We start from the raw sequence: 288358 nt of genomic DNA, 5'->3' as shown, positions 1-288358 counted from the left end.
CGCTGCTGCCCACCTCTCGTCCTCCCTTAGTCGCCTCTTACGACACCCACGGGTAAGGAAGGGGTGGCCTGTTCTATGACAGGACGATACGGCTAAAATATCTTTTCACAGATTATTATTTGCAGTTTCAATTGAATTAATTTAATATGATCGATACTTCAAAGTGTAGATTATATTACTCTTTGAGGCCTATATTGAGAACATATAACGTCTACCGACGATTGGGGTCACGTGGACGAAAAGTTCCCTATTCATACTTATTCTCTGAGGATGAGTAGTTCCGACGATGTCAACCCTTTGATAAATAAAACAAAAGATGCCAATCTTAACTATATGACTTGCCTTCCGGGTAAACAATATGCACGACTATTTATGGAAATACTCGGAAATTTACTGTATTATGTATCTTTACTAATATTATGCGAGTGTTTTTTTTTTATACTACTGAGGTGGCAAACAAGCATACGGTCCACCTGATGGTAAGCGGTTACCGTAGCCTATAAACGCCTGCAATATCAGTGTGTTTTTTTATGCAACTTAAAATGGAAAACAAGCTGAGTGTCCACCTGATGGAAAGTGATAACCGTCGCCTATAGACATGAGCAGTACCGTGGACATAACAGAGTATACCGTTTCGCCCATGGTACCTCCCATGCGTTGCCATTCCTGAGGACTCAGGTGTTATTCCTGTGTACCCTGTATATTCAGTGTTTTTTTTATCTCTTAGCGCTCAGTGGTATAAAAAAAATATCTTTAGTAAACATTATGTATGATCACGTCTTGAAAAGGTGACTGTAACATTATTTCCCTTCTGAGAAAACATCAAGCTGAGGCATCCTCAAGTGTGTGTTAATGGGAACAACGCCGGTCATAGTCTTTCTAGTGCTCTTATGTATGTACTCGTATACTTAGGTAAGGGGGTATTATTGCTATGAGCATGTTAGCCTAATAAAAGAAATGAGGGTAGATATGTTACAAGCGCGCCGAAAATGAATCCTACATATTGTACCTACGTATGAAATATAGCGTCTCTAACAATTGTTTACATTTACGCGCAAATAACAAAATACTATCTTATTTATTTTTACTGATCCACTACAGGGAGTCTTTGTACGAAAGTCGTCTGCTTGTGTACCTTTGTTCCATTCGTGTTTCTGCCATGAATCAGTTGTGTTAGCATGGTTGTGTTTCGATTTTAAAAGTGGGATATGACAGTAAAATTACAAGCTACAGAAGCATAATACCTTAGCCCGGGGAGAAAGGGATTGTTAGTAATGCGGACTGTTCCATTGTCAGCAATATACCCTGTCAAATTGACCTCCACGTGGTCCCCCCTGCAAAACCATCTTATAGAATTCCAGTTGTATTCATCACGATGTGTTAACAGACATGTCTTTTTATTTTCACCTTTCATATATTACTGGTGCTCTGTTAGCGTATACCGTTAGCGCAGGCGGGGTTATCATTCCATTATCATCTATAAAAAAACACCTTTGTGCTGCTGAAATAGCATGAAGTTTATCTGAGGCGATACAGTATACTTTGTTTTGTTCATGGCATTATTCGCGTCTATATGCGACGGTTGTCACTTTCCATCAAGTGGGTCGTCAGCTTGTTTACCATTCTAAGTTGCATAAAAAAAATACTGAGCTAGATAAATATATATTGTCAATTATACTGTCAACAGAATTACAGGTAAAAAATAATAAATATAAACAAACTATTCAAAGTTAAATTTCAATGGAGAACAACGTTGAGTATAATCACAAAGTGCCATAATACGAGTACAAAGCTTCGCTCACCATTTACTCCCGCGTCGTGCCGCTACTTTGTCCCATTATCTGGTCGGCTGTCCCACTATCTGCCGCCCCTGAATGCTATCTGACGCTGTGGAAATTAACACGTTTCGTCTCAACAAACAATTACGGGCACCATTGTGCCCCAACTCGGTGTAAATGTTTGTGAAATTTCACGGTAGCTTTTTTGACTGGTACGCCTTTAATTTTCGTTTGAATTATTTAATGGTACAGCAAGTCAACGTATGAGAATAACAATGTTTTGTTATTATGCCAATTGTATTATTGGCTTTAGGTTGTACGGTATTATCATAAGATTTAATTTCCCCGTTTACATTCTATTACACAAATTTTTACTTACATTGGAAATTTTGTAAAGACTTTTTTTACCAGAGGGAGACTTTGTACAAAAGTTGTTTGCTTGAGCACCTCTGTTCCATTCGTGTTTCAACCGTAAAGCAGTCGTGTGTGTATAGCTGTGTTTCGGTTTGAAGGGTGGGATATGACAGTAAATTTACAGGGTACAAAGGAATAATACCTGAGTTCTCAAGAATGGCAACGCATGGGGGGTATCATGGGTGAAACAGTATACTCTGTTATGTTTATGGTATTACTCATCTCTATAGGCGACGGTTACCACTTTTCATCAGGTGGGCCGACAGCTTGTTTGTTATTCTAAGTTGCATAAAAAAAGACGTTTCTCATTTATATTGTAACTAGTGACTCGTCCTGGCTTTGAACGGGTGCAATGCTGATACTAAATATACTACAGTGGTTTAAAAATAACCTTAAGACCAACTAAAGTATGAACGTGTTTATTTACGACATCACATTAGAAACCTCTAAAATTATCAGTGTTTCTCAACTATATTATGCATGTATTATACATATAAACCTTCCTCTTGAATCACTCTATCTATTAAAAAAGATCGCATCAAAATCTGTTGCGTACTTTTAAAGATGTATGATTACATACATAGTGTCAGATAGATGGGAAGAGACTTTGTTTTATACAATTGTATTGTATTGTAAAATCTTTATTGTACATAATTCAGATTGAACACTGATAAATGATTTAATATACAATGGCGGACTTATCCCATAAAGGGATCTCTTACAGTCAACCTCTGAGAAGCTGAAAGAAAACTTTAGAATGTATAAGGGTAATAACCATACAATTAAAGATAAACTAAATAATACCCAGTAAAAAAATTGAATATATAATACATTAAAAACAGCTCTATATACCTACATATGTAAATAATAAAAGTACATGAATAATAATAAAACATTAATACATAAATAAATAAAAACTTACACACATAAATACATATATATATACATACATACTATGTAGTGATATTCACCTTCTGATTATTTGTTTTTCTGTCATTGTGGAATGTATATTTTTATTATTATTATACCACATCAGTCGTTAATTCTCCACTGCTGATTATAGGCCTCTTCCTCCACGGGGAAAGTTGCCACACTTGGCAGACTGACGGATTGACAAGCTCAGTTAATTTTTTTCGCATCCTTATTTATATGTATTTCGCGGCTCACTTTTAGCCACAACAGAAAATCTGTGTTTTGCTCTTTTTAGGGCAAAGCAAAAAGCTGAGTTGTGGCCACTTTGTATTACTGTGGCACACGTATGAAGAAAATGAAATTGTTACTAATTTTATGCATTCTGATTTTGGTTTTTTTTTTTTTTATTTTTTGTATATGTATTTTTTTTTATTTTTTTTTCACATTGCATTTGTGTCTCTTGCTGTTTGTGTGCTGTAAGTGATGCAAATAAATTATTTATCTATCTATGTATAAGTATATATTATTTTCGCGAAGTTTTATCCACAGTAATGGTCATAATATCAGGCATAATAACAGTGGACAGTTAATGTCCACTGTTGGACGTAGGCTTTCCCACAAGGGGAGTTTTTACGGTAGTTGCTACGCTTGGCTTGGTTAGGCTTTTAGTGATGTTTTAAGAAGGACGTTGCTACCCATGCTTCCACCATAAGTTCCCTTAGTCACCTCTTACGACATCTACGAGAAAGTGAGAAGCGGCCCATTCTACGCCGGGACCGGACTGTTATTATAATAGTATAATTATAATGCTGCGGCTTATCAAAACCTATATCTAGAGCTCTATCTATAACTAGAAGCTCTGTATGGATGTAAGACGTGAACATTAACTCAGAAGAAAATGGATAAACTTAGAGCCTTTGAAATTTGATGCTGGAGAAGGATAGAGAAAATTAGCTGGGGGGATCGAATTAGCAATGAGGAGGGTCGAATTAGGGTTAAGGAGAAAAGACAAATTATTAGAACTATTGAGGACAGAAGGGGAAAAATGTTGGGACACTTGATACGACACGACGAACTTATGAACATACATATAGAAGGTAAGATAGAAGGAAGGAGGGGGAGAGGGAGACCGAGGCATAGTTACATCAGGAAGATTAAGGAAGGAGTTGGTGTCGTGTCGTATCAAGAGGTGAAGACACTCGCTGAAAATCGTAGTGAGTGGCAAGAGCTCCACCGACAAGAGCGCAGCTCTTAAATAGGATAAATAGAATTATAATGCTATTTACTACAATGACAATACACCAGCAAATAATTTTTAAATTTAAATTAATCGAAGTTTTTGTTGTGAAACCTCAAAAAGAAATTAAAATAAAAATCTAAAAGCATTCAAAAGTGGTAATATTAAATTTTATTTGTAATTAAAAAATTAGTAATGGAATTTAGTAATAAGTTTTTTTTATGCAACTTAGAATGACAAACAATCTGACGGCCCACCTGATGGAAAGTGGTAACCGTCGCCTATACACATGAACAGTACCGTGGACATAATAAAATATACTGTATCAGATTTCACGGTATCCTGGCTTACTGGCATGGTAAAAATATTTAAAAGAGTTGATGGCATAGAAAACAGTTTAGGGAAATGTAGCGTAGTTATATTTTCCTGTCATATAACAGGAAAATGTAACATTATAGTATAAAAACCTCTTCCTTTCATACAAACATGAAATACCTTTTTTATTACTATGTCAAAAAAAAAAATAAGTAGTTGTTTAATATTATTTCAAGAGAAAATTTTAAGAATTATTTATGTGAAGTGTATCTCGTGAAATATCATAAACCCTTGGGTCTTTTATTATTACCTGACAAGTTTATGTTGTGTCCCTTTTAAGGAAAAAGAGCCGCAATGGTAGAATTTTAGAATGTAATATTATATTTCATTTTCTTAATGAGACAGCCCTGATGTTAAGGCTCTTAATGTACAGTCAGCATTTTGAAAGCGTGAATATTTTTTTAAACGGTGAACTGTCACAATGGGTTTATTTTTTTTTTTCAATTTTCAAATAAGAATAGTGTAATTAATTAGTCATTATTAATTTTTTTTTACTACTTAAAAAAGTTGTTATATAAAAAAACAAGAGTCTAAAACTGTACAGTACCTTTCCAATAGCGATGTAACAGAAATGATTTTGAGTTGACGTTAGTTTTGTAAATAATTATTATATTTGTACTGAATTTACTGTAACAGCATACACCTCGACCTTTCCAATGCCTCTAGCTACTGTCACTGGCAGATTCAAAATGTGCGGACAGGCTAAATACGCTTTGAAAATGTTAGTCACGCTAACAAAGGGAATCGCTTCTAGGGCTGCTAGATACGATATTTTATTTTTTTGCAAAATATAAAATTGCTTTTTGTAAAATGAAACAATCTTCTTCTATTTTCAATGCTTTAAAGATTAATGAAAAAGGCTCTCAACTATTAACTATAATATAACGTGGGATGGATTGCTAGTAACAGAAATAGGCAGACTCATTGATAAGTATTCAGTTTTCGGTCTTTTCTTGGAAACCATCGTGATTAATTTGTTAGTGAAATAATCATAGTGAGCCAAGCGATCTTTTTTTGTTTATACAACTTAGAATGGCAAACAAGCTGACGGCCTACCTGATGGAAAGTAGTAACCGTCGCCTATAGACATGAGCAGTACCATGGACATAACAGAGTATACTGTTTCGCCCATGATACCCCCCATGCGTTGCTATTCCTGAGGACTCAGGTGTTATTCCTCTGTACCCAGTAAATTCACACCATATCCCACCCTTCAAACCGAAACACAGTCATGCTTTATTGTAAAACTGCTTCACGGTAGAAACACGAATGGGACAGAGGTAACCAAGCATTCGACTTTTGTACAGTCTCCCTCTGGTTACTGATCTGACCCGTCACCTCTCACTAGTTATACTTCACCTAGGTATATTAACATATATATAACAATATAGATAACCATGTGGTCCCGGCATAGAATAGGCCACCCCTTCCTTTCCCATGAGTGTCGTAAGAGGCGACTAAGGGAAGGCGAGGGATGGGCAGCAGCATCCCTCTTAAATATTTCCAAAGCCTAACTGCAGTTGCCAATTCGCCTGCCAAGCGTGGCAACTACTGGCAAAACCCACCAAGGGAGGTTTATGTTCAGCAGTGGATAGATGTTTTTTGATGTGTGAAAATGGTATGGTAACCCCGCCTGCGCTAACGGGATACGCTGGCGGAGCACCAGTGAAGGGTGATAGGTGAGAATGAAAACAGGCCAGTTAGTCCATCATGATGAATTCATCAGGAATTAACCATGATAATTTCCAGGGAGAACCGCGAGGAGGTCGACCTGGTTGGGTATATTGCTAGCAATGGGATTCTCAGTCTCCGTTACTAACAATCCCTTTCCCCCCAGCAGTGGACAGTTAAAGGCTGATACGGTGATAATGAAGGTATACCAAGAGCATAGGCGAATTTACCATATTATTTTCATATCCATAAACAAAAATCTCCACGATTTCTTCTTTTTCTCCGTATATTCCATTTCTCGAAGAGGCACATTATTACTCACAATTGAGAAAAAAATACCCAATCTGGCAAAGCTGATTGCTTTATCGGCCGCTATATAATATTTTGTTCTCTCCCCTTAAAAGCTTTAGATCGATCTATCAGTGCTATTACAGCCTATAACTTCAAAGCAACTGAAGATCGCCATTGAATATGTAGTGGCCCTTTCACGAGTATCAAAGGTCGGTTGGTCCGCCCTAGGCACGGGATTGATTGCCACTTTAAATTCCTTATTATTTGTAATTATTTTTCACAGTTATAACAGCTGTGATATTCACAGTTAGCGATTTTCAATCACGATCAAATAAAGCAGTGTGATTGTATATTGTTGCTATTAGCTGTTGAAAATTAAGTGCTAATTATTATTTTCTGATAGTATTTTTATTTTACAACACAGGGGGCAAACGAGCATGCATGATCACCCACGACACCAAAGGCATTGCAGGTGTGCTGCCGGCCTTTTAAAAAGGAATATGCTCTTTTCTTGAAGGTTTTGATGTCATATCGGTTTAAAAATATAGTTGCTGGAAGTTGATTCTAAAGAGCGGTTGTGCGTGGAAGAAAGTGCCTTGAATAACGCATGGTGGAGAATCGCTATTCATCCAGATGGTTGCGATAAAACTTTAGTTTATGGCGGATTATACGGTGGTGAGGTATCATTATTTTCTCTATACTGCTGACATAAATGCTCACCTGACTGAGATTTAAATTTGATGTAACACGATGAGATATAAGTGTAGCGATTAACTGTGATTTTTCACTAACTGCTATTTGCAGTGATCTATATCAAGAAAGGTAGCAAGGTGTGAATTAGCATTTCATATATAATTTCAGCGAATCAATCAATCGTTTATTTGCAAAATACAGTATTAGATAAAGTTTTTATAGCATTATACAGTACCTTTAGTGTATTCTACTTATATACAGGTGTGTTTTTACACAATGCAAATTGGTATGATAATGTTTCACAAGATGTTGCTTGTGAAATATTCCAAGCTATCCTAGGCCGCTCTACGGGCCGGCCCTTTTCGCGATTGGATGGTTTTTATTAACTCATTTCCTGACGGGAACGTTGCGGGACCCGCTTCCTGTAAATTCTTTTGGCGTTTTCTAAAGAGTTCGTAATATGTACTTTTTATGAAGAAAGTGATTCGATTTAAGCTGGCACCATGGCCCAGTGGCCTAACATACTATCCCGATTCATTCCCACACATACGCACGCACGCACACACACACACACACACACACACAGAGAGAGAGAGAGAGAGAGAGAGAGATAGAGAGAGACACAGTCTGTAGTTTGTAAATAATTTTATCTAATTTATAATTCTAATAAGTTCTAATGTAAAGTTTATTCTCGCAATTTATATCTCTCTATTGATGTCTGTGTATTGTAACACTAATTCGTTGCCTTGTATTTATGTAGTCCATGGAGATGGGGCACTGGTGACTTGTAACACGGTTCTTCAAAACCCACTACAGACACCAGTCTTTTAGAAAATTGGTCTTACATATTTAATTGTACTTCAAGTTGATACCTTGTATCACCTTATATTACCTATAAGTAAGTAGGTACTATTTTTATTTGTAGTATATGTATTTATGTAATATTTTATATAATATTTTATTTAACTATATATTTGTTTACGTATTCTAAATAATAATAGTTGTAATAATAATAGTAACGCGGACGAAGACGAGAGTAAAGGCTAGTGTAATAATATATTTAGTAGCCAATTCCGATTGCTCGGCGAGGTACCACTTTGTTTTCCTTATTTATTAACAACCGCCAGCAAGTTTGTCAGTCTGTTAATCTTTCATGCTGAAATTAGTGGGGCGGCCTTCGGGCACGGACATACCCCCCCCCCCCTCCAACCCTCCTCTTAATTTTAGATTGGATTAGTTCATTTTGAGCGTTGAACATTTTAAGCTCATGGCATTGTTTATTTCTTTTTAACTGTTGGGCACAGGATTTTTATAAGAGAAAGATATATGTAGCTTTTAGGATATGCTCTAGTTTTTCTTCTTTTGCTATATATGTTATTAGTATACTTGATAATTGGTACACCCTTATCATTGAGGGGTATAAAAAAATAGATGTTGGCCGATTCTCAGACCTACCCAATATGCACAGAAAATTTTATGGAAATCGGTAAAGCCGTTTCGGAGGAGTTTGGTAACAAACACCGTGACACGAGAATTTTATATATTAAATATATATATATATATATATATATATATATATATATGTATGTATTAATATTGTATCTTTCAAATATATATGTAATGATTTGTAATTTATGTAAATATTTCTTTTAATTTCTGTTTAGCACTATTTCTGCCCACCCACTACTTCCTACGCCACTGTGTTAGGTAGACTGGAAAAGATCACTATTAGAGATAAGTTCACCTTTGCTAACATTGTTATTAACTTATTGTTGTTACTGTATGTTTTAGTGCAATAAAGAATATATAAATATGGCATTTTTCAATTGGATTTAATAAAACATAATTAGTTATGTATGAACTTAAGTTTGTCTAATTCTCTTTGTTTGAAAATTGTCACAGTATTGTATACCACTCTACTTGTTAACATTGATGCTCCTTTCCACTTTGAATGTTGCTGGAAGAGAACTCTTTTAGAGTTAAGCTCGCCTTTGTACATTTACTTACCTTTGTCAAATTTTTATATGTTATCAGTATGTACAATAACATAAATTACTACATAGTATAAAACAAAGTCGCTGTCGCTGTCTGTCCGTCCATATATATGTTTAAATCTTTAAAACTTATTGTTATTATAACATGTGCTGGTCTTATTAGGACCCCTCATATTATTTTCCTCAAATATCTTCCATGTACAGACATCAGCTATTTACAATTTTATTATATTAGTTAGATAAAATTTACTTAGATTTTAAAATGAATTATGAAATTTCGTTGTGAATTTTTATAATTACATCTCTCAGCAGATTTTTCTTGGCTCCTTTGCTTTGGCGAAATGCTGTAATAATTTCGCAAAGTTCTGCCGTTGGCAGAGTGTTGACATCTAGTCCAATTATAGCATTAAATTGGTACATTTGGCAATGAGTTTGAAATAGAATGTAATAAAAATTTCAATGTATATTTTATGTTTAAGGTAAAACACCGCAGTGGAAGCGTTTTATAAGGGAATGATTCTCTGTCTGTCGAGGAGGACTAACCTGGCATCGGCTTCGTGAATTTTCTGCTGTAGGTGATCGGCAGTTCTTCCTCAACCCCTATATATACGCACACACAAATTTTTACAGGTTCTTCACGGCACATACAGTTTAAAACACACATCACATTTATTTTTACAGGAGCAAGCGTCCGCGCACGCGCCTCCATTCAGTCAGTACTTTTTTTTATTCGTTAAAGTAAGAAAAATAATAATGACGGACTCCAATATTGTAAACAATCTGTGTTTTATTATAAAGGGATAAGGCTTTATTTTGAACATTTTATTATTTTTAAAACTCATGTTCGTCTTATAACTATATCTATGTATGTGTACAATGGGAATTTAATGTGTAAATAACTAAGTCGAACAGTTAAGAAGAAAACGGCGAAAATGAAAGTTCTTCGCAGTCAAATACAATTACAGTGGATACAGCCTCTTATCTGCAACAACAACTCGCCAAGAAGCTCATTCTAGCTTGAGTATACGTTGGCAAAAATATATCGAATACCAGCTCTTATATACTACTTAACAATGTTTAAATCAATACCTAAATCAATAACACCTTTTTAGTGTAACCAATTTTATTATTTGCTAATATATCACTCACATTGCGTTAATGTATCACATTCGTCATGTGGTCCTAGCGTAGAAGGTGTGGCGCATTGTATGCCAGGACCACACGGCGAGTGGGTGTCGTAAGAGGCGATTATGGGAACATAATAGTCGAGAGATGAGCAGCGGCATACTTAAAACATTACCAAACCTAACTTCGGTTGCCAATCCGTCTGCCAAGCGTGGTAGCTACTGACAAAACCGCCCAATAGGGGGAAACCTATTTTCAGCAATGGACAGTTAATGGCTGATACGATGACCATGATATTTTTAATAAAATCAATGCTCAGTTGAGAATCTACCGACATCATAGGTACACTTGTAAAATGTTCATATCCAATTGGTTGAAAACACTCGACTATGATGCTACAGAGGCCTTACTTATTCCACAGATGTTAGAAAATAACTTAAAGACCTTAATTTTTATATGAATGCGTACAAACACAAAGACACACAGCGAGAGACACGCATGCACCTACACACACATACACACACACATTCATACACACACGCACACATATTCGCACACACACGCACACACAAACGCGCGCGCGCACGCACACGCACGCACACACACGCACGCACCCGTACACATACACAACTCCCAGATTAAATTATAATTAATTATCTCTTCTTATGAATTTGTTTATTACATTAAATTCACTTATTATATTACAAGTACGTAGTAAGTAACCCTGCGAAGTGAGGCCACGGTGAGCTGTAATACAGGTATTCTTATACCTATCTCAGGCACCAGTCTCTCACAATTATATTTATAATTTGATTACTTCAATATCAGCATGTCTCATTGTATTTTTAAATATTAATTTATTATTTAAGATTAATTCATTCAGATTAATTTACAATAAATACGTTTATTGTTTTATTTTACAGAATAGTTAGCAGAAAACAATATTCAAATCATTTGTACAGTATTTTTATCAAATCTCAATAAGAATAAGAATAATAATAATTTATTTGCTCGAAATGTGGTACAAAGGTCTTAAATGGTAACTGAGCTACGCATTTCGCCTTATCTTAAGGCATTAAAATTTTGTCTTAGCACATGTTAAGTAAAAATTTATCAATTACGTATGTCCAAATAATTATTCTAAATACATATTAATTGCTACATTGAATTAGTTAATTATGTCAACATTTAAAAATAGTCGATATTATAGTTATAAAGCATTAAAATTGTACAATATCAAATTAATGTTATAATATCACATTTGTTACTTAATTTATGATATTTCATGCAATTATAATTTCAGTTATCAACCTGGATAAATAATTTTTATTTAATAATTATAATAATTAATTTGTTGGAAACACTAAATTTAATATTATAATATGGCAACACTAAAATTGCCCTTGCCCTCTTCCGTTACAACAAGCGTCCAATGTACAAGTGAGTGTGTAAAAAGTATGATCAAAATAAATATATTGTAAAATTAAAAGTTGGTTTTGCAATATAGAAGTTTTTTTTATACCACTCAAACAAGCATACGGCCCACCTGATGGTAAGCGGTTACCGTAGCCTATGAACGCCTGCAGTATCAGAGGTATTACGCGCGCGTTGCCGACCCTGAAGAAACCTCTTTACCCCCCTTTTGAAGAACCCCATGCTGTAGTCTCAATTACAAATTCCAATACAATTTTAATTGAATATATAAATAAGGCCATATATTGACTTCGCCGAGTCAATGTATCTACTATTGTATACCAATGTTATCTACATCAAATTCCGACCGCTATTCAATCCATGCACGTTTCGTGACATTTATTTTACCTCTAAACGAATAATTTGACTTTTTTCCTTTTTTAGATTTTGCCTGAAGATGCCTCGTGAAACACGTATCGCAGAACGTGCGTGGATTGAATAGTGGTCGGAAATTGATGGCAAATGTGGAAGGTTGTGGAACTTCTGCTAATAATAGTAATAAATTTTCGAGTGTTACCAGTCTTCCAGAGGGAGACTTTGTATAAAAGTCGATTGCTTGGATACCTCTGTCCCATTCGTGTTTCAACCATGAAGCAGTTGTGTTTGCATGGCTGTGTTTCGGTTTGAATGGTGGGATATGGCGTGAATTTACTGGGTACGGAGGAATAACACCTGAGTCCTCAGGAATGGCAACGCATGGAGGGTATCATGGGCGAAACAGTATACTCTGTTATGTGCATGGTACTGCTCATGTCTGTAGGCGACGGTTACCACTTTCTATCAGGTGGGCCGTCAGCTTGTTCGCCATTCTAAGTTGTATAAAAAAAGAAGTGTTACCAGTCACACACATACTAATGGTAGCGGAATTAAACTAAGTAGTTTTAGTCAAATAACCAAAGCATTTTTTATTTATTTACTGCTTATACAGGCCAAAGCAGTAGCTTGTTTATTTTGTGACATAATATTTTTTTTTTATGCAACTTAGAATGGCAAACAAGTTGACGACTCACCTGATGGAAAGTGGTAACCGTCGCCTATAAACATGAGCAGTACCATGGACATAACAGAGTATACTTTTTCGCCCATTTTACCCCTCATGCGTTGCCATTCCTAAGGACTCAGGTGTTATTCCTCTGTACCCAGTAAATTCACGCCATATCCCACCCTTCAAACCGAAACACAGCCATGCAAACACAACTGCTTCACGGTTGAACCACGAATGGAACAGAGGTACCCAAGCAATCGACTTTTGTACAAAGTCTCCCTCTGGTATAAATTAATTAATAGCTCCTTTATCAGCATGAATTAGTGGTGAGGAGACCTCAGATACTATCCACAATCTATAGCAATGGGGTTCCCTATTGAAAGCTAATTGGTAAGCGCCAACCCTCCACTCCTAATTTAATATAATAAACTTCCAATTAAGTTATGTGCTTCTGGTACTAATTAAAAAATCGAGCCCACCATAAGAATAACGGTTTCCTCTAAGGATCCTCGGAACGGTGGCGTCCGTTTGCGTCGTTTCCTTTGATTTGGCGTGTCTTTGAAAGTCCTTTAGTAATTCATGGGGCGTCCGGATGCGTCGAAGATTTCGGACGTGAAACCCCGGATTCCTTTACTATTTTGTGTGATGAATAAATGAATATGTATTAGGGACTTTCTTGTTTATTTTACAGATTTATTTGCATGCCACGAATGTGTTTTCGGAACATGTTATTGCAGATAGATAGCGGAAATAAATCATTATTATCAAAAAAATAAAATATTGTAGTTGCCACGCTTGGCAGGCGAGTTGGTAACCGCAGTTTTTATTTAATGGGTGATAATGAAATGGTTACCTCGCCTGCGTTATCAGTATACACCGGCGGGGCACCAGTGAGAAGTGATAGGTGAGGATGAAGCAGGTCAGTTAGCCCATCGTGACGATTTCAACAAGAATTGTTCGCGATGGTTTCCAGGGGGAACCACGTGGAGGTCGACCTAATAGGGTATATTGCTAGCAATGGGGTGGTCAAACTCCATTGCTAACAATCCCTTTCCCCTCGGTAACCGCAGTTAGGCTTTGGTGTTATTTTAAAAGGGATGCTGTTGCCCATCCGTGGTCCTTTTAGTCCCCTTAGACAAGGAAGGAACTGTTAGCATGGGAAGAGGTCTATTCTATGCTGGGATCACATGGCAAAAACAGCTGTATGACATGTCCAGTTGTATTTACCTATTTATATATTTTATTAGGATTAAAATATTAAATTTACCAGAGGGAGACTTTGTACAAAAGTCGATTGCTTGGGTACCTCTGTGCCATTCGTGTTTCAACCGTGAAGCAGCTGTATTTGCATGGCTGTGTTTCGGTTTGAAGGGTGGGATATGGCGTGAATTTACTGGATACAGAGGAATAACACCTGAGTCCTCAGGACAATGCGGCAACGCATGGGGGTATCATGGGCGAAACAGTCTGTTATGTCCGTGGTACTGCTCATGTGTATAGGCGACGGTTACCACTTTCCATCAGGTGGACCGTCAGCTTGTTTGCCATTCTAAATTGTATAAAAAATAAAATACGTCCACAAATACAGCTGCTCGGTGGCCGAAATGTAGGTCGAGAGACTACTTTAAAATATCCCAGTGGTGTCGTATTAAAAGGGGACCAAATTGACTACTTACATTGAAATTGATACATACAAACATCGGCTTCAAGTATGCCTTAAATGTTTTTATAAGAAAAAAAAAATTAAATAAAAAAAAATTGAATTGGTTAATAGAAGATATTTTTCTTTGATGAACCCTGAAATAAATATCAGTGTTAAAGATGTATTTGAGACCGGTAGATACGGTTACGTAATACGGGCTTTATTTTTTTTTTATTTTTAAATAAGGGAGGTCGGTAAAGAAATTGTTAGCAATGTCGACTACCAGTCGTTTTGCTACCAATATACCCTGTCAGGCCAACCTCCACGTGGTTCCCCCAGGAAACCACCGTGTTGAATTCCATATGTAATCATTACGATAGGGCGAACTGACCTGTCTTTTCATTCTCACCTATCACCTATGTTGTTTTAAATATTTTGCTTTTTGTTTTTTTTTGTTGCTTTTTTATTTTCATTCTTTTGTCTCTTTTACTGTGTATTATGTGTATGTTTGTATTGTAATTTGTGTGCTGTAAGTAATGTAAATAAATTATCTATCTATCTATCTATCATCCCTCACTGGTGCTCCGTCAGTATGCACCGTTAGCACAAACGGATTTACCATTCCATTATCATCTATAAAAAAAAAATCTATACGTACTAAAGAAAGAAAAAAGCGCGCGAAAATAATTTACACTTATACATTCAAAATAAAAATTCGCGTTATAAAAATCCCACAGAAAGAATACACGACCCGTATTGTCTCTTACGAAGAAAAAAATACTAAAAAGATACAAGTTTAAGGCGTTGTTAAATTTTAAATTTCATTAAATCTCACCCAATAAACGCCATGCCAATGAAACCCATGCCACACTCTGCTACGACAACATAAACAACAAAATCCCTTGGGCCGATTAGTTTTGGCTCCGTATCGATGGCTAATTACTTCCAAATGACGGATTCCCGAACTATTTTGAAGTGGCTACGGCCCGTCAAACTTTACAATAAAACTGTGTACACGTGTCTCAACCCTAATACCGATAGTGTTGGCATATTAACAACTCTATTATAGATTGTACTGCTTGGATACATTGCGAGACTGTGGCGGATTCATGCGATCCACGGATAGGGTTGTCTATGTGTACAATTTTATTTTTTATTTTATTTTAATTTATTTTACAATACCTAAAAATATATATAAATAGTATACACAGCCATAACATAAATCAGTGCAGTTTCCACTATAAACTAATCAGGGAGGAAAGGGATTGTTAGTAATGGAGACTGAGAATCCCATTGCTAGCAATATACCCAACCAGATTGACCTCCTCGCGGTTCTCCCTGGAAACTATCATGGTTAATTCCTGATGAATTCATCATGATGAGCTAACTGGCCTGTTTTCATTCTCACCTATCACCCTTCACTGGTGCTCTGATTGTGCTGGTGGGTTGATTTATACAGTTACCATTTTTTTATACCATTGAGGTGGCAAACAAGCATACGGCCCACTTGATGGTAAGCGGTTACCTCTTTACCCCCCTTTTGAAGACCTCATGCTGTAGTCTCTTGGGAAAACCTCGGCAGGGAGCTCATTTCACAACCTGATTGTTCGTGGGAGAAAACATCTCTGAAACCGCGTTGTACGCGACAATTTAGGCTGTAGAGTATGAGGGTGAACTCCCTGTCGATGGCGAGTTGTACGATAGTAGAAAATGGCCGCAGGCATCATATTGAATAATCCCTCTGAGCACAATCCGCACATTGTATACGATGGACATAAAATATGGAAACGAATCGAGTTTGTTTCACTGTATTATCAGAAATATTTCTATGTATTGTAATTTTGCTAATAAAAAATCATGGCTTCAATAGATAAAACGTGGACGAGTTGTTTAGTGCTCGGTTAAAAGACGGTTAGGGTTGTGCTTTCAGTTAATACAATAATTAAGTTCTTTTTATTTCAATTTTGTATCTTTAGGCCAAGTTCAAATATTACGTAATTTAATTAGGGAGGGGGAGGGAGGGGGAGGGGGAGGATGCTTTGTAAAATGAACAACGTGTTATGTAAATTTTTTTGGAGTGAAACTCAAAAAAAGAAGAATCAATCTATATCTATTAGATACTGTTTATTTTTGATATTAATTAATTATTAATTCAATTTTTCTAAAATTTTATTCTAAATAGGAATAAATTTCTTTTATCAAAAAATATAAGTAATGATCTACAATTTGTAAACATAAATATTATAGTTGTGTAAAATCAAGCAAAGATTTAAGTAATTCATGTACTATCCAATTTGTATGTGATCCATTGTATTGTAAACACATGCGTTAACAAAGGTTTAAATTCAAATTAAATCGGTTGACAACCCTAGTGTACAATAATTTGCACACAAATAGAGCGATACGGGAGCGCGCCGTTAAGTTTTAATTATATCCACTGGGTTATTGTCTGCGCAATAATCGTTATACCATCCAGTGGCCTTTATCTGTTCAACTTTGCGCAGATGGCCATGTTCTAATGTTCTTGTTATTTTGTATGGCCCCTGTGAATGTATAGGTTAGGTCTACTCTGTTTATTGTAGGTCTATGTTCGTGTATATAGTGATATTTATTCGATCCGCTATGACTGTAATTGTGAAGTTTTAGACTCAAACATGAGTATAATTTTTGCCCTTTGCCCTCTTATAGTTGCCCTTTACTTGTAAAAACGTCAAATTCAGTCGATTACTTTATTAATATAACATAATTGTTAATATAACACATATGTATATGTATTATTGTATACAGATATGTATTTATTTTGTTTTTAATTGTATGAGTTACTTTGTATATATGTCAACATATTTATTATTTTTTTAATAGAAACATCTATAATGTTTCCTCCTATTATTGTACGCACACTGCCCTCTAGTAATTAATGCTCCTTTCCACTCAGGGTTTGCTGGAAGAGAACTCTTACAGAGTTATGCTCGCCTGTTGTACATCTTTATTTTATATATATTATATGTTGTAATTTTTTGTGTACAATCAAGAATAAATAAATAAATAAATAATTGTAAATAGACGATGTCTGTTCATAGAAAAATCATTATTCATTCATTCATTCATTCATTCATTCAATCATTCATTAATCAAAAATATTATCATCATGATTATAACAGACGTTAGGTGTCCATTGCTGGACATAAATCTCCTTATTACAGGGGACTTTAACAGTAGTTGCCACACTTAGCAAGCGGGTTGGCAACTGCAGTTAGCCTTTGGTGATTTTTTTTTATACAACTTAGAATGGCAAACAAGCTGACGGCCCACCTGATGGAAAGTGGTAACCGTCACCTATAGACATGAGCAGTAGCATGGACATAACAGAGTATACTGTTTCGCCATATATTCCTGAGGGTCTAATTTAAAAACTGCTATATGATTTATTATTTTATTATTATTTATTAATTTAACTCTTTATTGCACCATAAATAAAAATATACAATGACAAGTGAATAACTCAAGTGAAATACAGTAACATAAATACAGATTGAAATATACACATAAAGGTACAAAAGGCTGTCTTATCGCTAGGGCAATCTCTTACAGACAACCTTTGGTTAAAGGAGAACAGATAGAATAAGAAAAGATTTACTTATCCGTCCACAGTTGAACATAAGTTTAAAATGTTGTACAAAATTTGTAAGTTTGTAAAATAAACCTATGGCTCACTACACGTTTTGGGAGACTGTAAGTGTGGTGAGTAATTTAGAAATAAATAAATAAATAAGCCTCCCTCATAGACTAGACTACCATAAGGAACGGTCTTGAGCCACCTGCCTCTACTGACTCCCTGCAATGCATTTGAGGTTGTCACTCTATCTAATGGCAGAGGGGTCGTTACACTGCGTTTGCCCATACGTGGTCGCCACTAAAGAATATTTCTTTCGCCATTGGTTGTTGGTTTTTCGAGCTATGTGACCAGTCCATTGGCACTTGGCTTTGTTTATCCATCGGGCTATATCGTTGCTTTGGTTCTTTCGCGGATATCCTCGTTTCGGATTCTATCACGCAAGGAGACTCCGAGCACAGCCCTCTCCATAGCCCGAATTTTGCTTATAGAAGCTAATATAAAATACTAATGAATGAATGAATGAAGAAAGAAGGAAGAAGGGGAAGAGGGAGACCAAGTTACATCAGGCAGATCAAGGGAGGAGTTGGTGTCGTGTCGTATCAAGAGGTGAAGAGGCTCGCTGAAAATCGTAGTGAGTGGTAGTGGCAAGAGCTTCACCGGCAAGAGCGCAGCTCTTAAATAGGATAGATAGATAGATAGAATGAATTAATGAATATACTTGCATTATACAATATAGTGAATAAGTAAGAAAATGTAACGATACAGTTGTATAAGTAAAGCAAGACGGTTTATTTTATATAGATAATAATATCAAGAACAAAAATATCTCTTTGAAGGAACGCTCCAGTGTCTTATTATAAACTTTCAAAGCGATTCCTTGGTCCACGTACAAAGATGTATTTTAATAAACAGTAAGTATCGTCGAGTTTAAAGCTCCCCCACGCTGCTGAAGTCCTGGTACATGGCTGTAAGCTGCCTCATACATACGGATTACTCTGGCGCGTTAAGATAAGCCAATATGTGACATACATTGTAGTACGTGTATACTTTTTGTCTAAAATATATTACATTATCTTGAATAGTTAAGTTTTATTACTTACTGAGTACATGTATTTAGTAGTTGAGGTATGGATGGTAAGTTTTTTTTAAAAAGTAATTGAAAATTATTGAATTAATTATATAAATAACATTTTAATATATGATTTGTTTCAAATATATATATATATATATATATATATATATATATATATATATATATATATATATATATATATATATATATATGTACATGTATGTGTATATATGTAGGTCCGAGGAGCCAAAAATAAAATTCCTTCTTTATACAAGCGATTGAACCTTTATAAAATTGCAATAACCAAATCTTAGAAATAATTCGTAGGAGCACACACACACTCGTTCTTCATCTTTCTCTCCAACCGTTCCTCCCTTCACTCCACATCAGTCTCTTTCAATCCTCGTATTCCAATCTATGCATACAACATTCACTTTTAACATACGTTCCGTTTCATACCAATCCCACATATATTTAGATATATGTGTTTATTTATGTATCATACCCACTCTAACATCCTAATTGGTGGCGGTATGGTGGTCCGGGTCCACCATACCGCCACCAATCCTTCCGATGGTATGGTTAAATACAACGAAGGATGGCTCATCCGTCATACTCGTGAACGGGTGCTTCTAGTAGGGACTGGTCTGTTCAAGAATACTGTGATTGATTGTAGCGTTATAGCTTTTTTCTTTCTTTTAACAATACATAGTTTGTGATAGTCATTTTATTCAATCATTTCTTTTTTTGTTGTACATTTAACTCTCGTATGACAAAAAAAAGCAACAGCTGTATTTCTTGCCCGTTCTTCTCAGCTGAAATTGCTTTCTGAATGTTAATTATTAAGTTTTTTTTTTATTTAAAGCTATTTATTTATTTTTTATTTATTTATTTAGTATACAGAACTTTTTTCATTTTCAGAATGTCTTGAGAGGTGACTAGGGTAACATAAAATTATTGGTTATTTCATTAGAATTATTTTGTTTAATTACCGCTACAATTAGTATGTGTGTGACTGCCAACACTCGAAGATTAACCACCACTATTACTACCAGAAGTACCTTCCATATTAGCCATCAATCTCCGATTGCTATTTTATTATGGCTATTGTCCAATAGAAATTTTATTAAATATCGATTTAATTTTTAAACCAAAATAACTGGTTTTGTCAAAATAAAAGTCGATTTTTTTAAGATACAATTTTTAATTTAATTAATAATAATTTTTCAGTAAAATTGCATTTTTTTTTATTATCAATGATTGTTTGTTGTTTAGTTTTACAGTTAGAATTATCACAAAAAAAGGATGCAAATAAATTCTATTAGCTTTATGTTAAATATGGATCATAAAGTTATAAGATGATTAGAAATTAAATTTTGCCGCCCTGAATTTGGCCATCTGGACTGCATTTTGTATAAGGCCCATTAAATTCTATAGGTGGCAGGGCTGGCAATATGAAATAATAAGTGAGCTATGTAATAAAGAGATGGTACGTATAATATTTGATAATTTTATTTAATAAAAATAGTAGTTTTAATTAAAACTATACGAAGAATAAACATTCTCTCTATATTTCAAAAATAATTATCAAAATCGGATGGGAATGAGGGAAGAAAACGTAAATACAAATAAATACTAGAGAGATTAGTAATTCCTTATTATTAGTAAGTAATAAACTTTGTCAAGTCGACCTCCATGCGGTTCTCCTTTGAAACTATTGTTGTTAGTTTTTGGTAAAATGGTGAGGAGCAAATTAACTTCATAACTAGCTATTACATCCATTTTAATTCATTCAAATATGTCAAAATTGGCTTAAAATTGATGACAGGGATATTGCATACAATACAAAATACATACATTAGTTAAACGACTTCATTAGAATATTGGGTGGGGCAGGTTATCAATGCAAGTGTCACGACCGCTCATTTACTAACATAGGTTAAATAACTAACAAAATGGCCCGTATGTTGTCTGAATAAGTAAATATTATTGTTATTAGTAACAAAATCAGTTACATTGATATAAAAATTAACAACTCATTCAATTTTAATAAAATTTCTACGGAAGCAATCTGTGAGTATATTTCGTCATAGTCGTAGAATACTGACGGATCTATATATGTAATCTTTGTCAGATCCGTCAGTATTCTACGACTATGACGATTTATTTAGGTAAAAAGAAACCAAATCGATTTATAACTGATGGAGTTATGTAGTGACAACATACAAAAATACAACCAAATTGAAATCTTCCTTTTTGAAGTTGGTCGCAAAATATAGGCAAATTAAGATCTTTCTCATGAAATCTCCTAAAAATTACCCGTAGATCACATGCATTTTTTTTATGCTATTTTGAATTGCAAACAAGCTAACGACCCACCTGATGGAAAATGGCAACTGTTGCCTATAGCCTTAAACAATATCATGAACATAACATGTTATAATAACATAACATGTTATAATATTATAACATGTTATAACTCCATAACATGTTATAATAACATAACTTGTTATGTAATAATAATCCATTTCTATAATTTTATTTTAAAAGTCAATTATAATTAATTGTACATCCCTAATAATCGTGATCTACTTTAATATATATATACGGAAATGGATAAAATTAACAATGTTGTGTAATTCCAAGCGAGGTTATCGTAGTATCACCACGAACGGGGCCCATAAAGTGGACATCAAATATTTCCATGCTAAAATGCAGATGGTAATTTATAGTCTCGCTGCGGCCCACTAGTGTTGTCTCTGTATTAAAGGAGTAAAGAATTGCTTTTTAATCGATTGATTAATGGTCTTGAAACTTTGTACAGGTAGGATTATGGTCTGTAGAAAAAAAACGAAACAGAAATACAAGAAAATTAGGCAGCGTCTCTTTTTGAATATCTTTTAATAAATATAATATAATTGTACAATCTTATTAATATAATAAACGCGATAGTTTGTAACGATGGATGATGATTGGATATTTGTTACTCTTTCACACAAAAACTATTGAAAGGATTTGAATGAAATTTAGTACACGGATAGGTTATATACTAACTTACTACATAAAATACTTAATGTATTGATTCACGCGGGCGAAGTTGCAGGATATAACTAGTAACTTAATACTATGAGCGTTTAATGTTTTAATTAAAAATTCGATATTCGGCTAACTGGCCTGTTTTCATTCTCATCTATCACCTTTCACTGGCGTATCCCGTTAGCGCAGGCGGGGTAACCATACCATTTTCACCCATCAAAAAAAAACTGCAGTTGCTAACCTGCCTGCTAAGCGTGGCAACTACTGGTAAACTCCCTTTATCGGAAAGGCCTATCAGCAGTGGACGGGTGATATAATAATAAATGTGAAGTTAGGATATAATCTACCCATTTTTATAACACAGGAGGCAAACGAGCTTGTTGCTCACCTGATAATAAATGGGGGGAAAGTCGTTAGTAATGGGTGTTTAGTCCCCATTGCTATCAATATACCTTATCAGGTCGATCTCCACGCGGTTCCCCTTGGAAACCATCGTAACTAATTTATCGTTGAATTCGTCACGATGGACTAACTGACCTGCCTTTTCATCTTTACCTATCATCCCTCACTGGTGCCCCGCCAGTGTATACTGATAGCACAGGCGGGGTAACCATATCATTATTGATAGTAAGTAATCGCCACCACCCATGACCAGCCGAAACACTGAAGAAATTACACCTGCAATTTCTTCAGTGTTACAGCTTTTTAAGAGGAATATGCCAAATATCATTTCCATCCGTTCAGCCATTTAAACGTGACAGAGTAACAGACATATAAATATCTTTACAAACTTTAATATTTATAATATTATTAAAAATAGGATTATTTTCATTTTACGTATACATATTAATAACTAATTAAACACTAACAAACAAATACCAATATTTTGAAATAGTAATTTTAAGGATAAGTAAATAAAGGGATTTTTTATTTATTTTACTTTACATAAAATATGCAGCGTGAAAGTTTTAAAAGCTAACATTTTAATTTTGTTGTCAGCTCTTGTAACATGTTACTCGAATGACGTAATAAATCGAGCGACTCGATTAAACGCCGACAACTCCCCACACTATTACCATCGCTCAGAGATCATAAATTTGATCAATAAAATATTTTATTCGGAACAAAATTCCGCGGTGGACTTTATGTAAGTTCTTGTGATCGTTATTGGATATTTGGAATTACAGGGTACACAGGCATAACACTTTTGTACCATTCTATGACAGCTCCATTGCTGGCAATATGTCCTATTAGGTCGACCACTTCGATCGTTCGAGAATTGTTCACGACGGTTTCCAGAGGGAATCACGTGGAGGTCGACCTTATAGAGCATATTGCTAGCAATGGGGCTGTCAAACTCCATTGCTAACAATCCCTTTCCCTTCATTGATAAATATTAGAAATGTTAATTACACAGAAACTTTCTTCCTCTCGACCGTTTCAATAATAAACCATGATAAGCTGTAGGTACGTTTTAGGGGGAGTTCTAAACTTATTAAAAGTTGATGCAAGATTTAAAGAACGACCGCAACTAGCTGACAACGGCTGTTCTGAACTTCGAAAGCGTATTTTACACGTGAATTTTCTGACTTGAAGTCTATCTATAGAGACACGTATCTTTAGTGAGTGTGAATTATTTGGAATTTGCACTAAACGAAAGATTTTTATGTTGATTTCCGATTATTCCTTTTAGCAATACAAATGATAGTCGATTTATGTGTTATAAATTTTATTTATAATAACATATGGGAAGTAATGGGCATCATGTTTATGTTTATAATAATTTAAAAAACATAAATCGATGGATTTTATCCGCTCTTTCTGACAGTGCTACAAATTTGTTGTTTAAACCTTTTTCTGCTGTGAAATAGTAAATTAGTACTTCGTGACGTTTCTATAAAATTCGCTCTAAATAATATTATAAAAGGGTGTGTTTCACGAAAAAAAAAAACGATTTTAGTTGTGACAAAATAAGTTATTTTGATTTAAACACTGAACAAGTGGACCGATTTTGATAAAAAAATTATGGTAGCAGAGCAATAAGTATATTTTTTTAGATAAAACAATATTTTTTTCAAATCGGTTTACATCTGACTAAGTTAATGTTGTAACAAACATAAAAAATACACCACCTTCTTTTTGAATTGTAATGAAAATTTATACGAAATGAAAGAGTCTTTAATAATATCTACGTATATTTTCAAAATGAAAGAGCATTGAAATCGCATCATCGGCAAGGTAAGGTACGACGCGCAACGTATGTGGTTACCGCCTGCGTCGCTGAACGGTGCTACGGCGGGAACCATGGTAAATTCTAGGCACAGTTTAAAATCAGTACCGCTCCGATGTCTAGATATTCTTTTTGTGGGTGAAAATGGAATAATAACCCCGACTACTCTATCGGTATATACTGGCGGGGCACCAGTGAGCAATGATAGGCGAGAATAAAAGCAGGTCAGTTAGCCCATTGTGACGAATTCAACAAGACTTAATCACAATGGTTTCTAGAGAGAACCGCTTGGAGATTGACCTAATAGAGTAATATATACTAGCAATGGGGACATTACACCCCATTACTAACAATCCCTTTCCACCGATGTCTAGATGTTAGGTTCCTCTAGACGTAGATGATGGAAAGAATGATCACTCATTTTGATTTCGCCCATACAGGTCGGATATCTAAATTTATTTCTATCGGATTCTCCATTTCAATATTACATATTGAATAACAGATATTTAATATATCTGTTATTGGGCCAAAACATAGATATATAGTACATTACTGCAGCGGCCAGCAACTGAGGCAATGATGGACGAACGTGCAAATGTGGGCCGAGGCGTAACCGAGGCACACATACGTGAGTCCATCAATGCCTAGTTGTGGCCAAGGCTTGTCTCTCACTTTTCTCAAACAATGCGTAGAAATCAAAAACACAATTTTCCTTTTTAAGTAATAATAATTACGTCATTCCATTTTTAAATTACAGGACAAATATGAGTTTACATAGTAATTTATCTGTCCGCAAAACACGACAGATATGGATTTTCATACAACTTTTGCCCAGTACGGCAATTTTGATTTATCTCGAAGAAGATTATCAAAATAATGCTCACATTTCCAAGCATGTTTGAAAAAAAAATATAAATATTACTACACAATTCTCGCGCTTAATAAATATGTACATAAATATAAAATATATTTTCCTAGCAAACGTTTGAACGTCTTCGTTATCTGAAATAAGTTAAAATTAAATGCACTGTAAATTATTAATTTTTCATGTTAGATACAATCTGTAGAGACAACGGGCGTTCCGAACAAAAGCCGAGCTCTGTCAAAAGGCAACCTACAATCGGTTTGGAGGGACGATACCGTCGGGGGCACAATGAGGCGATATAATTTGTGATCTACCTACAACAATAATTGTATTTATTGAATTCACATCAAGTAACCGGCCTTCATTTCAATAACGTAAAGTATAGAAAGTCCTTGCCAATAGCTATCGTAAAAGGCAACTAAGGGAACTTAACGGTAACTAGGGATGGGCAGCAGTGCCTTTTTTAAAACCTCCCCAAAGGCCCGGCTGCGGTTACCGATCCGCTTGCCAGTCGTGGTCATTACTGACAAAACCTGCCTTATGCGGAAGACCAATGTCCAACAGTGGACAGTTTATTTATTTATTTATTTATAGGATCACCCATATAAGACACAGCTAAACACCTCAATACAATACACTGACAAATTAGATCTAACTGTACTTACGTTTATAGGCAACCACAGCATACCTTGTGTTTGATAAACATTAAAATAGAATTAAATTATTAAATGTCATTAAATGAATAAAGATATTAACAATATGAATAATAATATAATATAAATAATGGAAATTGTGATTAAATTATTTTAAATTATAAATAAATATAATGCAACGGCGAGGTACGTCAACATTTTAATTTAGACATGAACACAGAGTGACTATCGTTGTGAATATCAAATTCAGGCTTGGTTTTTACAATATCGTTATACAGACGCGTTATGCGGACGATAGGTTCTTTTTTTATACAACTTAGAATGGCAAACAAGCTGACGACTCACCTGATGGAAAGTGGTAACTATCGCCTATAGATATGAGCAGTACCATGGGCATAACAGAGTATATACTGTTTCGCCCATGATACCTACCCCCCATGCGTTGCCATTCCTGAGGACTCAGGTGTTATTCCTCTGTACCCTGTAAATTCACGCCATATTTCACCCTTCAAACCGAAACACAGCCATGCAAACACAACTGCTTCACGGTTGAAACACGAATGGGACAGAGGTATCTAAGCAAACGACTTTTGTACAAAGTTTCCCTCTGGTAATCTGCTATGCTGTTGAAAGTACGTAAATGATAGAGGCTATATTCAGCAGTGAACAAATGAACAAATGGCTGATACAAAGGGTTATTATGGTAAAGGGTTTTAATGTGTAATAATGGATTGGTAACCCCACCCGCGCTATCGGTATACACCAGCGGGGCACCAGTGAAGAATGATAGGTGAGGATGAAGCAGGTCAGTTAGCCCATCGTGATAAATTCACGAAATCTCGACGAAAGATTCGTCACGATGGGCTAACTGACCTGCTTCATACTCACCTATCATCCTTCACTGGTGCCCCGCCGGTGTATACCGATAGCGCGGGTGGGGTTACCATTCCATTATTACCCATTAAAAAAAAATACAAATTATTGTTTACGGATAAATGAAGAAAGAAAAAATAAAACTGTGTCATAATTATTACTTTTCTCTGTATTATTATGTAATTTATAAATATTTGCACACGCCTACATTGCTTAAGCCAATTTAACAGGTGCAAAAATTTGTACTACGAGGCCTTTGTTAATAATTTTAAGACTGTTTAATGCAAATAAACTCAATTCATTTCAACTTAATTAATAGGTAATCAAGTTTTATTAATATTGGCACAGAAACACAATCTTAATTAAATTAATAACAAATGAAATAGGGTAATTTATTTTTCACTTGTACTACTATGACACAGTAGCAGACGTGTCTCATGGTCGGGTCAATTATTAATTTGTTTATATTTTTATTATATACGAAATAATTGGAATTTTAATGTATTAACTACCGTTTTGACTTGCGTGTATGCTTGGTAAGCAATTTTTTTTATGGGTGAAAATGGCATGGTAACCCCGCCTGCGTTATCGGTATACACAGTGAGAGAGGTGATAGGTAAAGATGAAAAGGCAGGTCAGTTAGCCCATTGTGACGAATTCAATGATAAATTAGTCACGATGGTTTCTAGAGGGAACCGCACGGAGGTCGACCTGATAGGGTATATTAAATGTAAATTATGTACAATAAAGATTTTACGATACAATACAATATAATTTAGTAGTACAATTAGACAGTTGACGGGGTTAACTTAATCAACTCTAGTGCTTTGCTGAACACTATCAATCATTGAACTAATCACACTAAATCATTATGTGACGAGATACTATCATACTACTGATTGGTTGGTTACCATTACTACAATGTATCATAGTAAAACAATCATCAAATATATCTGTAGATACTATGAAAGGATAACATATTGCAATATATATATACAAAAATGTGTTTTCATTTGTGACAAAACCATTTTGATTTAAAAACAAAGCTACCAAAGCGATTGTGATAAAATTTCTATGAGTCCAACACTGTAAGTATATTGTAGGAAAACCCCTGGACGGGGAACTTACCAGTTTTTTTTTTGTTGGATGAAAATGGTACGGTAACCCTACCTACGCTAACGGGATACGCTGGCGGAGCACCAGTGAAGGGTGATCGATGAGAATGAAAACAGGCCAGTTAGCCCATCATGATGAATTCATCAGGATTAACCATGATAGTTTCCAGCGGAAACCGCGAGGAGGTCGACCTGGTTGGGTATATTGTTAGCAAAGGGATTTTAAGTCTCTATTACTAACAATCCCTTTCCCTCCGAACTCACCAGTTAGGAGTCTTCACAGGATTAACCTCAGCTGTTATAATATTTATTTATTTAAATTTCAATGCACAATTATATAATATAAGTAAGTGTACATATACATACATAAATACATACATATATATAATACAATATACAACCATAACTCTAATGTTAATAAATTAGAATAGCAGATAAATGGAAATAGGACAATACTTTCAAGTGAAGTAAAAAGTACAATTAAAAAACAAAAGAAAGGAACAGAGAAAAAAATACAGTTATGTAAAAACAAGAAAAAAAATATATCCTTTCAGATGAAAAAATAAATTTTCCAAATCGATTTACAACTAACGGAGTTGACAAACGTTAAAAAAAAACGTACAACCGAAAAGAGAACCTCTTTTTTGAAGTAGGCTGATGTGTAAGAAAAATTTATGTTATTTCCAGAGTTCGAAAAAATCCCATTTTTATAATAAATATCAAAAATCCGATTTTTTTTTACATATATCAGATATATGTATATACCGACTAAGAAAAAGAAGCGAATTTCATTCTGTAAGGGGATTACACGCTTAAAAATGTGAAAGGAATTTGTAAAATAAAATAAATATCAAATTATTATTACATTTATTATTTAAAAAAACTTTTAACAAGCAACAAAAGAATTACTTAGTGTTTATTTGAGAAATATTTTTTTAATATTTTCAATAAAAAAAAACAAGTACCTATTATTACAATAATATTATTATTTTTATGAGGTTGCCATTTTGGGAAATAATTTAAATTACTCTGAATTGTAGTTTTTCGCCACGTGTTGCCAGGGTAAACATTAATCTCCAATATTTCTCGTTCAGAACACAGGAATAAATCAATTGACATTTATCAAGATAAAAATCAATTTAATATATCGTGACAATATAACATGACATATCGTCACAGTCGTAGAATACTGACGGATCTTTATATGTAATCTTTGTCAGATCCGTCAGTATTCTACGACTGTGACGATATATCCGCTGATATATATCGACGAACCCTGATTATTTCCAATTAACTAAAACTTCATAAAATCTACTGTTCATTCCGAGTCGATCTGAGCGTACATTAACTCCACACCAAAAGAGTACAGTGGTATCATTACGCTCCTGTCCTTTCAAGTCCTGACAAAAGCGCCACAATGCTTCTAAACAAAATTAGTGTTGCCCATTTTAATGTCACTATATTTTCACTAACCCAGTGACCTGACTCGTTCACTTTTTAGTTTCACTCGTATCATCACACTAAAAGGAGTGTGAAGGTTTATATCTTTGTTAGTGTTGCCACACTGCCCGCTACGTTCTCGGACAAAGTGAGGCCTTGTATTGTTTAAAAAAAAAAACAAAATTAGGATTGATTATATTTATTTAAACTTTGATGCATAGTGAAATTCTATGTACATTTGGCGGACTTAACACCGGACGGTGTTCTCTACCAGTCGACCATTGGGCAAACCGAGAAATAAGTAGGCGGTGCATTATTAAATTGAGGAAATATAAAGTAATACTTAATATATTTTTATATTATAAACAATAATTGGATTTATCTGTCCTATTTAGGAGCTACGCTCTTGTCGGTGAAGCTTAATGTTGGGACACTTGATACGATACGACGAACTTATGAACATTATAATAAAAGGTAAGATAGAAGGAAGGAGGGGGAGAGGGAGACCGAGACATAGTTACATCAGGCAGATCAAGGAAGGAGTTGGTGTCGTGTCGTATCAAGAGGTGACTAGACAAAAATAAACATATACATAATATGTAAAATAAATAACTACATATAATACATACATACATATATATTACCATAATAAACAGTTATCTGTATTAGAAGAGTAATCAAACAGAATGACCCGCAAGGTTAATTTATGTTTTGTTTTGACATGAATATAGTATGGTTGAGGCTTAGTTGTAGTTAAAGTAGATTACCTTAAAATTAAAGAGTAGATTAAAATAGATACCTAATAACGAGTGCCATAAAATCACATAAATTTTCTAGCTATGATACAGTGCGTTCTGAGGAACCAGGTGACAAAGATCGTGGGATATAATCCAGAACACCTAGAACTAATTCAAAAAAATTCGAAAAGATAGATAACGAAAATAAATTAATGAAAGTCAGCTATGAAATTTATGATCTACTAAGCGATTAAGGGAGGGCGAAAGATGGCCAGTAGCGTTCTTCTTAAAACATCTCTAAAGCCACTACTAACAAAACCTCCGAAGGGGGATGTTTATGTTCAGCAGTGGACAGTTAAAGGCGGATATGATGATGATGAACTGTCATTTAAATTAGTTTCCAAAATAACAGTTAAGTCATTATGATTTAATTTCCTCAAGGTAGTTCGTCTTTATTGCTAGCAATACGCCCTATAAGGTTAACCTCCACGCGGTTACCCGCGGAAACTGCCTTGATTTCATCCCCATCGTCTCATTCTTCGCTGGAGATAGGTGCACCCTTCCATTAGTAGAGGGAAAAGGATTGTTAATAATGGGATTTAATAGTCTTATTGCTATCAATATACTCTATCAGTTCGACCTTCTCACGGTTTCTTTGAACTTAGAAATAATCGCGACTAATTCTTATAAAATTCGTCATGACGAGTCAATGGTGTTCCGCCAGCATATCGTCATAGTCGTAGAATACCGACGGAGCTTTATATGTAATCTTTGTCAGATCCGTCAGTATTCTACGACTATGACGATATACCTATCGATATCGTAAATGGGGTTATCGTTCCATTAAATAAAAAACATAGTACTATATACGATTTTGATTAGATACTAAATTATTATTGGACATTAAGATCGTCATATTCACTGTAAAATGTTGATATTTTAAAACATTTCTTTTCTGTTTTATTCCTAACTTTTGTGAATGTATTGTCGCCCTACTCGTGCCCTGTAAGCCGTTAACTGGAACTTAACCCGGGTCTGCGGTGCTTATGTGTACGAGCCCCAATTTAGCAGGACTTATCATGAAGCTGACCTGATTCTTGGAGATTTCAGGCCTTCTACTGCTTACTTAACTCAATTGGTCATTGGATTATTAATTTTATTAACTTTTATATAATAATAAATATTGCCTATGTATTTATATATAACGAAAAATAATGAAACTCGCTGTGTTTTATTTTTTATCTTTACTTTATTTGGCCTCCTAGCGATTGTTACACTAATAAGATTTAATATTAAAATTACCGTCTATTTATACTTAGTGTACAATCATTTTAAAGGAAACACAGCGTGCTAATTAACAAATAAACAATAATATGGTATAACAAACTCTTGAGGTATTTGACATAGGTATAGTTTTTTAGATTCAATAGATGATTGCTGTGTTATTGTCATTTCAGACAATTGTTTCGACTTCATTCGGAAGTCTTTTTCAGGGATGAGGGGGCTGGGGGGATGGCGCTTTGCGTTACAGTACGAAGCAAGATACTCGGATAAAATGAACATACATAAAAAAAATATATAACACTGAGAATCTACTTCTTATTGAAGTCGGTTGATAATTAATCGAGATAACATTCAAAATTCATATTTCCTGTTGTGGCTGAAATGGAAGCAAATATTGTGTACTGTAAACTTTGCGTTTAAAACCCACATCAAACGTAAATACTATACGCGGTGGTATTCAAAAAGGAGCTGACAGTTCTCCTACTTTGTGTCTTTGTTGTTTTGTATAAGCGACAGCCAGAAATTGTTGTGTAAGTACTATAGAATGAAATACTACAAACATGTCGTATAAACTCGAAGGTAAGAGAAGAATACATGCGCCACTTTAACTTAAATAAATTAAATATTGGGTTTATTCAATCTGTATTAGCTGAACCCAAATTAGAAATTTTTGAACAACACTGTAAGTTATTGATACTCCTTAATTCCGCCCTTTCCGGGTCTATAGAAAGTAGATGAAAATTTATTTGAGAAGTCTGTTCAGGGTACGGTAGGGCTGATATACCTGAAGAAGGTAAATGCCTTTAAAATTAAAAAAAAATGATTTCAACAATAATTGATTTAAACAAGATAATATAAAAAAAAACGATAATGAGGTTACCGTAGTTTTTTTTTTTAAAAGCTGAAATGAAATAGTGACTGTGACGCTATTGGTGTACAATGGCGGGGCACCAGTGAGGCATGACAGGCGAGGATAAAATAAAACAGTTGGCTCATCTTGATGAATTCGACAAGAATGGATGTCAAGAGGAACTGTGTGGAGATCAACCAGATAGGGCGTAGTGCTAATGGTGGGGCTATTCTAATAGAATTTATTCATCATAGATAGATAGAGAGATAGATACTCTTTATTGTTTCCTCTAAAAGATTACAATAGTAAACTTATTATAAATATAAATAATTAAAAGAAATAATCACAATGAGAAAACAATGGGCGACCTTATCGCCAAGAGCGATCTCTTCCAGGCAACCTTTGGATGGAGAGGAGTAATTATAAACAATTTGGTGGGAGGCACGATGAAAAATTCTGTTACTTCTAAATATATCATATATCTTTAACAGTACACTGCTGGACATAAGTCTCCCCCATGGGGGATTTGCCATGCTTGAGGATCCGCCTGGGATTAGCAATTGCAGTTAGTCTTAAAAGATGTTTTAAGAGGGACGATGCTGATCAACCCTCTTCCTCCCTTAGTCGCCTCTTACGACACCCACGGAAAGGAAGGGGTAGCCTATTCTATACTGGGGCCAATATAGTTCTATAAGTCGGGTAAATTATTAATTTGTTTACACTCTCATTAAGTTGTATAGAAACAAACTGTAACAAGCCAATACTGGCTAGAGTTGCATTGTTTTGTCTCCAAGTTCGACAAACACATTTCAGCTCTATTACACTAGTTCAATAACTATTGTATTGTGAACAAACTTACACACACTCAATTGTTTACCGGGAAGTGATTCAAATGTACATATATTACTCTTGTTAGATTTGATTTCAAATAATGTGACTTGTCTCTCTGTTATGCTCATGGTACTGTTCATGTCTATAGGTGACGGTTATTACTTACTATCAGGTGGGCAGTCAGTTTGTTTGCCATTCTAAGTTGCGTAAAAAATAACTTAGTAATAAAAGTTTGTAAACATATAATTCCTAATTAGGTAATAAATAAGTTTTTTGTTTATTTTTTCTTTTATTTTCAAATTTATACTGGTTTATGTTTATTTACAGTTACAACACTGTTATTTATATGCGCCAAATAATTTTATTTCTTTGTTTTTTTTAATACCATTAAGGTGGCAGACAAGCATACGTCCCACCTGATGGTAAGTGGTTACCGTAGCCTATGAACGCCTGCAATACCAGGGGTATTACAAGCGCGTTGCTGACTCTGAAGAAACCTCTTTTTCCCCTTTTAAAGAACCTTTTATCTATTTTCCTTTTATTTTTCTATTAGTATTCTTTATCTATATTTTTTGCATATTTATCTAAATCTGTTGTTATTTGTGTGCTAAAACCAATGCGAATTAATTATATTGCATTTCCATGAAGTTCTTGAAACCAAAGTATATCGCTATATATATACCCTTATATATATCTAATACTACGAGCAGAAATATATAGGCATGGACATAACAGAGTTTACTGTTTCATCCTAGAACCTCCCATGCATTGCCATTCCTGAGGACTCAGATGTTATTCCTCTATACTCAGTAAATTCACGCCATATCCCACCCTTCAAACCGAAACACAGCCATGCAAACACAACTGCTTCACGGTAGTTAAAAGTTTGTTACCAAAACTGAATAATTTTTATAAAATACAGCAAACCGCTTTAGAAAAACTAATGCTAAATCAGACGCTTGCAAGATTTAACTTAAATCAGCTAACAAACATTGCAAGTTAAATAAAAACTTGGACTAAAAGATTGGAATGCCATTTACAAAGTCTTCTACTGTTAGTGAGTACGAAGTTTTAGTTTAATCTGTACGTAACAGGGAAGGGAAGGGAAGGTGCACAAACAACAATTAGAGCTTTATTTCCCGATGTTTGCAGCAGCACGGTAACAAATTAAATCTTAACTGGTCTCGAATAAAAATTATATAAGTAAACTTGATTTTTATGCAATTAAAACTCGAGGCGAGACTACAGACGTTGTATAATAAACTGAGATTAAATATTACACTTTGAATATTTATATACACGAGGGAGACTTAGTACAAAAGTCGTTTGTTTGGATACCTCTGTCCCATTCGTGTTTCAACCGTGAAGCAGTTGTGTTTGCATGGCTGTGTTTCAGTTTGAAGGGTGGGATATGGCGTGAATTTACAGGGTACAGAGGAATAACACCTGAGTCCTCAGGAATGGCAACGCATGAGGTGTATCATGGGTGAAACAGTATACTCTGTTATGTCCATGGTACTGCTCATGTCTATAAGCGACGGTTACCACTTTCCATCAGGTGGGCCGTCAGCTTGTTTGCCATTCTATGTTGTATTAAAAAAATATACATAGGAATTCTTTAAGAAATATATAATAGGAATTCGTGGATAGGCTGGTAGGATATCAGTGAGGGATGACCCGTGAAGAGGAAATCAGATCAGTTGGGCTATCGTCACGTATTAAGAAATAAGGCACACGGTTTAAAAATCGCTTATTAGAGATAAGCTCGCCTTTGTACAATTTAAAATTAAATATGGGGGGAAAGGAATTATTAGTAATGGGGATTAGCCTATTTCTAGCAATATACCCTATCAGGTCGACCTCCTCACGGTTCCCACTGGAAACCATCTTGATTGATTCATTGGTGAATTTGTCACGATGGGCTAACTGACCTGCTTCGTCTTCACTTATCACCTTTCACTGGTGTCTTGCCAGTGTATACCGATAGCACAAGCGGTGTTATCATTCCATTATAATCCATTAAAAAAAAAGTTCTATGTGTACAATAAAGAATAAAAAAAGAAGGAAAAAAGGTTTCTAAGATATCAACATAACTTGATAGAGTAAGCATATTTTAGCAATAGGGCAGTTAGTATTAATTACTATTAATTTTCTTCTAACATAAAAAGTAGGTAATGAAATTTTAAAAGCATTTCGTTCTATTACATCTAGGCTAAAACCACATGACGGGCGGTATTCACAGCATGTGACGACATGTAGGTATTTGTCTACTGCCCCACTCCCCCCCTCCCACAGTCCTCTCCACTGTAACGTTCCCTGCGAGCACACGTCACGACGGAATTCAACAAATTGAATAAAATTTCTGCTTCAAATACTTCAGTGGGACGTATGCAGTTTAGAAACGGTTACAGTCCAGCTTTGTGTTCTTAAATATATCTATATTAATTCAACATTAGAATGGCAAATAAGCTGAGGGCCCACCTGATGGAAAGTGGTAACCGTCGCCAGTAGACATGAGCAATACCGTGGACATAATAGAAAGTATACTGTTTCGTCCATGATACCCCCCCCCCCCCCCCATGCATTGCCAGTCTTAAGGACTCAGGTACAGATAATCAATTTTTTTTTAATATGAATAACACACACACACACACACACACACACACACACACACACACACACACACACACACACACACCCGCACACACACACGCACACACACACGCACACACACGCACTCTCACACGCACGCACGAAGATTTTCTTCAAAAAGAAAATAGGTTTGGAATCACCAATATGCATTCGTGTGAATAATCTTTACATGTATATTACATACACATAAATAATAAAAACATCACACCAACTGGAAATCGTCAGATATCGACAATTACTAATTATTCTGACGTCTTTAACCTACCGTTATTATATTATTTGAATGAATATGAAGTACCTATTCAATTATACTTGAATACACTAAAGAAATTTTGTTACACAAGCCGAAAACATATCCACGGTTAGCATTTGAGCTACTTTTTAGCGTTCCATATATAAAAAGGAAAAACCGAAAAATCCTTATAGGATCATTTAGTTGTCTGTCTGTCTGTCCAATGATCCTCAAGAACGGGTAGAGATATTAAGTTGAATTTAATATGAAACACTCAAGTCTGTAAACCCTTGAGACTGTAAAAAGATTAAGCTTCTAAATTAACGCAATTAAAAGATATGTATGACCGTTTACAGTATATTTTTTGACATTTGCATATTGTATGGGACTCAAAATCTATGTAGTGCTTTTACTTGACTTAGAATCATGGATTTTAGGAAGGAGCAACGTCGTACAGAACAAGTGAAGGGGAAAACATCCGAAAACTATAAATCTGTTGCTAGATCATATAAACATTTTATTTACAAATTTATGTTTTTCTATTACAATTTGTACGGAACCCTCGGAACGTGTATCCGACTCACGCTTGGTTTTCTTATAATTTTATTTATTTACTAGCGGCCCGTCCCTGCGTCGCACGGGTGGGCATTTTTAACATTTCCCTTCACTTCTCTGCTCCTATTGATCGTAGCGTGATGAAAAGTACACTATAACCTGCCCAGGAGTATGAAGAATAATTGTACCAAGTTTCGTTACAATCCGTCGAGTAGTTTTTGTTTCAGTCAGACAAAAATTTTGCTGATTACATTTTTGGCATCAGTATCGATCACTAATCACCCCCCCTGATAGTTATTTTGGAAATATATTTCATGTACAGAATTGACCTCTCTACAGATTTATTATAAGTACATATAGATTATTATAATGCATATATGTACGTGTACATAATATACAGTTGTTACAATGTTCTTATGTAGAGTAAGTATATGAAACCCTGTTTGGGTGTAGCAAAATTATATTGATAGCTAGCTAATATATATGCATTGCATATGCATAATTTAGATGTCAGATTATATTTAATTATTTTACATATAATTGCTTCGTTTTTAAATAGATTTGTCATGCAAAAGATGCTTTTTTAATTATACAGGACTATCATACCTACTTGTACAACAATAGTCCATTACCTTAAGGTTGTCTTGAAAAGATTGCTCTCAGCAATAACACCGCCTTACTGTACTTATACAATTGTATCGTTGTGTTTGTAAATTGTCTTGCTTATTTCCTATATTGTATAATGCAAATAAAGTATACTCATTCATTCATTCATTCATTCATTCATTTATATTTTTATAAAACAAAATAAAACTATAAAAAAAAATGGCAACGCATGGGCGGTATCATCGGCGAAACAGTATACTCTGTTATGTCCATGGTATTGCTCATGTCTATAGGCGACGGTTATCACTTTTTATCCGGTGAGCCGTCAGCTTGTTTGCTATTCTAAGTCGTATAAAAAAAACATCCCTTTCTGGGATAAATCCGCCATTGTATATTAAAACATTTATCAGTGTTCAATGTGAATTATGTACAATAAAGATTTTATAATACAATAATCAACAATTCAAAATACCATAAAATAATTTGAAGTCAGTCTAGTTGGGGAAAAGGATTGTTAGTAATGGAGACTGAGAATCCTATTGCTAACATTATACCCAACCAGGTCGAACTCCTTGCGGTTTTCTCTGGAAACTATCATGGCTAATTCCCGATGAATTCATCATGATGGACTAACTGGCCTGTTTTCATTCTCATCTATCACCCTTCACTGGTGCTCCGCCAGCGTATACCGATAGTGCAGGCGGGGTTTTCATAACCATTTTCATTCATAAAAAAAGTCCGTCTAGTTATTAAGGTACATGATGTTTATGTCAATTTTATTAATTATTTGGAAGTTATGTGTGATATATTGGTGTAAAGGGGATTCAACTATAAAAAAGTTAATCCCGCGAATGTCAGACTATTTTTAGTATTTGTCAGACCCTAAACGACCCGTATGCAATTAACCCTTCTTTGCACAATGGTGGAAATTTCCATCATAACATTGAATGCCCAAAAATTATATAAAAGAACAAGTTCACTTTAAGTTGATCGTGTCTGGATACCTTTTTTTAATGTCCATTGTAGAAAAAAAAAATATAGCTGTCAAATTTATTTTTTTAATCATTTTTTTCCTTTAATTTTGAACGTGAATGATATTATATATACCTTGATTTATTTCACCAATAAAAAAAATCATGGAAAGTAGGGTTAAACATAGATACCGATTTGCTCAAACAATCGCTCCATGTCCCCAGCATTATGAAGGTTAAAGGTAGATTTTTGCGTGGGAAATAATTGGGAAACTTTGTGACAAGGGTTTGGTGTCAAATTAGCCGCGTAGAGGGCCGATTCAGTAAAATAGTTATTAAGGATCTTTTAAAACAAGTGAAAGTTGCTCAGTAAAGAAATTTACTTAAACGTGAAATAATTAAATTGGGTCCCAAAAAATAAATTGACTTCAATTGTATTAAAATCAGTTATTTTGGTTTAAAAACTAAACTATGATCGATGTATTTTTAGCTGACTTCAAAAAGAAGAGATGATTCTCAGTTCGGTTGTATTTTTTTTTTATGATTGTTATCTTATAACTTTGTCAGTTGTGAACCGATTTGGAAAATTTATTTTTTAACTAAAAATACATACATATAGGTCGGCCCTATAGAAATTTTATTAAAATCGTTTCAATAGTTTAGTTTTTAATATAAAATAACTGGTTTTGCTAGAATTGAAGTAGTTTTTTTGTTGAGCACAATCTTATAATAAGTATGACATATTTACACCAATTGTTTTGTATTTAGTATTTTTTAAATTTAATTATATATATATATATATATATATATATATATATATATATATATATATATGAATTAAAATAAATAATTTTAGTATATGAAAGGATATACATATATACTTATAGATTGGTGTTACAAAATTTTATCAATATCAGTTTAGCAGTTTAGTTTTTAAATCAAATAATTGGTTTTGCTACAACTGAATTTGATTTGTTTTTTGTGGAAAACAATTTGAATTTTATACAACTTAGAATGGCAAACAAGTTGACGGCCCACTTGACGGAAAGTGGTAACCGTCGCCTATAGACATGAGCAGTACCATGTACCAGAGTACGAGTATACTGTTTCGCTCATAATAGCCCCCATGCGTTGCTATTCCTGAGAACTCAGGTGTTATTCCTCTGTACCCAGTAAATTCACTGTCATATTTTTTTTTACTTTTGTATAAAGTCTCCCTCTGGTTATATACAATATTATATTTTACAAAACAATACTCGTAATAGATACTAAAGGACTTACAAAATATCAAATCTAAACACGAAAGGGAATATTACAATTGTTTGTGTATGTCCCATACTTGTATTTATACGACTCTACGTACAAAAGCTTTGTCATACTCGTGTTTTTATTTGCCAAACTGTCTGTTGAAAAGGATGTATTACAATTAGATGTGACAGAGGAGAGTCTTTTTAATAAAAATAAATTTTAACCACATCTGGCCGCCATATTCATTTTATTATGCCTGTATAGCCTGGCAGCTGTATTTCGCGGCTTTGCTGGCGTGAATAGAATAAAAGGTATCCTATGCTATGTAGCTAGAATATGGTGCATTTATTTTTAGTAACAGATCTTCCCAATAACTTTAAAAAGTAAGTGCAAACACAATTACTTCACGGTAGAAACACGAATGAGACTGAGGTGCCCAAGCAAACGACTTTTGTATAAAGTCTCCCTCTAGTACTTGTCGTAATTCTACTGTTGGGTTCAGAATGCAGTTGTCTGTTGAGAAAAAACCACAAAAAAAATAATCAATTACTCTTTTCAAAGCAATTTATAAAAAAATATATTTATTTAAATGCATATTGGGAGCATATTAGTATATTTTTACCACGTTTACTCAGTATTTTAATTTTATTTTAAATTTTCCCGCTTTGGCTGGCTGGTGTACTGTGCTTTGATCCCAGAAATATATAAAAAAAAAAATATCAAGATAAGAAAACTCTAAAGAGTACAATTCCAATACAAACGTATCGAATTCCAATACTGAGTTATTCGGAGGCTCGCGTGAAATCGCCGGAGCTGCCTTCCCAAATGGGATATTTCTCCGTTTGTTTGGTTACATTATTAAATTGCACGGAGGCCACTGGTTATTTTCGTATTTAGATTTGCGGCTGAATTTTGACATAATGAATGTTTACGTCAACACATCATCAGGTCAACTAATAACTGTAACGGATTTTTTTTATATATATTTTTTTTATACAACTTAGAATGGCAAACAAGTTGACGGCCCACCTGATGGAAAGTGGTAACCGTCGCCTATAGACATGAGGGTTTGTTGCAATCGCATTTATTTATTTAGTTGTGGCCAGTTTACCTGATCAATACATTAATGTACTTGCATGTTATAGTTTACGTTTGTATTTGTAAACTTCTGTTATGTGCGCCAAATAAATAAAATAAAATAAATAGACCAGAGGGAGACTTTGTACAAAAGTCGATTGCTTGGGTACCTCTGTTCCATTCGTGTTTCAACCGTGAAGCAGTTGTGTTTGCATGGCTGTGTTTCGGTTTGAAGGGTGGGATATGGCGTGAATTTACTGAGTACAAAGGAATAACACCTGAGTCCTCAGGAATGGCAACGCATGGGGGGTATCTTGGATGAAACAGTATACTCTGTTATGTCCATGGTACTGCTCATGTCTATAGGCGACGGTTACCACTTTCGATCAGGTGGGCCGTCAGCTTGTTTGCCATTCTAAGTTGTATAAAAAAATAAAAATATTTGGCGCACATAAAAGAAGTTATCTTACTTATCATAGGGACGGTGGAGTGTCTTCTTTCAACTAGGGTTCCTATCAACTCTCATTTCCGAGTTCACTCCTCTACACACATCCATCTTTTCTTCAGTCGTTCCTTTCCTTTACGTTCTCTTCTCTTCTATTTTATGGCTTTGATTCCCGCGCTTCCTATAATATTAATAAGGATTCATAAATTCTAACTGTACCTACCGTATTAAAGTTAACACTATCCAGTTTGTAATATCAGTAGGCACGAATAAAAAGGTAGGCGTGTTAAGTAATTCATAAGGCTTTAGTTGGAAGGAACGTAACCTTTGACCTCTGACGTTCTCATATTGAAGTGAGCTAACCGTGCATGGACGGGCACTCGGGTAATAAACACATATGTATGTAACTATATAAGGGATATTGAATTAAGCTACATTTTTATTATATACTAGCTGTTTCCCGCGACTTTGTCCGCGTTTCCGTCGTTTTTCGTAAAATAAGTAGCCTATGTCCTTTCTCACGGTTCAGTGGTTTTGATGTAACAGACACATTTCCCTTCACTGCTCTGCTCCTATTGATCGTAGCGTGATGAAAATTATACTATAATCTGCCTAGGAGTATGAAGAATAATTGTACCGAGTTTCGTTAAAAACATGGCGTTAAAATGTAACAAACAAGCTCACTTTTATATCCTCTTATCCTATTAATTTAATATATGAAAAATATATAACAATGGATAGATGGATCGATGTACATGTCAAAAAAAAAGGAGGAAACCTTGTATTTTCGTGTATGGCAACATTATTCCTTATTCCGGGTTTTGGCATCAAATTCTATTAGGAATAATACAATTCACATCTTTTTGTAATTTATTTTCAAACCAGTTGATAGATTGTACACGCAAAAAAAAAGGTACAAGGAGGGAGTAGCAAAAAATGCGAAAAGCGTTGCTACATACGAAAATGCAATTTTACTTTTTTTTTGTAACAGAATATTTGTTACTCTCTTCCCCTAGCCGGTACTGTTTACAATAGTATCAGCCTAGCCCACTGGGCCAAAATCTATTGACGGTACTGGAGTCTGCGTATAAATAGATTTTGGCCCAGTATTACATTCAGGTAAAGCACACTTAATCTTAAGTATATTTATTTGAAATTTATTCCGTTTCAATATGCAAAAAATAATTTGAAATTATTTTGTTCATACTCCTGCCAAAACAGCTTCAAGCTTATGTTGTGCTCTCTCGCTCTAACATACAAGTTATTACATTTTCTATCTCATACATTGACCAATGTATATATTTATTAATCGAAGGTTTCAATGAATACAACCTTGAACTGTATTATTAGATGTTTTTATTCAATTTATTTTTGCGCTTATATACACATGTTAGAAATTCTTAACATCGCGTTGGGGGGAAAGGGATTATTAGTAATGGGGTAAAATAACCCCATTACTAGCGATATACTCTATCAGGTCGACCTCCACGTGGTACCTCCTCGAAACCATCGTGTTTAATTCTAGTTGAATTCGTCAGGATTTGCTAACTGACCTGCTTCATCCTCACCTATCATCCTTCACTGGTGCCCCTCCGGTGTATACCGATAGCGCGGGTAGGGTTACAATTCCATTATCATTCATCAGAAAAATAAAGTACACGTATGCAAAAATAATAACACCATCTAGTGGTCAACCTGAGTAACTAAATTTATGTTGCTTCCACAGTTACGGAATTTTACTGAATACGGATTATACAATTATTTTTGAATCGATTACGAGTTACGACTACAAATATCTGGATATTTAAGACTCACAAAAGGATTTTATTAGCGTATTATGTAAATGCGTGAACGAATCAGACATATGTTCGACAAAGGGCGATCTCCCGAAATGGGTGGGTACATCCCTTATAAATATACATTCACATGGATGATATCGAACGTAATCTGTCGTAATTCGTGGAATTTAAAAGCCATTACCGATTTGCACTTGTAACTATGTACGTAATAAATCGTCTTTTTTAATTTACATTGGCTGATGCCCGCGACTTTGCCCGCGTGGTATTTGTTACACTCGTACCTTAGATTAACATTTTTTAATGGGTGATAATGGAATGGTAACCCCACCCACGCTGTCGGTGTACACCGGAGGGGCACCAGTGAAGGATGATAGGTGAGGATGAAGCAGGTCAGTTAGACAATCGTGACGAATTTTAGAAGAATTATTCACGATGGTTTCCAGGGGGAAACACGTGGAAGTCGACCTAATAGGGCATATTGCTAGCAATGGGGCTGTCAAACTCCATTGCTAACAATCCCTTTCCCCCGATTATAATTTTTAACCACATTATAGTGAATTATGTCTGTGAATACTGGACCAAAATTAACAAATGACGTGTCGTTCTCACTCTTTGCCTGAGGTCAAAATGACTTTACTTAAGTAGGTTGTGTACTAAGTTACTATAGTTTTTTTAACTATCCCACGAGAACTCTTTAATTTTCCGTAATTAGAAGTATGTCAAAAGTTGACCGAGGATGTAAGGTACTACCATGCAAAATTTCATTTAAATCGGTCCAACAGTTACGGAGATTATCCCGTGCAAACAGACAGAGAAACAAAAAAATTTTAAAAATCTGTATGTGTTCTATTTAACTTCTAACATCCCCCTGACTTGGTTTTAAGCATTTTTTTTTCTATATACAGACATTGGACCTCTACAGTTTTATTATGTGTATAGATTTTGCAAAAATGTAGGCGATTTACTGTTGGAAATGATGAACATTGCCCACATACGCGGTCAGGCTCGTTGCTTTCGTCACAGTCGCTCATGACTAAAAATCACGAATTGATTCCGAAACTAGTCGAGCTTTTTCGACTTCATTACACAGCATTAAATGTTAGAGGCATAGAATTGTACAGCAGTTGTGTTTGCATGGCTGTGCTTCGGTTTGAAGGGTGGGATATAGCAGTGAATTTACAGGGTACAGAGGAATAACACCTAAGTCCTCAGAAATGGCAACGCATTGGGGGTATCATGGGCGAAACAGTATACTCTGTTATGCCCATGGTACAGCTCATGTCTATAGGCGACGGTTACTACTTTCCATCAGGTGGGTCGTCAGCTTGTTTGCCATTCTAAGTTGTATAAAAAAAAGAACAATGAACTGCTTATTATTAAATAGTAAAAATTAAAACATTAAATGAAATAACAAGAAATGTCAACAGATTCTATTGTTAACAACCGTTTGTATAAGATTGAATACTAATTAGGAGTATTTAGCGAATAAAAATTGGAAACAAAGAACCTAAAGGGCCTATTAAAATTTGTTAGATGCTTGTGTACTACGGGCGCAAGAATGAATGGCCTGGGTGGAAGAGGCATTCATATAATCTACTTTTATTTGTGAACTAGCGACCCGTCCCGGCTTCGCACTGGTAGACATTTTTACAACATTTTAAAAAGTGGTCATTGTAACACAATGATAATAGTTGGACATATAGTATCGCAAAGTTGTTTATAGTTATTGATATTTTCTTCAATATTGTAGAACATACTTTTGTTCTATCACCAATAGTATCCGCAGCGCACGCGACCAAAGATATTTTATAGCATTTTTTTTACACCTCGAGTTACGTTACTAAAGTTTAGTAAGGATCCCTAATTTTTTTCTAGCAATAAATATAGCCTATGTTACTCAGGGTGAATGTAGCTTTCTAATGGTGAAAGAATTTTTGAAATCGGCAAAGTAGTTTTTGAGTTTATTCATAACAAACATACACACAAAAATACAAATTTTTCCTCTGTATAATATTAGTGTAGATGTAGATGTGGTAATGCCTTGGGTTGTCGCAAAGCGTAAAACGCGCTCGTATTGCCTCTGGTATTGTAGGCGTTCAAAATATTTCCATTTAAACAAAATCTTTTTACTAATTATTTTAAATTATAAATTAACTTTTCGCCCGCTACTATATATATATATATATATATATATATATATATATATATATATATATATATATAAATACTAAATCATTACTTGCCATTTCAGTGCTATAAAAAAAATATGATGCCCATTTAAACAAATAATCTTTACTGTTTATTCGAAATTAGCTTTTTGCCCGCTACTTCGTATGCTTTTTTAGATTTCAGAAGCAAGGATTTCGGAAGTAGGAAAATCAATTAAATATAACACTAGATGGCGTATCAAGATAAAACACAGATATACGAGATTTAGAATAAAACAACAGAAATACAACTGTGAAAACAGCATCTAAATTAATACGGTACTTTTTGTATGATGATTTAGCATTAATTTATTTATTTCCTCACAGGAAAATTAATGGAAAAATATCATTTATTTTAATTTTTATTTTAACATTAAATCTGGAATCAACAGCTTATATCTGGAATAATTAAAAATAATATATTTATACCATACATTAGCCAATTACAGATTCCCAATTTGTATACCAAATAAAATATTAATATGCTTATTTTTTGAGGGTAGGTTAAATTAAATAGAAAAAAACAATAAAAAAATAAAATCTGTGGAGATACTTCTTTGAATCTTCGCATCAATGGAATATTTACTGAACTATATACAATCCTTATTTCTTTCTTTCTTTCTTTCTACAGGATTTATTAATATTTACCAATATACTGTTGATACATGGGATGGAGAAAGATATAGTCTACATTTCATCCCGGTCAGTGAACATATCCCGGTTACGCGGACGAAGTTGCGTGTAAAAGATAATATTGCAACTCACGCGACACGCTAGGTGCACTCTCTTACCGTGACGCCTGTTGCTTGCAAATCTTTAATGATTCAGCATGTAAATTTATAATACAGGATGCGAGTCGTGCACCAACGTTGTTATTATTGTATTAGTTGTATCCTGCGACTTTGCTCGCGTGAGTCAGTGTATAAAATATTCAGTATGTTAAGTTAGAATATAAACTACGTGTGGTCCCGGCATAGAATAGACCGTCCCTACCTTTCACGTGGGTGTGGTAAGAGCCGACTAAGCGAGGGCGAGGGATGGGCAGCAGCGTTTGGTTTGAAACATCTCTAAAAACTAAATTGAAATTGAAATTGAAATTGAAATCATTTATTTGCTGGAATAAGGTACATTTTTAGGTGTTACGTAAACTGCGGTTGTTCTGGTCTAAACTGATTAAAACCCCTCAAAGGGGAGATTTACGTTCAGCAGTGGACAGCTAAAGGCTAATATGATACTTTACATGTACATATACTGATTTACGTGGGCGGAGCTGCGGATAACCACTAGTCTATAATATGATTAGGTGAATTTACTCGGTACAGAGGAATAACACCTGAGTCCTCAGGAATGGCAACGCATTGGAGGTATCTTGGACGAAACAGTATACTCTGTGTTATGTCTTTGGTACTGCTCATGTCTATAGGCGACGGTTACCACTTTCCATCAGGTGGGCCATCAGCTTGTTTGCCATTCTAAGTTGTATAAAAAAAATGATTAGGTTTTATGGGAGTGTCACTTCCACCTGGATATTTATTCTTACGGTTCGGAAAGTTACAATCGCCCCGACAATTTTATTAGTTCCTGAGGTAATTTCTTCGAAAAATGGTCCAAAGTTAAAATCGTCGAAGAGTTCATGCGGAGAAGAAAGTTCCTTAGATACATTTGTGGAGACATTTATTTTGCAGTCGGATTCTTTCTGATTTTTTTTACAACTTAGAATGGCAAACAAGCTGACGGCCCACCTGATGGAAAGTGGTAACCGTCGCCTATAGACATGAGCAGTAGCATGGACATAACAGAGTATACTGTTTCGCCCATGACACCCCATGCGTTGCCATTCCTGAGGACTCAGGTGTTATTCCTCTGTACCCAGTAAATTCACGCCATATCCCACCCTTCAAACCGAAATACAGCCATGCAAACACAACTGCTTCACGGTTGAAACACGAATGGGACAGAGGTACCCAAGCAATCGACTTTTGTACAAAGTCTCCCTCTGGTGACCTTTTAACCTTAACGGTTAAATTAACGGTTTTAAATGATTTCCAGAAGGTTACAAATACGTGTATATTTGTGTATGCGTTGAGTATTTTAATCTGGATCGATTGGGAGGGAAAGTAATTTGTTAGTAATGAGGTCCTATGGACTCATTGCTAGCAATACACCTTATCAGGTCGATCTCCACGCGGTTATCCCTGGAAACCATCGTGGTTAATTGTAGTGCAATTTGTCACGACGGGCTAACTGACCTGCTTTTTCATCCTCACCTATCATCTCTCACTGGTGCCCCGCCAGTGTATTCCGATAGTGCAGGCCAGGTTACCATTCCATTGTCATCCAACAAAAAAAACATAGACTTTCACAATCCCTTCCTCCCTGGAAGTCCATGTTACTGGTTAGTCGATTAAAACTTCCTTTATTTTCACTACGATATTAGAATGCGATGCGATTGCCAATAACAACTGCGAAGAGTTTAATTTTTTTTTAAATAAAATGAAACCAATATTATTTGTTGATAATAACTATATATAAGCTTGAAATGAGCTTTCGAAAAGTGTAAATTTTCTAAAAATCAATCAAATATTTTTAAATTTATCCATTACAAACAAAAAGTCAAGTCTTTCTTTTTAATATTAGTTTAGATTTAGTTTTTTTTTTCATGATATTTATTTATTTATTAATGAATTATTAAACTTAATGCCATATCATAATCATAATGATGTACCACCCCCAATAAGATTGTCTAAAACTAAACACATTTTTAAAAAAGAACTTAATTTTTTTTTAATTAATAAACAAAAATTTGGCATATAAGTATGTATGTAAGTATGTAAGTATAACCTATTAAGATAGGTACGTAGCGGAAATATTTATTGCCTGAATACCTGAATGTGACAAAAAGTAACCTCTGACTACCCCTCTTCTAATGGTATCTGGTATCTAATGGTATTATTTATTTATTTATTTAGAATATAATATAATATCAAATGGAGGCGAATGTAATGGACACATACAATGCAGTTTATTTATATTTCTTTTTATTATTATTTTTAATAAGGAATTTTGCGACTGACTCTTGGCCACAGCAGAATATCAGTGTTTTGCTCTTCTAAGGGCAAAGCAATAAACTGAGTTGTGACCATTTTGTGTTACTATGGCACACTTGTTGGTTTATATATTTATTTATTTTTTTTGCTTTTAATTTTGTTGCTTTTTTATTTTTATTATTTTATCTCTTTTACTGTGTATTATGTGTATGTGTTTTTTTTATTGTAATTTGTGTGCTGTAAGTAATGTAAATAAATTATTTATCTATCTACCTATCTATCATATTGGATTTTCTATCAGCTAACCATTGGGTACAAACAGAAAGCGTATAAAGGGCAAATGTGGTAAGATATAGTAACTATTGAGTAAGCTGTAACTAGAGCTGGTTTTGTTGACTCAACAAGTAATTAATAATTCTTCTATAATATGTTGAAGAATAAGCGAAACAAAACACATGAGACCACCTTAGTGACTAATTGGGCACGTAATTAACCTATTTCAACATGTGCCACTAGCATAGAGCCTACTAATAATTGGCTCAAATTCTGTGAACACAATACGCACGCTTGTATTACTAAAATAATATTGAAATCGGATATTTGATTTATTAGTGAATGTTTATGTGTTAGTGAATAAATAAATAGCATTAGATATATAGCGCTATTCAACACTAAATTAAGCGGAGTTTGTGCTATGAGTGTTTTTTTTTTGATGGGTGCAAATGGTGTGGTAACCCCGCCTGCGCTAACGGGATACGCTGGCGGAGCACCAGTGAAGGGTGATAGATGAGAATGAAAACAGGTCAGTTAGCCCATCATGATGAATTCATCAGGAATTAACCATGATAGTTTCCAGGGGGAACCGCGAGGAGGTCGAGCTGGTTGGGTATATTGCTAGTTTTTAAAAGGTTTATAAAAACAGCGATCTTAACACTAGATACAAATATAAACTTGCTGTTCCGAAGTATCGTTTAGAAAAAGTTAATAGGTCTTTTATATGGAACGGGCATTAAGTGTTATAATAAGATACCGAAGAATATTCTGGATGTACTTTTTAATAAATTTAAAACTGCTATTACAAAGCATTATTGACAAACAACATTGAATGACAAACGTGCATGGTGTAAGTCGATCGTGTACGGGCTTTATAACGATCATGTAAAATTAGCCATTGTATAATTTAAATAAATACACATAAAGTTAACAGAGATTTAAAAGAGTAACTGTTGAGTTTCTTGCGGGCTCTTCTCAACAACATTACACACAAAGCTCAAGTCAGCCCGCGTATGGAATACTGTTCTCACCTATGGGCAGGAGCGCCACAGTACCAACTTCTCCGTTAGACCGCATTCAAAGTCGGGCGGCTCGAATTGTTGATAGTCAACGCCTTACTGTCCGACCCGACCCACTGAAACTGCGCAGAGATGTTGCATCTCTGTGCATCTTCTACCGAATTTACCATGGGGAGTGTTCTGAGAAATTTTTCGGATTGATACCTGCTGCTGATTTTCACCACCGTACAACCCGCCACAAACTCAGGTTTCATCCCAATCATCTGGACGAGTGGCGGTCTTCCACTGTGCGTTTTTCAAGGCACTGTCTTCCACGCACAACCATTGTTTGGAATCAACTTCCAGCAGCAGTATTTCCGAACTGATACGACAACATAACCTTCAAGAAAAGAGTATATTCCTTTTTAAAAGGCCGGCAGCACACCTGCAATGTCTTTGGTGTTGTGGGTGACCATGGGCGGCGGTAGTCACTTACCATCAGGTGAGCCGCATGCTCGTTTGCCCCCTGTGTTGTAAAAAAAAAAATTGATAGCAATGAAGACTTACCTCCCCACTTCTAACTCTCCCTTTTCCTCGGCTAATCCGTTTAGGTGCTATAAGGCAACAAACAAACAGACTCACCTTCACATTTGCAATATTAGTAAGGATTATAATGCAATTAAAATTGCAGTCACCGTGCTGTTTCAATTAAGCGGCCATGTTTGATTGAAGCGCGATTGTGCTTACAATGTATAAAATTGCTTTTAAATTTACCACTATGTTTAGTGGTAAATTTAATTAACAGTACGTTATTAATTTTATTATTTTTTGCACTACACATGGGGCAAACGAGCATGCCATTCACATGATGGTAAGTGACTACCGCCACCCATGATCACCCACAACACCAACGGCATTGCAGGTGTGCTGCCGGCCTTTTAAAAAGGAATAAGCTCTTTTCTTGAAGGTCATGTTGTCGTATCGGTTAGGAAATACTGCTGCTGGAAGTTGATTCCAAAGAGTGGTTGTGCGTGGGGAAAGTGCCTTGAAAAACGCACGGTGGAAAACTGCCACTCATATATAAATATAAAACTATAATAATATAAATATAAAACTTTGTAATAATGTTTGAACGTTTGTTGTTCAAACGTAGTGTAATGGCTAAACGAATTAGTTTATTTTCAAGCGACTTCAAATTGAAGATTCTCAGTCAATTTTATTTTTTTTATGTTTATTACCTCACAACTCTATCATTTTTAAACTGTTTTTTTATACAACTTAGAATGGCAAACAAGCTGACGTCTCACCTGATAGAAAGTGGTAACCGTCGTCTAGAGACATGAGCAGTGCCATGGACATAACAGAGTATACTGTTTCGCCCATGATACCCCCTATGCGTTGCCATTCCTGAGGACTCAGGTGTTATTCTATGTTGTATAAAAAAAAAATAACCACAACTGAAGTAAAAACCTACTCTCGGTAGCTTCAGCCATTAAAAAAAAAACACTAATCGAATAAAGAATTATCGAAATCGGTTCACAATTGGCGGCGTACTCACACTAAACACTTGTCCATTTTAATGTTCAAGATTCCAAATACACGGTAAGCATGTAAGAGTGTTTTTTTAAAAGATTATAATAATTATGTTTTCGAATACATTTTATACGCATAGTATACAATAAAATAACTGGCCTACTATTAATATATACAAACAAATAACTCGCAATGGGCGGTATGCAGAACGTGCGTGACAGGGCTAGAAAAAGAATTAGGGGTGTCAGACGTGCGTTTTAACAAATTAATATTTTTATACAAAAAAAAAATAATATATATATATTTTTTTATATTACCATGCTGGTAAACAAGTACACGGTCCGTCTGATAGTATACAGGGTTACCATAAACTATGGACGCTTGTAACACTAGAGATGTCACGCGCGCGCTAAATAACCTTAATACGTCCATTTTGAAACACCCCATTTTGTAGTCCCTAGAGAAAGCCTCGGCAGGAAGATCATTCCACAACTTGAGTGTTCGCGGGAAGCTCCTCTGAAATTGCACTGTTTTTTTTTATTTATACAACTTAGAATGGCAGACAAGCTGATGGCCCACCTGATTGAAAGTGGTAACCGTCACCTACAGACATAAGCAGTACCATGGACATAACAGAGTATACTGTTTCGCCCATGATACCTCCCATGCGTTGCCATTCCTGAGGACTCAGATGTTATTCCTCTGTACCCAGTAAATTCACTGTGCCCGAGCATTCTGATTCTAATGTGTAGGGATGGATTCTCTGTCGATGGCGAGCGGTACGATGGTGAAAGATGGCTGTAGGCTGTATGTATTAATTTTTTTATAGTAAAAATACCAAAAAAAAAAACAATTAAAATTAAAATTTTAACAAAATTAGTATTAGACCATCCTCGATGTTATTATTTATCAGTGGAAAAATTTGTATGAAAGTCGTCTGCTTGGGTACTCTTGTCCCATTCATGTTTCTGTCGTGTTTAACAGTTGTGCTTGCATAGTGTATTTTGGTTTGAATATATGGCAGTGAAATTACGGGGTATAAAGGTGTAACACTATAGACCTCAGGAATGGTAACGCATGAAAGATACCATGGGCGTTACAGTATATACTGTGATGCGTAAAATTAAAAAGAAATATTCACCATTCATTATTTAGGCCGTTAACTGTTCACTGCTGCGCATAAGCTTTCCCAATAAGGGGAACCTTGCTATTAGTTGTAAGCTTAGCAGGTGGGTTGGCAACCGCAGTTAAGCATTTAGACACGTTTTAAGAAGGACGCTGCTGCCCATCCCTCGACCATTAAAATAATATTATTACACTAATTATGGTCTAGTTTTTATGATCATTTAAACAGAGTTTTGTTAAACACTGTTTAGATAAACAGTGTTTTAAATTATTTATGTGTTAAAACCGTCAGGTTTTAAACACGCATAATAAACTTGTTTTCTGGTATAAAAAGAAATAATATATATAACTCTATATTATGTACATGAATGCATTGTAATAAATAAATAAATAAATGTAAACATAATTACCTGCAATCGACAACCCTATTCTTACGAATGAAAAATAAAAAAAAAGCTCCGCCATTAGGTAATGAAAACCGGAAAGTATGGCTTTGGTTGTTTTAATTTGTTATATACTCCATAGAATTGGATTTTCTTGATGACGTAGCGTGTCGAGGTGAATGTTCCTTCAAAGGAAGTATGGAAATTTGCCTCACCTATATTTCTTCTAGTATATAAACGAAAAATGAGTGTTCATTTGTCTGTCATCACTCAGTGCCTTAAAGTCTCAATTAATCAGTATAATGTGTATGTGTATGTAAAAATATAGTATTATTTTTTTTTACACCACAGGGGGCAAACGGGCATGCGGCTCACCTGGTGGTAAGTGACTACCGTCGCCCATGATCACCCACAACACTAACGGCATTGCAGGTGTGCTGCCGGCCTTTTAAAAAGGAATATGCTCTTTTCTTGAAGGTTATGTTGTCGTATCGGTTCGGAAATACTGCTGCTGGAAGTTGATTCCAAAGAGTGGTTGTGCGTGGGAGAAAGTGCCTTGAAAAACGCACATTTTATAAGAGATTGAGAAGAAAATAAACTTTTTATTATGGTCAATAAACATCTTCCGGACACGTGGACAAAGTCGCAGTTTTATGTTAGTATATAATAATTATAATAGTCGACTCAGAGAATATTTTCTGTCCTAGGTGTTATTTTGCTGAAGCACATGAGTGGGACAGAGGTACACAAGCAGACGAATTTTCTATAAAGTCTTTTTTGGTAAGAATCCTGTGTTCTAATTTATTTGGGGGGAAGGGGATAGTTAGTAATGGGTTCTAATTGACCCATTGCTAGCAATACACCCTATCAGGTCGACCTCTACACAGCACCCCTGGAAACTATCGTGGTTAATTCTAGTGGAATTTGTCTAACTGACCTGCCTTTTCATTCTGACTTATCATTCTTTACTGGTGCCCCGCCAGCGTATCCCGATAGCGCAGACGAGGTTAGCCGTTAATTGTCTACTTCTGGACATAAATAAAACTTGTACTATAGATATTAGAATACTAATATACACTTGAAAAACACTCAGACCAATAAGGAGAGTTTTGCCAGTAGATGCCACGCTTGGCAACCGCAGTTAGATCTTTGAGTATGTTTTAAGAGGGGCGCTACTGTCCATCTTTCGCCCTACCTTAGTCGCCTCTTATGACACCCACGAGAAAGGAAGGGGTGGTCCATTCTATGCCGGGACTACACATGGTGAAATTGTGGCAAACACAGTTATTTTGATTCAAAAATTAAGCTACTAGATCGATTTTGTTAAAATTTCAACAGAAACTGTTTTTTTTTATGGCTGAAAATAGTATGGTAACCCTACCTGCGCTAACGGGATACGCTGGTGGAGCACCAGTGAAGGGTGATAGATGAGACTGAAAACAGTCCAGTTTTTTTATACAACTTAGAATGGCAAACAAGCTGACGGCCGACCTGATGGAAAGTGGTAACCGTCTCCTAGAGACATGAGCAGTACCATGGACATAACAGATTATACTGTTTCGCCCATGATACCTTCCATGCTTTGCCATTCTGCAACACTAGAGGTATAATTTTTTTTAATCGGTCATAATGGAATGGTAACCCCACACGTGCTATCGGTATACACAGACGGGGCACCACTGAAAGATGATAGGTGAGGATGAAGCAGGTCAGTTAGCCCATCGTGACGAATTCAACAAGAATTGTTCACGTTGGTTTCCAAGGGGTACCACGTGGAAGTCGACCTAATAGGGCATATTGCTAACAATGGTGCTGTCAATCCCTTTCCCCCCACTAGAGATATATTACACGTGTCCAAATGAACTTCTGAAAAGGAATATACTCTTTTAAAAAGGTTATGTCGTCTGACTTTCTAACAACAAGCTTGTTAGACTAAAAGTTAAATATTTCCCCTTTAAACAAAGAGAGAACGTATGTGACAAATAGGGAACAAAAACATATAAAACGTTTGGTTCGTTAATCACATTACCACTTGCTGGCTGTGCTTCCATTGGTATGTTTCGCGTCGCGTGTACACCGAACTGAAGGATGAAACAATGTAATTCAGACTCTAACACGCAGAGAATACGGCGTATAGAAATGAAACTTAACCGTTGGCGTGATGAATCATAATTCACGCAAATACGGTAACAAATGAAAACTTTCGCGTTGTCTGTTGGTTGTCTGGCGATGTACTATTGTCAGGTATAAGGTGGAAACTTGTAATTAGTATAATTTATAAATTAATTATACATATGTTTATTTATTTATTATTATGCATTCGTGTACATAATATATAGTTGTTACAATGTCCTTATGTAGACTAAGTACATGAACATATTGATAGCTAGCTAATATACATGCATAGCTCGAAGAACCGAAAACTGATTGGGAAGAAAGGTTCCTGAGTGGCGACCGCGTATGCGTAAACGCAGTGCAGGACCCCACTAGATGGAGTGACGACCTCAAATGCATTGCAGGGAGTCAGTGGATGTCTCTTGTAAATACTTTAATAATATTTAAATGTTATAAAAAATTTATTTGTTATTATATTACATCAGACGTTAACTGTCCACTGCTGAACATAGGCCTACACCATAAGAGGTGTTTTGCCAGTAGTTGCCACGCTTGGCAACCGCTGTTAAGCTTTGGTCATATTTTTAGAGGGTCGCTGCTGCCCTCCCTTAGTTGCCTCTTACGACGCCCACGGGAAAAGAATGGGTGGCCCATTCTACGCTGGGACTGGAAAAGAATTGTCTGTAGTGCCAATGGAATTTAATCACTTATAAAATGCAAGTAATGCTACAATAAACAAACAATAAATACAATATTTGTTTATTTGATGTTGCCATCAGTAACAGAGATGATCATTTTAATTTTATTATTATCACTACTATATATATATATATATATATATATATATATATATATATATATATATATATATATATATATATATATATATATATATATATATATAATTAAATAATGAATAATAATAAGAAAATACGTAGCTATCGTGATACAATTTCAACGACTGGATAATATTGTAACAGACTCTTAGAGACTATTTCTAAAGTGAAAAAAAGTGTTGTTCTCCTCTTTCCTACTCGCTGAGCCCAACAGGGTCCATATTTGAAGTTGTAATGTTATCTACTAATTATATTACGGAAGAAATAAATAAAATAAAATACTTTGCAATTACGAAACAATTGACAAGTCTCGTGCTCGCGTCACAGTTGTTAATGACTAAGGATCACGAAGTGATCCCGAAACTAGTTGTGCTGTTTCGATATAATTACACGTAAGTTAAACCGGTAGTAATTACATTAAAATTGATAACATATTGAAAAAGTTAATTAATATTAAATTATATAACAAATTAATTTCCATCCTTGTTACTTGACATAACTACCCTTCATTTGGAATATTTAAAAAAAAATTTCAATGGCATTTTAATAAAAATATTTCTGGGAATTTTCAAAATAAATATTATTATACCAAAGTGAGTTTGGACGGTTCTCGAAAGTAGCCCACTTGATTTAACGAGAAAAATTAAATTAAAATTTAATTAACAATATATATTTTTTTAATTTTTTTTTTACTAAAATTAAATCTAATAATCTTTCGATATTGTATTTGCCCACTCACTACTTCCTATGCCACTGTGTTAGGTTGACCGGAAGAGATCTCTTTTAGAGATAAGTTCGCCTTTGTTTACATTGTTATTAACTTATTGTTGTTACTGTATATATATATATTTATATATAATATATATACATATAAAATATATATATATATATATATATATATATATATATATATATATATATATATATATATATATATCATCATTTAATTTATCGTCTCTTCATATTATGCCTAGTGGTTTTAATATAAATACGAACGGTAAATATGTTGCGTGTACGAGAGTCAAGATTCAAAATTATTTATGAGCACGTGTTTATGTCATATTTTTTTTTTATACAACTTAGAATGGCAAACAAGCTGACGGTCCACCTGATGGAAAGTGGCAACCGTCGCCTATAGACATGAGCAGTACCATGGACATAACAGAGTATACTGTTTCGCCCATGATACCCCCATGTGTTGTCATTCCTAAACATGTGTTTTCATTCTTGAGGACTCAGATGTTATTCCTCTGTACCCAGTAAATTCACTGCCATATCCCACCCTTCACACAGCCATGCAAACACAGCTGCTTCACGGTTGAAACACGAATGGGACAGAGGTGCCCAAGCAATCGACTTTTGTACAAAGTCTCCCTCTGGTAAAAACAATAATATTCAATTGTTAATTGTCACGTGATTGGTTAAGAACGTTCATATCGAAGATTACCAAAATATGACGTCGCTGAAAGTATTTATTTATTTATTTATTTATTGTACACATTCATCATCTTCATCATTTAGCCATTATCCGTCCACTGCTGTACATAAGCCTCTTCCATAGACTAAGCTACCTGCATCCACTGACTCCTTGCGATGCATTTCAGGTCGTCACTCCACCTAGTGGGGGGGGGGGGGGGTTCGTCCTACATTGCGTTTGCCCGTGCACGGTCGCCACTCAAGAACCTATGGACCTACACAGCTACATAAGTACAATGTGGTGGGGAGAAAAGGATTATTAGTAATGGGGTCTAACTGACCTATTGCAGGGGGAAAGGGATTGTTAGTAATGGAGACTGAGAATCCCATTTCTACCAATACCAATATACCCAACCATGTCGATCTCCTCGCGGTTCCCCCTGGAAACTATCATGGTTAATTCCTGATGAATTCACCATGATGACTGGCCTGTTTTTCCATTCTCATCTATCACCCTTCACTGGTGTTCTGCCAGCGTATCTCGTTAGAACGGGCGGGGATACCATTCCATTTTCACCCATTAAAAAAAAAACTGACCCATTGCTAGCCGTACACCCTATCAGATCGACGTCCGCGTGGTTTTTCCTGGAAATTATCGTTGAATTCGTCACGATGGGCTAACTGATCTGTTTTCATCGTCATCTATCATCTCTCACTGGTGCCCCGCCAGCGTATACCGATAGTGCAAATGGGGTTACCATGCCATTATCATCCATTAAAAAAAATACAATATGGGTACTGGTTTATATTAATATATTAATCGTGTCGGTCAAATCACGGGTAAAAGTTAGTTAACTATGAGTATAATTGAAAACGGGCTCAACTTTTAAAACCCCAGGGCGTCTCACTTTTCAATTTGGTTTAATTAAGACAAACTTTTCTATGTATCTAACTAAAAACTATTTACAACTTAAACATGGCCCGTCTATGTCCAATTGAAAATGTTTCACCACTCACCACTAGTATGCTCGTATTATCTGTGGTAACACATAAATGTTCAGACAGAACTTCGAATAAAACACACACAGCTTGGATGGTTATTAAATTTTACAATTTGGCCGTTTTAAATTTATGGATTTAGCTGACAAGTTTATTAATTATGAATTTAATCACTACTACCCGTCGTCATCCCACCCTCATCCCAATTATTATTTGGATAATATGTTTTTTAACTGACTTCAAACAGAAGCAGGTTCTCAATTAAGATATATTTTATTTTTTATTTTTGCTACTTCATAACTCCGTCTGTTGTAAATCAATATGGAAAATTCTTTTTTTTATCTGAAAAAATATGCTTACAGTTTGGATTTATATATATATATATATATATATATATATATATATATATATATATATGTGCATTTTTATATCGAAGTAACTAGTTTTACCACAATTGAAATTGTTTTTTTTTTCTTGGAACACGATCTTAGGTTAAATCCGAGGTTTTCCCAAAACGAATTAAATTATTAAATGAGTAAAGATATTGACAATATGAATAATAATATAATATAAATAATGGAAATTGTGATTAAATTATTTTAAATTATAAATAAATATAATGCAATGGCGAGGTACGTCAACATTTTAATTTAGACATGAACACAGAGTGATTATCGTTGTGAGCTAAAAATTAATTAATTAATTTATTTATTTATATACATATTTTTGTGAGTTTTACAGTTTTTACCAATACATTGACTAAAAATTAAAAAAATCAAACATTATAATAATACAATATTGAAATAATAATAATAACAATAAAAATCTAATTATGTTATATAAAATAAATGTTAAAAAATGCATTTTTACGTAATTTGTTATCGCTCTGCGAAACTCTGTGGCAGTACAGTGTAATAAGTCCAGATTGGAACTCGCTACTACCTCATTGAGCTCAAATATCATCGATTTAATAATTGAAACCATGTAATAACAAGCTAAAAATAATATATAAAAGCATCGACCTGTCAAATTATCCACCTTTACAGCTACTCCAGCTCGATTCATATTCACGTCGATAGAACCGACTGGCGTGAACAGCTATATCCGAAAAGGTTTTATGTTCAGAACGGTTCTACGAGCTTTCAGTCCAGTGCTTGCTTTTGGATTTTGAACTTTAAAGTTCCTGCGTTTAAGGTCTTATAGCAAAGATTTATGCGAGAGTGGAGTGGATTCACCTCTGAAGTAAATAGTGGAAAGTAGGTATAATGGACTTGGCTGTAAGTAAAAGTGATTTTAGCATCTAGGTATGTAATATGTTATTTGTATATCTAGTTATATTTATATTTGTAACATATTTTACACGTAACTAGCTTTTGCCCGTTACTTCGTTTACGTTTCTTACGCGTAGTTTCTGGAAGTAGGAATTCCGATAAAATTAAATGGCGTATTGGGATAAAGCATACACTAGATCTTAAGTATCATATTGAAAGACAGGAAGAAATATGACCAGAGAGAGACTTTGTACAAAAGTCGTTTGCTTGGGTACCTCTGTGCCATTCGTGTTTCAACCGTAAAGCAGTTGTTTGAATGGCTGTGTTTCGGTTTGAAGGGTGGGATATGGCGTGAATTTACAGGGTACAGAGGAATAATACCTGAGTCCTCAGGAATGGCAACGCATGGGGGGTATCATGGACGAAACAGTATACTCTGTTATGTTCATGGTACTGCTCATGTCTATAGGCGACGGTTACCACTTTCCATCAGATGGGCCGTCAGCTTGTTCGCCATTCTAAGTTGTATGAAAAAAAATATTTTTATTAAAGTAAATTTAAATGTTAGCCATGTAGATCCTCGGTATAGAATAAGCCTTCCATTCTTTTCCCGTGGGTGTTGTAAGAGGCGACTAAGGTAACTTATTGTGGAGGGATGGGCAGCAGCGTCCCTTTTAAAATGTCACCAAAAACCAAACTGCGGTTGCCAACACGCCTGTCAAGCTACTAGCAAACCACCACTGTTATTAAAAGACAATTATTTATTTGTTATTCAGCATAAAACTGGGAAATCCATCGTACTCCCCAATACATACAGTTGGCATCCTCCACAGGCCACCAATTACCACGCCAACGGGCTAACAACACGTGAACGACAATACAATATAACAAATCCGTAATAGCACAGCTATGTGTATAATTGAATTAATTAACGATCCATTGATCCGTATATCAAACGATCCAGCCCACATTATCAGACATGCCATTACGAACACGGGAGCCGAATAATTGTCATTTGATATCATCGCATCATTAAATCGAGAAATGATAGCTCAAATACACATTCGAGCACAGCTGCGGTTTTGATGTAAACAAAATTCTAAAGTCACGTTGTTTAGATAGGTATGCGGAAGGAGATATATATATATATATATATATATATATATATATATATATATATATATATATATATATATAATATATAAAAAAAATAATATTTTTTTTATACAACTTAGAATGGCAAACACGCTGACGGTCCATCTGATGAAATGTAACCGTCGGATATATACATGAACAGTATCATGGAGATAACAGAGTATACTGTTTCGCCCATGATATCCCCGTGCGTTGCCATTCCTGAGGACTCAGGTGTTATTTTTCTGTACCCAGTAAATTCACGCCATATCTCACCCTTCAAACCGAAACACAGCCATGCAAACACAACTGCTTCACGGTTGAAACACGAATGGGAAAGAGGTACATACATACATACATACATACGTACACACGTATATATATATACATTATTTATTTATTTTTATTTTAATACAAAAACAGGAATTAACAGCTTATATCTAGAAAAATAAAAAATATATTTAAACCATACATTAGCCAATTACAGATTCCCAATTTGTATACCAAAACAATATTATGCTTATTTTTGGAGGGTAGGTTAAAATAAATAGAAAAAAAAAAACAATAAAAAACACAAAAAACAAAATGTATGGAGATACTTATTTGAAACGTCGCATCACTGGTAGTTTTGCAAAAAAAAAAAACCGGTAAAATAAATGACGAGATGTTTTGTAGAAACCTTATCGTTGAAAACATTTAAATTTAGAACATGTAATCCAAGATATTTTAAATGAATAATGAATACCTGAAAAAAGTCTCTAACAAGAAACATTTACTTCCTTTGGAATTAAACCCATCAGCAGCGTACACAAAAAAAAAAAATGAAATCATATTTTCCATTTACAAAGAAAATAATCAAACGAAAGCGACCTAATAGTTAGATCTTTTCAAATAACACCACTTCAATCGAAAGTGCCACAATCGGAGGGGACACAATGGGCTCGCACACAGGCACTTTATATCCTGGCATCGGCACAATAAACACGACAGGCAATTTTACCACAACTCATTGGGTCTTATCATGACCACGGAGTCCTATATCCGAGCCTTGTACCACAACTTTGAGGGCGACACTTTCGATCCGCGCAGGAACCATTGCTGTCTCTGTACACGAATGTGGAAGATCTCCTTGTAAAATGGGGTAATGGATGATATATTTAAATGTAGAGAGGACGCGGTGAAAATGTGCATAGTTATATTGTGGCAATTGAGGACATTAGGTCGTATTCTTATTTTCGTTTCTTAATAGGGAGGAAATAACTTTTCAGGGCTGGCAACCATGATAAACTAGTGTAATTGTTGTCCGATAAAGAGAAAATAGTGGTTTCGTTGATTACTTTTAGAGAAAAATAACATTGGATAAGGAGTGTGCTCGTAAACAATATCTTAGCTGTAGTTTGGTTGTATATATTTTTTTACATACTTATAAAATGGTAGACAGTTCGAATCCAACTAATATATTTTTTTTGACGTGTGAAAATGGAATGGTTACCCCGCCTGCGCTTACGGGTTACGCTGGCGGAGCACCAGTGAAGGGTGATAGATGAGAATGAAAACAGGCCAGTTAGCCCATCATGACGAATTCAACAAGAATTGTTCACGATGGTTTTCAGGGGGAACCACGTGGAGGTCGACCTAATAAGGCATTATGCTAGCAATGGAGCTATCAAACTCCATCACTAACAATCCCTTTCCCCCCTATCCAACTAATATTAGAAATGTGAAAGTTTAAGTCGATCGGTACACATGTATGACTGTAATTACTAATAAACTGTCAGTTTTTCTCATATTGGGTTTGCTGGAAGAAATCTCTTTTGGAGATAAGCTCGCCTTTATGTACCTTTACGTTTGTTTTTTTTTTTATTTCAATAAACTTTTGTGTACAATAAAGAATAAAGTATGTATTCCAGTTACACGGACGAAGTCGTGGATAAAAACTAGTAAATAAATAAGTACATTTTATTATCAAACTGGAGCGATGACCTCGTATATGTAAAAGAGACTCAGTAGACGCTAGTGGTAATGGACCATTCCTTATAACAATTTATGGGAGAGGCCCATATAAAACTGCGTACATATAGAAGTTAAAAAAAAAAACTGAACACTTCCTTACTCTTATACCAGAGGGAGACTTTGTACAAAAGTCGATTGCTCGGGTACCTCTGTCCCATTCGTGTTTCTACCGTATGGCTGTGTTTCGGTTTGAAGGGTGGGATATGGCGTGAATTTACAGAGGAATAACACCTGAGTCCTCAGGAATGGTAACCAGTATACTCTATTATATCCATGGTACTGCTCATGTCTATAGGCGACGGTTACCACTTTCCATCAGGTGGGACGTCAGCTTGTTTACCATTCTAAGTTGTATAAAAAAATCGCTCAGATTTCCAAATTTATTTCATATAATTGAATATAATTAGACCGAATTAACTTAATTATGCCGAGTTCTATTTTTGATTTGCAACCCTAAAAAAAAAGGAATAATTCCGCCGACCTATTAGTCGATCAAAGTAAATATTTCGACAGCAAACTTTGTAACAATTGGCCAATAACGCTGCAGTGCCCCTCGATAAAGTCGTCAAATAAACAGCCTATATGTTGGTACTAATCGCTCGGAACTGCCGCGGTACAACGCAATCACAGAAATAAAATGCGGTGGAAATGGCAAAGTTTGTATTTTATTATTATGATATTAGCCGTTACTTGTCCACTGCTGATCATAGTCTTTCCCATAAGAGGAGTTTTAGCAGTAGTTGCTATGTTTAGCAAACGGGTTGCCAATCGCAGATAGGCTTTGGTAAAGTTCGCTGCATCCCTCGTCTATTAGGATTCCTTAATCGCCTTTCATGGCACCCATGGGAAGGAAACGGTGGAAAATTTGTATATTTAGCTTTAAAAACGACTTGTTATAAATATGAGGGACAAACTGAAAATCCTTAGAAAATCAAAAACTGATTAAATTAGCAAGTTTTTACCCTTATTTTATCTTTTCAAAATAGTGTCCATTTATGTCAATACATCGCTGCATCCGATAGAACCACTGAGAAAAGCACTTTGCCCACTCGTCCTTAGGGATCTCTTCGACGGTCTTCTGAAATGTAGTCACAGCTTCCTTGGCGTCCATATATTTATTTTTGATGGGTGAAAATGGTATGGTAACCCCGCCTGCGCTATCGGGATACGCTGGCGGAGCACCAGTGAAGGGTGATAGATGAGAACGAAAACAGGCCAGTTAGCCCATCATGATGAATTCATCGGGAATTAACCATGATAGTTTCCAGGGAGAACCGCGTGGAGGCCGAGCTGGTTGGGTATATTGCTAGCAATGGGATTCTCAGTCTCCATTACTAGCAATCCCTTTCCCCCGGCGTCCATATATTACTTACTTAGTATTATTCGTTAAGAGTTCCATTTTCAAAATTTTAACAATTTTTTTTTATTATATTGCTTTCAAGTGGCCAATTTTAAAAATTTTCAGTGTAGCCCTCGTATAATAGTTAGAATAATTAATTTGCAGACAAACAGACTGGTACGGACAGTGAGTTTGTTTTACATTTTGTACTGATTGGGTACTGGTAGAATAACAGAAGAATAAGTTTTAAGAGGAATTATTATTACTATTTTTTTATACAACTTAGAACATCAAACAAGCTGACGGCCCACCTGATGGAAAGTGGTAACTGTCGTCTATAAACATGAGCAGTGCCATGGACATAACAGAGTATACTGTTTCGCCCATGATACCCCCTATGCGTTGCCATTCCTGAGGACTCAGGTGTTATTCCTCTGTACCCAATAAATTCACGTCATATCCCACCCTTCAAACCGAAACACAGCCATGCAAACACAACTGCTTCACGCTAGAAACACGAATGGGACAGAGGTACCCAAGCAATCGACTTTTGTACAAAGTCTCCAATTATGGAATCGTACAATTAGGTCACTTCAATTGTCGCCTAACTCTACAAATGTAGTCAACTATGGCATTTCCAGTTCGATTTATATCTACACCAACTGTAATAGTCCCGAACCTCCGCTTGATTCATTGTAAGGCGGCCGCACACCGCCGCCGCAATACACATCACTCTTCCTGTAAATCGAGTCATGCCACTATATCTAGTCGGTTGTTAGTGCGTTATTCCTTTGACAATTTTGTTCCCTTGTGACGAAATGTCAAAGGTCAATGACTTCTTTGCAACGAACTATTTTACAGAACAATTACTTGAAATTTATTAATGTGAATAGTACTTTACGATAGGGTGACTTTGTACAAAAGTCGTTTGCTCGGGTACTTTTGTCGCATTCGTGTTTCAACCGTGAAGCAGCTGTGTTTGCATGGCTGTGTTTCGGTTTGAAGGGTGGGATATGGCAGTGAGTTTACAGGATACAGAGGAATGACCCTTGAGTTTTCAGTAATGGTAACGTAAAGAGTATATTCTTGTATGTTCATGGTACTGCTCATGTCTATAGGCGACGGTTACCACTTTCCATCAGGTGGGCCGTCAGCTTGTTTGCCATTCTAAGTTGCTGTTGTCAAAAGGGACGATCCTGAGCCACCTGCATCCACTGATTCCCTGCAATGCATTTCAGGTCGTTAATCCATCTAGTGGGGAGGGTCGTCCTACACTGCGCTTGCCCGTACGGGGTCGCCATTCATGAAGCTATATATATATATATATATATATATATATATATATATATATATATATATATATATATATATATATATATACATATATATTTGGTATAATAACCTGCTTTCATCCTCACCTTTCACCGGTGCCTCACCAGCATATACCGATGCGCAAGCGTGATTAATATTTCATTATCAGCCATTTAAAAAAAAAAAAACTTTTTACTACATCTCTAAGTGGATTCCATTATAATTTAATGCTATACCATTATTGTTAGTAAACTCCAGCCATCTTGTTGATAGTTAGCGGGTCGTCTACACAAAAGCCCAACACATTTATACTAATAAAGAAGTTTCAACACTATTCCTAATAAGTTACCTCTGCGTCGCTCCCTTTGCGCATACCTCATTACATTCATTAGTAGTCGGCAAGTTTATAACTTCTGTAAGCAGGAGTAAATACGCTGGCCGTGTTGGGAGTCCCTCGCTCATCCCACTCCTAATGGAAATATACGGGATGAAATTTGGTACGGTCCTGCTACGTTTTTATATTTATTTATTTTATTATAATTTTTTAACCGTTAACTGTCCACTGCTAGACATAGGTCTTCCCCATAAGCGGGTATTGCCAATAGTTTTCAGGCTTGGCAGTTTTTTTAAGAGAGACGCTACTGCCCATCCCTCGACTACTGTAGTCCTTAGTCGTATTATTAAATCCCCTCATATATAAATGAAGGAATGAATGAATGAAAGAAAGTATGGATGAACGATGGAATTTTTGTTTAATTACTTCTATGTAAAGACATCGTCTAGTGACAATTTTATTATATTACTAGCGGTCCGTCCCGGCGTCACACGGGTGGACATTTTTACATTTAAATAAAAAAGTGGCCATTAAGGCTGCACACGCGACGGAAGTTTAAAAATGGAGTAACTTCTCCCGTTTTCCAACATTTCCCTTCACTGCTCTGCTCCTAATGATCGCAGCGTGATGAAAAGTATACTATAACCTGTCCAGGAGTATGAAGAATAATTGTACACTGGGTACATTCGTTAAAATCCGACGAGTAGTTTTTGTTTCTATCACGAATATACAGACAGACAGACCAAAATTTTACTGATTTTATTTTTGGCATCAGTATCGATCACTAATCACCCCCTGATAGTTATTTTATAAATATATTTCATGTACAGAATTGACCTCTCTACAGATTTATTATAAGTATAAATAAGATGAGACACTTTTTATATATAACATTATTGTATTTTTTGTTTTCTAAGGTAATAAATATTTTCTGTTCCACCCAATTCAAATACATATACGATTTACAAAGACTAAATGTGTCAAAATAGACCTAATTTTCTCCACACTAATTTAATTTTTATTTAATATTACATTATTTTAAAGTGTCACACAAAACTATTTACCCCAAAATTTGTCAATAAAAAATATTATAGTAAATTATTATGATTTATCTAAATGATCGTGTTAATTTCGATCTCTTATAAACCATAAACTATGAAACGGGAAAGTCTAAAAGTGAATATTGCGAAAAAACAATACCCAATCTGGCAACACCGCAAAAAAACGAACCGAAGCGATGTCGTATATTCCAGTGGCGTGCCGCGCGGTGCGTTATGATAAAACGCGGGCAACTTAGTGGACCGTATAACTTTTTATTTTCAACTCGGATAGTTTAGTTTACGTCAAATACCCTTATTTAGCATCGTAAGCCGATTTCATTTGGATTCCCCTCAAACATGGGTGAAATATTCAGACGAGCACGTTATATAAAATGTTCTGCATGGATAGTTCTATTCCATTCGTATTTCTGCCGCCAAGAAACTGTGTTTGTATGGCTGTGTCATCTTTGGATGTATTGGTTTTTTTTAATGGATGATAATGAAATGGTAACCCCACCCGCGCTATCGGTGTACACCGGCGGGGCATCAGTGAAGGATGATAGGTGAGCATGAAGCAGCTCAGCTAGCCCATCGTGACGAATTCAATAGGAATTGTTCACGATGGTTCTCAGGGGGAACCACGTGGAGGTCGACCTAATAGGGCATATTGCTAGCAATGGGGCTGTCAAACTCTATTGCTAACAATCCCTTTCCCCCCGGATGTATTGGGTTATGCCCAGTAAAATTACAGACATAATAACAGATTTAGCCACTGAATTTAATAAAATGACCACCCTTTAAGTGTGATAAGGGTAAGGGAATTAATTGGTCGAAGAATGGGCATCAGTGACCCTTTTAAAATATTACCAAAGTCTAACCGCGGTTGTCAACCCGCCTGCCAAACGTGGCAAGTACTAGTAAAATCAAGGGGAAGGCCTATGATCAGCATAAGACAGTTGCGTTTAAAGGCTTTACTGATGACCGATACGACAACATAACCTTCAAGAAAAGAGCATATTCCTTTTTAAAAGGCCAGCAGCACACCTGCAATGCCGCTGGTGTTGTGGGTGATCATGAGCGGCGGTAGTCACTTACCATCAGGTGAGCCGCATGCTCGTTTGGCCCCTGTGTTGTAAAAAAAAATGTTTTTAGAGAAACGCCCATCCCTCAATCAATAAAGAAGACACCCATGGGACAGGAATGGGTGGCCTATTCTATGTCGAAACCATACGGTGTAAACAAATACACATAAATAAATAAATAAATAAATAAATAAACAAATATAACTGTACCTAATATTGTTCTTTTCAAAGCGTTCTAACCAAAAAAAACAAGAAAATCTTTAAAAAGTTTAGGTTTTAATTTTCAAAGTTAAAGTCGCATGCTGTTACTCGGTTACTCCAGCTTAACATCGCAACGCAGTTAAGCTGGTTTTATGCTGGCTGGTATTAGATTCTAGTAAATCCTAATGGAGATTTAACTTTATAGCCAATTTATTTTAAGCTACACATACTACATATCTCAAAGTAATATGATATACATTATTCTATTAATATAATAAATGCGAAAGTTTGTAACTATGGATGGATGGGGGAAAGGGATTGTTAGCAATGGAGTTTGACAGCCCCATTGCTAGCAATATGCCTTATTAGGTCGACCTCCACGTGGTTCCCCCTGGAAACCATCGTGAACACTTCTTGTTGAATTCGTCACGATGGGCTAACTGACTACTTCATCCTCACCTATCAAAAAAAATAATTTAGAATGGCAAACAACGTGACGGCCCACCTGATCGAAAAATCCAATTATAAAATCGCCCAACTATTTATCTGTTGCAATATTTAATTTCCGATTACCCCAAAGAGCGATTAGACTATTAAGAGTTACATTCAGGTGGTCTACCATGAAATGAAATTCCGAATTTTCGGACTCAATTTCGTGTTTTTGTTCGTACCGAAATCGAGCCAGTAAATGGAGCTTAACATTTCGTTCATCATAGATCCTATCCTAATAGTTCAGAGGAACGATATTTTAACATATTTAATAATTTTAAACGGCATTTAATATGCAATTTTAACATCAAATTTCTGTTTCGTTCGTCCCCGAAATTTCGGAAAATATTCCATGGTAGGCCCTCAGACATCCATGTTCAATCGTCCCGTATACTATAAGAGCCTCCGTCACGTCCGTTGAAAACTCCGATATCTGTGTGTTATGAATGGGAACACTGGCACGCGCCTCACAATGATATATTAGCAATATGCAAATTTATAAGACAGTCTTTCTGTTTGCAATTCAAAAGGAAATTAATTGTCTTAATGTCAGAAGTCGGAGGCGGAATATTAAAAGCGTACATAATTTCAATTCTAAGAAGTAGAATAACTGGTTTTTTGGAAGTAAAAAAAAGGTATTTATCGTCAGTGAAAATCTATCTAACAGTGCGTAAACCATATTTAAAGTTTTTATTATTTAATTCAATTTAACTGTTAGTACTCGATTTTAGAGAAAATATATATTTTGAAACTTATCGTTATATACATATTATATTATGTATTTTTTTTATACAACTTAGAATGGCAATCAAGCTGACGGCCCACCTGATGGAAAGTGGTAACCGTCGCCTATAGACATGAGCAGTACCATGGACATAATAGAGTATACTGTTTCGCCCATGATACCCCCCATGTGTTGCCATTCCTGAGGACTCAGATGTTATTCCTCTGTACCCTGTAAATTCACGCCATATCCCACCCTTCAAACCGAAACACAGCCATGCAAACACAACTGCTTCACGGTTGAAACACGAATGGGACAGAGGTACCCAAGCAATCGACTTTTGTACAAAGTCTCCCTCTGGATATTATATGTATAATTCACTTTAAAAAAATCCGATTACAAAAAAAAAGGATGAAACAAAATTACACTTTATATTTTAAGGATAAAATCTGTTCGAAGTCAAATAGTTAAAAATCAATAATTAATCAGAGAGAGACTTTGTACAAAAGTCGTTTGCTTGGGCACGTCTGTCCCATTCGCATTTCTACTATGAAGCATTGTGTTTGCATGGCTGTATTTCGGTTTGAAGGGTGAGATATGGCAATGAATTTATAGAGTACAGAGGAATAACACCTTAGTCATCAGGAATGGCAACGCATGAGGGGTATCATAGGCGAAACAGTATACTCTGTTATGTCCATGGTACTGCTCATGTCTATAGGCGACGGTTACCACTTTCCATCAGGTGGGCCGTCAGCTTGTTTGCCATTCTAAGTTGCATAAACAAAAAATACTTTATATATTGAAAGATGCGGGTGAAATTGCTAAAAATAACTTGTATACAATATTTATTCTTCCAACAAAGGTATAAAAATATTTTATTAAAATACAAAGCGTATATGAATATGTTTTTTTTTTCAAATTTAAACCTAATCGGTAACATCATAAGACTTAAACTTGATGGGAGAGTAGTGTGCTAATTCTGCTTCCGTGTTACTTGGTGCATTAAGGTTCGACAGAGGTGCTCTAGCTTCAAGTTTTCCAGCGTTAACTTTTTAACTAGCATTACCGTATCTTGAAGGCAGGTGGGGATGTCTTAACGGCTGCTTAAGTAATGGGAATTATGTAACTTTACCTAACCTCAACGTTACAGCTTCGCGGATAGTTGCTTTATAGGTTTAGATAGGTATAGCTTTTAGAGCATCTTTCGTGTTAAATTATTAATCAATTATATCCAATCTCTTAACACCTGATAGTGAAGATTCATGTTTGAAATAATTTAAGTAATTGCAACTAATTATGAATACCTTAGGCGTCACAGTGTATTCTGTGACGTCCATCATGTCTATAGATGACGTTACAGTTCCCTATTAGATGGACTACCAGTTTATTTATCATTTTAAATTGTCTAAAAAAGACATTTTTTTTTTCTGATAAGAATGGTTTATTGCCATGGCTGGAAAATTTAAAGAAATAAACAAAATGAAAGGTTGAAGAGCTTCTAGTAATAATAATATGCAGTAATTAATCTTTGAACGTTGGCTTCATATGTGCTTTCACTTGCAAGCATACAAATGGTAGCACAATTAAACATAATAATTACAATCGATTAAGTTGTAATTTTTTTATTATTGCAAAATCAGATGGAGTACAAGAGTTGTTTGCTTGGGTGCCTCTATCCTATTTGTTCGCGACATTATTTGTATATATCGTAATTTATAGTTGTTAAGTCCTAGTTAATCGTTTTGTATTCTGTTATTTATATAGATTTACATAGATTTAAGATAGTGTAAGTTAAATAAAGTATTCCTTTGTGTGTTGTCCTTATTACCTACGAATAGAAATAGAAATTGTAACAATAAATAGAATTAAGAAATTGTAAATTGCAATAAATAAACGCTATAGAGTACCGATCTGAAGAGACACGCGTCTCGTTCTTTCTTGCCCCGTCCCGCTCGCGCAGATTCGCTAACGCGAGTTGGAAACGTTATCATGCGAGCGGGCGGGTATAAAGATAGGCCGCCTCTCGTCGAGCGGCATTCGCTTCCGGGCAGCGACGCACTACACTCGAGAAGAAATAGGACAAGAAGAAAAAATACTCTCTTCAGACGGTACCGGAGGCTTCAGAATAGTAATCGCTGTGTTTCACTCCAGCCTGAACCAACGCCCCTACAGTCCACGCTCACCGTACGGCAGTCCACACCGTTCATCGTGGTCCTTCGAGAAGCCGGATCGCTGGAGGAAGACCATTCTGAAGCCGGATCGCTGAAATGCCGACTACGAGAAACATGAAGTCGTCGCAACAAAAAATCGCCGTCACCGAAGCCACAACGTCCGCCGCCACCACGTCGACTACGGCCGCCGGAACGCTGTCCGTCGCTGCCACGCCGTCCGTTGCTGCCACCACGTCGTCTGCGGCTGTCAGAATGCCTTCTGTCGCTGCCACGTCGTCTACCGCCGCCACCACATCGACTACGAACACGTCCGGCGATACGACGACCACAGGAGCCACGGAGACTACCGAAGCCACAGGAACGACAGAGGAGACAGCAAGGAAGAAGAAACCGAAGCACGGCACGGCACGCACGGTTCGCACCACGGCCTCGCAGAAGAAGAAGGCTCTGGCCAAGGCACGGGAGGAGCTACTTCGAAAGGAGGTGGAATTGGCCGCCGCACGTGTCGCCGCCCTGGAAGCCGAATCAGAGGACGACGAGGAAGTAGAAGACGACGACGCTACCGTCAGAAGAGAACGAACGTCGGATTGGGTTCGTCGAAGCACGCTGGCACTCACAATGGAGCCGCATGTACCAGAGATAGAAGAAGTCACCGGCAAGCGTCAGGGGTTCGTCCCATCGAGACCCGTTGAAGAGGATTCGAGAGCGCCGCCGCCACAGCCGAGCAGCGACGCACTTCACCGGGACCACGCACGCCACGTTGACCCACATGCCGCCATTCCTACGATAGCAGCAGCGATGCAGTCGATGAAGAAAGAAGAACCGGTGCTGAAGGTGGGCATCGATTGTAATGAGTTTGCGATCGCCATGCAGATGGCCGCTCGCAACATACTGCCCTCCACAGCGTCAAGAGTCACCGAGTTGCCAGTCTTCAATGGATCGTCGAGCGAGTGGTTACCATGGAAGATGGCCTATGAAGAGAGCGCAAGTCAACTCACAGAACAAGAGAACCTAGCAAGACTGCGCAGAAGCTTGAAGGGGGCCGCAAAGGACGCGGCACGCTCCCTATTCGTCGGGTCTACGACCGCAGAAGAAGTAATGAAGATGTTAGCCGCGAGGTTCGGCCGCCCTGGAGCACTCGTCACAGCCGAACTGAACAAACTCCGCGCGCTACCACGACTCTCGGACAACGCAAGAGACGTCTGCCTCTTCGCAAGCAAGGTGCAGAACGTCGTCGCCACGATACGAGCGCTGAACAAGAGTCACTACCTCTACAATGAAGAAATAGTGAGAAACGTCACAGAGAAGATGCCGTCGGTACTACGCTTCAAGTACTACGATTTCGCCAACGACCAACCGGAGGGACAACCGGACCTCATAACACTCTCTCAGTTCCTGCAAAGGACCGCCGCACGATGTGGAAACTTCGCCCCCGCCGAGGAGATACCGTCCGAAGACCGGCGGGAGTCCGCTCCTAGGAAGACGGCGAAGACATACACGACGCAGGAGAAACCCGCTACACCACCGTGCCCGATGTGTCGACGAGAGGGACACGCTCCATCGGACTGCAAGACGATGAAGGAAGCGGACACATCGGCGAGGTGGGAGCTAGCAAAGACTCATAGGCTGTGTTTCCGTTGCCTCAAAGTGAGAAGATTTCGCCACGCCTGCAAGAGCAAGAGATGTGGAGTAGATGAGTGCACGCAGACTCATCACCCTCTGCTGCACACCACGCGACAACAGCCGGAGAACGAAGTGACAACGCACGTCGTCGAGGACAAGTCCGCCGCAGTCGCCGCATCGGCAAGGGAAAACGACAAGATCGCGTTCCTGAAGATCCTGCCGATACGAGTCACCGGTCCCACGGGAACGTGCGACACCTACGCGCTACTGGACGACGGGTCGACTTGCACCATCATCGAGACGACGGTGGCGAAGCGAATCGGTGCTACGGGTCCCCCCGCACCATTCTACATGGAAGGTGTGGCCGGGGCACGGATCAACGCAGCTCAATCGACGCGTGTTCACTTCAAGATCCGCGGGCGGAATTCACAAGAATACACAGTGGGGGCACGGACGATGGACAGACTGCAGTTATCACCGCAGTCGGTACCGCGCAGCGTCATCAAGGGCTGTCCACATCTGCGGGACATAGAGAGGGAATTGGTCTACGAAGAGGGCAAACCGACGGTACTGCTGGGGCAAGACAACTGGCACCTACTGCTGGCCCACGAAGTCAGAAGAGGATCCGACACGCAGCCGGTCGCATCACTCACCGACCTGGGATGGGTACTGCACGGTACGAGTCGCGGCAGGACAAGACAGCAGGTGCACAGAATCAGCCACATAGTGACGACACATGAAGAGGAACAATCGATGGAAGAAATGATGAAGCAACATTTCGCGCTCGAATCGCTGGGAATCGCACCGAAGAGGTCTTACAATGAAGAGGAACGTCGCGCCCTACGCATTTTAGAGGAGAAAACTCGTCCGTTACCGGCGGGAGGATACGAGACGGGGTTATTATGGAAGAAGGACGACCCTGTGCCGCCGGACAACTACGAATCGGCAATGCGACGTCTCCAACTGGTCGAAAGGAAACTCGACAAGAATGAAGAAATTAAGAAGAGGTATGAACAACAAATGGACACGCTACTCAAGAACGGGTATGCCGAAGTCGCCCCGCCACGGAGTTCCCAACGGGTGTGGTACCTGCCACACTTCGCCGTCATCAACCCGCAGAAACCGGGGAAACTGCGGATCGTGCACGACGCAGCAGCCAAGACGAAGGGCATCAGTTTGAACGACATGCTGCTGCCGGGCCCCGACTTACTTCAATCGCTACCGGGGGTCCTCATGCGGTTCCGGCAACGACGGGTGGCAGTCACGGCGGACATAAAGGACATGTTCATGCGGGTCACCATACGGGAAGATGATAGGGACATGCAACGGTTCCTGTGGCGAGGAGATCGACGAGAGGGTCCACCTGTGGAATATAGGATGAAGAGTGTCATATTCGGCGCAACATCGTCACCGTGTACAGCGATCTACGTCAAGAACAAGAACGCAGAACAGTACAAGGAAGAGTTCCCGGAGGCAGCAACGGCGGTGGTCATGAACCACTACGTCGACGACTACCTCGCCAGCTTCGACACGGAAGAGCAAGCCGTACGCGTCTCAAGACAGGTCGCACAGATCCACGGTCGAGCCAACTACTATCTCCAACGGTGGGCGTCGAACTCGCATCAAGTGCGCGCCGCGTTCTCCGACACCGGCGGGGACAGCGTGGTACAACTCGACGCAGAGAAGATACTGGGGATGGTATGGCGACCTTCTGAAGACACCTTAGGCTTCAACTTCAACGGACACAAGCTTCCGCCACAGATAGCCAGCGGGGAACAGACGCCGACGAAGAGGGAAGCGCTACGAGCGATCATGTCACTGTTCGATCCACTGGGCCTCGCCACTCCCATCACCATACAGACGAAGAAGATATTGCAGGAGACGTGGCGTACCGGTATCGACTGGGACACCGAGCTGCAACCACGGGAAGCGGACGCCTGGCGGAGCTGGATGGACCACGTGCGACGGCTGTCCGCGCTGAAGGTGCCGCGGTGCTACCCGGAGGTAGCCACGGCCGATACAGCGGAGCTGCATACATTCGTCGACGCCAGTTCGGACGCGTACGCCTGTGCCGTGTACTGGCGGGCCGTAAGCGCGACCGGCGAGGTCCACGTGTCGCTGATCGCGGCAAAGGGACGAGTGGCCCCACTCAGCAAGGTGACCACGATACCGCGACTGGAGCTGCAAGCGGCCGTCCTCGGGTGTCGCCTATCGCGCACGGCAGTCGAAGAACACGACCTGAAGCCCGCTCGCCGAGTATACTGGTCGGACTCACGCACCGTGCTCGCATGGCTACGCACCGGTCCTCGCGCATACAAGCCGTTCGTCGCGCATAGAGTCGCCGAGATCGTCGAAGAAACGAAGACGAACGAGTGGAGATGGATACCGACGCGGCACAACGTAGCAGACGACGACACACGCGACCCACCGACGGACTTCGGCTCGCAGCATAGATGGTTCCGTGGGCCGGACTTCCTGTACCTCCCCGAAGAGCAGTGGCCGCGTGAAGATAGTACGAGCGACGATAGTCAAGCGGAAACGGGAGAAGAACGCGTACACAAGCTACAGAACGCGACGCAGTTGTCTATAGCATTACCCGATCCGTCACGTTTTTCTAATTGGTTGAAACTTGTTCGCAGTTCAGCACGGGTGTTGCAGTTCATCGACCTCCTGCGACCGACCAGTCAACGCTGCACCGCCATCCGAAAGAGAAACAAGAAGAAAGAGAGCGCCGACCCCACTTGGACCCGCACGAAGAAAGTCGATAGAGAGAAGACGAAGATGAAAATCAAGAACAGCAATAGTCCATCTGTGTGTTTCATCCCCATAGACACACACTACCTAGATCGCGCGCGACGGCTATGGATTCGCGCGATACAACAAGAGGCGTTCGGCGACGAAATCGCAGTATTGAAACAAGGGAAACAGCTGCCGTCATCCAGTCGACTCATACAGCTGTCAGTCGTCATAGACAACGACGACATTCTGCGACTTCGATCGAGAATAGCAGCCGCCGCCGATCTGTCAGCCGAGCAACGAGAGCCCCCGTCGTCGACGGAAACCACACCTGGGTGCGCCTATACATCGCATGGGTGCATCGGAAACTTCACCACGGCGGCTTCGAGATCACCACGAACGAGGTGCGACAACACTTGTGGGTGTTGCGCCTACGACACGCCGTCCGCAGTGAACTGAAGAGGTGTCAGCTGTGCCGCCTACGAAGAGCAAGACCGGCGCAGCCATCAACGGGCAACCATCCACAGAGCAGGCTGGCGCATCATCAGCGACCGTTCACGTTCACCGGCCTAGACTACTTCGGGCCTATGACCGTGACAGTGGGCCGCACTCACCAGAAACGATACGGAGTGCTCTTCACCTGCCTAACGACGCGCGCAGTCCACCTAGAAATCGCCGGCAGCCTCAGCACGGACTCCGCCATAATGGCCCTGCGGCGCTTCATAAGCCGCAGAGGGTGTCCCACTGAACTATGGTCCGACCAAGGCACCAACCTCAAAGGTGCTGACGTCGAACTGAAGAAAGCAGCCGAGGAAGCCATCCAAGAAGAGTCATCAGTTCATTTCATCCGGTGGCGCTACATTCCCCCGAGCGCACCCTTCATGGGAGGTGCGTGGGAACGGCTGGTGCGTAGTGTAAAGACCGCACTAGCCGCTACGTTGAACGAGCGGGCCCCCAAGGAAGAGGTCCTCCACACTCTACTGGTCGAGGTCGAGCACACCCTCAATAGTCGACCGCTAACCCACGTGTCAACATCGGCAGACGACGACAGCGCCCTAACCCCCAATCACTTCGTATTGGGCGGTCCATCGCGCGTCCCACTGCCAGGCAGCTTCACAGAGAGCGACGCGGCGGGACACAAGGAGTGGCGTGCCAGCCAGAGGCTAGCTGATTGCTTCTGGAACCGGTGGGTGAAGGAGTACCTACCCGAGTTGCAACACCGGCGGGAGCCCCGAGCTACACACGGAGCCATCAAAATGGACGACCTGGTCCTGATAGCTGATGGGACCTTGCCTCGCAACACGTGGCCGCGAGGCGTGGTGGTGGCGACCTACCCTGGACCAGACGGCGAGATCCGAGCAGTCGACGTGCGGACGAACAAGGGCATCCTACGGCGACCCACTAAGAAGCTGATCATACTGCCCACATCGACATCGAGCGACGCGAACACGAGTTAACTCCAGCTACGAGAGCTGCGGCGGGAGATTATGTTCGCGACATTATTTGTATATATCGTAATTTATAGTTGTTAAGTCCTAGTTAATCGTTTTGTATTCTGTTATTTATATAGATTTACATAGATTTAAGATAGTGTAAGTTAAATAAAGTATTCCTTTGTGTGTTGTCCTTATTACCTACGAATAGAAATAGAAATTGTAACAATAAATAGAATTAAGAAATTGTAAATTGCAATAAATAAACGCTATAGAGTACCGATCTGAAGAGACACGCGTCTCGTTCTTTCTCGCCCCGTCCCGCTCGCGCAGATTCGCTAACGCGAGTTGGAAACGTTATCATGCGAGCGGGCGGGTATAAAGATAGGCCGCCTCTCGTCGAGCGGCATTCGCTTCCGGGCAGCGACGCACTACACTCGAGAAGAAATAGGACAAGAAGAAAAAATACTCTCTTCAGACGGTACCGGAGGCTTCAGAATAGTAATCGCTGTGTTTCACTCCAGCCTGAACCAACGCCCCTACAGTCCACGCTCACCGTACGGCAGTCCACACCGTACACTATTCGTGTTTCAACCGTGAAGCAGCTGTGTTTGCATGGCTGTGTTTCGGTTTGAAGGGTGAGATATGGCGTGAATTTACAGGGTACAGAGGAATAACATCTGAGTACTCAGGAATGGCAACACATGGGGGTATCATGGGCGAAACAGTGTACTCTGTTATGTCCATGGTACTGCTCATGTCTATAGGCGACGGTTACCACTTTCCATCAGGTGGGCCGTCAGCTTGTTTACCATTCTAAGTTGTATAAAATAATATAAAAAAAGCCAATTATTACGTGAGTTGAGCAACGGAACGAAAGTTCTTGAATTTCATTTGAACTTAATAAAAACTTAACTGTCTCGCCGGTAGGTAATCGCTCGAACTTTGCCGAGGGTAGAATCAAACGCTTCGTAAATCGTTAACCGTCTGGTCGTCGTTCTGAAACTTTGAAGTTATCGCGTTTGCCGGTTATTGGCCAGTGTCGAAGTAAGATAATCAATATTTGGTTATTTTCGGTACATTATTGGCCCGAAGGATAAGCAAGCTGAAGTGGCAATGGGCTGGTCACATAGCACGGAGAACCGACAACCGATGGGGAAGAAAGGTTCTTGAATGGCGATCCTGTATGTGCAAACGCTGTATAGGACGACCAACCACTAGAGGGAGTGACGACCTGAAATGCGTTGCAGGGAGTCAGTTGATGGAGGTGGCTCAGGACCGTTCCTTATGGCTGTCTATGGGGGAGGCTTAAATCCAACAATGGACGTATAATGGCTGAAATGGTGATGATAATTTTTTTTTTAATGGGTGAAAATGGAATGGTATTCCCGCCCGCCCGCGCTATCAGTATACACCGACGGGGCACCAGTGGAAGATGATAGGTGAAAATGAATGCAGGTCAGTTAGCCCACCATGATGAATTCGACAAGAATTATACACGATGGTTTCCAGGGGGAACCGCGTGAAGGTCGACCTGAGAGGGTATATTGGTAGTAATGGGGCTATTAGATCCCATTACTAACAATCCTTTTCCTCCCGATGATGATGATTAGTCATTGATACGTGTATCACGTTTTTTTTTATACAACTTAGAATGGCAAACAAAATGACGGTCCACCTGATGGAAAGTGGTAATCGTCGTCTATAGACATGAGCAGTACCATGGACATAACAGAGTATACTGTTTCGCCCGTGATACCCCCTATGTGTTGCCATTTCTGAGGACTCAGGTGTTATTCCTCTGTACCCAGTAAATTCACGCCATATCCCACCCTTCAAACCGAAGCACAGTCATGCAAACATAACTGCTTTACGGTAGAAACACGAATGGGATAGAGGTACCCAAGCAAGCAACTTAAATATTGGATGACCCATTGTGTCTATTGTATAATGTGCAACTGTCATATAAGTTTAAAAACTACTATTCAAAAATGCTTAAATCTAAGTTTACTTAAAACAAAAACATCTCACTCCTCACTACCAAGCTTAAGGCCATATAAACACATCAATTAAAGGTAAAATATACATATATGAAAATGGTTTCCAACTTTGGATATTTCAATTCCCTAGCTTTTTATAATATTTAAATAAAAAAAGAATGTTACCTAACGCGTTCTTCGAACACTCTCTCCGCTAATGTAACGCATTGTAACGTTTTACAAGACCCCCTCCCCCTCCTCGCAAATTGCATTACGTAATAATTAAACGCCTCCTAATTATTGATTCGAAATTAGAACATATTTTAAATTAACCCAATTTACAGTGCCTTTCTTTTTCTCTGACTGTATATCTTAATTTTTTTTATATCAATGATACACAATGGAAACTAAGTGATTTTAAAACTACTTAGCCATAATTACTATTCCTTTATTTCGCGCCAATTCGACCGAAAACTGTTTTTGTTCTTTTTTTTAAATGACAAGGAATGAGTATCAAAATAGCCCTTTTAACACACTAGAAAAGTATATATGTGTATATAGCTCTCACAGATAAGCGTCAATGTATACTAAGTAACAATTATATAATTAGAGAAGACCTAACTACCAAACCATATTATTAATAAGCCTAGTAAACTGCACTAAAGAATTACCAAAGATGTCGATATCATGGTCAACGTTTACGGCTTTATTATACGATGATAACATTCTGTTGAGGGGAGAATCGGATCCTAAGTTAGTATATAAACAGGAATAGCACCATGGACATACCAGATTATATCCTAACATAATTTGTAGGATATATAGTAAACTGTGTGATGTAGGCGAAACCGCGAGATACAACTAGTTTTAACATATCATTTAAAAAAAAACATGCTCACTTCGCATTTAACTCAGCGAAATTGACTTATCTTTAACATTCTACTTCTCCGGCGATACCTGAAAAAGGTATTAAAAGATATCGTCCGTCGAACGCATTGGGAAGAACTTTCGCTCGATTACAGACGGGGACACGGTGTACGACTGATAACAACTTCGGTTAAGGGCAGGTCTACCTGAGGCGTTGTCAGATACCAGATCGTTAAACATCCTGACGACCTACCATGGAATATTTTCCGAGATTTCGGGGACGAACGAAACAGAAATTTGATGTTAAAAATCACATATTAAATGCCGTTTAAAATAATTAAAAATGTTAAAATATCGTTCCTCTGGACTATTAGGATAGGATTTATGATGAACGAAATGTTAAGCTCCATTTACTGGGTCGATTTCGGTACGAACAAAAACACGAAATGGAGTCCGAAAATTCGGAATTACATTTCATGGTAGACCACCTGCTCTTTTTTCAGTTGTAACTCTGTCGAAATATTTTATGGCTGTCTCTGAAATATCTTGGCAAGGCAGACGTCTGATTTGATTTGATTCTCAATTACAATTAAGATTGCTTTAAGCATTTGCTTTTGTGGTAATGAAATATGAAGTAAGCCGTGTAATTCCGGCATAGAATAGGTCACCCTTCCTTTCCTGTAAATGTCGTAAGAGGCGAATAAAGGAACTTAATGTTAGGGGAATGGGCAACAGGATCTCTCTTAAACGATCTGTAAAAGCCTAATTTCGGTTGCCGACTCGCCTGCTAAACGTGGCAACTACTGGCTAAACTTCTCCTTATAGGGAAGGCTTATGTTTAGCAGTGGACAGTAAACGGCTGATATAACAATGAAGTACGAAGGTGGAGCGACGACATATGTAGGTTTGTGAGAAATAATTGGCAGCGAAGAGTCGAAAATCGTGCTCAGTGACGTGTCTTAAGAGAGACCTATGTTCAGCTTTGGATTACAATAAGTTGATGGTTTCTTTTATAACACAGCGGGCCGCCCATGGTCACCTACAACACCTACGGCATTGCAGGTGTGCTGCCGGCCTTTTAAAAAGGAATATGCTGTTTTCTTGAAGGTTATGTTGTCGTATCGGTTCGGTAATACTGCTGCTGGAAGTTGATTCCAAAGAGTGGTTGTGCGTAGGAGAAAGTGCCTTGAAAAACACACGGTGGAGGACTGCCACTCGTCCAGATGGTTGGGATGAAATTTTATGGTCATGAATGAATTAAGAATATAATAAAAATGTTTCACTATTTCTGATTATCTTAAAAAACTAAAAGAACAGATCACAAAATTGTCAACTGGTAATTTTTATAAATTTCGATCACAATTATGACAGTCCATTACATCTATTGCCGTGTGGTCTCCGCACAGAATAGGCCACCCCTTCCTTTCTGGTGGGTATCGTAAGAGGCGACTAAGGAATTTATTTCTATTTACATTAAATACGAGATAAGATCGAGTAAATAATAAACAAAATGCGAATACAGCGTATCCATTGGACGGTCCTGATAATATGATACCTTCCAAAGAACCTGATAACATGTTAAGGTTTCTGAGAATCATGTGGGTGTGGGTACATATAGTAGGTAATACTATATCTGTCGAAGTTTTATTTATGTACACTCTCGGACGAGGGTATGATTTCCAGTAGAAAATAGCTGAACGATGAATTATTAAATTACCAATATTTTTGACTGGTATTTTTTTTGTTATGATTAAATGGAACCATCTCTCTTATGGAAATTCTTTAAATAAGTTTATTTTTATGCAATTTAGAATGGCAAACAGACTACCCACCTGAAGGAAAGTGATAATCGTCGCCTAAAGACATGAGCAGTACCACGGACATAACAGAGTATACTGTTTCGCCCATGATACCCCCGTGCGTTGCCATTCCTGAGGACTCAGGTGTTATTCCTCTATACCCTGTAAATTTACAGCAATACCCCACCCTTTATATCGAAACACAGCCATGCAAACACAACTGCTTCACAGTAGAAACACGAATGGAACAGAAGTAGCCAAGCAAATGACTTTTGTACGAAGTTTCCCTCTGGTAGAGTTATTCCAGTTTTTCTGGTTTTATCAAGCTTTTTCATTGATTTCGCTTCTAAGTGATGATTTTATTTTTATTTTTTTTTTCCATTCTTTATTGATTACATTACAAAAGAAGTTCGGTACAAAAGGCGGACTTAATGCATTACAGTATTCACTCCAAACTTTGCAAGAACAGAAACGTAATTACGTGATGTAAAAATTGAAAAATGTTGTAGATATATAGTTAAAGATCTGTTTATATTGACTTACAAATTATATAATACTAGCAACCCGCCCCGGCTTCGCACAGGTGCACACTATATTATATCACATTAGAAACCTCTAAAATTATCAGTGTTCCTCTACTATATTAGGCATGTATTATACATATAAACCTTTCTTTTGGATCACTCTATCTATTTAAAAAACCGCATCACAATCCGCGATGTAGTTTTAAAGATATAAGCATACATAGAAACAGACGGGAAACGACTTTGTTTTATACTATGTAGTAATATACAATGGAGAATTAGTGCACGTTATCATCGTATAAATATACTTACTTACCAGAGGGAGACTTTGTACAAAAGTCGATTGCTTGGGTACCTCTGTCCCATTCGTGTTTCAACCGTGAAGCAGTTGTGTTTGCATGGCTGTGTTTCAGTTTTAAGGGTGGGATATGGCGTGAATTTACAGGATATAGAGGAATAACACCTGAGTCACATCATGGGCGAAACAGTATACTCTGTTATGTTCATGGCACTGCTCATGTCTATAGGCGACGGTTACCACTTTCCATCAGGTGGGCCGTCATTCTAAGTTGTATAAAAAAAAAATACCAATACAGTAATGATAATGATTTGTAAGTTAATATAGATACGTACGTGTCTGTTTATCTGCAACATTTTTCAATTTTTCACTGCATAATTACATTTCTATTTTGCCAAATATATATTTTCTCTCTTATGGTATCGAAGTAAGAATTGCTTGAATCAATCAATTAAACGTAAAGACTTTTTTTTTAGTCTTATCGCACCTACCATTATTTGAGACGCATATTCGTTTGGCCCTATATTATAAAAAGTAAAGAGAAGAACAATTTAAAATTAAACTCTGAATCTATTGCAAAAGCAGTAGGCAACGTCTTCATCTTTTACGGCGGGACTTTGCCCAACAGTGGGATATTAAAGAGTAGTTATTATTGAACAAAATCTCCTCTAAACGATATCGTTTGTTCCTCTCCTTAACAAGGAGGCACTTATTTCACGGTCTGATTGAATCTGCAATAAAAATAGTGAATTTGCTCGGGGAGGCAATAAATTTTATATATCCGGACCCCTTTTGTCATCGAGTCATATTCACAGACTGTGTAGTTTATTATCGCGCTATCATACCGAAAGGCACCAGGTAATATTACTATATTAGAAGGAGGAGGAGGAGGAGGAAAGGAGGATAGAGGATCTTAATAGTATAATAAAATGTTTTTTTATACCAATTAGAATGGCAAACAAGCTGACGGCCCACCTGATGGAAAGTGGTAACCGTCGCCTATAGACATGAGTAGTACCATGGACATAACAGAGTATACCTTTTCGCCCATGATACCTCTCATGCGTTGCCATTCCTGAGGATTCAGGTGTTATTCCTCTGTACCCTGTAAATTCACGACATATCCCACCCTTCAAACCAAAACAGCCATGCAAACACAACTGCTTTACGGTTGAAACACGAATGGAACAGAGGTACCCAAGCAAACGACTTTTGTACAAAGTCTCCCTCTGGTATATAATATTTTATTATATATTTTAATATTTTATTTAACTGTATATTTGTTTATGTATTAATAGTTGTAGCACTTCAGCTGCACGCTAACGACGTGCTTTCTCACTGTATTGGGTTGACTGGAAGAGATCTCTGTCAGAGATAAGTCCACCCTTGCTCACAACATTTATAAATGCATTACATTATATGTAATTTACAAGTGCAATAAAGAATATATATAATAAAATTATAACTAGACGATGCTTGTACATGGGAGATGGTTGTTTGCAAGAGATTGCTTTTAGCGATAAGGCCGCCTTTTGTATAGGCACATTCTTTATAAATACTACTTGTCTTTTGTGCTCATTAAAGAGTTTATCCCACCTCTTAAAACATCTTTAAAGTCTACGGTTACCAATCTGCTTGTCAATCGTGGCAACTACTGGTAAAACCCCCCAAGGGGAGACCTGGAGGGAAAGGGATTCTTAGTAATGGGATCTAACTGACCCGTTGCTAGCAATACTCAGGTCGACTACCACGCGGTTCCCCCTAGAAACCATTGTGGTTAATTCTAGTGTAATTCGTCACGATGGGCTAACTGACCTGCCTTTCATCCTCACCTGTCATCCGATGAAACGATGAAAGCAATTCAGTTCTTGTTTTCATCGTCACCTATCATCCCTCACTGGTGGCCCGCCAGCGTATACCGATTTCGCGGGTGGGGTTACCATTCCATTATTACCCATTCAAAAAAAGGGGGAAATCTGTGTTCAGCAGTGGACAGTTAACGTCTGGTATGAAGATGATAAAGTTGTGCACGCGACTTTGTTCGCATCACTGGTATGTTGGTTGACTGAGACAAAATTGGCTATGTCCTATCCTGTTCCAATTACAATATTTATCACCATTTATTACGATTGGATGTTAAGATGTTACGATGCAACAAACAAACTCACTTTCGTTTGTATTATGATAGATAAGTAAGAAAAACATTCCAGAACTAATTACAGCATCGTCAAAATATACTAATTTATTATTTTATTTAGTTAATTACACTTAAATTAGTATTCTTATGGGTAATTATTATGGGTGAGTGCTTCTGTAATATGTGGGCTGTACGGGATCAAGTTATGGAAATTAATTGGTATAATTCCATGAAATGAGAATGTAATATAATTTCGTAGATTTAAGAGCATATTAATGAACCTCAAAATTATTATTGTTGTGGAATGGAGAATTTGCCAGCGAGAGAATTAGTACAAAGTCGTCTCCATGGAAACGTCTGCCTCGTCTGTTTCTACAGCCAAGTAGTTTCATGCGTGATTTGGAATGACATACGTAAATAAAACTAAAACCTAAATATAAATTATATATTTGTATTTTTTTCTGTATAATAAAGTATAAATAAATAAATACATAGAAATTTTCATTTTTTTTTTCTGTATACATTTTTTTATTTTTTGCTTCTATTAAATTTATATTTATCCAAAAATAAAAAAAGCTGCCTGATAAATTCACATTCATCAAATGCGTGAACTGTCAAACGCGCGAAGTTAAAACAGTCGTTAACTTTTCTGAAATTTTCCAATTTTCTGTACAATTTTCTTAAATTTTCCTTCCGTCAGAACCTTCTGCAAAGTATTAGAAAACATAAAGAAAGATGAATGAAATTGGTTAAGTCGTTCTCGGGTTATGGCGTGACCGAGGGAAATAAGGATTCATTTATATGTATTTTTTTATGCAACTTAGAAGGGCAAACAAGTTGACGGCTCACCTGATGAAAAGTGGTAACCATCGCCTATAGACATGAGCAGTACCATAGACATAACAGAGTATACTGTTTCGCCCATGATACCTTGTTGTTGCTATTCCTAAGGACTTAGTTGTTATTCCTCTGTACCCTGTAGATTCACGCCATATCCCACCCTTCAAACCGAAACACAGTCATGCAATATATGTATATACATTAAATGACAAGCTGTTAGTGTGGTAGCCACAAAAGTGAATTTTTGACTTATAAAATTTTTGTCCTCATATGTCGTAGACTTAGATTATATAGATAGTCTCCATAGAAATGCTTCGAGAAAAGCCAGTCAACTGTTACATACAATTTTGCGTTATAAATAGTTATGAGTGATTCCTTTACAACTTCTATATTTATTTTGTCTTATTATTTCTGCATATTTTTAATGTGTAAACACTCATTTTATTTATTAAATAATACATCAAGATGCATTGTATGTTAAAGTATATACAATATATAAAAAAAGGAGTCAGTTAATTTGACAATTAGCTGATAAATTAGCTAATTAGGTTAACTGGAAGAAATCTCTTTTAGAGATAAGTTCGCCTTTGCTAACATTGTTATTAACTTATTGTTGTTACTGTATGGTTTAGTGCAATAAAGAATATATATATATATATATATATATATATATATATATATATATATATATATATATATATATAATAGTTGACCCGTTTTTCAGGCTCGAAGCTCTATCTATATAATCTAAGGTTCTATAATCTGGGTAGATTCTTAGTGTTTTTTTTAATGGGTGAAAATCGAATGGTAACCCCGTCTGCACTAACGGTATATGCTGTCGAGGCACCAGTGAAGGGTGAAAATGAAACCAGGCCAGTCAGCCCATCATGATAAATTCATCAGGAATTAACCATGGTAGTTTCCAGGGGGAACCGCATGGAGGTCGACCTGGTTAGGTATATTACTAGCAATGAGCTTCCTAATCTCCATTACTAACAATCCCTTTCCCACAGATTCTTAGTGTTAGCTCCCACTGACGATTTACGTACCACCTTATATAGATATAGTCTGAATTAATTTAGACCATTTTTATAAAAGACAGACGGAATTACAGTCACGCACTAATAACTTACACATAGCACGTTGTTCCGGTTCTTGTTGGCATTGTTTCAAGTTTTATGTACGTACAACTACCATAGACATTAATAGTACATAGATGTCGAAGTCATACCTCATTAGATCTCCATTAATATGAAGACCTATAGAATTATGGTTTTTTCTAACATGATTCATCATCATCAGCCTTTAAATGTCCACTGCTGAACACAAGTCTCCATCTTGGGGGGTTTTGCTAGTAATTGCCATGCTTGGTATGCGGATTGGCAACTGCAGTTAGGCTTTAGAGATGCTTTAAGAGAGATGCTGCTGCCCATTCCTCGTCCTCCTCCATTATCATATAATATTTCAAAAAATATTATTCAATTATAGCGAACTCACTTTCATATCTTCTGTTCAAAATAAAAAGTACTGACTGAATGGAGGCGTGTGCGCGGACGCTTGCTCCTGTAAAATAAATGTAATTGGTATGTTTTAAACTGTATCTGCCCTGAAGAACCTGCAAGAACTTGTGTGTGCATGCATTTAGGAGTTGTGGAAGAACTGCCGATCAGCTACAGCAGAAAAATTCACGAAGCCGATGCCAGGTTAATCCTCCTCGACAGACAGAATCTTTCCCTTATAAAACGCTTCCACTGCGGTGTTTTACCTTAAACATCTTCTATAAACATCTCATTGCTCTTAATTTTATTTGACTTTTACAAATTCGGAATTAAAATTCAGTACAAATGTAAGAAGGTGGTTAAAATGGCTGCATGTAGTTATGTGTAACGTAATTAGATTAATTTTATATAACTCACTCGATAAAATTGTTTCTATTCAGTAAAGGTTTATTATGATATTTTAACCCATTAAGAAACTTTTGAGCCTATATAGAGAAAAAAAAATTGGCAATTGCGTCATCTATTTAAATCTATATCTGTGACAACAGCAATTTCCGATGCGGTCATTTCACCGTTTTCTATCCTTGATACGCGAAAAATAAATAAACTACTGGAGAAATATACTTGTTATTTAAAGTAAGGAGAAATTTCTTCAAGTCAATTATTAATACTATTAATAATAGCTAGCATACAAAAAAAAAAAAGTAATTTATCCCTACTTCCATAATCATTCCAATACCAGAGGGAGACTTTGTACAAAAGTCGATTGCTTGGGTACCTCTGTCCCATTCGTGTTTCAACCCTGAAGTAGCAGTGTTTGCATGACTTTGTTTCGGTTTGAAGGGTGGGATATGGCGTGAATTTACTGGGTACAGAGGAATAACATCTGAGTCCTCAGGAATGGCAACGCATGGGGGGTATCATGGGCGAAATAGTATACTCTGTTATGTCCATAGTACTGCTCATGTCTATAGGCGACGGTTACCACTTTCCATCAGCTTGTTTGCCATTCTAAGTTGTATAAAAAAAAATGATAAACATAACATTTTTAATGCAACTTCATTGCTGTATTCTGTTTTTGAACTGAAAATTAGCCATGCAAACGATGTATAATGGTAGAAATAAGAATGGGACACAAGTACCCATAAAGACGACTCTTTCATCGTAAAGAACGTGATCAATGTAGCTTGATACATGATAGACATAAAATACTACATATGCTAAATTTCCCTTCACTATTCCCAGTACAATATATTTATCTATTTAGTTTTATTAGCACTGAGATGAGATTGAGAAAATATAATACATAAATTACTATATACGAATGGCCCAGATGTCCATGCAATCAGAATTGATGACAGTTATAAAATGTGTATGGCCGTTATCTCTTGAACAAACATCGACTCCGAAATTAGCGTAGGGGAACGCGGTGAATGCAAAGGAGCAAGATTACAGATGCCCCAGCGACGCTCGTATAAAAAGTCGAAGGGAAACGACTCATCAGGATACGTAAGGGTTTTGATTCGATAGCGGATATGTTTTTTGCGAAATGACAAATTTTATTTCTTGCCAGATTAGATTTGTGCAAGCTAATTCGTGCGGGGGATTTTAGAAGTGGATAAGTCAATAGGTTACATCCAATAGATCACTTCCAGATAGCGTATGACGATAAAGTATACGCTAATGTTTTAGAGTATGGAGCAATCTACACATTGTAAATAAAAATGGATTGACTATATTAATACATTTCCGTGTGGTTCCGGCATAGAATAGGCCACCCCTTCGTTTCCCGTGGGTATCGTAAGAGGCGACTAAGGAAGGGCCAGGGAAAGGCAACAGCGTTCCTTATAAAAGATCTCCAAAGCCTAACTACGGTTGCCAATCCGCCTGCCAAGCATGGCGACTACTGGTAAACTCTCCAAGAGTTATGTTCAGCAGTGGTCAGTTGGGAGCTGATATAATGATACTTATATATTAAAGTCAACTTCAAAAGTCGAATGCTTGGGTACCTCTGTCCCATTCGTGTTTCTACCGTGAAGCAGTTGTGTTTGCATGGTTGTGTTTCGGTTTGAAGGGTGGGATATGGCGTGAATTTACTGGGTACAGAGGAATAACATCTGAGTCCTTAGGAATGGCAACGCATGGGGGGTATCATGGGCAAAACAGTATGTGTGTGTAATGTTATGTCCATGATATTGTTTATGTACATAGGCGACGGTTACCACTTCCCATCAGGTGGGCCGTTAGCTTGTTTGCCATTCTAAGTAGTAAAAAAAAATATGATTGATACAAATTGAACCTAATCAACAAGTATACTAAGTTGATTTTTATTATTTAAAACCTTTATTATCATTCCAGCTAATTAGCTGTCCACCGCTGAACATATACTTCCCACTTGGAGGGGTTTACCAGTAGTTGTCACGTTTAGCAGTCGGATTAGCAACCGCAGTTAGGCTTTGGTGATGTTTTAACAGAGACTCTGTTACTCATCTCTTGACCGTTAAGTTCCCTTTGACGTCCCTTACGACACCCGCGGGGAAGGAAGAGGTGGCCCATTCTATGCCTGGACCACACGGCAGATGATCAATCAGATAATAATATTATAAATGTGAATGTAAGTTTGTTTGTTAGATACCTTAAACCGGCTTAACCGATCACTATGAAATTTGGTATAAACGTATTATATTGAATTGAGAATTAGATAAGCTACCTTTTATCCCGGTCTGTGAACATATTCCGGATAAACGGACAAAATTACAGGTAAGAGCTAGTCATAGTATATTTTATACAATGATACACCCACGGCAGTGCTGATGCTTCTTTAATTGTTACCCTATAGAAAAGCATAGAAAGACCTAAATCCCAAAGGCCTTGTCCTTTCCTACCAGCTGTTACTTCGTTCACTTTCATAACTCATGTCAAACTTGTTCAATTTAGATTTTGCCGAGGATGTATTTCAGTATAATAATTACATTACACTTTACACAATCACAAAACAAAGGAGAACACAATTATCGGTAGTATCTGATACTTAATATGATATTGTACTTATGTGTGTGTGTGTGTGTATATATGTATATGTATAAATGTATAAAAAGATTGATGAATGTGGAAGGAGCGGAAGAGGTTTGTTTGTATCGAAGCATTTGGCGTTTCATTGTTTCTGCCTACCCTAATGGGAGACAGGCGTGACAGATATGTATGTATGTATGTATAAATGTGTGTGTGTATGTGCGAGAGTGTGCGTGCAAGTATGCGTGCGTGCGTGCGTGCGAGCGTTCGTGCGTGTGTGTGTGTTAAATTTTAAATTTAATTCTTCATATTTATATCGGATCAAAACATAATGCAGTCGACTTATTTACTATCTGCAAATTTATTCATTGCTAACACTCCAGAAGCCTCGAATCCGAGGCCGATGGAATCGGATGGCCGAGATAGCTAAAAATGTTTCTAAGCTTCAAATATTCAGCAGGGAAAGATTTTCGGTTATTCTTTATGATCACAGTTGCCAGCCTAGTGTTACCGATTATTAATCGATAGTTCCATTGGCACTATCAATAATCATACATTACAATCGATTATACAATGTGATCATCATCATCGTCATTTCGGCCATTATCCGTCCACTGCTGGACATAAGTCTTCTCCATAGACTGCCATAAAAAATGGTCCTGAGCCACCTGCATCCACTGACTCCCTGCAACACATTTCAGGTCGTCACTCCATCTAGAGCGGGGGTCGTCCTACCTCAGTCCCCGTCCTTATTCCGGTCAGTCAACATATCCCGATGACGTCACGGATATAAGCTAGTTAAATTATAATTTATAGATTTTTTTATTTTTTTTTTTACTAGCTCTCAATGTGATTAATACTATCAATAAGCATCATCGTCATCATGTCAGCCGTTATCTGTCCACTGCTGAATATAGGCCTTCGAAATGAGGTTTTGGTGATGTTTTAAGAGGGACGCTGCTGCCCATCCCTCGATTGTTAAGTTCCCTTAGTCATCTCTTACGACATTTATGGGAAGTTAGGAAATTAGAAGCAGGATTATTAAATTATAATCATTATTATCATTTATATTATACATGTTATCGATAGTGCCAATACTATCAAAGACTAATCGATATTTATTACTTTTGGTACTACTACACTATCATTTAACCGATAGTGCCAAAACTATCAATGACCAATCGATATTTATTATTTCTGATACACAATCGATTAATTTATAATCGTTGCTCAGACAACACTACTCAGATTATAACCCGAGCTGTAGTGAGATATAATCTCAATTATACTTACTTAAATTTAATACTCCACGAAGAAGAGGCATAATGGCTCTGAGTGAGAATTTATGGATATACTAAAAGATATTATATTATTTTAAGCCAATTCGAAAAGGTTGAAATTTTCAATTTCTCTCTATATTTTTTTTGTACACGGCGCGTAATTACATTACGATCGAGCTGGATAATTAATTTTGCATTCGATGGCATTTGTTCCCATGTTGGTTCCATGTTAATTTTGCCCTGCTTGTTGTCAGGCAAAATTGATTTGTGAATCCACGGCTTAGTTCCCTAAATTTAAATATTTTAAATTAAAAAAAAAGTACATTTATCATCAGCGTTTCGTGTTAGTTCAAAACTTAGATTATATAGGTAGAGTGTCTCCATACAAATGCTCCGAGAAGGATCAACTTTTTCATACAACTTTACGTTATAAATATTTATGAGTGTTTCCTTTATAACTTCTGTATTTGTTTTTATAATTTTTGCATCTTTTTAATACGTCATATGAAAATAATATTTTATTTATTAAATAATTAAATACAAATACGTCAAGATACATTGTAAGTATATAAAACACTAATAAAGAAAGTTGACCCGTTTTTGAGACTCAATGCTTTATTTATATAATCTAAGGTTTTAAAATAAGAATAACGAGATTATTATTCAATACTCATTTCAGAATTAGATTAGTTATATTATAATATTAATTTTAAAATAAAAATAGTAATAGTCGATATTAATTTTAAAATAAGAATAGTGAGATTACAGTTCGATATACATTTTAAAATTAGAATAGTGAGGTTACAGTTCGATATACATTTTAAAATTAGAGTAGTGAGGTTATGGTTCGATATACATTTTAAAATTAGAATAGTGAGGTTACAGTTCGATATACATTTTAAAATTAGAGTAGTGAGGTCATGGTTCGATATACATTTTAAAATTAGAACAGTAAGATTATTGTTCGATATAAATTTTAAATTTAGAATAGTAAAATTACTGTTCAATATGAGTCATGTTTAAAGTTGCATTTTTGGGTGAAGCCAAATATTGTTATCCTAAATCAGGAGGGCAAACTTGCCGGTTATACCTATAGTGTAGGGTAAACTTAGTTTCGTTATTCAGTATTGTCACCCGGCTGTCGCAGACCCCTGAATGTAAATATTGACAGAGGGTATCTAGTGTTTTGTCATCCGGTATTCGCAAACTGGCTGGACACAAATTTATTCGTGGGCATCACTCAAAACGGCACTGGCTACTCGTATATATATATATATGTATATATATATATATATGTATATATATATATGTATATATATATATGTATATATTATTATTGTATATATATATATGTACATATGTATTATATTCATTAGTGACATACTCCGGTTGCGTACAAATTATTTCTAAAAAAAAACATGAAACCCGGATCAAAATGCGTTAGTTGAGACATATATATACGCGGAAAGTGATTTTGTTTTATATTATTTAGAGAATTTAGAGAATGTATATAATAATTGATATAATTCTCTCCTGTCCATCCAAAGGTAGCCTTTTTTCTCAATGTGATCATTTCTGGTAATTGTTTATATTTACTATAAGTTTACTACTGTAATCTTTTGGAGGAAATGATAAAGAGTATCTATCTATCTATTTCTGCTATATCAGCTATAACTTATAAAGTTAAAAACATTTATTTGATACTTGGCAGAGTTGCGTATTTGTATTTTAAAAACAACTAAGTTTTCTTCGCGTGTTGGTTTTTCTTGTATCCACCTAATTTGCTGTGTGTTTGTTCGTATATATATATATATATATATATGTTTGTAGTTTGTTTGTATATTGTTCAAAAGAATTCTTCCTTATATTGTTGTTAAGGAAATTTTTAAAGTAACTTAAAAGTATACATAATAATATGTTTGTTATTATTTTACTTATTTATTTATTTTATTAAACTTTAATACACCTAGATAGTGTAAATGGCGGACTTAACACCATATGGCGTTAAGTACCAGTCGACAGCAGATAGAAATGACAGAAAATTTTATATAATTGACGGTGCAACGTAATGAACAATATTTTAATGAAAACAGTATTTTAAAAAATAACATACATATAAAATTATATTTTCATTATTTTTATATAGTTATACAGAAATTGTTCTAGTACTGATGCTTTCCTACGTGAGCGTTTACGAGATTGTAAATTTCACCCAATAGATGAAATAAAGAAGAAGAAGAAGAAGGATAAACTGTTAGTTTTATGTACAGATAACTATTTTAATTTCATACTGTATAATAAATAGCTGTACTTATACATTTTTTTTTATTTAATTTTATACAAAAATCCACAGCTCTTAAAAAATAACTTAACATGCTAAGTCTCTTATGAATACAGCCAATAACAGATTTTATTTATACAAACAAAAATTATAATTCCAAAGCGAGGTAGGCGAGTTAGAGTGGGTGTATGCAAGTAATATAAGCACATGTATGAAAGAAACCATATATAATAATGAGTGTCCATAAAATTAGGTTAATTGATATATAAAATAATCAAAATCCATGTTGCTAAAGTTCAGATATTGCAAGCAATGATTAAATAATACAAATTTATGGTCACCAATTGTAAAGAGGGTTAAATGTATGCGTGTGTGTATGTGTAGTGTAAAATAAATAAATTTATAAATTCTCTTGCTTATTTCCTATATTATACAATGAAAATAAAGTATATTCATTGTAGTATTTATTCAACCATATGTGTTCTATATAGTAAACTTTACGGCTACTATCCTTATTTGTACCCATCACTGTACGTATCCGGTATGGTAGGTCTAGAAACGTGAGGTAAGGCGAAAGTGCAATTTGATGATGCACTATTACCGGTTGCTCAACGGCGGAATAGACAATCCTGTAACTCTCAGCCGTTGTACTTTGTACGCACCCCAACGCTGCATGCGATTGCGTGCTTGTCGACTACTATCGGCACCGCCGGTTCGCACCTGTACTGCTCAGTTCGCTCCCACTTATCAAGCTATTTCTCTGCTCAATTCTCTGATTGCTCAGCAACCAGATATTGATATATTTAATGACAAAATAGAATATTTTTAAAATATTGTACAAAATTTTTAAGTTTGTAAAATAAAACTGTGGCTCACTACACGTTTTGGGAGACTGTACGAGTAAGTGTGGTGAGTAATTTAGAAATAAATAAATAAATACAATGTGATGTAAAAATGACACTACACGCAATGTCATCATCATCATATAAGCCGTTATCTGTCCACTGCTGAACACAGGCCTCCACCATAGACTTCCACAAGGAACGGTAATGAGGCACCTGCATCTACTATTTCCTTGCAATGCATTTGAAGTTGTCGCTCCATCTAGTAATTATCCTACACTGCATTTTCTGTACAGGGTCGCCACTGAATAATCTTTCTTTCCCATCGGTTGTCGATTCTTCGTGCTATGTGACCAGCTCACTGACAGTTCAAGTGACTTGCTCTGTCCTTCAGGCTATGTCGGTCACTTTTCTCGCAACGCTAAATAATAATTCTATAAAACTTTATTGGGGAACAAACGTCCCCGTTATGAGTGCTAACTCCGCAAACAGCCTGTTATCACAGATCACACTCCATATTATCAAATTATAAACGACCCTCGAGTGAAGTGTCGGCTTTGTCCGCCGCACTCGGCCTCTGTTTGGGCCAAACAAATCGAGGCCATGGGCCAGATCTAATGTTTAAAGTTTGACCTCAATATTTAGGTATCGTTAATTTTGAATCTTGTCCAATTATAAGCTTTAAGTTCATAATTCTTCCGGATATTATAAATGTGAAAGTGAGTTTGTTTAGTTTAATTTGAGAGGGATATTTTGTATAAAAATTGTTTGCTCGGATACCTCTTTGTCCTATTCGTGTTTTTACCGTGAAGCAGTTGTGTTTGCATGGCTGTGTTTCGGTTTGAAGGGGTTTTTAATGGGTGATAATGGTACGGTAACCCCGCCTGTGCTATCGGTATACACTGGCAAGGCACCAGTGAGAAATAACAGATGAGGATGAAAGCAGGTCAGTTAGTTAAACAAATAGATTTCGTTGAGAAAAACCAGACACTGGATTGCTTTTGTTTTATTTCTGAATGAATCAGCTATTAACAGGTCCACTGTTAAACATAGGCCTTCCCCTATTAAGGGGATTTGCTAGTAGTTTCCCTGCTTGTCAGATGGTTGGCAACCGTATTTAAGCTTTAGTGATTTTTAAGATGGACGCTGCTGTTCATCACTTCATCAGTAAGCTCTCTTAGTCGTCTCTTACAAAACTAACGGAAAAGTAAAGGATAGCCCATTCTATGCCCGGATCATACAGTAATGAAAATGTTGTTAAATTCGTAAGTACACATTATATTTTAATCTAAAAATACCCGGATTGTCTTACGTGTATTTCAGTCGAGTATACTCGACTAGTCTTTGGATCATCCGGGACTCGATACGTAAGTTAATTCGGGATTTTTACATTAAAAACTTTGTTTCGGAAATTTAAACTTTGAATTTAATATTTGAAAATTTCACATATATTTATTTCATATACAAATAATTGTTGTATGAACGAAATATTTCGGAGCAGGAATGGTTTGAACAGCAGCTATCTACGCACTTATTCTTACTAGATTCCACAACATCTTTACTATGTGCCTAATCATAAAATAGTCTACCATCTAATAAGTCAACTATCTGAAGAGGAATTTTAGTATCTAATTCCCGTTAATTAATTCAGTTTTAATAGAACCTCGTCAATCTGTTTAATATGCCCGACCCATTTCAAGCCAGACTATATAAGGATAGTTATCTGAATCAATATGGCTAGGATTAACGTGAATTCCAATGCATACCATGAATTTGAACTATACCAACATTCCAGATTAATATTTGATGTATTGTATCCAGGTAATTATAAATGATAGTACTAAGTATAGAATTATACGGGAATAAACACTTAGACATAGTCGTATAGGTTTCGGCATCTATGCCTATTCGTCACAAACGCTGTTCGTCACAAACTTAGTCCGTCACAATCGCAATTCGTCACCCAATTTTGAATAACGAAAAACGTTATCCTCCCATTCCGTGGCAGTCGAATAAAAACTTCCTACGATATTTATTATGGATCTACAATGTGCCCCTTGGGGGAAATCCGAATACTTCCAGCGATCCGCGCCGGCCGGATCGCCTTAATTTCGCGCCACTTTTTCAAGAAATCTTTATACCTATTTACTTTTTAGATCATCAATCTACGTCTGCTTATCAGAGTCCGATCAATCAATTAATCAATCAATCAAAAGTGTTTAAATAAATACTTGTCTTAATATACTTTTAATAATTATTTTCAAGTGATTTCCAAAAGAAGGAGTTTCACAATTTGTTCAATTTTTTTTTGTTACTACGCAGCCCGATTGCGACACTAATTCTGAACGGATTTCTATGATTCTTTTTGCAATCGACGGGGTTTACTCTCACGTTAAATTTCATATTGATTTTCAACTGACTTTAAAAGGATGGATGTTCTCAGTTCAGTTGTATTTTTCTCATGATTTGTTACCTTGTAATTTTGTCAATTGTAAACCGATTTGGAAAATTCTTTCTTCATCTGAAAGGATATATTTACAGATAGATCCCGTAGAAATTTTATCAAATTCGGTTTAGTAGTTTAGTTTTTAAATCAAAATAACTAATTTTGGCTGCAATTGATGTCAGTTTTTTGTGGGACACGTCAATCGTTTACTTATTGCGGAGCAACTATTTGTTAAACCGCTAATTGAAAAATTGTGTTGTTTTTTTTTTACTAACATATTATAACATACAGATAAAATACATACATACATACATTTAATTATACTATTTAAACCACTAATATTTGTTTATTAGAAATAGTCTGTTATTTAGAATAATTTAGATAGACATAAAAATAATGGTCCATTTATGAAAATAGTTTTTTTAATGGGTGACCTCGTCTGCGCTATCGGGATATGTTAGCGGGGTACCAGTGAGGGATAATAGGTGAGGATGAAAGACAGGTCAGGACATGGAATGTTAGCCCATCGTGACGAATTCTACTAGAATTAACCACGACGGTTTCCAGGGGGAACTACGTGGAGGTCGACCTGATAGCAATAGGTCTAATAATTACTAACAATCCCTTTCCCCCCTCTACAGACATAGTATCTACATAACACTGTTACAAACCAAAATTCATTTGAATACGACAAGAAGTTGGACAAACAGTCTGAAATAAGAGAATCAGGGCAGAAAGATTACCTTAGTGGAAGAATAAAAGGGAAAAAAAGATTTTTTTTATACAACTTAGAATGGCAAACAAACTGATGGCCCACCTGGCCTGATGGAAAGTGGTAACCGTCGCCTATAGACATGAGCAGTACCATGGACATAACAGAGTAGTATACTGTTTCGCCCATGATACCCCCCATATGTTGCCATTCCTGAGGACTCAGGTGTTATTCCTCTGTACCCTGTAAATTCACGCCATATCTCACCCTTCAAACTGAAACACAGCCACACAACTGTTTCACGGTTGAAACACAAATGGGACAGAGGTACCCGAGCAATCGACTTTTGTACAAAGTCTTCCTCTGGTAAACTTTTAAATTTCATTTTAATATTGTTTTAAATTTAGATTAGACTCTTGCTTTTGCAATAATAAGCTGAAACAGCATCCTTTATCATTTCCATGACAGTGACAGAAATTCAACTAGTCTATGGTATGATATATTTATAAACCTTTTCCTATCTAACACTTAGTTATTATTCTTTTTTTTTTTGTTATCGTGTTGTCCCGGCATAGAATAGGCCACCCTTTCCTTTCTCATGAGTGTCGTAAGAGGCAACTAAGGGAGGGCAAGAGATGGGCAGCAGCGTTCCTCTTTAAACATGTCTATAGCCTCACTACAGTTGCCAATCCGCCTGCCAAGCGTGGCAACTACTGGCAAAATCCCCCTAGGGGAGGCTTATGTTCAGCAGTGGACAGTTAAAAGCTGATATGACGATGATGAATAGATCACTAGAGTTATTAATTAAAAATAAACATATCAAAGCGAAATAGTTTATTCGAACTGTTACCACCCTAGTGCATAGACATATTATTTCTGACTAGCAATATCATTTATTTCCATTTAAATTAGCAGTATTATGGCTATATAAACTCATACAAACTCTAAATCAATCTATCGTAATTTATCTAGCCACATTATTGCCCAGAGGGCCTACCATGAAATGTTTTCCGAAATTTCGGAGCCGAACGAAACACACATTTAATGTTAAAATTACATAATACTTACCATTTAAAAACATTAAAAATATGAAAATATTATTCCTTGGGACTTTTATGGTAAGATTTATGACGAACGAAATGTTAAGCTCCATTTACTGGTCCGATTTAGGTGTGAACAAAAACACGAAATTGAGTCCGAAACTTCGGTAGTTCATTTCATGGTAGGCCCCCAGCTGCGAACCTGGTTTCTGCCCGCCGGTCTGGCCAGTAAAACTAACTAGTTAGATTCATCCAGGCTCAATAAAACCCTGAATCAAGGGTTTCGCGCGTCACCAGTCAAAGTGAACCTTCAAATCAGTGAAAGACAAAACATTAGCTGTTTATAAAAAATATTAAACAAATAATTTCGGTGTGTGGGATTTTTTTTTATATTAAACAAGGGTCCTACACTAACAGAACGCGTTAATTTCTGGAACTGCCAGTCGAATTTGAGAAATTCTTTTGCATTTGTTATTACACTTATTTTTTGAAGAAGCATATAGATTATTCAGCGTTACGGTGCGATTACGGGTGAAGCCGCAATATACAGCTAGGTAAGATATGGAAGTATTAAGTTAAAGAGATGGGGAAGTGATATTTTTGATTGCACAAAGGAAGCTAACTGCTTTTTTGATGTAATCTGATGAAAGAAACCATTTGAAGGTTTGTTATACTTTTGTTAATATATAGTATATAATGATTTAAAAGAGTATCTGATGATTTTCTTGCGGGCTCTTTTCAATAGAGAACAATCTTCCGAACCCTGTAGTAGATTGAAAGAATTACGATTTATAAGTGCTTGTAAACAAGTCTATTTAAATAAAGAGACCTTAAAATTGAATATAGGAACAAGCTCGTTTGTAAAAGTAACTATATAGTAAAATAGATAAGTTAAAGATCAAATATGAGAAATTTTTATATATTTCTAAACCAATGAGATAGGAGAGTAAAGATTTGATTTCTTATTCGCTTTTTGCAATGGATAAAATAGAAAAATATTTGCCAAATACTTTCACAAATAGAAAGTTACATTATAAGCAAGTAACGTTGATTATAATATTTTATTAAAAATAACCTTGTGAGGTTTTTTTTTTTTTTTTTATAGAACTTAGAATGGCAAACAAGCTGACGGCCCACCTGATGGAAAGTGGTAACCGTCGCCTATAGACATGAGCAGTACCATGGACATAACAGAGTATACTGTTTCGCCCATGAAACCCCCCATGCGTTGCCATTCCTGAGGACTCAGGTGTTATTCCTCTGTACCCAGTAAATTCACGCCATATCCCACCCTTCAAACCGAAACGCAACCATGCAAACACAACTGCTTCACTGTTGAAACACGAATGGGACAGAGGTACCCAAGCAATCGACTTTTGTACAAAGTCTCCCTCTGGTAAAATGCGGTATGTGGTTGGGGCCGTCGCTAGTATTTTTCGAAGTAGACCTTTCGGGTTCTCTAGCTTGACTGCAAGAAGTCCCTAAAAAGGTTAAGTCCACCTGTGTACAATTTTCGTTATAACCGGATATTAAAAGTTGATATACAAAAGCATTTAAATAACTAAATAATTTTCTTGTAAAGATGTGACGTAATTATGTATATACCATTTTAAACATTTTTCAAAAGAACTTAAAATGCACATCGCAAAAGCACATAATTTTCGAATGCGTCACAATGTTCCATCGTGAACAAAAACGGTTAATGTAATTTTTTTTTAATATTTTATTTTTTATTTTTGTAATTTGTACATGCGTCGGCCCACGTTATCCGAGAACAGCTGTCGTACGTTTTTATCTCTAAAACGGCCACGAGATCTTTCTGTCTCGATTTATTTCACGGGTGACGTCCGCCCGCCGTCGACTTATGACAGTTTAAATGATGAATTGCGCTTAATGACAACGAGTGCTCAGATGCATAATAATGATGTCACTGTCGAGATGGATACACGAGATTATACAGCATTTATTAAGCACTTTATTCCACGCACAACCACCCTTTGGAATCAACTTCCAGCAACAGTATTTTCGAAACGATACGACATCGTAACCTTTAAAAAAAGAGCATATTCCTTTTTAAAAGGCCGGTAGCACATCTGCAATGCCGTTGGTGTTTGGGCGGCGGTAGTCACTTACCACCAGGTGAGCCGCATGCTCGTTTGCCCCCTGTGTTGTAAAAACAAAAACGCGGACGGGATATGGTCACTGTCAAAAACCGAGTTCCAAACGACCGACATTCAAAACGACTTTCTATTTTTATAAATCATCAATTTAGATAACTTGTTTTCTACGTAGAAAAAAAGCCTGTTTCGTGTCCTATGTATAAAATGAGAGTTTAATTTTCTCCCTACCATGAATAAAAATGTTGTTTACCTGACGTAAGCTGTTTTAAGATACTATTTTAACTATTTATTCCCTTTGCGTGCTGTAATTTTGTCTACAAATTGTTTACACAGTGTACCTATTTGTATTTCTTCAAAACTAGCTGATGCCAACGTCTTCGCCTGCGTGGTATTTATTACTCCTTTTTAGTTTTGTTTTTATGCAACTTAGAATGGCAAATAAGCTGACGGCCCACCTGATGGAAAGTGGTAACCGTTGCTTATAGACATGAGCAGTACCATGGACATAATAGAGTATACTGTTTCGCCCACGATAGGTACCCCTCAGGCGTTGCCATTCCTGAGGACTGACATATCCTTCGAATCGAAACATAGCCATGCAAACACGACTGCTTCACGGTAGAAACACGGATAGAACAAAGGTGCGCAAGCAAACGACTTTGGTGTTTAGTATGTATCGATGCATGTACCTACCTATTTATTATGTCTGGGAATACTGGATCAAAATTAACAAATGACGTGTCGTTCTCACTCTGCCTTAGGGCAAAATGACTTAAGTAGGTTGTGTACTTAGCTGTATACTGTACTATAGTTTTTTAACTATCCCACGGGAACTCATTAATTTTCTGTGATTAAAAGTATCTAAATTGTTGACAGGGGATATAAGGTATCATGCAAAATTTCATTTAAATCGGTCCAAGAGTTTCGGAGATTAACCCGTACAAACAGACAAAGAGACAGAGACACAAAAAAATTGTAAAAATCTGGATATGTTTTATTTCACTTCTAACATCTCCCTGATTCAGTTTTTTAGTGTTTTTTTTTTCTATGTTATTCAGACATTCGACCTCTACAGTTTTATTATATGTACAGATTATTGTATAAGGACCAAAATAGCATACCTACCGCTCATTCATGCAAAGATGTTTATTAAGAATACAAAAACAGTTTATTTTGTCTATGAATTAATAGTAAAATAACTTGTTTGTTGTTGATTTATGTTTCAATTAGTAAAAGTAATAAATAGAAATGTTTAAAATTTACCATATTGCATATAAATTATAGTTTTTATTTGTCAAAATATTATAAACATATTAATAGTTTAATCAAAGTTTACTTTTATATTTCTGAGATATCAAACAAGGGGGACTTTGTACAAAAGTCGATTGCTTGGGCACCTCTGTCCCACTCGTGTGTCAACCGTAAAGCAGCTATGTTTGCATGGCTGTGTTTCGGTTCGAAGGGTGGGATATGGCGTGAATTTACTGGGTACGGAGGAACAGCACCTGAGTCCTCAGGAATGGCAACGCATGTGGGGTATCATGGGCGAAACAGTATACTCTGTTATGTCCATGGTTCTGCTCATGTCTATAGGCGACGGTTACCACTTTCCATCAGGTGGGTCGTCAGCTTGTTTGCCATTCTAAGTTGTATATAAAAAAAAAATTTACTCAGTAAATGAAAATTTTAATTATTTTAAAACGTAAAATAATATGACTCCATTAATTTACTGTTATTTATAATTTGTATAATATATTAGTAATAAGTAAATATGTGATATTAAATTTTTGATTTGTGTTTATAACACAATATACTAGTCTATGCGCGTTTTGACTAGTTATTTCTGGTAATATTATTATTTTTGGGGTCTGATTTCATCACTCTCTAATTAATAAACTACAAATGGGACAGTAGCACATTGTTGGGCCTTGTTTCATTTCGTACAGGTAATAAAAGAATACAAAAATTATTTTATATACCGATTTGTAATAATAATGTCTCGTATCACAATCCAATTATCCGCATGTGCAGAAAATATAACAATGTATGCAAGGAGCTTGATATCTTCCAACAGTCCTTGCAATGTTACATTAAGGCTGCCAATTTGTTACTTTAAATTTATAGCCGTCATTATTTTAACGTATATAATATCGAATGTTATGCAGAGCAGTTGTTGGAGTGCAAATTTAATGCTGTTTTATGTAATATTTATTTTATTAATGTATTAATTTGTAATCTGTTGCCTTACTATAAATAAATAAACAATGTTTAAAAGTTCAAATAATGATGCGTTACAAAATTTAATGGACTGGGCCGAATGCGACAATAAGGGCCAATGGTTAGCACCGAATATCATGCGATTTACAGGAGCCGCAAGTGGCTGGTCTGACATGGAAATGGAGCCGCGACACACGTTTAAATTAATTTTATACGCCAGTTTCTGGTGAAAAGTATGAATAATATTTAAGTATTATGTACTTTTTTTTACCGCTTTTTAAACAAAATAAACTTATTTACATTTGCAGTTTTTGAGATAAATAAGAATACTGATAATAAGAAACTGCTTTTATTCTAGTTAAATGATAATGAAATAATATAATATAAAATATATAATAATGTAACACCGAAAAGTATATATATTGTGCATGCATAGTAAGTACCTACACCGTGAGACCCATCTAAACGTACAGCGCAGGCGACCGACCAATAGGAGCGCGCCTCTCGCGCTTCGAGAAAGTTCGCGACTAACGAACGAGAGAGTAGTTGGGCGATGAGTGTCCTAGTGATATGATATAATACTGTTTTGTTATTAAATATTGTAATATATTGTAATACATATAATTTTCAATAAAATAACGTGTTCACCCGTTACAATAATGTATTGTATATGTCGTCGCAGGGAAAGTGTGGGTATCACATTGGTAGTTATAATCGGGCATAATTTCTTAATAAGTTTGTGTTTCATTAAAAAAAAAAACCGGTTATATTGTGGCAACACCTCCTTTCATATAAAAAAATAGTTTTCCAAATCGACAACTGCAACTGACGCAGCTATGAGGTAACAAACATAAAAAATTCTGTCCACTTGTGGGAGAGGCCTATTTTTAGCAGTGGACAGTTAACGGCTGGTATGAAACATTAAAAATTGCAACCGAATTGAAAACCTTCTTTTGAAGTCGGTTAAAAATAGGTCACTGTAAGCGTAGTTTGTTTACCTGACTTTGTTATAAAGAATTTTATATCTGAACAAAACATTGCTCTGTGATCATTTCATATTAAGCAGTTAATTAATATATATTGAGTCATAATAAACCGATTCCACTGTATACTCATCGTTATCATCTCAGCCATTATTTGTCCACTGCTGGACATAGGTCTCCCCCATAGACTGCTATATAGAAGGACTCTTAATCACCTGCACTGACTACAATGCATTTAAGTTTATCACTCCATGTAGTGGGGGGGGGGTCGTCCTACATTGCGTTTGCTTGTACCAGGGCGCCACTTTAATTCTTTGATTCTACTATATGTATAAAGATTTTTAGATTATCTTTTATACTTATGTAAAGGTCGCTCTTTGATTACTCAGTGTTTGAATCTATAATAAGTTTACTATTGTAATCTTATGGAAATAACAATAAAGAGTATCTATCTATCTAATTCGCGGGCAATACCGCGGGTAACAGTTAGTGAACGTCACTTATCATATACAGGGATCCTTTCGCTCAAATTTGAATGACCTTTGTGTAGTCCTTTTGTAGTAGAAGCATTTATGAGTTTAGGTATAGACAATACAACTTTATGGTTCCATTGTTCACTTCCGCTAGGCTTAACGACGGTAGACTATGCATAATTTGCAGACATATCATTAATTATATGTATTACTAGTTGGTACAGACTCGGCTACCTACATGGCAGAGCGGTAAGTAGCTTTGCGTTAATGAGACCCCGGGTTCGATTCTCGGTCGGGCCAAATAGGGAAATGAGCTTTTCTGAATTGGCTCGATTCTGGGTGTTCCAGGTTGTGCCTCTAAATGTTCTTGTTTGCTATTATTGTTCAATTTGTAAGTGACGTAAAAAAAATAAAATTTTCAAGTTCTCGTGTTTTTTTTTTGTGTTACGTGATTACGTCGCTAATTATGAACCGATTTTGATCATTATTTTTTCATTCCGTAGTGTTTGCCTCTTTATTTTTCAACATTTCCTGTGATCCTATGATATTTCATTAAACTCCTAATTGTTCTAATTTCTTCATAATCCAAACACTCCCTTATTTAGAACTCGGTCAAAGAACAGTGAAATTAGAAACGCAGTAACAATGGCGTTCCTTTCATACTATAAATGTAAATTTGACTTGGCAGATAAAAATGACGACTAAATGAAAAAATAACACGGCGCAGTTAATCCGGGCGGATCTCTTTGCGTAGCACGATAAATCTCAATATTTATACGTAAATTGATACGGAAACAATTCCTATTTGTGAATTACCTTTTTTTTGGGTCTAAAAGCATATAATCACACCGAACCCAAATATTTGTGGTGGCTGTATGTACGTACAGATCTAACTGGTACAATAATAATTTGCATTCGACCTCTTGGGCGTCCAAATAAAAATTCTTCGCGGTCGCCGTAGAAAAAACCCTTCGGTATTTCCGGTCGGTCGTGTGGGATAAGAAAAAAGGGACATGAGCGAGCGAAATGCGAAGATTTCTTTGGAAAAATCTCGAATGGACATTTTATTTTGGATTCAAATTATTTATACTTTTGTTGATATTTGTGACGATTGTGTCGACTTCTTTTAATAGGAAACTAGGTTATTGTGTGTTACAATATATTTGCTTAGAGAAAAACCGTTGGTTAAAAATAAATATTAAATATATCGTGCTAAATTTATGACTGTATAAAAAAAGAGTATATGTATCATCATCTTCCTACCCTTATCCCAATTAATTTAATTTGTGGTCGGCGTAATATGGTTTTATCCATATTACTAAAGGATTCGGATTATAGTTTTACGACCGGCCACCTGCCTGACGTCAACCCTCTTTGGGAGGGGGGACAGGGATTGTTAGTAATGGAGACTGAGAATCCCATTGCTAGCAATATACCCAACCAGTTCGACCTCCTCGCGGTTCTCCCTGAAAACTATCATGGTTAATTCTCGATGAATTCATCATGATGGGCTAACTGGCCTGTTTTCATTCTCATCGATCACCCTTTACTGGTGCTCCGCCAGCGTATCACGTTAGCGCAGGCGGGGCTACCATACCATTTTGACCCATCAAAAAAAAAACCCTCTTTGGGAATGCATTTGTTGGTGGTTTTCGCCACCTATGATTTGGAGTAAAAGATTGAGGAAAAAAGGAAGGGAACGTTGGAAATGCGTAAAGGAAATTAGTCAATGAGAGGAATAAGGGACTTATGTGGGAAAGGAAAGAGGGGGACACTGCAGTTGCGGAAAGGACTGGGACACTGCAGCGGCTCGAGAGGCTCGGTCGTATACCCGTATGCCCTTATTCTAGAATCGGACAGATTTCTAGCGAAGGGCACGCCTGACCTCTGATATATAATACAGTATTATAATAATTAAAAATTATGTCCCACAAAAAATGTCTCAAAGACAAAACCAGTTATTTTGCTCTAAAAATTAATCCACTGAATCGACTTTGATAGTTTTTTATGGGATTAATTCGTAAGTATACCGCATTTGTAAATATATCTCCATCCTAAAGTTAGCTGGAAGGTTACATGCTATTTAGCGGCAAGGTCGTCCGTTGTTACCTCTTCACTTTACTTTTATGTAATTAGGTATCCATTTTGTTTGCGTACATATTGTTAACCTTTATAATGTATATCAATATTTAAAAGGAATCACAAACTATATTATTATATATATATCTATACCACAGACACAAATTCCTACACGCACACGCACACGCACACGCACACGCACACGCACACGCACACGCACACGCACACGCACACGCACACGCACACGCACACGCCCACGCACACGCACACGCACACGCACACGCACACGCACACGCACACGCACACGCACACGCACACGCACACGCACACGCACACGCACACGCACACGCACACGCACACGCACACGCACACGCACACGCACACGCACACGCACACGCACACGCACACGCACACGCACACGCACACGCACACCCACACGCACACGTACACGCACACGCACACGCTCACGCACACGCACACGCACACGCACACGCACACGCACACGCACACGCACTCGCACACGCACACGCACACGCACACGCCCACGCCCACGCACACGCACACGCTCACGCACACGCACACGCACACGCACACGCACACGCACACGCTCACGCAAACGCACACGCACACGCACACGCACACGCACACGCACACGCACACACTCGCGCACACGAACACGCACACGCACACGCACACGCACACGCACACGCACACGCCCACGCACACGCACACGCATACGCACACGCACGCGCATACGCACACGCACACGCATACGCACACGCTCGCGCACACGCACACGCACACGCACACGCACACGCACACGCACACGCACACGCACACGCACACGCACACGCACACGCACACGCACACACTCGCGCACACGCATACGCACACGCTCGCGCACACGCACACGCACACGCACACGCACAAGCACAAGCACACGCACACGCATACGCACACGCACGCGCACACGCACACACACAAGCACACATATTATTATAAATAGGCACTTTTTTATGATATGTATAATGGTACAAAGTCTGGTGAACTATTATCGTTATGTCACAAGAACCACTTTTTAAAATGTTGTAAAAAGCGTCCACCCGTGCGAAGCCGGGACGGGACGCTGGAAGGAAATAAATCTTTCGTCAACTAAAATTTAGGCAAAGAAATTATCGATAGTCCTTCATTGAAAACGTTATTACACCTGATCCGTGAAAATTTAATTAAATCAGCATCTGCGGCCGCACTTAGCGGCGGAGGGAAACGAATGAAAGAGAAATAAATATTCGACATCCATCAGCGGCTCTTACAATTACATTTTTTCCCTCAATGTATTTTTATTTTACCATCGATATCCGGAATTTTGTTTTAACATAAACAAAAATTAATTACTAGAGAGAGACTTTGTACAAAAGTCGATTGTTACCTCTGACCCATTTGTATTTCTACCGTGAAGCAAGTTGTGTTTACATGGCTGTGTTTCGGTTTGAATGGTGGGATATGGCAGTGAATTTACAGGGTACAGAGGAATAACACCTGAGTCCTCAGGAATGGCAACGCATGGGGAGTATCATGGGCGAAACAGTATACTCTGTTATGTCCATGGTACTGCTCATGTCTATAGGCGACGGTTACCACTTTCCATCAGGTGGGCCGTCAACTTGTTATTCTAAGTTGCATAAAAAAAAATACATCAACATACAGTCCATAATATTGCCCGTTTTATTGTAACGAGAAAATTTTAATTTACAAAAAAACTTCAAAAATCTTTTGAAAGTCAATAATTCTGTTGTATTTTTTATTAAATAAATTCACACTGAACAAATTCTATTTACGTCTTAAGCAGTAAATAAAGGTAAATATTAAGAAAAATATCTCAAATCTGTTGCTGAATATTAAAGTTTTAATATTCTTTTATCATCATCGACCGGACTAATTGAATTAGCGTTGTAGACTCGAATGCTTATTACATTTTTGAGCACGCACTCATGTGTGTAAGTTAGAGAAATTAATGTTTTTTTTTTTTTTTTAATAATTTGGAATATTTACTAAAAAAAAAATTTTGTTGAGTGTTCTTCTCTAGAAATCTGTCCGATTCTAGAATACGGGCATACGGGTATGCGACCCCGGCCTCCCGAGCCGCTGCAGTGTCCCAGTCCTTTCCGCAACTGCACTGTTCTCTCCCTTTCTTTTCCCACATAAGTCCCTTATTCCTCTCATTCACCAATTTCCTTTACGCATTTCCAACGTTCCCGTCCTTTTTTCCTCAATCCCTTCCTCCATACCGTAGGTGGCGGGAACCACCAACAAATGCATTCCCAAAGAGGGTTGACGTCAGGCAGGTGGCCGGTCGTAAAACTAAAAACCAAATCTTTTTGTAATATGGATAAAATCGTATTTCGCTGACCCCAAATGATTAGGATAAGGGTAGGAAGATGATTTACTAAAGAAATTTTTAAAATTATCTGCATCTATCTAGTACATCTGCCCCAGTCACGTTTCGATTGTTATCTCCGCAAAGCACATTTGATTTCATATCTCATTTATATTTATCAACTAACTTTGTGCTCGCTCCTTCGTACGCGTGGATTTTGGAATTTGGAAAAGTCAAGGAAATAAACTACTTCTATTTGGCATATCAGGTAAAAGAATATACCAAATCTTAAGTTAGATCTTTAGGTATACAACCGCGAAAACTGCATTCAATTTAGTGTAGCAGTTTTGGTGTGATACTGAAATAAACATATAGACAGTAATAAAAATTAAAGTTATTCTTTTGGCTTTTCTTATTACAATATTGAAGATTATATGGATATTATTTTGATTTTTAAATATTTAAAAAAATAATTAAAAAAAAATTCTATGAAAATATAATGTTTTAATGTAACATACATCATCAAGTTATAATTTTATTAGTCATATTATTATTATTTCAGTCATTAACTGTCCACTGCTGAACATAAGCCTTTCCCATAAGGGAAGTTTTGCCAGTAGTTACCACGCTCAGCAGGCAGGTTGGAAACCGCAGTAAAGATTTTAGAGATGTTTGAAGAAGGACGCTGCTGCCCATCTCTAGTCCTCCTTAGTCGCCTCTTACGACACCCACGGGAAAAGTAGGGTCGGCTCATTCTATGCCGGGACCACACGGCGATTGTAAGATTAGTCTGTGTTAGCGACCAGCTTGACGAAAGAGATAGATTTATAGTAATACACTTCGTCAATTCTATCTCTAAAGGGGACCGCTTTGAAGCCATCGTGAGTCCTGGCAAATTATTCACGATTGGCCAACTGGCCAGATTTCATTTTCACCTATCATCATTTACTTGTACTCCGCCAGCGTATACCGATAACACAAGCGAGGTTACTGTTCCGTCTTCATTCATCAAAAAGTTTTGCCTTCATATGAATGCAAATTATACATAAAAATCCTTTATGAAATAATATCAAAATTGTAGTCGAACCCGTATCAAAACGTACGTAGTTAGAGAGAGTAGGCTGATTAAGCAATATTGTATGTTTCAACATGTCTGGATCTCAGTTTTATATCCAGTTCAATTAATTATAATTTATTTCCAATGGATTTAGTTTCTAATAGTCTATGATCAAGTAAAAAATGTAACTAGGATTGTCGCTAATTCTTTTTTTCAGAATATTCCTTGAAGTACGAGGACGGTTCTTACGGAGAGGAAAATAAAAAAAAAATGCTTGAAAAAGTCTTAAACCAACACTTTTCTATACTCCCATACAAACGATTTGTAATTATACTTAAAACTCAGTTTGAACTTTAATACCATACCATAAAGCTCATGTGTTAGTGCAGAGGTTCCGGGAAGGCATGGCACGGCATGTTTTATAATTTTTATTTTTTGACATAACGTAATTGTTGAATTATTAACATTATTTTTTTATTTTACTAGCTGACCTGGCGTTCGGAATCGTAGAATAGAAAATAGTAAAAAAACTAAAAAATTAAAGAATCCACTGTTAGGCGGTACGAAGTTCGCGGGGTCATAACTATAAAATAATTATAAAAAAAAATAACCATTATTTAGTAGTTGAATATGTACTATCTAAAAGCACATCTGGCAGCAGGTAAGTATATGGAGACGGCGACAGTAATGGATGACAGGCACAGACGATCTGTCACACGTTTTTGATACGGCTGCTTAGTGCTATTGCAGAAATAAATATAATATCCTAAGCATCCTTGCCACCGATATGTGGTGTACAGGGACAACAGTGACACGTGATGGATCATAGAAAATGATCACCCGCCATTTATAATGTTGCTACACTTAACTTTATTAATGTCTGTACCTCTGTCCTATTCCTGATTCTACCGTGAAGCAGTTATGTTTGCATGGCTGTACTATCAAACTACTCTATTAAAAAAAAAATCATTCGTCAACGTATACCGATACGCCATTGAGACAGGTTTCATCTCATTGAGCAAATAATTTGTTACGTTTATAGTGTACTAGGCGAACATAACTACATACGAGGTGTTACGTGCTAAATTTCAAGTGCTGTAAGAAATTACATTTTTAAACTGACTATGAAAATTAGCTCGCGGTTTCCCACAATGCATGTTCATACGCGGTTCCTCATTTTCAAGCATTCCAAAATCACCAATATTTAACTCTATTTACCGCATCTCGTCTCGAATGTTAACAAAGTAACAAGAAGGAGATTTTATACAAAAGTCGTTTGCTTGGACACCTCTGTCCCACTCGTGCTTCTATCGTGAAGCAGTTGTGTTTGCATGGCTATGTGTTTCGATTTGAAGGGTGGGATATGGCAGTGAATTTACAGGGTACAGAGGAATAACACCTGAGTCCTCGTGAATGGTAACGCATGGGGGGTATCATGGGCGAAAAAGTATACTGTGTTATGTCCATGTTATGGTCATGTCTATAGGCGACAATTACAACTTTCCATCAGGTAAGCTAACGACCCAGCTTGTTTGTCATTCTAAGTTGCATAAAAAAAATATTATTTCGTTTTTCAATAGAATTTTGTGGATTTTTTTCTGTATACCCGCAACAGCCCACCCTTACATGGAACTTAGAAAGAGCTTAGGTTGAAAGAGCTCAACAAACAGACAGACTTTCTAATTCATAATATACAAGGAAGTAGCCGGAAAGACTGTTGATTTTAGCAGCGGTCAGTACACATTCATTTAGAGAAGCCAAAGTGTAATTAATTACCGCCATTTGATGTTTCAGTGCTACGTAGTGGACATCTTTGTAATATCTCTAGAAGCTTCCATTTATATAATTTGTTTTTGGGGTTCCATGTCAAAATGTTGGTTCTATTTTCGAATATTTTTATATTTTTTTTGACAATGATATGGCAACCCCGCCTGCGCTAACGATATATACTGGCGGGGCACCAGTGAAGGATAATAGGTGAGGATGAAAAGGCAGGTCAGTTAGTCCATTGTTTGATTCACTTAGAATCAAACACGATGGTTTCCAGGGGGAACCGCGAGGAGGTCGACTTGACTGGACCCACTGCTAGCAATGGGGCTACTAGTTCTCATTACTAACAATCCCTTCTCCCCCAATATTTTTGTATTATCAGATCAATCAAAAGAGAAGGAACGTTTCAAAAGATTATGCCATAAATTTGAATGATGACCGTGTACAGCCAAAGGTAGTCTAACAGCATAATAACCTAGTGTTTGTGCTCTCAAGTGAATATTTAGTTTTAACATAAATGTAATATGTCGATGATCCCAGGCTTACAAGCGGTATCGAACCCTTAAGTCTTAGGAGAGATTTTGCCTCACCCTGCGTGTTCTACCGCCTGTACAATGGATTGTGCTCAGAGGAATTGTTCAATATAATGCCCACAGCCACTTTCTACCATCGTACGGCTCGCCATCGACAGGGAGTTCATCCTCATGTCCTACAGCCTCAATGGTCGCGTACTGCGCGGTTTCAGAGATGTTTCCTCCCACAACACTCAGGTTGTGGAATGAACTCCCTGTCGAGGTTTTCCCAAGAGACTAAAGCATGGAGTTCTTCAAAAGGGGGGTAAAGAGGTTTCTTCAGGGTCGGCAATGCACGCGTAATACCTTTGGTACTGCAGGTGTTCATAGGCTACGGTAACCACTTACTATCAGGTGGGCCGTATGCTTGTTTGCCACCTCAGTGGTATAAAATAAAAAAAATATTATTCCTTCACTTATTTTGGAATCGTAACTTAAGATGATTGTCACTGTGCATTCCCTTTGGCTGTGTGGTCCTGGTATAGAATAGGCTACCCCTTCCTATCCTATGAATGTCGTAAGAGTGGACAAGGGGAGGGCGAAGGATAGGCAGCAACGTCTCTCTTAAAACATCTCTAAAGCCTGTCTGCGGTTGCCAATCCGTCTGCCAAGCGTGGCAACTACTGGATAAACCCCCCAAGAGGGAAGCTTATGTTCAGCAGTGGACGGATAATGACTGAAATACATAATTTAAATGTACGTATATAAAAATAATTGTAATATACCCATATCCTTTCCAGAGGGAGACTTTGTACAAAAGTCGATTGCTTGGGTACCTCTGTCCCATTCGTGTTTCAACCGTGAAGCAGTTGTGTTTGCATGGTTGTGTTTCGGTATGAAGGGTGGGATATGGCGTGAATTTACTGGGTACGGAGGAATAACACCTGAGTCCTCAGGAATGGCAACGCATGGGGGGTATCATGGGCGAAACTGTATACTCTGTAATGTCCATGGTACTGCTCATGTCTATAGGCGACCGTTACCACTTTCCATCAGGTGGGCCGTCAGCTTGTTTGCCATTCTAAGTTGTATAAAAAAAAAACAAGGTGAGTTACAAACAGACCCTACTCCTAGGGTCTGTCTGTACTGGTATTAAAAAACAAAAGTAACCCGGTAGGTTACATCCGTTAAAAGATCAGGAAACAAAATTAATGTACCTAAAAAAGAGAATAAAACGTAATTTATATTGTTAAAACTCGTAAAACGTAGGTATCGTCTAGGAAAATAAAACCCAAAAAAAACGATAAAAAAATTTAAACATAGCTAATGTATATTTTATATACTTTTTGTCTACTATGTACATATATATTACCCAGCTGGCCAAGCGGATTGGAATGCAGTTTTACGTCAAGTTCTTTCTCTGTTGCACTACTTTATTAACCTATTTATTTATTTAAACTTTAATGCACAGTAAAATTATATGTACATTTGGCGGACTTAACACCGGACGGTGTTCTCTACCAGTCAACCATTGGGCAAACCGAGAAATATGTAGGCGGTACATTATTGAATAGAGGAAATATAAAGCAATACTTAATATATTCATATATTATAAATATATAATAAAAATAAATATATAATATACACATAATATATTTTAGTGTCTAAGATACAGGCTAGGCCTAGTTTAGACACTAATGTGCTGGCCGTAATGCTACTCTTTACACACATATAATTAACGTTGAAATTTCTGTAAGCCCATGACTGTATATTTTTATGTGCAATAAATCTTTATTATTATTTTTTAAATTTCACTTAAATTCTCATCTCCCCTCTTAAGGAGAGGAGATGGCAACTAACCCCCGGCAGAAGCACAGTCGGCCGGGGTTCAGGGCCCCAGGGAGAGAAACCGGCGTACAATGCGGGCAGAATCTAAGAGCACCGCTTTCTGCATCTTTCCCGGGAGTGAGCCGCCTCGGAATCCCAGCCGTCTGAGATGTTGTTCCAGACTGGTTGGGATAAGACCGTTCACCGACATAACGATTGGGATGATTTCGGTAGATGTCACCCCACACATTTCGGTCACCTCGTGAGCCAGGTCGAGATATTTTCTCTTCTTCTCGGTTTCGGCTTTCACGAGGTTCTCGTCATGCGGTATGGTGACATCCACCAAAAACACCCTCGAGAGTGCCCGATCCATCACCACGATATCAGGTTTGTTCGCAAGAACGGTCCTGTCCGTGATGATGGATCGGTCCCAGTAGAGCCTTACGCTGTCGCTTTCGAGGACCGGCTGGGGCTCGTACTTATAGTACGGCAACCTCTCATTCGCGAGGCCGTACTTCAGAGCTAGCTCTTGATGGAGTATTTTGGCTACCTGGTTGTGTCTGTGCAAGTACTCAGTGTTGGCAAGAGCTGAACAACCCGAAAGCACATGTCTGAGTGACTCTCCGGGATGGCGACATGCCCGACAGATGTCCTCAGTGCCATCCTTCAGAATGTGCTTTCGGTAATTGTTCGTCTTAACCACCTGATCCTGTATTGCACAGACAAAACCCTCGGTCTCTCCGAAGAGATCACCGAACTGTAGCCAGTGCACGGAGGTCTTCGTGTTTACGTACGGCCCGTGAAGGGCTTTGAAGAACCTTCCGTGCAACTCCTTCTCTTTCCATACGGCCTCCCGCTGAGAGGTACCCAAAACTTCGGGTTTTCGCCAGTCCTCTTTAGCCAGAGAAAGAGGGGTGAATCCTTTGTCACATTCTATGACCTCTCTATGCAAACCCTCGTCTATTTTCTCCAGAAAATATGTCCTGAGGCTGTCAACCTCGCGGTTGTGCATGGTCTTAACACTTAACAAGCCTCGACCACCAGCCTTCCGCGGGATATACAGCCTCATGACTGACGATTTCGGGTGATGCATTCTATGGAGGGTCATAGTTGTGCGGACTTTCCGATCCAGGGCTTCGAGATCGGTTTGAGACCATCTGAGCACGCCAAAAGTGTAAAGGAGTACGGGTATGACCCAGCCGTTATAAGCTCGGATTTTATTGGCGCCCGACAAAGAACTTTTCAGTACTCTTGTAAGGCGCGCAAAAAATTCCTCGCGGACTGACTGTTTCATATCCGTCTCCTTCACACCGATGTTTTGTGACATGCCCAGATACCGGTATGTTTCAGCCTCGGAGAGGGTTTTAATATTAGAGGGATCTGTGGCGATCTCTTCAGTTTGAGTGACCCGTCCCCTCTGCACATGGAGGACCGCGCACTTGTCTATTCCGAGCGCCATCCTAATAGAGCTGCTATAATCGTTTACGATATTTAGCAGCTCCGTCAGGCGTTCGACGCTCGGAGCTAGCAGTTTCAAGTCATCCATGTACAGAAGGTGAGACACTCGTGTACCTCCTCTCCGATACTGAAATCCAGTCCCCGAATTCTCCAGTAAAGTACTGAGTGGATTCAGGGACAGGCAAAACCAAAGTGGACTCAAACAATCGCCCTGGAATATTCCCCTCTTTATCTCTATCCGGTCAGCGGTATCCGTCAATCGCTCGCCCTGGATAGTCAGTATCGTCGTCCACTGCCCCATGCATGCCTCCAAGAACACTCGAACTGTACCGTCGATCTTGTACAGCTCGAGTATCCTCCGGAGCCATGAATGGGGCACGGAATCGAACGCCTTTTTATAATCTATCCAGGCGGCGGAGAAATTCCGACGGTTCCGCTTGACCACGTGGTCAGCGACAGCATCAATGAGGAGCAGCTCCTTCGATCCGCGGCTACCGCCCCTGCATCCGTTCTGAGCGCTAGATAGGATCTTATTCTCGTACACATGACGAGAGATCTTAGCGCTCAGAACGGATGTTAACGTCTTATATATTGTCGTAAGACAAGTGATGGGGCGATATTTAGATGGATCCGCGGTATCGTCCGTCTTAGGAGCTAAATGAGTGATCCCGGTTGTAAGGAAGTTCGGGAGCGTCCTGTTTTCGAGGGCACTCTGGAATTGCACGGCTAAGGTCGCATGGCTGGCCGAGAACGCCTTTAACCAGTAGTGCTGCAATCCGTCGATCCCCGGACTTTTCCAGTTCGGAGCCCGACGGATCGCGGCAACCACGTCTTCCTCCGTAATGGCAATGGCGTTCATCGGCGTTATTCGAGCACATGCTTCCTCAACATCGTGCATCCATGCGCCCTCCTCATGTTCCACAGGTTCAGACCACAGCTGTCTCCAGAAGGCGACGAAATTGGCTGTTTCGGGTCTTTGTCCTGTGGGCTGTAGTTTTGGGCGCTCCAAGTTCCTATAAAACTTCCGTTGATCACTCATAAAGAGGCGATTCTGTTGATACCTCTCAACCCTCTCAGAGTACCGTCGGAGTCGCTTCCCCCATGCAGCGATCTTCTGCTTCAGTTCATCTATGCGCTCCGTAAGTTTGTGCCCGAAGTCCGGCTGGAACAGACGTACCCCTGTCCCAGCAAAGGCCTCTTTTACGGAGCGCATAATTCTCGGGCGTGTGTTGCCCTCCCTGAAGCAGAGCAGTCTACCAATGAGGACTCTAGCCTGGGCGATCCGTCGTTCAATCCTTCTTTTCCAGGCTGGTTTCATATTATCCCTTTGGATATTACGTCCAGCCCGGGGCATTTTTGCGCCGGTATATCGGCATACTGCCAACGCAGCGCCAAACAGGATTGAACTCGTCTCTCCCAGGTCACCGCTGCCCTCAAGGTACTGAGGCAGCAGTCCATTTGTGGCCTCAATGGCATCCCGCGTCGCCACATTTGGATATATCCGGGGAAGCTTCGGTCTCTCTTCGAGGGGAGTTCTTCGGATCTCTAGAATCGCCTCCTCTAGTATGCTCCTCATATGCTCTATATCCTGGGAAGTTGTTCCGTCCGCATCCGCTTCTGAAAGCGTTTCGGCAACCACCTCTACGCTAGGTAGCACGTCTGAGATTGGTTGCTCTACGGTCGCGGAGTTTGCTTCTGGAACAACTTCACTTCGCAATCGTTCGAGTTCGGTCGCGCTAAACATACCAGAGCGCTGTATGTACCGAACTCTGTCGGCTAGGTTCTGTTCCGAGACGGTTAGATCCGGTAAAAGACGCAGAAACTCGCGGTGCATTACTGCCCGGTATCCTGTTCTGCCTGTTTCTGTCCCTGTAGCCCTGAAGAACGCACGCATGAGGTCCTCATTCATGGCTCTTGTCCACCTCATGCGACGTGTACCATTATTTATTTTTATTATTATTTTTAAATTTTACCAAAATTCTCATCTCCCCTCTTAAGGAGAGGAGATGGCAACTAACCCCCGGCAGAAGCACAGTCGGCCGGGGTTCAGGGCCCCAGGGAGAGAAACCGGCGTACAATGCGGGCAGAATCTAAGAGCACCGCTTTCTGCATCTTTCCCGGGAGTGAGCCGCCTCGGAATCCCAACCGTCTGAGATGTTGTTCCAGACTGGTTGGGATAAGACCGTTCACCGACATAACGATTGGGATGATTTCGGTAGATGTCACCCCCCACATTTCGGTCACCTCGTGAGCCAGGTCGAGATATTTTCTCTTCTTCTCGGTTTCGGCTTTCACGAGGTTCTCGTCATGCGGTATGGTGACATCCACCATTATTATTTTTTTATTATTATTTTTATTATTATTTTTATTATTATTATTATTATTTTTATTATTATTATATTAAATAAATAAATATATACATACATAAATATTACTATAACAGACAATTAACTGTATTAGAAGAGCAAATAAAACAATCCACGACTCAAACAGAGTAACCGGCAAGATTAAGTTTGAAGAAACATGGGAAAAAGTAATAAAAATAAAATAACACAGAGGAATAAAATTCGTAAACCTTTTTTTAAGAAATAGAAGCGCAATTTATGTTTAAAAGCTAGTTTGCTTAGAGCAGATCTTATGTCAAGCGGGAGTGCGTTCCAGTATTTAATTCTTATTTTTTTGAATTCTTATGAATGAGTATGAATGAATGTGTATACCTACTTAATTTGCATTATACAATATAGGAAATAAGGGGGGAGAGGGATTGTTAGCAATGGAGTTTGATAGCCTAATCGCTAGCAATATGCCCTATTAGGTCGACATCCACGTTGTTCCCTCTGGAAACCATCGTGAATAATTCTTGTTGAATTCGTCGCGATTGGCTAACTGACCTGCTTCATCCAGTGGTGCCCCCCCGGTGTATACAGATAGTACGGGTGGTATTACCATTCCATTATTACACACTAAAAAAATATAGGTAATAAGTAAGACAATTAATAAATATAACGATACAATTGTATAAGTACAGCAAGGCGGTCTTATTGCTGAGAGCGATCTTTACAAGACAATCTTAGGGTAATGGACTAATTGTTGTACATGTTAGGGTAATGAACTAATTGATAATACTGTGTAATTAAGAAAGTTAATAACGTAAAACTTTATTATTTTAATTAACATTATTATTTATAAATATTAATATAGATGAAAAAACAGTGTTAACAATTCTATTCTTTTTATGTAAATATAGGGGGGAGAAAATCTTTTTGTAATATGGATAAAATCATATTACGCCGACCCCAAATGATTGGGATAAGGGTAGGAAGATGATGATGATAGGGGAGAGAATGGATTTTTAGTAAGGGAGACTAGCAGTCCATTTGCTAGCAAAATATCCCTTAATGTCGGCCTCCACACGGGGTCCTCTGAAAACCGTGGTGGTTAATGTAGAAGGATTTGTCACGATGATGGACTAACTGGCCTGACCCTCTAGACAAATGGCAAACGAATTCGTCGATGGAATGGACTTCGCTAGTGAGTCTGTAAGATAGAATGAGATAGCCGCCGCCGGACAACGCCAGATGTCTCATTCCAACTCACGGACTCACTAGCAAAACGATTCCATCGACAAATTCGCTTGCCACTTGTCTAGAGGGCCTGTTCTCCATCCTCACTCATCATCTCAAACCAGTGTCTTGCAAGAGTAGATATACCGCCAATAGCGTACGCGGGATCCCTCTTCCATTTTCGCTTATCAAACAATAAGTTCTGTTACCACAGCGTATAGTATATCTTCAATTTAATATAATTTATGGTCATTCTTTAAAAATGCACCGTACCGCGATAAATTTCCAGTGAGGCCAATAGACCAGCGATAACAAACATTCACAAAAACCGGACCGAGCGGCCGCCGGACCGGACGTCGGACGCCATAATTCAAAGAAACACCGCCGCAGTCAGCGAAGATAGCGAAACAGGTTGCCAGCCTGGCCGGAAAATGGTTGTGTATTCAGATACCCTAGGAATTTGTGTCTGCATTTTAATTGAGATTAGACTAAATTACTCTGTATAACGTGGTCTTAGATTAACATAAAGCATTGAGCCTCAAAACGGCTCAAATTTTTGTCAGCTAATAGTCAAATTAACTAACTCGCATTTTTATCAGTATTCTACATACTTATGCATAAAATATATCTTGACGTATTATTTAATAAATAAAATGATTGTTTACGCATTAAAAAGATGCAGAAATTATAAGACAAAATAAATAAAGAAGTTACAGAGGAATCATTCATAATTATTTATCATGCAAAATTGTATGAAAAAGTTTACTCGTTTCTCTCTACTGCTAGTAATCAACTCTATAAGGTAAACCTCCACACGGTTCTCCCTGGAAACCATCGTGTTTATTTCTTGTCGAATTGAGAATTGTTGATCCAACATGAAAGAGATGCAGTTCAATCAAAGTTAACAATAACATCTATTGTAATGGTACACCATAACAAAACCACCTTTATAGAATAGTTCTCTGTTAATGCATTAACTGTAATGTAAGCTATTAAGTCAAGTAGTAACAATTGGATGTAACAAAGTAGCAAACGACAACGAACGAGAAACACAAATCGTCTAATTTATCTGAACATCTTATAGCTCTTGTTTCTTCCTTAATAGTATAATTCAACACGGAGTGATAAGAACGCGCCTATACAGGCTCCATAATCACCACCTAAAAGGTCTCACAATTACACGTTAACACTCAACCACTAGGATTCACGAAAATACCGCGATAATGACGTAGAAAAAGTGTTCACAGAAAAAAATTCCCGCCGTGTTTCTAAGGAAAAATTCGAGCAATTTCCCTTATGCTGCGAGAGACAAAGCCGACGCTGGTCGTCTTAGAAAATGAGTGAAAAGACGCATTAATAAGGAAAAATTACCAACGGGCCATTGTGTTTTTGAACATTCATTCTCGAAATGATGAAAACAATATAAGCAGCAGTACAATTTAAAACAATTTTTTTATCGTTTCAGTTAAATTCTTCTGGGCTTTTGTTCGTGGGCTTAATAAACAATAACGGATTAACGAAATGCTGTATTCTGTGTATTTTAGAACTTTCTATTAATCCATGAAACTCATGAAAGAAGAAGGGAAAGACCTTTATTAATGAGGACTAGCGACCCATTGCTAGTATACACCCTCTCAAGCCAACTCCAGAAGTCGGTCTAGAAGGTTCCATCTGAGAAACAGTCGTAGTTAATTCTTGATGAATTCGTCTCGATTGGCCATCTGATCTGCTTTCCTACTATACTGTTACTACAGAGGGAGTTACCACTTCATTCTCCTGTACATCTGTTACATGTACGGGCAAGAACTATAGAATAGTTAATAAAGGTCTCGCAATAACAAATAAATGACCTGGTGGTCTACCATGAAATGAAATTCCGAAATTTTGGGCTCAATTTCGTGTTTTTGTTCGTATCAAAATCGACTCAGTAAATGGAGCTTAACATTTCGTTCATCATAAATCCTATTCTAATAGTCCAGAGGAACGATCTTTTAATATTTTTAATAAATTTAAACAGCATGTATTATGTAATTTTAACATCAAATTTCTGTTTTGTTCGTCCCCGAAATTTCGGAAATTACTTCATGGTAGGCCCTCTGATTATAAGAAAAACTGCTAATGTTCAGTATTAAACAATCCATTAAATGATCGTGTCCAAGCAAATAATATTTAATCGTGGGCACAAATGTTTTTGATGGCTTGGTAAATGCAATCGAAAATTACTGAATTCACCTTCCGATTTATTTCTTGTTGTTTAAACTGATCAGTACTTTACTGAATAACTGAAATACAATCGCAGAGACAGACTTGCTTAGTTAAGCGTCGAGCGAGAAGAGATATTGAATCATAGACAATACTAGTTACATTTTTTTACTAGATCATAGACTATAAAGAACTAAGATCTTGCTCATTGGAAATAAATTATGATTAACTGAAATGAATATAAAAATGTGATTTAGACTTATAAATAGTACATTACTGCAGCGGCCAGCAACTGAGCCACTGATGGACGAACGTTCAAATGTGGGCCGAGGCGTAGCTGAGGCACACATACGTGAGTCCATCAATGTCTAGTTGTGGCCAAGGCTTGTATAGTAATTTTCTCAAACAATGCGCAGAAATCAAAAACACAATTTTACTTTTTAAGTTCTATAACGAATAATAATAATTTTTCACGCGCCACAATGTTACTTTGTTTTTTTTTTTTTTTTAATAAACAGCTTTCTATTTGCAAGCTAGTTCAAAATTTAAATAAAACCTTTTATTAGTTACCTCCTTGGTAGCCATGTTTCGAAGTAAAAGGTCATTCCATTTTTAAATTACAGGACAGATATGAGTTTACATAGTAATTTATATGGCCGCAAAACACGACAGATATGGATTTTCATACAACTTTTGCCGGCCGCTCCCCGCATGTATCTGGCCAGTACGGCAATTTTGATTTATCTCGAAGAAGATTATCAAAATAATGCTCACATTTCCAAGTATGTTTGAGAAAAAGTATATTATATAATACTGCGTAAACAGATTTGTTTACCAGAGGGAGACTTTGTACAAAAGTCGATTGCTTGGGTACCTCTGTCCCATTCGTGTTTCAACCGTGAAGCAGTTGTGTTTGCATGGCTGTGTTTCGGTTTGAAGAGTGGGATATGGCGTGAATTTACTGGGTACAGAGGAATAACACCTGAGTCCTCAGGAATGGCAGCGCATGGGGGGTATCATGGGCGAAACAGTATAATCTGTTATGTCCATGGTACTGCTCATGTCTATAGGCGACGGTTACCACTTTCCATCAGGTGGGCCGTCAGCTTGTTTGCCATTCTAAGTTGTATAAAAAAAAAAAAAAAAATTGATGTTTAGATTTAAATTAACTTCATTTAGAGAGTATTTCTGTAATAATTTCATCAATATTTGATTACCTTTTAAAAGAAACGATGTCGTAAAAATGTTTATGTTCAATTTTAGAACTACTGGAAGCAAGTATTGTGTTGTCAGGTTAAGGTCAAAGATGACGGCGAAATAGCGATGGCCGTCACAAATTATTTGTAAATTACGTTGCTCTTTTAAATATAAAATTTGGATGTATAATGAGATTAAGCTGGCGTATTCATACAATTACCATTAGAAACGACTCACCTGATGGAAAATAGTAATTGTCATCCAAACATACGAACCTCACATAACACATAATGATGCCATAACATTCCCCATGTGTTGGTGTGAGGACTAAGATGTTATGCCTTCGTACCTTGTAATTTCTCTGCCATATCTCACCCTTTCAACTAGAACATTACCTTGCACAGTTACTTAGTAGCAGAAAGACGAGTGGGACGAAGGTACTAAACCTATACAAATGTATGTCTTAGTAGAACCTAGTATAATATTATATTATCTGGGGTAGAACATATTCTATGAAACTTGATTAATTAGCATGAGCTATAGATGATTTTAGTAATATAAACAAAAACAAGATCATGGAAATGATAGCAGATAGGATGGACAAGACGGTCTTCTGGAGACACCAGTATACCTCCAGAAATCAAATCCGTCCATGCAAATTAATAAATGCATTGATCTGTTCTGCGTATAAGACAGTAAACTTATGGTTTTTTTTAATGGATAATAATGGAAAGGTAACCCCGCTCGCGCTATCGGGGTACACTGGCGGGGCACCAATGAGGGATGATAGATAAGAATAAAAAGGCAGGTCAGTTAGCTCATTGTGACGAATTCCACTAGAATTAACCACGATGGTTTCCAGGGGAAACCGCGTGATGGTTGACCGGATAGGATGTATTGCTAGCAATGAGTTAGTTTGACCCCATTACTAACAATCCCTTTCCCCCCTGTAAACCTATGGATGGCTAAAAGACTTCATTACAACTTTACGAATTTACTAACATAGTTAAAGGGTTTTGTTATTAATGTACTCGTACACGGACTGTTGTTATCTCAAAATAAGATTTTTATTTTATACTAGCTTTTTGCTCTCTACTTCATATGCGTGGATTTCAGAACTAGAAAATACAATGAAATAAACAATTTGTAGATGGTGTGTCGAGATCAAATATATTTTAAGTTTAACCTTCAAAAACTACTACAAAAAAAACATATAAAATATATAAAAAAAAAACAACTGTTAAAACCTCATCTAATTTGGTGCAGTCGATTTTGCGTGAGGCTAAAACAAAGATACGGTCAGGCAGACAGACAAAATTTCTAAAATTGTTGTTTTAGCTTCTACTAATCTTATAAAGATATTTTTTTTCTTAAATATCTCCCATTGTACATGGGAGATATTGGCATCGCCTAGTTATTATATTAATAAAAAAATATATAGAAACATTGCGTCTGAGTCGTCGATTTAGAAACAGCTTTACACATATTTTTGACCAACCTCAGTACTGTTGTCTCTTAAAGGTCTCCGAAAACTCGGTATTCTTGGACCCAATTCTATAATCTAAACATCTGCGGGTCGAATCGTCTTTGAAATCAGGCTGTACTGGACCATTAATAATGTTTCATTATGTCATTCTAAAATAATAATATAATGTACAATTAATTAATGAAATATGTTATTTATGCGTCATTTATGTAAGTATGTATCTATATAATACAATTTTATCTTTGGCTGTTAAATTTGTCGCACAGGGTTACACTCTGGGTTTGTTGCACGCGTCCGTGTAGCCTAACTTCAGGCTGCAGCTAAAAATCAGTGCTTTGCTTTTAAGCAAAACTATCACTGAGCTGTAGCCTATTTGGGTCGCTGCGACACGCACGGCGAAAACATATTTTCGTATTATATCTTTTGTTTTATATTTAAAAAAAAGTGTAAATAATTTGATTATATAAACTCATTTGTTAATTTACGTGTGTCATAAATGGCTTAAATAAAGTGTTTATCTATTGTATCTACCAGAGGGAGACTTTGTACAAAAGTCGATTGCTTCGGTACCTCTGTCCCATTCGTGTTTTAACCGTGAAGCAGTTGTGTTTGCATGGCTGTGTTTCGGTTTGAAGGGTGGAATATGGCGTGAATTTACTGGGTACAGAGGAATACCTATCATGGGCGAAACTGTATACTCTGTAATGTCCATGGTACTGCTCATGTCTATAGGCAACAGTTACCACTTTCCATCAGGTGGGCCGTCAGCTTGTTTGCCATTCTAAGTTATATAAATAAAATCTATCTAATATTTTTTTATAAAATTTAAAATGATAAGCAAACTTATCAAATCATCTCATTGAAGAAAATTAAATTTTCACAAATCATTCCTTTGGTGTTATTTTAAAAAAAATGACATTTTCAATTTAAACAAAGTAACACCCGTCGCTCCACATTTTCCCGGCGACTGTAGCCACTTTTGATCATCATAAATCATTCATTAATGAATGATTTATTTATAACTAAGCGGATTATGGACGTTCCTGTTTTCTTGTTTAGAATGGCAGGCCGTGGAATGGCCTTTGACACTTCGGGACAAGTTGACGGTACGCTTAAATAAATTTTACATTTACGTTTCTTTATTAGAAATTTGCGAGTTGTTTCCAAAGCTTTGAGCTGTCGAATTGGAGAATTTACATAACATTTATATGCACGAAGCGCTTTGCGTGTTCCCTCATCATGGGTACAGCCAAGGAGTGGAACTCTCCTTCTGTTTATATTATTCCTACCACAAACATATAATCCAGACTGGTTTAAAGTAAAATTGAATAGTTTTGTCAAGAATGAAGTCGATATTTTTTATATTGTCGGAAACGACAAACATAGTAAGTTCATTATATTTTCATTATTTTTTTTTATACCACTGAGGTGGCAAACAAGCATACGGCCCGTCTGATGGAAAGTGGTTACCGTAGCCTATCATCCTATAGCCGTAGTTATATCATCATCACCTTTAACTGTTCACTGCTGAACATAATCCTCCCCCTTGGAGCGTTTTCCTAGTAGTTATCACGCTTTGCAGGCAGATTGACAACTAGAGTTAGGCCTTGGTGACTTCAAACCGACCCCAATAGTTGCAAAATGAGTTATTTTGATGTCAAAATTAACTGCTAAAGCGATTTTGATAAAACTTCAACGGAATATATGGTACGATCGAATTGAGTACCTTCTGTTTGAAGTCGGTTGAAATTGTATATAAATTTAGATATAATTAAATTATACCTATCTATTATTATTTTCAATGCAGTATCACTTTTAACTGAACAACTAGCTCCTAGAAAGGAGAGGAAGTTTTTTTTACTAGTAACCCTGTACGGACAAACGTAGTGTAGAACGAACCCTCACTAGATGGAGTGACGACTTCAATTTTATTCTAGAGAGATTCTAGTGAGATGCAGGTGGCTCAGAACCGTTATGGCAGTCTATGGGGGAAGCTTATGTCCAGCAGTGGACAGATAACGGCTGATATAATGATGAAGGTATGATATATCCAAGAAGCATTATTGTATTGTATTGTAAAATCTTTATTGTACATAATTTATATTGGATACATTAAAAGATTTAATATACAATGGCGGACTTATCCCATAAAGGGATCTCTTACTAGAGGGAGACTTTGTACAAAAGTCGTTTGCTTGACCTCTGTCCCATTTGTGTTTCAACCGTAAAACAGTTATGTTTGCATGGCTGTCTTTCAGTTTGAAGGGTGGGATATAGCAGTAAATTTACAGGGTACAGAGGAACAACAACTGAGTCCTCAGGAATGGCAACGCATGGGGGGTATCATGTGCGAAACAGTATACTCTGTTATGTCTATGGTACTGCTCATGTCTATAGGCGACAGTTACCACTTTCCATCAGGTGGGCCGTCAGCTTGTTTGCCATTCTAAGTTGTATAAAAAAAAAATCTCTTACAGTCAACCTTTGAGAAGCTGAAAGAAAACTGTAGAATGTACAAGGGTAATAACCGTACAGCTAAAGATAAACTAAATAATACCAAGTAAAAAATTTAATATATTTAATACAATAAAAATAACTGTAGAAACCTACATATGTAAATAATAATGTAAATTTATTTTTTTAACCTTTTAATTCATATCGACTGCGTGATAGCACTGTTGGATTATTAGATCTAAAAGGGTCTTGAGATTTCAAGTATTTTAAGAGAATTATATTAAACATTCCGCTGTAGTTATCAGGAGGCTGCTGTTGACAATATTTGAGAAAATAAATAAACGAGGCAAGGGTGCTAAAGATACTTTTCGAATACTAATTGGAGGATTTAATGAGAGGACACCCGGGGAATATTGGCGCATTTAATTTTGCTACACAAATATAACTATAATTAACGTTATTTATGGCAAATTTTTAAAATAAACGAATTATTTGGATATTCATTTTGTTGACATGATTAAAACATTATGGAATAAAAATCCTATATGAGCCTGTAATATACTATTTATAATATACCAGATTTGTACATAAGTTGTTCGCTTGGGCACCTCTATCGCATTCATGTTTGCATGACTGTGTTTTGGTTTAAAGGATGGGATATGGCAGTAAATTTACAGGGTACAGAGAAATAACACCTGACTGCTCAAGAATGGTAACGCATGGGGGGTATCATGGGCGAAACAGTGTACTCTGTTATGTCTATCGCACTGCTCATGTCTATAGGCGTCGGTTACCGCGTTATAGGGGAACTACGTGGAAGGTTTTTTTTTAACGGATGATAATGGAAAGGTAACTCCGCCTGCGCTATCGGTATACACTAGCGGGGTAGGTACCAGTGAGGGATGATTGGTGAGAATGAAAGGCAGGTCAGTTAGTTCATCATGACAAATTCAACGATGAATTAGTCACGATGGTTTCCAGGGGGAACCACATGGAGGTTGACCTGATAGGGCATATTGCTAGCAATGGTGACTAACCTCCCCATTACTAACAATCTCTTCCCCCCTCATACGGGTAGGTTAGGAAAGTGAAGACGAAAAAGAAAGAAATGGAAATTCCATAACTTTAAAGGGTTTGACAAAAAATCTGATTATGGAAAACAACTAGTCACAATCCAATTTAATTCGTGTGACGACGGTAAACTCGTGCTCTGCCATGTTGAATTCTAATATGCTCAAAAGCTGTAATATGATACGAGAGGGAGACTTTGTACAAAAGTCGATTGCTTGGGTACCTCTGTCCCAGTTAATTACTGGGTACAGAGGAATAACACCCGAGTCCTCAGGAATGGCAACGCATGGGGGGTATCATGGGCGAAACAGTATACTCTGTTATGCCCATGGCACAGCCCATGTCTATAGGCGACAGTTACCACTTTCCATCAGGTGGGCCGTCTTGTTTGACATTCTAAGTTGTATAAAAAAAATTAACAGCCCGGGTGTCATGTTCACCCCAACAGCAGCAATTAACAATTATGTCTGACTACCCCAATGAGAATTATAATCGAGAGGATATATTGATTAATTTGACCACATTGAGATACGTTTACCGGCGCTGCGTGGTCCCGATACAGGATAGCCCACACCTTTCTTTCACACGGGTGTTGTAAAAGGCAGCTAATGGAACTTAATGATCAAGAGATAGACAGCAAGACGCTTCTTAAAACATCACCAAAACCTGACTGCGGTTGCCAACCCGCCTGCCAAGTGTGGCAACTAGTAAAAAACTCCTTACGGAGAAGACCTATGTTCAACAGTGGACAGTTATCGGCTGAAATAATAATGAAAAATATCAAAAAATTTGAAGACGTTTAAAACATTACGAATGCTGATGAAAAAATAAAAACGATTTTTGATAATTCTATATAACATTTCTTATACAGCTCCTTAATTCGTTATACAGTGTCGCCATTACATCGAAAGGCGGAGTTCGAGAAACAGATGGAGGCCTTAATAATCCGTATTACAGCTCGTTGGGAAGCCAACGATGCAAGAGATCACAGGGATAGGAGAAGTCAAAGGATGGGAGGGGGGAGGAAGGCAGTTGATTACTTATGGGGTGGATGATATAACCATTTGGACTAATTGATTATTATCTTATCACAGGGTAAATTAAAAATTCAAATTATAAAATCAATCGCATTTAGTGCATGTTTATTTGTTCGTTTGGTTATCACAGGAAAATTTATTTATTTATTTATTTATTCATTAGTACAAATATGTGTACATGGCGGACTTAATGCTAAAAGCATTCTCTCCCAGTCAACCATAGGGAAGTGTCAGAATACTCGAATGCGGTACTAGTAATTAATGATATACATACATACTAAAATTACATATATAAACGAATAAATATATATAAATAACAAATATACTTACACATATATGACATATACTATATTATACACGAAATTGAGAATAATATAAAGTACTTACTGCTCGGATAAAAATAAAAAGTGTGCGTTAACGCTTTTTTTGAAAGATGGTTTAGTTATGGTTGATTTATTATTTATTTAACTCTTTATTGCACCCAAAGTATAAAAATATACAATGAGAATTAGAAAATTCAAGTGAAATACAGTAGCGTAAAGTACATATTGATATATATATATATATATATATATATATATATATATATATATATATATATATATATATATATATATATATATATATATATATATATATGTGGTCTTATCGTTATAGCAATCTCTTACAGGAGAACAGATAGAAATGAGAAAGTAGCGCAATAGTGAATGAGATATTATGTGGATACAATATTAAATATATGTAATTTTTTAAACTATTTATTATAACATAAATGAAAATTGCTAAATAGATTTAAACAAACAAATATAATATGAATAAATAAATACTTTTTTTTATTATAAAGTACACTTTTTTAATTACATGGTACAGAGGCATCTTAGTCCGAACTAAAAGACTGTTTTTTTTTAATGGGTGATAATGGAATAATAACCCCACCCACGCTATCAGTATACACCGGTCGGGCACCAGTGAAGGATGATAGTTGAGGAATAGAATAGAATAGAAAATCATTTATTCAAATAAACTTACATTGAAGCACTTTTGAATAGTCATTACATGAAGCAGGTCAGTTAGCCCATCGTGACGAATTCAACAAGAACTGTTCACAATGGTTTTCAGGGGTATCCACGTGGAGGTCAACCTAATAGGGCATATTGCTAGCAATGGGATTGTCAAACTCCATTGCTAACAATCCCTTTCCCACCGGTAAAAGATTATTAACAATGGATTCTAACAGTACCTTTGCTAATAATATATTCTACTAGGCCCTGCTCTCATCCTCACCTATTACCTATTACTGGTACCCCGCCAGCGTATACCGATGACGCAGGCGGGGTTACCATAATCATCTTTAATAAAAACAGCTTAGTTACCCCAGTAGGTAGGTTAGTTTACCACGAGCTTGAAATCATTATCTTTGGTATCCAAGATGCTGTTTATGTCTACAGGGTTCAGGCTACAGGTCCATGTTTACCACTTATCATCAGATAGACAGTCAGCTTGTTTGCCATTGTAAACACCATAATAAAATTTTGCATGTAATTTTAAATATTTTTTTTAAAGCCGGACTAAAATGCACCCCGGTAAATGCCATTAATTTAATTTAGATTAATTTATTTTAATTTATTTAAGAATAAAAGAATTTTTTGTCCTTGGACGAAATGGTCCTAGTTTGCGCAAGCCATTATTGATATATAATTAAATATTGTGTCCCACAAAACAAAAAAAAATTGCAAATAAGCTAACGGCCCCCACCTGATGGAAAGTGGTAACCGTTGCCTATAGACATGAACAGTACCATGGACATAACAGAGTATACTGTATTGTCCAGGATACCCTTATTGTAATGCCATTCCTGAGGACTAAATCGTTATGCTTATGTATCCTGTAATTTGATTGCCATCCCACCCTTCAAACTTCTTGTATGTTTTACTCGAACAAAAACCTATACTGCATAAAAATATAAAATACATATAATTTATTTAACTTCTTATTATAACATAAATGAACATTGCTAAATAGATTTAGTCAAACAAATATAATATGAATAAACAAATACTTTTTTTATTTATTTATTTACAAGAAACATGGTAAGTTAAAACAATAAATTATACTATAATATTATATTATTAAACACCATCTAAAAATGTTTACCTACTTCCAAAATCCGCGTACAAAGTTACAGACAGAAATTAGTTTAAGATAAAAACCGTTTTACAATGGTAAACAGAATAACTACAATGTTTGCAAGAGTTTATTGCAGTTGACTGAACTTTTTGATATTCAGTGCAAGTTAACCGGTTCGAATTGAAATTGTAATTAAGTTAAAGTTACTACTGCACTTTTTCATTTCGATAAGTGCTGTATACATTTGTAACTACTATTGTTTTGTCTTATTAAACGTGGAATCATAAATTTATCAATATACAACTTAAGATATACCAGAGGGAGATTTTGTAAAGTCGTTTGCTTGGGTACCTCTTTCCCATTCGTGTTTTAACCGTAAAGCAGTTGTGTTTGCTGTGTTTCGGTTTGAAGGGTGGGATATGGCGTGAATTTACTGAGTACAGAGAAATAATACCTGAGTCCTCAAGAATGGCAACGCATGTGGGGTATCATGCGCGAAACAGTATACTCTGTTATGTCCATGGTACTGCTTATGTCTATAGGCGACGGTTACCACTTTCCATCAGGTGGACCGTCAGATTGTTTTCCATTCTAAGTTGTATAAAAAAAGATATTAAAAACTTAACCGATTTTGACAAAGCTTATATAAAACCAATTTGAAAGTATATTCTTTTAAGTACATAAAAAAAGGATTTTCAAGTCGGTTTATAGTCAATAGAGTTATGAGGTTTACATTAAATAAAACACAACTAAAAGCAATACTAACTAATATAATTAAAATAAATTAATTTATATAATATAATTATATTATATAATTAAATAATATATTTTATATAATGTAATTATATTATATTATATAATTATATATAATATAATTAAATTAACTAATTAAAATAAAAAATAAATTAATTAATCTTAAAGAATTCTTTTATTATTTCTATTCTCTTGTACTAAAGTCTTTATGCAAAAAAGAAAATACGCTTGTACATACAAATAAAGTCGAGCGCTTACCGACAAATTAAGAGAGGAAAGCTCAACTCGTGGAATAAAAAAAAAAAATAATAACCGCCTATTCGCGTACACAAATAAAGAAATGTCCGAATGCATCACATCACAGTTTTTTATTCGCTTGATGTATATAAAGTATAAACATTTGTATCTCCAAGACGGAAGGAATATCTTTCCCATTGTCGACGCAAAGCCTTTTCATAGAAATCGCATTTTCAAATAGCGACATCGTACTCTTGAAGCGGCCGGATCTTGGGTGTTTCGTTCTGAATTTATTATGTTTTTTTCTCTATTCTGTGACACTTCACGTGCTGGCGTTTGTTTTATTTTGAAATAAGAACGGTTTATTGGAATTTTTGGATGCTTTGAGCGGGTGATGATTTCAGATTTTTTTTTAATGAATGATAATGGAATGGTAACCCTGCCTGTGCTATCGGTATACACTGGCGGGGCACCAGTGAACGATGATAGGTGAGGATGAAGCAGGTCAGTTGGCCTACCAGTTACCATTTTCAATCAGGCATTCTTCACCATTTCAGCTGTTAACTCCACTGTCCACTGTTGAATATAACTCTCCTTGGTTTTGGTCAGTAGTTGCTACGCTTGGCAGGCGGATTGGCAACCGTAGATAGGCATTTGGAGATGTTTTAAGAGGGACGCTGCTGCCCTGAGGGATGCCTCAATCGTTAAGTTCCCTTAGTTGCCTCTTAGGACACTCATGGGGAAGGAATGTGTGGCCTATTCTATACCGGAGTCACATGATCAATTTCTTCCATCATTGCATAAGAAAAATGTAACATATTTTGCTCATAAGTTAGAAAAAGTTAGTAAATAACATAACAAAACACCAGAGGGAGACTTTGTACAAAAGTCGTTTGCTTACAAAAGCAGTTGTGTTTGCATGGCTATGTTTCGGTATGAAGGGTGGGATATGGCGTGAATTTACAGGGTACAGAGGAATAACACCTTATAAACTTTTTATATTTTTAATATCAACCGAACGTAATTTTTTTTTTTTTACAACGCAGGGTGCATATTAGCATGCGGCTCACTTGATAGTAAGTGACTACCGCCGCCCATGATCACCCACAACACCAACGGTATTGCAAGTGTACTGCCGGCCTTTTAAAAAGGAATATACTCTTTTCTTGAAGGTTATGTTGTCGTATCGGTTCGGAAATACTGCTGCTGGAAGTTGATTCCAAAGAATGGTAGTGCGTGGAAGAAAGTGCCTTGAAAAACGCACGGTGGAAGACCGCCACTCGTCCAGATGATTGGGATGAAACTTTAGTTTGTGGCGGGTTGTATATGGTTGTGACTAGTTTTTTTTTTCATACGTTTCCAGACGAAACTAACGACTAATTTCCTAGAATACAATGCAACAGTTAAATAATACAAAGTATACGAAAGACTGGTTTTTTGTCTACAATTTTATAATATAATAAGACAGTACCCATTACTGATGTAACAGAGGAAAAGGGTTGCCAGGTGCAATTTTTTATTTTCACCCAAATATTAAATATTTTTACTACAAATTGACACGATTTCCTTTACTTTTACCCAATCATAAATTTACATCGTTCTTCATTACATTTGGTTATGCTGTGTGGTCCCGGCATAGAATGGAACACTCCTACTTTTCCTGCGAGTGTCGTAAGAAGCGCTTTGAAAAATTAATAGTCGAGGGATAGGCAGTAGCGTCCCTCTAGGGAGGGGGGGAGGGTTTTTTAATAATGCTGGGTTACCAGTCCCATTGCTAGTAATATACCCTATCAGGTCGACCTTCACGTGGGCCCTCTGGAAGCCATCGTGCTGAATTCCAGGTATATTCATTACGATGCGCTAACTGACCTGCGTTTTCATCTTCACCTATCATCATTCACTGGCGCCCCGTCAGTGTATATTGTTAGTGCAGGCGGGGTTACCACTCAATTGTCATCCATAATAAAAAAAAAGGTTAAATATATGTTTTCTACTTTTACTTTCCTTGTATACAAGCATAGATTGTTTTGTTTGCACTGCTTGTTTGTAGTGCTTGCACTTTTAATACACTGATTTTTTTTAAATCTACTGCAAGGTTCGAAAACTTGTTATCTGTTGAGAAGAGCCCGCAAGAAACTCAACAGTTACTCTTTTAAATCTCTGTTAACATTATGTGTATTTATTTAAATGTATTATGCCTAAAATTACGTAGTCGTTAAAAGCCCATGTTTGATCGGCTTAGTGTGTAATAGGTTTTGTTCACTAAGGGTTTTTTCATAATAGTTTTAATCCTATTAAAAAGTAGATCCAAAATATCCTTCGGTATCTTATTATAACATTTATTGCCCATTCCCATAAAGGATTTATTAACTTTTGCTAAACGATACTTGGAAACAGCAAGTTTGTACTTGTATCTAGTATCAAGATTATTGAGGTCGCTGTTTTTATGAAATCATCATTGTTTTAGGTTAATTTGCTACCTTCTTTCATATATTTTATCAATAAATTACTCAAATTTCTCGAAGCCCATTTCAATTTTCTCCAAAAATTTCTTCGAGTCATTAATTTCTCCAAAATTTCGCGAATAGAATAATTTCTACCCATAATTACAGAAAAAGTACCCAAACTGGCAACGTTGTAAGGAAATATTGTTTGACTTCAATCTACCGGATAGCTCGGTAGTGGTAGATGCTTGTCGAAGTAAATTGGATAAAAGAAAATGTAAAAAAAAATTGTAACTATGCTGAAATATTATCTTTAGATTATTATGTTTCTTATTGCTTTAGAAAGCTACTACTTAGACTTACCTTATTTATTTTTCGTGGAATTTTCTTATATTTATTACTAGCTTTATTCCGCGGTTTCGTCTGATATACATACATATGTACATCAGTATCAGGATATGTATATATATGTATGATACATTGCATAATGTTTCAACTAGAACATAACCTATCGGTATACCCATCCTCTTTTCCACTTTCTCTGCCTTCCTGTAGGTGTCGTAAGAGACGATTAAAGGAACTTAACGATAAAGGGATGGGCAGTCCCTCTTAAAAGATCTCTCAAAGCCTAACTCTGGTTACTAATCTACTTGCCAAGCATGACAACTATTGTCATAATGCCCCTTAATGGGAAGGTTTATGTTCAGCAGTGGACAGTTAACAGTTAAATAGATTTTTTATTCAAATTTCATACAAATTCATTCAATAATTATTACTTGAAATAGTGAAGTAATCAATATCTACTCTGGTTGTTCTTACATTAAAATATTAAAAAGGATTCTAATCCATCTTTATGGGAGAGGCGTATGTCCAGCAGTGGACAGATAACGGATGTTATGATGGTGATTTTGTTTATGCAACTTAGAATGCCAAACAAGCTGATGGCCCACTTGATGAAAAAAGGTAACCCTCGCCTACAGACATGAGCAGTACCGTGGACATAACAGAGTATACTGTTTCGCCCATGATACCCCCCATGCATTGCTATTCCTGAGGACTCAGGTGTTATTCCTCTGTACCCAGTAAATTAACGCCATATCCCACCCTTCAAATCGAAACACAGCCATGCAAACACAACTGCTTTACGGTTGAAACACGAATGGCACAGAGGTACCCAAGCAAACGACTTTAGTACAAAGTTTCCGTCTGGTAAATGATGAAGGATTGTAAAAATGGACTAAAAACTCTTTCTCGTATCAAGCTGCCCAGTTATGGAACAAACTCCCTTCCCACATACAAGAGAGTCCTTCTATTACTTCTTTCAAGAAAAGTTTGAAATTACGTTTTCATTCTCTTGAGTTATAATTTTTTTTACTTTTCTAATTAAACTGTCAAATCTTAAAATCATCAAACTAAATTTCTAATGTAGGTAGTATATTAATTTATTTTAACATTTATTATATAAGTAGGTAGGTATTATAATTATTTATAGTATATGTATTTATGTAATATTTTATTATATATTTTATTTAACTGTATATTTGTTTATGTATTCTAAATAATAATAATTGTAGCATTTCAGCTGCTCGCTAACGACATGCTTTCTAACTGTATTCGGTTGACTGGAAGAGATCTCTGTCAGAGATAAGTCCACCCTTGCTCACAACAACTTTAAATGCATTATATTACATGTTATATACAAGTGCAATAAAGATTATATATATTAGACAGTTTACATAATTAGCTTTTACTTTTATATTTCGGCAAATTAAACAATTTTAAATTCTATTTTATATTTTTGCAATGCACATAATAAGATGTCAAGGCGCTGTACTCTTATTATTGCAGAGCCTTTTTCTGCGAGCTTTGCATCTGACACACAATGTACTTACATTTTACATATTTTATTAAAATAAAAACTAAAAGATATTAGCAATAATTTTATCAATAACACGCTGAGATATTTCGTTTGAATACAATAAATAGTATTAAATACATTATTTATATTTCAGAAAAATAAGCTATTTTTATACACTCCTGTGTAAATAGATTTTAACATTTTTCGATGTCGATAAATTATTTATAAAAATATTAAATAGTACATACGAATTGTAAACTGTATCAAAAATAAATATAGTATAGGTAAAAGTAAATATATTATAGGTTGGATAGATAGATAGATAATTTATTTAAGTTTATAATAATAAACATAAGTGGTTGTTATATTGTTGATTTTATTACTTTTTTCAATATTTCAATTTTATATTACTTTTTATATTAATACCCGCCCACTATGTATTTTTTATTACAACACATTTCTGATTTGTTAATCGTTGTCGGGTGCCCACGATACAGGCTCGACTAGTGTGGGGCCCATTGTATCTTGTGTTTGTAATTTTGTGTTTTTTGTCAAATAATTGTCAAATAATATTTTATTCGTATTTTCGTATAAAGTTTCTTACATCAAATAAATTGAGAATCGCTTTTTGAAATAGTTTAAGAAGTAATAAGCAAGAATTAAGTTTAAATAAGAATTAAGACTTTTTAAATTTATATTTTATGAGAATGGAATACTTTATGGCCACTAAGTCCGGTTTCAAAATTAATTTACGAAAATTCTTAATTGAGAGGCAAGAGTTAGACATTCTAGCAAGTTACCTCTATGTTCCATTTGTCTGCTAGATAGACTGTCATATCTGTCTGTTAACTGTATATCTATCTTTTTATTGTACGGATAGTCTGGTAGTATTGTTTTATTGTTACCCTATTCCCTTTGGCCGCAACAGAATATCAGTGCTTTGCTCTTTTGAGGGCGAAGCAATAAACTGAGTTGTGGCCATTTTGTATTGCTATAGCACACTTACAAACGAGAATTGTATTTAGCTTTATGTATTTTTTTATCATTTATGTTATCTCGCTTTTTTTGTATATGTATGTTGTAATTTGTGTGCTGTAAGTAAGTAATGCAAATAAATTATCTATCTATAAATTAGATTAAAGGCCACTTATGTTTATTTATATGTAGTTATGATTTAATTTTCCTTGGGTTTGGCACGGAACACCTGAGAACATATATCGTTTCATATAGCACATAGTGAGTATACGGGTGAACTCGTCCCATGAAATTTTTATCATCTCATACCGGCACCGGTGTAGGGTTGCTGTCACAAATATTTAAACATCGAACATTGCAAGTGATGCTTTATTTTTTATACCACAAATGTGGTAAACAAGCATACAGCCCGTCTGATGGTAAACGGTCACTGTAGTGTAATGGACGTAAGAAACACTAGGGGTGTCCCGTATGAGTTGCTGACCTTGAAGAAACCTTAAAATATCCTTTTATAGAGAAATAGAGATAACCTCGGCAGGGAGCTAATTCCACAGTCTGAGCGTTGGCACGAGGAAACTTCACTGAAACCGCACTGTACGGGGGGGAAAGGGATTGTTAGTGATGGAGACTGAGAATCCCATTGCTAGCAATATACCCGACCAGGTCGACCTCCTCGCGGTTCCCCCTGGAAACTATCATGGTTAATTCCTGATAAATTCATCATGATGGGCTAACTGGCCTGTTTTCATTCTCATCTATCACCCTTCACTGGTGCTCCGCCAGCGTATCCCGTTAGCGCAGGCGGGGTTACCATACCATTTTCACCCATCAAAAAAAAACCGCACTGTACGTAATCTTTGATTTTAAGATATTAATTTCCTGCGACAACAAGCGGTGGGATGACAAAAGGTGTCTGTGGTTATCATTTCAAATAGTTGACGTTAATAATTTACATTCTTTTAAAATTCGAATAGTTTTTTTTTTTTATGTAATTTGAAATGACAAACGTGTATCACTTCGTGTGTATGTGTGTTAACCATCAGGTTTACAGCTAAAAGTGGCAACCGTCGCCAATAGACATGAATAGCTCTGAATGGACAAAACAGAATATATTCAAAATAAAGCCTTTATTTTATTTATACTACCTATCTGCCTGGCCCAGCTGCGCATGGGTGCATTAATTTTTTTTTTATTGCTCTAATGTCCTTCGCTTCACTCATATTTTTATGTGGAGTATTTTGAACCTAATTTTTTCAGTTTTCTGTACAATTCTTCATACTTTTCTTTCAGAACAACCTTGTCGTGTTAATTTTAATTTTTTTTTTGTTATACAACTTAGAATGGCAAACAAGCTGATGGCCCACCTGATGGAAAGTGGTAACCGTCACCTATAGACATGAGGGGTACCATGGACATAACAGAGTATACTGTTTCGCCCATGATACCCCCCATACGTTGCCATTCCTAAGGACTCAGATGTTATTCCTCTGTGCCCAGTAAATTCACGCCATATCCCACCCTTCAAACCGAAATACAGCTATGCAAACACAACTGCTTCACGGTTGAAACACGAATGGGGCAGAGGTACCCAAGCAATCGACTTTTGTACAAAGTCTCCCTTTGGTATACAGCCAAATAAGTGCATCTGAATTATTCTGAAGTGATGCCCTTTCTTATTTCTAAGTACTAAAATTTTAAACCTCCAAAAGTCGTATTTTAACTTGCATTTTTTAAACTACAGTGCAGTAATGTAAGAACAATTGCTTAATAAAAGCATACACGTGTGGGATAGGCTTTTAAATCCCGCGGGAATGGTATATAAGTTATATAAGCTTTTACGCGCGACTTCGACCGCGTGACCGGGATATGTTTACTAACCGGGATTTAAATGTATGTAGCATATATCCGTCTCCACTTACATAGTACGTGTATACCAAATCTCACAGTGATATGTTAAGGATTTATTTTTTATTGATTTCGGTTTGAAGGATGGGATATGGCAGTGAATTTACAGGATATAGAGGAATAACAGCTTAGTCCACAGGAATAACAACCTATGGGGGGTATCATGGATGAAACAGTATACTCTGTTATGTCCATGATACTGCTCATGTCCATAGGCGACGGTTACCACTTTCCATCAGGTGGGCCGTCAACAATGTTTGCCAATCTAAGTGGCATAAAAAAGCCTTTAATGTATTACAAGGTAACAAACAAACAAGCTTGAAAGTGAGCTAAAAAAAAAAAGAATTGGCGAAATCGGTTTAAAACTAAACTATGATATAACGAGATAAACATAAAAAAATACAATCGAATTAAAAACCTACGCCTTTTTAAAGTTGGTTGAAATCGAACGAAAATGCCAACTTTTATATATATATATATATATATATATATATATATATATATATATATATATATATATATATATATATATATATATATATATATATTTATTCAAGTTACTTCTAAATAGGTAGGCAAAAAATTTCCCGTCTCCTATAATATGCATGTATAATATGTTGTTTTATATATTGTATAATACTTTATTATATATATAAACAACAAATAGAACGAGAAGCATAAATTAAATTTCCTACAAATGCGGACTTATCCTTAAAGGGAATTTTGTAAAACAGTGGAAATCACAGGAGATATGAAAACAAAGCTTTTGTTATTTCACCTACTTTGAATTGTGAGGTCAAAGGATAAAATAAAATTATACTAAAAGTATATTTTTAACTGTACCTTTATATATTATGTTGCGCTGTATCATTGTTCATTCTGAAATGATGTTAACAAGTTATTAGGGTTCACTCTCGTGGTAGTTACATTTTTTATTTTGCTTTTATTCTCCATCTAAGGATGATAAATGAGCTGAGAGAACATCTGATGGAAAGCGATTAACCATCGCCTATAGACATGAACGGCCATGGAAACTATACAGTGTACTGTGACGCCCATGATACTCTTTATGCGTTCTTATTCCTACAGGAATAGTGTTATGCTTCTATAGCCTATAATTTCACTGCCCTTCAAACCAAAATACTGTGCCGGGTAAAAAAAAAAAATAATAATAAATAAATTCTATGCTGTGTGGTCCCGACACAGAACGGGCCACCTCCTCTTTTCCTGTGGGTGTCGTAAGAAGCGACTAAGGAAATGGTCGAGAGATGATCAGCGGCGTCACTCTTTAAACATCACCAAAGGTCTAACTGTAGCAGCCAACCCGTTTGCCAAACGTGGCAACTACTGGCAAAACTCCCCTTATGGACAGTTCATAACGGCGATGAAGCACCGCTGCTTCATAGCGGATTAAATTAAATATTTAACAATTTTTAATAAAATCAAAATTTCTATATTTTATTCACAAATCGCCAACCCTGTCGTTGCCATCAAATATTCTTAAGCAATAAAGGTGCGTGCTCACATTCACATATAGACGTAGGTGTTGATTGTTACATTTTCAAAATAGAACTGGCTTAAATCTGTGAAACAATTCGTCTATTCTTTCTTTCATTACTTCTTTTTTTTTTCTTTTTATATTGGGTTCCTCTGGAAATTATGGTGGAAAAAAGGTCATATCATCCTATCATATCATCTACATCTACACTAATACCATATTATAAAGAGGAAAGATTTGTATTTTTGTATGTATGTTTGTAATGAATATACTTAAAAACTACTTTGCCGATTTCAAAAATTCTTTGGCCATTAGAAAGCTACGTTCACCCTGAGTAACATAGGCTATATTTATTGCTAGAAAAGATTAGGGATCCTTACTAAAACTTTAGTAACGTAAATCAAGGTGTAAAAAATGCTATAAAATATCTTTGGTCGCGTGCGCTGCGGAAACTATTGGTGATAGAACAAAAGTATGTTCTACAATATTGAAGAAAATATCAATTACTACAAAAAATATCGCGGTACTGTTTGTCCAACTATTATCGTTATATCACAATAACCACTTTTTAAAATGTTGTAAAAATGTCCACCCGTGCGAAGCCGGGACGAGCCGCTATATATATTTTTTTTAATGGATGATAATGGAATAGTAACCCCACCCGCGCTATCGGTATACACTGACGGGGCGCCAGTGAAGGATGATAGGTGAGGATGAAGTAGGTCAGTTAGCCCATCATGACAAATTCAACAAAAATTGTTCACGATGGTTTCCAGGGGGAACGAAGTGGAGGTCGACCTAATAAGGTATATTGCTAGCAATGGGGCTGTCAAACTCCATTGCTAACAATCCTTTTCCCCCCGGGCCGCTATATTCGTATTCGATTACTGTACTTCATTTTGATCGGATTATTTTTTTAAAAATCACTTATTGATTGATAACCGATATTTAATTTAGGGGAAGGGGAGTGGATGGAAGGGATTGTTAGTAGTCTGGTTACCAGTCCTATTGCTAGCAATATATCCAGTTACAGACTTGCTTTCTACCTGCCGGTCTGGCCAGTAATATTAACTAATTTAATTCATACTATCCAGGCTCAGTAAAACCCTGAAGCAAGGGTCTCGCCACGCAAGTTATGTAAACCAACAACTTAAATTAAAAAAAAATCTATAAAAAAAATTTCTTTGGTGCTTATGTCAAAAAATTGTTTATTTTTATTAAAACAAGTTATCCAAACTTACAGTACACGCACACACGCACGCGTGTATAAATATGCACAAACAAAAACAATGCAGACACATTGTGAATCTCTATCTAAAACCACTAAAATACCTTTGTTGTTTACAAACAACGCAGATATGATTACTTGGCAAATGTTATAGTAAACAAAATAAATGTACACAGATGAAATGACAGAAATATACAAGGAATGTAAAGTGGATCGGATCACCTTACTAAGTTTATATATATATATTTTTTTTTAATGGATGAAAATGGAATGTTACTCGCCCATGCTATCGGTGTACACCGACAAGGCACCATTGGAAGATGATAGATGTAAATGAATGCAGGTCAGTCGGCCCACCATGATGAATTTGACAAGAATTAACCATGATGGTTTCCAGGGGGAACCATGTGGAGGTCGACCTGAGAGGGTATATTGCTAGCAATGGGTCTATTAGATTTCATTACAAACAACCCCTTTCACCCCTAAGTTTATATATTATATTGTTATTTCAGCCGTTACCTGTCCACTGCTGAACACAAGCTTTCCCCATAAGGAAAGTTTCGCCAGTAGTTGCCACGCTTGGCAGGCGGATTGGCAACCGCAGTTGGATTTTTAAAGATGTTTTAAGAGGGACGCTGCTGCCCATCCTTTGTCCTCCCTTAGTCGCCTCTTACAACACCCACGAGAAAGGAAGGGGTGACCTGTTCCATGCCGTGACCACACGGCGAGGAAGTTTATATTATATAAGCAAATATAATAAATAAGAGATCTATTTTAACAGAAAATGGTACAAGTAAACAGCTACTTACGCACACATCCTTTTTCAAAAGGCCGGCAGCACACCTGCAATGCCGTAGGTATTGTGGGTGACCATGGGCGGAGGTAGTCACTTACCATCAGGTGAGCCGCATGCTCGTTTGCCCCCTGTGTTGTAAAAACAAAACATGCACACACACACACACACAACCGCGCGCACGCGCGCACGCGCGCGCTCACACACACACACACACACACACACACACACGCATACATGTTTTCACACATGCACGCACGGTCTCACGCATGCCCGCACGCTTTCACGCACGCATTCACGTATGCACGCACACATGCACGTACACACACATACACAGGTAGAAAAGCTAAAGACTTTTTCAGTATTTACTTAAAAGTAAAGGATACGCTTTTGATATCGATAGAAATAAATACTTTTATTCCTTACAAATAACTTAGGAGTACCAACTTATGTACAGTCAACAAAATAAATGTACACGTCGTACCTAATTGCCGGCAATATACAAAGAACAACATCGGATCATTTTACTAAGTCACGCGATGTATAAACGCATTTACTGTTGAAACAATACCTTTAACTGAATCGTATTATAAATCACTTTGTTTGGTTAATTTATATTATTGCCTTCTCAGAACTTGACCTTTTGTATTGACTAACGTATGCCCGTGACTTCGTCCGTGTAGCAGTTGTAATAAAAAAGCGAAGCAGCTGTTTATGGACCTGTAAAATTATTTCATCGTAACTGAACAATAAAGTTGTAGATGACTCCAAACAAACTGACGGCCCATCTGATGGAAAGTGGTAATCATCCCTTATAGACATATATAGTAAGCATGGATTATATGGATACGATACGATACGATCCGGTATCTATATATTGGGTTCCTCTGGATATTGATGGCAGAAAAAAGGTTATCACCCATATCGATATCGTCCATATCGGTCGCATATCTCATTTTTCAATATGTTTAAAGTCTGTTATCCAATATTATTTTTTGAATAACAGACTTTTAACATATTCTTTATTGGATCAATATGTATGTAGATGTTGTAACTAAAATAAATAGATATTGCTGTACATTACCCACCCCTAATGAGCGGCACCATTAACATTACATATTGTGACGCCCATAACACCCTTCGTAAAAGTGTTTTGTGATTGATGAGTTATTTGATATTATCACCATTTAGAATATTTTGAACCGCCTTCGAAAAAGAAGTGGTAATAAATTCGGTTGTTTTTTTATATTTATTACCTCATACCTCCGTCATATCAGTTTTATATGTAGGATTATTTTCGAATAAAGAATGCATATATTGTAAAGCAATTATAATTTCAAATGAATACATTATCGCATCTTCAAGTGAAAGAGAGGGTCAGTGTGCGAGAGAGAGGGATGTATGTATTTTGCTGTATCATTGTTCATCGGATGACGACTGACGACGAGCTATAAAGACGCATATTAGTAAAGACGAAAAATAAATTAAGTACTTTTGGAAAAAGTTGTTTGACGAAAAATTCAATTAAGGACTTGACGCATACACATATATACACATATACATACTAATATTATAAAACGAAATTTTTCTAATGCGTCAAGTCCTTAATTGAATAATAACACTTGTCTAAAAGCCATTTGTACAGTGCGCTCTTAAATTGTCTCAGTGTATTTATATTTATAATATTTTCTGGAATATTATTAAAATTTCATATCATTACAATCACCAGCACAAACAAACAAATAATAAAAAAAAATCAAACATTTCCTCTGTAAACTTTAATATATTCACAGATGCTCTGATGTACTCGGGCGCTAAAGTAATATTGAAGCCTTTCTTTCAGTTCAATTCAAAATTCATGGAATTTGTGAAACCCAGTGTACTCGTGTGTGTTTTGTGGTGTGATCTCTTAATGGAACTTGATTTTATTAGTTTATTTTTAAAACCTCGGGGCCAAAAGTGCATATGGCTCATCTGATGGTATACGCCCATAGGCATCTGCAACATCAGAGAAATTGCAAGTGTGTTGCTGGCCTTTTAGGAAGGAATATGTTTTGCAGATAACATAGTAATCATTCATTCAATGGAATATAACCTATATTTATTATACGAAGTAACATTTTATTAACGACTAGCTTTCGCCCGCGACCTCTTACGCGTAAATTTTGGAAGTAGGAAGACTAAATGGTATAACATACTTAAAGACGACGTATCGAATTAAATATTTACCAGACTTTCGAATAGAATAGAAATATTTTTTATCTAAATAGACTTGTTTACATGCTATTTTAAATTGTAAATTTTTATAATTCTACTGCTGGGTGCAGGATGTTGTTATCTGTTGAGAGGAATCAGCAAGAAACTTAACAATTACTCTTTTTATTATGTACAAATTTATTTTAAATACAAAATTCAAGAATACAGATGTGGTAATCACATCCATTTTGATGCAGTTTTTGCATGATACAGGAATAAACATACAGATAGTAATAAATTATTTTGGGTTCTGTTGCCTTTATTAAGATTCCTCATATTGATGCCCATAAATTCTTCTCTTTCCGCGTCTAGGGAAAGTAGATAAAGTTTTGTTTGAGAAATCACTCCAAGGTACGATGGGACTGATATACCTGAAGAAGGTAAAAGCCCTTAAAATAATAATAAAAAAAAAAGATGCCTCATATATTTTTAAAATTACTCTTGTTTACAGACATATATTTCAATGTCTATAGATATGTATGTAACGAAAAATTAATGTACCCACTGTGTAAAATAACAAAAATACTGAGTTCATTAATTTCTCGTTACGTATGTATATAGAAACAAATAAAAAATGAACATAAGTTTTAAAAATAATATGTACTTATTTTAAAAGTTAACATAAAAAAGTGAAAACATAGAACTTTAATTTAGCCATTTTAATTCTTGAGCCAAAGATTAATTGAAATAAAATTCTTTAACGAAATTTATGTCCGCAATTTACAAGAAGACATTAAATAGGTTAATTAATGTCCGGCTAGAAATTCGTTTTACTAACTGACGCTTCATTAAACGTTTGGTTGTACGGTGAAAAATAGTATTAGAGAAAATTAAGAGTTGTTGTTGACATATTATTACTGTTGAAACATTATTTTATTTTATTTATTTCCCGTACGTAGCAAATTTACAAATATAAACTTAAAACATAACATGCAGATACATTAATGTACATGTAATCAAAAGGTCAGTCGTGTAGGTCCCGGTATAGAATATGCCCCTTCCCTTCTCGTGGGTGTCAAAAGAGCTGATATAGTAACGAAAATTATGCTGGAGGGATGGGCGGTAGCATTCCTCTTAAAACATTACCAAAATCCAAAATACTGTTGTCAACTTTTCTGCCAAGCGTAGTAACTACTAGCAAAATCCCTCTTAAACTTAAGCTTCCCATAAGCTTCCTTAGTCGCCTCTCACGACACCCGCAGGAAAGGACGGAGTGGCCAATTCTATATCGGAACCTATACGGCTTAACATCATAGTCCTCAGGAATAGCAATGCATGAAGAGTATCATGGGCGACACAGTATACTCTGTTATGTCTATGGTACTGTTCATATGTACAGGGGACGGTTACTACTTTTCATTAGGTGGGCCATTAGCTTATTTACTATTCTAAGTTGCATAAAAAGACACAAATTTACCAATTTTTGTATTGCTAAATTCATATAAAAGACGTGTAATAAAATAAAATTAAGAATTTTAAGTAACCCACGAGCTGATGACCTTGAACTACCTGAACATGTCTTCATAAATTGTAGATAATAACCATCTCCATTATGTCAGCTTTTAAATAAAAAACCCGAATTCTTATCGGTCCATTCATTTAGAAGCTACGATGCAACAAACAGACAGTCCGACTCGACCCACAAAAATTTCGTAGAGATATTGCATCTCTGTGCATCTTCTATCGAATTTATCATGAGGAGTGCTCTTTGGAATTGTTGGAATTGATACCTGCTGCTGACTTTCACCACCGTACAACCTGCCACAAACTAAAGTTCCATCCCAACCATCTGGAACAGTGGCGGTCTTCCACCGTGCGCTTTTCAAGGCGCTTTATTCCACGCACAACCACTCTTTGGAATCAATTCCCAGCAGCAGTATTTCCAAACCAATACGATATCATAACCATCAAAAAATATTTTATTGCTTCATTCTCAACTCTTGCTGAATTTATCATAATAGGGTAATATAATAATTGAGTTTATCTTCAACCTTTCTTCCCCCATTGTACACAGTTATTATAGATAGATAGGTGTAGTATTGCTGGATAAACATAGCTGGAGACGCAAATGGAGTGACCCAGCATAGTGCGGCCAATAGTTGAGAGTGGAACATGCTTTTTTCAGTTGATCGTATTTATGATCCATGTCGTCTCTGTGTTTGCTCAGGATGGCGTGATCACATGATGTGTTATAATAAAAAAAAAATGTGTACGAGACTTTTACTCAAGCAGACGATTTTTGTAAATTTTTTTCTGGTATAAATATGCACAATCCTATTTAAATTGATAAACCATGAAATTGATTCTATTAATACAGTGACATATTATATTAAAAAAAATCCCATCAGAATCTCCCATAAATATAAAAAGTTGCCGTAGCGTTTTCATTAACTCCCTCTAATAGCTTCCTTATAAATGACAAGTAATTAATGGACCTACGAAAGGAATTGTGGAAGGAGGACGAGGCCGCAGCAAATGACATCTCGGGTCGTCGCGATACCAAGATACAGTCGACGACGCAGATAAATAATCTCAAATAGCTTACGTTTAAGATGCAAAGCAACAATGGCTCTAGATGAGGATTTCCATGAAACTGCTATTTTAAACTTTTATTTTGTAACTTTGTTCAGTAAGAAAATCCCTTGAGTATATTTCAGCGGAATATTGTGGAATAAATGTCCCTAAATGTACAATTACAACTTTCTTTATAATTGTATCATCTGTACTATATTATGTACATAATAAATGATCATTTTTAAATATTAAATATTTATAATATTTCGTTTTTTTTTAAATAACAAATAATTTTGATATAAAAATTACATATACTTTTTTATTATAAATTTAATTATTTGATATTTTGATCGTTTAATTTTAACTACTATTATTATCATTAAATATTTGTAATTAAGTTCATTTTAGTAATATTTAACAATAATAATATTTATTTCTTTAGAACAAAAACATTGATTACAGTATTATTGAAAAACGATGATATCCGCAGAAGTATAACAGAGTGTCGCGAATATCAACGCCCTCTTTCTCATTGTAAGATTCCAAAATAATTCAAGTAACCCGTACGAGTATATTTTAGTTACATTACTATAGAGAATTTTTTTCTCTAGCAATTATAATAATTTAAAAACTTGAAATTTAAAAATAGCAGTCTATCTTGTAATTTAAAATGTGTATGTGTGTGCGCGTGTGTGTGCGAGCGTGTGTGCGTACGCGTGTCTATGTTTGCCTGTGCATAGATGCGTGCGTGTGAGTGTGTAAGTGCGTGCGTGTGTGGTAAATTCATTCGGAAAAATATAGTTATGTTCGTAATATTTGTAATTTCACATTGCCATATTTATTTATTACTAGCTTTTTGCCCACTACTTCATACGTGGGAACTTCAGACGTTAGAAAAAAAAATGTAATAGACAACTTTCACATGGCATATCATTAAAATACATACATCAGTTTTTAAATTAGACGCTCAGTTATACAAAGATGAATACCGCAATCAATTTAGTGCAGTAGTTTTTACCTAATAGCTGAATACATATACAGACAGATATACATGAGTGATAGACAAAAAACTATTGCTCTTATTAAGATCTCTGATATATTTTTTTCTTAAATATCTCCTGTTTACAGACATCGTTCAGTTACAATTTCATTGCATTAGTAAAATTTACGACTACTATGTATGTGTTTGTATTAATATAAAATTTCCATTAAAATATTATTAATAAAGGTTGTATTTTAAAATAAACATATTAAAATTATGATTGTAAATATACAAAATACGATAGGGGAAGTATATATTACAACTGACCATATTTATGCCAAGTTAACCGCATAATTTGAAAATGTGTTTAAGTCTTTCCCGCGGCGTTGCGTACATTAATCAGTATGTAAAATATGAATAAGTTGCTAGACGTTAATCGTATCAGCTGTTAACTACCCACTGCTGAACAAAGGTCTCCCCCATAAGAGGGGGCCCAGTTGTTGCCACACTTGGCAGACGGGATGGCAACCGCAGTTAAGCTTTAGTGCTGTTTTACGAGGGACGCTGCTGTCCATTCCTTTACACCGACGATTTTTTTTTACAACACAGGGGGCAAACGAGCATGCGGCTCACCTGATGGTAAGTGACTACCGCCGTCCATGGTCACCTACAACACCAACGGCATTGCAGGTGTGCTGCCGGCCTTTTAAAAAGGAATATGCTCTTTACTTGAAGGTTATGTTGTCGTATCGGTTCGGAAATACTGCTGCTGGAAGTTGATTCCAAAGAGTGGTTGTGCGTGGGAGAAAGTGGCTTGAAAAACGCACGGTGGAGGACCGCCACTCGTCCAGATGGTTGGGATGAAATTTTAGTTTATGGCGGGTTGTACGATGGTGAAAATAGTAGTTATAATACTAATACAGTTATTTATATATAATCATACTTGAAATTATATTAAATGAAATGAATATTAATTTATTTAAACACTTTTAAATTGATAATTGTTTTTTTTATACACTAGGCATAATTATTCTCTATCGTGTAATTCAGAAATACGATTTACATGCAAACTATAATAATTATATTGAACATTTTTATTTTTATGTGTACATAAATATATATTTTATATAAAAATACTTATGTATTTTAACGTTTCATATTTATACAAAAGTTACGAATCATCTTCAATTCGTAAAAAGCTTGTATGGTTGAAATAAAACCAAAGGTTTTGAAATGTTGACCTACTAAGACTGAGCTTGATCTCTGATTTCTAGTATTTTATAACTTACCTAGAGTGAACCTTAACACATTGAATTAAGGTTTAATTTTATCAAGTCTGTTCAGATTGCAGTTGCACGCAACATTTATTATGGTAGCTTTGGTTCAATGTTACAAAAGCAGATGTTTCGCTTTACCTTACCGCAGTACCAAATACAAATCGACGTTAATAAATCTCCTTTAAGTATTAGAAAATTAGAAATATACGCTGCTTGGTTATTGATCTTTAACTTGCTCGGTCAACAGTCAGACCCAATGGACCCCTTGAAATTTTGTCCCTTAATACTTTACCGTCCCACTCACCCCCGTAAACCGTTTGATAGGTCCACTGGACCCGTCACAAGAATTTCCTTAATGTAATAAAAATGCATTTACTTAGGTACATTTGTAGCGAAAAGTGGATTATGTAATATAAGATGTAAGTTTTGTACGTATTTTCTAAGCGATGTATCAAACTTATTATTTTATTATTGATAAATAAAAGGTTATTATATTTGTTTATTTTAAAATCACAATTTAACTTTTTTTTTCTGATATTAATTATTGTATAAGAATCAAAAATAGAAATGATTGAAATTATAAAAAAAAAAACAATTTCGAAACAGGGCTAGTAAACTTACCAAACATTTTAAATTATTTTAACGGGGTGAAAAGATAACAAAAAAATATTTTTATGCACTTACTCATACTTTTTTTTTATTGGATTTGGTTGCTTAGAAACTTCCTAAGCGTTATTTTTGATATGGAAATAAATAAAATACATAATCAGTACGGTTGACAAACTCTTTATTTACAGTATGGTTTTAAAAATGTCAATTGTCAATCATTTGACATTTGATGCATTAGAATTGACAGTGGCTTTGATTCAAATACCAAAGGAGACAGTCTCTTATAATATACAAACATCGATATTTATTTATATTTAAACAATAGTCAATATTGGCACATTAATAATTATTTACAAACATAATAAAATATATCACGAGATCGTATAACGCGGGGATTGTAAAGTTTGTTGTAATTGAAACAAGTTTTAATAAGAAAGTAGTATATTTCATTTTACTATATTTTTTTTAATAAAAAAAAAAATTTAATGCTTGATATGTGATTACGCTATTTGGAGTGAGTACAGGGACAGCATGGTTGCAAATTTGCGACAATATTGCGTAACAAACATACACACCCTCATAAGCAAACACACGCGTACTCAGTCACATATATACACATAATAACGCGCGCGCGCATGCTTACATATACACACACATATACACGCATGCACACATATACACAAACACACACATACACACAAACACACACACACACACACACACAGTGAACAGACACACACACACACACACACGCACACACACGCACGCACGCACGCACGCACAAACGCAAGCACGCGCGCGCGCGCATACACACACATACCCACACAGACATACCCACACACATATACGCGACGCACACAATACGCGCGCGCGCGCTAATATTTTTTTATATATTCAATAACTGATTTTGATTCATAAAAAATACTATGCGTCATTTATCTCTCTCTTTCTAGTTAGAGCAAAAAAATTAACAATTATTGGTTAATTTGTCAAATTTACCATTTTTTATTAAAACCGATCATGTGTAAAGTAATAGATAGCCAGAGCCAATCTAAAAAGAAAAAATCTACAACTAAAATTAACAAAATTTATCCACCAATGGAACGTGAATGATTACATTGTATGAGGTACATACGAAAAATACAAAATAGAGTAGCAAATGCCACTAGATATATTTTTTACTTATTTTAGTTCTTTGTTTCCATATCCTTACAGAACACATCTCAATTCGACATGGTACAACAAACAACTATAGTAGACTTTACAGTAATAAATACTAAACATTCCAACCCTTGTGCATTCCCTCAGAGAACGTATAACATATAAAGAGATCAGAACCTCTAAATTAAATAGAGTATGCGAGAGTATCTCTATTCGATATAGAGTGGTTTTCCCAACGTGGGGCTCACGTCTCACAGGGGGAAATTTGATAGTTAAGGGGCCAATAAAAAAATAGACTCGAAGCGATTTTAACCTTCTTGCTCCGGACCATTTAAATGCAATGCTACGAGTAGATATCGGTACTAAATTTAAAAAAAAAAAGGCTAAATATTTATTAGGTATAATTTCGTTTGACGTTACCAAAATATCAACTGGGCGATTAGAGTCGTCAAGTAAACTTTGTCAGGAAAAATTATGTATGGGGTCATAAAAATGTTAGAAATGTTCAAGTGGGGCACATCATGGCACAAAAAAGGTTGGGAAACACTGATATGTATAAACATGTTTCTTTAGGTAAATAGTAAAATATAAATATGATTTTTTTATACCATAAAAGTGGCAAACCATCATACATTCCAACTTATAATGCATTTAACTTATTTAATTAGCTAGGCAATACTTAATTAGATAATTCTATTTTTACATGCAATTTTGGTTACCTAAAATGTAACTGCCACAGTATTGATTTTCCGGAGAAATTATAGATTGGTACACGTTTTGTGAAATTTTTAGTGCAACGTTGTGATCTTATATACCTTCATTGGAATGGCGGAATATTTATAAGTGAAATATCTTATGGCCAGTATATTATTTATCTTATCTCGTGAGCAATATATCTATCCTTTGTTCCATCAGTGCAGTACGCCCTACGCCCTGACTCTTTGTTATATGAAATTCAAGATTTATTAGGGCGGAATATCTCTTTAAGTTAGTACGTACATACCATCAAACATTCATTACATGCTGTATAAAACAAAAAAAACAATACTATGACGTAACTAATAATGACTTTTTGGTTTAAATTTTTTTTTTTTTATAACGCTTAGAATGGCAAACAAGCTGACGGTCCACCTGATGAAAAGTGGTAACCGTCGCCTATAGACATGAGCAGTACCATGGACATAACAGTACATACACATTCTGCTTAGCCCATGATACCCCCCCATGCGTTGCCATTCCTGAGGACTCAGGTGTTATTCCTCTGTACCCAGTAAATTCACGCCATATCCCACCCTTCAAGCCGAAACACAGCCATGCAAACACAACTGCTTCACGGTTGAAACGCGAATGGGACAGAGGTACCCAAGCAATCGACTTTTGTACAAAGTAAATGTTATTATAATTATAAAATTTACTAATATTCCATTCAACATAAGATTTGCGTTGTTCAATCAGATGTTTGAATATATATGTTAAGCATTAAATACTTTATATATATATATATATATATATATATATATATATATATATATATATATATATATATATATATATGTAATTTAATTAATAAAATATACTACAATATTAATTTGACTTAATTTATATAAAAAAATTCTTAGAGACAAAAAAAACAAAAAGGATACCAGAGAGAGACTTTGTACAAAAGTTGAAAAGTTTGCTTGGGTACCTCTGTCCCGTTCGTGTTGCAACCGTGAAGTAGCTGTTTGCATGGCTGTGTTTCGGTTTGAAGGGTGGGATATGGCGTGAATTTACTGGGTACAGAGGAATAACACCTGAGTCCTCAGGAATAGCAACGCATGGGGGTATCATGGGCGAAACAGTATACTCTGTTATGTCCATGGTACTGCTCATGTCTATAGGCGACGGTTGCCATTTTCCATCAGGTGGGCCGTCAGCTTGTTTGCCATTCTAAGTTGTATAAAAAAAAAAATTATCAATATTATTTTGTTTTAAACAATCCAAGAGAGATATAAGCATAAACGAAAACACCTTTAGCAACATTGTATATTTATACGATATAGATATATGGTATTTTCCATGTGTTAATGGCTCCTTCGCATGACATGACTTTCGAAATTATCAACTGTACGTGAAAAATGAAAACGAAAGCTTATAATGGAATTTGGACTAATCGTTGATACTTTGATATTATGAAGTACATGTTTTTAGTTAAAAGGTCAGCTCATTTGTTTAAAATGTACAATTGTCAGTTATTAATAATGACCGTAGAAATATACTACTTTCGTATCTATTCAGGTCGATTCGAATAAATTATTCAAACATTTTTTTTTCTTTTATTTTAACATTATCGTTGTCAAATATCAATATGAATATTTTTCTAATAATAAATTTATTATTCACAAATAACACAGTAATAAAAATTGCATTTTTTTTTTATAATAATAATTATAATTATGAATTAAATAAATTAGATTTATTTGATTCATAATAATTTGATAAATTTAAATTAAATATCGTGAGAAATTTATTTCACAATATACAAACTCTTATGTCAATAAATGTGTGTTAATATACATGTTTTTTTTTTTTGTTAATAATATTCCTCTCATTGTGTCTTTAAATTTAGTTTATGTGCATTAAATTTTACTAAATTATTTTATCTATTATAAAAATCACAATAAAAAAAAATAAAGTTTTTATTCATATTGTCACTTTCGATTCTTTCTTTATTGATTTTAGTTTCGATTTAATTCTAAGAAAAAATAACTGGTTATTTTATACTGTAGAGAGTAGAAGTGGAAATTGACTGACAGAAAGTACAAACTTAAACACATGTCATTTCATTCTTTTTAACAGACCTCCAGACACGAGAACTTATTAAAATTGACAAAATCGGTAGAGACACTTTCTCACAGATCTTCATAGATTTTTTTTACTTTTTTTTTAATACTACTTAGAATGGCAAACAAGCTGATGACTCACCTGATGGAAAGTGGTAACCGTTGCCTATAGACATGAGCAGTACCATGGACATAACAGAGTATACTGTTGTCCCCATAATACCCCATGATTTTTTTTATTTGTGTCAAAAAAGTTGTTTTTAAATATTTCTCTGTAAACATGTGTAAAACACAAAAAAATTAATTACATGTCTGTATTTTTGTATATCTAATGTTTCCTATACACATACATACATATCTGTCACGTCTGTCTCACATTAGGGTAGGCAGAAACAATGGAACGCCAAATGCATCGATTCAAACAAGCCTTCGCTTCCTCCACATTCATCAATCATTTCATACACGCTCGCCGGTTACGGGTACTTTTAATATAGCCCTTCTTCAGCACGTCGCCTATTTGCTCGACATATGTCCGTCTAGGGCGGCCCCTACCGACATCTCCATTTATTCTTGCTCGATAAATATCTTTCGTAATTATTCTTTTATCCATCCTCTCCGAATGGCTGAACCAATGCAACATTCCCTTTTCGATTTTTGTCACTAGTTTGTCTTTCAGTCAACACTTCTCTCTAATCACACTGTTTCTCTTTTCTCATCTTTCCCATTTCTTGGTATTACATTAAAAGATAGAGTGAGAAACAATGAGAAACAGCGAGAAACGGTGAGAAACAGCGAGAAATGGTGAGAAACAGTGAGAAACTGTCTCCTATTTTATCGAAAGTGAAAATTTGAATAAAAATATCTCATTTTTAATCACCAACATAATTATTATACTCACCTCTATATTTTCAATAAAACCTAGACACACCTACTCGATGAAAACTGAAACGAATCCGTAAATAAACCAATTACAATACAAATACCTTAAAACAATTTACAACAGTCAAGCGTAATACAGAATCGGAGATAATATAGAATTGGATGGAGGCCGTCAAGTCACCATACAGATGCCACATTCGATTGTAATTGAGACAGCGGATTGTTTCCATGTGGGCGGCATAACCCTCGTTAATGGTATATACTCGTAATACACACATAGACAGTCGTATACAGAGTGGAATTGGTAACACAAGCACCCTTTTAAGAGAGTGTTCTGCTTGAAAAATTCTACATTTTTCTTATGTGTTTATTTTTTGTGTAAGGTCAGAAGGTATGTTGTATGTATGTTACACAATACCCTTGCTAATTGTAAAATTTATTATTAGGTACTTCTTTTTTGAGCTATTTATAAGAATACAAACAAATTTTATTTTATTTATTAAATACAAGAAATTTCCAACGCGAGTACATTGGACCTGTATCGCAGGAGTCCATAAGAGATTATCAAGACACGGTGATTTACAAATATAAGTAATTATAAATTATCTGGGACGTCTATTAGAAAATGGGTTTTTAGCAAGAATATTTAGATCAACTTTGTGATACCGGCATAGAATGGGCCAGCCCTTCCTTTCCTTGGTATCGTAAGAGACAACTAAGGGGATTTTGTAGTCGAGGGATGGGCAGCAGCGTTTCTCGTAAAACATTGGCAAAGGCCAACTGCGATTACTAACCCGCTTGCTAAGCGTGGCAACTACTGGCAAAACTTTCCCTATGGCCTATATCCGGTTGATATAATAATAATTTAGCTTTCCACATATTTTTTTAACGCTCTACCCACTCATTTATTCTTTAATTAATTGTATCGAAAGGTGATCTGGAAGAGATTGCTTAGTGTTAGAGAGTATGACGGATTTCCCAGTTTCATGGTCAATATTAAATAAATGTCTTTTAATAATACATTGCTTTCGTATATTTGATGGAAAATTATGTAATAAAAAAAAAGACAAAAATACATCAGTCAGATACAGTAAAAATGTATGACTGTTAAAATAAAGTAGGTTGCAATCTTTGACATTTAGCAACAAGACCGCCTTTCGTATTACACTATTTTGAAAAGACTTTAACAATCTATGTAATATTGGTGCAATAAAATGTTAAAACCAGAGAGAGAACCGAAAAACAGCCATGCAAACACAACTGACGGCCCACCTGATGGAAAGTGGTAACCGTCGCCTATAGATATGAGCAGTACTATGGACATAACAGAGTATACTGTTTCGCCCATGATACCTCCCATGCATTGCCATTCCTGAGGACTAAGGCGTTATTTCTCTGTGCCCAGTAAATTCACTGCCACATCCCACCCTTCAAACCGAAACACAGCCATACAAACACAACTGCTTCACAGTAGAAACACGAATGAGACAGAGGTGTCCAAACGACTTTTGTACAAAGTCTCCCTCTAGTATATTTGTTCTCATTTAATATTAGAACTAACAGAATTTTTCATCGTGCCTCCCACCAAATTGTTTTTAATTACTCCTCTCCATCCAAAGGTTGCCGGGAAGAGATCGCTCTTAGCGATAAGGTCGCCCATTGTTTTCTCACTGTGATTATTTCTTGTAATTGTTTATATTTATAATAAGTTTACTATTGTAATCTTTTGGAGGAAACAATAAAGAGTATCTATCTATACAACATACATATAGATAAGACTTTCGGCAGATCAAGGTGTGAGGTTGGTTGGTAAACATCTCTTATACAAGTAACAAACGAACCCGTTTGTTCACAGTCTCGTTGTAACTCAAATTCTCCAGCGTGCGGTGTGTAAACGTCAGATGCTTTATCTATATATACATTTGCGATATCGCATGCACAAGATCAGCCATTTTTATTTTGGAATTGCGTTTTTTTAACTTAGTGTGCACGACGCACCTTTTTAGTTTCTTTTTTCAATTTTATTAAAAAGATGTTTTGTTTGTAATTTGAACTCTGTGTTAGTTCAGTTTACTTTTGTTTCGTTCGCTTTTTTGCTCCGTTGGTTTGCTTTGTATATTTTTTATATAATTAAATTATCTTTCTAAAACACCGTGTTTCCATACCAGCATACAGTCCTTTCGCCCACAGTTTTTTTTTTATGGGTGATAATGGAATGGTAACCCCACCCGCGCTATCGGTATACACCGGCGGGGTACCAGTGAAAGATGATAGGTGAGGATGAAGCAGGCCAGTTAGCCCATCGTGACGAATTCAATAAGAATTGTTCACGATGGTTTCCAGGGGGAACCACGTGGAGGTCGACCTAATAGGGAATATTGCTAGCAATGGGGCTGTCAAACTCCATTGCTAACAACCCCTTTCCCCCCTTCGTCCACATTTAGAATGGCGAATAAACTGACGATCCACCTGATGGAAAATGGTAACTGTCGCCCATAGATATGAACTTACATCAAATTTTAACTTAAACCTTCAGGAGCACAACTATGGAAATCGCATCCGATTTGGTGTAATAGTTTTTGCGTTAAACCGGAACAAACATACAATATATAAATATAAATCAATGTATAAAAATTATTGTTTTGGCATCTAGTACTTTTATTAAGCTATTACTGTGTAGATTTTATTATATTAAAAAAGACGTATTAAATAGTAAGATATACGAGAAATACAGTAACATTTAGAACCTCTTATTTTTATCTGTTGAAACTGAATCTGTTGGGGACAACAATAAATTCATTTCAGCACAATATTGAATAATTAGAAAGGGATGGAGCGATTGAAATAGTAAGAATAAATAAGACAGCTAATATTTGTCGTTTGCGCATAAGTGTTACACACACACAGTAACACAAAATGGTTACATCGTATTAGCCGTTAGCTATTGCTGCATATGAGCCTCCTACATAAAGGGGGGGGGGGGATTGCCAGCAGTTACCATGCTTGGCAGGCGGGTTGCCAACCGCAGTTAGGATTAGGTGGTGTTTTAAGAGACTCTCTATTGCCTATCCTTCAATTACTAAGTTCCCTTAGTCGCCCCTTACGACACCGTAAAGAAAGGGATGGCCCATTCTACGCAGAGACTATACGGGGACATATTTATAACTTTATTGGCTGTAATTAATAATTTTAACAATTTTGTTTCATTCTATACTATCTCATTTCTGTATTATGTATGTATACTATATATATATATATATATATATATATATATATATATATATATATATAATTATTATTATTATTTACATAATATCTTTTATTATAGATTAATTATACCAAACACTCACAGCGCCACGTTGTTTACGTAATTAAATTTGAATTATTTGTTCATAATGTCCATTTTATTTTAATAAAGAAGGCACTTGACTTCTGATTAGCACTACTAACGTCCAAACAGCTATATTTACTCGCGTCCTCTGCGAACTACTGCTGGCCACTGCATCTGTAACAGAAACAGTTCTTAGTCTCTAGATTCTCTATTAATCTACATAGTATAGTGAAGAAAACATTTTATTTTTATTTTTTTTATGCAACTTAGAATGGGAAACACACTGACGACCCACCTGATGGAAAAATGGTAACCGCGCTAGACATGAGCAGTACCATGGACATAACAGAGTGTACTGTTTCGCCAATGATACCCTCATGCGTTGCCATTCCATAGGACTTAGGTGTTATTCCTCTGTAACCTGTAAATTCACTGCCATATCCCACCCTTCAAACCAAAACACAGCCATGCAAACACGCTTTTATACCACAAAGGTGGAAAACAAGCATACAGCCCGTCTGATCGTAAACGGTCATTGTAGCCTATGGACGCCTGCAACACTAGGGGCATTACGCACGAGTTGCTTAATATACACTTTTTGAAGAACCTAAACATCTTAAATAATATAAAAAATTATCTAAATTTATATAACGGATGGTATTCTGAAGAACTCTTCAATACGATGCCTACAGCTACCTTTCACCATCGTACCGCTCGCTATCGGCAAGCAATCTGTCCTCACGCCTTAAAACCAGAATGGTCATGCACAGTGCGCTTTCAGAGATGCTTTTACGCATTAAAAAGATGTAAAAATTATAAAACAAAATAAATATAAATGTTATAACGACAAAACATTTATCACGCAAAATTATGTGAAAAAGTTGACCCGCTTTTCTCGAAGCATTTGTATGAAGACATTCTAACTGTATAATCTAAGATTTTTATGTATTTGGTGCAATAAAGAGTTAAATAAATAAATAAAGGTTTTTAAATAATTAATACGTAGCTAACGTTACTATTAAAAACCAGGTTTGTAGGTACTGTTTACCTGTAATCGCGTCGCTTTAAACCCCAATCGGGAATTTAAAAGATTATTATGGTATTTTTAATGGTTTTCCTTGTCCTGTTTACTGTCGACCTTTTTAAACGCTCTTTTATTAAACATTTAGATTAATTTTTTTCTAATTCCAGAGGGAGACTTTGTACAAAAGTCGATTGCTTGGGTACCTCTGTCCCATTCGTGTTTCTACACGTGAAGCAGTTGTGTTTGCATAGCTGTGTTTCGGTTTGAAGGGTGGGATATGGCGTGAATTTACGGGGTACAGAGGAATAACACCTGAGTCCTCAGGAATGGCAACGCATGGGAGGTATCATGAGCGAAACAGTATATTCTGTTATGTCCATGGTACTGCTCATGTCTCTAAGCAACGGTTACCACTTTCCATCAGGTGGGCCGTCAGTTTGTTTGCCATTCTAAGTTGTACAAAAAAAAACACCTGAAAAATGCTATGAATTAATGTTAGTTGGACAATTTTATTGGGTTTAAAAAGTTTTTTTACGTCATTATTTCTAATTTAAACATTTGAAACTTACTTCAATAAATGTCAGCTGAGATTCTAATTAGAACTTGCTACATTTATCACGATTATAAAAAGAAATAATTAATGTACTTTTGAGTTTTTAATACGAATTAACAAATTTAAAATTTAATTATAATACTTAAAAAGAAGCGTCGTAAAGTCGTTTTCTTTAGGGAGTTTTTTTATAATTAATCCTAGCACGGTATGAAAGCAAGATGCATGCAGATACATTGGTGCTTTCGTAAGAAATTTCTCGCTTTTTGAAATGTTATCAAACAAAAAAAAAAAAAAAAATATATATATATATATATATATATATATATATATATATATATATATATATATATATATATATATATATATATATATATATATATACCATTTTAATACTGTTACAGACTCTTTGTAATTTGTGCTTTTATATTAATTTTTTTTATATTGTTCTTTTTTTTTTTGTTAGTATGTTAGTACAACGTTCAATACGAACCGGCGTTTCGTTTTACTAGCAGTTCATAATACGTTGTGTATTGACCCATTTTTTAAAATATGTGGATTGTTTTTCTGCTAAACTAGGCCCAATTTACTACACTCCAGTACGAAATTATATAATAAATGAACTTTTTTATTCAGCACAATCTGTTGTGTTCTTTTTAATTCATGAATTTAATCAATGGATCCAAGCAAGCAATATTTGTAGTAATACATTACCAGAAGAAGTACATTAGTTACAAGACGTTTGCCTTCCTTCTAACTTGTCAAGTTAAATCACATTTTTTTTAGAGCCACGACATATATAATAGTGGCTTCACTCGCAAGCCTACGAGTTGGCGTCATTTAAAAGTCATTTGCGTAATAAATTCAAGATTTCTCTCGCCTTTTATTCCCCTTGAGCCAGATTTAGCGACGTCGCGCTGTAACATAGTCTTTTATCAGACCCAGAAGCAGTTTTTTAAGGAAAATATTCCATTTATACGCCACTTGCATGCATATAAATAATTATTATGTTATATACTTGTTACGGTCTGTGACATTTTAATATGGCACAAAGGAAACTGTTGTTATGTAAACCATGACCTGATTTTATGTTTTAATAAATCATAATAAACGGGTTTCAATATACAAGTGACGTGGTAATTATTTAATTCATAGTTTTAATTATAAAGACGAATTAAACGCCATAAGGGAACATTACAACTGTTAGAAAACATATTCTGTAAATACTGAATAGTTTTCTAAGCAAACTAAAAATGTATATTCTAAATATATAGTCATTTATATAGAATACATGTAGATAGTCAATGATCCCAGGCTTATAAGCAGTATCGGTCCTTCAAGTCTTAGGACAGACTTTGCCTCACTCTGCGTATTCTGCCGCTTGCACAGTTACCCGCAGATACCCTCAGGATAGCGTTAGAGCTGTCCCGGACCCTACGCATCAGAGATGTGCACCGCTTTCACATAATATAGAAGTAGAAGTAACGTAGAAGCAATCAACACGCGCCTCGGCGAACGTTCTCGATGCACTACAAAACCATGAAATGAAATTCCGAAGTTTCGGACTTAATTTTGTGTTTTCGTTCATACCTAAATCGGCCTAGTAAATGTAGTTGGGGGGAAAGGATTGTTAGCAATGGAGTTTGACAGCCCAATTGCTAGCAATATGCCCTATTAGGTCAACCTCCACGTGGTTCCCCCTGGAAACCATCGTGAACAATTCTCGTTGAATTCGTCACGATGGGCTAACTGACCTGTTTCATCCTCATCTATCATCCGTCCCTGGTGCCCCGCGGGTGTATACCGATAGTGCGGGTGGGGGTTACTATTTCATTATCACCTATAATAAAAGTAAATATAGCTTAACATTTCGTTCGACATAAATCCTACCATAAAAGTCCAAAGGAATAATATTATGGAGGAGCGTGACCTTCTGATACAGGTGATGACACTTACTAGAAGGTCACAAAAACTATCTTCAATTTTGTTACAAAATAAATATTTTTTCATTTTTTTTTTTCATTTTAATATTTTTTTTAAATGGTAAGTATTATGTAATTTTAACATCAAATGTGTGTTTCGTTCGGCTCCGAAATTTCGGAAAACATTTCATGGTAGGCCCTCAGGACAGCTCCAGCAGCATCCTAAATGAATTATTGTGCTGGACTCGTAAGGCGCTGTACTGTTTCTAAGTATAAAAAGTCCACGAACAACTCGTGTAAAAGGACGTACAAAATACTTTAAAAAGAGTGATTTGGACGTCTGATATATTGTTCGTACAAGTAATAATAGGCTTATACTAAAGCGACATCTAGTGAGATTTTAATAAAATCTCATTGTGTGTTATGAAACTTTTAATATAAATTCTAATTATCTCTTCTAATATCTGAAATTATTAAAGCAACCTGTCTTCATAATTTATCCAGTTGTAATTTAATGAAGAAAATTCTCTGAAATACATTATTTAGGTTACCTGGAAATCTGTCATTGTTGCGCGAGATAGATTCCTGTCTCTTTTGACTATGATAAATTTCATTCATTGTTAATGGGGGTAGAATAAATGACGTCATGATTTGATATCTTTTGTGAAAGTGCTTCAGATAAAATAAGCGTTCATTACAAAAGATTCGCTTTGTCAATATATTTTTGTTTTGCAAAGACACTTTATATTGCAACCGACTTTAGAAAGAAGGTAGTTCTCAATTCAGTTGTAACCGATCGATACTACGTTTTTTTTTTATGTTTGTAACCTCATAACTCCATCAGTTATAAACCTATTTAAAAAATTCCTTTTCTATCTTACAGGATATACTTATTGATTGATTCTGTAGAAATTTTATCAAAATCGGTTCAGTAGTTTAGTTATTAAATCAAAAAAACTGGTTTGATTACAACTGAAGTCGAATTTTTGTGTCGGACACAATCTTTAATTATGAAATATTCGTCGTATTATAGATTTTTCCTAAAAAAATATAAATAAATAAATACTATTTGAAATATTACATAGTGTCGCAGTGACAGTCTAAGCTTATCAGAGGCTCCGGGGGGTTGGGGGGGGGGACGTTGAATGAGGCTACCAGTTTAAGAAGTCTGGGTAATGTTACAAACTTTTTATTCAATTCATATTTGTATGTATAAGTGTTTATATTTATTAAGTTAAAATCTTGCATGTGAAATTTAAGCTAGACTTAATGAAACATACAAACATGCATGTGAATATAGGAATGGGTTTAGGGGAATTTTGGTCCCCCAAGGCCAGATGCCTAGTGCGGGATACCCCTTCCATGATGCTGTAAGAAGATATTGATGTAATTCCTCCAATAACCTCTTGGATGTGTAAAGAAATGATAAAAAATATAGTTTTTACATAGAAAATACATTAAAACATGTACTTACTATTCTTACTAAACATATATGATGATATATGCGGGCGACTAGCGACGTACAGTCGCACCGACATGCTCCGCACGTGCGGTGGTTTTGTCGCAAGTGTAGCGCGACAACGCAACGCTAAATAGCCGCGGTGAGTTGAGTAGTCATCAGGGAAAACGTGCAGGGTCCGCCAGGATGCCCGCAATCCCTCCCCGTCCGCTCCAGAGATGTGGGTCTTGTCAGTAATTAGCGGATCCTGGGGAAAGAAAAATGCTGTTAGGGGTACATTAACTTAATTAGATAATAATATAAATTGGGTCTTGTCAGTGTAGTGTATTCTGGTGAAAAGAGAAATTTAAAGCTACTCAAATATGTGGCTCATATTAATAATTAGTGGTACCTGACGAAAGAAAAATTGTTAAAGGAAAATTAATTAGATAATGCTTTTAACATGTAGGTCTTGTTAATGAGCGAGTCCTGGTGGAAGAATATGATGTAAGGATGAATTTATTTTTATTACATAATAATTAATATTCCAGAAATGTGAGTAAAAATAAAACTGAGAACCCTGGTCTAGTGGTACAGATATCAGATGTAAATTTGAATCTTGCTAAAAAAGTTTACAATTTAAACCAACTGACTCTATGGTTGTCTGATTTAAAGTTATATATGTTTCAATTTATCATATAGAAAAATAATAAAAAAGGAATAAATAAATTTATTGCAGAATTGATATCGGAGTAAATATTTTCAATTAATAAAGTGTTCAACATAAAAAGTGCACTTCGATTGAGAAGCTTTGCCTTTATGAGTTCGAATAAAAATTAAAATAAATAAATTTTCATGTATATATATATATATATATATATATATATATATATATATATATATATATATATATATATATATATATATATATTATATATATTAGTACATTGAAATGATTGAATTTATTCAAAGTGACAACCCTGAGTATTTGCGAAACGAGCATCATACCTCCTCCGCATTTACTAACGAACATGGATACACGACGAAACAAATGCCAACACGTAATCGAAACTTATTTTCAAAGCTGTACAGTTCAAATTTATATAGCAACCGGACAAATTAGATGAGGTAATATTAAACTTTTTAATTTTTACACGTCAACAGAGCTAACGAGTCTCCTTATTTTTGGCTCGAACACGTACACAAAGAGTGAACGAGAAAAGAACATTAATTGAAACAATAGACAATAGAAGAGGCACAATGCTGGGCCGTCTTATACGACGTGACGATTTTTTAATAACTACACGGGACAGATAAAAGAAACACTATTATCGGTGTCATGTCGTATAGGGAGGTCAAGGATATGGCCTGGGATAGAGCTGGCTGGAAGAAGATGTATGAATTAGTTGCACCGACAAGAGGAAACTCTTAAATGAAAAGAGAGACGTACACGAATTAGAAGGGCCCTCCCTAGCGTGGTTGTAAACATCAAGTTTAAAATATTTACTTTTTAGTTGTAAATACCGCGATTTTTTGCCAAAGGGTATGTCTAATAATGTGTTAAATAAGTGAACAGTATTTAAAAATATATAGCAAAAAAATACGAAGTATATTAGATATTCCATTATTATTCGATGTTCCATTACGAAGAACAGAGTTGGCAAAGCAAACTCCCCTATCTCTTGCATTGAAACTACTCAATGATATTTTGAGCCAGTATCCGCAATTGGATGTATTTGCCTCCAACTTGCTGGAGTTTCGTCGAGTGACCACAGAGTATTTGTGTTCAGACGTTTTTTGTTTGAGTTAAATTTTTTTTTATATTATTTTTGTTATTTTTGTGTAATATTCCTTTTTTATATGTTATTGTACTCATGCTTTCCTGGGTGAGCGTATTGGAAGACTGTAAAGCTAACCCAGAGTATGTATTAAATAAATAAATAATTTATTATTATTATTTCAGCCCTTAACTTTCCACTGATGAACATAGGCCTTCCCCATAAAGGGAGTTTTGCCAGTAGTTGTCACGCTTGGCAGGCGGGTTGGCAATCACAGTTAGGCATTTAGAGATGTTTTAAAAAGACGCTGCTGCCCATCCTGCGCCCTCCCTTAATCGACTCTTACGACATCCATGGGAAGAAAAAGGAGGTCTACTCTATGCTAGGACTACACTGCGTTTAGAATCAGATATAATATAGTATAAATTAATTTAACAAATAGTGTGTTGGCACAAAATGATTTCAGCTTTATATTTAAATATAAAGTTAGCAAACATTACGTGCGACACGAGACACATAAACTGTTTTTAGAATAGGGCGGTGTAATAAACAAAGTAATAATTTAAAAGGGCTGTAAATAAGCTTATTTAAATGTAGTGTTTTCACTGATTTGAGTATTGATGTCACAGTGTGTTTAATTTTTTTTTATATAGAGATTTTAGTATGGAAACTAGATACTAGATAGCGTTGATAACAATTCATGTCTTTTTTTACAATACGGAGGCAAACGTGCATGCGGTTTACCTGATGGTAAGTGACTACCGCCGCCCATGATTACCCATAACACCAACAGCATTGCAGGTATTCTGCTAGTCTTTTAAAAGGGAATATGCTCTTTTCTTGAAGGTTATGATGTCGTATCAGTTTGGAAATACTACTGCTGGAAGTTGATTACAAAAAGTGGTTGTGCGTGGAAGAAAGTGCCTTTAAAAACGCACGGTGGAAGACCGCCACTCGTCCAGATGGTTGGGATGAAACTAGTTTATGGCGAGTTGTACGGTGGTGAAAATCAGCAGCAGGTATCAATCCGAACAATTCCTCAGAACACTCCCCATGATAACTTATTATTATTAAGTTAATGTCGCTTTTAAAATTTTCTTGAATTGATTTTTTTTATACAACTTAGAATGGCAAACAAGCTGACGACCCACCTGATGGAAAGTGGTAACCGTCGCCTATAAACATGTGCAGTACCATGGACATAACAGAGTATACTGTTTCGTCCATGATACCCCCCATACATTGCCATTCCTGAGGACTCAGATGTTTTCCTCTGTACACTGTAAATTCGCGCCATACCCCACCCTTCAAACCGAACACAGCCATGCAAACACAACTGCTTCACGGTAGAAACACGAATGGGACAGAGGTAGCCAAGCAATCGACTTTTGTACAAAGTCTCCCTCTGGTGATGTTTTATTAAAGTTCTTTATTATCTTTACTCTTAGTGGTTTTTTCATTCTACACCATCTGTAGCAAATTTTGGCCTAACGCTACCTAGTTAGAAAGCCTATTAAAGGAAAAAGTTATTTGTACGTTTACTACTCAATTATATTTCAAGAATGGATTTCATTAAAATATCTTATTCAGATAGATTCTCTTAATTCCATTGATCGATGCTGCGCTTCTTGTGTTTTTAAGGGAAAAAAAAGATTTAAAGTGACTACCCCTCATTAATTATAAGCTGTACTCCATAGAAATATTGTAAGAAACAGAAAATGCTCTCGCTATATCGTTAAAAGATCTCCATTCAGAAAATAATGTACATCGAGGCCCGTATATATAATTTTTTGAATAGAGATTAGATTCCTTCAACGATTTTAACAGCGCTCGAGAGCTTCGATTTCTAAAGAGAAAAAAAAAATTATTCATTCGAATACAATAAGGGTGCAAATATTCGATTAACAAAATTCCACTTATGTTCGTTGCAGTCTTTACAAAATGGCTAATCATCAAAAAATCTCATTAATTATAAAGAGGGTAAGAAAGGGCGGGTTTTTCTCGGATAGGAAATTAAAGGCGAATGGGCTACGTCAGAATACGGGGATTAATTTATGATTCCCTATAATGTGAGTTACGTAATTCAATGGTAACGTGAACCGTTAAAATTATGGACTCATATTTTATTTATATGTGTGTGTGTGTGTGTGTGTGTGTGTGTGTGTGTGTTGACGAAATAAAAATGTGTGTAAGTGTGATACCTCTTATATTCATTACAAGGTTTAAAGCATAGTAAACTAGTGTCGTGAAATATGTCGAAGGATCCCGGTATAGAATAGGCCACCCCTTCCTTTCAAGTGGGTGTCGTAAGAGTCAAATAAATGACCTTAATAGTCGAGGGATTGGCAGCAGTGTACCTCGTAACACATCCCTCAGCCTTACTGCGGTTGCTAACCCACTTGCCAAGCGTGGCAACTACTGCCAAAACCCCCAAGGTGAGACTTATGTTTAGCAGTGGGCAGTTAACGGCTGAAATAATAATAAAAAAATCTAGAACATAGAATAACTACAAAAAAGGCTAGTGTGATGATGATGATATTACTTGTGATCTTAAATTAGGCGAGGAAAGTCACGGGTTACAATGAGTGTACAATAATTCAAATATTTCCCATTCAATGGTGTAGAATTACCATATTCATGGTGTGAATTGGCTAAACTTAAATCAAATGACATAATAAATCAGTCAAGAACACGTGAGAGTCATTACTTCAAATACGTACTCAGGAGTATAATAGAAATTAGAGTAGGTTTGTGTGTATTATGTGTGATACAGTGTTGCCAGTGTGGGTATTTCTTTCGAAATTTTGGGTAAAAAACCCTATATGCGAATTTTTTAAGAAATGAAATTATTGTAGAAATTTTTGGAGAAAAGTAAAATAGTAATATAGTAACATATAGAAAAAAATCGTATTTTTTTTTTGTGAAAAGAAATAAATACCGGGGTTTTCCCCAGAGACTACAGTATGGGGTTCTTCAATAAGGGTATATTAAAGTTTCTTCAGGGTCGGAAACGCGTACGTGACACCCCTGGAGTTGAGTCCATACGCTACATCGACCGTTTACCGTCAGACGGGCAATATCCTTGTTTGCCACCTTTGTGGTATAAAAAAAATAAAGAGGAAGAATAGTTGGCAAAAATTAATAAGCTAAAAGTGGCAAAAATTGTATTAATTAAAAAAAAAAGGATTAAAATTTAGGTAGAAATACAAATTCCATCTGGCAACACTGAGTTTAGATTGCATGGATAAAGAATATTACCTGCAGCCCTAATAGATATGACACGCAATGACAGTAATAGTGATGCCATCATTAGCAAAACAGGAAACTGTGAGCAAGATTGGAAATGCTTTTTGTCTTGCTTCGCACACGCTCGCTTTTATATTTGGACATTTTGTTGCCACGTCAAAAACATTATGTTTCATAACCCAATCAAATTTAAAAGCCTTATCACTATTATACGTCACGAATCAGGAGGTATACATTTTATTTATTAGGATGCTCGATGACGTTATTCTATTGCTATTTCATTTTTGCATCGTTCTATCGATGTTAGTGAACATTTTCCCCAAATGAAACATGGGTCAAATAATAGAAAGTTTGAGTCGCTTTTATATTTGGATATTTTGTTTGCCACGTCAAAAACATTATGTTTAATAACCCGACCAAATTTAAAAGCCTTATCACTATTATACGTCACGAATAAGGAGGTATACATTTTATTTATTAGGATGCTCGATAACGTCATTATATTGCTATTTCATTTTTGCATCGTTCTATCGATGTTGGTGAACATTTTCCCCAAATGAAACATGGGTCAAACAATAGAAAGTTTGAGTCGCTTTTATATTTGGATATTTTGTTTGCCACATCAAAAACATTATGTTATATAACCCGACCAAATTTAAAAGCCTTATCACTATTATACGTCACGAATAAGGAGGTATACATTTTATTTATTAGGATGCTCGATAACGTCATTCTATTGCTATTTCATTTTTGCATCGTTCTATCGATGTTGGTGAACATTTTCCCCAAATGAAACATGGGTCAAACAATAGAAAGTTTGAGTCTTCCATTATATTAACACGTCGTATCCTTTAGCCATCTTAGTATGGGAGACAAAAGTTTTTTTTCCTCAAAGATTTCAGCCTCTATGACGAGGATTATTGTGTGAAAACTTTTTTCATACGTATCTATAAAAACTTTATTTATTTATAGTATATGTATTTATGTATTATTTTATTATATATTATAATATTTCATTTTAGTGTATATTTATTTATGTATTATTAATGTTAATAGTAATTCATATTCTGAATATTAATAGATAGATAGATACTCTTTATTGTTTCCTCCAAAAGATTACAATAGTAAACTTATTATAGATACAAATAATAACAAGAAATAATCACAGTGAGAAAACAACCGTATTGCTAAAAGCGATCTCCTCCAGGCAAGTTTTGGATGGAGAGGAGTAATTATAAACAATTTGATCGGAGGCACGATAAAGATCCTATTATTTCTAAATATGGAGATATAATACATGTAATAATGTAATTATATATCCCTACTCACTAATATATATATATGTGACATAAAATCGAGAGCTTCTTTTTTTTAAATTAGTTAAAATACTACTTATTTCTTTATAATAAGGGTTCATCAGTGCCAGATATCTATCTATATATATTCAATTTTATGAAATTCAGTAAAGTCAATGCGGTGTCGTTGACCTGTACAAAAGTATCCAAATTGTGCGTGTAAAATTGTATTAAACTGACACGAACAGTTGAAGTATTTCAGTTGGGCGCGTAACAAATGCGTGAAGTATTTTTAGATTTATGTAGTAACAAGCCACAGAATAGAATAGAATATACGTTTATTTTTTAATTTGATTAATATACTTTTTTAATTATACAATACTATAATAACTACTTGTGCAACAATTAGTCCATTACCCTAAGGTTGTCTTGAAAAGATTGCTCTCAGCAATAAGACCGCCTTACTGTACTTATACAACTGTATCGTTATATTTATTGCCTTGCTTATTTCCTATATTGTATAATGCAAATAAAGTATACTCATTCATTCATAGAGAGTTGTACATTGTAATTATTCGTAAGCGTCTTGAAGGAAATTTACATAACCTACCTATACATTGGGCATACAATACGATAACATATCATTACTTGTTGCATCAGCCGTTACCTGTCCACTGCTGAACATAGTCTCCCCCATAAGAAGGGTTAGCCAGTAGTTGTCACGCTTGCCAGGCGGGTTGGCAACTGCAGATTAACGTTTGGTGATTTAAGAGAGACGCTGCTGCCCATCCCTCGCCCTACCTTATTCGCCTCTTACGACTTACCTACGGGAAAGGAAGGGGTGGCCTATCCTATACGGCATACGTAATATTTACGGTTTCCCATCGACATGGAATTCATCCTCATATCCTACAGCCTAAATGGTCGCGTACAGCGCGGTTTCAGAGATGTTCCCATAACCGCTCAGTTTATAGAATGAGCTCCCTGTCAAGATTTTTCCAAGAAACTTCAGCATGGGGTTTATCAAAAACTGTATAAAGAGGTTTCGTCAGGGGGTAGGCAATGCAAGAGAATTCCCCTGATATTGTAGGTGTTCATAGGCTATGGTAACCGCTTACTATTATATTATGGGCCGTATGATTTCCATTTCGATGGTATTAAAAAAAAATAAAAAATTTTCATTGTCTACATATTGTTAATCTTTATAAGTTTGTTTGAAGGGAATAATAAAGAGTTTTCATTCATTCTTCTTACAAACTATCATAGAAACCTTGTCATATTCAAACCATCCTGCCAGCTCATCCCAAACTTTAAAACAATGACTCGCCCAGACTCGAAATTGCGTGACAAAACATATCATCTGGTCTACTGCATTACACCCAAGCGCCACCTAGCGGGAAACGAGTGCACACGGATCATTACACACAATTGGGCCTACCAATGACCCGAGGGTCCGTTCTTAATGGATTGAGAGGCATTGAGAGCTTGCCAGTGGACCCCATAGGGTGAACGGGTTGAAAACGGGTTAGAAAAGAAATAACATAATTTTAGATTATGTTCTACATGAAAACCGGCTTCAGTTGTGGCCAAACCAGTATTTTTGATTTCGAAACTAAACTAGGAACCGATTTTGAGAAAATTTCTACAAGACCTATCTGTAAGTACGAGTACATTTTTTCAGATAAAAAAAAATATCAAATTGGTTAATAACTTACAAAGTTATGAGGTAACTAACAGAACTAAAAAATATACAACCAAATTCAGAAGCTTCGTCTCATTAAAGTCGAATTAAACTGATTAATAAATATATCTGAATACGTACTGAATAGCTTTTTTTAAATAGTAACCTTGTTGTAAATGGAGAATGAGGGATGATATGTGAGGATGAAAACAGACCTATTAACCAATTCTGCATGTACAAATAGATAGTATTAGCTCTTGTATGTTAGAGGGAAGTGGCTTACAAGATACAGGTTGCCCTAATTTATAAGCCAGGGCAAAAAAAGTGACAGCGCAACCCTGTCTTTGTTAATTATTAAAAAAAATTATAGGTTTCTATTAAAAAAAAATGTAATGTTTTACGACAAAAATTAACTAGAATAGTTTCCAGAAGGAACCGCGTGTAGCTCGTCGTATTGATAGCAATGGGACTGTCATACCATTAATAATCCCTTTCTCCACTACAGAACAATAATCTCATTTCTTATTTTCATTGTACCCGCATTATGGGTAATTCTTAAAAGAAGGAGTAAAGAGGTTTCTTCAGAGACAGCAACACACGTGTAATGTTTCTGATATAGCAGGTATTTTTATTTATTTATAGGATCACCGACATAAGATACCAAAGGGAGACTTTGTACAAAAATCGATTGCTTGGCTCTGTCCCATTCGTGTTTCAACCGTGAAGCAGTTGTGTTTGCATGGCTGTGTTTCGGTTTGAAGGATGGGATATGACGTGAATTTATTCGGTACAGAGGAATAACACCTGAGTCCTCAGGAATGGCAACGCATGGGGAGTATCATGGGCGAAACAGTATACTGTGTTATGTCCATGGTACTGCTCATGTCTATAGGCGACAGTTACCAGTTTCCATCAGGTGGACCGTCAGCTTGCTTGTCATTCTAAGTTGTATAAAAAAAAACAAATGAAAGTAATGTACGGATGTACGGATGCTAGAATTGGACATGGCGTTCAATTATCCAAACGTACAAGTATGTTGCTCTTTTTAATAGAATCGCAGTTATTCGATAGATTAAGCTTGTTAAGGCTTCGCTGGCCGGATAACGAGGGAAGCGAGTGGTCGATTAACATGGCTCACATAAAATCTTTCTTTTGGGAGATTTAAAAAGCTTACCGCTTGTATGTACATGAATGGATGTTATTCCTTACATACGAGTACATTATAATGAAATGTTTGTTTCTACTGGGATCGAGTGCCTTATCTTCCGATGGTCGCAGGTTCGATTCCCGGATAATACAAACATTTGTATTTATGAGTATGTTTGTTTATAGATAGATAAGTAAACACTTTATTTGAATCAAATATGGCACACGTAAATTCATAGAATAAAATAAGCTATATTGGTCATATTGCTCTGAGTGTTTACCACGCGTATATTAGTTTTCTAATATCTCCACCATCGATCCTTACAAATAAAGACAGATTTTCCAAAACACTTTATAAGTGACGAAGTTCTGAGATAATATAAACATAAAAAATATACAACCGACTTGAGAACCTCCTTCTTTTTTGAAGTCGGTTAAAAATGCAACAATATTATCTAGTTTTTTGACTGCCTAGTTTAACCCTCTTATTTATAAAAACTAAAACCTACAAATCCACTTTAATTATTAACACTGTTTTGTCACTTTCTCCTAAATTGGAAATTTAATGTAAATGAAAGAGATAAAACAGTTCTATAGCTAAAAATAGGTTTCTTATACCACTGAGGTGGCAAATAAACATATGGCTCACCTGATGGTAAGCGGTTACCGTATCCTATGAACGCCTGCAAAACTAGGGGTATTACGCGCGCGTTGAAATGCGTGTTTGACGTTTTTTACGAATAAGAGAATTACTTTTTAACTCCATATATGTTTGAATCCACCAACGGCAGCTGGAAAACCAAAAATTTCGACAATCTGATTTTGTCACTCCGCCGCCCTTCATTAAGTAAAATTTTATTTGAGCAATGAAAAACTCACATTTAATTAGGAAAAAGTTGGGACAGAAGTTTGTGCGGCGCAAGTTTCTTAATAAAAGATGACCTATTTTAGTGTTCCTTTATTAAATTACAAATGTTTCCTCAAGTTTGTTTCCCCTCTTAACATTGGAAAAGTTTAATTCGAAATTAGAGAGCCACTAAAATTTTACGTTAATTATCCATCACTCCGTTGTTCCGTTTGATTATAATTAGACGAAAGATTCAGTTGAAATTATTTATTTATTTAAACTTTAATACACAGTAGATAGATAGATAGATAAATAAATAGTTTATTTGAGCCATTTATGACACACGTAAATTAACAAATGAGTTTATACAATCTTTTTTTTTATATAAAACAAAAGATGAAATATGGAAATATGTTTTCACTAAGTGTGTCGCAGTGACCCAAATATGTACCCAGCGAGTCTACCATGAAATGAAATTCCGAAATTTCGGACTCAATTTCGTGTTTTCGTTTATATCAAAATTGAACCAATAAATGGAGTTTAACATTTCGTTCGTCATACATCCTATCATAAAAGTCCAAAGGAACAATATTTAAACATCTTTAATATTTCAAACGGTATGTATTATGTAATTTTAACATCAAATTTCTGTTTCGTTTGGCTCCGAAATTTCGAAAAACATTTCATGGTAGGCCCTCAGTATATGTACGTTTGGCGGAGTTAACACCAGATAATGTTGGCTACCATTGGGCAAATAGAAAAAAAGGTAAGCGGTGGTGCGTTCATGAATTGATAAGACTTAAAGTAATATTTTATTATTTATTAGATATCATGGCCGTGTGATCCCGGCATAGAATGGACCACCCCTTCCTTTCCCGTGGGTGATGTAAGAGGTGACTAAGGAAGGGCGAGGGATGGGCAGCAGCGTTCCTGTAAAAACATCTCTAAAGTCTGACTGCGTTTACCAATCTGTCTGCCAAGCGTGGCAACTACAGGCAAAACCCCAAGGTGGATACTTATATTTAGCAGTGGATAGTTAAAGGCTGGTATGATGACGATGATGTAAAACATAAATGTTATTTCTATTATTGTTATGTAGTTAATTTTTTATACAACTTAAAATGGCAAACAAGCTGACAGCCCACCTGATGAAAAGTGGTAACCGTCGCCTATAGACATGAGCAGTGTCATGGACATAACAGAGTATACTGTTTCACCCATGATATTGTTGGGTATTGTTTTACAGCAGTAGTAAATTTGCTAAAATATTTTTTAACAAATACTGCTATTTCATATATGTACATACATGGTAAGGGAAGAAGGCGAAGTTTTTTGAATAAAGGCCGACATGATTTCCAATGATGATAAGTCATTTGAAGGCTGTTATAATACTAATAATAAAATTGAAGTTTAAAATAAATCTAAAAATATATATAATAGTTACTTTAAAATAAAAGTATACAATTTTCTAATCTCGAAAGAGCAGCAATATCAAATGGATCCCTATAAATAGAACCCTACGGCCATTGAACCCTATAACAAATACATCGTTGATTACTCAAACCGCTGTAATTTATCGTTGCTTTGAACACGAGTCGTTTGTTTGAATGCGATGTACCAAAAGAATTGATTATTCAGAAAAATTCGCTATTCCGTTTGACCTCACCCGATATTAGCTACAAAGCAATTTGTTCCAATAATATTTATCTACATTTATTTGAACGGACGCTTTCCCTAATGTTTTAATATTAAATACAGACCCTAATTTATTTCCAGGTATGAAAGGAAGAAATAAATTGGAGATTGTAACAAAATTTTTTGTCAAATATTTAATGATTTTTACACAGAATGGAGAGGATTTTATTTCACAAAAATAAATCATCATCATCGTCACGATATGCTTGAATTGTGACAAAATTTTAAATTTTGATTTTAAAACTAAACTATGAATCGATTTTGATAAAATTTCCATGGGACCAAATTTTAGGTATATCTTTTTAGATAGATTTATTTCAGAAATAAGTATGTTAGCATAGATATACAATTATAATTTACTAGCTGGCACTTTATTTTTATACCAAAATTCATCAAAATTATTCTTTATTACTTTTATCTCACTTTAGTAAGTTTTACACTTACAAATTCTATTGTCAAAATTGTATTGGTCTGCCTGCAAAAATCTACGTATCATTTGTACTGTTTTATAAAGTGCTGTCTGATTTTCTTAATAAATAAAATAAAATAAAACCCTTTTAAAGTATTATATAAATCAGCCTGTGTCCATTTTCGTTATAACCTAATATCTATATTAATATTGTGTAATAATGTCCAAATGTGTATAAATAAGTTATCATCATTCATTATTTCAGCCATTATCCGTCCATTGCTGGACATAAACCTCCCCCATAGACTGCCATAAAGAACGGGCCTGAGCCACCTACATCCACTGACTCCCTGCAATGCATTTGAGGTCGTCACTCCATCTAGTGGAGAGTCATCCTATATAAATCTACATCTACACTAGTATTATAAAGAGAAAAGATTTGTATTTATGTATGTATGTTTGTAATGAATAAACACAAAAACTACTTTGCCGATTTCAAAAATTCTTTCACCATTAGGAAGTTATATTCATCCTAAGTAACATAGGCTATATTTATTGCTAGAAAAGATTAGAAAATCCTTACTAAAACTTTAGTAACGTAACACAATATTTTAAAAAATGCTATAAAATATCTTTCGTCGCGTGCGCTGCGGAAACTATTGGTGATAGAATAAAAGTATGTTCTACAATATTAAAGAAAATATAAATTACTACAAAAAATATCGCAATACTATATGTCCAACTATTATCGTTATATCACAATAACCACTTTTTAAAATGTTGTAAAAATGTCTACCCGTGCGAAGCCTGGACGGACCGCTAGTAAGTAATAAAATAAAATAAATTATACATGGTAGCTTACCTCCTGTGGTTCGGAGTCCACGAACCAGTCGATGGTGGCTGCTGGTAGCGAGTAGTCCGACGTGCAGTTGACCATCGCCTGCTCGCCCACTTGCACTATCGTGGGCAGGCCCGTGATCAGCGGGTCGTACTCCGGTAGAACTGTTTAGAAAAAGGAACAAATTTAAAAGTTTGTTTCAAATCATTCACCAGAGGGAGACTTTGTAGTAAGTATTTACCAAATCTCATAGTAATAGGTTATTATGACGCTATAAAGTAACAAACAAACTAACTTTCACATTTATAATATTAGAAAGGATTAGTAATGAGAAAGTGAGACAATAAAATTAACATTCTGAAACATTCCTTGGTTTAGATCGTAAAAGAAAACTAATTTGAGTAACGTTTAATGTTAACATCTTGAAATCTTAATATTATAATAAAATTGTAACTAGAGGGTGTCTGTACGTGAGAGATATTTAAGAAAAAATTAATATCAGGGTCTTAATAAGTGTAATATTAATCAATAAATCATTTATGGATTTTTGTCGATCTGTCTTTATGTTAATTCTAACATCACGTAAATAATACTACACCGAATTGAATGCAGTTTTCGCAGTTGTATTTCTAAGGGTCTTACTTCAAATTTGGTGTGTTTTTTATACAACTTAGAATGGCAAACAAGCTGACGGCCCACCTGATGGGAAGTGGTAACCGTTGCCTATAAACATGAGCAGTACCATGGACATAACAGAGTATACTGTATATATCCCACCCTTCAAACCGAAACACAGCCATGCAAACACAACTGTTTCACGGTTGAAACATGAATGGGACAGAGGTACGCAAGCAATCGACTTTTGTACAAAGTCTCCCTCTGGTAGATATGCCATACCTTGATACGCTGTTTAGATGTGATTATTTATTCCCAAAATCCACACGTAAGAAGCCTATTAGCATAATGCCCCTGGTTCATAGGCTACGGTACCCGCTTACCGTTAGGTGGATCGTAAGCTTGTTACCTCAGTGGTATAAAAAAAACTTATGCAGAGGAAAGATTTAATTGTTTTTTGTTGTTGTTTGTATGTAATAGGTAAACTCCAAACTACTCGAACAATTTTAAAAATTCTTTTACCTATGGGAAGCTACATTAACAGCGAATAACAAAGGCTAGTTTAATGTAATAACTACCGGTTTATCTTACATGTAATTAGATCGAGAAAGTTCGACTAGTTTCGGAATCAATTCGTGATACTTAGTCGTTAGCGACTGTGACGCGAGCAGGAGCTTGACTGCGCGCCTCGACCCGCTGAGGCGCGTGAGCTGTAGGCGCTCGCAGCATCGCCACAGATAAGAAAGACGGCATTCCTAACTTTTTGGGTATGATCCAATTACACGTAAGTTAAACTGGTAAATTCTCTCTATTCGCTTGAAGCCAGGGTGGATCGCTAGTATTTATCTACATCTATAAAAGAAACTTAAAGTAAGATTGGATCCCAAATTCTGTTAATTATAGCAAAACGTTCACTTCCAAAGGGCGGGAGCGAATTTAAAGTTTTATTTTTTCATTGAACTTTGATCGTTCAATTAGAATCTCGGAATGAATAAATACCTTTCACTTCGTAAAGAACTCGCGAAATTAGAATAAACTTCGAAGTATTTTCTTGTAATTAGCAATTTGGCTGTGAATCGAATTTATAAATAGTATTTTAATTGCTGTCACAGTAGGTTATTGAACTCGTGTCTGTGTGAAAGGAAGCAAAGATGGCGCCGGAGTTTGAATGAGCTATATGTCAGTCAGTTAGTTTTAAATCTGTGCTCGCCCTATCCTTCCTTTTCCTATCAGTGATAGGAATATTAAGATGCTTTTTATAGCGACTTTTTTATCTCCTCAGGATATAGAGTGTGTTTTCCAAACAAGATATATTGTTTATATATGAGTGGGCTACAACCATAAATTAAGTGCTACGGCGTTTCTTCCTTGTAACAATATCTGCAAACACTTTTTGTGTACAACATTAGTTTGGCCACAAATTGATTTATGCTGGTTTAATTAAGATTTTTTTACATACACTTATTACGTAAATGCTAATAGTATTAAAGTACAGTAAAGATACTACTTACCAGCAAGAGTCATGTTCGCCGACCGCCTGTCCACCGCGAACCTTGGTCCTTCGCTGGACACCTCACATGTGTATTTGGCGGTTCCTCTCTCAGGTCTCACTGTGATAACGCAAGCACGCGCGTCGCAAGAACTGTTCGTGATTGCTACGCCAGTGCTGTTAAATGCACGCGTCTCGTACTGTGGACAAGAAGAAAAAATAATTGTAGATATTTTTTTTATAACGGGGCAAACGAGCATGCAGCTCACCTGATGGTAAGTGACTACCGCCGCACATGGTCACCCACAACACCAAAGGCATTGCAGGTGTGCTGCCATTCTTTGATATGAATTAATAAAGGTAATATATATCGAATTATATATATTAAATTATTGATGATCAATGCCTTACTATCCGGTTTGACCCACTGAAATTGCGTAGACGCGTTGCATCTCTTTACATCTTTTAACGAATGTATCACGAGGAGAGTTCTATGGAATTGTTTGTTTTGATATCTGCTGCTGAAATGCTGGTACAACATCTGTGTTTTGTGCGTTTTTCAAGGCGTTTCTTCCACGCACAACCACTCTTTGGAATCAACTTCCAGCAGCAGTATTTCCTAATCGATACGACATCATAGCCTTCAAGAAAAGAGCATATTCCTTTTTTAAAAAAGAAGTAGAATAATTTCCATTACGTATAAATTGTTTTGTGCTAATAAATTTTTTTTAGTACGTTTATTCCGATTTGGAACAGACTAAGGTCGGAGACCATGCTGCCTAGTCTTCAATATGATAAATTGTCTGGAATTTCTAATACATACATACATATCTATCACGCCTCTCTCTCATTAGGGTAGGCAGAAACAATGGAACGCCAAATGTTTCGTTTAGTGCTAATGTTTCAAAAAATTACAGTCGCCCTGTGTTCGCAACAAAGCAAACTTCTTTGTCTAATTACAAAGTTCAAGTTAGCGTAATTATTAGCTAGATCCAAATATTTGTCTTTGAATGAGTCTAGGTTTAATTTTGTAAGTAGTTAACTTAAGACAAAGCAAAACTCTATCAGCTCAGTTTATTTCAAACAATTTTTTGTTAATATAATGCTAAAAGAAATAGTGTTTCATTGAAATATTTCCAAAATAGTACCTATTAAAACAACTTGAAATTAATTTCATTCATAATATAATTAATGAAACATATTAAAAAAAAAAACTAAAATTGCTCGCTAAATTTTTGTTTTTCAGAATAAAATTTTGTTTAAATTTCATTTTTACAAATTACTTTTGCTGGAATGTTCGATATTTATATTTCATTAAAAACACTCAGTAGAAGCTGTGTTTTTTTATAGTATAGCTATTGCTAATTGAAAAGATGTTTTTTTTTTAATTATTAACCACAATTTTTTTTTAGACTTTGATATGAATACCAATTTTGTGAGAGACTGGTGCTTGCGATAGGTTTAGAAGAACCTGTGTTACAAGTCACCAGTGCCCCATCTCCATGGACTACACAAATACAAGGTAACCAATTAGTGTTATAATACACAGATAACAATAATAAGATATAGAGTGCAAGAATAAACTTAACATTAAAACTTATTTCTGCGTGCGTGCGTGCGTTTCAAATTCTCTAAATGTGAATCATGCTATGTACACATATTTATTTATTTACAAGAAACATGGTAAGTGTATAGATGTTACAACAAGTATAAGTCCTCATATTTCGCCATAATTAGGCATGCAAATATTAAAACTTAAAAAGAATAAATGTTCAATAAGTCATTAAAATTCGAAATGTTATATAAAAAAAAATACAACAATGTCAATCAAATGTCAGACACTTGTCAACTATAAAAAAGAAAGAAACGTCACTGTCAAATCATGGACTATTGATGACAGCTGCACTGTAACACTGTATTGTATTTTCAATTGTATTTCTAAATTGTAACCCAGTACAAAACTATAATTAATTTGTTATGTGCACATTAATAAAATAAATAAAAATAAACAAATATACCGTTAACACCTACAATTCAAATAAATACATACAATCGCCACTTAAAATTCTAAAAACATCAAACCGCAATGAAAATGAACTGAAAAACCTTTTACTGAATTAAATGCAATTACAACCGACCCCGGGCTGTGGTGAAAATAAAAAAATATCACGCGAATACAAAATAAAAAATCCTTAGTAATATTATAAATGTGAATTTGAAAGTGAGTTCGTTTGTTTGTGAACTGTATTGTGTTTGGAATTTGGTAAAGGTGAAGAAGTACATAGAGGCAATTTTTTATCCAGGTCAGTGAAATATCCCGGTTACGAGGGAACGAGGGAAAAGTCGTGAGTAAAAGTGAAGAAAAGTCTTGATGGGTGGGATATGGCATGAATTTACAGGGTACAGAGGAATAACATCCGAGTCCTCAAGAATGGCAACGCATGGGGGGTATCATGGGCGAAACGGTATACTCTGTTATGTCCATGGTACTGCTCATGTCTATAGGCGACAGTTACCACTTCTTTTCCATCAGGTGGACCGTCAGCTTGTTTGCTATTCTAAGTTGTATAAAAAAAAAGTTACTTTAACTCCACCATTTACACTTTCTAGGTGTGTTAAAATTTAATAAAGAAAAGTCACTATTAATATATTTTATTTTGTAGTATAATATACGGAGACTCAATGCACCGAAATTGGGGGGAAAGGGATTGTTAGTAATGAGGTCTAATAGCCCCATTCCTAGCAATGTACCCTTACGGGTCGACCTCCACGCGGTTCCCCTTAGAAACCATCATGGTTAATTCTTGTCAAATTCATCATGGTGGACCAACTGAACTGCATTCATTCTCATCTATCATCTACCACTGGTGCCTTGTCGCTGTATGCCGATGGCGCCGGCGGTGTTACCATTCCATTTTCACTTATTAAAAAAAAACGCGCCGCGATTGCAGATTAATAGTACCTACATATGTACCTATTTGTACTTAATGGTCGAGATGGGCAGCAGCGTCCCACTTAATAAATCACCAAAGCCTACTACATTTATATTTAACTATAATATGTACTATACGCTGAAGCAATGGGCTAAGCATATAGCCTGAAGAATCAACAACCAATGGGTAAGAAAGGTTTTTTTTATACAACTTAGAATAGCAAACAAGCTGACGGCCCACCTGATGGAAAGTGGTAACCGTCGCCTATAGACATGGGCAGTACCATGGACGTAACAGAGTATACTGTTTCGCCCATAATACCGCCCATGCGTTGCCATTCCTGAGGACTCAGGTGTTATTCCTCTGTACCCAGTAAATTCACTGTTCTTGAGTGACAACCCCGTACAGGTAAATATAGTTTGGGATAATCTCCCACTGGATAGAGAGACGACCCCAAATGCGTTGTAGGTAGTTAATAGATGCAGGTGATTCGGGACCGTTCTTTATGGCGGTTTATGGGGGAGGTTTATGTTCAACAGTGGACGGATAACGACTGATTTGATACGATTATAAGTGGTACACAAGTAGGTTATATCCTAACTTACACCATAGGATATTCTATGTACTTACTATGTATTCTCACGTGGACAAAGCCACGGGTAAAAACTAGTAATTATTTATTTATTTATAGCAAGGCAACAGATTATAAAGTAATACATTTATAAAATAAATATTACATAAAACAGCATTAAATTTGCACTCCAACAACTGCTCTGCATAACATTCGATATTATATACGTTAAAAGAATGACGGCTATAAATTTAAAGTAACAAATTGGCAGCCTTAATGTAACATTGCAAGGATTGTTGGAAGATATCAAGCTCCTTGCATACGTTGTTATATTTTCTGCACATGCGGATAATTGGATTGTGATACGATACATTATTATTACAAATCGGTATATAAAATAATTTTTGTATTCTCTTATTACCTGTACGAAATGAAACAAGGCCCAACAATGTGCTACTGCCCCATTTTATTTCGTAACATAATATGGCACGGATGGACTACGTATACTATATTCAAGGAGCATGCTAAATTATTAAGCGAATTAACTCAGCCATTTCGAAAGCAGCAAGATTTACAATTTCGGTTACACTCGATGTAAATCAGGCAACGCTAAAATATGGAAATACAGTGGAGAGTTTCCTATGCTGAATGTTTCAGTGATAAATTTGCAGTAGTTATATAAACCGGTGTTAATGTTGCAGTCAAAACTCTTAACCAGTTAAAAGTACTATTGACTAGCAAAATCAGTCAAAAGTACTTTTCACCGTATGCTTTAGTCAATAATATTTTTCACTGAAATAACAGTTAGAAGTACTTTTGCCCAATGGAGCTGGTTAAAAGTATTTTTTAATAAGTGATTCCGTTAAAAGTGGTTTTGACTGGTTGTATCAGTGAAAACTCTTAAAAAGTCCTAACCTAACCTAATCTAATTTACTTAAATTCGGTTTTTTTTTTTTATGGGTGAAAATGATAAGGTAACCCCGCCTGCGCTAACGGGATACGCTGGCGGAGCACCAGTGAAGGGTGATCGATGAGAATGAAAACAGGCCAGTTAACCCATCATGATGAATTCATCAGAAATTAACCATGATAGTTTCCAGGGGGAACCGCGAGGAGGTCGACCTGGTTAGGTATATTGATAGCAATGGGATTCTCAGTCTCCATTACTAACAATCCCTTTCCCCCCACTTAAATTAAGTTAGGTTAGTATGTTTTATTTGTATCGATTGTAATGCCAAATTTTTCGTAATAAACGATTTCACATATAATAAATATCTTTTTTTTCGTCTAACGAGTTAACAGTGCTTTTTACTGACGCTTTATTGCAGTTAAAACTCGTTTTGATGAAGAGCGTCAGTCAAAAGTACTTTTAACCGCAAATTGGCCATCAAGAGAACTAATAACCAATAAATATCAGTCAAAACCACTTTTGACCAACCTGTTCAGTCAAAAGTACTTTTTTTTTTACAACACAGGGGGCAAACGAGCATACGGCTCACCTGATGGTAAGTGACTATAGCCGCCCATGATCACTCACAACACCAGCGGCATTGCAGGTGTGCTGCCGGCCTTTTAAAAAGGAATATACTCTTTTCTTGAAGGTTATGTTGTCGTATCGGTTCGGAAATACTGCTGCTGGAAGTTGATTCCAAAGAATAGTTGTGCGTGGAAGAAAGTGCCTTGAAAAACTTTTGACTGATTTTGCTAGTAGTTTAATAGTACTTTTGACTGGTTAAGAGTTTTGACTGAAACATATATACTAGTTCAAGTGGGTAGCAGTTTGGGACGATCTCCCACTGGATAGAGAGACGACCTCAAGTGCGTTGCAGGTAGTCAATTAATGCAGGTGGCTCAGGACCTTCTTTTGGCAGTCTATGGGGGAGGCTTATGTCCAGCAGTGGACAGATAAGGGCTAAAAATATGATATACTAGTTTAGGAAGAGCAAACGAGCGTACCTTTGCACTTTCTATGTTCCTTCTAACTTATAAGTGACTAGTTCTGTCCGGGGGGAAAGGGATTGTTAGTAATGGAGACTGAGAATCCTATTGCTAGCAATATACCCAACCAGGTCTACCTCCTCGCGGTTCTCCCTGGAAAATATCATGGTTAATTCCTGATGAATTCATCACGATGGGCTAACTGGCCTGTTTTCATTCTCATCTATCACCCTTCACTGGTGCTCCGCCAGCGTTTTTCGTTAGCTCAGGCGAGGTTACCATAATATTTTCACCCATAAAAAAAAGACTAGTTCTGTCCTGTAGCTTTGTTAGCGTGAATTAGTATGCAAAGTATCTTAAATTCTAGGTTAGGATATCATGATCATCATCATCGTCATCGCAGCTATTATCTAGGCTTCCCTCATAGATTGCATAAGAAACAGTCCTGAGCTACCAGCATCCACTGACTCTACTTACTTTTAGGTTTACTAGTTTTTTTTAATGGGTGATAATGAAATGGTAACCCCACCTGCGCTATAGGTATACACAGTCGGGGGACCAGTGAGGGATGATAGGTGAAGATGAAACCAGGTCAGTTAGCCCATCGTGATAAATTCCACTAGAATTAACCACGATGGTTTTCCAGGGGGAACCGCGTGGAGGTCGACCTGACAGGGCATATTGCTAGCAATGTCAAACTCCATTGCTAACAATCCCTTTTCCCCCTGCAATGTAAGTTAGGATATATATTAGTTAAATTATATATTTCGCCTAGATGCATCATTACATAAAGTATTCTTTGTTTCAAGTAGGTATCGAGTTTCTTAAGTAATTGTTTTACTATTTTGCCAAAATTTTTAGTTAAGTCATGTTCATACTAAGAGTGCATGCTAGTTGCATATTACAAGTCTAGCCGTAACTCCAGGCTTTGTTTAAATTAGGATAAAAAAGGATTCTGTGTATCGGCGATCCATCTGTATCGCAAATTCAAATCTGTTTAGCTATTCTAATCATCTAAACGTCTATTATGTTACTAACTAACATTATCACTATCTCTAACTAACACTCTCACTATCACTGGTGTTAAGTAACACAGTTGAAATTTTGTACAGTGATAACTCAACTTTGGGAAAGTTCGTTTACTAAATTTCATTATAGTCTGTTCCGTAGTTTTTGCTTGAAAGAACATCCATGTCTACGCACATAAGGAGAAATAAAGCACATAATGTTCTCCGTATAGCAACACCAGACAAGTCGTTGCTATTCACCCCGTGAATACCGGAGAGATGGAACAGTCAAGTCTTTATAAAAAAAAAAAAAAAACTAATGGCTTTCAAGAGAGTAGGTAGATGTGTGTACACGGAACAGTTTTCAAGTTATTTTTATATAATATAAAATTTACAGTGTAACTATTTGTATATCTATTCATTAATAAATATAATAAGTCAAGAATAAAAATTTATTCACGCCTCGAAAAAGGGAAAAGATTGGTGATCGAAACATCCATTACAGTCTAATTACCATTTGCACTTATAATATAATAGTAACAGGATTCCCAAAAAAAGGAGATTTTCATTTCAATTGTATTTTTTTATATGTATTTGCTACTAGCTTCTGTACATACTTCTTACGTGTGAATTTTGGAAGTATACGGCTGCTTCTCGATAGCATATTGAGATTAAACGTACCAAATTTTAGGTCGAACCTTCAGAGTCTCGACTATGAAAATCTTTTCTTATCTAATCTTGAATTATTGGTGCAACTTGCCAATGCAAACTATTGTAAACCGATCCTAATTGTAGCTAATTCCTAACTGTTGCTACATGAGTGCAGTATTCAATTGTCATTAGCAATAGATTTGGATTGAGATCGATGTTGGATTCAAGAGTTGTCCTACTGTTTGTTTGTTTGTTTTGTTATTTATTATTATTATAATTTAATTGCTTTCTATTTGTATATAATTATTATTTTCTTTTGTTTGTGTTGGTTATGATTTCTTTTGTTCTTGTTTTGTGCGCTACTGCGTGGGCCGCATGCTTCTTCGATTAAATTATTTCTTTCTTTCTTTTAGTTGTTGCGTGATCTCTGAACAAATATATAGACAGATAAAAGTTCCAAAAATGATTCTTTCGATTTCTATTGTTCTTATTAAGTCCCCTAATATATTTTTTTTTCTTAAAAATCTCTTACGAATATGTACAGATATTATCTAGTTATAATTTTATTATATCAGTACCAGAGGGAGACTTTGTACAAAAGTCGTTTGCTTGGGTACCTCTGTCCTATTCGTGTTTCAACCGTAAAGCAGTTGCGTTTGCATGGCTGTGTTTCGGTTTGAAGGGTGGGATATGGCGTGAATTTACAGGGTACAAAGGAATAACACCTGAGTCCTCAGGAATGGCAACGCATGGGGGTATCATGGGCGTAACAGTATACTCTGTTATGTCCATGGTACTGCTCATGTCTATAGGCGACGGTTACGACTTTCCATCAGGTGGACCGTTAGCTTGTTTGCCATTCTAAGTTATATAAAAAAAAATACTACGAGATTAAATTGTCAATTCTGGACCTATTAGGTTCACGTATCTTTTTGCAATTGCTTTCACATTTATTTTGTAAATGATAGATAACTCCAAGTTTGTACAAAACTTTATTATGAGTTTTCATAAAACCCCGTATAAAGTACGGGGTTTTACAAAAACTGCCAACTGACAACTGCCAACGACTCATCCACATGAAATACGCTTAATCTAAACAGAGAAAAAAACTCAATTTACAAAAAAAGTCAGCTAAAACACGTCAAAACAATACCGTTACATGTTTACAAATAACGTTTTATATAAAATGGGAACCCTAACGTCTCCCCATAGCACGGAAACGTGTGACGGCCGACACCCACCAACCGGTTCATTTCCTATCACACGTTTTATGAATATTTATAAGTTAAACGCACATTTACCGTGTACTATATTATAAATAAATAAATAAATATATATATTTTACCGAAATGTTGATTGAACAAATACTGCTACTAATATGGAAATAAGTTTTTAGTGAATAACCTATTAATTATAGAGTTGGCACTTGACTTCTATCGCTTGGGTCGTCAGCTTGTTTGTTATTCGAAGTTGGATAAAAATAATACAATATTTGGAGTTTTTTACTTATATTATCCAAACAAAATATGGTATTATTTTTCTAAATGGTGAAATCAATAAATAATACATTAATAATATGTATTTTTTATACTGCCTTCGATTGCTCTGTGGTCCCGTCATAGACTAGGTGGCCTTTTGTCCTGTGAGTGTCGTAAACAGCGGTTAAGGAAACATTATGGTTGAGGCATGGACAATGGTTTCCCTCTTAAAATATCACCAAAGCCTAACTGCTGTTGCCAACCTGCCAAGCGTGGCAACTACTGGCAAAACCTTCCTTACAAAGGAAGGCCTGTGTTCAGCAATGGACTGTTAACAGCTGACATGATTTCGATTTACAATAATTTTTAATTTCACAACGAAAAACGATTTGATCGATACGGTAAGAATGTTCAGCTTAAGTTCAGGTAAGAACACACAGTGCGGTTTCAGGGGATCTTCCTCCAGCGAACACTCAGGTTGTAGAATGATCTTCTTCAAAAAAGGGTGTATTAAGATTTCTTAAGGGTTAGCAACACGTAACCCCATTTACCACCGACAAACGGTCCGTACGCTTGTTAGCCACTATAATAGTATAAAAAAAATATTACTAGAGGGAGACTTTGTCCAAAATAAAAAATGAAAGAATTTTTAGACTAAAACTATTCTGCGTTATAATTTTTTAATTAACTAGCTGACTCAGTGTTGTAAAGAAATAATATTTATTACCTCATAACTCATTAAGTTATAATTCAATTTTGAAAACTGCTTTTTTATCTGAAAAGATATACTAACAGATTGGTCACATGAAAATTTTATCAAAATCGATTCAGCAGTTTAGTGTTTACATCTAAATAATTGATTTTAATTTAGCATTTATTTCTTATCGAGATAGAATCTTCCCTATCTCACAAGTGGAAGCAAACAATACATGTTTACAAAATACTATTAAATTTTTTTTTTTATACAACTTAGAATGGCAAACAAGCTGACGGCCCAGCTGATGGAAAGTGGTAACCGTCGCCTATAGACATGAGCAGTACCATGGACATAACAGAGTATACTGTTTCGCCCATGACACCCCCCATGCGTTGTACGACGTTGACACGAGATTATTTTACATCGAGATAATACTTCGAGATATACGTTTACACAGTCTAAATAACTTGGTAAATATTCATTAACCAATTTTATTGAAGATAAATAAACAACCATATAGATAGAGAGGCTATTACCACGTTTCCATCGCGGGTAATCGACAACCGAATTACAGAAGATTGATTGAATGAATTCTGAGTTGTTTCGACAAGGAATTAAAGTTGATTTACTTATTTCGTATAAATCAAAGAAATGAGATTGCTGGTAATGCGGACTACCAGTTTCATTGCTAGCAATACACCCTGTCAGGTCGACCTCCACGTGGTCGCCCTTTGGAAACCATCGCATAGAATTCCAGGCTATTTATCACGATGGACGTTTATTTTTTATAGCACGGAAACTAGCAATCTTAAGGAATGGGATTGTTAGTAATGGTGTCTAACTGACCCATTGCTAGCAATACGTCTATCTGGTCGACCTCCACCCAATTTCCCTTGGGAACCATCGTGGTTAATTCTAGTGGAGTTAATCACGATGGGCTAACTGATTTGCTTTCATCGTCACCTATCATCTCTCACTGGTATCACCATTCCATTACCACCCATTAAAAAAAAAACAAGTAAACTAAACTAGTAAACAATTTGTAAATTTTTAAATATAAATAAATAAATAGAAACTCGGCTTTTGGACAGATGCCCATCTGACTAAAAGCGATGTCGAGTTACAATTTCCATTTAATTAATTACATTTAAAACTTATTTCCAAACAAAATTAAAAATAACATTGAAATATAACTATTTTGACACGTGACCTTTGACCGTGATATATTGATTAACCGAAAGAAAAAGCAACCCGTCTTTAGTTATTTATTTATTAAACTGTTATACACCAAGAAAGTATAAATGGCGGACATAACACCATCTGGCGTTAGCTACCATTCGACTGTAGACAGGAATAATAATATTAAATTAAAACAATAAATCAAAAATAACATACATAAAAGTGACAGACCCCTAGTGACACCCCTAGCGTTACCCATAGGCTACAGTAGCCGTTTACCATTAGACGGGCTGTATGTTTGTTGTACCTTCGTGGTATAAAAAAAAAATAGTACAAAGAAGAGTCAAAAAAGAATCTTGTTTTTTTTTCGTGTCCCAAAAAAAAGTCAGTTTATTTTTTAATGACTATCTGGGTAGAACATATAAAATAAAAACTGTATGACTGGTAGATATCGTAAAAATATTAGAGTTAGAAAAATATAACGTATTTTTACAGACCTGTTCTAATAACTCAAGAAAGTCAACAGAGGTTTATAAAAAAATATTAGAAATACCTTTCTGTAAAGGTATTACGCAAACACGTTATAACTTTGTATGTAGTTACAGTGGGTACATTTATCCTACCGCTGGGTGTCGCTGTAGCGTTCAAACGGGAGTCGATAACACCCAGCAGTTGGCGCGATGAGTGGCATAGTGGTGGTTTTAGCCGGTATAAGTCCAGCAGTATACATACGCTTACTTGGGGCGTTAGATACTGCCGGGTGTACATGATGCATTCCCCCACTTTAAAAAAAAAACTACCACCCTTTACCACCTTTGTAGTATAAAAAAAGATGGTCAGCTTATTTCTATTCTAAGTTGCATAAAAAAACCTGTTGACATACGGGATAGTCCTTCCATTACTTCCTTCAAGAGAAGACTGAAATCACATCTTTTAACCAATTGTACATGATAATTCTATGCACATATATATATATGTATATATATTTATCTATTTACTTATTTATTTATATATTTATTCACAATAGTGTTTGATGTATTTACATTATTTTCACTGGTACCTTTCCTGCACTGGATTACCCAAATTAAATTATTTTCTCTCTAACTACACTGGGTTGGCTGGAAGAGATCTCTTTCAGAGATAAGTCCTCCCTTGCTAACAAGTTATTAAACTAATCGTCGCATATATTGTTAAAGTGCAATAAAGAATATATATATATAAAAAATATACAATATTTTAAAAAGATATAATATTATATCCACATACAAAATATAACATCCGCGGAAAGTCTTAACTCCGGGATGAATTCGAAACAATCGTCAGAAATGAGCAAACATAGTTAGTTAATTAAATTCCTGTTAATCAATTATATTCCATTTTAATGGACATACTTACTGAATATTATTCAAACACAAAATGTTCTAAGAAGGATATTACCCTAAAGAAAGGAGCTGTCGGCAAAAGTCGCGTGTTTGTTTCATATTTCGCCGAATTTTGTAGACTCACTTAAAAAGTTTCGGTGGCCCGCTTTTTAAATTCCAGTTAAATGTTGACAGTCGAGTGGTACCCGGTTATGTTTTATGAAAACAGAATTTATTTGAAGGTGAATATCGTGAAATGTTTGATCTTAATAATTAAAGTATTTGATTGAACACAGCTTTTTTTTTCCAAAAGAAATTTTATCTCTTAAAATTAAATAAATTTTATATATATTACAATGCTTTTCTATACTTATTAACGACAAATCCATATAAATATATATCAATCGCTGGATATTTGATAGTAAAACGATGTATGAATAATAAAATGAATTGAATGTATTTCTGGAACTGTCACTTGTTTTTTTTTATGGGTGATAATGATATGGTGATAATAATATATAATAAATAATAACAAAGCAGGCTGTCTTGGGGGGAAAGGGATTGTTAGTAATGGAGACTGAGAATCCCATTGCTAGCAATATACCCAACCAGGTCGACCTCCTCGCGGTTCCCCCTGGAAACTATCATGGTTAATTCCCGATGAATTCATCATGATGAACTAACTCAGGCCAGTTAGTTCATTCTCATCTATCACCCTTCACTGGTGCTCCGCCAGCGTACACCGTTAGCGCAGGCGGGGATACCATACCATTTTCACCCATAAAAAAAAACCCTGTACCGTCATAATTTATAAACAAAATATTAAAATACCTAATATTAAACAGCTTATTATTTTGTTTAAATTTTAAGGTAAGAAAATACAATATTTTAAATATCCTCTCGACCTCATTACCTAATTAAAGGTTTGAACAACTTGAAGCGTATCTCATCTCTTTCAGAAAATTTCTTTTAATGTTTTACGTTAAAAATATTATAACTCAGTCTTTATATATTAATTAAATGTATTTTTTTATTATTAACATTATTAGGTCATTACAGTTCACTGCTAGAAACGATTAGCCCACTGACCTATCCATTCTCACCTATCATCCCTCACTGGTGTCCCACCGGCGTACACCGATAAGGCAGGCGAGGTTTTTTTTTATACAACTTAGAATGGCAAACAAGCTGAAGGCCCACCTGATGGAAAGTGGTTACCGTCGCCTATAGACATGAGCAGTACCATGGACATAACAGAGTATACTGTTTCGCCCATGATACCTCCCATGCGTTGCCATTTCTGAGGACTTAGGTGTTATTCCTCAGTAAACTCACGCCATATCCCACCCTTTAAACCGAAACACAGTCATGCAAATACAACTGCTTCACGATTGAAATACGAATGGGACAGAGGTACCAATCGAGGTAAGCAATCGACTTTTGTACAAAGTCTCCCTCTGGTAAACCGTGGGTTACCATTTCATTGTCACCCATACAAAAAAAAAACTTGCTTTAATGACCTTTATTTATTAGTTTTCTGTAGTTTTAGATAGTAATCTGGTAAACAAAGATGCCAACAGGTATTAGAACTAAAAGGCTAACACGGACTAATGACCTTTAATTGCTCCCCCTGGTTCGCAGATTTATCGTACCGTAAAATCTGACCTGTCGCCGACCTTATATTATCGCGTAATAAAAATAGTTCTCCGTCCATTAATACCTTTCAAATAAAATAATGACGTATTTATCACGGTTCTATTGTGCGACTTTTGAAAAGAGAACGTTCTAAATACGAATGTTTTTACCGACTTCAAAGAAGAGGTTCAATTCAATTCAATCATTTATTGCTATTACATGTTGTAACAATATTGGTCTTAAGTTATTTAAAGTAAAAAATCAACATGAACCCTTTCTCAATTTAACTATATTTTTTTGTTTCATCACCATCATTTCAAACATTATTGTCCACTGCTGGACATAATCCTCCCCTATAGACTGCCATAAAGAACAGTCCTGAGCCACCTGCATCCACTGACTCCCTGCAACGCATTTCAGATCGTCACTACATCTAGTTTGGGGGGTTCGTCCTACACTGCGATTACCTGTACGTGGTCGCCACTCAAGAATCTTTCTTCCGCATCGGTTGTCGGTTATTCGAGTTATGTGACCAGCCCATTACCACTTCAGCTTGCTTATTCTTCGGGCTATATCGATTATTATTATTATTTTTTTGTTTGTTGTCTTATAACTCCGTCACTTATAAATCGATTAGGAAAGTTTTTATTTATCTCAAAAGATATAGGTACTATCAGAGTGGTCTCAATGAAATTTTATCGAAAATGATTCAGCAATTTAGTTTTTAAAACAAAATCACTGGTTTTCTTACATTGAAATCGATTTTTACTTTGTAAAACAATAATTCTTAAATTATTCCCGATTATGTTACTTTTTTCCGTTTTAGTCATGTGGTCGCGGTATAGAATGGGCTACCCCTTCCTTTCCCGTGAGTGTCGTAAAAGGCGACAAAGGGACGGCGAGGAATGGTCAGCAGCGTCCCTCTTAAAACATCTCTAAAGCCTGACTGCGGTTGCCAATCCACCTGTTAAGCATGGCAACTATTGACAAAACCCGCTAGGGGGGAAGGGATTATTAGTAATGCAGATTAAGAATCCTATTACTAGCAATATACCCAACCAGGTCGACCTCCACACGGTTCCCCCTGGATACTATCATGATTAATTCCTGATGAATTCATCATGATGGGCTAACTGGCCTGTTTTCATTCTTATCGATCACCCTTCACTGGTGCCCCGCCAGCGTATCCTGCTAGCGCAGACGAGGTTACCATTCCATTTTCACACATCAAAAAACCCCCAAGGAGGAGGCTTATGTTCAGCAGTGGACAGTTAAAGGCTGATATCATGATGTTATTTATTCAATCGATGGGGTTTACTTTCTGTTAAACTTCTTCAATTTCCTTTAACAAAATTAGCCTATGGTACAATATAGCTTTACAATATAGACAGGCTTTGCCTAGTGTGGGGTCATACCACTAGGCAAAGCCTGTCTCGTGGAAGTCAAAGCTTGTGTGGGCGTGTGTGTGTGTGCGCGTGCGAGTACGCGAGTGTGTGTGTGTGTGTGCGTGCGTGCGTGCGTGCGTGCGTGCGTGCGTGCGTGCGTGCGTGCGTGCGTGCGTGTGTGTTGTGTGTGTATAAGCATGTGCATATGTATGTAGATGAAGGTAGTGAATATACAGTTCCGTCCCATACATTTAAAGTGCGCTTTTTAAATTTTTTTCTGTATCATCGTAGGACCAAGACATCAATAATCCATGAATGACTCTCTCTGCAATTGATAATCGGCTATATTTTATGTCAGTAAGCCTTGTGATGTGATTGTAAATTCGTGTAAAGAGATACTTTTTGAAACGCTGTGCAAAAGTTGTTTTTACGTCTGTAACAGGTAGTTTGTAAATTCGTTTCGATAACATGTCATTATATGTAGGGCGATTCATTGCATATTTATGCATGTATAGAGTCGCTCGCAAGATGAATAATACAAACTAATAAATAAAGTATTTAATACTATATAACTTCTTTCAAATTCTTAATGAAAATATTCGTATTTAAAATTCAATATAATTGTAGACAGAGAAAAGAGAGACGTTGCAATGTCTTAAAAAAAAAACTATTAAAAGCGTATAACATAATGTTTACTGTTGCATACATTGTGTCCTGTTAACAAAGTACTTACGTTACACACCCATATAATGTAAGTACATCATACATCCTTTGTTATTAGATATTGTTGCTAAGTCTGTGTAATTATTAAGCTTGACTATGGAATTGAAAATTCAGTGTAACAGAATTCAGTGAGATTTTTTATGATACTTAGTACCTAATAGCAGATGAACTGATGGCCCATCTGAAGGAAAGGTGAGTAACTGTTGTTGAAAGACATGGATAGCACCATGAACACGCACGCAGGCACGCCCGCCAGCATGCACTCACGCGTCCATGCACGCACGCGCCCACGCACGCAAGCATACACACGCATGCACACACACGCGCGCCCATGCACACATACACACGCAAAGTAAGTATTTTTTAAAACGGTATTTAAATTTTGAATGTAGAATACGTAACTTATAAACAAATGATGTTTACATGTAGTTTTTTTTTTAAATTGTATGAGTCCAACACGAGAATTAACGCCATCAATAGCAAGATGAACTTTTAAAATCAGTATAGAACTGGAGTCGTAATCGTTACTTAACTAATAATTACGAAATTTTATGACTGCTATGAATGACTGGTAGGAAATGTCATCAAGAATTAAGTCTGCTCTGTAAACATAACTTAATGTATGCAAAAATATGAAAAAATAAATTAAAAAAATTGATACTCACGTACCAGATATATGTATCCCATATTGATGAAAAAGGATATATAGTATATCAACTCATACTTTTGTCCCACTCTAAGTGAGTAGGACAAAAGTATATTCTCGTATATATATATTACTATATATATTACTCGTATTTACCGAGACTTGTATATATGGACATAACAGTATACTCTGTTATGTCCATGGTACTGCTTATGTATTATTATTTATATTATTTATGTATGTTTATGTATTGTAATCTTATTTTTATATTTAGATTTTTTTGCATTTACTGTGTCTGACTTGCGCCATCTACCTTTCTCTCTGTACTTATCCATTCTTTATGCCAGGTTGTCTGTAAAAGATTGCTTTTAGCGATAAGGCCGCCTTTTGTATATGCACATTCTGTATAAATACTCCTTGTATACATCTCTACTGTGCGCAATACAGAGTTTATTATTATTATTATTATTACTGCTCATGTCTATAAGCGACGGTTACCACTTTCCATCAGGTGGGCCGTCAGCTTGTTTGCCATTCTAAGTTGTATAAAAAAAAACACAAAAAACTTGTCCCGAACTCAACAGTGAAAGTTAGTTGCGCAATATATTCGCTTAAAAAATTCAAACGAATTCAGGACCCCTTTCTTTTGAGAGTTGCTTAAAAACAAGTGTCTATTAATACACACTATGGACGGTGCCTTAATGCTCCATCCATTAAGGTTCCGCGGACGTTTTAATGTGTCTAGTCGTCGAGTACTTAAATAGTCTTAAGTGTACCTACAGCGAGTATTTCACCCTTTTTCAAGGCCAAACATTTTGGACCGTAATAACTTTCCTGTGTCTAAATTTACGTAAATATTATTTATAAAGTTTAAATTACTAATAAATTACAGGCAATTAAAGACTTTTTAATGGAATAAAAATTATTCTTTCTTTCCATTTAAGAGTTTTCTCTTGTCGGTGCAACTAATTCATGCATCTTCTTCCAGCTATCTCTATCCCAGGCCATATCCTTGATCTCCCTATACGACATGACACCTAGTGTTTCTTTTATCTGTCCCATGTAGTTATTCTTCAGTCTTCCTCTTCCTCTTTTTCCCTCTATTTTTCCTTCTACTAGGCTCTTTAAAAATTTTTCTTTCCCCCTGAAAATGGTATAGTCCGCTTGCCTGCACTATCAGTACATAACAGTGGAAAACTAGTAAATAATGATAGGTGAGGATAAAGACAGATTAATTCATAAAACTCAAGAGAAATTAGTCTTGGATAAATTTCAACAGATCTAGAATGGATTTCACTGTTTTTTTTTAATGGATGATAATGGAATAGTTACTCCGCCTGCGCTATTGGTATACACTGGCGGGGCACCAGTGAAGGGTGATCGATGAGAATGAAAACAGGCCAGTTAGCCCATCATGATGAATTCATCAGGAATTAATCATGATAGTTTCTAGAGGGAACCGCGAGGAGGTCGACCTAATAAGGCATTATGCTGAGATTCACTAATGAATCAATCGCGATGGTTTCCAGGGGGAACCGCGAGTAGATCGACCTGTTAGGGTATATTACTAGTAATAGGGTTACTAAACCCCATTTAAAACAATCCCTTTTCCCCAGATTTCAGAGGTGGCCGTATGGGAATCGACATAGCAGGGTATATTGCTAGTAATGGGGTCACTTGTCCCCGATTATTTGCGACTCGTGATCTGACCCGGTTTTGCACGGGTGAATATAATTTTCGAAAACAATATGTATATTTATAATAATCGTTGACAATCTATTTTTCTAGTATTTCCAAAGTTTTGAGTTTACTTTATATTACAAAGAAACAAATCAAATCTTTGCTCTTTACAATATTACCAGAGGGAGGCTTTGTATAAAAGTCGATTACTTGGGTACCTCTGTCCCATTCGTGTTTCTACCGTAAAGCAATTGTGTTTGCATGGCTGTGTTTCGATTTAAAGGGTGGGATATGGCGTAAATTTACAGGATACAGAGGATTAACAACTGAGTCCTCAGAAATGGTAACGCATGGGGGGTATCATGGGCGAAACAGTATATTCTGTTATGTCCATGGTAGTGCTCATGTCTGCAGGCGACGGTTACCACTTTCCATCAGGTGGGCCGTCAGCTTGTTTGCCATTCTATGTTGTATAAAAAAAATTAAAACTCCAATAACTTGAAGTTTATATTTTGCTACTGAGACTGGACATATTTCCCAATTGAACGATAAAAAAGGGCTTCTCACTTGAACTTGAAATATACTTAGTTTAAAACTAGATGGCGGTGTATGAGACGTATGTGCTACTGGATGATTTTTGATACGGTCTAATTAGGATCACATCGAATAATAGACGTCAGATTGACGTCACTTTACCTTAACATTTTGATCGCATTTCGACCGCGTCAGATATTCCTCTAAACGTGACGTCCATTTGACGTCTATTCGATATATATCGAACATCGATTTCATTTCGATTCAATTACGTCAAAACTCACTACGCGGAGCGATTTTATTTGTTTTTCATTCTCATATCATGATATTAACAATATGTTTTTATATTAACAATTTTGTTTTTTTTTTTTTCAATATATCCACCATGATCCAGAGAAAGCGTTTTCTTGGAAACAAAACCGCTTTTATCTAGTACCAATTTGATAGATAATTGAATGTAAACAAAGTTTTTTCCTCCTAAATAGAGTCTTGTAAGGATAGTCTCATATTTCATTGGCGTACATAACGTTAACGGAAATGCAAAGTAAATATTAACGCTGGAATAAGAATAACGGTAGCTCCTCCCAGCGGACTTAGCGTAGATACTGTTGTATGTAAATTTAAATAAGGGTCGAGTTGGGACTCCCTGAAGGACGAAATTAAATGACGAGCAAATTGGCGAAGTAGAAGGCCATAGACGCGTGGTGGCTCCAACTTGCGAACAATTTTCCAATATGTGTATTTATTATGGTATGTGTCGCGTGTTTAAATTTTGTTTTGTTTAAAGATTTATTTGTTTAAATTTTGTTTTGTTTAAAGATTTATTTGTTTAAAGATAATAATTTTTATACCGTCAATGAATATTTAAATAAAAAAAACAAATGTACTTGACAGTCTATACTGGAGATGTGATTAACGCTTTGGCTCTTGTTTTCTTTTCTATTTACTGTAATAAATTATGTGTGTGTTAAGTAGTATGACTAATAAGGGGAAATATAATGTAGAATTCTGTAATTTTTTCATATTGTTAATAATTTGCACGCCGACATAGAGGCAGAATGTATATGGGAAATGTAAACCTCTTTCATCGAAAACTACCTACATTCTAGCAAAATAAATTCATTTCATTTCATTTCATTGTTTGTAGGGATTCATTGATAAATAACCAAATCGGTAACTTTACGATTTCGTGGAAAACAATATATTGGATTACACTCTAAAATTATAAGTGACCATTCGAAGTTACTTTTAACATAAATTTTATTTACATTATAAATGCGAAAAAAGTTTTGTTTGTTTTTTTTTATATATTTATTAGCTTATAGAGCCTTAAAGGCTCAATCAATCACTATTATTGATATTTGGTATACACATTCTATGGATATATATATATATATATATATATATATATATATACCCTCCCCCCTCCCCCTGTAGGGGGATTTTGCTAGTAGTTACCACGTTGGGCAAGCGGGTTGGCGACCGCAGTTAGGTTAGGTTAGGTACAAGAGTACAAGGGTACAAGAGTAAAATAGACATGCTATTTTTGACATTTACCACGTCTTAAGAAAATTTAGATTTAGCTATTGAACTATTTCGTTACTTTTTTTTATGTTACATTCCCAATTAGAAATAACGTGATAAAACAGTTCAACAGTTAAAAGAGCATTTAGTTTTTTATGAATAAGGAGGTTAGATTAAGAAAATCTATAATTACTTTTAGGAGCCGACCAAAGTCAATAAGTGTAGGTCGTATGGACTTTATTAAGTTTAAGACACGACCAAGGTTTTGAGGCACGACGTGGCACGGAGCGGTGTAGCTCCGCTATGAAATTGAATTACAGCAGTAACCGGCAACTTCGGCTATTTTTCAAGCCAACGACAGGTTTATTCGACATATAAAAGATACTTTTATTATGTTACCGCTGTTTTATATCTATAAACATGCTGAGAATAATGGTATTTCTAAATATATTTAAACTAGTAATTGTAAAGTGGAACGATCCGATTTTTTGCTTGTAATGAATAAACTAAAAAAAAAAATACTTAAGCATTATTACTTTTAAAACTTTGCAGACAGATTGGCAACCGCAGTTAGGCTTTGGTAATATATCAAGAAGGACACTGATGCCCATCTGTAAATAAATATTGTACACAACTCATAGCCTGGTGACCTGTAATACAGGTATTCTTATACCTATCTCAGGCACCAGTCTTTCACAATTATATTTATAACTTGATTACTTCAACATAAGCATGTCTCATTGTATCTCACTGTGATGAATTGTGAAGACAAAATAAATCTATTTATTATTATTTATTATTATAGCCACTTGTCAACATCATTATTTTCTTTTCTATCAAATAGGTTAATTAAATTAAATTGATATTTCACCTCTTTCTTTCGGACTGATCGTACAGACATGACAGCGACGTTTACTTCTTACATTCATTTCTGGTGTCATTCTCTCCATCTCGATCGCTCGCCTCTTGCACCTCTACATTCCGTTTTTATATATTACTAACGACCCGCCCCGGCTTCGCACGGGTGCAATGCCGCACCGTTATGTCCCTGCATTTTAAATCTGTAATATCTTAGGAAATAATAATTTAAATTACACGCTGTAAAGGACCATATAGCTTTATAAAATGGACAATGTATTTAAGGTACTTAATTGGATAAAAAATAATGTTGTATTGCTTAAAATCACTTCGTAAATAAGCCATTTTTCCCGTAAAATGTAAAGGATAAAAAATGGTTATTGTGGGTTATCCTTAAGAGATAGACATATACAATCGCTGACTTTTTTGTTGACCTTTTTAAGGTGTACAGTACTGTAGTACATTATTTAGATTTATCTCGTGCGGTTCAGCCAGCGTTTGCAATGTAAGCGCAAAAAAATGTGTTTATTTACGACATCACATTAGAAACCTCTAAATTTGTCAGTGTTTCTCTACAATATTATGCATGTATTATACATATAAACCTTCTTCTTGAATCACTCTATCTATTAAAAAAAAAACCGCTTCAAAATCCGTTCCATGGTTTTAAAAATCTAAGCATACATATGGACGGACAGACAGCGACAGCGACTTTGTTTTATACTGTGTAGTGATTGTCTACATATTCCTTTGTCTAATACCTTTTGTATATAAATATATGTGAATAGACAAAGTTAGTTATAATACTTATTTCCTCCAAATAACTATACCTTGACTATTAAGTTCCCTTAGACGCCTCTTACGACACCCACGCGAAAGGAGGGGGTGACCTATTCTATGCCGGGACTCCACGGCAAACCTTAACACTGTATATAATATTAAATATATATACACACATTGCTATATATGTATCATACGTCACACATCATCCCTCACTGTGTACTATATAATAGCAAGGTTCCCATTCCGTTTGCACTCAAAGAACTAATTATAAACATACATGGTGGGTTTCATAAGAATAAATCTAGGTCTGTAAGGGATAATAGGAGGATATAAGGACTCACCGTCTTGTCGTGGGCTATTTATACACGTATGATGTCTTGTGCGAGCGCCTTGATTACTTCCGTCACTTTATCTCCAATGTACATACAAAATATTGTCTACAATCACAGCACTTCAAATTATGAGAGCGGTAACCACATTTGCAGTACAACAATGTTATTAATATTTAAGACTCATCGCCACTAAGTCCAGTTTCAAAATTAATTTACAAAAATTCTTAATTGAGAGGCAAGAGTTAGACATTCCAGCAAGTTACCTCTATGTTCCATTTGTCTGCTAGATAGACTGTCATATCTGTCTGTTAACTGTATATCTATCTTTTTATTGTACGGATAGTCTGGTAGTATTGTTTTATTGTTACCCTATTCCCTTTGGCCTCAACAGAATATCAGTGCTTTGCTCTTTTGAGGGCGAAGCAATAAACTGAGTTGTGGCCATTTTGTATTGCTATGGCACACTCACAAACGAAAATTGTATTTAGCTTTATGTATTTTTTTTTTGTCATTTATGTTATCTCGCTTTTTTTGTATATGTATGTTGTGATTTGTGTGCTGTAAGTAAGTAATGCAAATAAATTATCTATTTATCTATTTTATACGTAGTTGCTCGTCGATTGCAGAAGTCACAGTGACGGTTAAGAATTGAAAACAGCTCTGAAGTTTTGGCGTCCCCATTGGTTCCTGCAAATCGTATGCGTAATGCAAACAATAAGAAAACACGTTACTTTACCAGCCGGTAGTAACAGTTCGTAATATTTCTAAAATTAAACAATTTGTCTATAACGTACAGTGCGTAAATTAAATTAAAATATAATCCTAGAAATTATATTTATTTACCATTGACACAAAGCAATGCGATATAATTTTTCACGAAGGCGTTACGAGTATGAACGTTACAGACTGTGAGGTTTTTTCAGTATTCACACGCTCGCTGAAATAACGAATACCGCGTTTTATTTTAACTTTCTCTTTATGAGAGCTTCGCTTATACAAATGAGAAGCTTACAGCGGATATAAAAAGAAGTTTACAATTATATTTGACTTTCATATGTGATTTTTTTTATGGTTGAAAATGGAATGGTAACCCCGCCCGCGCTATCGGTATACACCGACGAGGCACCAGTGGAAGATGATAGGTGAGAATGAATACAAGTTAATTGGCCCACCATGATGAATTCGACAAGAATTAAACATGATGGTTTCCAGGGGGAACCGCGTGGAGGTCGACCTGACAGGGTATATTGCTAGTAATGGCGTTATTAGACCCCATTACTAACAATCCCTTTCCCCCCCAAAATGTTTATGTAAATTGCAGCTTTTTTATACAACTTAGAATGGCAAACAAGCTGACGGCCCACCTGATGGAAAGTGGTCACCTATAGCCATGGTCATCATGGACCATAGACATACATAACAGAGTATACTGTTTCGCCCATGATACCCCCCATGCGTTGCCATTCCTGAGGACTCGGGTGTTATTCCTCTGTACCCAGTAAATTCACGCCATATCCCACCTTTCAAACCGAAACACAGCCATGCAAACACAGCTGCTTCACGGTTGAAACACGAATGGGACAGACTTTCGACAGATAGGTCGAGTTTCTATAGGCAATTCTATGGATCTGTAAATATATCATTTTAAATAATAAAAGAATTTTCCAAAGCAATTTTTAACTGACGGAGTTATAAGGTAACCTGTGTTAAATTGATAACCTCTTTGTTTCCGAAGTCGGTTGAAAAAATCTAATATTTGATAGAAAACCACTATACACGCTGTAGTAACACTGAAATAAAGAGTTCCTCATTTTCCTTATACTTGTTTTCCTTTCCACATCTGACGAGGAAATCTTGTTCAAACAAGGGGCTCCGAATTGCTAAATAACAGTCATTTGATAGACCAAAAAAAATCTTTTGAAGTTTCAACATTATCCTGGGGGCGGTACAGTGAAGATACGTATAAGAATTCTTCTGATGAATTGTATAATAACAATAATATAATATTTATTTTTTTATTTATTTATTCATTAGTACAAATATTTGTACATGGCGGACTTAATGCTAAAAGCATTCTCTCCCAGTCAACCATAGGGTAGTATCAGAATACTCGAATGCGGCACTAGTAATTATTGATATACATACATACTAAAATAACACATATAAGCGAATAAATATATATAAATAATAAATATCCTTACACATATATAACATATACTATATTATTCACGATATTGAGAATAATATAAAGCACTTACTGCTCGGATAAAGTAAAAAAGTGAGCGTGAACGTTTTTTTTGAAAGACGGTTTAGTCGGTAGTCTTTTAATAATATTCCTTATACATATTGATTTAAACATATGTAATCTACTATAGGTACTAGACAACTGATACAAAGATTTAACACTTTTTTTACAATTATTCGAAGGCGAATCAGTATTAACCGCTATATTACCGTGGCTGTCCAATTCTCTACTTATTTTTCATAAATTAAACGTTTAACTTAATTTTATGTACTTGTACATTATAAGTATTTATATAATAGTGCGCTACCTACTCTTTGTCTTTTTCTCAATGTCCTCTACCCAAAGGTTGTCTGGAAGAGATTGCTTAGCGATAAGGCCGCCTTTTGTATCACTTCTCATTAATATTTACTGTATTTGTTATTTCTCTTTTTACTTGGTGCAATAAAGTGTAAATAAATAAATAAATAATTGATTGATTGTAATTTACCAGTTACCGTGGGGTTTAGACAAAGAATAGGCCGCCTCTTCCTTTTCCGTGGGTGTCGAAGAGGCGACTAAGGGAACTTAAGGATCGAGGAATGGGCAACAGCGTCTTTCTTAAAACATCTTCAAAGCCTAACATGTCTTATAAACCTCTTATGGGGCCCTTGTTTAGCAGTGAACATTAAATGGCTGGTATGATGCCAAGCATAGCTACTACTGGCAAAACCCCCTAAAGGGGGTCTTATAATCAGCAGTAGACAAAGACTGATATCATGAATTTACAAAGATTTCAGTAATTTAATCATTAATTAATATAATGGTGCAAGTTACACAGAAGCAGTTATGTTTGCATGGCTGTGTTTCGGTTTGAAGGGTGGGATATGGCGTGAATTTACTGGGTACAGTGGAATAACACCTGAGTCCTCAGGAATAGCAACGCATGGGGGGTATCATGGGCGAAACAGTATTCTCGGTTATGTCCATGGTACTGCTCATGTCTATAGGCGACGGTTACCACTCCATTCCATCAGTTGGGCCGTCAGCTTGTTTGCCGTTCTAAGTTGTATAAAAAAAAAAGAAAGTACTTATGTTCTTGTAAGATGTAAAAATAAAAGTTCGCAGCTGAACTTACAAGATACTATCAAATCATAGATGGAACACTTTAACCAGAATTGTGTGTATGTAAACGCTGTCGCTTGTTATTGACCCCACTGATAAGCTCGCTTCCAGAGAATAGATGATCCTTCAAAGGATCAGACAGCGGATAATGCTCAGGTCAGCGAATTTTAACAGGGCCAAAACGAGATCGCAAAATGTATAGTGAATTTAGGAAAAAACTGAAGTACCCACACTAACTAGAAATCTACATGACGAGTAATTTGACAATATTATTACAATTTTAAATTTTTCTAATGTAATAAAGATGTTGGATTTAAAATATTTGGATTTCGAATGCGTAATCATACGACAAAAGGAAACTCTTAAATGAAAAAAAAAATACCATACGATTGCTAGTCCATATGTCGATTCTGCTCCGCAAATAAAAACAGTAAGATCCTAGAATGGATCTAGGTGCCTTTTTTCAAAACATATTCCTGAAATTAAAGATTTAAATTTGATATCACAACGAATTTTTATAAACTAAATTTGTAATAAATTTATTTCAAAATTATTATAAATTAGGTTATGATGGTTCTTATAACAGTAATTTTGCAAAACTATCAAATTAAAATATTGGGTTATGGTAGTATATATGACACGGTAGTATATAAACATATATCAAAATCACTTCAAAATTGACAAAATTGATTGATTCAGTATAAAATTATTATTATTTTTATTTTTTGTTTACCAACGATTTTAGAATTCACTTTTTGATTCGAGTCACCTCCTTCATTTTCTTTATTATCGATTTTAAAAATTACTTTTTGATTCGAGTTATCTCTTTTATATTGTTTATTGTCAATTTTAGAATTCACTTTTTGATTCGAGTTATCCCTTTCATTTTGTTTATTATCGATTTTAAAATTTACATTTTGATTCGAATTATCTCATTCAACCTATTTATTGTCAATTTTAGAATTGACTTTTTGATTCGAGTTTTCCCTTTAATTTTGTTTATTATCGATTTTAGAATTCGCTTTTAGATTCGAGTTACCCCTTTCATTTTGTTTATTCTTTATTGTACACATAATAAATATTAACCACAATTCATTATAAACATAATATACAAAGGCGAGCTTAACTCTAATAAGAGATTTCTTCCAGCAAACCTTTTCATGTATTTATAGGCGATTTTAGAATTCTTTTTTTAGTTCAAAACAATTTCCTATTGTATAATATTATAAATACGAAACCTTGTAAGGACCGACGGATGGATAAATGGATAAATCAATGATTGTCACTCTTTTACGCAAAAAATACTAAATCGATTTCAATATAATTTGGTACACGGATAGGTTATGTCCTAACTTAACACATAAGTTACTTATTTATTAATGTACTTATACAATTGTATCGTTACATTTATTAATTGTCTTATTTATTTCCTATATTGTACAATGCAAATAAAGTTTACTCATTTTTCATTCATTCGTAACTTACTTTATATACTGATTTACGCGAGTAAAACCGCGGTACACGGATTGCTACCGACTAATTTCATATAGGAAATTTCGACCTAAAACCTCAATATTTACAGTAACTACTAAGCAAATTACACTATCTCATCGAGCGGTAACAACACACGGATTCAAATGTAATTATGATTAACTAATTATTTCCGTGGTTCGGCGGAATTTAATTACTTATCAGTAATAGGTACCGAGAAGAAATTCTGATTAATTTAATATAACCACAAATAACGTAATACGCGAACTCCTGGGAAATGGAAACTTGTTGGAAAGATCGAAATGAGATACAATAACTTTATTAGAAAGTACCATCAGTACTTAGCAGAGAGAGACTTTGTACAAAATTCATCCACTTGGGTACTGATGCCCCATTTGTTTCTCTGCCGTGAAGCAATTGTGTTTGCATGGATGTGTTTTGGTTTGAAGGGTGGGATATGGCAATGAAATTATAGGGTATACCCTAGATATATAACAACTTAGCCTCAAACATGCCAAAGCATGAATGTAGGATATTGAGGGCGATATTGGTAGTAATGCGGACTGTCAATCCTATTGCTAGCAATACGCCTTGTCAAGTCCATCTCCACATAGTCTCCTCTGGAAATCACAATGTTGACTCTCGGGTGTATTCATCACGATGAGCTGTTTACTGGGGGGAAAGGGATTGTTTGGAGATTGACAGCCCTGTTGCTAGCAATATACCTTATCAGGTCGAGCTCCACGCAGTTCCCCCTGTAAACCATCGTGACTAATTTATCGTTGAATTCGTCACGATAGGCTAACTGACCTGCTTTTTCATTTTCACATGTCATCCCTCAATGGTACACCGCTAGTGTATACCGTTAGCGCGAGCCAGTGTATACCGTTCCCATACTATTATCATCCATTAAAAAAATACACCTGGGGGCACATTTCAGTACACTGAGACCCGAGTTATATGAAGAAAGTTCGATTCCCAAATTGCCCCGATTGGAATTATAACCCAGGGCGTCATTTACGCGAAGCAACATACCCACCACGGCGCTACGAAGAGCGTCAATATGGAACCATTACGGGGGTAAACTTTATTAACTGCATTGGAATTATTTTTTCCCGAAATGGTATCATGATCGCGTAACGCACAACAAAACAAAAACAAATACATACGAATTACGAGCCCCGTACTTTTGGAGTCGCGTAATAATTATCAATGAATGGAATTGACGTAAAGATAAATGAATTAGAGATAAATGAGCCGATACTATATTAATTGCAGCGATATATTATCTCGCTGCTGAGAAATTGCTTCTCTTTCTGGGTGTAATTGTTAGATTTTGTGGCTAATGTCTGACTTAGGTAATCATCGATAGATCGTAGATCTAGATAATAACTAATAACTCAGTGTTCAGATTGAGTTATTACATATTACATACTTGATTACGCTGATAGGATACAAATTACGCGGATAGATTAGCTTTCTTTAGGTAAAATAATTCTAAGGTCTTTTTTTAAATACCTATTATTAGCGATTTGCTCTGGTTTCAGACGGGTAAATAGATAGCAAGATAAGTTAGTACTTTATATTAACTCGGTAGACAAATTCTTGCTACCTTGGGTTACACTATTGAAATTTTTATTTGTCTATTTTTTTTGAAAATATGTATCCTCCTGTCCTCACATAGAATAGGCCTCACATAGAATAGGCCTCACATATAATAGGTGTTGTAAAAGACGACTAAGGAAGGGCAAAGGATAGGCAGCAGTGTCCCTCTTAAAATATCTCCAAAGCCTAACTACGGTTGCCAATTCTGCTGCCAAACGTGGCAACTACCGGTAAAACTTCCCTAGGGCATGCTGATGATAATGATGGTGATTATATAACCATATATATACCTCGTTTATAATATATAAACTAGGTATAAAGATATACATATAATGTAACTTTGTACAAGTTAAGGAATTTTTACAATCGGTTGAGTAGTTTTGAGTTATTATCCATTATAAACAAACAAATATATAAAAAACTAATCTTTGCTCTTTATAAATATTTGTATAGAAAATCATGTACTATAGAAGAACGATCGACTTATTTTAACGTCTACAACTAGCTCTTAGTAACGACGTTAAGCTACTTAAGTATTAACTTATTTACTCTGAACAAACGCTTCCCCATTCGAAGACAAAACCTATCAATATATAATTTGACGGGCGTCAGTAACTTTATTTAATTAGAAAAGAAAATTAATCTCGGCTCGGCAAAGTCGCCTACTGTTTTTCTTTGCCACATTTCGGACAGTTCACCAACTCGGCCGGCGAGGCACAGTTCATTACTTCCTTTGTACAGGAACTTGGTGAGAATAATTTAGATTCTATATTGAGCTAGCTTTCCATCTGGGGTGTTCTTCTCTAGAAATCTATCCGATTCTAGAATAAGGGCATACGGGTATGCGACTCCGGCCTCCCGAGCCGCTGCAGTGTCCCAGTCCTTTCCGCAACTGCAGTGTCCCCTCCTTTCCTTTGCCACATAAGCCCCTTCTTCTTCTCATTTACCAATTTCCTTTACACATTTCCAACGTTCCCGTCCTTTTTTCCTCAATCCTTTCCTCCATACCGCAGGTGGCGAAAACCACCAACAAGTGCATTCACAGAGGGTTGACGTCAGGCAGGCGGCCGGTCGTAAAACTATAAGCCAAATCCTTTAGTAATATGGATAAAACCATATTACGCCGACCACAAATAATAATTGGGATAAGGGTAGGAAGGTGACGATGATTGAGCTGGCTTTCTGCTCGCTACTTCGTATGCTTGAATTCCAGAAGTAGAAAAACCAATGGAGTATACCACGTGTTTATTTGTTTATTTATTTATTTATAGGATCACCCACATAAGATACAGCGAAACATTTCAATACAATACACTAGCAGATTAGATATAACTGTTCTTACATTTATAGGCAACTACAACATGCTTTGTGTTTGATAAACATTAAAATGGAATTAAATTATTAAATGTCGTGGAACGAAGTTGTGATCCTCAGGAATGAGGGAGTGGTTGTTAATAGAGAAAAAGCTTACTTCCGTGTGGATTCTATATCAATTTTTTTTTCTAATTAATACAGTTTATCGTTTTACATTGCTAAGCAGAGTTCTGTTTGTTCTTTTAAAATTAAACTATGAAATTATAAAGTATGGAGGTGTAATGAAAGGTACCATAGGCGTCACAGTATATTCTATGGTATTTGGCACTATTAATATGTATATGTTTGTAAAACAAGCTCACATTCTTATTTATAATATTTTTTAAAATGTATAAACTAGTTTATTACCTCTCAAACCCTTAACGGCTTAACCAATCATTATGAGGGGGGAAGGGATTAGTAATGGAGGCTAAGAGCCCTGTTGCTAGCAATATACCCAACCTGGTCGACCTCTCCGTGGTCCCCCCTGAAAACCATCGTGCTGAATTCCAAGTGTGTTCAATCACAATGGGGTAATTGACCTGCCTTTTCATCCTCACCTATCATCTCTCACTGGTGCTCCGCCAGCGTATACCGTTAGTGCAGGCGGAGTTACCATTCCATTATCATCCATTAAAAAAAAAAAGAACATTATGAAATTTCGAATACACGTATTGTAAGGAATGGAAAAGGACATAGGCATTTTTTATCCCGGTTATATGAAAGAAGTTGGGAGAAAAACTAGTTAATGAGTGAAAGTAGAGTAATGTTTTTCATATGTAATGTATGATAGGATCATTCTCGCTACGCGACGTGCAAACGAAACAGCATGATGGATTCTTATAAATGGGGCGTCGTTAGATTCATCTTATTCGTGGGAGTGCTGTGGCGTATACGACAACCGTATAAAAATGACCCTCATATACTGTTAATTTTTTTTTTTTATATCTTAAATATATCTGTAGTAAATACAAGCTTAGATGTATCTTTAGTAAATACGTAACCGGCTTGTAATAATGTCAGTTTTGTTCAGCAATAAAAAAAGCAAATTATTAGATTACGTTGACCTAAACGATTTGACTCGCAATCGTAAACACACACACACACACGCACGCACGTAACAAAAAAAATACAATCGAATTGAGAACCTCTTTCTTTTTGAAGTCGGTTAAAAATCTGTCGTGGCAACTCTTTTTAACCCTTCTTTGCATAATGTTGGAAATTTCCATCATAACATTGAATGTTAAAAAATTATATAAAAGGACAAGTTCACTTTAAGTTGACCGTGTCTGGATACCTTTTTAATGTCCATTGCAGAAAAAAAAACATAGCTGTCAATTTTATTTCTTTAACCATTTTTCCTTTAATTTTGAACATGAATGATATTATATATATCTTGATTTGTTTCACCAATAAAAAAAAATCATGCAAAGAAGGGTTAAAAGTATTGGTCACATAATTGCTTAACAATATATCAAATAATAACTACTATATAACTAGCTTTTACCCGCTACTTGGTTTGCGTGACTCGGATATGTTTACAGGATGGGATAAAATACTTTTTCTACAATTGAAAATTTTAAATTCTACTCCTAAACATACTAAAGACAGTATTTCGATAAGGTCGCCCATTGTTTTCTCATTGTGATTATTTCTTGTAATTATTTATATTTATAATAAGTTTACTATTGTAATCTTTTGGAGGAAACAATAAAGAGTATCTATCTATCTATTTCTTTTGAGAGACCAAAATGTCTAGGACACAGGCAGTAGCCTGTTACACGATATTTCCGTGTTAATTTCAACAAAATTTGGTTATATTTTCATTAAACTCCATTGAATGACTATAATAAAACATTGTAGGAGCTCTGTAACGTTATCTGATAGGAAGCAATATGGCTACCTACACGTTTTACCCTCCTTATGTTACGTGATTTGATTAATTAATTAACAAGGTTTTCCTTATTACTATTGAACTCGTATAAAATTGTTATTCTGCAAAATATTTATTTATTTATTTATTTACACATACACTGAACAAAATTTTCATTTAAATAAATTTATTCATTAGATATAAACTCTTTTTAAGAAAAATAATATAAATTATACATGTTATATATGACAAAACAATATAGATGTAATTTTTTTTTTATTTACAACACCAGGGGCCTACGAATTTACAGGGTATAGAGAATTAACACCTGAGTCCTCAGGAATGGCAACGCATGGGGGATATCATAGGCGAAAAAGTATACTCTGTTATGTCCATAATACTGCTTGTGTCTATAGGCGACGGTTACCACTTTCCATCAGGTGGGCCGTCAGCTTGTTTGCCATTCTAAGTTGTATAAAAAAAAAAAAACGAGCATACGGTTCACCTGATGGTAATTGACTACTGCCGCATACAAAAATTACTGGACCAAATAGAATATAATTTTCATAATTTAATCCCTATAGGTCTAACATAAAATTTGGTAAACAATAAATTTTACTCATTTTCTCATTTCTAAAATCCACGCTACGAAGTGACAGACATAAGACAGTTTTTAATACATTTTAAAGATGTTTTTTCAAAGGTTTTTTTTTTCCTATTTTTCTTTTATTTTTCTAATAATTAAGTTACTTTAACCATAACAAAATTATATAGGATAAATACGAGATTAAATCTTACCTGTACACGTAGAAAGCCTTCATATAGCGAAAGTAGCTTAAACCTTGTAACACTAGAGGGCGTTACCCTTCCATGAATGCTTGTATATACATAATTATGTTTAAGTCAGTGTAAAGTTTTATAGATTACTAATTATTAAATTAGAGCAAAATTTGTTAATAGAAAACATAAAAAAAAAAGTATTACAGACAGACTGACCTCCTGTGGTGTGTATCTGAATATCTCGTTGGTGTCTCTGTACCACTTGACGGAGTGGAGGGGCGGATCTTGGGCCTGTCTGATGTACTGACAGCGGAGTTCCGCCTCGCGCCTCGGGTCCACCCATTGTGGCACTTCCAAGAAGGTAATGCTGTGAGACACGCTGCGAGCTGTAACAAAAAACGCAATATTTTCAACCGACGTCAAAAAGAAGGGAGTTCTTAATTCTTCTGTATTTTTTTTATATTTGTTACCTTATAACTAAAGTTACAAATCGATATAGAAAATTCCATTTTCATCTGAAAGTATATAATTACAATTAATCAAAATTGGACCGATAGATTAGTTTTTAAAATAAAAAATGGTGTTTCCACAATTAAAATAGGATTTTTTGTGAATCACAATTTAGAATTATAATAAACTAGGTACAGTATTTCTTTTAACTTAATTATTATTTAATAATTAATCCAGCATACGTTATAATTATTGATAATGCTAGTAGAGTACCAGTGAGTGATAGGTGAACATGATATTAGGTCAGTTGGGCCCTAGAAACCATCATGGTTAATTCGCCAGAAGTTAATATAACTACAGTGGGGAGAGGACAATATATTAACAAGACAGAGTTTTAACAAATTCTTATTATAATATAAATTTATAAAATAATACCCTATGCTACAAATATTACGTTCCACTTTTTTTTTAGCATGCGGCTCACCTGATGGTAAGTGACTACCGCCGCCCATGGTCACCCACAACACCTATGGCATTGCAGGTGTGCTGCCGGCCTTTTAAAAAGGAATATACTCTTTTCTTGAAAGTTATGTTGTCGTATCGTATGTTCCACTTGATTACCCCTTCTATGAAATCGGTTAAATCTAGAATTTTTAAATCAAAAATAAAAGTTTCTAACTATCCACTTAAAATCAAAACTACTTAGGCTAGAAAGCTGGAATTTGGAACTATAAGTTTCATTTGTAAAAAGCGTTCGCTCAGAAAGGACTTTTGAAAATTTCAACTTAAAAGGGGAGAACGCCGCGGGCAACAGCTAGCGCAAGTTAAGATTTTAGGAATTTAGATAATTCGCCTATCAACATGAACATTCGCACCGTGCCTAAATAAATCTCGCAAACTTTCAAGTCCGAGGTCTGCTTTTGATCGAAAATCTTAGATTCCCGCGGCGAACAATTATTTGACCTTTCCAACTAATTGAATCTCGACGGTTCACAGAAATTCGCCTTTAAGAACATCATTCTTGATTAACAGTTGAAATTTTTGACCTTAAAATGTGTACAAATAATACTCCACGAGAGACGAGCGGATGTCTACTTAATTTGATATTAATGTCTAATTTGAATATTGAATTAAATATATATTAAATTAAATAAATCAAATTGATTCATTCATACATATTAATACTGTAAATGTGAAAGTTACCTTATGACGTCTTTACAATTTAACCAATTAAAAAAAAATAGTATACGCGTACTGTATGAACGAAGTAGGATATAAGCTACTTTTTATCCGGACCAGTGAACATGTCCTAGTCACACGGACGAAGTCGCGGGTAAAAGCAAGTTAAATCATAGTTAAATGAAAAATGAGATTAGTAGAAGATGTTATGTATTTTTTACCAGAGGGAGACTTTGTACAAAAGTCGATTGCTTGTGCACCTCTGTCTCATTCGTGTTTCAACCGTGAAGCAGTTGTGTTTGCATGGCTGTGCTTCGGTTTGAAGGGTGGGATATGGTGTGAATTTACTGGGTACAGAGGAATAACACCTGAGTCCTCAGGAATGGCAACGCATGGGGGGTATCCTGGGCGAAACAGTATACTCTGTTATGTCCATGGTACTGCTCATGTCTATAGGCGACGGTTATCACTTTGCATTAGGTGGGCCGTCAGCTTGTTTGCCATTCTAAGTTTTATAAAAAAAAAAAGATAGATAGATATATAATTTACTTCCATTACTTACAGCACATACATATAGACAGACATATACAGTAAAAAGAGATAAAAAATTGCATATACAAAAAAAAGCAACATATATAAAACAAGTAAAAATTTTTTTATTTCATGCGTGTGCTATAGTAACACAAAATGGTCACAACTCAGTTTATTGTTTTGCCCTCAAAAGAGCAAAATACTGATATTCTGTTATGGCCAAGAGCCAGTCGCGAAATTCTTTAATAAAAATAATATATATATATATATATATATATATATATATATATGAATAAAATACATTGTGTTTGTCCATTACATTTGCCTCCATTTAATTTCTAGTTAAATAAATATAAATAACAGATACTATTAAAAGATAGGTAGTCAAAGGTCACTTTAAGAGTATAAATAGATAAAAACCCGTGCGAAGCCGAGTAGAGAAGCTAGACTGATTATATCCGCATTATAAATTCAAAAATATACAATATACTCGTATCCACGAAACATCTCGCCGTTCATTAATATATGTGCATTCACGAACAAAGTCGCTTTTTTGCTGAAAAAAAAAATGTACCATTTACTTTTACTTTGATAACACCTACACCATAAGTTTGTCGGTCTCGCATCATAATAATGGGCTTTCGATGTTTCTTTGTAGGTAAGTAAGGAAACTTCATCAATTTGGAAACTTGTTAAAGTATTCCGATACCAATAACACGGTTGAATGGTGTTATGATCAACCTTCTAGTTGCGTTAGTGATTCATAATGTACAGTGATAAACAAGACACCAAGGAATCCTGTAGCTTCAAAGATGTTAAAGCTTAGTAAGAACGTTGCAATTAGACCATATCTATGCATGGGAGATATTTAAGAAAAATAGAAAAAAGAAAGGAAGAAGCTTAGTAAGAAAGTTGCAATTAGACGATATCTGTACATGGGAGATATTTGAGAAAAATAGAAAAAAGAAAGGAAGGAGAAAGGAAGATGCTTAGTAAGAAAGTTGCAATTAGACGATATCTGTACATGGGAGATATTTGAGAAAAATAGAAAAAAGAAAGGAAGGAGAAAGGAAGGAGCTTAGTAAGAAAGTTGCAATTAAACGATATCTGTACATGGGAGATATTTGAGAAAAATAGAAAAAATAAAGGAAGGAGAAAGGAAGGAGCTTAGTAAGAAAGTTGCAATTAAACGATATCTGTACATGGGAGATATTTGAGAAAAATAGAAAAAAAGAAAGAAAGGAGAAAGGAAGGAGCTCAGTAAGAAAGTTGCAATTAGACGATATCTGTGCAAGGGAGATATTTAAGAAAAATTGTAAGAAAGAAAATAAAGAAGTGAGAAAGGAAGGAAAGAAAGAAAAATATTTATTTGGCGCACATGAATAATAATTACAAAAAATAATTTAAAAAACTATAAACTTAAAGAAAGAATAGCTAATTATAATAGGAATAATTATGCGACAAAAATGATCACCACTCAGCTAAGTGTTAAGGCATTCATAAGGCATATCAAACACCAGAGGGAGACTTTGTACAAAAGTCGATTGCTTTGGTATCTCTGTCCCATTCGTGTTTGAACCGTGAAGCAGTTGTGTTTGCATGGGTGTGTTTCGGTTTGAAGGGTGGGATATGGCGTGAATTTACTGAGTACAGAGGAATAACACCTGAGTCCTCAGGGATAGCAACGCATGGGGGTATCATGGACGAAACAGTATACTCTGTTATGTCCATGGTACTGCTCATGTCTATAGGCGACGGTTACCACTTTCCATCAGGTGGGCCGTCAGCTTGTTTGCCATTATAAGTTGTATAAAAAAAACACTGATTTTCTGTGGAACCAAAGGGGGCGGGTGGTTGATGGGAAGAAATGTTTATATTGTTACTTATGTGCTGTAAGTAATACAAATAAATTATCTATCTATCTATCTATCAATTATTCTCGCCGGATTTTTTTTAATATACGAGTATATACAAAAGTTACATAATGGAATCGTTACTAAGGCCCTTTCTTGTTTTAATCCTCGAAACACTGTTTGCCCTACGCCCCGGGCAAGGAATGTGTTGGAGAGTTCTCCGACATACATTTAAGAACATTAAGACACAGTTTTAGTTTGGAATAAAGAAATGTTTTACCCCGAGTACATGAATTAGGGTATGTAGCGACTGCCCTTTATTTGGAAGCACATAAGTTTCGGAGTTATAAGAATATATGCAAATATATAGGACGGACCGGGGTAAAGAGATTGTAACGCAGTCCGCGTTCACCAGTCCTATTGCTGTCAGGTCGACCTCCACAGGGTACATCTGGAAACCATCTTGATTAATCTTTATAAATTTATCACTATAGGCCAACTGATCTGTTTAATCCTCACCTATCATCCCTCACTGGTGCCCCGCCAGTGTAAACCAATAGCGCAAGCGGAGCTACCATTCCATTGTCACCCATAAAAAAAATATACTAGAGATCGGAGGGCAAGGGATTGTTAGTAATGCGGTCTACCACCCCCATTGCAAGCAATGTACCCTCTCAGATCGACCTCCTCGCGGTACCCCTGGAAACCATCGTGGTTAATACTTGTACATTTCGTCACGATTGGTCAACTGAGCTGATTACGTCATTTATCATCCTTCCTCTAGTACCCCGCCAGTGTATATCACTATTTCATTTTCACTCATTAAAAATATATAGGGGTTAAGGTATTGTTAGTTAGTTAGTAAAGGCTCCAATTGAGTTTAAAACCAGTTGGGCATAAGTTACGTGGTTAAGTTTATGTAACTAAGTATTAATTTTGCTTCAAATATATGTACATATTGTTAATTTTTGAAGTCTGTATCGTTCTTTGAAGGGAAGAATCGAGAGTTTTCATTCATTCTAAGTCACTCTATCTATTTTTTTTAATGGGTGATAATGGAATGGTAACCTCACCCGCGCTATCGGTATACACCGGCGGGGCACCAGTAAAAGATGATAGGTGAGGATGAAGCAGGTCAGTTAGCTCATCGTGACGAATTCAACAAGAATTGTTCACGATGGTTTCCAGGGGGAACCGCGTGGAGGTCGACCTGAGAGGGTTTATTGCTAGCAATGGGGTTATTAGACCGCATTACTAATAATCCCTTTCTTTCTACTCCATCTATTTAGTAGCTATGATTTCACAGACACACAAATAGATAGACAGAGATGTTAAACTTATAACACTTCTTTCTAACCTCCGAGGTTAAAAGGAACTTGAACGAACCGAACGTAACTTTGCAACTCTTGCAAGCATAAAAAGCCGTGTGCTAAATATATTTTTGCAAAACACGTCTGTCACTTTGCCACCAAAACTTTTTTGTCACTCAAAGAAATGCACACTTGACAGACGAAGTTTTACGTATAATCCAAATTCTTAACTTCGCATTGCCTCCGAGGGCATGATTTAAACGATTTCAACAGTTCCGCAGTTGCGCGTAGGTACTTTAAAGGTAATTACTCTTAATCGGCGAGCTGATTACTCCCCAGTTCCTTTCATTAACAACACTCAAAGAGACAATTAAACAGCATTTTTCATTTTAAAAGTGACGTTTACATCCTGTTATAAATTTTGTAGGTGGGCTTTATGAACGCAATAGAATCAAAAACAATGATTTTTTTAATTTTTATCCATTTGTCTCTTTGCCTGTACGTTTGTGAACGCTAATCTCAGAAACTGCTCAATCGATTTGAACGCGGTTTTCAATATTGTGGTTTGCTTCACTTAACATTTAATGTTTGTTTTATTTCAATCGGTTCATAAATGAAAAAGTTAATTCAGTCTAAAGAATCACATATAAAATGCTGTAAAATAAGTGGTCAAGTATACCATTGGTTTATTCACCAATTTAAAAATGGCTACCCTATCTGCTGGCCTCATTTAGCATAATTCGAAAGGTGTTAATAAAACATTCACTACTGTCAACCCCTTTTAGAATCGTGATAAATTACGTATGGGCAATACGATATGGGCCATAAAAGAAACCCTATAAAAACATTACAAGTGGGCTAACCGTATAGATTTACATGGGAATGGATTTTTGTATCCTGGGTCACGACAGTGTATCACCTGGGTCGCGGCGGAGCATAAATATTGGTAGTTGACACTTTAATAGGATCTGTACGCGGAATATATTTCGTATCTTAAAAATAGTGTTTGTATATTAACAATTTATTGTAAATTTCAATATTATTATTATTTATTTATTTTCGTCTATTTTTATATGTCTATATAAAAAATTATAATTTTAAACTAATTTTATATGTGTGCGTGCGTGCGTGAGTGCGTACGTGCGTGCGTGCGTGCGTGCGTGCGTGCGTGTATGTGTGTGTGTGCAATAAGAATTTTATAGAATTACTATGTTTGTCGTTTTCAATACCTGTATATATATTTTTATATACATATATACGTTTTATCTCAGTATAGAATAGGCCACCCCTTCCTTCCCTGTGTGTGTCGTAAGGGGCGACTAAGGAAGGGCGAAGAATGGGCATCAACGTCCCTCTTAAAACATCTCTAAAGCCTAACTGCGGTTGCCGATCCGTCTGCAAAGCGTGGCAACTACTGGCAAAACCCCCCCAAGGGGAAGGCTTATATTCAGCAGTGGTCGGTTAAAGACATGATATGATGATAATGAAAATGTAAATTATCCCATTTTTATTAATATACTTTTTATTCATGTAGCTTCTTTTTTTGGAGCAAAATTTTTTATTATTATGTCACTCAACCAAATGTCCTAATTCCCATCAGAGAGACCTCCAATTCTTTTTTCAATTCTGGTTTTAAAAAATATAATGTCTCTTTCATTCGCCTATTCGCTGCAGCATCGTCAAAATTAATGAATATATATAAAGAGCTCGGTCGAAAACTATAGTACATATATGTATATCGACGCTGAAAAAGCAAAATATACTAAGAACCATTTAATGAATTTACTGGAGAGCTTTTCTAACGTCAATGTGAATGTACGGTCAGCAAAAATGATACACAGTTAATAATGAACTACTACTTCTTTATGATATTTTTTTTTTCTTTTACTTGGTACTCTTTTACTTCTTTTTTCTTTTAATTTAAATTTTCATTTCACAATAGAATATCGACTTTAATTATAGAAAAAATCAGCCTCTTTAATTTAAAAACTAATAAACTAGACCGATTTTAATGAAATTGGAACCAATCTAAGAGCATAAGCATATCTTTCCAGATATGAAAAAAACTCCAAATCACTACAAAATATAAAACAAAGTCGCTTCCCGTCTATCTGTTCTTATGTTTGATTATATCTTCAAAAGTACGCATGTGATTTTGATGCGGTCTTTTTTAATAGATAGAGTGATTCACGAGGAAGGTTTATATGTATAATACATGCGTAATATAGTAAAGGAACATTGATCATTTCAGAGGCTTTTATTGTGAAGTGATGTGCACCCGTGCGAAGTCGGGGCGCGTCGCTAGTTGATTTATAAATTTATTTATAAAAGATACATCAAAAATATGTTCACAATAATTAAACAGACTGTACGATGTTATTAGTAAGTAAGTAATAAAAAATGACTATTTAAAAATGTTTAAATCTAAGTTTACTTGAACAAAAACATTTCTTTCCTTCTTTCTAAGCTTAAGGTTATATTAACCAGAAGGAGACTTTGTACAAAAGTCGTTTGCTTGGGTACCTCTGTCCCATTCGTGTTTCAACCGTGAAGTAGTTGTGTTTACATGGCTGTGTTTCGATTTGAACGGTGGGATATGGTGTGAATTTACAGGGTACAAAGGAATAACATCTGAGTCCTAAGGAATGGCAACGCATGGGAGTATCATAGGCGAAACAGTATACTCTGTTCTGTCCATGCTACTGCTCATGTCTATAGGCGACGGTTACCACTTTCCATCAGGTGCACCATCAGCTTGTTTGCCGTTCTAAGTTGCATAAAAAAAATACATATGAACATATCAATTAGAGGCGTATACAGTTGTCACAGATAAGTGTTAATGTATACTAAACTGACAATTATAGGTAAAGTAATTGAAAAAATACGACCGAATCGAGCCCTCCTCTTTTCTCGAAGCCAGTTTAAAATATGTCTACAGGGTGGACTGTTCATATTCAATAAATTTTGACCTTCCACGTTGTTCGTCCAAATGTGACGCTAATTCTAATAAGCTGCTTATGTTAGCAACACTGCTTGGAAATCTTTGTTCAACGCTTTTTGATGTTGACTGTACTTTAAGTATTTTAGTAAAAATATTTAGGTAACAGTACAGAATATTATCTTTAGTACTTTCAGTAAATAAAACTCTGTACCTTGTTACATTTTCGGTTACCAACTTTTTCACTGAATATACCAGTAACCGGATAGGCTTGAATGTAAGAAACATCAGAATTGATGTATTTTTCTAGATACCTTTTATTTTAAATTGGAATTTAATTCGCGTGAATTTATTGGGTACAGAGGAATAACACCTGAGTCCTCAGGAATAGCAACGCTTGGGAGGTATCATGGGCGAAACAGTATACTCTGTTATGTCCACGGTACTGCTTATGTCCATAGGTGACGGTTATCACTTTACATCAGGTGGACCGTTAGCTTGTTTGCCATTCTAAGTTGTATAAAAAAAAAAAAAAATCTTTTGTTATCTTGTTACGCTTATTTTATCAATGTAGTTTTAAAAAAAATATTACCTCAATAAATATAAAGAGGAAACATTTGATTACTAATTTCCAATTGATTTTTTTGTACCTTAAAATGGCAAACAAGCTGACCGATTGCACTCTAAAGTGTTCCCCGAAAGCACATTTTACTACTTTCCTATAATACATAACTAAGAAATAAAAACTAAACTATCTAAATTGATTCTGATAAAATATTTATAGAACCAACTTGTAAACATACCTTTTCATATAAAAAAATTCCAAATTGATTCCCAACTGGCGGAAACAAACATAAAAAAAATGCAACGAAATTGAGAACTTGAATATCGCGTACAACGCGTTTTCAGAGATGTTTTCTCCCACGAACATTCAGGTTATGGAATGAGTTCCCTGCCCAGGTTTTCCCAAGAGAACTACAGCATGAGATTCTTCAAAAGGGGGGTAAAGAGGTCTCTTCAGGGTCGCCAACGCGCGCGTAATACCCCTGGCATTGCAAGCGTTCATAGACTATAGTAACCACTTACAATCAGGTGGGCCGTATGCTTGATTATCACCTCAGTGGTATAAGAAAAATCACCTTTTTGAAGTCGATTGAAAATCATACATACATACATACACATGAATGGATGTGATTAATTCAGAATTGTAATGAATAATATGTGATTTATACTCAGCTAATATGGTTCGGATAAGACCAATATTTGATCGGCTCAATCGATAAGGTCACATGAATATGTCATGAAATTTAAGCCATCACGGGATGGAATATATAATCGACAGTATAGCATTATATCACAGGCAATAATAACACTGTATATAGATAAGAAACTACGTACATTACGGGTATACCTTTTTAAACATATTAAAAACATGGAAAATAAACAATTTGACAAAACGTCAAAGGAGACTGGCTTACTGAGTAATGTATTTTTTTTTTTATAATTTGGAAAAATATTTCAATAGTGCATTAAAGAAAAAGCAAATTAAAATTCAAGAAAGAAAGAAATAATTTAATCGAAGAAGCATGCGGTCCACATAGTAGCGCACAAAACAAGAACAAAAGAAACCAAAACAAAACAAACAAACAAAATTGTATACAATTAGAAAGCAATTGAATTAAATTCAGTTCAATTAAGGTCTGTATAAAAAAGAAATAATATAAATAATAATCAATACACAAACAAACAAACAAACAGTAGGATAACTCTTGAAATTGTATATGTATTATATTTTAATAGACATAAGGCTATAATATAAACATAGAATAGGCCACCCCTTTTTTTCACGTAGGTGTCGTAAAAGACGACTAGGGAACGGCGAGGGATGGGCAGCAGCGTCCTTCTTAAAACATCTCTAAAGCCTGACTGCGGTTGCCAATCCGCCTGCCAAGCGTGGCGAAACCCCAAGAGGGAGGCTTATGTTCAGCGGTGGACAGTGAAGGACTAATAAAGGCTATAAAATGGCTTAATATTGTACGACCTTAGCGAGTAGAGTGTATTGTACATCACATTACCTACCTATCAACGTGTAATTACCACAGTATGCACAATAAGGAATTTATTCATTCATACATACAAAATCGAATATATTGTACAACAAAAGGTGTATATTTCGCTAGGTACAAAAAAAAAAACATAAACTACAATCATTAAAAACGTATTGATGCTAACAAGATGTTTTATTGTTGTGTAACCCCGGCATAGAATGGGTCACCCCTTCCTTTCCCGGAGGTGTCGTAAGAGGCGACTAAGAGAACATAATGGTAGTTCCGAAAGTATATCCTTACAGATAGAAAAGATTTTTCCAAATCGATTTGTAAATGGCGGAGTTACAAGGTAAGGAACGTAAAATAACATACAGCTGAATTGAAAACATGCTTCTTTTTTTAATTCAATTGAAAGGGCAGCTTCAATTATTCACTAAATTAAAATGGGATTACAAAAAGAATTGTGAAAATCGGTTCAGAATTGGCGCGTAATGTGTATACAAAAAAAATTTACGTATTGAGAAGCTGTCCCTTTTGTAAAATGCAGCGTAATATTTACATGCTATTAACATTCCTCAGTAACCAAATAGGAAGGTGACGTCAGCGACTCAAATAAGAAGTCAGTTTTAAATCATACCAGAGGAAGACTTTGTGCTAAAGTTGTTTGCTTCGACACCTCTATCCTATTCGTGTTTCAACCGTGATGCAGTTGTGTTTACATGGCTGTGTTTCGGTTTGAAGGGTGGGATATGACAGTGAATTTACAGGGTACAGAGAAATAACACCTGAGTCCTCAGGAGTGGCAACGCATGGGGAGTATCATGGGCGAAACAGTATACTCTGTTATATCTGTGGTACTCATGTCTATAGGCGACGGTTAACACTTTCCATCAGTTGGGCCCTCAGCTTGTTTGCCGTTCTAATTTGCATAAAAAATTTTTAGGGTCAATGACTGAAAATCGTCTTAAGTATGACAAATAATTGCTAACTGGGTAACCAGCACCTAGGTGTTTTTTTATGTGTGAAAATGTTATGGTAACCCCGCCTGCGCTAGCGGAATACGCTGACGGGGCACCAGTGAAGAGTGATCGATGAGAATGAAAAAAGGCCAGTTAGCCCATCATGATGAATCCATCAGAAATTAACCATGATAGTTTCCAGGGGGAACCGCGTGGAGGTCGACCTGGTTGGGTATATTGCTAGCAATGGGATTCTCAATTTCCATTACTAACAATCCCTTTCCCCCTTTGGAACACTGGTAGGTTTAAGGGATTGTCCCTTTCCCCCCAGCACCTAGGTGTTAGAATGTATATATATATATATATATATATATATATATATATATATATATATATATATATATATATATATATATATATATATATATATATATATATATATATGCAAGGATTTACATAATATAACTTCTAGTGACTTTTGCCTTATTCGAATTGGAAAATTCTCCTGATTCGTTTTGCTGATGCGGACTGCGATTTATTAAATTCTTTCCCCCTTACAGATGAAAACTCTGTACTATTTTATCGAGCTCTTCTGGGTGCCTTTAGCCAGCGTCTTGCTGGTGTTAAATTTATATTATTGGTAAACGACATTCTCTAAACTTTTCATAATTTTGTAAGGATCATTCGAAATTATTGTCACTTGCGTCATGGCCTCGGTATTTCTTGACTTTTCGTAGTAGAAGTAGAAGTAACAACCAAGAATTGAAGAAGACACCACCACCTTTTTCGATCTCTCATAAAATATAAAATATTTTTATTAACACGATCATTTAGGTAATCTACGATAATTTACATTTTCAAACGATTTCAAAAAGAAGGTATTTTTCAATTCGGTTGGATTTCTTTTTATGTTTCTTACCTACCTCGTGTTTGCTGTAAACCGATTTAGAAAATTACTCTTTTATTTATAAGAATAATTTATATACTTACAGATTAGTCTCATACAAATTTTATCAAAATCGGTTTAGTAGTTTAGTTTTTGAATCAAAATAACTGTTTTTTTTTTATATTTTGTATGTTATAAATAATAAAAATGTTATAAATATACAATTTGTGTACATTTATTTTATTTGTATTCTATTTACCTTGTATACCTTTGTTTACCTGTACCTTTCCTACACTAGATTCCCCGCTAATTATTAGATTAGATTTCTTTATTTGCGAGAACATTGTTTTTTACAGATATTGACAAATGTTCGCCTTATATTCTAAAGCATGCAAAATTATTATTGGGTACAAGATACATCACATTTAATACATACATATAAGTGCTAATTAATAATAGAGTACAATTTATGTCATTCTGTAAATAATTCTCCCAAAAAACGATAACGTTTATCGTTATTATTTTCTCTCAAACTGCACTAGGTTGGCTGGAAGAGATCTCTTTTAAAGATAAATCCACCCTTGCTAACAAGTTGTTAAACTAATCGCTGTATAGTCTTTTCTTTTCAAGGTCAATAAAGCATACATACAATTATTACTGTATTAATTTTCATTGGTATCACCAAGCTTGTTGCTCAATAAACTTATCTAACGTTTCCGAGGTGTTAGCTTTAATCTCCCAAAGTTGATTGAACATGTACAAAGGCGATGTGCTATATATATACTGTGGCTGGAGGCTGGATGGGGTCGACTATCTACAACATAACGTTGTTTGATTTATGTCATTAATATCGAATCTGTGGTGGATAGGCACTAAGTAATAACGCGTGGCTTAACACACGATTGTTGTACATCTCTAATATATACCACGGATATATTACACATTCATCTATTTAATATATATAGTCGGTTTACATATACAACAATTCAATATTAAACTTTGTTTATTGTTTTATTGATAGAGACATACATTTATAAATGACTTGGTAGTCAAAGGACAACATTTTAAATACGTCTATATTTTTTTGTTTGTTTGATTTGAATTATTTTGTTTAATTCCGCTACCATTAGTATGTGTGTGACTGCCAACACTTGAAAACTGACCAACACTATTATTAAAAAAAAAACAAAACATGCGTAAAGTTTTTTTTTTTTTAGTAGTAGTAGTTCTACCATCGTACGGCTCACTATCGACAGGGAGTTCATCCTCATGTCATACAGCCTCAATGGTTGCATACTGCGCGGATTTAAAGATGTTTCCTCCCACGAACACTCAGGTTGTGAAATGACCTCCCTGCCGAGGTTTTCCCAAGAGTACCGTGGATACAACAGAGTACATTGTTTCGCCCATGAAACCCTCCAAGTGCGTCCCTGAGGACTCAGGTGTTATTCTTCTGTACCCAGTAAATTCACGCCACATCTCACCCTTCAAACTGAAACTCAGCCATGCAAACACAACTGCTTCACGGTTGAAACACGAATGGTACAGAGGTACCCAAGCAATCGACTTTTGTACAAAGTCTCCCTTGGTAACTTCAAATTAACTATATTAATTTAAATAGGAAAGACTTTGAGTGTTTCCTTATCTGTCTGTAATGAAACACATAAACTACGTAACAAATTTTCAAAATTCTTTCACTTATAGATAGCTAAATTATCAGCGACTAACATGAGCTATATAATTATTAAAAAAAAAATTAGAAATACCTACGAAAATCGCAATAATGTAAGCCAAGATATTAAAAATTTGTCCATCAAAGCAAAATATACTCGTGAAATACATAATACTTTATAAACCTTTTCTTTACCCGCAAGTACGTCACTCATGTCGCAGCCATTTACCATGGATACAGCATTATTAATGATCTGCAGACACGTCGTCGAAGTTAATTACTTATGTGACCTTTCTGTTACGTGTTACAATTATTTTTAAGTGTTATTTATCACTATGATATCAACCGTTACCTGTCCACTGCTGGGCATAAGCCTCCCCGATAGATTGCCGTAAAGAACAGTCTTAAGCCATCTGCATCTACTGACTCTCTGCAATATATTCGAGGTCGTCACTCCTACTAGTGGGGGCTCGTCTTACACCGCGTTTGTCGGTACGGGGTCGCTACTCGAGGCAAGTATTATTACATATATCTATATTATTATAGATCATATAAAATTGTAACTTTACTGTACATAGAAGATATTTTAAAAAATATACATGAAAAACCTTAAAAAACAATAAAAATTAAAAAAAATACTTTTTTTTCTATTTGTGTCTATTTGTTTGTTTGTTTTTTTTATACCACTGAGGTGGCAAACAAGCATACGGCCCAGCTGATGGTAAGCGGTTACCGTAGCCTATGAACGCCTGCAATACCAGAGGTACAACGCGCGCGTTGCCGACCCTGAAGAAATCTCTTTACCTCCTTTTAAAGAACCCCATGTTGTAGTCTCTTGGGAAAACCTCAGCAGTGAGCTCATTCCATAACCTGAGTGTTCGTGGGAGAAAACATCTCTGAAACCGCGTTGTACGCGACCATTTAGGCTGTAAGGTATGAGGGTGAACTCCCTGTCGATGGCGAGCCGTACGATGATAAAAAGTGGCCACAGGCATCATATTGATTAATTCCTTTGAGCACAATCCGTTGTACAAGCGGTAGAACACGCAGAGTGAGGCAAAATCTCTACTAAGACTTAAGGGTTCGATACCGCTTGCAAGCCTGGGATCATCGACAATTCTCATAGCGCGTCGTTGCACTGAGTCGAAGGGTTCAAGCTGGTATCTAGGTGCTCCCGCCCATAAGTGACAGCAATTGTTTTGATATCATGCAAAAACTATTGCATCGAATTAGATGCAGTTTCCACAGTTCTGTTTTTAAAGGTTAAACTTAAAATCTAGTGTATATTTCATCTTGATATGTTATCTAGAATTAGTTTATTTATTAGTTCAAAACCCACGCGTACGAAGTTGCAGGCAATGGCTAGTATAAAACAGAACTGCACGAGTATGTATGTATTTATTAACTTTTATTTTAACACGTCGATAAACAATCTCATGTAACCAACAGCCGAACTTCTGTACGTTTACGACAATACACAAAGCTATAAAATGTTGTGTGATAAGATGTGTGTGTAGGTGTATGTATATAAATATAATAATAAGTAGAGATAATATTTATATTATTATATGTATCACATCTCCCATATTTAGAACTAACAAAATTTTTCATCGTGCCTCCCACCAAATTGTTTATAATTACTCCTCTCCATCCAAAGGTTGCCTGGAAGAGATCGCTCTTAGCGATAAGGCCGCCCATTGTTTTCACACTGTGATTATTTCTTGTAATTATTTATATTTATAATAGGTTTACTATTGTAACCTTTTGGAGGAAACAATAAAGAGTATCTATCTATCTATCTATCTAGATTATATACATAAAGCATCGACCCTTAAAAATGGGTCAACTTTTCGTCAACTAATTGTCAAATTAGCTGACTCGTTTTTTTTTTTATATCAATGTTCTATATACTTATATATATATTCTATAAGAAGTTATAAGGAAAATATGCATAACAATTTTTTTTAATGGGTGATAATGATATGGTAAGCCCGCCTGTGCTAACGGTATACGCTGGCGGAGCACCAGTGAGGGATAATAGGTGAGAATGAAAGCTGGTCAGTTAGCTCAAATGACAAACTGCACTATAATTAACCACGATGGTTTCCAGGGGGAACCACGTAGAGGTCGACCTGATAGGGTATATTGCTAGCAATGGGGCAGATAGACCCCATTACTAACGATTCCTTTCCCCCCTACTCATAACTATTTATCATGCAAAATTGTATGAAAAAGTTGACCCGCTTTTCTCGAAGCATTTGTATGGAGACATTCCCAACTATATAATCTAAGGTTATGTGTTAGGAAAATTGAAAAACAAAACTTGGTTTGTAACCGGACATATAAGCTGGCTTATCCCCCAGCCGTCATCCCATACCCGGCCACTCGTATCCCCGGGCGATTATAAACGCCATTTGTAATTAAAACTTTTGAGGGACCTGTCACCATGAATTTTAATATAGCAAATTAAAATTATGTACCCTTCAATGAATTAGTGTAATTATTTAAATGTTCTAAATTATAACCTAATATGATTTTAAGAATCTAGTGTTAAGAAATTTATTAGTTATACAGCTAGGAATGATCTGTGTGGTCCCGGCACACATAAGGCCATCCCTTCCTTTCCTGTGAGTCTAATAAAAGGAAGATTAAGGGAAGGCAAGGGATATGCGACAGCGTCCCTTTTAAAACATCTCCAAAGCCTAACTGCGGTTACCAATCCGCCTGCCGAGTATGGCAACTCCTAGCAAAACCCCCCAAGAAGGAGGCTTAAGTTCAGCAGTGGACAGTTAAAGGCTGACATGATGATTATATTTTTTTATTTATTTTTATTTATTTATTCATTAGTACAAATATGTGTACATGGCGGACTTAATGCTAAAAGCATTCTCTCCCAGTCAACCGTAGGGAAGTGTCAGAATACTCGAATGCGGTACTAGTAATTACTGATATACATACATACTAAAATTACATATATAAACGAATAAATATATATGAATAACAAATATACTTACACATATATGATATATACTATATCATACACGAAATTGAGAATAAAATAAAGCACTTACTGCTCGGATAAAAATAGAAAGTGAGCGTGAACGCTTTTTTTGAAAGACGGTTTAGACGGTAGTCTAATGACACAGAGGAATCGCAAACCAACTAACAGATTTTTTATTGGACGATAATGGAATGGTACCCCGCCTTTGCTCACGGTATACACTGCCAAGGCACCAGTGACTGATAATAGGCGAGGACTTAAGTAAGTCAGTTGACCCATCGTAATGAATCTATCAAGATTATCCACGATGGTTTCCAAGAGGAACTGCGTAGAGGTCGACCTGGCAGCGTATATTGCTAGCAATGGGGCTACTAGAATCCTAGAAAAAACGAGTCAGCTAATTTGACAATTAGCTGACAAAAAGTTGATCTGTTTTTCAGACTCTATGCTCTATCTATGTATACTCGTATATTCTAAGATTCAGCCATTTTACCATGATGTTATATAAAATAGACAGACATCAGTTGCTGTTTAAGTGAATTAATTAAATGAATAAACTGAGCGAATGAAAGTACACAAATAGATAGATACTCTTTATTGTTTCCTCCAAAAACTTATTCTAGATATAAACAATTATAAGAAATAATCACAATGAGAAAACAATAGGCGACGTTATCGCTAAAAGCGATCTCTTCCAGGCAACCTTTGAAGTACTAAAATGATGGACTTCAATTGTTATTTAAATACAATATTATCTTTATTGATTATTATAAAGATATAAAAGATTGTTTGTTTATTTGTGTGCTACCTACCTACCTCTTGGCATTTTAACTATTCAAAGAAACATTATATAATTTTGCATACTCAAAATATTCGAGATCGAGAAGGTTATAGAGAGTTTTTAGTGTCAGACGCGAAGTCGAAGTCACGGATACGTCTAGCATTGAATATCAAATATTTTTTTTATACAACTTAGAATGGCAAACAAGCTGACGGCCCACCTGATGGAAAGTGGTAACCGTCGCCTATTGACATGAGCAGTACCATGGATATAACAGAGTATACTGTTTTGCCATGCGTTGCCATTGCTGAGGACTCGGTTGTTATTCCTCTGTGCCCTGTAAATTCACGCCCTTCAAACTGAAACACAGCCATGCAAACACAACTGCTTTACGGTTGAAACACGAATTGGACTGAGGTACCCAAGCAAACGACTTTTGTACAAAGTCTCCCTCTGATAGAATATCTAGTAAATATGTATACCGTCTATATTGACGGTATATATCAGTATTAATAACATGGGGAAATGCATTTCACCGTTGGATAAAATAAATAAAAGCCACATTTTAAAACGTGCCGATTCCCTGCATGTAATTTTCCACGAATTAAACATTCACATGCTATTTCAAAGTTGGCTTAAAAACGACCAAAAAACAATATGGCGACGGTGAAAGTTCACCGCCGAATAATTTATTATGTTATTGTTTAAAATAAACAGAGATCCGTAAATATGTTGTGTTCATATAAATATTTTGATAAACTCATTAATATGTTATGAAAAGCAAATTATATGAATAAACTTTCCATCTGGTGGACCGTCAGCTAGTTTGCCATTTTATTTTATTTAATAAGTTAAGCTCACTTTTACATTTTACATGCTACTTAATCAATAATACAAAAAATAATTTTGCCTAATGTAAAAGACTTTTACAGGCGCACTATTATAATATTTAAATTTAAGTATAATAAAAAAAAAAAAACATATACCAGAGGAAGACTTTGCACAAAAGTCGTTTGCTTGTGTACCTCTGTTCCATTCGTGTTTCTACCGTGAAGTATATGTGCCTTCATGGCTGTGTTTCAGTTTGAAGGGTAGGATATGACAGTGTATTTACGGGGTACGGGAGCATAAAATCTTACTCCTCAGGAATAGCTACACATGGAGGGTATAATGGGTGAAACAATATACTCTATTATGTCCCTGGTACTGCTCATGTCTATAGGCGACGGTTACCACTTTCCATCAGGTGGGACGTCAGCTTGTTTGCCATTCTAAATAAAAAAAAAAGGATTAGCTAACCCGAGAAACGTACTTATATTATAAAAATGTATATATATATAAGAAATCCATATATACATATATATGGATTTCTTTAAGTATCTATCAGGAACATAAAATATACGTTTATATATTTATTATACGTATGCATATATATTTATTTATTTATTCATTAGTACAAATATGTGTACATGGCGGACTTATTGCTAAAAGCATTCTCTCCCAGTCAACCATAGGGAAGTGTCAGAATACTCGAATGCGGTACTACTAATTATTGATATACATACATACTAAAAACAATAAAGAGTCTATCTATTTTTAAAAATCGACAGATAATCACAACGCTGCCACACTTGGGTAAGCTTCTGTAAAAGACTCTTTCCTCATTAAAATTAAAAAAGAGCGAAAACTCCGTTACTCCACAAAGATAAGACTGAGAGACATTCGTCTTTTTATTGTGTTAATTCACGTTAATTAAACTTGGCCATAAAACGGAATCTACAACACAGTGGAGACAAATACACTGCGATCTACGTTCGCTTGACGAATGTGCCCCGTTTGTATGGATTAGGTGTGAATTTGATGACTTATCATTTCTCGCTGGTGCCCCGCCAGCGTATCATCCATTAAAAAAGAACCAAAAAAGTAGAGTCAACTTGGAGACCTTTTTTTTGAAGTCGGTCAAACTAATATGCCGGCATAGATAACATAATATATACTTGTATGTTGCAGTTAAAACTCTTAACCAGTCAAAAGTACTATTGACTAGCAAAATCAGTCAACAGTACTTTTGGCTGAACAGGTTGGTCAAAAGTGGTTTTGACTAAAGATTATTGGTTATTAGTATTTTTGACTGCAAATTTGCGGTTAAAAGTAACTTTTGACTCACGCTCATCGTTAAAAGTAGTTTTAACTGCAATAAAGCATCAGGCAAAAGCACAATTAACTCGTTAGGTGAAAAAAAAAGATATTTATTAAATGTGAAATCGTTTATTACGAAAAATTTGGCATGACAATCAATACAATGAAAACATAGTAACCTAACCTAATTTAAGTGGGGGGAAAAAGATTGTTGGCAATGGAGTTTGACAGCCCCATTGCCAGCAATATGCCCTATTAGGTCGACCTCTACGTGGTTCCTCCTGGATACCATCGTGAACAATTCTTGTTGAATTCGTCACGATAGGCTAACTGACCTGCTTCATCCTCACCTATCATCCTTCACTGGTACCCCGCCGGTGTATACCGATAGCGCGGGTGGGGTTACCATTCCATTATCAACCATAAAAAAAAAACCTAATTTAAGTAAATTAGATTAGATTAGGTTAGAACTTTTTAACAGTTTTGACTGATACAAGCAGTCAAAACCACTTATAACAGAATCACTTAGTCAAAAGCAAAGCACTTTTAACCATCTCCATTGGACAAAAATACTTTTTTTTTAGTCAGAAGTATTATCGACTAAAGCATACGGTGAAAAGTACATTCGACTGATTTTAGAAAGAAAGAAAGAAAGAAAGAAAGAAACTTTATTTTACAAAAATATGCGACAAAACAGGGGTTAAAAAAAAATCATATATATATTTTACTAGTCAATAATACTTTTGACTGATTAAGAGTTTTGAATGCAACATATATATATATATATATATATATATATATATATATATATATATATATATATACAATACACATATATATGCCAGCGTGTTTGAATAGACCTCAAAGTAGAATATACAACTTTGTTAATAAGGTTTAATTGCTCATGCTAATGGGGTGATAATGGGTAATAAACCCTATGACGACTTTTATGGCCGCAACATTGTACAACTTTTTACTTTATCTATGTCGTATGTGTGAGTGTATATATACATATATGGGACTGCTGTCAACTGTACAAGTGTATGTGTATTACAAAGAAAACGGGCGTAACTTTAACTCGGATTATCATAATCTTCACATAATACGTAAGTTGCGCCACTAGAGGTATGATTTAGAGGGATTCTTGAAAACTGAAACACTCTTAAGGGAAACTTTATCAGATTTTTAAATGAATATCAAGTAAAAACGAGCATATATATTACCATATGGCATTAAGCTCGCCATTTCTACAAAATTTTATTGTGCAATAAAGAATAAATAAATAAATAAATAAATATTCCTTTTTAAAAGACTAGCAGTACGTCTGCAATGCCTCTGGTATAATAATATAATATATTTAAAATACTTTTATTAACATCTGCACAATGAAATCGAAATAAAGAGCATTTTTCTAAGGGCGTGTCCTATAAGTAATGTTTGTCTCGCAAGAACAACGAAAAGGGTCGAAAAACAACAAAAAGTTTTGACCTCCCTTAATAATACAATGCATTAGTTTAACTACTAAGACCGAATGCGAAGCTTTACATTTTTTCCGTATTTTTTTAGCTATGTTTCTTTAACAAAAAAAGTTCAGTTCCCCTGGTAGAATACTCCCTTAAAACACATGATATTTATTTCGGTTTCAACGTGTATATGTATAAGCGCCCAGGCCTAGTATGTTACTTCGATATACAGTCCTCTAAAGGAGTAACTACTGTTCAAAACTAACCTTTTTATATACATTGACAATTTTAGTTTTTTTTATAAAAAAGAAAATTGATAAACAATTGAAATAGAAAATAAAATATATCTTACATTTCACTTGCAATTGATATAATTAAAAAATAAAAATATATAACAAGAACTAGCATATTTTTTTAAACGACTACTAAACTGGTAGTTTTGTATATTCTATTTATTTATTTAAACTTTAATGCACAGTAAAATTCTATGTACATTTGGCGGACTTAACACCGGACGGTGTTCTCTACCAGTCGACCATTGGGCGAACCGAGAAATAAGTAGGCGGTGCATTTTTGAATAGGGGAATCTATTTATTATATATTTTTAACGATTTTTAAATTAGTTGTTGTTATATTTATTACCTTAGCACCTTATTAATGTAATTATTATAAACCGATTTAGGAAATTGTTTTGTTTTTCATTTAAAAGGATATAATTTCAGATCGTTCAATCTTTATAAAAAAATTATCAAATAGCTTAGTTTTTAAAGCAAAATAACTTTTTTGTTACGATTGAAAATTTGTTTTTTTTTTTATGGAGCAAAATCCATTTTTTGCAACTCCTTATTTTTATTACAACACAGACTAACACGAGCACAGACTAAAATATGAAAATCACCTGCATAAATATATTTCGGGCGGGGTGCATTATTTATTGCGATTCCTTTGAATAATAGACTACACTGTACACATAAATGTTTGTAAATTCATGAATAGTTCTAGTTAATATTGCAAACGTTGTTTTCCTTAATATTAACTTGCAAATATATTCAACACAATAACACCGGAATGTATTAACGTTTCGTTAAAGAGTTATTACTGTTCGCTACAGAATTGCAACTCTTTAATAAGGAGGGTGATAGATGAGAATGAAAACAGGCCAGTTAGCCCGTCATGATGAATTCATCAGGAATTAACTATGATAGTTTCCAGGGAGAACCTCGACCTGCGAGAAGGTCGACCTGGTTGGGAATATTGCTAGCAATAGGATTCTCAGTCTCCATTACTAACAATCCCTTTCCCCCCTATAGGGGACGGTTACCACTTTTCGTCATGTGGGCCGACAGCTTGTTTGCAATTCTGATAAGCATAAAAGTATATATCAAACTGTGTGGTCCCGGCATAGAATAGGCCACCCCTTCCTATCCCGTGGGTGTCGTAAAAATCAACTAAGTGAAATGGCCAGCAGCGTCCCTCTTAAAACATCTCCAAAGCCTAACTGCGGTTGTCAACCCGCCTGTCATGCGTGGCAACTACTGGCAAAACCTCTCAAGAGGGAAACTTATGTTCACCAGTGACCAATTAAAGGTTGAAATGACGATGACGATACATTGAACAATTAATAATATTGCGCAACGTGATTGTATACGTTATTGACGTCATTTTATGGCTGTACACGGACACCTCACTCGTGACGTCACCATCCCCATCTGTGGCCGATAAAATGGACAATAAATCTCCGCCAATAGCCATCAATTTGTTCTGATGCTTGTTTTTATCACCCGCGTAACCTCCGTGGAGCGCACCGCCCGCTGGTCTAACTGTTGCTATATTGTTAGGAACTTGGAGAGAACATGTACTATAAATAAGGGTTTTTATCTCAAATTGATAGGCATTTTCTAGAATTTTATTACCTTAAATATAAAAGTTAGTTTTTTTTTTAATTTTTATTTTAAAAAAGGAAGTTCTCATCTTAATTCGATTGTATTTTTTATGTTTATAACTTCATAACTCTGTCAGTTAGTTACCACTTTAAATTAAATGGGCTGTTAGTTTATTTGCCACTGCGAGTTAAATCCATAAAAGATTGGAGTTCCAGAAAAACCGACTTCAATTGTGGCAAAACTAATTATTTTAATGTAAAAACTGAGCTAGCAAACTAATTTCGATAAAATTTCTATTAACCGATATGTAAGTACATATTCTTTGTGATAAAAAAAGATAATTTTCCAAATCGATTTTCAACTGACGGAGTTGTGAGGTAACAAACAATAAAAAAGTACAACCGATTTAAGTACCTCCCTCTTTTTAAAGTCGGTTGAAAATATAAATAGGATAAATAAGAAAGTACAATCACACAAATGGGTTATTAAAAATAAAGCTTCCCTGAAACCAAAGCAACAATACACAACCACGCGCCGCACACACAAAACACATTTTCAATTTCCTACGATGACACGTCAAAATCTATCTAACGTCCAAATGATTATCAACGAAATATAAAATGTATTGTGGAACAAACAAAGGGAACATTAACATAATAATATTTTCTATTGTCGTTTTCACATCATGCAATAAAGTTTGACACAAAATTGATGTATTGGAAATAGACAAGAACGGAGTAGAATTGTCTATGTTCCGTATAATATACAGGGAGAAAGGGGCAAGTTGGTCGAAACGAAAACAGCTGATTCAGATGCATGATCTGTATCAGATGGCAGAATATTTTCACATCGGATGTACATCACAGCCATATGATTAACGATTCTTAGTTTTGAGGCCGCGCAATGTATTTGAAATTTTACGATCCACACGTGTGATACCTACAAGATTTTAAATTTTATGATCTGATACTGCTTGGTATTTTGTATTCACACAAATTCATTATTCATATAGTTGAACTTTTTGAGAAAAGCAACAGCTTAATTTCTTACCCTTTTTTCTTGGCTGAAATTTCGTTGAGAATGGACGGTAATAAATAAGAAAAGACTAGTCCAAAATGCTTAAATCTAAGTTTACTTAAACTAAAATATTTCGTTTTTTCTTTTTAAGAAAATTAGAATGTCTATGCCATATTTCGTGATCGTTGGTTAAACAAACAAACCTAAAACCAAATTTACAATATTAATAAGGATGCGGAGTGTGTGTGCATAATCGAGCTAGTGACAAGGAGAGCCTTACTATGCCTTTCTACACAACATGTTGCACTTGTAAATTACAAAGATAAGGCAGTTATAAACAATGTAAGCAAGTTGGACTTATCTCTGAAAGAGATCCCTTCCAGCGAACCAGTCACAATGATAAAGGAATTTAGCTGGCAACTAGAGCACAAGTGCTGTAAAGACGATTTTTTTTTATACAACTTAGAATGGCAAACAAGCAGACGGCCCACCTGATGGAAAGTGGTAGCCGTCGCCTATAGACATGAGCAATACCATGGACATAACAGAATATACTGTTTCGCCCATGATACGCCCCATGCGTTGCCATTCCTGAGGACTCAGGTGATATTCCTCTGTACCCAGTAAATTCACGCCATATCCCACCCTTCAAACTGAAACACAGCCATGCAAACACAGCTGCTTCACGGTTGAAACACGAATGGGACAGAGGTACCCAAGCAATCGACTTTTGTACAAAGTCTCCCTCTAGTAAATAAACGATATAATATTAAGCCACTAATACCATCGCCCCCATGAAACTAAGCTTTTTAATTTGTGGTAAATTAGTCATGACAGACCAATTGATCGGACTTTATCTTCATCTATCACTTTTCACTGGTGCAATGCTAGCGTATACTAATAGCGTAGGCGTACCCATTCCATTTTCTTCTCGTAAACCCTGTGTAATCTTTTCACAATTTCATGGAAAATCCTAATTGATATAAATGTAAGTCTGTGAATGCAAACGTATGTTTGTTGCTCAATCGTGCCTACACGGCTTTGAATAAAATAGTTGAATTAATTCCTGGATTAATACGTAGGATCCCTTTATATCTAATTCACTAGTGCAAAGCAATTCAGTCTTTTGCAATCGATTTCGAAAAGGTGGAGGTTCTAAATTTATTTCTTTTATCTTACCTTCTATTATAATGTTCATAAGTTCGTCATGTCGTATCAAGTGTCTCAATATTTTTTCCCCTTCTGTCCTCAATAATTCTTATAATTTGTCTCTTTTCCTTACCCCTAACCAGGACCTCCTCATTACTAATTCGATCTCTCCAGCTAATTTTCTCCATCCTTCTCCACACAAAAAACAGTTAGTGGTTTTGGTATGTTCCAAGCAGTTACATGACAATTTGGAAGCATTGTTTTATTATAATATGTCCGTAGAACGACTGGAAAAAAAGAGTTTAATAGACTGTGGTCATATATTGAAGTCACTAGTTATTAACTGCATGATAACTTTTGATGTAATCGAATTGAAATTACATCGAATAAACGTCAAATGGACATTAGCATCAAGCCCATTTATATAATAATACATCTGAGATCCATTCGAAGTCATTTCGATTCGATTAGTAATCGAGTCATAATTCGAATTCGATCTTATTGAAAAAACATTATACGAATTTCAATTTGTATAATGTTTAATAAAAGAGTCATCATCATCATTATATCACCCTTTAACCATCTATTGATGAACATAAGCCTCCCTTGGGAAGTTTTGCCAGTAGTTGCCATACTTGGCTGGTGAGTTGGTAACCGCAGTCAGGTTTTTGAGAAGTGTTAAGAGAGACTTTGCTATCCATCCCTCGCCCTCCCTTAGTCGTCTCTTACGACACCCACGATAAAGGAAGGGGTGGCCTATAAAAGTCGACAAAATCCATATAAAGTATATATATATATATATATATATATATATATATATATATATATATATATATATATATATATATATATATATATATATATATATATATATATATATATATATATATATATATATATATATATATATATATATATATATATAAGTTCATCCTCATGTCCTATAGCCTCAATGGTCGCGTACTGCGCGGTTTCAGAGATGTTTCCTCCCACGAACACTCAGGTTGTGGAATGAACTCCCTGCCGAGGTTTTCCCAAGAGACTACAGCATGGGGTTCTTCAAAAGGGGCGTAAAGAGGTTTCTTCAGGGTCGGCAACGCACGCATAATATCTCTGGTATTGCAGGTGTTCATAGGCTACGGTAACCACTTACCATCAGGTGGGCTGTATGCTTGTTTGCCACCTTAGTGGTATAAAAAATAATCTTAATAAATGCACAGTTTTATGTTCTGCATCGCGGTACCCTAAGAATGGTTTTTATAGAGATTAGCCATAAGCTGGGAAATTGGATCATTCCACTTGTGTACTTTCAGGATTCCTTTGAGAGTAAACCTTTTAAAAGTACTATTAGCTTTATAAAAATGTTAATAGCGTCGACGTTGAATACTTATTCATTCTTGTCATTAATTTTTATTATTTATATATATATTTTTTACTGTCGTCGTTTGTGACCTCACGCATGGCCACCACAGAATATCAACGCTGCAGCACATGCTGAGTGGCAGCCATGTTGCCAATAACAAATGTTAGTTAACCAATAATAAAGTTTGTTTTCTATTGATAATTAATGTAGCTCTTTATGTTGTTGACAGTAAATGTTTTCTTTTTTTCTTCTTTCTTTCTTCTATCTTTCTATATTTAAATTTATAGTACTTTTTTTTTATAACATTGCTCTTTGCTGCTAGGCAAACGAGCATGCGGCTCAACAAACAAAAATGTCAACATAAACTTATTTTTTGAAGTGTTTATTTTGTGGTAAATTGCTAAATTGAAATAAAGTGAAAAAAAAAGTGTTACAGTTAAAATAAACTAGTAGAAGGTTTTAGTTTCTATTAATAAATGGAATATTCTTTAAATATTGAATTGTAAAATATACCTTGCGACAGTTCCATCGAAGATTCTATTATAGGTTACAATTTTTCTGGTTAAATTTAGCATTGTCAAATGCAGAGCTATGGGTTTAGCAATATTTTCAATGCAATGTATTTTAGTCGCCAACAAAGTTTTCTTCAAATCTGTGTGCACATAATAAAATAACTGAACTATATCTATAAATAACAGATACTTATTTAAGAAATATAATTATATATATATATATATATATATATATATATATATATATATATATATATATATATATATATATATAAGATCTTAATAAGTACGTTGTATGTTAAAATAATTTCTGTCTGTTTGTCATCATCACATCACATCTGTACGTCCGACTATCTGCCTATTTGTATGTATGTATATTTTGGCATCACGTAAAAAAGTATTGCATCAAATTGGATACAATTTGTACAGTTATGTTACTGAAAATCAAATTTTAAATTTAGTATACGTTTTATATTGATAAGTCATATGAAAGTACAATAGTTACATATTTCTACAAACCACGTGCTCGGAGGCACGGGCAAAATTAAGTTATAAAGGATAAAATTAAGATATACAGAACCCAGATTATTTGAGAATAGACTTACTTGGCAAACCCGGTTTAATTTGTTGGATCCCATTACTGTGGCGAGTAAAAAAGTATTGTCGTTCCTCTTAATGTATTCAACAAATTATATTTTACTGGTTGCCCGATGAAGGCAAATCCAAATAAATACGCAAAAGTTACATCATTTGCTTTAGTATCAATATAAAAAACATTTGCAATAATTCCGAATAAATTAAATGTACAACTTTGTCGAGTATATCGCAATTCCAACAAATAAAAAATTTAGTCATCTATTTATTCAAAATTGGGGCATTGTGACAGTATTTTACCAGAGGGAGACTTTGTACAAAAAGTTGTTGGTATGGCTATATTGCAGAGCTGTTTTAATTCGTGGGATGTGGAAGTGAAACTGGCTTAACTTCATTTACACCTATCATCTCCTATTGGTGTTCCGCCAACAAGCAATGGCTATTTGAACTATCGTACAGATGGGGTTATCTTTCCATTTATCATCCTTAAAAGAATTTTGAACTCTTAAAAGAATAGAAGAGGCAAAATGTCGTACAAGATGGCCTATCTTGTACGACATGTAAATTTTTTAAAGAGCATAGTAGAAGGAAAAATAGAGGGCAAAAGAGGAAGAGGAAGACCGAGAAATAACTACATTGGAAAAGATTTTATTTTTATTTTACTTTAATAGGGAAACATACAATACCTAAAACATATATATAGTAAACACAGCCACAGTAACGAGAGCAGGTGATCAATATCAAAAAAAACATATACATGACAATACACTAGGTGAAAAAATATATAAAGGATACACTAGGTATCATGTCGTATAGGGACGTCAATATATAGTCTGGAATAGAGCTGGCTGGAAGAGAATGCATGAAATACATGGAAACTCATAAATGAAAAGAAAAAGGTCGGCATTAAGGACACCCACAGAAAAAAAAAGAAAGATTAGAATACAGCCATAGAAATGTGTAATTTAATATTCTCATGCTTATGTCATTTTTGACGGTAGCAACATTTATTACAAACCCTTTATAACATTTGTTGTGTTGATTAATAAATGAGAGGCCGCCTTGGCGAATGCGGTCTTAACACTGTGCATTTCGAATTCACAAACCCATGGGATGTTTTTAAGATTACTCTTTGCATAATATTAGGCAAGGCAAGACCCAATTTGTTGGGATACCCTCGCATTTGTTTGCTTTGTTATTTATTAAGTATTATTATGGTAACTCTTTGAGAGACAGCTTCAGGATTAGCAAAACTTGTCCTAAATACATAGTCACTTGATATAAACTAAAGTTTGCTTATATCTTCTAGCTTAACTTTATTATCACGCCAAATCCCTTACAGGATAGGTATAAGAAACCGAGAATCAACGTCAATAATAGCTTTACGCCCTATGTATTGCCATTCCTGAGGACTCAGGTGTTATTCCTCTGTACCCTGTAAATTCACGCCATATCCCACCCTTCAAACCGAAACACAGCCATGCAAACACAACTGCTTCACGGTATAAACACGAATGGGACAGAGGTACCCAAGCAATCGACTTTTGTACAAAGCCTCCCTCTGGTAAGCTATTTAGCTCTTTTTAACCGACTTAAAAAAAGCAGGATGTTCTCAATTTGGTTATATTTTTTTTTATATTTATTACCTCGTGCAGTTTCACTACTTTTTAAATTGGATGGTAGAAAAGAAGCTTTGACGAATGAAACATTTTTATTCTAAAATTCATGGTTACTAACAAATAAATTACGTAAAATTACGTAACATATTGTTAAAACGGACTTCCTTGACTTGTGCCTTTAGAATGTGTGGAGAAAATTGGGATATTATGCTCTGAACACCTGTTGAATCTGACAATAATTTTTCCCCCATTCACTCGTTACGCTATGGAGGTGCCACTTTTTATCCTGCACAATCAAGATATTTCAGCCGAAGTCACGGTATAAAACTAATAAATACTAATGTTACTAAAAGCAAAGATCTGATTTTATCGTTTAGTTGTTTGAAATGTAAATGTTAAATGATTTTTAATTTTTTTTTATAAAACTTAGAATGGCAAACAAGCTGACGGCCCACCTGATGGAAAGTGGTAACTGTCGCCTATAGACATGAGCAGTACCGTGGACATAATAGAGTATACTGTTTCGCCCATGATACCCCTCATGCTTTGCCATTCCTGAGGACTCGGGTGTTATTCCTCTGTACCCAGTAAATTCACGCCATATCCCACCCTTCAAACGGAAACACAGCCATGCAAACACAACTGATTCACGGTTGAAACACGAATGGGACAGAGGTACCCAAGCAATCGACTTTTATACAAAGTCTCCCTCTGGTTTAATACTTTAAATAAATAAATAAATAAAAATGTATTTATTACCATAAAGAAATAACATAGACAATAGATTAATATTATCACTTATATCAGAACTTATATCAAGTTACATTATAAAAAGTCTGCAATACTATGACTCCCTAAACTAGGTCGGATCTGTATCTTGGGTTAAGCGTCAGACTTTTTTTTAAGAGTGAAAATGGTATGGTAACCCCGCCTGCGCTAACGGGATACGCTGGCGGAGCACCAGTGAAGGGTGATACATGAGAATGAAACCAGGCCAGTTAGCCCATCGTGATAAATTCATCAGGAATTAACCATGATAGTTTCCAGGGGTAACCGCGAGGAGATCGACCTAGTTGGGTATATTGCTAGCAATGGGATTCTCAGTCTCCATTACTAACAATGCCTTTTCCCGAAGTGTCTAACTTTGGGTTGTATTATAATTTTCGTAGTAACCTTTTTTTTTTTTAATAATATAAACTCGCTGATAATGTTGCTTCATACAGGTGAAAGAATTTGTAAAAACATATAATGTAATAACTAATTCAATGTAACAATTAATATGTATTTAGAATAATTATTTGGACATACGTAATTGATAAATTTTTACTTTAAAATGTTAGCCACTAAAAACTAACTAACATGTGCTAAGACAAAACTTGCATGCCTTTAGATAAAGCGAAATGTGTAGCTCAGTTACCATTTAAGACCTTTGTACCACATTTCGAGTAAATAAATTATTATTATTATTAAGTATGTTTTTAATTTATTCATTACAAAAAAAAAAAACATTTTTATAATATCATTTTAGAAATGGAAATAATATTTTTAATATACATAGTTGTAAATAACAAAGATAAGATAGTTACAAATATCGTGAGCAAGGGCGAACTTGACTTCAAAAGAGATAGATCACTTCCAGCCAACCAAACACAGCGATAAGGGATGTAATTAGCGGGTTACTGTAACACAAGAGAGCGAGTTTAAAAGGTCAAAGTAAAGTAATAGATTGAACGAATAGATTGAAATTCGGATTAATAATATTACTTTTGACCGACGTCAAAAAGTAGCATCGATCCTGTTTTATTTTTTTATGTTCGTTACCTTATAACTCCGTCAGTTGTAAACCGATTTGAAGTCTTCTTTTATCTGAAAGTTATATACTTTCAGATTGGTCTAGTAAAAGTTTTATTGAAAATCGGTTCAATAGTTTATTATTAATTAATATTTAGATTTAAAAATGCTATTGTGTTTTTAAAATCGATATTTTTTTTATACAACTTAGAATGGCAACCAAGCCTACGGCCCACCTGATAGAAAGTGGTAACCGTCGCTTACAGACATGAGCAGTATCATGGGCATAACAGAGTATACCGTTTCGCACATGATACCCCCCATGCGTTGCCATTCCTGAGGACTCAGGTGTTATTCCTCTGTACCCAGTAAATTCACGCCATTTACCACCCGTCAAACCGAAACACGGCTATGCAAACACAACTGCTTTACGGTTGAAACACGAATGGAACAGAGGCACCCAAGCAATCGACTTTTGTACAAAGTATCCCTCTGGACATCTCTTTTAAAGATAAAATTCACAGCTAATTATTTAATAATTCCAAGGATCCCCTTATACAATTTCTCAGATATATTCATTTCTTATTGATGAACCAAAGTGATTACTTATCAAATGTCAAGATGTCAATATCGAGCCTGAAAATTTCGACATAAATTTTACTTCTTCTTTTTTTAATTTTCGCGTTGTTTACTTCAAATATTTTATATATACATAGATTGCTCTAATGAGCAAACTCACCTGACTTCATCTTATAACATAAGATGAAGTCACTAAACATAAACTAAAGTTTCATCCCAACCATCTGGACGAGTGGCGGTCCTCCACCGTGCGTTTTTCAAGGCACTTTCTTCCACGCACAACCACTCTTTGCAATCAACTTCCAGCAGCAGTATTTCCAAACCTATATGATATCGTAACCTTCAAGAAAAGAGCATATTCCTTTTTAAAAGGCCGGCAGCACACCTGCAATGCCGTTGGTGTTGTGGGTGACCATGGGCGGCGGTAGTCACTTACCACCAGGTGAGCCGCATGCTCGTTTGCCCCCTGTGTTGTAAAAAAAAAACTTGTACGTAGCAACACATTCAGCGATTCATTTTTATATTATAGATTAACTGAATCTCCTAGATTACTTATATTAAATGAATCCTACTTTGACCGGACTATATTTGTTTTCTGTTCTCCCTTTCTCGGAACTCGCTGTCCCCCGTTCCTCCCAGAAAGGGAGATTCCAAGTTCCGTGTCTAAGAAATTAATAACTTTTTCGAATAGCTATCCTTAATTATATTTGTACTCGTAAATAGTACAACACAGGGTTGTAAACAAAAACCATCATAACTTGCTGGTATCTCGTCAGCTTACACCAACAGCACAGATGGTACTACGATTCCATTTTTATCCAATAATAAAACCTGCCCCTGTAGATATTAATTACACAACATAGTTTTCATGCAAATTGCCATGAAGAGAAGGTACTTTACATTACCAATTATTTATAATTACTTCTGATTAAATTCGGCTTCAAAACAGCAGTGCATATTCTCTGACTACGGGGTTATTAATTGTGGTATACCGCCAGCTGTTAATCTCAGCCATACAGGAAACACGGTGGTAATGGTATGTAGTGAAATTACTTCTATTTATTTATTTATTTATTCATTAGTACAAATATGTGTACATGGCGGACTTAATGCTAAAAGCATTCTCTCCCAGTCAACCATAGGGAAGTGTCAGAATACTCGAATGCGGTACTACTAATTATTGATATACATACATACTAAAATTACATATATAAACGAATAAATATATATGAATAACAAATATACTTACACATATATGATATGTACTATATTATACACGAATTTGGGAATAATATAAAGCACTTACTGCTCGGATAAAGATAAAAAGTGAGCGTGAACGCTTTTTTTGAAAGATGGTTTAGTCGGTTTATTTATCTACACTGATTTACAAAAGTTTAGATTGCATAAGTTAAATGTGGAATTATTCTATGCTAGTATTTACCCGAGATTTCGTCTAGTCCTTTCAGACCCAAGATTTGTTTTCTTTCAGATTAAACATATTTTCGTGTTTTGGAGGCAAGCCATCTTGCCGGCACGCACGAGACTACTGTACCACCTAACCGCTAAAATGATTTCTTATTGGCTGGTTTAGAATCTCACCATCATTGTATTTCAGTTTCGTGCGTAAAAATGAATTGCGCGCGATTTTAGAATTTTTTAAAGTTACAACTCACGCCCGTATCGTTCAGGTCTGAAAGGGCTAGTGATCAGTTCTATGAGTACTTCATGTCCATGCATTTTACATTACAAGTATGTCCAAATTTCATGACAATTGTTTGAATTCTTAAGGCGCCAGGAAGTAACAAACACACACATTTATAATATTAGCACTGTATAATGAAGTAAGTTCTTTACCGTGCCGTGTGGTCCCGGCATAGAATGGGCCACCGCTTCCTTTCTCGTGGATATCGATAGGAAGCAACCAAGGAAACTTAATTGTCGAGGAATGGACAACAACGTTTCTATTAAAATACCAAACATTACTATTAGCAAACCCCCTTAATAGGGAGAGAATCCTCTTCCCCCTACTGGGAATAAATTAGAATTAGAAATACCCTTTTCTAGCTCAGCTGTACTCACTACGATAGTGGTCCTTTTTATAAGACTATTAGAGTCCATTATCTTGTTCTATAAATTGTAATAAAATAAAATGTGAAACAAATTAAAGGTCATATAAAAACTACATTCCACTTCGGGTATTTCATAAAATTATCTCTTTGTATTATTCACATTAACCTTACACGGGCCCTTCTTATGTATTCTCGACAATTTATTACCCATACTAGACGAGGACAAGTACAGGTAAAGCTGTTGTCTTAATGCGAGCGATGAGCCTGCAAATAAAATAAAGTACACTTAACTTCGCAGAAGCGACATCTACCGTAAATGACCATATATCGATAAAAAAAGATAGAAAAAGCCATAAAGACCTAGCTAACTTTTGCAGCTATATTTTTTTTAATGAAACTCGCTTTAAATAAAAGATGAGCGATAATAAAATATTTGTACAATACATCTAGATTGCTTGCTGTCAATCAGCTGCAACCTAGGGTTGTCTAATTAGGCACACCCTAGATATGACCCTAGGAGGTGTGCGCACGTATACGTGCCCTCCTGTGATGGTAGGGTGGGAGGGACATTTCCCACACTAACTAAGAGAGGAGGCCTGCACACTCTGCTGTCCTACACCACTTACAGGGCACGCCGTCGCTTTGGATACTCGGTAGTCGTACAAACGGGAACCCGGGATCCAACATAAGCGCCTCGAGGTACGTCGTGTGGTTTTTATACAATCTCTATTCTTGTAAAACAAACTAAAAAAAGTAAACAAACAAATTAGCTTTTACGTTTTTTTTTTATAATTGAAGTGTCTTGCGATTGAACACGATCCCACCCGATGGAAAGAGATGATTGAACTAAGATATAGCTCACGGGTCCACGTTTCTAATATTAGTAAGTGTTATGAATCCATTAAAATATAACGCTTGCCGCCGTCATTCGAACTGTAGCCTATATATAAGTACAAAATACATAATACAAGAGATGTAGACACGGAGCCTCCCGTGAGGCCATAACTTGTATTTTAATATAATGAAAACACAAGAGTAGTAACGTGCATAAAATCTAAATCAGTATAAATATCCATTTAGCTCTCAGACTATGTACTTTACATACCTTGTCAGACGAGCAAAGTACATGTGATAGTTTTCATGGATGATAAAGGAATTTTTTTTTGATGGGTGAAAATGGTATGGTAACCCCGCCTGCGCTAACGGGATACGCTGGCGGAGCACCAGTGAAGGGTGATAGATGAGAATGAAAACAGGCCAGTTAGCCCATCATGATGAATTCATCAGGAATTAACCATGATAGTTTCGAGGGGGAACCGCGAGGAGGTCGACCTGGTTGGGTATATTGCTAGCAATGGGATTCTCAGTCTCCGTTACTAACAATCCCTTTCCCCCCGATAATGGAATATTGACTCTGCGCTATCGGTATACGTTGGTGAAGCTTAAGAGGCTAGCTGTTAAATAGCTTTCACTTTCCAATGTCGCCGGTTCGATCCTCGCACAATAAAAAAAAATATTTTCATGAGATAGGTGATCTATATCGGAGATCAATATAGATACAGCAATATTGGTTATCTGTCTATATTGATCTGGATATAGTCTATATATTTATATAACTTTTTAATTTTTAATATTTTTTTTAAATACAACTTAGAATGGCAAATAAGCTGACGGCGCACCTGATGAAAAGTGGTAACCGTCGCCTATAGACATGAGCAGTACCGTGGACATAACAGAGTATACTGTTTCGTCCATGATACCCCCCATGCGTTGCCATTCCTGAGGACTCAAGTGTTATTCCTCTGTACTTCTGTATAAATAAAAATATAAGTTTATAAAGTAATATATAATATAAGTAATATAAATTATAAAGTTATATATATAAGTATTTCGGTTTTTGTGTTTTTATTTTATGTAGTACCTATAACTCAAGTTTTAAATCGGGACTAGATGGCGCTGCTCCAGGATAAAAAAAAATACACCGATGAATCATAAGATGTTTTATAGACATAATCATCATCATCTCATAGATATACCCCCATAGACCGCCATAAACAATGACCCTGAGCCACCTGCATTGACTGACTCCCTGTAATGCATTTAAGATAGTCACTCCATCTAGTGGGGACTAGTCCTAGACTAGTAGAAAGGTTCTAGAGGGCGTAAGAGGTCGCCACTCTAGAACCTTTCTTCTCCATCAGTTGCCGATTCTTCGAGCTATGTAACCAGCCCATTACCACATCAGCTTACTTATCCTTTCATAAACATATTTGATTAAAAATATTTGAATTAGAAACGCCGAATCGTACATCTGTAAGAATTTAAAAGAAACGCAGCCAAGCAGCATTTTGCTACATAAAGAAACCGGCAATAATAAAAATAAAAATAAACCGGCAATTTTAACCGTCAGAAAATTGAGATAAAACTAATATACAAAATATCTTTTCAATAGCAAATACCCGTAAATATCATTTCATTTTTTATGACAGCAAAACCGATCAATTGCAAAAAGAAATAAAGAATAATGAAAATCGGATCAGAAGAAGCGACGTAATAGCGTAACATTGTCGGAAAAAATACAAACGGACAGAGAATACTTTCTTTTGGAATTCACGTAAAAATGTTAAAATAACAGCATCGTGGTTTATAAAAAATGCGAATTAACGCTACAATTTTAGTAAATTATGTTAATTTACCTAAATTATAATAAATCGTAAATATATACTTATAATAAATCTGTAGAGAGGTCAATTCTGTACATGAAATGTATTTACAAAATAACTATCAGGCGGTGATTAGTGATCGATACTGATGCCAAAAATGCAATCAGTAAAATTTTTATCTATCTGTCTGTCTGTATGTTCGTTATAAAAACAAAAACTACTCGACTTGGTACAATTATTCTTCATACTCCTGGGCAGGTTATAGTATACTTTTCATCACGCTACGATCAATAGGAGCAGAGCAGTGAAGGGAAATGTTAAAAATGTCCACCCGTTCGACGCCGGGACGGGCCGCTAGTATATTATAAAACTTTTAGCATAAAAATAAACAAACGCTCAGGCTGTAAAATAGGCTCCCTAATGAGGTTTTCCCTAAACTCTACAGTATGGGGTTTTTCAAAAAGGGCATACTAAGGTTTCTTCAGAGTCAGCAACGGGCACGTAACACTCCTAGTATTTCAGGCGTCCATAGCCTACAGTAACTGTTTACTGGGGGAAAGGGATTGTTAGCAATGGAGTTTGACAGCCCCATTGCTAGCAATATGCTCTATTAGGTCAGACTCCACGTGGTTCCCCCTGGAAAGCATCGTGAACAATTCTTGTTGAATTCGTCGCGATGGGCTTACTGACCTGCTTCATCCTCACCTATCATCCTTACCGGAGGGAGACTTTGTACAAAAGTCGATTGCTTGGGTACCTCTGTCCTATTCGTGTTTCAACCGTGAAGCAGTCGTGTTTGCATGGCTGTGTTTCGGTTTGAAGGGTGGGATATGGCGTGAATTTACTGGGTACAGAGGAATAACATCTGAGTCTTCAGGAATGGCAACGCATGGTCAAAAAAGTATACTCTGTTATGTCCATGGTACTGCTCATGTCTATAGGCAGCGGTTACAACTTTCTATCAGGTGGCCCGTCAGCTTGTTCGCCATTCTAAGTTCTATAAAAAAAGTCCTTCACTGGTGCCCTTCACTGGTGGTATTCGTATACCGATAGCGCGGGCGGGGTTACCATTCCATTATTATCCATCAAAAAGGCACACACGGAAAAAGAAGGGATGGCCTATTCTATGCCGGACCACACGGCCATATACATGGCTGTGTACATAGTTACGACTAAAATACTTTCCACACCGAGTGGATACTTTAAGTTAAAGTAATCTTTGCCTTTTAAACCTTTTCTCATGGATAAAGTATAATTTTTAGCAGACTTACGAGCATATATTGTTTTTTCTTGTCGTGTTTCTGAAAGGAGAGAAGTAATGGAGACACAGTATATTATTACTTCGAGGGAAGTACTTTGATATCAATCATCGAATAATTATATAAATATATACAATTCGTTTACAAAATAAATCTCATAAAAGTTTTTTTTTTTCTTTTCTAAAGAAACCACGTACTGGGCTTTATTTCGCTTCACTAAAATCAAAGTGCAGTTCAGCTTAAGAGTTCCATTCACTAAATTATTGGATAATCGTCCTTATTTTCTTGGTGAGATGGTATAAAATAGAATTTAAATATTAGGCAATTTAGCAGTACGGGGAAGGAAGCGCCCGCTCTCGAAACGAATTCCTCTCAGGACCATTACTGTTTACAAAGATATAAAGAATCAAATCTCGGTAGAAACGCAAATATCAGATAATGTTTTTAACTAATTTTTTTTTATTATTCTTTTCTCTAATCAGGACAGTGTTAAGGGCACAACAGAAAAATAGCAATACATTAGTGTCAGAAAATATTAAAATGAAATCCCATATCAAGCTAAAAGAATCTGTATGAATTTGACATTTCTAATCTCGTGTAAGTTCCATATTAATTACATATAATATGTAAGTTACATACTAACTTATTAGGGCAAAATCTACTATTACTTTAATTTGTAAAGGTAATTAATTGTTTTCATTTTTGGATTTTTGTTAAATTACGGTTTAACGGATTTAAATGAAAATTGGTACATGTATAAAGCACGATCTAAATTTTCATAAGGGATAGTTTTATCTCAATTCATACCAGAAAAACCACGGCATAAAAATTGTAATGGTGAACGAATACCTCTCCCATTATCATATTAGAATTGGTTCGATAAGAAAATACTTCAATAATACCAAAAAAAGATTTTTTGGATTTAATAAACAACCTGAATTACTGAATCGATTTTAATAAAACTTCTACAGAACTAATCTAAAAGTACATCTTTACAGATTAAAATAGGAACTTTCTAAATCGGTTTATAAATGTTGGCTTTATGAGGTAACAATTATTAAAAAAATACAATCGAATTGAAAACCCACTGCGGTTTTCAATTGTATTTTTTAAGACAATTGAAAATTAAATACTACTAATTAATAAGGCAGCAAGCCTTTAAAAAGAATAAATAAATATTAGGCGTGATTATGAGTGATATTTGGCTGACACTGGGATATTTCAATAGGCTACGTAATAATAATTCAGCTCAACTGATAAAAGCACTAGCCTCGACATAGCGTAGAAAGTACGTGTTCGAAGCACTTCCACCGCTTCCACTTCTTTATGTCTGTGTACATTCCATTTAAAGATTTGTGTATTTGGACACTGAATCAATATCTGCCCTTGTAATTAATGTTTCTCGACGTATTGTGATCGTAAAAAACGTTTTTTAAAGCTTACAAATTATATATTGGTGATGGAATGAGCTCCCTGCCGAGGTTTTCCCAAGAGACTACAGCATGGGATTCTTCAAAAGGGGGGTAAAGAGGTTTCTTCAGGGTCGGCAACGCGCGCGTAATGCCTCTGGTATTGCAGGCGTTCATAGGTTACGGTAACCGCTTACCATCAGGTGGGCCGTATGCTTGTTTGCCATCTCCGTGGTATAAACAAAATACTATTTTAACCGACTTCAAAAAGATCAAGGTTCTCAATTCGGCTGTGTTTTTTTAATGGGTGATAATAAAATGGTGACCCCGCCTGCGCTATCGGTATACGCTGGCGGGGTACCAGTAAGTGATGGTAGATGAGGATGAAGCAAGTCAATTGAACAATCGTGACGAATTTCACAAGAATTAACCGCTATAGTTTCCAGGGGGTACCGCGTGTAGGTCAACCTGATAGGGTGTATTGATAGCAATGGGGAATGTTTGTTACCTCATAACTCCGTCAGTTGTAAACCGATTTGGAACTTTCTTTCTCTATCTGAAGGGATATACTTACAGATTGGTTCCGTAGAAATTTTACTAAAATCATTACTAACATCGGTTTAGTGATTTAGTTTTTAGATCAAAATAACTAGTTTGGTCACAATTGATACATACATCACAATAAATACATACATACATTTACACACACACACACACATATATATATATATATATATATATATATATATATATATATATATATATATATATATATATATTGCATTGTGATTTTGTTTTATTTTTTATTTTTTGTACATGTATCTTTTTTTATCTTTTTTCAATTTGCAATTGTGTCTTTTGCTGTTTGTGTATTGTAAGTGATGCAAAATTATTTATCTATCTATCTATCTATCTCTCTCTCTCTCTCTCTCTCTCTCTCTATATATATATATATATATATATATATATATATATATATATATATATATATATATATATATATATATATATATATATTTTTTTCTTATGTAACTTGAAATTCAAAGACGCTAACAGCGCACCTGATAGAATGATGACAGTTGAAAATAAAACAGAAACAGGTCAGTCGGCCCATCGTGATGAATCCATCAAAAATTAACCACGACAGTTCCCAGGGGGAGACGTTAAAATGTAACTGTGATATATATTTCATTTATTTATTTCTATTAAAGAAATCTTACAGCTATAGAAACTGTTCAAAGTATACCGAAAATAAAGTAGTAATGTTATTAAAAAAAAATTGTATCGTGTGGGTATAATGGGAATCACAGTATACTCTGTATGAGGGAGCCCTGTTTATGACTATGTAAAACTATTTTTTTTTACAACACGGGGCAAACGAGCATGCGGCTCACCTAGTGGTAAGTGACTACCGCCGCCCATGATCACCCACAACACTATAGGCATTGCAGGTGTGCTGCCGGCCTTTTAAAAAGGAATATGCTCTTTTCTTGAAGGTTATGTTGTCGTATCGGTTCGGAAATACTGCTGCTGGAAGTTGATTCCAAAGAGTGGTTGTGCGTGGAAGAAAGTGCCATGAAAAACGCACGGTGGAGAACCGCCACTCGTCCAGATGATTGGGATGAAATTTCAGTTTATGGCGGGTAGTAGTAGTGAATTTAAACTTTTAAATATTCCTTCGAAATAAATGTACAAAAAATTACAAGAAAAATTTGTACTATTTTTAATAACACATATAAAATATAGCAAATATAAACTACATCTACTATATATTGACTCAGTTCGTCATCATCATATCATCATATCAGTTTTTAACTATCCACTGGTGAACATAAGCCTCCCCTTTGGGGGGTTGTGCCAGTGGTTTCCACGCCAAAAATTCACACGAATTAGAATTCATAAAAAAAAAACATAAACAAGAATTTCCCATAACGCTATGATTGATAAAAATAAAGTTTAGTAAATTCACGAAAAAAAAAACCAATAATGGTTTTAATTTATTTGTCATACGAATTCGATAAATATTTCGAAAGGTCATGACCGTAATGTCTTCAGACAATTCCTCTCGGCAAAGCTTCTTGTGGGGGTGAATTTATTTCCCACAACCTTAATGGCACTTCCTTATCATTGTGAGTTGGAACCGAGTCCCAGGGGATTATCTGAAAAAATGGGGCTTGCAAGATCAGTTTATACGAATGTAGTATGAGTATATCTGTGTACCTATGTAATAAAGACGTCACTCGATGACGTCAATATAAAGAAGATATTTAATTAAAATTGATGTTAGAAATAATAATGGAGTAATAATAGCTAAAGTAATTGTAAATACAAAAAAAAATGGTTATTTTGATAATAAGAATAAATATTTATTGGCGTAAAACATGGTATACAGTGTTTTTTTTTATACAACATAGAATGGCAAACAAGCTGACGGCCCACATAATGGAAAGTGGTAACCGTCGCCTATAGACATGAGCAGTACCATGAACATAACAGAGTATACTGTTCCGCCCATGATACCCCCCATGCGTTGCCATTCCTGAGGACTCAGGTATTATTCCTCTGTACCCAGTAAATTCACGCCATATTCCACCCTTCAAACCGAAACACAGCCATGCAAAAACAACTGCTTCGCGGTTGAAACACGAATGGGACAGAGGTACCCAAGCAATCGACTTTTGTACAAAGTCTCCCTCTGGTAAATGTGGTAAAAGTGATGTTTTAATTATATTTAAGAGTGCACATGTCTTGCTAAAGTCATATAGGTAGCATGCAAATTCAGTTTCTTACTATTAGACATGGTTAGGCATATAAAATGTTTTTGTTTTATATACTAAATGTCAAAAATGTTCATATATATATATATATATATATATATATATATATATATATATATATATGAACGCACATAGTAAAGCTACTTAATCGATTATGATAAAATTTCTATAACGCCAATCTGTAAGTACATTCAGATTCAGATTAAAAAAAAATCCAAATCGATTTATAACTGATGGCTTTTATAAAAAATACAACCGAATTAAGTATCTCCTCCTTTTCTGAAGTTGGATAACAATATTTTTTAGAATTTTTTTCTTGTCTATCTATCTATTTTAGATAGTTCTAGCATCACGCAAATAACTATTGCACCAATTTGAAAACAGTTTTACAGTTAAAAATCAAACTTAAAATATGAGGAATCAAATTTTACAATTTTTTGGAAAACTATAGATAATAAATTGACTGTAAACGCTGTTGTATTACTTAGACGTACTCTTAATTCGATTAAATTAATTCCTACGTCTAGACGCATAGAGATTAAATTCAATAAGACAGACGACGTCACTAAACATTCACGAAACACAATCAAAACAACTTGTACCGTCGAACAAAAGCGGCGCAGCTAAACAGAAGGCCCAAAGAACTCTTTTATTGTCCCCAAATTTGGCCCAACTTAGTACATTACGTCGAAGTTGCCTTCCGCGGCGCAAATTAAGCATACACCTAAACTTTTTTCATTTAGAAAATATCCGATAGAACGTTATTGGCCGACGGAACAAAACTTTCCTCGGTAGACAGACGAGGCGCTTCCACCGGCATAATAATGGCGGTGGTGATGATTGATCAGCGATATATTAATAAACCGGTGCAAACCAGATTTCGATAAGCAAAAAAAAAAATAAAATAAAATAAAAAAAAATCAACGATTTAACAACGTGAATTCACTTAAATAATCTAACTGCGCTTGTCTTTACAAACTATGTTTACAGGGGGGAAAGGCATTGTTAATAATGGAGTTTGACAGCCCCATTGCTAGCAATATGCCTTATTAGGTCGACTTCCAAGTGGTTCCCCCTGGAAACCATCGTGAACAATTCTTGTTGAATTCGTCACGATGGGCTAACTGACCTACTTCATCCTCACCTATCATCCTTCACTGGTGCCCCACCGGTGTATATCGATAGCGCGGGGAGGTTACCGTTCCATTATCATCCATTAAAAAAAAATATGTTTACAAAAAAGTAAGCGGTAAGAGTCAAAACAATATTTGCCGGATCAATTATTATGTTTTAAATTTTTCGTCTTACTTTGTCGATATTGTAAAATCAACACTATTTCCTTGTGACTGGGTTCACATTTTACTAGCTGACCCATTTTCCGATTTTTTTTCTTAACGATTACACTAAGTTCCCCGAGCGTAACTACTCGTGAAGAAGATTTAAAAAGAGATGAAATAACACGTATTTCAATCTCGGGGGAGTGATAACCGTTCGTTTTGATTGTTATCAGACAGACCTCGTAGATCGTTGTGGGATTCTGCTTTCCTTATTTTTTTTTTTTTATTGTACTATAAATCACATATGTTATTACTTTACAGAGACGTTGGCAGAATAATATATGTATGTATGATAGATTTACAAAACCTAAGAACAAGAAATTACATAGAAGGAATGATAAAATAAAGGTGGGAAAGGGATTGTTAGTAATGGAGACTGAGAATCCCATTGCTAGCAATATACCCAACCAGGTCTACCTCCTCGCGTTTCTCCCTGGAAACTATCATGGTTAATTCCTGATGAATTCATCATGATGGGCTAACTGGCCTGTTTTCATTCTCATCTATCAACCTTCACTGGTGCTCCGTCAGCGTATCCCGTTAGCGCAGGCGGGGTTACAATACCATTTTCACCCATAAAAAAAATGTATATACCAACAAAGCAATATGTTTATGCCCATATAACCAGGTTACTGCTTGCCTTATTAATACTAAGAAGTTTAGTATAGAGACTTATCTCTAATGTTTTTTTTTTCTCTTTAAGTAATGTATGTTGTATATATATGTATACATTTGTGCTGCAAACTATCCTATATTAAAACAAATACTGCTCATTTTCGAACTAACTTTAAAGTACATAATATTTTTTTTATTCAAAAAGGTGTTAGTATTATATTTGTTTATGAATTTTTTTTTTTAATGAGCGAGGATGGAATGGTTACCCCGTCTGCGCTACCAGTATACACTGACAGGGCACCAGTGAGGGATGATGAGAGATGACGATGAAAATAGGTCAGTTAGCTCAACGTGACGATTTCGACATGAGGTTAGCACAATGTTTTTCAGGGAGAACCGCGTGAATGTCGACCTGATAGGGTACATTGCTAGCAATTGTGTTGTTTTTTTAATGGATGATAATGGAATGGTAACCCCAACCGCGCTATCGGTATACACCGGCGGGGCACCAGTGAAGGATGATTGAAGAGAATGAAGCAGGTCAGTTAGCTCATCGTGACGAATTCAACAAGAATCGTTCATGATGGTTTCCAGGGGGAACTACTTTGAGGTCGACTTAATAAGGCATATTGCTAGCAATGGGGTTGTCAAACTACATAGCTAACAATCCCTTTCCGCCAGCAATTGTGTTATTAGCCCTCTATGACTAAATATATCATCTTATAAAGTTATTAAAATCTTTATTTCAATATCAGATTTCATAAATAACAACTAAATTAATATATCAAATACTTTGATATAGACAAATCTGAGGTATCTATTATAGGTGTCTAAAGGCTACGGTAACTGTCCACCATCAGACGGGCCGTATACTTGTTCGCCGCCATGGCAATAAAAAAAGAATATCTCTAATTAGCTTCTATTGAATGAATTTTAATCAAGTCAATATTGACATTCACAACGTATTCCCTTCATGTGGCTTTATTTATGTAAATATATGTATTACTAGCGATCCGACCCGTCTTCGCACGAGTGGACAGAATTTTCGAAAATCAATACGAGCACGTAAAATAAAAAAATGTTTCAACCAATTCAACTGATCGGTTACTTTATAGCAATTTACATGTGATACTTTAGATTGATATAACTTTTTTATTTATCAACCGATTGAAATAAAACAAACACTAAATATTAAGTGGAATAAACCGCAACGCATTAGTGAAAACCTCATTCAAATCGGTTAAGCCGTTTCTGAGATTAGAGCGCACGAACGTATAGACAAATAGACAAAAGTTCTAAAAACTATTGTTTTGGGTTTTTTTTTATACAACTTAGTATGGCAAACAAGCTGACGGCCCACCTGATGGAAAGTGGTAACCGTCGCCTATAGACATGAGCAGTACCATGGACATAACAGAGTATACTGTTTCGCCCATGATACCCCCCATGCGTTGCCATTCCTGAGGACTCAGATGTTATTATGTTATTGTTATGTTATGCGTTGCCATTTCTAAATACTCAGATGTTAATCCTCTGTACCCAGTAAATTCACGCCATATCCCACCCTTCAAACCGAAACACAGCCATGCAAACACAACTGCTTCACGGTTGAAACACGAATGGGACAGAGGTACCCAAGCAATCGACTTTTGTACAAAGTCTCCCTCGGCTGAGTGGTGGGTTCCATTATGTTCATAAAGTCGCCCCGTATAATATGTAGTTTTTCTTATATATCTTCCATGTACAGACAGCGACCAGTTACGATTTTATTATACATATATATATATTAATAATATCAATACCTAATTTCAATAGACTAAATAAACATCCCGCCCATTGGTACAGAGAGCCGGGCATTCAATCAACAGGATACAGATTGGCAAAACATTACAAACATACTGCAAATAAATTCCCGTATCCCAATTAATCCCACCCAGTCCAGTAAACAAATGCGTTCGAATGCACGCTTGAATACAAAGTTTTTTTTTATTCCCCCGGATAAATCCCCGGCGGAGTGATAATTTTCATTTTACTACCAGTAAACTGGCTATAGCTTTCGGATAAGGTTTCCCATTTTGGCCAAATGTCCCGATGCTACGAGTCGATTCGAGTCGGGAATCTTGAATTGATCTCTGAGAAGTTAGTATATTCATATATGTATAAAAAAGTATTATTCATGTATTTTTATGTATTATTATGTATAATTATGTCACATATTTTTCACCACATCTGCCCTTTTTTTTTATACCACTGATGTGGCAAACAAGCATACGGCCCACCTGATGGTAAGCGGTTACCGTAGCCTATGAACGCCTGCAATACCAGAGATATTACGTGCGCGTTGCCGACCCTGAAGAAACCTCTTTACCCCCCTTTTGAAGAACCCCATGCTGTAGTCTCTTGGGAAAACCTCGGCAGGGAGCTCATTCTATAACCTTCATACGCTTTCTGTTTCTACCTAATGGTTAGCTGGTAGAGAATGCCATGCCATGGCATTAAGCTCGCCACTTGTACAAATTTATAATAATAATACATAATATAAGCCTTTATTCAGACAATTTTTTTTTTATAACAACTTATTATTTATTTAATTGCTGTTGTCTGTTTGCTTGTTAGCGAAAGCCTCCTCCAACTGCCTCCAATGGTCTCTATTGCTAGCAATTCTTGACCAAATCCCACCTGCTTCAGGCCTATTGTCATCTACCCATCTTCTATGTGGTCTTCCTCTTCTCCTTTTTTTGTCTCTCGTGTACCAAAACATTATCTTTTTACTCCATTTATCTCTCCCTCTAATCGTATGCCCCGCCCATTTCCATTTAAGTTTTTTTAACTGTGACTGTAACATCTTTAGTTTTTATGTGTTTTTTAATTGTGCTAGTTTTAATTCTGTCTGATAATCATATCCCCATCATACTTCTTTCCATGGCATTCTGGCAATTTTGTAGTTTCTTAAAGTGGGATTTGGTAAGAGCCCATGTTTGGCAACCATATGTAAGAACTGGTAAAATACAGGTTTCAAGTAGTTTACCTTACAAATTTATACTGTACAATAAAGAATAAATAAATAAATAGTCGATACTTAATATACATAATTAATGATTAGTGATATATTTGAAGGCCGATCATTCATCCCTGTTGGGAACACATTAACTGGGTCATTTTCTGAAAGTGCGACTCCTGTCCAACTACAGTGGACCTTTCAACTGTGTGTTCAACTTTTAGTCTTTTTTTTTTTTATACAACTTAGAATGGCAAACAAGCTGACGGCGCACCTGATGGAAAGTGGTAACCGTCGCCTATAGACATGAGGAGTACCATGGACATAACAGAGTATACTGTTTCGCCAATGATACTCCCCATGCGTTGCCATTCCTGAGGACTCAGGTGTTATTCCTCTGTACCCAGTAAATTCAGTAAGTCCCCATGAAAGCCGATCTCCTCGTAATATAGAAGACATCTTTTACAAAATACTTTCTGGAAACAAAATTTTCTGAAGACAAAAGTTCGTTAAAATTAAATAGAAACCAGAGGGAGACTTTGTACAAAAGTCAATTGCTTGAGTACCTCTGTCCCATTCATGTTTCAACCGTAAAGCAGTTGTGTCTGCATGGCTATGTTTCGGTTTGAAGGGTGGGATATGGCGTGAATTTACAGGGTACAGAGGAATAACACCTGAGTCCTCAGGAATAGCAACGCTTGGGGGGTATCATGAGCGAAACAGTAAACCCTGTTATGTTCATGGTACTGCTCATGTTTATAGGCGACGGTTACCACTTTCCATCAGATCGGCTGTCAGCTTGTTTGCCATTCTAAGTAGTATAAAAAAAACTCATTTGCTGAAAATCACCTGACTATGTAATATAGAACTATGCCGTGCTGTTTGGTCCCAGCATAGAACGAGCTACCCCTTCCTTTCCTGTGGATGTCGTAAGAGACGACTAAGAGAACATAATGGTATGTGTTCAATTAATACTAGTATTGTATTCGAGTTCTCCATCACTTCCCTATAGTTGATCGGGAGAGGATGCTTTTTTTAATACAACTTAGAATGGCGAACAAGCTGACGGCCCACCTGATGGAAAGTGGTAACCGTCGCCTATAGACATGAGCAGTACCATGGACATAACAGAGTATACTGTTTCGTCCATGATACCCCCATGCGTTGCCATTTCTGAGAACTCAGGTGTTATTCCTCTGTACCCTGTAAATTCACTGCCATATCCCACCCTTCAATCCGAAACACAGTTATGCAAACACCTCTGCTTCACGGTTGAAACACGAATGGGACAAAGCAAACGGCTTTTGTACAAAGTCTTCCTCCGATATAGCTATAGGCTTTTAGCAATAAATCCTCTTTATACACATTTTCCATACTAAAGAATATATAAATAGATATATAAAATTATATAAAATAAAACTTAACCGAGATACTCAAAAAATGCGACAGATCGATCTTAATCTTTTCATTCGATATTAAATCGTTCAATCATCAAAGATCGAATCGAAAAGTCGAATATTGTGATTCGAAACATCGATCTTTCGACGTATCGAATAGGGATCGGAAACCCTACTTTCCTCGTGCTAACCTCCTGATTGTGTGGCATCCTAAACATTTGTAGCACATCTTTATTCTCCCGTATTTGGGGGAATGTTAATAGATTACTGCTAAGAACTTCGGCCCTTTTATATTGTTATGGTGGGCCATAAAACTTCAGTATGGGTTATAACGATATATTATCTACTATCGAGAATAGGGTTATTTTCTATCGCCTCTTTTAGGGTTATGTACGAAAAACGTAACAAGTGCATTTGCATAAAAAAAACTTTAATCATAAACACACTAACAAACGAAGGAATAGTAATTATTCGGGGTTGCCCGACTAGTTTAGTGTGTTACACGCGATACATAGCCGTGAACCGCGCTCATGAATAAGGGCTCCTATTGATTTTGAAACTAATCGTGGATCTACGAAATTAAAACGTGAATAAATTCAACGAAAATAATAAGAATACAGTATGACTCACGATAGTCATTATTTAAGAAATAACACGATTCATAAATAATTTGGTCTATAAATTTTAATTCATTTAAATTAATTAAAATTAATTCATTTAAATTAATTCATTTTAATTAATTTTAATTCAGAACGCAGAGTTAATCCCCATATAAAAACTAAAATTAAGTAAATATATTTGTTATTTATATATATTTATTGTAAAAATAAAGTTTAGTTTTTTTTATACTACTCAAGAAATCCAAAATATTGACGACTAAGGGATTTTAATGGTCAAAGTATAAGTAGCAGCGACCGTCTTAAAACATCACCATAGCCTAACTGCTGTTGCTAACCTGCCTGCTAAGCGTGGCGACTATTGACGAAAAACCCCCAAGGGGAAGAAGTATGTTCAAAAGGGCAATTTAAAGAACGAGATATGGCAGTGAATTTACAGGGTAAAGAGGAATAACACCTGAGTCCATAGGTGACAGTTACCACTTTCCATTAGGTGGGCTGTCAGCTTGTTTGCCATTCTAAGTTGAATAAAAAAAAAAAGACAGAGAGCAGAAAAAAATACAAAGACGAATTAAATAATTCATTTTGAAAATCGCTTAAAATCCTACAAATAGGCACAAATTTAATAAAACGTATTCAGAAATGTCTAAACCTTTATCGCTACATTTGTGAGAGACTGCGAAGCGGGCTTATTACATATTTCATTGGCACGTCGCGCGAGAAGTAAGGAATTCAAATGAGACATGTTACAGAGATTGTTTTGACTTGCCACTTAGCTAGCAAGTTTTCAGCGAATATTTAATACGTACTTACTCATTACTTGGGGCTTGCGCGACGAACGGCAACAAAAAAGTCCGCGATAGTATATGTCTATCTCTTAAGGATAACCCACAGTAACCATTTTTTATCCTTTACATTTTACGGGAAAAAATGGTTTATTTACGAAGTGATTTTAATCTATACAACATAAATTTTTATCCAATTAAGTACCTTAAATACATTGTCCATTTAATATAGATCAACATAGCCCTTTACAGTATGTAATATTTCCGAAAATAGAATGAGCGAAACTAAATTTTGTCGCTTTTTTTAATGAATGAAAATGGAATAGTAACCCCGCCTGCGCTAACGAAATACGCTGGCGAGGCACGAATGAAGGATGATAGGTTAAAATGAAGCAAGTTAGTTGGCTCATCGTGATGTTTTCACCAAAAATTTATCGCGATGGTTTCCAGGGGGAACCGCGTGGAGGTCGACCTGTTAGGGTATACTGCTAGTAAGAGGTCTGTTGGATCGCATTATTAACAATCCCTATCCTCCCCAATTTTGTCGGTTTAAAAAAAGATCGAAATCGGTGCAGAATTTAAAAAAAAAAACAGTCGAACTGATAATATTCTCTTTATTAAAGTCGGCTAAAGACCAGTTTTATTTAGTACTAGCGTAGAAAAAGTAAAATATCTATTTTTTTTTTTATATAATAAAAATGTCCAGCCCATATTACGAATACTAGCTGTTAATGTAGTTTTTATACACGAAAGAATGTTTGAAATCTATTATGTATTCAACAAAATTGAAATATTTCCTTTTCATTTTTATCTATACCTATTAATATTAAAAAAAAATATGACTGTTTTTTTTTTTATAATGGATCAAATATAAAACTACTTATTCAATTTTAAAACTTCTTTCATCTACAGCAAGCTACATTATCGCTAATGATATTATAATTTAGATTTTTTCCATTTTTTTTTTTTCGTTTAATTCTATACTTTCACCAGTACATGAGACTCCATTCAGCGTCAATGACTCGGTGAATTCACGGTTCGTTATCTAGACTTCACAATCTATCAAAAACGTCAACTTCGTTATAAATTAATCTGTACATTATTCGTCCCGCGTAAACAATAATACGCGTTATATTACTCTAACCTAGAAAATGTACGGAAAGGCCAAAGTAATCTGTACGTTATTTATTAGGAGTCGGCACTGTCCATGTATTGACGAAATAGGAAAATGATTCTATGTAACCATTTCGATGTAACATACTTCGAAATGGTGTAAAATAAATTAATATTTATTGGGTTGTATAACTATTTAAAATATGTTTCTTTTTAAAACAGTTATCCATACCAGTTGATAATATGGTATATGATATAAAATACGTAGCTACTTTATAGTGTATTTTCTATCGACTTCAAAAAAGGAGGAGGTTTTCAATTCCATTGCATTTTTTTATATCAAATATAATATAAAAAATATGTTTGTTTCCTCTCACGTTTTTAATTAAAAAGTCTTTATAAATTTGAAATAATATATTTTCAGGTTCTGTAAACATTTCATTAAAATGACTTCTTAAGTTTGGTTTTTAAATAAAAATAACGGGTTTTTGAGTCAAACTCTACCTATTATCTTATATTAAATTAAAACTGACTGCATAAATTTCATATAAATGTTTTTTTTTGTCCAAAGCGGCGCCGGCCTAAAAGGCTACACAATCTCCCAAAAGGGCCCGATATAATATTTTTTTCTTTAGCCACCGACGAGGCAAAGGAACATTCCCGTCGATCTTCAAGTATAATTTATGGATACTTTAATATTTATTCTTAGACGTGTGGTACGTGCCTATTTTCTTATAACCCGAAGTAGGTATGTCTTGTATTTGTGGTTTACCCTTTTATATTAAAATATATGTAAACATTTAAGGGCTTTCTATTTTCGTGAACAAGATGCTATAATAACAAAAGCGAGCTTATTTTTCTAATGTTAAAGGTAGTTGTTGGTTTAACAACAAAAGATACTAAAATTGTAATAGCAAAGTTTTGATTAAATCTTAGGTTTTAGTGAAATATCTAGAAATGTTTATATTCTAGCTCCTATAAAATAGTTTCTTGTTATTTTTATATTGATCATCAGAAATTTGTTATTCGACTTCTAAAAAAGAGGATAATATTTAAAGATGGAAATGACTACTTCAAACTACTTTCCATCAGGAGGGTCTTCAGCTTGATTGTTATTCTAAGTTGCATAAAAAAAAACAGAAGGTTTACTACCTTTATTTAACATTCGCTTGTGATCATATTTAAGCGCATGCAACACAATATATTACGAACTGATTTTGAACATGGAAATCAATTGGTTTTTCAATCAATAGAATTACCAGTGCTATATGTAGGGATAATAATTTTGTATTATATTATCTTTATTTGTATATAATTTATATGGATACATAAAAAATATTTAATATACAAATAGCAGACTTATCCTTTACAGAGATCTTGTCATTTTGATTGCAGATGCAGTTTTTTATCTGAAGCCTTTTTTATATTACTGTGATGGCAAACAAACATACGGCCCGTCTGATGGTAAACGGAATTATCGTAGCCTATGAACACCTATAACACCAAGGGCGACACGCGCGCTTTGTCGACCCTTAAGAAACTTTAATACACCCTTTTTGAGGAACCCCATACTGTAGTCTCTAAGGAAAGCCTCGGCAAGAAGACTATTCTACAACCTGCGTATTCACGGTAGGAATCTCCTCTGAAACCGCAGTGTACGAGTGGAAAAAGGGATTATTAGTAACAGTCTAACAGCCCCATTACTAGCAACATATCCAAACAGGTCGACCTCTACATGGTCCCCTTTAAAAACCATCGTGCTGAATTTCAGATGTATGCATCATGGTGGGTTAACCGATCTGCTTTCGATCTCATCTATTATTCTTCACTGGTGCCCCGTTAATGTATAACGTTAGTGCAGGCGGGGTTACCATTTCATTATCATCTATTAAAAACTGCACTGCGTGTGCCCTCTCTGGTTCTAAGGTCTGAGGAAGAATTTCCCTGATGGCGGAATATCGTATATGTTTAATTTAGTGTGTCGTATATTATGATTTCTTAGCGTAACGTATAATCTAAACAGCTAATAAATTTTACTACGTCGTTATGTATATTAAATATTAATTTTAATTATGAAGGTCTTACCGTCTAAATGACGTCAAAATTAATTAAATATAACGCGGTCTAAATGATTAAAAAGCATATTTCATTCAAGTTTTCATATCATGTTTGCAATCAACAACAAAAAAAATTTAAGCGATATCCGAATACGCGGAATCACATAAAATTTTATTAAACACCCATCAGATGTTTAGTTCCAGTCAGAAATTCAAATTGGCAAAGTTTACGATGACTTTGATGATCAGAAAAAAAAAATCTTGACATTTAAAGTTTGTTTTCAATGTACGAATCTAATTTGCACTCTATCAGGTACAAACGTGCATACCTCAGCGTCTTTGTAACCTATTCAGACAGTCGAATCTACTAAATTGAGTAAACAAACCGGTATTGTACGAATAGGAGTGCAGTTCAAACATCGTTGCACGTACGATGCATTTGTGTCGAATGAACGGCAACAAAGCGAATTCGAACAACGTTCCTTGAGGTAGCTTTTGACAAGGATTGGAATTTTTCACAAGCTGCATATCACATGTTACTAAAAATCACAGTTGCTACTTTTCTTCACAATGATTGCTACATATAGCATACAATAGCTGTAATGAAATTGTTAATTAGAATCAATTCGTGAACAGAACTGCCTGACCCGTAAAGAGCAAATAAATAGAGACTTTAGCATGCTAATTATAAAAGTCATAATTCATTCTTCACATTCATTTGCAAATACTTAGTAGAGATTGTAACATTAGGTTATAGGAAGCAATAATCACTCCGTATTTTGTCACTGAATATATCAACGTGATAATAGAAAATTATGTCGATAAACGATATAGAATTATAAAAGTGGTATTTTTTATACAATTTAGAATACCAAACAAGCTGACGGCCCACCTGATGGTAAATGGTAACCGTCGTCTATAGACATGAGCAGTACCATGAACATAACAGAGTAAGTATACTGTTTCGCCCATGAAACCCTCCATTCCTGAGGACTCAGGTGTTCTCCCTCTGTACCCTGTAAATTCACGCCATATCCCACCCTTCAAACCAGAACACAGCCATGCAAACACAACTGCTTCACGGTAGAAACATGAATGAGACAGAGATGCCCAAGCAAATGAGTTTTGTACAAAGTCTAACCATCAATTATTTTTATAACTAATTTAGAACCAAGTAACTGTAATTTTTGTTTCTTGTAAATATTATAAATTCTTAATAGTATTGTGGGGTTTAAGAATGCTACAGAAATAGAAAATGAAGCCCGTCGCCTTCAAAAAATAGGCGTAGCTGATAAATACAAAAACACAAAATCTGTATACAAGTGATAAAACTAAGGAATATCTTGGTCCCTGGAGGCCGTGTTGGTGGTTGGAATGAGGGGCGACACGTGTAGGCCTCTCGTCATTTTATCACGTGTTTCGGAAAGATTAAAAGGGACTCTCGTAGGAATTCAATTTCCCCATTACAATAATGATGTGTTTCACAATCAATTAAAGTTAGTGATTACATTCGATTGTTTGTTGGAGTTATAATTAAGAAATTACATTATAAATATTATAAAGACACAGCATTTGTCCTAAAACGTGTATTATTTTCTCGTTTGACAGCCGATTTTAAAAGAAGAAGGTTTAACTTTGATTGTTTTTTTTTTGTTTGTTACTTCGTAACTCCATTAGTTGTAAACCAATTTGGAGAATTCTCATGTCAACTGACGTAGGATGTACTTACAGATTGGTCCCATAAATATGCTATGAAAATCGGTTTAAAAGTTTAATTTTTAGATCAAAATACTTCGTTTTGCCATAATTGAAGTCGGTTCTTTTTGTGGAATTCGAATCTTTAATTATTTGATATTGGCATTTCTTGTTAATTTTAAAAATGGAACATTTATTTTACTTTATTGTCTATGTTCCTAGAATGTTTGGGAAAAAAGTGTATTGTGTATATCGAGGCCTTAGAAGGAGAATGCCAGGTATCCTTAATCTATGATTCAGTCACTTTAACCATAGATGTATACAAAATAAAATTGAAATTCATTTTAAAGAAATGTTTCACGTGTGAAACTGAACCTTACTCTCTAATACATATGGGCCGTAAAATAATAAAAAATTTGGGCCTTCCTTTATTAACATAGTACGTCCAGGTGTTAAGTTAGTAAGGAATGCGCTCATTTTTTTGTTGTTATTCAATCCCTGTTATTTCTTTGGAAAAGTATTAACGACTTTGACCTTGTTTAACCTAAAATTCCAATAACGTAAAGGATTTAAGGTCGAATAAACGATGTAGTTATTGCATCGTATTTTTCATATAAATATACGTATTATAGACTAACTTTTCGCACCCTACTTCGTACACGAAGAAATAGAAACAGGAAAACCAATGAAATAGATTATTTCTAGATGGCGTATCAAGGTAAAGTATACGGCAGATTTTAAGTTAGTCTTTCAAGAATACAACCGTTAACCATATCCAATTTGGTACAGTAGTGTTTGTTTGGTGCCAGAATAAACATATAGACAGACAGAGAAACAGGCAGCCATAGCGACAGATAGATAAACCGATAGACGAAAATTTAAAAAATTATATTCAAATTCAAATTCAAATTCAAAAATCATTTATTCATGTAGGACATTTTAGCCGCTTATGAACGTCAAATATAGTTATATACCTCTCATATTATTTTCTCTTAAACATCTTCCATATTACTGTATCAATTAATTGTCATCTTATGGATATCAGCGTTCTTTTTAAAATATCACCAAAGCCTAACGCGGTTACCAAACCGTCTGCCAAGCGTGGCAACTACTAGCAAAAGCCCTCTGATGGGAGAGGCCTATGTTCAGCAGTGGACAGTTAACAGCTTATTATAGTATAGTATCTCCTATATACAGACATACTCTAGTTACAATGTTATTATATTATTCAGAAAGGAGATGTAAGTGAACAGACGGCCGGAAGGCTAGTGGTGGACGGTCGGGGTGTCTACCGTGCCTGTTATCTCAGCGAAAAAGTTCGTAGCACTTTTTTCAAATTTATACGTAATTCTCACTTCCCTATCTACGTAGTCTGGCAGTTAACGTGATCTGTATTTAGAAGTCAGTAGCAGCGACCTCGTAGCTTATTAAAACTTTTAACAATCAAATTTTAATAATAAATATGTAAGATTGTGACCCACTATAAAAAAATACAGTTATTTTGTTCTAAAAACTGAAGAACTCGACCTATTTTATTGGGTTTATATTTATTTATATATTTATTCATTAGTACAAATATGTGTACATGGCGGACTTAATGCTGAAAGTATTCTCTCCCAGTCAACCATAGGGAAGTGTCAGAATACTCGAATGCGGTACTACTAATTATTGATATACATACATACTAAAATTGCATATATAAACGAATAAATATATATGAATAACAAATATACTTACACATATATGATATCTAATATATAAAATTCTCACGGTGTTTGTTACCAAACTCCTCCGAAACGGCTTTACCGATTTTCATGAAATTTTGTGTGCATATTGGTTAGATCTGAGAATCGGCCAACATCTATTTTTTATACCCCTCAATGATAAGGGTGACCTAAAAAAATTTTGTTTATTTTTTTGACAATTTTTTTTATTTTTATTTAAATATGATTTAGCATTGAAAAATACATACAACTTTAAATTTTCACACTTTTACGAATCAAAGGTTTTTTAATCGCGATTTTTATATGCCGCAATATGGTTGCAAGATGGCGATCGAATATAATAATTGTAGTAGGGTAAATTTTCATGTATAGTTCTCAAAATAATGTATATGGTAAAGCAACGTTTGCCGAGTCAGCTAGTATACTATATTATACACGAAATTTAGAATAATATAAAGCAATTATTGCTCGGATAAAGATAAAAAGTGAGCGTGAACGTTTTTTTTGAAAGACGGTTTAGTCGGTAGTCTTTTAATGGCATCAGGAAGCGCGTTCCAAAGTCGTGAAGAATGTAGGGAAAAAGAGTTTGAAGCGTAACCAGTACGGTGAGAGGGGAAAGATAATTGGAGAGTATTATTGGAACGAAGGTTACGTTATAATAACTTTTTTAAGTTCATAATAGTCTAATTAAAGTTTTTAGTCCATTGTTTTCTTTCCCATGGGTGTCGTAAGAGGAGATTAAGGGAACATAACGGTCGAGGGAGGAGCAGCAGCGTCCCTCTTCAAACATTACCAAAGTCTAACTGTGGTTGCCAATTCGCCTGCCAAGCGTGGCAACTACTGGCAAAGCCCTTCCTTATAGGGAAGCTTATATTCTGCAGTGTACAGTTAAGGGCTGAACTGATAATGATGTAATGAAACTATTACCAACTATTAGTTATTTTTTTATACGACTTAGAATGGCAAACAAGCTGACGGCCCACCTGATGGGAAGTGGTGACCGTGGCCTATAGACATGAGCAGTACCATGGACATAACAGTATGTATCCACATACTGTTTCGCCCATGATACCCCCATGCGATGCCACTCCTGAGGACTCAGGTGTTATTCCTCTGTACCCTGTAAATTCACGCCATATCCCACCCTTCAAACCGAAACACAGCCATGCAAACACAACTGCTTCACGGTAGAAACACGAATGGGGCAGAGGTACCCAAGCAAACGACTTTTGTACAATCTCCCTCTGGTGAAAATATAGGTAGTTTAAATTTTATTAATAGTTATATAGTTAATTAACTGGATTTTTTTATCATCTGTGGAAAAGTTGAAGATCTGTTGAAGATGAAATGTGATAGGAACCGAAAGGAAAGGGAAACATTTTTAAAAAAATTTAACATTTAACAAAATTGATGCGGGTATTGTTCAGAGCATAATGCATGCTCCATAATGAGCATGCTCCTACTGCCAAAATTGCACTGTGCTTAAGTGAATTAGAAAGTAGAATTGCTAATTTATGATTGTAACTATAGTAGTAGATAACTTGTTTAGATATGGGATTGACAAATTAAAAAATATAAATCCCAAATTATACGTAGATTAAAAAAAAAAAACTAGAATTTTTATTCTATTTACTGTATATCTATCTTTTTATTGTACGGATAGTCTGGTAGTATTGTTTTATTGTTACCCTATTCCCTTTGGCCTCAACAGAATATCAGTGCTTTGCTCTTTTGAGGGCGAAGCAATAAACTGAGTTGTGGCCATTTTGTATTGCTATGGCACACTCACAAACGAAAATTATATTTAGCTGTATGTATTTTTTTTTATCATTTATGTTATCTCGCTTTTTTTGTATATGTATGTTGTAATTTGTGTGCTGTAACTAAGTAATGCAAATAAATTATCTATCTATCTATCTTCCTGTTAAATTGCTATAATGTTAATATATATTGGGACTAAATATTTTTTTTTATTATGGAAACAAGCTGACGGCCCACCTGATGGAAAGTGATAACCGTCGCCTATAGACATGAACAATTTTTTTTTTATTGCTATTATTAATATTTGTTTTTTTAATTTGACTATTATACTTATATATACTTAATACTTCTAATTATTTTCCTTAATGTTTTATTCTGTTAATTTTCTTAATTATACAATATCGGCTTGTACAACAATTAGTCCATTACCCTAAGGTTGTCTTGAAAAGATTGCTCTCAGCAATAAGACCGCCTTACTGTACTTATACAACTGTATCGTTATATTTATTAATTGTGTTGTTTTTCCCCTATATTGTATAATGCAAATAAAGTATACTCATTCATTCATTCAACACGGACAGAGAGTACTGTTTTATTTTATTTTTTTCTTCCTATTATTCTTTTCTCCTTCCTTCTTTCTCACTATTATAAAATAGACCGATTTGATTTGTTAAACTCAAAAAACGCTTAACCCATTTCAAAAATTCTTTCCTGAACAAAGCTATAATATCAGCAAATAACAATAAAAAACCGTGCAAAGCCGGAACGAGTCGGTAGTTAACAAATAAATAAGTTAAATAAAAGCTTATATAAATCATAACTACCTCTAACAGCCATGTTTACTATTAATAACAATTTCAAACGTATGTAACAACGTTTCCCATTCATTTTTGATATTCTATATATATTTCAGCGTCTCGTATAATAGCCAATTTTCCTACATCGCTTTTATATGTTACAATAAAGAATATATTATAGTTCACTGCAAAATGTAATATTCTGGAATGTTATGTCGTGCGCCCGCTCTTTTGTATCACAGTTACTGTCAAATGTATTGAAATTTTTACTGTTTGTGTCGTGCGAGGAGCGCTCCAGCAAGATTTAACTGGGCTATTGAAATTTTAGTGTAAAATATGTTTATTGTTGTATTGTCTTTACTAATATTTATTATATATGTTATTTATTAATATATTTATTCGTTTATATATGTAATTTTAGTATATATGTACATATGTACAATAATTACTAGTACCGCATTCGAGTATTCTGACACTTGCCTATGGTTGACTGGGAGAGAATGCTTTTAGCAATAAGTCCGCCATGTACACATATTTGTACTAATGAATAAATAAAATTAATAATATTACAAATGTGAAAGTGTTTTTGTTTATTTTTTACCTTTTAGCGTCTTAAGTTATGATAATTTTTTTTATACAACTTAGAACGGAAAACAAGCTGACGGCCCATCTGATGGAAAGTATAACCGTCGCTATAGACATGAGCAGTACCACGGACATAACAGAGTATACTGTTTCACCCATGACACTTCCTGAGGACTCAGGTGTTATTCCTCTGTACTCTATAAATTCACGCCATATCCCACCCTTCAAACCGAAACACAACCATGCAAACGCAACTGCTTCACGATAGAAACAAGAATAGGACAGAGGTATCCAAGCAAACGACTTTTGTACAAAGTCTCCCTCTGGCAAAACTTCCCAAGGGGGAGGCTTGTGTTCAGCAGTGGACAGTTAAAGACTGATATGATGATGATGATGTGTACTACATTAGTGAAAGAATTTCAGTTGGAGTCAATATGATCAATCTAGTAGACTTTAGTAGACAGAGGGAGACTTTGTACAAAAGTGGATTGCTTGGGTACCTCTGTTCCATTCGTGTTTCAACCAGGAAGCAGTTGTGTTTGCATGGCTGTATTTCAGTTTGAAGGGTGGCATATGGCGTGAATTTACTGGGTACAGAGGAATAACATCTGAGTTCTTAGGAATGGCAACGCATGGGGGTATCATGGGCGAAACAGTATACTCTGTTATGTCCATGGTACTGCTCATGTCTATAAGCGACCGTTACCACTTTCCATCAAGTGGACCGTCAGCTTGTTTGCCATTCTAAGTTGTATAAAAAAAAATATTTAAAATGCCTACCATGAATATATCATGTGAAAGATATTCCGAGTTCAAATTAACCTTAATCTTCACACGCTGAGACAAAGATCGCAATACAAACATAATCTATTAGCTTGAAGAGGGTGTCTTCAGTTTTCTACCCATTATTTTTATGATATATTTCATATTTCATATGAGACTATAAAGCTGTCGTGGCATACGGTTCGTTGGTTCCAAGCGTAAATATATCTCTTTGATACCCGTATGTCAGTATTAATATCTGATACGTATTATTACCATTAGATTCTGTAGCTTGGAATTAGAGTTGTGAACATATTTTTCAATTCACTTACAACCTCTGTTCCATTCGTGTTTCAACCGTGAAACAGTTGTGTTTGCATGGCTGTGTTTCGGTTTGAAGGGGTGGGATATGGCAATTGAGTTACATGGTACAGAGGCATAACACCTTACTCCTGGGGGGAAAAGGGATTGTTAGTAATGGAGACTGAGAATCCCATTGCTAGCAATATACCCAACCAGGTCCACCTCCTCGCGGTTCCCCCTGGAAACTATCATGGTTAATTCCTGATGAATTCGTCATAATGGGCTAACTGGCCTGTTTTCATCCTCATCGATCACCCTTCACTGGTGCCCCGCCAGCGTATCCCATTAGCACAGGCGGGGTTACCACTCCATTTTCATCCAATAAAAACACCTTACTCCTCAGGAATGGCAACGTACGGAGAGTATTATGGGCGAAACAGTAAAATCTGTTATGTCCATGGTACTTTTCATGTTTATAGGCGACGATTACCACTTTCCATCAGATGGGTCATCAGCTTATTTGTCAGTCTAATTTTTCATAAAAAAAAAATATTTCAAAGCAATATCTGAAAGGAGAACATTCACAATTCACGTGTATTTTCTTTTGTATGTATGTTACGTGATACCTTCGCCATAGCTGAGTCGATTTTAATAATTCTTTTTGCGATACAGTTTCCTCTCTTAACAATTTTGGTGCCTGCTCAAAATTCTTATTGACGTTCCTCACTTCTACGTTTGATATCCATGTCTAACAGTGAGATATTATATTATTGACTAGCTGTATCCTGCGACTTCCCCGCGAAAATCTGTACATAAATTCTAATCTGTTATTGTATACGCCCAACCCACCGATCAAACTTCTCTCGATCTTTTACCACCTCAGCCATCGACCTTTGGAATACACTGCCTATTGATATCAAAAAATCCCTAACCAAATTTTCCTTCAAGAAGTCCCTTCGTGAACATTCCTCCATATTATCACAATAATGAATTACCTCAATCTGGACTGTTACATAATTAGTTATGATTCATATATTTATTAATTTAATATGTACTACGTATAGTTATTTTTATACATGTATGTGATTTATGTAACTATGTTTTTTGTAAGTATATTATTCTACATGTATGTGTATGTTTATGCATAATAAATTGTTTTTATCTCTCAAAATATTTAATGTACATTTTTTTTATCTATGCACCGCCATTCACTCTCTCTGTTTATCGTAACGGTTGACTGGTAGAGAATGCCATCAGGTGTTAAGTCCGCCCTGTAGACATGTTCTAATGTTTGCAAAAGTATAAATAAATAAAATAATTTTAAAACAGAAAAGAACAATGGAAAAAAAATATCTTGGAATAATTTTAAAAATCTATTATAACGCCAAAAAGTGAACACAAGTTTCTTTAAAGTTTTGAAGATACTTTATTGGTTCCTATTAATTACTCAAACATATACTTTTATATAAAAACAATTTTAAAAATTGTAGAAAAACTTTGAGACGACGACACTAGAGAAATATTTATAAAAAAAAAGCATTATTTAGTTTTGTTGTTTACAATATTCTTTTAAACTTCCCTCTTAGCCACCCATTCGAGACGGGAGGAGCTGCCTGCCATACGTTCGAGCCACTTAAAACTTATGGCATCCCCTTTTCATAACAATATAGGCCTCCACCTCGGCACATAACAGTAAACAGGAAATATTTGCATGGCCCTGGCGCATTTTATTCTAATGGACGAGATAAAAGCCTCTTTTTTATAAGAATAAAAGGACGTTTTACACGGATCCCTATTTTAGGGTCGTAACTGCTTATGGCCTTTTACCCCTATCTAAAAACCTTGTGTTAAGCATACTAAAGGTTCATTGTTAACGGAATATCTTGAGATTGAATTATAAGTATATTTTGATATTTTGATTTGTAGATATATATGAATTTATTATGTTTTATTATTTACTATGCTGTTCGGTCACGACCATCAAAACGTTTATTTCATCTAGATGGGAAAAACCTCAAAATAATGATAGGGACAATAACGGGCCATTGTCCATTAAACAAACATTTATACACAATAGGAGCCACAGACAGCTCTCTATGTCGAGGCTGTTTCGACGCCGAAGAAACGGCTGCTCACGTAATCCTGGAATGTGAGGCTGTGGCCCATCAACGTTTAGAAATCCTCGGAACGGTGAGGTCGCTCCGTGAGGCCTGTGAAGAACCCAGGAAGCTTCTGCGCTTCTGAGCGGAGCTAGGTTGGCTGTACTAGCCACGACTCATACGCACAATGGCCCAAATGAGAGGCTAAGCGCGGAAAATAGAGTCTTTTTCACATTCACATTCATATGCTGTTCGGTCCCGGTATAGAATTGTTCACCCCTACCTTACCCATGGATATCGTAAAAGGTGACTAAAGAAACTTAATGGCTAAGTTACGGCCAGCAACGTCCCTCTTAAAACATCGCCAAATCTTAAATGCGGTTTCCAACCTGCCTACCAAGCGTTGCAACTACTGGCAAAATTTCTCTTATGGGGGAAGACGTATGTTGAGCAGTGGACAATTAAGGGCTGACATAATAACAACATAATGTTTAATTATGTACCATAAATTGGCAAACAAGCTATGGCCCTATTTGATAAGGAGTGGTAATAGATAACAGCAGATCAATGTATATCACGGAATAAACTATGACGTTCATGTTACCTCTTATGCGTTGCCAATCCTAAAGGCCAAGATTCTTCGTGCCCTGTAATTTCCCAAATCAGATTTATAAATACATTTAGTCAGTTCATATATTTGAATTTGAGATCGTATGAAGAAGTTCCTAATTGCTCAGTAATCTAAAAAAGAGCTAAGGTCAGACATTAAGTTTCTTTTTTTTTTTTTTTTTACAACACAGGGGGCAAACGAGCATGCGGCTCACCTGATGGTAAGTGACTACCGCCGCCCATGATCACCCACAACACCAGCGGCATTGCAGGTGTGCTGCCGGCCTTTTAAAAAGGAATATACTCTTTTCTTGAAGGTTATGTTGTCGTATTGGTTCGGAAATACTGCTGCTGGAAGTTGATTCCAAAGAATGGTTGTGCGTGGAAGAAAGTGCCTTGAAAAACGCACGGTGGAAGACCGCCACTCGTCCAGATGATTGGGATGAAAATTTAGTTTCTAAAAGAATCTAAAATGAAAATAAGTTTCTTCGAAGTCGGCAACGTGCATCTAATAACCTTGGCATTCATTCATTCTGTTACTTTTTCTTTTGTATTTATATCGGAAAATTATAATTGACTAAACCTGCAGTCTGCTACATTATTTACGTCCTCTTGAAGCCTAAAACCAAGCATTCTGATAATACGTAGAAGAGGCCTTGATATTAGTAATGAAGAGTAGTTAGCGTAAATAATTGATATACCTTAAGGCGAATTCTACAAATTGATTCTACTGGTAAAATTTTATTTAGATATTCGTAGAAGTTGCTATTTTACAATGTTCGCGTTCATAGACGAATCAGGAAATTGGACGCGTGTCAGGCAATACGAAAATGATTTGCAACCACTGTGAACAGTTTACGAAATTATATCCGGCGAATGGTAGGCACTGAATTCGGCGAAAACCTCGAAACGTCGAGATGTATAAATTTAGTTTTCTTATTTCAAACATGTTCTATTCTCTCCTACGATACCAACTTTTACTAGACCTATTTCTATATTTCTGCCGTCAAAACGTCTGCATGGTTATTTGCATTTTAAAAGGTGAGATATCGCAGTGGTTTTTATGCAAGTGTTTCATAAGAAGTGCGTTTTCAAGGCTCTTTCTTCCACGCACAACCACTCTTTAGAATCAACTTCCAGCAGCAGTATTTCCGAACCGATTTGACATCGTAACCTTCAAGAAAAGAGCATATCCCTTTTTAAAAGTGTTGTGGGTGATCACGGGCAGCGGTAGTCACTTACCATCAGGTGAGCCGCATGCTCGTTGCCCCTTGTGTTGTAAAAAAAAAGTAAGGAAACATATTACCACAATATAAGGAAAAAACTAATAGTCCAGCGTCTTGGGCATGTCCCGAAGGATTACATGACAATTGGGACGTATTGACAGCAACACATCGGACGACAGATAGGAATGAGTCGCCTTCGCCTATATACATGAACAGTGCCATGGACATAACTTGGAAATTGATTACTGGGCCCACGGATGCACCACAAGGGGGAGCAAATAAAAAAAAAATTGAGTCTCGTAAATTAAATATTTCATCCACCTGGGGTTAAATTCTTTTGTCAAGTACGTTTATTTACTTTATTCCTATTTTTATATATTTTATTGAAACATAAAGTTGCTTTTATTCAACTTGATATGGCAAACAAGCTATTACTCCATCTGATGGAACGTGATAACCATTTACTGTCAGGACAACATCATGGTCACCAGTATGATGGCCATGGTACTAATCAAAGTTTCAAACATTGCTATTTTTAAGGACTAAGATCTTATGCTACCATACCCGATCTTTTACCTGCTATAACTCACCCTTCAATTCTAAATACAGCCAGCAAGCACAGCTGATTAGCAGCAAAAGTGCGAGTGGACCAACGGTTTCTAAACCTTTCGATCTTTGTACAAAACTTCCCTCTGGTCAACACTGATCTATAAAATTTAATATTAATTTATTTCTACAAAATTTTAATACTTTTAAAAGGGTTAATAATTTTGTTACGTGTACATACCGGCGATGAAATCACAAGAGCATTCCTATGAAATTTCAAAATAGATTTCTTATGAATTTTAAAAATAAACATCATATGTAATTTAAAATTGGAAATTAGAAATTACATAAACGTATCAGAAACCGTAAGAACTTCACTTTTACTGTCTCGCTTTACAGGCTTGCGTGTTGGAGAGTTTGTATTGTGAAATTAGCATGTCTATCTAAGGCGTCTAGCATGCTGTAAAGTACATGCATGTTTGTATTATTTTGTAACTTAATTATAGTTTAATTAATCCGTCAGAAAATCTATTTCATTCTAAGATTACTCCACAAAAAAAGAATACTCTAATCGTAAATGCGCTAATAATGAATTAGACTTTTCGTAGATAGTTCAACGAGATATTTCGTAGATGTAAACAATGTAGGATACATGGTTTATGTTGCACATTAATATATTTAATCTACAATGAAAAGAGACAGCTTCCATCGTCACAAAATTAAAACGGAACTAACATGGCAATAAACCCTGTCGATTGCAAAAAGAGTGACGTATCTCGGTTGACAACGTAGTCGCATAACTTAGTCGCAATCTTCTTCTTTATGGAGCCGCTTTAAAAGTATATTATCACTTCCAGCGTGTACTAAAATAACCCAAATGACTTAATGATAAATATTGAAAACAGTTTATTATGTTACCAGAGGGAGACTTTGTACATAAGTCGATTGCTTGGGTACCCCTGTCTCATTCGTGTTTCAACCGTGAAGCAGTTGTGTTTGCATGGCTGTGTTTCGGTTTGAAAGGTGGGATATGGCGTGAATTTACTGGGTACAGAGGAATAACACCTGAGTCCTCAGGAATGGCAACGCATGGAGGTATCATGGGCGAAACAGTATACTCTGTTATGTCCATGGTACTGCTCATGTCTATAGGCGACGGTTACCACTTTCCATCAGGCGGGCCGTCAGCTTGTTTGCCATTCTAAGTGGTATAAAAAAAAAATTGCTGCTATTGTTCATCTGAAAACGATGGATAAAAAAATTACTATACAGAGATATTTATATCTATATATATATATATATATATATATATATATATATATATATATATATATATATATATATATATATATATATATATATATATATATATATATATATATATATATATATATATATATATATATACGAAAGAGATTTATCGATCAAGAATGAATGGAGATGTCGGTAGGGGCCGCCCTAGACGGACGTATGTCGACCAAATAGGCGACGTGCTGAAGAAGGGCCAAATTAAAAGTACCCGTAACCGACGAGCGTGTATGACAAGATTGATGAATGTGGAAGAAGCGAAAGAGGTTTGTTTGAATCGAAGCATTTGGCGTTCCATTGTTTCTGCCTACCCTAATGGGAGACAGGCGTGACAGATATGTATGTATGTATGTATGTATATATATTAATTTATATTGAGTTTGAATAAATAGAGGCATCGCTAAGAGACGCGCTAAATGGACCTACATCGACTACTAAGTAAATGTTGTCCATACTAAAATGTCCCAATTAAATTACTCGCTACCCACTAGGGTTCACTTATGACAACTTTAATGAATGTGGAAGATGACATTATTTCTGTCTACCTAGCTAGTCTAATGGCAGCTAGACGTGATATATGTATTTGAATATCTCGTGCTTCGTCCATTTTCATAACTAGTTTCAAGCACTCACGATGTTCCAAAAACTCTAAGTTTTACCTCGACTTCCTTAAAATTGTCCTTTTTCATTTACACTTTACTCAGATTTAACAAGTAACATCCTTTTAGTATATGCATGTATGACTGTATGTATATGTATGTGTATATATGCATATCTGTTTATATGTATGTATAAAGATATAAGTATAGTATACAGGATTAGAATATAAGTATATAATTGTTTAAAAAGCTGTATGTACAAGAGCTCAAAGCAGCAGACAAACTGCAATGCAGTTTCGCAGCACTGAGTATATATACTGTCTATGTAACTGTTTATTTGAAATAAATAAATAAATAGAATAAATTTCAAAAACTTGTATTACGTACAAAATCCCCTAAGAAATATACATCAATATTGCGAAATACAAAACTTGCAAAGTGCAATTTAAAATAGTTATACGAGATGCTATCTAGCAACGAAACTAGAACAAACTAAACTGAGCACATTTTCCCGTACAATACGAATATCGTGACCGCCAAATCTGAACAAACAAGCTTATCTAATAGACGGGTAATAGCAATTGCGAAGTTTCTATAAGCAGTGCCCCATCAAAAAGCGATTGCACGAACTTGGGACATACCGGGTTTATTATTTAAATATTCTGATCACCTTCACAATTTGGTAATATTATACAAGAACTTTGATAAGCGACATCTTGTGAAAATAAGATGTACAAATTTAAGAGTTGTAAACTTTGATAAGAGATATATTACGAAAATAGGGTGTACATATTTATGATTTGTAAATCGATTTTCTTTTTGATCTACTAAATCGATTTTGATAAAACTTCTATGGGACCAATTAAATTGGTTGGTTTCAAATTGGTTTAAAATTGACGGAGTGATATTATGTTATTATATATGTAATATATAGAAAACATAAAAAAATACAACCGAATTGAGATTACTCTTCTTTCTGAAATCGGTTGGAAAGATCCCAGTCGACCGCTTTGTTACATTAACAATTGAATAGGTCGTATAAGTTTCATGCAAATATGAACTATAAATTTAAACGAAGACAGTTTTATTTCCTTTGCCACATTCTAAAATCTGCCCCGCCCGCCGTCTCCCACCGCTTGATGTAGATTATCCATTAGTTGCAACGTTTAAAACGCAGCGTGTTTAATTTAATAAATTACCTGAGTTCTGGGAAATGTTGTCCCGGGTGCTGTTTTTAAATTTATATTTTAACTTCATGCAATTAAGGTGCACTTTGTTTTGAACAGACCAGACCGGTTTTCAGTTTGAGAGCACTCTTACCTTTAAACCTGAAAATTTATATTTTAATTTTTACATTATACTATTTTTTTGTGTTTTCTTTTCAAAACACGTGTTGCACAATTAATTTAAGGATTTACGTGGTAATATATTAATTATTTAAAAGCAACCCGCACCAACTTGGCGTGGTTTTGTTTAAAATTAAAAAAAGAACGTGTTACACGCTAATAAAAAAAAAAAAATAGGTCAAAATTTAGTCAGTTAATAGCCGACACATTTTTTTTTTAATAAAAAATTATAACACGTTTTTTTTAACTTAGCCAGTAATTAGATTTTTTTTATTTTGAATCGGGAACTAATTTTTCTGATATAATATAAATATGCATATACATGTAATAATATGCACATGTAGATAGTACATATTATGTACGTATTGCTTACATATAATATAATTTAACTTAATACACGTATATGAAATAAAATGGCGGCCATTTTCAAAGATTTAAAAAAGAAAACATATTTTATGTCTATAATAGATATACATAATAATAATAACACCTGAGTCCTCAGGAATGGCAACGCATGGCGGGTATCATGGGCCAAAGAGTATACTCTGTTCTGTCCATGGTACTGCTCATGTCTATAGGCGACGGTTACCACTTTTAATCAGGTGGACCGTCAGCTTGTTTGCCATTCTAAGTTGTATAAAAAAGAAAAAAAAAAACATATGTATATAAAAGATAATATTTATATTATTATATGTATCACATCTCCCATATTTAGAACTAACAAAATTTTTCATCGTGCCTCCCACCAAACTGTTTATAATTTACTCCTCTCCATCCAAAGGTTGCCTGGAAGAGATCGCTCTTAGCGATAAGGTCGCCCATTGTTTTCTCATTGTGATTATTTCTTGTAATTGTTTGTATTTATAATAAGTTTACTATTGTAATCTTTTGGAGGAAACAATAAAGAGTATCTATCTATCTATCTATCTAAAAGTAATAAGTAGGTATAGTTGAGCATTATTACAAATCATTATGTATTGTTTATCTCATTCTATCAAAGAAATTTGCAAGAATTTTTAAATGTTTTTATATTTTAATTCTATCATTTCAATTTACATACTATCTTTTTTTTTAATTTGGTAAAATTTTTTCATACTTTTATTTTTTATGCAATATCGAATCAAGTAATAAAAGAATAGGCAATATATGGAACAGCAGAATTTCTTGCCTATTATTGCCAAACGAAATCGAATCCCGAACTTTTTACTATTCAATAATGCTTAAAAAAAGTTTGTTGTTTTTTTATCAGCCGTTAACTCTCCACTGCTGAACATAGCTTCCCCCATAAGGGAGGTTTTGCTAGTAGTTGCCACGCTTGGCAAGCGAGTTGGCAACTGCAGTTTGGCTTTTGGTGATATTTTAAGGGAAACGCTGCTGCCCATCCCTCCACTATAAGCTGTCTTAGTCACCTCTTACCACGCCTACGGGAAATGAAGGGGTAGCCTACTCTATGCCAGGAACTACACGCTTAAAAAAGTTAATAATTTTTTTTTCTTATTTTTTTATTTATATATATTAATTATATTAAAAAGAATGTTGCGTTGGTTTGGTCATTTGGAGAGGATGGTTGAAAGAAGAATTACGAAAGAGATTTATCGAGCAAGAATGAATGGAAATGTCGGTAGGGGCCGCCCTAGACGGACGTATGTTGACTAAATAGGCGACGTGCTGAAGAAGGGTCAAATTAAAAGTACCCGTAACCGGCGAGCGTGTATAAAAAGATTGATGAATGTGGAAGAAGCGAAAGAGGTTTGTTTGAATCGAAACATTTAGCGTTCCATTGTTTCTGCCTACCCTAATGGGGGACAGGCGTGACGGATATGTATGTATGTATGTAATTATATTCCAATAGCTTTCACTTAAAATTTCATCCGTGTGACCGGGATATGTTTACCAATCAGGATACAAAGCTTATGCATGTAGCAAATGATTTTAATTTTTTGAGAATTCACGAGAATTACACATGGGTAGGTCTAACATACGATTTCTCGTACTGAGTGACGGGAGTACTCGCCTTAAGTTTTTTTTTTATACAACTTAGAATGGCAAACAAGCTGACGGCCCACCTGATGGAAAGTGGCAACCGTCGCCTATAGACATGAGCAGTACCAGGGACATAACAGAGTATACTGTTTCGCCCATGATACCCCCCATGCGTTACCATTCCTGAGGACTCAGGTGTTATTCCTCTGTACCCAGTAAATTCACGCCATATCTCACCCTTCAAACCGAAACACAGCCATGCAAACACAACTGCTTCACGGTTGAAACACGAATGGGACAGAAGTACCCAAGCAATCGACTTTTGTACAGTCTCCCTCTGGTTCTCTGGTATATATACAAATAATACACGCTTAAAAGTTACATCGGTGCCCTTTATAACATGGTGAAAAATAGGAGCTAACGAGCGTTCCATCGATAATTTTATTGACGTAAATCGACATAAAACCTTCCGTGTACGCTGCTACACTCGTAAATCATGGTGATTTAAAATAGTTCAAACATAAGTTTATTTGATAAAGTACTTTTTGGATTTTTCTGATTTGTACCTATCGAGCTTGTAAAACGTTCAACAGTTAATAAAACTGTATTAATAAGATTTTTGAAGATATTTACCTATCTATCTATTGGTCTTATCAAAACCCCTCATATTTTTTCCCATGTAGTTCACTCCCATACCTTACAGCCTAGATGGTCGCGTATAGCGCGGTTTCAAAGACGTTTTCTCCCACGAACACTCAGGTTATGGAATGAGCTCCCTGCCAACGTTTTTCCAAGAGACTACAGTATTCTTCAAGAAAGAAGTAAAAAGGTTTTTTCAGAGTCAACAATGCGCGCGTAATGCTCCTAGTATTGAAGATGTTCATTGGGAAAGATTTCCACTTACCATCAGGTGGGCCGTATGCTTGTTTATCAGCTCAGTATTATAAAGAATAATGTATAGGCATCGTCTAGCTACAATTTTGTAACAATAGTAAGATAAGTTGATCGCATAATAAATACAGTAGTAACGATTCAACTGGTTCATATAACGTTATCCACACTCCTTTACGATGCAATAAATATTATTATACCAGAGAGAGACTTTGTACTAAAGTCGTTTGCTTGGGTACCTCTGTCCCATTCGTGTTTCTACCGTGAAGCAGTTGTGTTTGCTTGGCTGTGTTTCGGTTTGAAGGGTGGGATATGGCAATAAATTTACAGGGTACAGAGGAATAACACCTCAACCCTCAGGAATGACAACGCATGGGGGGTATCATGGGCGAAACAGTATTCTCTGTTATATCCACGGTACTGCTCATGTCTATAGGCGACGGTTACCACTTTCCATCAGGTGGGCCGTCAGCTTGTTTGCCATTCTAAGTTGTATAAAAAAAAATATATCCATATAAAATCTCACCACATGTACGAACATTAGTTGGGCATTATATGGGCGTATATATTTTTCTCAGAACCGTTACCTCACAATAGTTTGTGCAAGGAACACAAACAAAAACTTTTTGTTAACTCAAACACAAATAAATCATTGAACGGACTCTTTATAGGTTTTATTTCTCTTCTCTGATTTATAACGAGATAGTTTCTTTGAATATTTTTTTATATTCTTTTTATATTTATTTAAATATTTCGTATATTAATATTTCGAATATTAATGTAAATATTTCGTACTTTTGATGTTAGTTCGAGTGGATCGGAGGTTGTAAAACCTATTTCGCCTGTCGCCCACTTTAAAAATCTATAATATTTTAATGACACCTAAAATGTTTAACTTGACTACAGATTAAAAATCATAATCGCAATCATTTCCTTAATAATTTTATATTAATTAAATGAGTATCGTTTTAAAATTTACATAAAAAAAATATTTCACTTGTGGCAAAACTAGATAATTTTTAACTTTCGTGATGTTTACACATATGTTTAACTAGCGGGCCTATCTATTAAAAAAAAACGCTTCAAAATCCGTTGCGTAGTTTCAAAGATTTAAGCACACATAGGGACGGACAGACAGCGACAGCGACTTTGTTTTATACCATGTAGTGATGATACACTATCGGGACGTGAGACGATGAAAAATGTTTACAAGTAAATAGTACCTACATACCTGCTTCTTTATTGCCGACGTTCCGACGTGCATTGCGCCACGTCGTAACGTGGATAATATTTTTCATGGCATTAAGTCCCGATTGTGTATTTGAAAAACCGGTTGAATTAAAAATTTAAAATCTATTCTACCGATTTTGATAAAAAAATCTAAAGGGCTAATCTGTAAATATATCATTTAAGATAAAAAAAGAATTTTCCAAATAGGTTTATAACTACAAAAGTCATGAAGTATCAAAAACAAACAAAACAATACAATCGAATTGAGATTTTTCTACTTTTTATAGTCGGTTATAAATACTAATGCGAACAATAAAACACGACATAACATTCAATTTTCTCCCGATCATTTACTACCCACCTGCAGACCTATAACGCCCACAAACACACGTTATCGCCCACTTTGAGAATTAACGTGGTAGACAATTACTCTATATATTTTTTTTTTCAAAAACTCACATAGCTTTTGTTAAAGTATAATATTTTTTTCTCTATTCACGTGAATAAATTACTAATATTATTAAATTACTAATATATTATTATACCAGAGGGAGACTTTGTACAAAAGTCGATTGCTTGGGTACCTCTGTCCCATTCGTGTTTCTACCGTGAAGCAGTTGTGTTTGCACGGCTGTGTTTCGGTTTGAAGGGTGGGATATGGCGTGAATTTACTGGGTACAGAGGAATAACACCTGAGTACTCAGGAATGGCAACGCATGGGGGGTATCATGGGCGAAACAGTATATACTCTGTTATGTCCACGGTACTGCTCATGTCTATAGGCGACGGTTACCACTTTCCATCAGGTGGGTCCGTCAGCTTGTTTGCCATTCTAAGTTGTATAAAAAAATATATATATAAGAGTAAAAGTGTGTTTGTTTTGTTACTTCTTAGCGCCTTAACCAATCAATCTAAATTCAAATTATGAAATTTGATATTTACGACAATTTGATATATTTTTTATATATGTGATGATAATAATAATAAATAAATTTTTATTCAAAAAAACTTAATAATAACCATTTTTGAATCGTCATTTATCTTATAAATACACCGGCCAGTACGGAATGTAATTTCAGCTGAGAAGAACGGGCAAGAAACACAGCTATTGCCTTTCTCAAATGAAATTTAAGTTTACAAGAAATAAAATATGACCGGATAAAACGACTATTACAAACTTCTTATTTGAAAATAAAATGACAATGATACGAAACTACAAGCAATCACAGTATTTTTTTTTTATGGGTGAAAATGGAATGGTGAGCCCGCCTGCGCTAACGGGATACGCTGGCGGAGCACCAGTAAAGTGTGATAGATGAGAATTAAAACAGGCCAGTTAGCCCATCATGATCAATTCATCGGGAATTAACCATGATAGTTTCCAGGGGGAACCGCGAGGAGGTCGACGTGGTTGGGAATATTGCTAGCAATAGGATTCTCAGTCTCCATTACTAACAATCCCTTTCCCCCCCCCCCCATCAATCACAGTATTTTTGATATGAAATTATGGCAGGGGGCAGGCTTCTATTAATCCCAATCAGTGAGTATATCCCAAGCGGACGAAGATGCAGGTATTATCTAGTACGGTAGTAGAATAAGGTTTCCATTTATATATTTTAAACGTCTACTGCCGGGGGGCAAAGGAATTGTTAATAATGGAGACTGAGAATCCTATCGCTAGCAATATACCCAACCAGGTCGAACTCCTTGCGGTTACCCCTGGAAACTATCATGATTAATTCCAGATGAATTCATCATGATGGGCTAACTGGCCTGTTTTCATTCTCATCGATCACCCTTCACTGGTGCTCCGCCAGCGTATCCCGTTAGCGCAGGCGGGCTTACCATTCCATTTTCACCCATAAAAAAAACGTGTACTGCCAATAGATAGATAGTATTTTGTTTCTTTCAAAATAATATAAAACTTAGTAAAAAAAAATACAAAAGAAAAGGTCACAGAGTCGACGTGAATAATTAATTCAATGAAAGCAAATGGATATGAGGCAAAAATAACTTGGCACATTCATTCTAGAGCTAATTTACACAAGTGGATATAATAAATTCTGTCTATTTTTACGCTATTTCAAGTCCCTTACGGGGTAAGTAGAGGTAACTGAATGCCAAAGGTCTATATCCTTCCTATCTCTTTCTTCCTATAATTTCTTAACTCATTTCATCTAAGCATGTCGGTATTGAATAATTTTAACTCTTATTCCATATATAATACGGTCTATCTGATCATAATAGGCTAGTTCAAGTCTACCCTGGTACCTACATTCAACCACTTTTGTATAGTTCATTTATCCAATCTTTCATCTGGTATTCTTTTCTCATGCCCTATGGCAGATGGACAAGGAATTATTAGTAAAGATAACTAGAAACCCTATTTCTGTATACATACCCTGTCAGGTCGACCTCCAAACGGTACCCCCTGGAAACCATCGTGCTTATTTTTTTTTTATACAACTCAGAATAGCAAATAGAATACAACTGTTTCACCCATGATACCCCCTATGCGTTGCAATTCCTAAGGACTCAGGTGTGATTCCTCTGTACCCTGTAGATTCACTGCCATATCCCACCCTTCAAACTGAAACACAGCCATGCAAACATAACTGCTTCACGGTAGAAACATGAATGGGACAGAGGTGCCAAACGACTTTTGTATAAAGTCTCCCTCTGGCAATTCTCGAGAAATTCGTCAAACTATTTCATTTCTTAATTATATAAATATCACATGTTTAATACAATTCATTAATACATTTCTGCCTACCCTAATGGGAGACAGGCGTGACAGATATGTATGTATGTAATATATTATATACAATTACAAATATCAAGCTATCAATCTTTGTCTGCCCACACTACCATGGTGTAGCAATCACGTTATTCCTCATTTTAGTGAATCGAAAATCATTGCTTTCACTGCACCGACAACTATTTATTAATTATAGTTAATTTTTCCTTTTGCTTATTAAAGTTTTTATCATTTATTTATTTATTTAAAGGAACACCAACAGCATATTGCATTATAACACATATAACAAACATTAAATACAATACAATATTAATGCACATGCCTATTACATATATATATACAGTGCGAGAAAATGAAGTACCAATTATAATGAATTAAATAAACCTCTTTACGGCATTTTGGAAGAACCTTTTTTAAAAATATTTTTTTATATATTGTTTGATGCAATTTTAAATGGTACGCTAGCTAACGGTCCACCTAATGGAAAGTGGTAACCGTCGCCTACAGATGTAAACAGTACAATGGACATAACAGAGTATACTGTGTCGCCCATAATACCCCCTATGCGTTGCAATTTCTAAGGACTCAGGTGTTATTCCTCTGTACCCTGTAGATTCACTGACATATCCTACCCTTCAAATTGAAACACAGCCATGCAAACACAACTACTTCACGGTAGAAACACGAACGGGACAGAGGTACCCAAGCAATCGACTTTTGTACAAAGTCTCCCTCTGGTAAATAAATACAAATAGGCTACTTTTTATTCCGGTCATAACGCGGTCATACGGTCAAAGGTGTGGCTAAAAGTCAGCATAGTCATGGTGCTGCTCATGTCTATAGGCTACGGTTACCACTTTCCATCAGGTGGGCCGTCAGCTTGTTTGCCATTCTAAGTTGTATAAAAAAAAATATTTATAAATTGCTTACTACACGCAAAATTTCCCAAAACGTAAAGTAAGTCATACGTTCATTTTAGAAACTTAAACACCATTTAGAAAATCTATTTAATTTGTCATTAAATATATCAATATCTGGCTGCTGAGCAATCAGAGAATTGAGCAAAGAAATAGCCTGATGAGTGGGAGCAAACTGAGCAGTACAGGTGCGAAGCGGCGGCGCCGATAGTAATCGACAAGCACGCAGTCGCGTTGTCTTCTTCACCATTCCATATAGTACCATCATTATTTCAACCATTATCCGTCCACTGCTGGACATAAGCCTCCCCATACTCTGCCATAAAGAACGGTCTCGAGCCACATGCATCCACTGACTTTCTGCAACGCATTTCAGGTCGTCACTCCATCTAATGGGAGGAGGGTCGTCCTACATATAGTATGTATATATCAAATTTCATAGTAATTAGTTAAACTGTTAAAACGATATTTTTTACAATTATTAGTCAGGATTATTTTTAAATATCCAAAACAATATAAAGGCAGACATCAAAATATTAGTGTTAATTTACACTTCAAAGGTAATTCAAATGTCGATATATATTAAAAGAAATATTAAAAAAAAATATTAAAAGCAATATTAAAAGAATAAAACTTTATTTCTAGAAACATAAACCTCTGTGTAAAAGGAAAGCATTCACAGAAAAGTCAGCTTAATTACACTACGTAGAATTTAAAATCATTTAAAGTCAATTAATAATATTCCACAAACAAAATGTATGAAAAGATTTAACTTTTAGTTTTTCTACATTTAATATATAATACTAAGGAGGAAATATTTTATTGTTTAAAGAATAAGAATAATTTATTTACTTGAAATGTGGTACAAAGGTCTTAAATGGTAACTGAGCTACACATTTCGCCTTATATAAAGGCATGCAAATTTTGTCTTAGCACATGTTAAGTAAAAATTTATCAATTACGTACGTAATATATATTTGTTTGTAATGTGTAAACTTAAAAACAACTCAACCAATTTAAAAAATTGTTTCACTTATCAAAATGTATCATCATCATCAACAAGTAATAAGCTATATATTATTTAAAAAAAAATAGATATACTTAAGAAAATTACAATAATGTAATCCAAAGTATCAGAAATTAGCTTATTTAAACCACTTGTAACACAAAATACTCATCTATCTTTCTATCTACATATTTATACGTTCGAAGCCGGGACGGATCGCTAGTAATAGAGAAACTTAAAAAAAAATTAAATTATTTCACCGAAAACTATATTATCAGCGGGTAAATTATTTATTTTTATTTACAAAAAAAAAACAGTGGCACTCCGGGAGTGCCGACAGAAGTGAAAAATTAAAACAATTGCGTCTGTATTTTTTGAATCGTCAGAGGTATCGGTTACGGTAACGGTAAGTGCCGAGAGTTTAATGGATTTTCCCATTTAAAAAAATGCCAACAATGCCAACATGCATGTGTATCTATGTACGTACATACACAATATATATATATATATATATATATATATATATATATATATATATATATATATATATATATATATATACTTATATACACAGTGTTAGTGTCAGTGTCAGTTGTAAGGGTAACAGTGATGTGAATTCAATGGTTTTTTCCCATAAAAAAAAATGCCCAAAGCGCCTAAAAAATTTTCACTTAAAAAAATTGAAATGCTACTATAGTTACAACTGTACATCCTGTCTACCCGTGCAAAACCAAGGGAAATCACTAGTAATTATTATTCATTAATAATAAATATTCTTTATTCAAGTAAACTTAAAAATAAATATTTTTGAATAGTCATTTTTTTTCTTATGTAAATATTTTTTTTAATACAAACCCGTTACCAATATTTCGTCCACACTCTAAAAGTAAATTAGCTAATTACTCCAAATTCACAAATCCACTTACCAATAACAAAGCTGAGCAGCAACAATACAGCCATGTTTCACCAAACACTTTATATCACATCACCAAATATCAATAACAACTTTAAATGTACGAGAAACACACATAAAACACTTTATGACTGAAAGCGAAACACGTGCGCGGGGTGAAATTGTCAAGGGAACGCGGGTGGTCCCCACTGATGCCTGGCATACACTGAAAGCAAACGTCAACTTAATATGATACAAGGGAAAGTGTTGCCAGGTAGAGTGTACACCCTTAAACTATTAATTTTTACTGGCCATAAATTTGGCTAAAATAAACCTACAATTTGGAATGATTTAACAGAAACATTTTTTTAAAAATTCGTTTGAAAGTCTGGCTGCTAACGTTGAAATAGTCGACTGTTTCTCTCTCAAAGAAGTTTGATTACGTTATATGATTCGTATATTACTGGCCAC

At 35.7% G+C, this 288358-nt stretch overlaps 1 protein-coding gene across 1 annotated transcript; it reads right to left on the bottom strand.

The window, feature by feature from the left end:
* Positions 1-157725: 157725 nt before the first annotated feature.
* LOC128200616 (uncharacterized) lies at positions 157726-288097 on the bottom strand. Its single transcript, XM_052894613.1, has 6 exons — positions 287922-288097; positions 210254-210423; positions 177697-177874; positions 175595-175734; positions 162672-162903; positions 157726-157875 (listed from the first exon to the last, which is right to left on the bottom strand). Exons 1-6 carry the CDS (start codon positions 287953-287955, stop codon positions 157775-157777), a joined length of 855 nt encoding a protein of 284 aa, XP_052750573.1. The 5' UTR covers positions 287956-288097; the 3' UTR covers positions 157726-157774.
* Between the last annotated feature and the right edge of the window lie 261 nt (positions 288098-288358).

This window comes from Galleria mellonella, unplaced genomic scaffold, assembly GCF_026898425.1.
Source record: "Galleria mellonella isolate WM207_F2 unplaced genomic scaffold, CSIRO_AGI_GalMel_v1 utg116, whole genome shotgun sequence".
Taxonomy (NCBI): Eukaryota; Metazoa; Arthropoda; class Insecta; order Lepidoptera; family Pyralidae; genus Galleria; species Galleria mellonella.
The sequence above is the reverse complement of the archived record's forward strand: the minus strand, read 5'-3'. Positions and strand labels throughout refer to the sequence as shown.

Excerpts from the sequence above, each read along its gene's own strand:
- LOC128200616 (XM_052894613.1), bottom strand. The coding sequence starts at position 287,955 with ATGGCTGTATTGTTGCTGCTCAGCTTTGTTATTG. Across the intron at positions 210,424-287,921 it reads GCTGCTCAGCTTTGTTATTG|CTCGCAGCGTGTCTCACAGC; the intron begins GTAAGTGGATTT and ends TTTTTGTTACAG. Across the intron at positions 175,735-177,696 it reads GGCGAACATGACTCTTGCTG|TTCTACCGGAGTACGACCCG; the intron begins GTAAGTAGTATC and ends TTTTCTAAACAG.